The sequence below is a fragment of the Capricornis sumatraensis genome, chromosome 14 (assembly GCF_032405125.1).
Source record: "Capricornis sumatraensis isolate serow.1 chromosome 14, serow.2, whole genome shotgun sequence".
Lineage (NCBI taxonomy): Eukaryota > Metazoa > Chordata > Mammalia > Artiodactyla > Bovidae > Capricornis > Capricornis sumatraensis.
This window is the reverse complement of record NC_091082.1, coordinates 54,139,608-54,419,328: the sequence shown is the minus strand read 5'-3', so window position 1 is coordinate 54,419,328 and position 279,721 is coordinate 54,139,608. Positions and strand designations below refer to the sequence as shown.

The following is a 279,721-nucleotide window of genomic DNA, read 5'->3' as shown; positions in this document are numbered from 1 at the left end:
GGCCAGGCCCAGGGCAGGGCAATTGTGGTCGGTCTGGCTGAGTTTGGCTCTTTTTTACAATATTTGTCTGTACTGGGTTTTAGTTGCAACACGAGGGATCTTCAATCTTCATTGCAGCATCTGAGATCTAGTTCGCTGACCAGGGATTGAACCCCAGCCCTCTGTATTTGGGAGCGTCTTAGCCACTGAACCACAGGGAAGTCCCTGAGTTTGGCTGTTTCTGACAAACTTTGAGTCCTCACAAGTGCCCCAGTTCCCATCAAAGGCACTGGATAGGCCTCAGAGCCTGGAACCAAGGCCCCTGGGCTGCGGTGGGAGGTGGGACGGGAGGGAGGGGTAATCTCTCTGACCAGCAAGTCATCAGGCAAACACAAGTGGGCGCTAGGGCAGGTCCAGGTCCAGGCACCCAGAGGAGTGGGGCGGGGCAGGGGGGGGCGGCAGGAGGGTGGCCCCCAGGAAGGTAAGGGAGCCCACTGGGCCCCTGGGTGGCCCCCAGATCCTACACCCAGGGAGAGTGCAATCCCCCAAGACAAATGACCACCTAGACCAAGGTCCAGCCAATCAGTAGCTTTATTAGTGAAGCTGAACTCTACATACGGTACAGTGTGTGCCCAGGTCACCCCAGGGTTTCCAGGGACTGTGCGGGCACTGGGACAATACTGTGTAGCGTTTACACTGGGGTGATATAAATAAAGCTTTGGTGTAGAGGTTTTCGGGAGAGGTTAACACTGCGAGACGAACACTTCACACAACCCCAGTTGTCAACACGAACTTCTAATGATGAGGCGCTGGGGCCTGTTCCAGGCCGGAGGGGCATCTAGGCCTGAGTCTCCACCTGGCCCTGCCGCTTCGCCTTCATCTGCAGGTACCGCCCTTTGCCTTCCTCGAAGCGCTTCTTCTCGTCCTCAGTCTCGGGCTGTGGACACACAGAGGAGCAGGCAGGTTAGAGAACCAGTGAGTGTGGGCACCACCCCCGGAGGGTGCAGAGAAGCCGGGCCAGGCCCCATCTTCCTGCAGCCCGTGGGGCGGAGACCCCACATTACTCTCCACAGCAGGCGGAATCTGAGCCCAGGGCCTTCTTGAGAATGAACTTCAGCTGGAAATGCAGTTGATGATGAACTTGAGAGAGGGGCCAAAGGGGGGCCCTGTGTTTGCACTCCCAGGAAATGCCAGCTACTCTTGGTCTCTGCCCCAAAGGGAAGTGGGGACAAACACTGTGCTGGCTGCGTGACCTTAAGAAGGCCACTTTATCAGGAGTGAGTGACCGCTTTGTGGGCAGTCTCCCCTGGCCAGCACCGAGGCCTGGGAAGTGGCACCTGGTGTCCACCTCACCTCTTCTCTGTACAGCCTAAGAAGCCAGCTCCTCAAGGGATCAGAGACTTGGCGAAAGGCCATGTTTTGCCCAGGACCATCCTGGCTCATGCCTGCGGACCAGTATGATGGTGAATGGACCCCCTTTCATTCTTGACGGTGGCCTGACCTAGCCACTAAGTGCTGTGGCCCCGGACAGAGGTCACAGCAGCAGCACCAGCTGGTCACTTCCAAGACCCCATCTGTCTCACCGCAGAGTTCTTTCTCACTGCCCAGGGGTCAGGGATTCAGGCTTGAGCTCTGCTAATTCCTCTGGAAAACACTGCCTTGCGACACTCTGAGGGTGTCTGAAAGCCAAAGAAATGGGGCAGGTGCCCTTCATCTACAATGACACCAAGCCCCAGCAGCTATTTTTAGGCCCAAGGGTTTTACAGGCAAATGGTATATTGACAAAAGAGAGAACAATCAGCCAGAGGACGGAATGTCAGGTTATACCCAACACTCCCTCCCTTTCAGCCTTCTCAGAAATGGTTCTCTTAAATGTCACCAGGTGTGAACTATCAGCACCTCACAGCTTGGAGCCATCAGAACATCCGGGCATCTGAAGCACTAGGTTGTGGTTCTTAGAGTGGTTCTAGTCCCTGTTTGAAGACTCTCAGGGCACAAGTAGAAAACGCTGACTTTTCCAAGATACATTATTGAAGGCTGGCTCTGGTTTCATCTCTGGCTGACTTTTAACAAAATGAAACTTGAGGCTATGCAATTTGACCTAAAACATCCCAGGAAAATGGAATGTTCTATCTCCATTTCAGCAGGAAGTTCTAAGTGGGGGGAGGAGGCACGAGACATCCTTGGGGCCCCAAGTACTCCAGCCCCTGATGAAGGCACCCCATGAAGACAAGGCCACATCCTGCTGAGCCCCGCCCAAGGCTCCCGCGTGCATCCAGGTAAAAGGTGCGAGATCAGGGGCTTCTCAAATGCGCGTGTATGAGTCACTGAGGATCTTGTAAGCGCAGATTCTATGCGTCTGCAGTGGGTCCGGGGGCTGGGACCTGTTTCTAACACGTTAGGTGATGCAAGGCAGCCGGCCCATGGAGCACTGTGGGTAGAAGGACCCCGGTCCCTCTCCATGTCCATCCCTGTTCTAAATGAAAACAGAAGTCATGTCTGACTCTTTGTGACTCTATAGACTGTAGCCTGCCAGGCTCCTCTGTCCAAGGGATTCTCCAGGCAAGAATACTGGAGAGGGTTGCCATGCCCTCCTCCTAAGGATCTTCCTGACCCAGGGATCAAACTCAGGTCTCCGTCATTGCAAGCACAGCCAAAGTGACCAAGAATGCAAGGTCAAGGCCACCATGCTAAGACAGTGGGGACTTTTTCCTCTCCTGCCTCTGTATGGGACTTGCCTGGCATGGTTGGGACCTGTGGCTCCCATCCATGACACATAAAAATCCACTGGATTGTACACTTACACAGGCAACCACACAGCACATAATCATATCTCACAACCACCACAGAGGTGTGAGTGAGTGTCGTCCTAGTTTACAGAAAGTCAAAGGGAAGGTTCAGCATCGTGGGCCCCTACCCAAATCCAGGCACTCGAGGGAGGCAGCAGGGCAGAGGCAATGCTCACGGAACTAAATCCAGCCTGGATGCACACGCTCCCACGAGCACGCCGGACACGCGAGGGAGGCAGCAGGGCAGAGGCGATGCTCACGGAACTAAATCTGGCCTGGATGCACACGCTCCCATGAGCACGCCGAGCACCCTCCACGGGACCCTGCCTCGGGGAGCTGGCCGAATGGCGGACCTCACACCAGGAGAGAGGCGGAAGGTGCTGCACTAGGAAGGTGACAGTGGCCTGGACCAAAGCCCAAGTGGAGCAGAGTGAGATGGTCTCAAGGGCCAGGTGTAGTGAGGGTTCCTGGGAAGGCATGAGGTCACCCCCCAGCTCATGAGAGTCTGTGTAACCACCCAGGAGGCGTCCAGGGTCATCACACCCACCTCCTACGACGACGTGGGGCAGAGGCTGAGTGACCTGCCCAAGCAACAGCCTGTAAGAGGCAGAGCCACAGTCTGAGCTGCTGCTGTCCCCCAGGCCAGCTTGTGCTGACAGGCTCTCAGGGGTGGGGCTGCTGGTGGGCATCAGGGCACACGGTGGCCCTACAGCATCACCCTGGTGAACATCCAGAATGAATCTGGAGCCCACCTGAGTCTGCAGGGGCCCAACCTTCTGCACCCAGGAGGGGACAGGCCAGGGGCAGGGGCACATTCCCCTTCCAGCTTTGGCACCAGTGCCTCCCAGAGGAGGCAAAAAGGAGATGGACGCTGTGCCTTCCCTTCCCACCAGGTCCCAACGCACCCTCAAGGGTGAGTGGGGCTCATGTGGCCCTGATGTGCGGCTGTGATGAGCCCGGCCCTCCATCAGGTTCCCCCAAACAACTGCTGCTACCCCACCCCCAGAAGTCTCTCGACATGTGCATTGAAGCTTCTGGACGTTTCTCTCAGTGCACGACCCCAGGAGGGCAGAAGCCCAGATGCAGGTATAACACCTGGTCAATTCCAGTGTCCGCCTGGCAGGAAGTGGGGAGGAGCCAGCGCCCAGCGCCCAGCAACCAGCCCCAAGGTTGCTGTGCCGAGCAAGTCCCTGACGTTCAATATTGCGCAGCTAATTCATCAGCCAGGATCTGCCCTCAGACAGACCTCCTGCCGCCTGATGATGGATGTGCGGGCAGCGGGCCGGCTGCAGAGCGCAGCCAAACCTTGTTCAGCCTGGGAACAAGGAGCTGGCGAGGGCTCACCCCTCACCTCATCTCCGGGGACGGCAGCCTTTGTGGGGAGCTCTGGGTTCTGTGGATTTGGTGCTGCCACCCCACATACTGATGGGCCTTTCCTGCCCACCTGCCCCAGGAGGTGTTATAAAGACACCTCAGGCCTGAGGAGAGGTGTGTGGGGGAAGAACAGAGCCAGGGGTGAGCAACTCTGCTCACCTCTCTGATGAAGGTGGAGGCAGGGTCCTACCCGGCCGGCTGCTGGATGCTCAGCCTCCCCAGGGCTGCGAGCTCGGATAAACAGCTCTCCCAGCCAAGTGACTAAGAGGGGCCACCACTTCCCTGCTGGGCGTGGAGCTGGCAGAACTAGACAGATGGCTCCCTGCACGCGGCCCCACCCACGGCCCAGCTGCCACTGCCTCCTCGCAGCCGTCTCCCTCCATCCGGCAAAGTAAATAAATACATAAGTTGTTGGCTGTTGCTGTTTTTAATGGGGGGTTGGAGGTGATGGGGAGAAGGACAAAGCTCCTCCGTAGGAATCGTACTTCCTCTCAAGTGCCTAAAGCTGTTGGCAGGAGCTACCGACCCCTGCAGGCTGCCCATCCCCCAGCCTGGCGGGGAGGGTTTCCTGTGCATTTGAAAAAGGACAGGTGACAGCAAAGGAGCTCACTGGCAGCTCAGGGTGCGGTGACCCCTGTTTACCTGCCTGGTGGAAGAGACAGTGTGCACTGAAGGCTCTGGACGCTTCTCTCGGTGCTGGATAGACACTGGAATTGACCAGGTCTGGTACCTGCACCTGGGCCTCTGCTCTCCTCAGAGGGGTGCCAAGGATCATGGGGTCACCGGGACCTGCCATGTTGCCAGGCGGCCTCCAGGATGCTCCCAGGGCCAGCTACGAACCAGGGGTCTCCAGGAGGTGACGTGGTGAAGGGTCTCCTGCAGGGCCAGTGGAGGCCACTCTCCAAGCACAGCAGTTACACTGTGTGTGTGCATGTGTGTGCTTCCCAGCACACTCATGAACTCCTGTCATGAACAGCCTCAAAGACGAAGTGTATTCCTGTTTGCCAATGCATAGCCAATGCCCTGGGAGGAGGGCAGTTGGCCCTGGGGCTCAACTTAGGGCAACTGGATCTTTGGAAGGTCATACTCAGGCCCAGGGACATGGGTGGGGGTGGGGTCCTGGGGGCGCCCCGCTGGCTCCTGCCTGCTGCCTCCGGGCCTCCCTTGTTCATTTTTCCCTCCTCCAGCCAGCACTGTCTCCCGGGCTCCTTTCCACTGGTGGGGAAGCCTGTGGCTTTCAGAACCTAACAGTGCAAACCAAATGTTTTCCATTTTGCATTCTCTGTGCTTCAAGAACACACATTTGGAACTTGGCAGAGAGGATGAGTGACTAAGTTCCACCCTCAGTAAAATCAAGAGCTTGTCCTTTTTGTAATTAATGAATGTCTGGTGCAAAGAGGGTTTCCAGTGGTGACAGAACAACTTCCTGTGAGCCTGAGGGATGAAGACCTTCTTAATTAGGAAGCCATGCAGCACAGCCTCTCCAGCCTTCATAACAGGAGCGGGATCTTGGGACAATCACGCAGGCAATTAAGATATTGTCTGATGACTGAGGTCACTCGGGGTGGTGTGGCCAGGGGCACTGGTGAGCTGCCCACAGGCGGCTGCGTCCTCCAGCTGGGCCCACAGACCCTGACCTGGGGCGGGGATGGGCTGGGCACCGGGAAGCCGCAGTCTGCGGTCTGGTGTCTGGTTCCCAGGGGCCGCAGGCTGGACTGTGCAGCTACTGCGCCGGGCTCAGCACCACAGCCCCCAGCACATGGCATCACAGCCTCCAATGACACAGCCAATGCGGAGTCGTAAACACCCTCACCCGGGGTTCTCCTCACCCTACAGCACTGGCTCCGCTCCTCAGATAACTGCCCTCCTGTGCGACCATGAAATTCACCTGCAGAAGGGTCAACAGGTGGCCAGAAGACGCAGGGAACCAGGTGCTGCCAGGCAGGAGGCAGGAGGGTGCCATCCCCCACAGGAGAGGGGACTCGGGACCCGTTCGCAGTGCTGGCCCCAGGGCCGGGTGTGCTGACATGCTGACCCCACTGCACTGTCTTTTGCCAAGCCCTTCCCACGGGCTGGGCCCAGGCCAGGAGCTGTGCTCTCACTGCCAGCCTTTGCCCTGCGTGCACTCTGTGCCAGCATCTTTCCCACCGTCTGTCTGAGGCCACACGGCGCCCGGAACACAGTGGGGTCCCAGAAGCATCTGCTGAGTGAATGAACAAGCAAACCAACGAAGATCAAAGCAAGAAAGTCTGAATTCCAAACCGACGTGACTCTGTGTTAAAGATCAGAACCAACTCAATGGACGTGAGTTTGAGCAAACTCTGGGAGATGGTGAAGGACAGGGAAGCCTGGCGTGCTGCAGTCCATGGAGTCGCAGAGAGTCGGACACGACTGAGCGATTGAACAACGACGATTGAGAACTGAGGATTCTGCTCAGGGGACACATTCAGGCATCCTCCACGTTGAGCAATTCCAGAAGGTTCAGACCACCGAGGGGCTCGATAGGGGCCTGCACTGGTGACAGGAGGCACAAGTGGGGTGTCCAGTACACCTGGGGATGGACAATGCCCCTGATGAAGCATCTCCGCTCCTGCGGGCAGGGCTGGCATGCTATTCTCTGATTCTGTATGCACCTACCAGTGAGTGGGGAGGCCCTTCTATACCCTTCCTACCCCTGGGGGGTTGCAGGGTCTTTTCATCCTTGTATTTCTGAGCACCCAGGAAGGGGCCACCTTGGCCAAGGGGTTCAAGGTCTGCTCCACGTTGACTTCACGTCAAAGTCATGTCTCATCGCTGTCACTGTGGTCTGGGTGGGTGCGGATAACCCACCCCAACACCTAGTGAGGAGGTGGGTTGGCACTGTGTGAACTCAGTGCTTAGCTCCTGCTGTGGGCCCAGAGCACACCCCAGGCTGGTGTGCTAGAGACCAGCCTGTCCTGGAGACCTGTCCTGGAGACAAGGAACAGCTTCACGGGCACCCAGGCCTTGGGAGCCGGTCCTCAGGAAACCTGTATGGTGACTGGCCCTGGATGGGGCCCTGAGGTTTGGCCTTGATGGAAGGAGGAAGCACCTCCAGCTGAGAAAGTGCAGAGCTCACATCTCACTGCTTCTTGGTGGAGCCCTGCCAGCTATGGGCCAGCCCCTCCGAGAGAGGGAAGGCTGGTGGCCTCCTCAATTTCCTCCCTGCCTCCTATTTTCATTCCGATTTGTCACTTCAGTGCTGGCGACGGAGGCTCCCGGGTCCAGGCCCTGTCCTCCACCTGTCAGCAGTTCCTGGTGGACCAGGAGATGACAGTCTACAAGCAGCGGCCAAAACCCCCGCACCACAGGTTGCTCTGAGGTTTGGGTTCTCTGGGAGCCAAGCAAAGCGGCTTTGAAAAGACCCTGCTCCGTGACCCCAATGTGACATGGCCATGCTGCTCAGCTCACCGGGGAAAACAAATGATCCTTTTCCAAATGACCCACGAAGCAGTTGTGAATGCTCATGTCCAAAACTGGCATCATGTGACTGCCCTGGCACATGGTCCAGGTGGCTCCCTCGGCGAGGGGCGACCTCCCCCAATGCGGGTCTCCCAGGACCTCAGGGTCTGCAGCACCCAGGACTGAACCAGAGAACGGAAACCAGCCTTGCCCCCGCTTTAACACAGGGTCCACTAGTTCTCACGTTTGGGGGGACTAAAGTCCTCCCACTCCCAGGTTGAAAAGTCACCCCTGGGAGGTGCTAGGACCAGTGTGGAAGTGGGTCCCAGGGAGCCACCCCTCTAACTCTGCCCTTCACCCCAACCCTTGAAATCAGAGGGCACGGCTGCAGGGAGGCCTTCAGAGGGAGCTGGCTGGCTCCACAGGCCACACTCGCCTTTAACAATCAGCCTGGAAGTGCCGGCATCTGCTGGCGCGGTGCAGCGGGCCCTCCCAGCATAAAATATTCATCAAGAAAAACTCCCACAGCCACGCTGCCTTCCGTGTCAGCCAGGCCCTGGGGACGGGAGCTAAAAATAGACTGGAGAAGAAGTGCTGACACTGGGGGTGGGGAGGGCTGAGCCCCCACGCGCCACACATGGGCTCAGAGACAGACAACGCAGTGTTGGTGGTTCCCCAGTGAGCGCCGCAGAGGCCAGGCTGGAGGCTAGGGACTCTGCCCACCCTCCCCCACCAGGGGCTATTTTTATCCACATCAGTGGCCCCAGGACACCTCAGTGAAGAATCAAAGACCATCTTTAATTAGCAAGGATAGCCTGGGTCTACATGCAGCCGGCCGGCAAGAAGCGGCTATCACCAGCACTGGCCCTGAAAACCTGGGAATTCAGTCCCCGTCCCATCCCCTTCATCAAGCAGCTGACTTCCTCTCGCCTGCCCACCCACATCCCAGGTTCCTGGGTTTCTGGAAAGGGCGCAGGCAGCCCCCCAGGTACAGAGACGGGCCCAGCCCCAGAAGGCCAGGGGCTCCTCCACAAAGGGCTCCATGACCACAAGCAGCTCTCCATGGAGACTGGACCCTGGGGGAGGCACTCTTCCCAGACTGCTGCTGGCACTGGTCTTCCCAGCAGGCTGAATTCTGGGGTACAGGCAGGGCAGAAGGGGCGCCATAGTGCCTTCAATTGAGCTGAAAGCAGCCCCTGGGCGAGCACGCCACAGAACCACCAACAGCCGGGCTGCAGACCTTGCCACGATACCCTGTCCACCTGCATCTACAACAGAAGGAGCTTTTCAAAATGAAGATGGTGGATATCCTCAGATGTCCTTGGTCTCAGGGCCATCTGGGGGGCCCTGCAGGCCCCACTCCTTCAGCCAACAGCAGAGGAAAGGGCCGGAAGGGAGGTCCTAGGCCAGGCCTGCCCTCCAGCAACTGGGGGGGCCACAGGTGGTCGCTGCCCCTCCTCTCCTGTGACCAGCCCCATCCCCAGCCCTCTCAGTTCCTGGTTCCTTTTGAGCGCCCCCTTCCACCAACTCCAGGTTCTCTCCAGGCAACAGGAGTCACTGGGTGATGGGGGGAGGAGTAATGAGGCTTTATCCAGAGAGGGGAGGGAAGATCATTGAGGGAGGAATTATCTGGGAAACTATGGCAAGCGCTGACATCATGATGACTGGAGGGAAGTGTCCTGGCAGAGGAACAGCCAGTGCAAAGGCCCTGAGGCAGGACTGGGTTGGGGATTTGAGGAACAATGGCAGCCGACTTGGCCGGGCTTGTCCGTGCCCAGGGCACCAAGGAGCCGCTGAACCGTCGAGGTGGGAGAGGCAGCGAATGTGATTCTGTTCTAACATTTGCTCGGACACAGTGCAGTCAGGGAGGTGGTAGCAGGAACAGGGCAGGTATGCGGCTTGGAGCTGAGAGGGGGAGAGAGAAGCCAGGCTGAACACACCAGGAAAAGCAGGGTTTTGGGGGGAGGTGGCTGGGAATGTTATGTTTGAGATACCTGCTGAGACCCTGTGGAGGAAACAGAGGCGGCCTGGGGCCTGGTTCCACCCCCAACCGAGGGCAGGGTGCAGGTGGGCTCTCTCAGAGCCCAGGTGACGTGGCCACGGGGTGGCTGTCTGGACACTGCAGAGTCCTTCACAGTTGAGTCGTGCCAAAGCCAGGGAGAGGCCAGTGAGATTAAAGACAGAGAGCATCCTTGGATGGGGCTGTCCTGCTGGAGCCTGGAGGCGAGGGAGGCGGGAGGACGGAGGTCAAGGCCTCGCTTGTGTGTGGTGCAAATTCAGTAAACAGGATGGAGATGCTGGGGGCGGCCAGGCTGACAGGTGTCCCCAAGGGGCCCTGTGGCAACATGGACAGAGACGGGACAAGGGTCTGCAGAGAACAAGGGTGAGCCTGCACTTGAGGCCGAGAGGGTCAAGGCTGGAGGTCAGGCCTGTGGGCAGAGGTAGGGGACACAGATTATCAACCAAGGGGCCAGGCGGGGTGGCAGCCATCCTGCTGCACCATCAGGGTGGCGTGCATGTGAGGTAAGCACCCCATCCTTGGGCTCAGGAAAGCCCATCAAGAATGCTGGAGGGTGGTGGGGGGGAGGCAAGGCTTTCCCAGGGAACCCACCATGACCAATGCAAGGTGGGGGGTGCTGTGGCTGAGGAGCTGGGAGGGAGGGGCCGAGGCTGATGGACCCCTACCCCCGCCCCCCACAGGCCTGGTCCCTGGGCAGCAGGGCCAGGGCTATATGAGGGGTGGTGTCAGTCCAGAGCCCACCTGAGGACGGCACTCTCCCTGGCCACCCCTTCCTTCCTTCAATACGGTGGAGCCCCCATCTTTCGAAGCCAGGTTCACCAGCCCTCCTCTCTGCAGCCTCCTCCACCCCCCACCCTGCTTCATCAGAGCCCCAGGAGGGGCCGTGGGGGATGGGGAGGGACAGGAGAGGGCCCAGTAGGCAGCCAAGGCTCCTCTGGCCACATCAGGGGCCTTCATGAGGCCGGATGGCTCCCCCGCGGGCCTGTGAGGCCCCAGAGAGGAGGAGCGGGGTGGGGGAGTCACATTAGCATCTCCGAGAGAGGGGACTCAGCTGCCACCAAGAAGCACCCCCCAACGCAGGCCAGGCAGCCATCCTCAGCCAGAGAAGAAGCACGCAGGACCTCATGCAGTCCCATGAGGAAGTGAGCCTCAGCGCCATATGTTTACTGTGACAGAGGCCTCGGTACATGCTCTTCTCCAGGAGGTGGGGATCTGCGTGGGGCACAGACGCGGCGGGGGTGGTGGCAGCCCTGGTAGGCGCTTCTGGAAGCAGGGCTCAGACTGGCAGGGGGCCCGAGTCGCTTGCCAGCCACTTCCACAAAAGCGCCAGGCGCTGGAGACCCCAATACACCCCCACCCCTTGCCCAGGCTTCTGTGCTCAGCACAGCCCAGCCCAACCTCAGCTGGGGATTCTGGCTTCCTCCCGGCCCCCTAGTGGCAGACCCAGGGCCTGACTCAAGACCAACCAGGAGCAGCCTGAACAGAGAGGACTTCTCCACACTCAGGCTACCACGGCCAGCTGTGTGAACGTCTACAAGTGAGTCAGCCTTGCTGGGCTGAGGGGTTCCTCACCAGTGTAACAGGGTAACGCGCAGGGGAGCCTGGCCCCCACGGCTGGGCTGAGCTTGGCGGAGAGAAGCAGCAGAGGACTCAGAGCTCCAGGCAGGGCACTTACCCGACAGGCATCACTAAGGAATGTGTGACATTATAAAGCTCTCATTAGCCTCAGGGGAAATCCAGATGCGCCATTCATTCCTTCATTTGTTCATTCATTCCTTCCTCATTCATTCAATACACAATTACTGAGTGCTCCCAGCCAGGCTTCCTCACCACTCACCCCCCACCCCCCAATCCTGGCCGCCTCTGCTCCCTAACTCCTGGGCTCTTCCATGGCTAGCTCATGCCAAGTTGCTAGCTTTTGAGCTCCTGGGACCTCCCAACATGGCCCTTACCCACTGGCTTTTCTGGGGGCTCCTGCTCACCCCCTGGGCACCACTTCACAGCCCTCAGGTGGAAGCTGCCAGCCCAGCACACACCCTGCTCCTCTGAGCATCCACACTGCCTGTCTCTCACTTCAGGCCTTGCACACAGCAGGATTCATGCACTTTCCAGAGAGCACCCCCCAAGTACTGAGACTTGCAGGCCCAGTGACCCCTGGGGAACACACATGTTCTAGTCTTCGTGAGGCTCAGATAAGTGGGGGCGGGACAATCAGCAAGTGACCAGCATCACCAAATCAGGGGGCTGGTGCTTTGGAGCAGGGCAGGGCAGGGACAAGGCCAGACCACGATGGGGATGCTGGATGGGGGTCAGTGAGGCTCCTCCAAGGAGGCGACACTGGGCTCACCCTGGGGGGTGAGGACTGACCCCTGAAGGTGGCCTGGAACCTCTGTGGGGGCAGCAGGGCTCCAGGTGAGGCAGGAGCAGGCGGGGGTGGAGTGGGTGGCAGGGGCAGCGTGCACGGACCCTCAAGGCATGAGCCTTAGGACCATGGGTTTTATTCTAAATGAACCAGAATCCTGAAGTTTCAGCAGGGAAGTGACGAGATCTGCACAGCTGAGAACAAATCACCCCTGTGCTGGAGAACAGACTGTGTGTGCGCGCGTGTGTGTATACGTGTGTGAGCGTGTAAAGGAGGGAGGGACCAGGAGGAGGTGCTGTCAGTGATCCCAGACAGGAGCAGGGTGGTGCCCCAGGACCAGGCAGGGCTGGGCATGAGGGAGGGGGAGCCTCAGAAGACTCCTGTGATTGTGGCCTTAAGCACTGGGGGCCTGCAGGTGCCAAGAACTGAGATGGGGGTTGGAGGGGGGGCACTGAGGGGGATGGCAAGAGGGAGGGAAATCCTTACATGCTCAGCGAATCCAATCTTCTCTTTTCCAAATTAAGAAAATGCTTGTGACCCTCACCCCCAGCAGCCCCAACAGCAGCCTCTTGGCTTGTAGAACCCAGGACAGTCCCAAGGGAACCCTGCTGGGGGCTGAGGCCCTCCAGGATCTGTGCCTGGACTAGAGACCCAGGGTCTGCTTGTGGTGGTAGCTGCCCGCCTGCGCCCAGGCTGGGAAAGGCCATGAGGCCCAGCCTCAAGGTGCGGGGTCTGGTTTGGCCCCATCGTGCAGGACTCAGGCCAGGGGCTCCTTGAGAGCTCACCCCGGGAGGGTCCTCTCCCCTGACCCCACTCCAGCAATCGTACACAGCATCAAGACCCCCAGGGCAGCACGCTCATCCCTCGGCAAGGAACTTGTAAGGGGCACCCCCTCTCACACTGTCTGCCCAGCCCCTTCCCCGCACCCCCAGGGATGGGCTCTCACGTGTGTCCTGCACCTCAGCCAAGGTGGCTGGCCCCTCAGGAGTGGAGGGGGGCCCAGCGGCCCAGAACAGACTCTTGTGACTCGGTTTCTCCTGAAAGCCCAGTAAGTGCGCAGCAGGCTGGCTCAGCATGGGGGTCAGTCACTCCCAAGGACACATGGGCCAGAGGGGTCACTCACCACGAGCTGGGGCACAGGCAGAGACTTGCCCTCCGGGCTCAGGGACACGTAGGTGAAGAAGGCACTGGCGGCCCGGTAGCGCTTCACAAAGTTGTTCACCACGGGGTCGGCGTCCACCAAGACCTCAATCTCCATGGACTTATTGCTGGTAAAGGTCATGCGCCCGGAGATGGTGATGACACAGCCTGCGGAGCAGACAGCGGGTCAGGGCGGCCAGACCAGGGCGGGTAGGAAGGACGCTGCAGACGCCGGTGAGACAGCGCACACCACAGTCCTCACCATAGGATGTCACAGCGACAGCACACGGGAGCCCCTGAGTGTTCGCCTTCTGGTCAGCAAGCAGGCCTCCTTCACTTACGGAAACATTCAGAGCTGAAGGGATCCCGGTGGCCACCCAGGCAAGGGTCTCTACCCTCAGTGTGGCAGCGTCTGGGGAAGGGTGCTGGCCCCTCGCCTGCTCTCAGATCCCTTGGCAGGTTAAGGCTGAATCTGTGCTGACCACGGTCTGGACTTACTTGTGCCCCTGGAGCTGCATGGCTGCTCTACGGGCCACTGAAGAACCTTCCTCCACCCTCCCCAGTCCCTCCCGGCTGGCTGTAACATTCCGGATGCTGGTCTGACGGCAGGGTTGCAAGTATGGTCAAGCCAAGCCTTCACACTGACCACGGTCCTAGGTCCCCTGGAGCCACCGTCTGCACTCCAGCCCATGTCTCCTTCCTACCTTCTGTCTAGGTGGGGCTGCGTCTATCTTGTCATGCTCTCTTCCCCGCCAGTCTTGCCCATAGGACCAGCACTCTCCCCTGAGCCAAAGATCTGCCTTCCAAAGACACCAGTGCGGCCCTCTCTGTGGTCAGAGTCCCTGTGTGCCCCCACCTCCCAACTCCAGCAGTTTCCATCACAGACGGTCACACGTTTTCATGGTACTGTCCCGGGGGGTGGGTGGGGGGTCCCCTGCTCTCTCCCCGCCCCCACCCAACCTCTCTGCACTCCCCACACCCTTGGGTCCTGAACACCTACCCTAGAGCATCTCTCCCGGTCATGGGCTCCCTGCAACCTCTGACCTTGGTCTTCCCTTCCCTTGGCTTAATCTCACGGAGCCCAGTTTTTGGCCTACAAACAGACTCCAGCTGCCCCTCGGGGTAACTACAGGCTGGCATGAAACAAGCCAGGTGCTGAGGCTTCTGCCTGGTGGTGGCAGGCAGGTAGTGCACTTATTACCACCACTGATGGTGCTTTGCACCCCAGGGCAGCACTGATGCTTAGGGCTTTCCTCTGACACATGCCCAGGACCACCACCCCAAGGCAGCCTGCTTCTGGGCCAGGCTCAAGGAAATTCCTGTCTAGGTCAGACCAGCTCTGGCTGCAGTGACCTTCTAACACCCGAGAACCCCAACGTCCCAGCTCCACAAAGACAGCCCCACAAGACATGTTTAGAGACTAGGAGGACAGATAAGTCGGGGCAGCGGGTGATGGTTAGGGGTCAGCATGTGGGCAATCAGAAGCGGGAGCAGTTATTTGTGTTATAAAGTACAGATGCTCTGTGCCACACTCACCCCATATTCACAGGGAGCGCTCCGTGTCACACATGGCCACTTCTGGGGGAAAGGAAGGCCAAAGAGTCAGCGACGGGCAACAGCCCTGGGAACAGCCCCAACATGGCCCCCATGGGCCGTCTCTAGGGGAGTAGGAAGGGGAGGTGGGCGTCCCTGAGGATTTCCCGGCATTCCTACCCATCCCCATCAGCCTACCCCAGTGCCGGCCAGCACACTCTCACCCATGACCAGACAAAGGGCTTGTGGGGGCCACGTGCTGAGAAGTAGGGTCAAGCCCCTTCCTCAAGAGGAAACTCATCAGAGCTCCCAGCCAAGGGGCAGGGATGCAGGGGCAATGAATGCAGGGCCTTTCAACAACCATTTGCTTAAAGAACAAATGAAAACACACCCATGCCTCATCTCCTGTGTAAGCCTTCCACCAACCACATGGCTGATCATTTTGGGTAGAAATGTGAAGAAATTTCTCATCAAAACTGACTTCAGAAAACAAAGCCGGCTGATGATGTACTTGAGACCTGAGGGGACATGGTCCTGAGAGCCACTCACGGCAGGAGACACAATGACGGCCTCCTACAGGTCGGGAAAGCTTCAGCACAGCCCCAACACCAGCCTCCACCCCTCGGAGACGGCAACACTCCTACCTCACGAGCCTCAGGCTGCCCCACACGGAGGTGCTTAAAAACGGGAAGCCAGACTCGGTAATTGAGGGGCAGGGACTGGATTTGAAACAGACAAGGAGGGACCCCAGTGCAGCCAAGGGCCACCATTCCCTGACCCTTGGCTGGGAAAGTACACCCCAGACAACCCTGCGGTCTGCGGTCAGTCACAGGGGATGGGGTCAGTCACACCCCAGGGCACCTCTGGCCACATCCATGGCTTGTCAGCTCCCAGGAGCCAGGAAGGCTCCCACCAGCTGCTGCCATGTCACTGGCTCCCCCCAGGACTTGAGAGCATGGAGTGGTCAGTCCACAGAGGTGGGGGTCAAAGCAATGCACCCAGCTTTGTGGAAACAGACACACCCACTCCACACGCTGCCACCATCCACCCTCTGCACGGGCATCTTTCTGGAACAGAGCTCTTCTCCTTCCAGGCTTCCAGCTCCAGGCACCTGCAGGTCTGCTCAGCTCCCTCACAGCCTGGGGGCTCCATGAGAGTGGGCGCCCCTTATCCCTGAACCAACATGCGGCCCTGTGTGGACAGTGGCCATGGCAGACTCCAGCTGGATGGGCCCCTCCTGCAGACGCTTCACCTCAGCTACCACGGTGGCTGCCTCTGCCCAAGCAGCCCGGCAGGCCATGCTCCCTCCCTCCTCCCTGGGACCAGGGGCAGGGCCGCCACCTCCGGGGGGGCTGGGCCAGTCTCAACCTCAGCCTGGGACAGTGGGGACCTGTCTGGGTAGGACACAACCCCAGTCTGAGTCCAGCTGGGCTCCTGTTTGCTTTGTCTCAGAAACTGCAAGGGCAGGTGTGACCTGCCACATGCTCAAGGGTGCCCCACGGTGGGCAGTGAGACACATGTGGCCCTGGCAGAGTGGTCCAAAGGGCGGGGACTGTCCCACTAGATCACACACCCAAACCCACCTGGACGACAACACGTTTAAGGTTGGTGAAACACGCTCAAGGGGAAAAACAGCATCTCCCGCGGGCGCTGGGTACCACGTGCCACTTTGCATGGGGTGGGATCCCCGGAAGTGAGGCCAGGAGGGACCACCCAGTTCTCCTCCAAGTCACAGAAGCAGGGACAGATTAGCCCTGATACAGCCAGACCATCCCCACAAGGGGCAGGCTTTCCAGATCTGGAGCCACCCAGGAGGCCCGCCAATTCCCCAGGCTACGATGCCCTGGGGAGGAGCCCTGGGGCCCACAGGAGGTGGGAGTCCCCAGCCCTAGGTTTGAACTTGGGCAGGGGGCAAGCCTAGAGCCTGCTGTGCCTCGATTTCCTTGTCTGCAAATGGCTGTCTCTCTGGTAGGTCACTCCTGCATAGTACGCGCGAATAGACAGAAGCCCAGGACTGTCACGTCTTGGGGTCTGAGTGTCCTTCTCACACAGCCCTTGGGGTGGGGGAGGTGTCTGGAACCCCAGGGGAGAGAGTGCTCACGGAACGCCCTGTGGTGTCTCGAGGGCGTGAGAAGAGTCCTTCCAACAAGGTAATAATAATAAGTGACATTTAAAACAAATCGCTTCCTTCCTCTCTTTCTGCAGCAGGCACATTTGCATCAGGCAAGAAGCTGCTTCTGATGCTGTCACAATGAATCAAATGGGCGAGTGCACCGGGCAGGGAGCTCCAGCTCTTCAGCAGTGAAGACACGGACGAACCCCTGTCCTTCCACCTGGGTCCCAGGACACGGGCAGTTGTCCTGGATCTGAGGCTGAGGAGTGACTCCATTCAAGGCTGGACCCACGGGGGCATCCCTGGCATAGGAGCCTGTCTGAGAGATGGGGACTCAGCTGTGCTTTCAGGGACCCTAGTTCCAGTGCAAACACTCTGTGATGAGCCAGGAAGCTCACTGCCTCCACCCATCATCCCTAATCTCCAAACCTCAGAGGGGCCCATGCCCACTGCTGGGAGGCTGGCCACAGAGGGGGAGCAGTTCCTATCCTACAAGGGTTGAGACGCCCCTTGCTCTCCTGGGGTTTCTGCCAGTGTCCTATCCCCAGGGCTCACAGGGTGAGATCAGGGTGGGGTAAAAGGCAGAGCTCAGAAGTGGGCTAGAGCCTTACTGGCCTCTCTGTGTCAGCTGGAATTTAACACAAAGGGACCTCACAGGTGGGATGAGGTTACAGATCTTGAGGTGAGCACTCAGCCTGCATCACCCAGGTGGACCCAAGGTCATCACAGCAGTCCTTGCGAGAGGACGAGGGAGCCGTGACCAGACGCAGGGTCAGGGAGATGCTGGGCTGTGGCTATAAGGGTGGACGACAGGCCACAAGCCAGAGAGTACAGGCGCCTCTAGAAGCCGGGAAAGGAAGGAAGCAGATTCTCTCCTGGAGCCTCTGGGAGGATCGTGGGCCTGTAGACCAGGGAGTAGCACTTTCATTACTGACATTGAATCACGGCCCCATGTGGCTACTGACCGTTGTGGGGATGGTGCTGGGGGGCTCGTGCGGGTAAACCTGACGTCAGCAGATCACAGAGCTGCTGGGAGCAGAGACTGAACTGTGTGCCTCTAACTGTCTGAATTCAGCAGGAAGAGGGGTCCCTGGGCTGAGACTATGAGGGGACACAGACAGAGCCAGGCCTTCCTTGGGGCCAGACGCCAATGACTGCAGAACCCTCAGTCCTGTTTCAGTCTGGAGTCTCACATACATGTGAGGGGGGAACCATCACTCTGGAAGTCCAGCGTGAGCATCTACGGTGGCTGGCGCTGCACTTGATCAGCATTGGCGCCAAGGTTGATGCCCCTGGGCCCTGGCAGAGGATGCTGTTCAGGCCCGGAGGGTGGTGGGAGGGCACCAGGCATGAGTTCGAGAGCTCCAACCTTGGAGCTGACTGTCTTCGCCAGGTTCCACCATGGACCTGCCCTTCGGCCACAGGCAGTTTCCTTAATCCCTTGACCAGCAGTTTCCAGATCAGAAAACGGGATAAACAGGGCTCCAGTCTCATCGGGGAGGACAATCGCACCCCTCCAAGTGAGGGGTAATTGTGTAAAGCATTCAGCACCATGCCTGGCACTCGAAAGTGAGCAACAGGCACCAGAGTTAAATAGAAGGGGTGCCTGCAGCGAGCCGAGCCGTAGGTCACAGCCAATCCTTTTCTAAATCATGGTGAGGCTGCCTCCAGTGGCCACCCAGGAGGGCCGCCAGCTCCCCCTGCACACGGTCTCTTCCAGGGCAGGTTTCAGACAGAGATTTGGAAAAGAAAGCAGAATACTAAAACATCGCTCTTCCCAAGGCTACACTGCCAAGTACTGCAAACATTGAGAAGAGCTCAGCACCTAAGCTCCAAGGAGCTGGGGCAGCAAGTGTGCTTACGACAAGCGTCTTCTAGAGACTTCGCTTCCCACCCTGATAGTCTGGAAGGGATCACTTCTCCACAAGAGAAGTGAAGGTCACCTACCCAAGGCCTCCAAAACCACTAGAACAAAAGCAACGATTTTCCCCTTTTTACTTTTCTTAGCATTTTAGCATCTCAACAACAACAAACAAGAAAGTCAGAAATGGAGCAAGTAAAAGGAAGCTCGGGTCTTTGGGCTTTACCAGCTTGCCCCGACTAACACCGGCAGCCGTTATCAGGCGGGTGGTTGAGGTCCCCTGTGCCCTCCCCCAGCACTGACCTCACCTCGGTACCACTTTCTGAGGGGTCTCAGGCATGTGACACTGGACTCCCCCCAAGTCCCGACTCGTGGACAAAGTGGTCCTCCTCCATCTCAACGGCCTGGCTCGAGTTTGATTCTCTGCATGACCACTAAGACCCCCGAACCCGCTGACCCCAGTGGGAAGGGGGACAAACCCTGAAGGACTTTCAGTGCCCGCTGGTGGAGGGGCTGGGCTGAACCTGGTGGGGTCACCAGGAGGACAGGTCACCAGTGTTAAGGACCATGAATGTGGGCTGGTGGGGGGGTTGATGAGGGTATAAGGGGTGGGCCCTCCATGGTCCAGGCAGTAGTGATGGCGTGCTCCTAGAATCTGGTTGGTAACAGCAAACCTGCCACAATCCTATGAGAGAGCACTGTCCCCACTGTGTCAGAAGTGTGGGTGCCACCGAGCCCCTTCTCAGTACACACTCATTGGGGCTGAAATTCAAAGTCGTCCTCTGACCTTCTTCCGGACGATGTTTTCATGCCACAAAGCTACACGCATGGCTTCCTGACAGACACCCCTGCTGCAACTGACCACTGAGGCCACAGCCAGGCTGGGTTTTGCTGACAGCACACCAACACCCGTCCTCCGAGGAAGCAGCCTCCCCGGAGCCTGGACGGAGACAGAGCAGAGCAGTTCCTGCCTGAGATCTGAGAAGCTGGTCAACCCAAAGGCCTGGCCTCCTCTCCATTCCAGCTGTTGTTCTAATGAAATATGCTGAAACAGGGGAGTCAGAGAAAGTCACACCCCCTCTGCTAAGACCCCACCTATGGTCATCAGAATAATGGCCCCCAAAGGCACACCTGGCCTCCATAACGAGGAGGGGACACACTGCTGACTCCTGGAGCCCCCAGGCTGTGATCACTGCTGTGCCGCCCGGGGAACACCCACACGCCCTCTCGCTGCCCTGCATTCCTGCCAGCAGAACTAGACACAGCCATGCAGCTCTCCCCTCCGTGGTGGCATCGGCTCCTGCCCTCTCGGCCGAGACCAAGGACTGGCAGCAGCTCACGGTTCGCGCCCCAAGAGCCCCACGGGCTCACAGCCATCTCAGCAGATTTGCATCAGAAAATCAAAGCGGAACCATGGGGAATGTCAACACCACCCCTTCACCAAGTGTCTCACACTCTTCTGATGCCCGGCACCAGGAACCCTGAGCCCACAGGGTCATCCAGGCACGGCCGGCCTCGCCCTGCACATCCCCAGAAAGCAGCGGACAGTGAGAAACGACGAGGGGCCGGGGAGCGGCAGTTCCCCCAGGGCCTCTGCTCCTCCGTGTCGAATATGACATGTGACAACTGTCTGAAGCGGCCAGGACTGAGACCTCATCGGCAGTGACCGGCCAGGCTCCTCCTCCTCGAGCCACGACGAGAGGGGAGTGAAGCAGACAGCTTCACACGGGGACATTCCTCGGGAAAAACAACAAAAATAAGGTGTGACACTGTCGAATGGCCCCGGGGACACTGCACTGAAATGGGCCAGACTCCGTAACTGTGACTTCAGTTTGGCCCACATTCCTTTATACACAAACAAGATGTGATCCGAGAAAAGAAAAACATTCTCTCTGCTCCCTGGGGCTCCCCAGGCTGGGAGGCCCAGCTCCGGGGCCCCAGGCTGCACAGGCTCAAGGCCAAGGCTCTGATGCTGCGAGGAGTTATGTGGGGGTGTGGGGTGCAGAGGGCTCAATGTCATGAGGGGCAGCCCACAGCCCAGCCCTCACTCTCACCCCATCCACAGTGGGATGTTCTACCAGAAAAGCACGACTTGTGAAAATGAAGATCCCTTTCACTGTGTTTTGGGGTTTTTTTGGCCACGGCCTGAGGAATGTGGGATCTCAGTTCCCCGAGGAGGGAGTGAACCTGTGCCCCTGCAGTGGAAGCGCAGTCTTAACCGCTGGACCACCAGGAAAGTCCCCTTTTCTCCGTGTTTTGAAATAAGACTAACTTTTCAGAAACAAAGTCTTTTCTGCATCCACATTGCCCTGACATCTCCCAGGTTTCAATGCATCCCCAGCAAAAGTGCTCTCCTCCGGCCAGGGTTCACAGTGTTCCCTCAAAACGAACCAACTGAGCATCTCCTCGCCCAACGAGCATCTCCTTGACCTCCCCGACCTCCTTGTTGAAAGGTGATTCTGGTCACAAGAGGGATGGAGGGTGAAGAGCCAGGGGTGAGGAGTGGGGGCTCCCTGTTTCTAACAAAGGCAGACTTCACCCTCTGGGGCCTTCCCCTCAGCGGTGAAGCACCGCTGACCTGGAGGAACTGGCCGCCTCTGGAGGACACCGCTTGGCTTCTCAGCTGGCAGTTCTCAGAGGGCACTGGGGATGCACCGAACGAGCATGGTGTCCACTGTGGATTCTGACATCGTGTTTAACAGGGACGCTGGGATCACAGTGATTTACCCAGGGAGCAGTCAGTTCCAGAAAAGGAGGGGCCAGGACTCGTGGCTGGAGAGGACCCTTCCTCTCCCAAACGTTCATAGCACCCCATATACAGCACCAAGGCCCTGGGAGGACCTGCCAAGATGGATAAGACCCACTCATTTGGAGCAAATTCTAAAGGACTGTGGTCTGCATCTGAGGCAAACACCTACTAGTTGGGAAGGGGTTCTGAAAGCGGGGAGCCACAGACCACCCCTTCCCTACCCTAATGTACCCACCCCAGGTCACTGTGGGTCAGATGACGTGCTCTCGACCAGGCCGGGAGGGGAGGCGCCTACAGCTCCGCTTCAGGCTGCTCTGTCCCCAGCAGGCAGCACTTATTGCCAAGCATGTCCGCAGGTGCGCACGTGCAGCTGGGCTAGACCCCAGCTGGAGGGGGCCTCGGAGGCCTGGACCGCTGGCACTGCTCCCCAAGGCCAGGAGCAAGGAGTCAGCCTCCGCCTTCTCTCTGTCCCTCTCACCGCCTGGACCCCTGATCCCAGAGTGAAGGAAAGGCTGCTCTCCAGGGGCACACAGCCTCATCTCAGAAGACACAACGGACTGAGGGGACAGTCACTGTATATCTTCAGACGAGCACGGAACCATTTCCGGGTGGGGCTGGGACTGGATCTCTGCTGGGAAAGCCACTAGCTTTGTGCTGGGTAGTGCAGATGGGCTGAGGGCTGGGGGCTTCCTGCTCTGACCCAGCCACTGCTGACGACACAGGAGATCCATCTTCCCTCCCCAAGAGGTTACACGCCACCACTGTGCAGTGGCAGCAACTGTGCACATGGGGTCTTCACAGGGCTGTGTGTCTCAGGCCCCTCAAGAGGGTAACTTTACGCCACTCTTTAACAGAAAAGAGCGACACGGGTTAGTCGCTAAGTCTTGTTCGACTCTGCAATCCCATGGATTAGAGCCCGCCAAGATCCTCTGTCCGTGAAGTTCTTCAGGCAAGAATACTGGCGTGGGTTGCCATGTCCTTCTCCAGGGGAACTTTCCCATACCAGGGATCAAACTGGCATCTCCTGCATTGCAGGCAGATTCTTTACTGTCTGAGCCACCAAGGACGCCCCTTAATGAGATGGTTAGATAGCATCACCAACTCAATGGACATGAATTTGAGCAAACTCCAGGAGACAGTGAAGGACAGGGAAGCCTGGAGTGTGGTAGTGCATGGGGTCATAAAGAGTCAGACACAACTTAGAGGCTGAACAACATCACAGTGGGATAAAGGCCTCTGGCTTCTATTTCTCTGGCAAATGGGCAGAGACCGGGGCCCAGGGGAGCAAGGGTGAACCGAAAGCAAACTGTGCACAGACCCCAAGGCCCCTCTGTCGGCGGAGTTCTGTTACCTTTTCGGATCTTGTCATGGAAGTTAATGGCATCCACGGAAGCCGTGACTATGTTGGTCTTGCAGTGACGTGCAGCCACGATCCCAGCCACCTCGTCCATGAGCTTCATGGTGACCCCTGCAGAGGAGGGCAGGCAGCAGGTTAGATATGAGGGAGAGGAGCCCACTGCCCATCCTGGACACAGGTCATGGGAAATGATGCGCCTGCTTCCACCAGTAGGGCTGAAGCCGACTGAGGCTCAGGCTGAAAACCTGGCTTCCTGGGAGCTTTGGAAGATCCTCAGCTGAGGGACTAGGCCACTGACAAAGTGATGACCCTGCTCCTAATCTCTACAGGTGTCCGATCCTGCCAGGAAAGCTTCATCACGCCCTCCTCTGGGGTGGCCGCCATCAAAAAGCCAGATGACAAGAGCTGGAGGGAAGGTGGAGAATCATAACCCTCTACATGGCTGGTGGGGATGGAAATCATGCAGCCGCTTTGGAAACAGCTGGGAGGTTCTCAAAAGGCTGGACACAGAGCTGGCACATGACCCAGCAATTCCACTCTTAGGTGTGCACCCAAGAGAAAGAAAAACAGCCATTCACACAAAAACTTGTAAGTACATCTCATGAGGGCCTTCCTTACTCATAATATACCAGAGCAGAGAAACACAGATGTGTGTCAACAGCTAAAATGACAAAGAAAACGTGGCGTATCTGCACAGTGGAATATTGTTGTTGTTTAGTTGCTAAGTCAGGTCCAACTCTTTTGCGACACCATGAACAACAGGTTCTCCCTCTGTCCATGGGATTTCACAGGCAAGAATACTGGAGCAGGTTGCCATTTCCTTCTCCAGTGCATCTTCCCAGAACAGAGATGGAACTCAAGTCTTCTACATTGTCAGGCAGATTCTTTACCACTGTGCCACGTGGGAAGCCCCACAATGGAATATTACTTAGTGATAAAAAGAAACAAAGTACTGACAACAGGCTACAACATGGATGAAACCTGACATTATTCTGAGTAAAAGAAGTCAAATACAAAAGACCACATATTAGAGGATTCCATTTATATGAAATATCCAGAATATGAAAGTCCATAGAGACAGAAAGCAGATTAAAGGTTGTCTGGGGACAGGGAATTCATGAAAAGTGGGGACTGGCTCCTAGTGTGGGTAGGAGGTCTCTCTTTGGGGTGATGCAAGTGTTCTACGATTGCTTGTGGTGATGGCTGTGTGACGCTGTGAATACACTACAGAAAAATCTGTAACGGGTAAGCTGTATGGTACATGAATTACATCTCAATAAAGCTGTTATGTAAGAAAACAAGGAAGATCACACCAGGCAACCCTAAAGAAGATCAACCCTGAATATTCATTGGAAGGGCTGATGCTGAAGCTGAAGCTCCAATACTTTGTCCACCTGATGTGAAGAGCTGACTTATTGGAAAAGACCCATATGCCAGGAAAGATTGAAGGCAGGAGGAGAAGGGGGCGACAGAGAATGAGATGGTCGGATGGCATCACCTACTCAATGGACATGAGTTTGAGCAAGCTCCGGGAGATGGTGAAGAACAGGGAAGCCTCAAGTGCTGCAGTCCATGGGTCAGAGTCAGACACGACTTAGAGAATGAACAACAACAATATGCTTTTTCCCTGTGACTAAGACAAGACTGCGGAAAAGAGAATTCAAGGTCATGATGAGAGGTGGGGGTGACATTAGTGTGTGCAAGGTAGGGGGTCCTGCACCCAGAGCTCCCAGGTTACCTGGTGGTATCACCAGGAGAGGGGAGACTTGGAGGTTGGACAAAAAGAATTTATGTTGGAATTAATGCTTAGAACATAGAAAGTACCTAAAATTAATCCCTTACTTGTTCATCCTGAAAAGCAGAAGCTGTTAAGAGCAGGCTATATGGCACAAGTAACAATCAGCTCCTTCAACCAGCGTTTTGCCCCATTTATCCAAAACATGGGTAGAGGTTCCACAAGAGATTTCACTGTTACTAAAAATACTATAGGATCTAGTGTGTGTGGCCGGGATGGGCCCCAAGCCCAGGGCACATGAGCTGAGTGGGAGGGGGTCAACGTTAGCAGCTGGCTGAGCTCCTGATGCCAGAACCCCCACCAGCCCAGACCACGGCATCACGTGACCTGGAAGCTGGCACACAGTGGGGACACGCCTTGTCATCCCCATGTCCTGACCAATTCCGAACCTGACATGCAGAACTCAGAAAGGACTGCCAACTGAGTGATCAAGGACCAAAGGAACTCTGATTGACCCATGGAGGCAGCTCTGACAGCGAGTCCCCGGGCCCACACCTGTGTAACAACCACAGTCAGCCCAGGTGAGGCCAGGGACAGTGTACTCATCCACAGAAAGCCAGGCGAGCTGCTCAGGGGCGTGTTTGATAATAAACTCCACACTCAAAACTAGTGTACTGTCTCCCAAGCCCCCTGGCCCACCCCAGCAGCCAGCACACAAACCTGAGCTGGGAGACCTGGGAGAGAATTGGGACTGCCTGCAGCCCTGACAAGAAACAATGGTGTTTACAGCACCGACCCCTGGACTGAGCCCACGGCCTCCTGCTGCCCACATCAGGAGCAGGCATGACCTCACCATGCACGTCTACTGTCAGATGATGTCCCAATTTGGGGTTTATCCCGGGTCCTGGGACAATGATACACAGGCAGCTGGTGACCAGGAAGAGGAGGAACCCCAGCTCCAACGGACGGGAGGTCTGCTCCACATGGCCCCCACCTGGACCATCCCCATCCACCTCCGTTACCTCTGCCTCCCGGGACCACGGTGGGGTCATCGAGAAGTGACAGCAGGTAAATTTTAGCATTCAGGACACAGAAAAACTTTTGGGGAAGAACTTGGACGTGTGCAGAGCTCAGTGTATGGCCTTACACAGGCAGGACTCCCAGCCCCCGCAGTGTGTGTGTGGGAAGTGCAAGGTCAGAGCTGGAAGCAGAAACCTGTGCCCATGGCTCCCACAGCCCCAAGGTCTGTTCTCATAAATGCGATGGAGAAGCGTGAAGCATAACTGGGCCCTCTGGGGTCCTGTGTGCAAAGTGGACTCTAGGGGCTACTCAGAGAGAAAGGCATTGATCTCATAAAATGGAGATTACAGGTACCTCGGGGATATTGCAAGCTCGGTTCCAGACCCTTGCAACAAAGGGAATTTAGAAACAGCTGGGTCAAACAAACTTTTTGGTTCCCCAGTGCATATAAAAGCTATGTTTCTACTGCACTGTGGTCAATATTGTGTGTGCAATAGAATTATGTCTAAAAAAGCAATGTACACATCTTAATTAAGAAGAATCTACTGCTAAAAGATCAGTCGGGTCCTTCATCATCTCTTTGTGACAACAATGTCAGAGATCACTGATCATGGATCCCCGTTACAAACATGATAATGACCAAGTCTGAAATACTGGGAGAATTACCAAAATGCAACACAGAGACATGCAGGGAGCAGATGCTGTTGCAAAAATGGCACCAACGGACTTGCTCCATGCAGAGCTGCCACGAGCCTTCAATTTGTTTAAAAAAAAAACTTCGAAGCACAATCAAGTGAAACTCAGTAAAAGGAGGTCTGCCTATTTAATAATAAACACTGAGTACGAGCCGTCTTCCTTCTTCTGGGTAAGCCCTGGGCCAGTCGCTGCGTGGGTCTGGTCTGAGATATTCTTGTTCTCCCTGCTAAGAGAAAACGCCCTTGCAGAAATAAGACGATAAAACCCACATAATCTCACTCCTTTATAAAATTTGCAAAGGACTGTCACCACAAAATGCCCTTATCGATGACTGCAGACAAGACATATTACAATCACTGTGTCCACTGAGAAAAGTAAGATTTGTTTAAAAACAAAAACAGGGACTTCCCTGGTGGTCCAGAGGTAAGACTCCGAGCTCCCAAGGCAGGGGACCCAGGTTTGATCCCTGGGCAGGGAACCACATGCTGCAGCTACGATGCAACACAGACAAATTAATCAGAAACCCAGTAGCCTGGTTTGTAACTGTCTTTCCTCCCACCGCTGTCCTGTCAGGGGAAGCCACCATCTCCCCTCTACTTTTTTTAATACTTCAATTAAAAATATCAAGCATCTGAGTTTTTTCAAAACTGCCTCTTTCTAAGTTCCTGCTGAAAAACTTCACCAACCGCTTCCCAGTTAGGTATAACAGGTGCCGCTGACGATGGGAGGAGGACTTGGCAAGTTACAGTCTGTTGTGAGCTGTCCTGATTGCCCGAGATGCGTCATTTAAAAGATGACAATAAAACTATAGGATCGGCTGGCCTTCAGTTCTGCGTTCATTTCGGGAATTATGGGAAGGGGAAAAAAGAAGACCTGCTTGGCCACTATCATACAAATAAACATCAGGTACCAGAGATATTTCTGAATCTAACATTAACTGCTTACAGGTTGTTTTTCCCTTTTCCTTTTTTAAAAAAAGTATTAACACATTGACTAGCTTAAAAATAGAGGCTTAATTTTCTCTTCCTGGACCCACTCGGCTGACTGGGTCACGCCTGCTGCAAACCCAAAGCAGCCATTAGCGACTCTCAGCTCGGTGCCACTGCCTCTGCCCGCACTGTGGGTGGCGATTTGCAATGCCCCCATTTCTATATTTAATCCTGGGTGACAGAGTGTGGGTGCCGGCCTCCTATATTAAGAAAACGATAGTAAGTTCATCTTATTTTAACTAGCCCACCCTTTGGAAATTATAAGGGGAGTTATTTTAAGAGCCAGCTGAGCGACAGCCTCCTGAGACTGTCTGGCTTCTCCCTGCCAGGTTTCTTTACTTTTTATTTATTTTTAAAATTAATCAATTTCTTTTTTCGGCCACATTGCAACATTTGCGGGATCTTAGTTCCTCGGCCAGGGATTGAAGCGGTACCCCTCACAGTGGAAACCCAGAATCCTAACCACTGGACAACCAGGGAAGTCCTCCCCACACTCCCCTGCCCCACCCTCCCCACTCCCAATTTCAAATGCACCTGCAGGTCTCTGACACCAAGGACAAAGGAGTATTAACGAAGGCAGCTAATAAAGATTGTATTTGGGGGTTAATGCACAGTGTAGTGAAGACGACTCATTTCTAATGACAAACGGGGCAAGCGCCTCCCACTTACCCTGAGCATTGCAGACCCGGGGCCAGGGAGAAGGGCTGCCTGGTCATGAGGCCAGGTCTCACTGGTCACATTCTGTATCAGGGAGCTGGAGAAGGTCAGTCAAGTGCTCACTGCTGCTTGAGAATCAATGCCTTCCCTGTTCTAATCAGGCAACAGGAGAAGGAGGGCAGGCAGATTCCTGTTCCAAACGCCATGGAGAGCAGGGAACGGGGGCAGTGGTTATACACAAGGCCCCCTCCCCAAGGGAGGCAGCCACCTTGCCAAAGTTCACACAAGATCCAGAATCATTCCCACCCATGGCTGTCAGCTTCCTCTTGCGTATCTGGGCTGTGGTCTCAAGATGAGGACCAACAGTGGAGAATTCACATTCCTGATGTGGAACAGGAAGGACATTGACAGGAGTGTGCCACCAATGATCATGGCCAATGAGAAAGCAAAAGCTGGTAACAGGTGACCAAAACCAAAAGTCCATTCGCAGAGAAGGACACGCTTAGGCCATATGGCTGACCAGGTTTCTCAAGCTAGATGCTCTGCATTTTGGTAAGAGGGGGGACTGAAGCCATCCCGTGTCCAAGGCATGGGAGTAGCCTGCAGGCAGGTGTGGGCAGGAGGAAAGCTGCCATGGGTGGGCGTCGCTGCATCCTCTGACCAGTGAGCAGGAGCCTCCTGGCCAGCCCAGGAGAAGCTGGTTCACAGCAGCTGGGGCATCAGGGTTGTGACCAGACCCCAGCTCCCACCCTGTCATCTGATGAACAGGGACCCTTAGCAGTAGAGGATGGTGTTTTCAGAAACAGAGATTCTTAGAAAGTGAGAACCAGAAGGCAGGAGGCTGTCGCCAAGGCAATCGTCAGCCGCATGACAGAGTATCAGGGGCCCAAAGCGGCTTTCGCCCCCTCAGCTCTTGACCCTAGGAGACCAGAAGTTCCTCAAAAGGAGGAAACACGCCTTCTTTCCTCCTTGCTTCCTCCCCAGCCACGGATCTGATGCCCTGTCCATCACGAGGGAGGAGCTCCAATGAAACGAGGTCATGGAACGGAGAGGAGCATCCAGGCTGCATCCTGTACTCTTCAGTGAAATCTAGTCTCCACTCCACCCCGCACAGGACGCCTTTTCACAGCCACCTAGCAACACTCAGTGGATGCTGCCTACGCAGGAGCCTCCCCCATGGACCCCATACCTCGTCTCCCAGGCTTCCTTCACCTGGGCCCCTCTCTGCTGTGCACCCCACCTCCCCAGGGCTGGCGTGGCGGGTCTACACAGCAGGAAAGTGGGCTCGGCAAGCAGGCAGGTTGTGGTATGGGCTCTTACACAGGGTGGACAGGAAAGGCCTATTCTCTTATTCCAGAGACCTGAAGACAAAGACAGGCCTCCAGACAGCTGTCAATGGGGCCTGAGTAGGCCCAGCTGAATGTGCCTTCCACTCCAAGTAGACCGGTCAGGGAACTCGAACCAGATGTGAGGCCATTTCCAAGGGAACATGCAGACCCGGAGCTGACAGTAGAAGCGGCGAGAACTCAGACTCTGATGTTTGAAGCTGGAGCCCAAAGGACTGGCTGACAGGCAAGAGAGAGAGCTTTTGAGACAGGCTGAGTCACAGAGGCCATAGGAATCTTGGCTTCACAACCAGAAGGATGCTCTGGCTGCCACCACAGGGGTAAGGAGGAACCCAGGACTTGTGTCTGACACTCCATGCCAACCGTCCCAGGCCTCAAGTGGCAGCTGGAGTCGGGGAAGGCTAGGGGCTATACGGCTGGAGCCACCGGCCTAGGCTGGGATGGGGCCTGGGTCTCCGAAGCCAGCAGGAAAGGAAGACAGGCAGGAAGGTGGGACAGCACAGCGACTGCAGGTGTGGTGGTGGCAGAGGAAGCAGGGGAGGGCGACCCTGGGCCTTGGGCAGGGGAAGCTGGATGAACCATGAGGGACATACCAGCCCACCAGCTTTGGCAGGAGGCTCCAGGGACCGGGCCAGAGGGATGGAGAGTAGACGCTCCAAGGTGCGGAGCAGGAAGTGCCAGTGCCCGCTGGGTCAGGTAGATGGGAGGAGGGTTCCCTGCAGGAGCCAGCCACAACAGGGGCAATGAAGCACAGGGTGGAGCCTGTCTTCCGAGTGGGCCCAACCCACGTGCTGGAGTTAACCGCCCATGATTCTAACAGAGAAAAGCTGCTGATCACTCAGGACACAGCCACCTGGTGCTGTCAACTCAAACCATCTTTCCAAAAGATGTCTTCTATTTACTCAGAATGTTCACTGAGTTCCTTCTCCAAAAGCACTGTGGGAGAGAGGCCAGGCAGGGTAGGAAGATAGGATGCCAGGAGGCAAGTGCCTGAGAAAACCACAGTCAGCATGGGAGGCAAGAAGCGGGGAGCTGTCCCGCCAGGACGAGAAGGTTTGGGGGAGGATGGACACAGGTATGTGTATGGCTGGGCTGCTCTGCTGTTCACCTGAGACTGTCACAGTATTGTTAATTAGCTATATCCAATATAAACTGCATTAAAAAGAGAGGAGGCATGGAGGTCACGGCGGCTGAAGCAGCAAGGCTGTGTCCGCCTGCCGGGGAGGAGTTCAGGACGCTCCAGGAAGACATGGGTGTGGGGCGGGCGGGTGAATGGGGGTAGGTGGGAAGGCCAGGCTGGACATCAAGGCAGGAGAACAACAGGCACGTCAAGGGGAAGGGAGTCAGAGGTGAGCGCACGGAGCCGAGAGCCACAGGGCAACAGGGCCCAGGCTGAGGGCCCCCACCTCCAGGGTCTTCCCTCTCTCATCTGCCCCCACGGCCAGACAGGTCTTAGAAAAGCCCAGCGGTCTCGGCTTCCTTTCACGTTGGGCCAGTTGTGGTGGCAACGCTCCTCTTGGGCAGGGAGAGCCATGTGGAAAACAGTCAACAAAGGGCCAGGCAAGACAAGTCCCCAGGAGAGAAATCACAGCAAAGGACATTCAAGAACCAACACGGGAGAAGGAGCGAGACCTTTAAGAAGATGAATCAGAGACAAAGGCACAAAACCACCCCTGCTTTTCATCCAATGTGAAAAAGTCATGTGTTATGATGGAGTTAAATCTGCAAAGCAAAACAAGGAAAAGCAGCTTTTCTATTTCAGGCAAGCTTTTCTATAATAATTATTATTATTCATTTTGTATGCTGCTACCTTCCTGAATTTTTAATTATTTGAGTTATTTTTATCACCGAATCTCCTGGGCTCTCTAGGTATGTTACTGTGCCATCTGCAAAACTAGAGAGAATTGCTTCTTTTCTGCCAGTTCTTGTGACTTTGCTTTCTTTCCTGTTTTACTGTGGTGCCTAAAATCTCTGAAACAATGTTAACCTGCCTGACTCCTGACCTCAGGGGAAGATCCTCCAGGCTCCCCTCTGAATAAGATCCCCCATTAAGTCTTGGGGAAGTAAAATCAATTTCTACCCCAAGTGTTCTTATCAAGGATGGGGGTTTGGGTGAGTTTATAAAAAGGTCTTGAGTGTTACAAGAACCTAAACACCCCACAGACAGCTGCCAGGTCACCCCTTTCAGCCAACCACAGGGAAGGGAGAGCGGAGGGGGAACAGCCTCTCCTGGACCGAGATCCCAAAACTTCCAAGGGGAGGACTCAGAAGGAAGAAGCCCAAAGCCTGGCCACTGCTGCTGCACAGAGGCCCTGAAAGTCAGCACCAGGAGAAGCAGTCAGGCTGCTTTCCCTCGCAGCAAGTAAGTGTCCTCCGCACCCTCCAGTTCACTCCCCACATCTTTTCTATTCCCTCAACTGGTTATCAGAGGCCCTGTCCCTACAGCCCCTGGCCGATGGGAGTCCTGGATCCCATCAGTGACCTCCAGCCCTCCCCACTACATCTCATACCAGCTCGCCGCTGCCCAGGGCTATACTGTGTGTTTCCTAAGTGGCAGGGCAGGAGCCAGGCCTCAAGACGAAGACTACTCAATGTGTGCAAACCAAAGAAAATAGGGCAGAAGAGAAGTTTCTCTAAGACACATGTGCAGCACGGAATTACTGAAAAAGTGAAATTAGCAGCCATCTCACTTCGCTGTTTTCTCCTGTGATTGGCATCCACAGAATTACATATAGTTTATGGAAGACTTTCATTTAAGTGACTTAGACTCCATCCTTGGTGAAGGCATTCTCTCCATAGAAAATACAGTAAGACCACTGTGCTCAGTGTTTTCTGGATGATGATTATTTTGTTCCTTCACTCCTGGTGAGTTATGAGGCATCAGAAGAGAAGACTAGGTTTGGTAAAATTATGAAGCATCATTTGTAAATCGTGAGCACAAAATCCCTACTAAAATAGGCACTAAATATCGTAAAGCCATTGTAAACACTTCTTTAACATGTATTTTAAAAAATGCCTATTTTAAATGCAGCCACACAGGCTCCATAAATGAGAACAAAATGCCATATATTTCTAGAAGATTCCAAAAATTCCCTTGCTGCCTGCATTTCATGAATGCCTCAAGCATGTGAGGAAAGATGGGACTGAAGATTATAAACTTATTGCCAAGGAGACAGTGATGGTAGAAATACCATATTCAGTAAACTTCCAAAAGTTTACTGAATGAAAATAAGCAAAAATTCTGGACAAAATAAGTAAAAATTCTAGCACAGTGTTCAGGTAGAACAGAGCTCTATAAGGCTTCCCTGATGGTTCAGTGGTAAAGAATCTGCCTACAATGCAGAAGCCTAAAGAGATCCTTGGGTTGGGATGATCCCCTGGAGAAGGGAATGGCTACCCACTCCAGTATTCTTGCCAGGAGAATCCCACAGACAGAGGAGCCTGGCGGGCTACAGTCCGTGGGGCTGCAAAAGAGTTGCATGCGACGGAGCGCACTATAAACTACGAGTCTCAAAGAGTTCTCAGCAGTTCCAGAAGCCTGGCCATTGGATACAGGGCTAGTGAAGAACAGAAAGCTGCTGAGGCCATGACGGCTCTCTAAGTAGAAAGACACCCCGACTGTCACAACACTTATGGGCCTAGAATGTACCCTTTGCTTGAAGTACAGCTTCCCTTAGGTAGGACTAAGTTCATCAGATCTAAGGGCACTGTGGCCAGCACTTAGCTCAAAGAGAAAAATTATCATGAAATTGGAAAAAGAAATACACAAAAAGAGGATTAGTTAAAAAAAAAGAAACAAACGTGAAAAACACATCTCAAATCAAGGCCCATTCCCTGATTCCGACAGGCCCAGGGCCTATCACCCCAAGCTTTCCAACCCGAGCCTGACCTGTGTCTCTTGTTTCCGGAACAAGCTTCTGCAAAGCATCTCTCTGACTCTATGTGAAACCCAGAGCCTACACAAAGAGTTAAGACTGAGCCCTGCTCCGGAGGCATCCCCTGGTAGAAGTATCAATGTAGTCCTGCATGGAGTGGCACTATTGGAATGGGGTTTTGAAGGATGAGTAGGAGTTTTCACAGTGGAGAAGAAAGGAAAGCTTGGCATTCAAGGCAATTAGAAAAGAACAGTGCAAATGGACAGCATGGGCAAGTGCCCATCACACCTGGGGGATGAGGAATTACTTGTATGCCAAAAGGAGTAGTGCCCAGACTCCCAGCACCCACACAACTTCTGCTAACTGCCATACTGCTTCCCGACTTTTCCTCTTGTGTTTTTTCTTTACATCAACCTTTTTTTTTAAGTTTACTTTAATGTCATCTGAGATAATTATCTCCATTAAACTCTGGATTATGACGTACCATTTATATTTTCCTTAAATCACAGAGAAGATAATCACACACCGTTAAAGTAGAAAGCATCCCTCTGTGAGACTGGAGCTAAGTCCTCTTTTGTGCCAGCCGTGATCCCCAAGCTGGGAGCTCCAAGGCCTGTGCTGTCTGAGGTGGAATCTGATTAATGGAAGAAACACAGGCAAACACCAGAGGCAAGACCCTTCCCTCTCGGTGGGTCACACTGTCTCTGTCTGGTGACCTCACCGTTCCCCCTAAGGCCCTGCCCTGACCCAGAGGCAGCCATCAGACCTCTCGTGGCCAGGAGCTCCCAGGGTTGCATGTGACCCTCCGTTAGGACAGTTACCCGCCTGACTTTCATTTACCAGTTTGAAAAACAGGCGTTGACAGTATTTTGGTAATTTATTATGCAACTTCTTAAAAGTTGAAAATCATACTTCATTAAACACAAGAGCCTAAACTGGGTCAGATGGCAGCATGGCCTCCTGGGGGGATTAACGAGGAACCAGTGAGTGGGAAGGGCCAGCGAGGGTCATTTGTCCTTACCTCCGTGCACGAAGCCGTGCAGGGTGCAGTCGGAAGGCCCCACCAGGTGGATCAAGCTGGACTGGCTGTAGCTGACCGTGTTTGGCTCTGGAACCATGAAGGAGAGAGTTTAGGTCACGAGACTGATCGGTTTCCACAGCCGAAGGGCCCTGCAGTGCGACACTGTCCTGATGTTCACGTGGACATTGCCACCACCCTGGGTGGGGTTTCTCTAAGGAACACTGGTCTCAAAACGCTCCAGTCTGTGGGGGGAAGGCTTGAGGATTAATTAGCCACTTGGATAGTGGGTTGTGACATCATTTCCCTGGGGACACCAGTGTCCCCAGTGAGGCCTTGCCCTGCCCCATGGGCAGCCACTGACCACCTCTGGGCTATAAGCCCCCAGGATGGGTGTGGCCATCTGTTAGGACAGAGTCACCAATCCGACTTTCAGGCCCCATTCTGTAAACATTTAAGCAATTTATTCCACAGCCTCTAGAAAGTTGTGACTTCGTCAAACACAATAATAGGTAAGGACTCCGGACCAGACAGAGACACCGAAGGTGTGGGACTCCAGACCCCACCCTGGACTCCGGCTGGCCCTCGGTGCCAACCTGGCCCAAGAGACTCAGTGCCGGAAGGGGTGCTGGCTTTTCCTCCTGCGTTCCCCATGCATCTTCCCAGAGCACCAGCCATCACCCCTCACCCATGAGGCATGGCTGTAGCTGAAAATCTCTAAGAGGCTACACTTAAAAGAAAAAAAAGATGAAATAAAGCCCCATCTCCAGAAAGTGACACCATCCCTCAAAACACTGACTCTTCTGACAGGTGTGAGTAATTCAACAAACGGGCTTCTAGGCAGACCCCCTGCCGTGACTGCTTCCGCCTTTCCAGACCCTTCTGGGAAGGATGGCTGACGCCCATCTGTTTCCTGCCCAGACAGCTGGTGCTCAGAGAGGGTGGCCCCTTCCTGCCCCAGCAAGAGGGAGCTGCCGAGGAAGCCAGCCTGCTGGGCCCCTGAATGGCTGAGACACCCTGCAGTTGAAGAAAGGTCCTTCCCGTGTTTGGACGTAGACAGAAAAACCTCGGCAGGAAGTAACAGTGCTCAGGACCCAGGTCGGGTCACCTAGCGTCAACAGTTGCTTCTGAGACTCTGCCTGGTGCTCCTCCACGTGGGATCCCAGGAGGTGTGGTTGTCTGCGGGGGTCTTGAAGCAGGAAGATCTGCATTCCTGAGAGCTGGGGTTTTGAGGACTGACTTCCAAACTCAAGATATTTGCTATTTGTTCTCAAGCCTCCCAGCTTAGAGAGATTTAGACTCAAGTTTTAAGCTCGTATGTGAAGTGCCATCTGTTCCAAGAGGGCCCTGCGGGAGGGACTCGACCATGCTGACGTGCTCTTGGGTGGGAGGGCCCTCGGCTGCGCCGGAGGCCGTGAAGCGGCTCCAGCTCAGGAGGTGGGGAGGGCGTGGGGCTCTCATTGTTATCCGCGGTCAGCTTCTGTCTCTGGGGGTTCTGGCGACTGGCCTGCTCCTCCTGCCTGCTCTCCGGGCTCCCTGTGTGACCAGCAGAGGCCGGAGCCAGCTGCCATGGGAGGTCCTGGCGCCAGCCTCGGGTGGACCCTCCACCTGGGACGTGTCTGAAGTCACAGCCTGTCGCAGTGTCAGAGCTGGTGGAGAATGCCCTGCCGAGAGGCCAGCTCTGAGGACTCTATCCTCCAGCCCACCCACCTGGATGTGGACCCCTCGGGAGCAACAGCACAAGGACGCCATCTAAAACCAGACAACAGACGGCACGCATAGCTCCACGGCTCAGGGAGCGCGCTCCAGGGGCCCCAGCATCCCTGGGGACTGTGGTCAGCGCAGACGACCCCCAGGAGGAGATGCTTCCTCTCCCAGCTGCCTCCCAGGCCTGGGGTCGTCCAGAACAGTCCAGATCATCGGGGAACCAAACTGGGTCTCAAGGAATCCTCGCTGGACACACTACACTGGACGAGAAGGGAGGCCCTGAGAAGGCGTCCAGGACGCTGCCCTGCCCCATTCCTAATTTCATTCCAAGTGGAGAAGAGCACCCAAAACCCTCTTTCTGCTCAGGAGATCATGGCCCCCGCTGGTCAGGTGCACCCTTGGCCACGCCTACTGTGGCCTGGGGCGACTGGGTGGAGGGGCACAGCCTGAGGGCCACAGAGGATACCAGCTAAGTCCCTCTGCCAGCACAGCCGTCAGAGAAACACTCCAGGGCAGCACTAGCAGCCCACGACACCCCCAGTCGTCAAGGACTGTCTCCCTTGGGCCTCTCTCTGCAAAGAACAAAAGGCACCGAGAACCACGCAGTACCCTGTGGCGCTTTCTTCGCTTTGTGTGCTGCTCATAAAAAACATCAAAGCAGCTATTTTACAGCATGAATGGAAATGAAAAGCCTCAAATTTGGCCTGCTCTCAGAACTGCTCTGACCGGTTAAGAGGTCTGCGGGTGGACAATGACAGATTTTTTTTTTAATTTCAAACAATGGAAATAGTACACAAAAGTCTTTGTCATGTCAACTATCTACTTATTCAAATGACAAGCCATTTGAAATAACTATAACCACCGAGTCAAAGAGATGCCCCCCACCCCCGTGTTCTGTAGTAATGTTTAAAATATCAATTAAGCCCTATCTACTAATTCAGTGTTCTTGGAACTTGCACTGATGTGCTTTTAACAAGTTAAAACACCAAACTTCTTACAGGAAAGAAAAATGCACACACATCCTCAAGTGCTCCTTCCCTGGGCCATGAGCTCTAACTCTGGGGCCTCAGGGGGCTCCAGAGGCTGGGACTGTGCCAGGGGGGTCCACAGTCACCTCCTGTCCCTGTTCATCCTCAGTGGCCCTTCCCCTGTTCTTTACGCCCTGTCTCTTAGGGGAACCAGAGAGAAATGTGAGACGGGTCTTTTCAAAGCTCGAGGGCAAGGTACAGACATACAGGGGTCATCCGTGATTGTGACCAGTGCTGCCCTAACAAACAGACGTGGGGCTGGACAGCATGGTGGTTGCTGTCCTTGAGGGTGGCGTGCACACACGGGGCCAGGAGGGAGAACCCGGCAGGCCTGTCTCCTCGCCTGCTTCCCACCTGGACCACACTTCTCAGCCCCCACAGGAGAGTAAGCAGAAGTGTCCCGACCCAGGGCCAACCCACTGAGCCCCTGACAGAGAGCCTCCCTGCTCCTTCCCCTCTCGAGGTGCCAGGAGCTACCTGACACAGAGGCAGAGCTATGAGGCCAAGGTCCCCACCTCCTGGAGGAGATCCCCCGGATTAGGACTTCAGGGAATAAACCTCTAGTGTTAGGAACTAGGATTTTAGAGTGTAAGCAGCTACCATGGCCTTGACCAATGCGCCTCATCTTTGAACCTGCAATTTCAGAATGCTGTCTGGAAACTGAGTGGTCCCCAGGGCAGCCAGAGATAAGCACAGACCGCCCCCCCACCACCACTTCAAGCCCACAGCAGGAACCTGAGGTGCAGACAGGCTAAGCCCCCACAGAGCAGAGCTGGCATCCAAGCCCAAAGGTTCCTTCTTCTGCTCCCTCTTCCTCCCCAGGACAAGTGCTGCTGGGAGCTGGGGTGACAGGACCTGGCAGGGCCCCAGGGAGAAGGCTCTCCCATCCAGGGCCAGCCCCCAGCAGGCAAGCACCAACCACTCTTGTGGGTGGCTCAGAGTAGATTGGCCAGCAGGGGTGGTCAGGTACTGGCTGAGCTCAGGGAGGCAGGGTCCAGGCCCAGCCCAAGAATGAGGGGATGGTCTGACTCATCAACACCCGAGCTGTTGAACTTCTCTGGTGGTTCAGTGGATAAGAATCCGCCTGCCAATGCAGGGGACATGGGTTCGATCCCTGGTCCGGGAAGATTCCAAATGCCACAGAACAATTAAGCCCAAGAGCCACAACTACTGAGCCTGCGTGTGGCAACTACTGAGCCTAGGCACCCTAGAGTCTGTGCTCCACAAGAGAAGCCATGCGGTGAGGAGCCCAAGCACCGCGAGGAAGAGCAGCCCCTGCTCCCCTCAACTACAGAAAGCCCATGCACAGCAACAAAGACCCAGCACAACCAAAAAACGAGCAGATAAAAAAAGACCCCAGCTGTCCTAGCAATGGGCACACTGGGACAGTGGAGATCACACTTCAAGGTGAATACTGCTTCAAACCCAAAGGCCAGGGAAGAGGCAGAGATAATTTCGTCATAATTCCGAGAGCCCCCAGAATGGACGGTGGGCTATAGGACCAGACAGTCCCTACACAGTTAAGGCTGGCCAACTAATGGTCATGAACTGAAGAGTTCAAGGTAACTGTATTTTGTCTTGTCAGATGGAGGAAACACAGTAAGAAAAACTGGGCTTCTAAAAAACTCCCAGACTCTCTGAAAAGACACCTGAAAGATGAACTTGGACCCTCGCAGGGGTTGCTAGGCAACAGCCAGAGAGATGAAATCTGATTCTGACTGCCAAAGTAACGGAGAGCTGCAGATCCAGGGGGACTTGCGGGTGGTGGGATGGCAAGTCCAAGGTCAAGCCTGCCTCCTCAAGGTGGGGCGGGGGTCCTCCCACAGGGAGGGGCACAAGTGTTAGGAGACCCCAGTGCCAAGTGCACAAGGCAGTGCTCAAAAACCCTGCAGAGAATGGATATGTGACTTCTTTAAGAAGTGGTTAAAAGTCAGTCCCTATTGCCGAGAAAGATGCATTTTTATTAGGGCCAGAAGAGGCAAAACTAAAGAGCTTATAAAAATCTATCACAAAAGCTTGAGATTCAGAATGCCATCTTACAGTAATATCACTGGAGAGTAAGAGATCCCAAAAAATACTATGTATCAGATTTACAATCAGAGGAAGGCAAACAGAAAATAATCTCATGAGTGAAGGAGTTTAAACTGATTGAAAACCCTGAGTAATTTTAGTTTCTCAGACAGTCAGTTTAAAGGAGTAAGCCAGGATTAACCCCATGGCCCTCAAAGCCCGAGACTGCCTTCAGCCCCAGCTTCTGTCCCAGTACTGGCCAGCAATCGCCCCAGGACGGGTGGATTCAGCCATCAGAGGCCAGCCAGCACCTCTTTCCAGCCCCTCTCTTTGCTGCTTTCGAGCTGACACTGCTGCCCCCCTTCTGTCTCTGACAAGGACACTGGTCACTGGATTTGGGGCATCTCAAGATCCTTACCTTGATTCCATCTGCAGAGCCTTCCCCCGCCCCACACTAATCAGGGTGCAGTCACAGGGCCCAGGGACTTGGTGCGATGTGTCCTGATGGGAGGGAGTTGCCATTCAACCTGCTCCAGCCTCTCTCCCAGGAACTCCCCCAACACCAAGTCCTTGTCCTTCTTTAGATATCGCAACTCCCCCATGTCCCTCTGTGCCTTTCCTGACCTGCCTGCTCACCCGCCCTCCTGAAAGCAGAGCCTGGGACTGAGGTCGCTGACCGCCTGTGGCACGTGCCCAGGGCCTGGACACACTGGAGTCATCACGAGAGCCTCAGTCTCTCCAGCCCTGGCCCTGGAGCTCACTGCACTCATTAGCGGGGGAGGGGCAGAGCCCAGGGCTCATGGAGCAGCGGCATCGAGCGAGGAAGGGGTGACCTGGGGCCGGTCCTCAGATAGGAGGCAAGGGCCAGATCAGGAGCCACACCACCCGCACGCTGGGCCCGTGAGGTGCTGCTCTGGGATCCAGCATGGAACACGGACACTCACCCTGGGAGCCCGGCCAACACGGAGAGGAGAGGACACACAGCCCACACTCCATGCAGGAAGATGTGATCAGGTGTGCGCAGAGGAGGGTGACGTGCAACACCAGGCTAAGGCCCCAAGGCCCAGCCCTGAATCTGTTCCATAAGGGACTCAGGGGACAGCCTCCCTTACCTATTGGAACTGTGGACAGAGGTTTTGTTATGGCTGCAGCCCTCCAGGCACCAGGAGGAAGCAGCCGTGAGGAACCAGGCCTGGCAGAGTTCTCTGCACCCCAAGCTGTCTGGGCGCTCAGAGTCCGTCTACTGAACCCATGTCTGGGCAGTGGGCCCAGGAAGAACAAAGTGGGAAATGCTGCTGCCATCCTGTGGGTTTTTTTGGCTGTGTTGGGTCTTCATTGCTTTCTGCGTCTGCTTTTCTCCAACTGCGGTGTGCACGCTTCTCATTACAGTGGCTTCTCTTGCTGTGCAGCACAGGCTGTAGGTGCATGGGCTCAGCGGTTGCGGTGCACAGACTCTCGGGTGCTCAGGGGGTTTCAGTAGTTGTGACTCCTGGGCTTTAGAGAACAGGCTCAATAGTTATGGCTCACAGGCTTTTAGTTGCTCCGCGGTATGTGGGATCTTCTCGTATCAGGGATCAAACCTGTGTCCCCTGCATTGGCAGGCGGATTCCTATTCACTGCATCACCAAGGAAGTCAGCCATTCTGTCTTTTTTATGAGCTGGAAATCCCATCAAAAACGCACTCCAGGTAAACTAGAGGGACAAACTCTTCGTGGCCAGGTGTGCATCCCTCTGCCCAGGCAGCGGGGCCCCTCCCCTACGGGGGCCTCCCGATCAGCACTCCATGGCAGCAGATACACTGAGGCCTTGAGGCTTGTCCCCCAGCCCCATAGTCAGCTGCGCCACTTGGACAGGGCTTGCGAGATGCAGGGTCAAAGGGATGGTGCCCCACAAGACAGCACCTGGGGACGCACTGGCCCCAGCAAGACAACGCTCATGAGCAGGCCTTGCCGCCTCGGCCCCCAGACTGCAGCCCGGCTCCTACCTGGGTTCAGGACAGGCTGAACGATGTCCCCGTTGCGCCACTTGGTCTCCATGCGCTCCAGCTTCTGGGCCTCGTAGCGCTTGCGGCCCTCCTCCTCCTGCTCCTGCCGGGAGTACTGCGGGGTGGGGCAGGGTGGGAGAACGAGAGAGGGTCAGGCCTGGCCCCCAGGCCGCCTCTCATGTGCCCCTCCTTCCTGCAACTAGAACTATCCCTTCTTTCTCTGACAGTACATGCGCGATATAAATAATGAAGACATAGAGGAGGGGGAAATACCACGGAGACCTCCCTGGATAAGAGAGTCTGGGTCAGATGTTTGAGTGATGTCCTCCCTGGAACTGCTTTTCTACCCGTGTGTATAAAAGGTTCTGCCGTGCTGTACGTGAAGCTCAAAAGTCACAGCCTTCCCTCCTCTCATGTATTACCCTGCCATAATTTATGTGATGGATCCATAATATCTGGACACTTAGTCTGCTCCCAGTTTTTCATCATTAAAACAATCACACTGATAATCTCAGCCACTTTCCATGTTATATATAGCTGCCCCAGTCCTTCCTAGACACAGAACTAGAGAGTCGAGGAGCCCCAGAAAGGCTGTCCCCAAGACCAGGAGAGAAGAGGGCAGGTCCCCAGACACTGGGCACCCTCACTCCGTTGACTCCCAGCCACTCAAGCAGGCTGCTGGTATATAAGGAGTACCCACCAAAGCTCTCCTGATGGATCATGGGTATTCTGATCCAAGAAGGTAAATATAAACATGAAAATAAAACGTGGCATAATGGAGAATGTTGCGTCCTCTGGTGCCCATTGCCCTAGGGCCCAGTGCAGCAACACCCTCTGTCCCGGGATCCATCAGAGAGGTCTGGGGTCCTCAGGGCCTCCCTGCTGACCCGTGCCTGGCCACTCTCCTGACGGGCTCTGAGCTCTGCCCTTCCATCCATCCACTTGCATCTCCCACTCAGCCATGGAGAAGCAGCTGGGCTCAGGGCCCTGCGTGCTCCTCTCTGACCCTGCAATTTCAGACCTTCTTTCAAAAGCTGGTTTTAAATATCTTGCTTTCCTTGAAAGTGGCTCAGCTGCAAAACCACCCAAGTCTGAACACATTCAATGGCTTCATTACCATCATCTTGGGCTTGAGAGTCCGCCTCTGAAGGAGGCTTTGAAGGGAGTGGGGTGGTATGTCCAAAAGAAACAAAGCACGGTGGGTGTTGAGGGCGCCATGGAGCCCCAGCCTCTCCCTCCACAGACAGACGATCCCTCATGGCCCACCACACAGGGCAAGGCCTCCAAGAGCAGAGACTGTGCTGTGCCTTTCTAGGAAAGCGGAAGGACGACTTAACATGTCCTCAAGAAATGCCTTTAAAGAGATTTTTTAAAAAAGAGCCAACCTCCCCGGGCTAATAAATCCTCGTGTCCAGCAGGGTCATGAGACCTCTGCACTCACGTGGGGGCTGACAGGGGCCCTGGCTCTGACACCAGCCACGAGGACCAAGAAAACGTAGCCTCTTCACAAACCAGCGACTCCTGATGACTTAACATCTGGGGACACATCATGAGAGCATGCTCTCGATGGGCTGACACCCACTCATCCGCAGGGGCTCATCAGACTCAGCTGACTCGAAGCAGAAGACTGCCCAAACATGCCAGGCAACAGTCTGAGTGAGCCTTTTGACTCAAGCTCACATTGACACACCAATAAAAACCAGAGTCCACTCTCCAGTGCTCCCCCAGCCTCTCGGGGCCACAGCTGTCCCCAAGCCACCAGAGGTCTCTTGATTCATCACAGGGTCACCGAAGTCCCTGGTCCCTGGGGGACGAGGTGGAGCATAGTGACGAAGTCCTCGCTGAGCGACACCACAGGGGACAGCTGGACTTCCCCAGGAAGAGGCACTCATGTGGTCGATCCACACACACACGTACGTGTGACAGCAGTGTGTGTGCACGTATGCGATGTATGCTCTGTGAGATATCTATGTATATGTATGTGTAGGATGTATGTGGGATCAACATAGCATACCTGCATGTGTGAGACACGTAAGATACACACACAGAGGCAGAGTGATGTATGTACTCAATAAATAACCACTATCAGTGTGGGGTCGGCCAGAGGAGGCTAGCAGGACCTAGGAAGCCTGATGGTCAAGTTCCCGGCACCTGAGTGTCTGTGCTCCTGGGAGTCAGAGCCGGGCTTTCCAGGACTCAGATGGGCTGTGCCCCGCAAAACAGCAGACCTATATGTTGAGTCAAGAGAAGGCTTGTTCGTGGGCCTAGCACATGTTGGAGGGGGAGAAAACGCAAATAAATATTAGCAACGGCTGCAGCTGTAAGCCACACAGCTTCTCCCATTTGGAACTCTCTCTGTACCCAGTGGAATGCTTCCAACACCCCCTGCAACATGGGCAGAGTTGATATTTATGTCTCATCAAACCCGGCTAAACAAAGGGAATGGGAAAGCGACTGGGGGCCCACGCCAGGATGTGGGAGGGAAAGTGGGGGACGAGGGGGGTGACGTGCAGAGCTGCCCTGTCCCTGTGGGGAGGGGGATAGGAGCCAGCAGAGCCCAATGTTGCCCACCCCAATCCCTGCCTCCAGGAGCCAGAAGGAAGCAAAAGCTGATGTGCCTGACCCAGGAATCTTCCTTCAGCAGCAACCCCTGAAGACGTATCACGTGGCTACTGAAGCCAGAGATAAGCCCTGCTGGAGACTTCTGAAACTGTGTAGCATCTGAAAATTAAATCTAAAAGTTAAATAATGGCGTTTGAGTGTTTACATGAGATGTGGCTAATTTAACATCAAGTGCTTAGTGGGAAAGAGGAAAGCGAGGATAAGCACACTTGTACTTTCTAAAGAGACGGTCACTGAGCCTCAGACTCACACCTGCTCCTTGGGTCTTAAAACCTCTTCGTCAGTGCTGCTTGAAAATAACAAAATGGTCAGCAGCAGAGAGAGCAGCTCCAGGAAGAATGTGGTGGGTGGAGGGTGGGGGGTGGGTAGGTGGTGCAGACAGGGAGGGAGGGAGAGAGGGGGAGAGAGAGAGAGAGAGGTGGGCTGGACTGAAGGCCAGTGTTCTGGCTTCAACAGCAGCCTGTCAGAATTCCTGTCCACGTGGGACTCAGCATGTGACCTACCTGGGAACCAGGGTCTGTGCAGGAATAATTAGTTAAGACACGTGCACTTGTGTGCGCACACACACATACGGAAAGGCAGCCAGGTGACCGCATAGGCAGAGGCTGGAGGGATGCAACCACAAGTCAAGGAACGTCTGGAATGCCTGAACCAGGTGACACGGGAAGGATCACCTCTGGCCCAGAGCCTCCGGCAGGAGCGCAGCCCAGCCGGCACTGTGATTCTGCATTTCTGGCCTCAGAACTGGGAGAATGAACTGCAGTTCGAGCCCCCAGGCTGTGTCACAGGGGCTCCCGGGAAACTCAGATGGGACATGTGGGAATCTGGCCCCGAGCACCGGCCCTCTCCTCACATGTGGAGGGACAGGCAGCCCGGAGCTGCGGACACCACCACCCTGCCCTCACAGTACCAAACCCAGGACCACCAACCAGATGCAGACCAAGGTCTGAGCACCGTTCCCGGTCCATGTGGAGAGAACGCCTGTCACCGGGAATGCTGTTCAAAAGTCTGGACTTAAGGGCAGCTGGAGCCCAGAAGCTGAGTGGCCCTCCCCCAACTCCCCAGGGCCTTGACCGGGCAGGCAGCGTGCTGGTCAGACATGAGCTATGAGCTGGGAGACCCCCACCCGGCAAGGTGACAGGGAGCAAGCCCCCACTGCCCCAGGCCTATGGGCGGTGAGGGGACACGACCGAGAGTGGAAAGGGCCTGTGGCAGGGGGGCGGGGAGGAGACTAGGGAGTGCTCCTCCATGAGTGCGATACAGTCCCTAACTGCCTGGGTCCCCACTTTACTGTTTCTTCTATGGACATCTCAGCCACAGAAAAAAGCTCCCTGCAGGGGCAGACACAGCTAAGTCAGGCCCAGGCCTCTCTGAGAACAGCCCGTCCTTGCAGGGGTGAGAGCAGAGCACCCGGCCTCCAGGGACAGCGGGTCACAGATGTCCTTGGAACATCCAGGGGTGACACAGGGGGAGGGGTGGGGCGCTGTGAAGGGAGGAGTTAAATCCCTCTATCAGCTATCAGCCTCATTTCCCCCTCGGAACGCCTGCCCCCCGAGCCTGTGTGCAGTGGGGCACCTGGGCATGAACACGACGAAGTCTCTTCATGCATAGACGTGTCTGTCCAGAGAAAAACCCAAACGAGAGAAACCAAGGAAGGAAGTGGACACGGCGGGAGAGATAGCGGGGCTGAAACAGAGATGTCTCAGCCTGTCTCCCCAGGACTGTGGTCTCCCCTAGACTGGCCACCTGCACAGTTCTGCTGCCCATCTTGCCTCTGACCAGGGCCCTCCAAGGGGGGTCTGGCATCTGCAGGGCCCAGGCCAGCTGCTATGGCCTTCTCTGTATGAAGGGACGTCCCTCCCCCTATGCCTCTAAATCTCCTAAGACTTGGTCCCCCCTGCCCTCTGCCTGGGAAAAGTGGGCAGGGTCTCCTTACCACAACCGGAGGCACCTCCAGGACCTTGTCCACATTCTTCAGCGACAGGGGCACGTACCACAGGGTGGCCTTATTGGTCAGCTTTTTGGTACCTTCAAAGAAGAGACATGTGAGGAATGGCCTAGGAGGCGGCAGGGTGGCAGGCAGGGCCAACACCACCTCTGGCCCCCACCCCCAGGCCTCCTTCAGCCTCGAGGTGCAAGTGTGGGCACAGACTAGGGGGAGGCGCAGGCCCCAGCTGGGGAGCCCCTGCCCCAGCATGCTGCCCCACACTGAGGCTGCTGTGAAGATTTCAAATCTTCTGGTCTAAGCTGGGGGGCCTGCCGGCTTTCTAGGACTTTCTAACTCAGAAGGCCCACATCTGGAGGGCGCCAACTCCAGGCAAGCCTCCAAGGAGCCTCCAGAGGGACGGGGAGGGAAGGGCTAGGGCGGGGGGGCGGGTGGGCAGATTGGCCTCGGCCTCCTCCCAGGGAAAAGCAGGACAAACCCAGGCTGGGCCCCATATCCACCGAGAGATCCCAGCTGATGGATCTCATGGTAGAAGGCCCCGCTGAGGAACTGGACATCACAACACACAGAACAGGAACGTCCTCTGAAGGACCCATCCGCTGGATTAAAGGCCACTGAGAAGAGCTCTGGGTGGGCAGGAGGCAGCTCATGGATGTGAGACTGAGGGTCATGGAGGTGGGGCCATGGGGCACAGCCAGAGTACAACCTGCCCCCACCAGGCTCCCCTTCCCAGTAGGGGGCCCACGCCAGGCACAGTTGGGGGGACTCAGCCTCACTCCAGATGCTCCCAAGTTGGGGCTGAGAGAGCGCTGTGGGCTGCTGGCTTCCACTCTGGAGTGAAGGGCAAGAAACAGAACCCTCTCTGGGCACTGAGCTTGGCCTCAGGGCAAAGTGGGGCTCCCAGGGCAGGAGGGCTGTCCGGGCTGAATATCATGGGCCAAAAAAGCCCAGAGATCCCTGTGGGTCCACACCCCTCCCTTGTGCAGGAGGAGACTGAAGCCCAGAGAAGTCAAGAGGCTTGCCGACGTTCATACAGAAGCTCGATGCCTCCCAGACCCCATAATTTCAGGAAAGTATTAATGTTTGCGAGGATGCCTATTAAAAGTTGCCTCTTTGACGTGGAAGGTTGCATGTAGCAGAGAACAGGAGAACTTCAGGACAGAAAGTAAGTAGAGTAGAGGAAGCAGCCTGGGGGCCTGGCCCTAAATGCCTCCTACCAGTACCTCTGACCTGCCCCCCAAGGCGATCGTGGGGCCTCTGTTTACTCCGTTATACTAGACCAAAGGTCCAGGCCGAGCCCTGGCAAGTTGGTAAGAAAGAGGGCGAGGCCCACCAGGACGTTTCCACAGCACCACCAGGACCACAGGCAAACAACATGGAAAAATATCTTCACTGCTCTGTGATGGAGAGTGATTCTGACAACCTGCTCTGGGGAGTAAAGATTTCCTGTCCGACTCAGCTAGAGCCAGCCTGATGGCCCGTTTCCACGGAAACGCCGAGTGGCCCTCCTCCAAACCCAAACGAACACCATGGAGCAAATGAGGCAAAACACTCAAACTGTGCTTTCTCTATCATTCAATAAAGCCACCAAAAGACAACGGTAGCACTGAAAATATCTATTCTGAAATTATGAGGCTCCCAGCCATTTTCTGGAGCAACTTCACAGCAATCACATCCCAGTGAACTTAATATTTTGACAGTTGCTGGAGATGAATGAGCAAAGGTTTGCTGGTTGTCTGCCTGGGCGCGTGCTCGCCCAGCTGCCTCCTGAAGGCGGCGCGGCCCCGAGTGAGGGGGACACACAGAACGGGCCTCCAGGGGCTGTGAAATACAGACGGCACCCGAGCAGCCTCCTGGCTCAGCCTCATCGCCTGTTTGTCTGCCCAGCCTGGTGTCCCCACCTGGCCGTGTTCAAAGCCCCTCCGGGCAGCCCTGTTCTGGACCAGGCAGCCACACAGCTTGCCTTCACATCCCAGCGGACACGCAGGCAGAGACGCATCAAGGCAGGAAGACCTTGAGACATGGGGTCCCAGGGTAAGAGAGACTCACACAGACCCAAACATGGAAAGACGGAGAGAGGATGACAGAGATACAGACGTGGTGCCAAGACCCAGAGGAGGACCCGGATGTGAGATCAAGGTGGGAGGAGGGCGCCCGGACCTGCAGCAGGGGCTCGTGGGCAAGGCGACCAAGCCGTGGAGAGAAGATGCAGCCCCAGGGCTCCAAGCGTCCACATCCACCCCATGATCCAGCTTCGGGTTTCTCCCTCGGCCTCGGCCCTCCCCCGGGTCAAAAAGCTGGGCAGTGCTGGCCAGCCCCTCCTCTACTGGGCCTCTGTCCCCCTCACTTGCCCGCAGCCTGCCCGCTGTTCTGGGAGGCTGTGCTCTGCACAGCCGCTTCTATCCTTGGGGCAGCTTAGACTGTGTGCCCACCCTTCAGGGTCAGGGCAGCTGGGGACTGTGTGTGTGTGTGTGTGTGTGGTGGGTGTGTGTGTGTGTGCTGGGGACTGTGTGTGTGTGTGTGTGTGTGTGTGTGCTGTGTGTGCTGGGTGTGTATGTGTGTGCTGGGGACTGTGTGTGTGTGTGTGTGTGTGTGGTGTGTGTGCTGGGTGTGTATGTGTGTGCTGGGGACTCTGTGTGTGTATGTGTGTGTGTGTGTGGTGGGTGTGTGGTGGGTGTGTATGTGTGTGCTGGGGACTGTGTGTGTGTGTATGTGTGTGTGTGTGTGTGTGTGTGGTGTGTGTGTGCTGGGTGTGTATGTGTGTGCTGGGGACTGTGTGTGTGTGTGTGTGTGTGTGTGTGCGTGTGTGTGGTGTGTGTGCTGGGTGTGTATGTGTGTGCTGGGGACTGTGTGTGTGTGTGTGGTGTGTGTGCTGGGTGTGTATGTGTGTGCTGGGGACTGTGTGTGTATGTGTGTGTGGTGTGTGTGTGTGTGTGTGTGGTGTGTGTGTGCGTGTGTGTGTGGTGTGTGTGTGGCGGGGTGGGGGGGCACGTGGAGAGCATCCTGACCACAAAGCAGGGGGTTTCGTGTCGCTAGCACAGGCACTGGGTGAGCACTGCCCACTCCTGCCCACAGAGGGAGGGTCCTGCAAAGAAAGACAGCGAGCTGGAGCACTTCCTTCTAGACAGCGCCCCCTGCTGGCTTCCTCTCAGCACAGGAGCGACTCATCCACTCCCTCCTTCCCTCCTTCCCTCCTTCCTTCCTTCCTTCATCAGGGACTGAGTCCCTGTCCATCATGAGCCAACAGAAGCTGCAGGGGGCAGGGGACGTGCCCACTCCCCTCAGACATCAGCAGTCCAGCGCCAGTCTCCTCAGCCTCCCTCTGCAGACACCCAGGCTGGTCACCAGGCAGTTGGCAGCATCACCCTGATTGTGACAACCAAGTGTGTCCCCCTGAGAACCACCTCTGGTGGGAGGAGCCAAGATCCCAGGATCCCTGCCTCTCGGCAGAGTTGAGTTCCAGTCTGAAAGCCCAAGAGGCCCCCTGTCCCCTGCCTCTCGTTCCCACTCAGTGTGATGCCATTCTGTTCACAGGCTTCCTCCCTGGCCGAAGCCTCTGATGTGCAGAAAGGGGGCCTAGATGACGGGAATCTGTAAAGCAGGCCCCTACTCTGTTTTGAGACACCAGAAAATTGTCATGAAAAAACCAGCACTGCTGAAAACACTATCGACTAAGTGTGAATTTCAAGAGAAGCCGGGAGTGCAGCCAGCCATTTCCTCCCTTGGGTCCCGAGCGGGGAGGCTCAACTCCCATCTCAGGCCAGGAGAGCAGGACTGGGTCACTGTGGTGGGGATGGGCATAGGGGAGGCAGGTGGGGGGGATGGGAGGGGCCTTCTCTGAGATGGTGGGCTGCTAGCCCATGTGGGAAGTCAGGACCAGAGGACTCCTTTCTGTGCCACAGCCTGAGACCAGCATCCAAGGTCTCTGACGCTGGAGCTGCCCCGAACACAGAGCTCAGGCCACAGATCAGAACATGGGGCACAAGCCTGCTAACCACTCCCCCACCCCAGGTTCTGCCTCAGCTACACCATTCACTATGTGGCGGCTGGGCCTGCTGTGGTCATCGGAATGTTCTAGATGGGTAACTGAGCGCCTGGCCTGTGTGGGGGAGAAGCCTGGAGCCCCATGAAGATCTCTGAGCATAGTACTCTGCAGGCAGCCATGGCTGAGGACGGGGTGTTAGAGGAGGGGCAAGGACCCAGGCAGCTCCCTCCCCCAGAGCCAGCAGAGCCTCTGGACGGGACACTGGGTGGGCTGGGATGAAGAGCAAGGGCACCAAGGGGGCTGCCTGCCTCATGAGCATCTTGGTTATAAAAAGCAGCGACTGAACGGGAGCCACACTCCCCTGTAGCGCCCAGTGGGGGTAGGAAAAAGGGTTTCCATGGTTACCACTCTGAGGAAGAGAATATTCAGATCAAACCCGAGTCAAAGGTTCACCCAGTGAGCACCAGCCCGCAGCCTGGCTTGCAGGGGCCCCCAGGGAGCAGAGCAAGGGCCAGGCCAGTGTGCTCCAAGGAGCAGTGAGGGGCCAGGGGGCGGGGGCGGGGCACTGGGTGCACATTAGCAGGGCTGGAAGGCGGCTGGTGCCCTCCCAGCCCGCTGCCACCCCTCTGCCCAGCCCAGTTGGCTGCCAGCCCCTACCCCAGGAAGGCAGAGGGAGGGGGGCCGCACACCCAGCTCATTGCCTAACTAGGCCCATGCCCCCGTTTCCCATCTGCAGAGCGAGGACGCAGCTGTCACTGCCCACAGGTGGAGGTGGGAATGCAGGGAGCTCATCACAGACAGTGTCAGGATGAGCCAGGAGCCATGGCTGCTGCGCCTGCCCCAAGGCCACCATCGCTGCAAGTGGACGTTACCTGTGAGGATGTTCTCGGACATCACATGCACCTGCACCTCGACCGAGTGCTTGGAGGTGTAGGTGATCTCTGCGCTGACATGCGCCACCTCGCCAATGCACATGGGCGACAGGAAGTCCGTGCGCTCCACCCGGGCCAGTGCAGCCACACAGCGCTCCTGCAAAGAGCAGAGGCGGGTCAGTCATCCCAAGGCCCCACCCTGGACATGGTCCCCTAAAACAACCCTTGGTTTTTTCCCCACAGTTACAGTAAAGCAAGTCATGGGACTTCCCTGGCAGTCCAGGGGTCAGGACTCCGCGCTTCCACTGCAGAGGCGTGGGTTCAATCCCCTGGTCAGGGAACTAAGACCTTACATGCTGGGTGGTATGACCAAAGAAACAAAAGTTTTTTTTAAATAAAGAATAAACTAGAGCAAGTTACTGTCAGCATGCACTCCTAAATGCAAAACCAGGAAATGAAGCACTGCCTGAGGGGCAACAGGGCAAAGCTGTTGATGCAGGTGATCCTGGGTGGTGGGGTTCCAAGCAACTTCTCTTTTCTGACTTCTACAAAGGATACTTATTACTCGTAAAATGGAAAGTGAAAAAAGGCATACATACTCATTATGGAAAACTTGGGAAGTACAGAAAAGTAGAGCAGGGAAAATTCACCCCTCCCATTGAGAGACAACCATGCCTTCTACTTTGGGATCTTTCTTTCCAGGCTTTTTGTCCCAAGAATACGGGTTTTACTGGTTCACTTGTCTGCCTGGCTCCTCGTTTTGCGGTTTGAGGCATATAGTTGACACTCATAGTCATGCTTAATTGTCACTTATACTCACCTTTAGTTGCCATATATAATCTCACCTAGCTGTGTATATGCTAAATATCCACTTTCACAATCTGCTTTTTTCACTCAACAGGAAGAAAAATAACCTGCCTATGTTATGACAAGCTCTTAGCAATCACATCCCTTTTTAAAAAATGTTCTTTATCCTTTAGATACATAACCCATTTTCATGACTCAAAACTCAAAAGGAACAAGAAGGCTTACGTCCCCAGCCACGAGAGGAACCCTTGGGAGCTCACGCTTCATGAAAATGAGGGACTCACTTCCTCCTTCCTTTTCTTAACACTTTCTACGGCTGCCATTTTGCAATACTCCACTGCAAGGATATTTTTTAATGGCAAAACAGAGTATTCTTCTGTTAGATTTGGGTCAACCTCAATTGCTTCTTATTATGAATAACCCTGTGAGGAGCTTTCTTTTATCTAAATCATTTTTGGTCCTGTGGATGGTTTACTGGGCAGAAGCAAACAAATACCTCACTAAGTATTCCAACAGTGCTTCTCAATAGGGCAGAGTGCTCGCTGGGCCCCAGCACCTCTCCACACCAGCACTGAAAATCAGGTGTTTTTTCGTTTTTTGGCATCACCATGTAGTGTACAGTTTGTGGGATCTTAGTTCCTCAAGGCCCTTGGCGATAAAAACAAGGAGTCTTAGGACTTCCCTGGTGGTCTTGTGGCTAAGACTCTGAGCTCCCAACACAGAGGGCCTGAGTTTGATCCCTGGTCAGGCAACTAGATTTCACATGTTGCAACTAAGAGTTCACATACCACAGCTAAAGATGCTGCAGAACTAAGACCTTGTGCAGTCAAATATATATATATATACACACGTATGTATATACAAAAGAAAGCGTGTTGCAGTTTTAACCACTGGATGCCAGAGGACTCCTGAAAACCAAGTTTTTGTAGGTTCAGTTTTTATTGAGGTAGCATTGGTTTATAGGGTTTCCCAGGTCGTAAAGTGGTAAAGAACCCACCTGCCAATGCAGGAGAAGCAAGAGACATGGGTTCAATCCCTGCGTCAGGAAGATCCCCTGGAGGACGTGGCAGTCAACTCCAGCACTCTCGCCTGGAGAATCCCATGGACAGAGGCACCTGACAGGCTGCAGTCCACAGGGTCACGAAGAGTCAGACATGACAGCGTGCACACACGCACTGATTTATAACACTGCATGAGTTTCACGTGTACAACATTCTGTTTCTACTTCTGCACACCCTACAGCAAGCTCACCACCAAGAATACAGCTTCCATCCATCACTGAGCAATGATCCCTACACCCACCTCGCTCCTGGCCCCCCTCTACTTTGCCCCTTCCTCTCTCTGTGAAAGTGGCTCAGTCGTGTCCGACTCTCTGCGACCCTATGGACTGTAGCCTACCAGGCCCTCTAGTAACCAGTTTTCTGTCCTCTGTATCTATATGCTTGTGTTTGGTTTGTTCATGTATTCTTTGTTTCTTTCTTTTTTATATCTCACCTCTGGGTGAATCACAAGGTATCTGTCTTTCTCCATCTGACTTATTTCACTTATCTAACACCCTCCTGGTCAATCCATGTTGTTGCAAATGGCAAGATTCCATCTTTCTGTATGTGTAACATTCCACAGTGTACATATATCTACACCACAACTTCTTTTTTTTTTTTTTGGTTGGGCTGTGCAGCTTGCAGGATCTTAGTTGCCCGACTAGGGATCAAACCCGGGCCCTCGGCAGTGAAACTGCAGTCTTAACCACTGGACTACCACAGAATTCCCACAATTTCTTTACCTATTCATCCATCAGTGGACACTTAGGTTGTCTTACGTCTCAGCTACTGCAAATAAGGCTGCCATGAACAAGGGGGCGCAAATACCACTTCCAATTAGTGTTTTCATTTTGTTTGGATAAATACTTCGAAGTGGAATAATCGGACCATATGTGCGTGCATGCTAAGTCACTTCAGTCGTGTCTGACTCTTTGAGAACCCATAGACTGTAGCCCACCAAGCTCCTCTGTCCATGGGATTCTCCAGGCAAGGATGTTGGAGTTGCCATTCCCTTCTCCAGAGGATCTTCCTGACCCAGGGATCAAACCCACACCTCTTATGTCTCCTGCACTGACAGACGGGTTCTTTACCACTGGCACCATTGGGAAGCCCATCAGCTTTAACCTCCATGCTCTTTGCCACAGGGGCTGCACCAGTTTACATTCCTACCAACAGTATGCAAGGGTCCCTTTATCTCCACATCTTCACCAAGACTTCCTATCTGTTGTCTTTTTGATGACAGCCATTCAGGCAGGCGTGAGCTGGCATCTCATCGTTCTGATCTGCATTTCCCTGACAATTACTGATGGTGAGCATGCATCTCTTCACACGCCTGCTGGCCGTCTGCACATCTTCACTGGAAAAATGTCTATTCAGTTCCTCTGCCCATTTTTTAAATGGGTTGTTTATTTTTTGCTGTTGAGTTGTAATAGTTCTTCATATATCATGGAATCAGCTTCCTTTTCAGTCCACATTAACCAAATGACACTAAAGATAGTCCTATGTTTGAACTTCACTGCCAATCACAACACCCAGCACTTTTACAACTTTCTATCAGAACCAAGAAACCAGCCGGCTTTTTGAGGACACTGGGCGTGCTAGCACAGGTACCCCTGGGCTGGTTGGGCACCTCCCGAGGGTCTGTGCATCCCATGCCAGCTCCGGGCTTCACTTTGGCAGCTGGTCCTCACAGCACCCTCCTGCGGGGACTGGAGTCGTCAGGCTTGCAGGTGATAGTTCGAGCCCTGGTGTGTCTACACCCTTCCCACTGGCCACCTGCCACCACCTATAGCAGCAAAGTACAGCTCTCCCACCTGTGTGAGAACTCATCTGACACCTGGTGAACAGGCCAATTCCCCAGCCCACCCCAAACCCACAGAACAAGTCTCTCGGGAGGGATGCCGGGGACCTCCATGTCTACCCCTTCCCAGGAGAGCCTCAGACAGGCAGGAGTCTGTTCCTATAAAGGTCCTGGAGTTAGGCCCCAGAGCAGCGATGCAGCAGGGGCTGTGCAGGCAAGCACAGCATGTGGGTTCACCCTCTGATTCAAGGGGGGCCTGTCCCTTCCACCCCTACCCCACCCCCCCTTACCCGCCCACAGTCACATCACCCCTGAGGCTGAAACAACCTGAGGGAATTGCTGGGCTTCCAGCCCTCAGTACATTTGTGGGGCTACAGCACCACTTGCTGGCACAAAGTGGGAAAGGCAAGTGCTCAGAGAGCCAGGCAAGAAGGAGGGCACAGCCTGAGGGCCCCTTCTGGAATTCTCCAAGCTCTGCCTGCAAGAGGCTGCTATGAAGACCTACAAAATCTTCTAGAACTAACACCAAAAAGAGATGTCCTTTTCATTATAGGGGACTGGAATGTAAAAGTATGAAGACAAGAGATACCCAAAGTAACAGGCAAGTTTGGCCTTGGAGTACAAAATGAAGCAGGGCAAAGGCTAACAGAGTTTTGCCAAGAGAACGCACTGGTCAGAGCAAACACCCTCTTCCAACAACACAAGAGACGACTCTACACTTGGACATCAACAGATGGTCAATACCGAAATTAGACTGATTATATTCTTTGTAGCTGAAGATGGAGACGCTCTATACAGTCATCAAAAAAAAAAAAAAGACTGGGAGCTGACTGTGGCTCAGATCATGACCTTCTTATTGCAAAATTCTACTTAACTGAAGAAAGTAGGGAAACCCACTAGACCATTCAGGATTGATCTAAATTAAATCCCTTACAATTATACAGTGGAAGTGACAAATAGATTCAAGGGATTAAATTTAATAGAGTACCTGAAGAACTATGGACAGAGGTTCATAAGAGGTTGTACAGGAGGTGGTGACCAAAACCATCCCCAAGAAAAAGAAATGCAAAAAGGCAGAATCGTTGTCTGAAGAGGCCTTACAAATAGCTGAGAAAAGAGAAGCAAAAGACAAATGAAAAGGGAGAGATATATCCATGTGAATGCAGAGTTCCAAAGAATAGCAAGGAGAAATAAAAGAAGCCTTCTTTTGTGAACAATGCAAAGAAAGGGAGGAAAACAACAGAACGGGAAAGACCAGAGGTCTCCTCAAGAAACTTAGAGATACCAAGGGAAGATTTCACGCAAGGATGGGCACAGTAAAAGACAGAAACAGTGAGGACCTAACAGAAGCAGAAGAGATTAAGAGAAGGTGGCAAGAATACAAAGAACAGTACAAAAAAGGTCTTACTGACCCAGATAACCATGATGGTATGGTCACTTACCTAGAGCCAGATATCTTGGAGTATGAAGTCAAAACAGGCTTTATGAAACATTACTACAAACAAAGTTAGGGGAGATGATCAAATTCAAGCTGAGCTATTTCAAATCCTAAAAGATGATGCTGTGAAAGTGCTACACTCAATATGCCAACAGATTTGGAAAACTCAGCAGTGGCCACAGAACTGGAGAAGGTCAGTATTCATCCCAATTCCAAAGAAGGACAATGCCTTAAAATATTCAAACTAATGCACAATTGCATTCATTTTATATGCTAGCAAGATAATGCTCAAAATCCTTCAAGCTAGGCTTCAACAGTACGTGAACTGCAAACTTCCAGGTGTATAAGCTGGATTTAGAAAAGGCAGAGGAACCAGAGATCAAATTGCCAACATCCACTGGATCACAGAAAAAGCAACAGAGTTCCAGAAAAACATCTACTTCTTCTTCACTGACTATGCTAAAGCCTCTGACTGTGTAGATCACAACAAACTTGGGAAAATTATTAAAGAGATGAGAATACCAGACCACCTCCTGAGAAACCCTGTATGCAGGTCAAGAAGCAACAGTTAGAACAGGACATGGAACAACAGACTGGTTCCAAATTGGGAAAGGAGTACATCAAGGCTGTGTATTGTCACCCTGCGTATTTAACTTACATGCAGAGTACATCATGCAAAATGCCACACTGGATGAAGCACAGGCTGGAATCGAGATTGCCGAGAGAAATATCAATAACCTCAGATATGCAGATGACACCACCTCAATGACAGAAAGCCAAAGAGGATCTAAAGAGCCTCTTGATAAAGGTGAAAAAGGAGAGGTAAAAAGCTGACTTAAAACTCAACATTCGAAAGATGAAGATCATGGCATCCGGTCCCATCACTTCATGGCAAACAGATGGGGAAAAAGTGGAAATAATGAAAGACTTTATTTTCTTGGGCCCCAAAAACACTGTGGACAGTAATTGCAGCCATGAAATTTAAAGTCACTTGCTCCTTGGAGGAAAAGCTATGACAAACCTAGACAGCATATTAAAAAGTAGAAACATCACTTTGCTGACAAAGGTCCATCTAGTCAAAGTTATGGTTTTTCCAGTAGTCACATGTGAGTTGGACCATAAAGAAGGCTGTGCACCGAGGAACTGATGCTTTCGAACTGTGGTGCTGGAGAAGACTCTTGAGAATCCCTTGGACAGCAAGGAGATCAAACCAGTCAATTCTAAAGGAAATCAATCCTGAATATTCACCAGAAGGACTGATGTTGAAGCTGAAACTCCAATACTCTGGCCACTTGATGCGAACAGCCAAGTCATTGGAAAAGACCCTGATGCTGGAAAAGACTGACGGGAGGAAAAGGGGCGACAGAGGATGTGCCGGTTGGATGGCATTATCAACTCAATGGACACGAGTTTGAGCAAGCTTCGGGAGATGGTGAAGGACGGGGAAGCTTGGTGTGGTGTGGTCCATGGGGTCGCAAAGAGTGACTGAACAACACACAGCCTCCCGAGCCCCTAGTCCCTTACTCCCAGTCCTGGGGCTTTTCCTTTTCTACGTCCAGCCTCTCCTGCCAGCCCTGGCTTGGACCCTCAAAGTCTCTCTCAGGGGCTCGGCCCCTACCTCAGCCCCAGACCTTCAGGCCCAGGCCTATCTTCCTCACAGCCACCAGAGGGCGCTCTCTGAATGTGATGGGTTAGCCCAGCTTCAAGGGCACTGAATCGATCTAAACTCTCAGCAGGCAGGAGAGCCCCTCCCTCACAGCAGGGTCCTACGAAACACACCCCACTCCTCCCTATACTGAGGCCCCCAGGCCCACGTCCACCCCCGACACTTACCCCAGCCTGGTTCATTCTGCACGTACGTACCCTTACAGCGGTGCACACCCATGCACACATGCACACAGCCCATACGAGTGTGGAACTGGAGGACAGGGGCACGATAGGTGGCTGGCCGAGGCCCACAGGATCCCAAGGGCAGGCTTCAGAGAATGTTAGGACCCCACAGGGCTGGGGGCCGGGCGGGACCTGGCAGGCTGCACGCCCGGCAGCTGCCCTGAAGCCCTGAGTCTCCAAGTCTGCCTCTGTCTGGGCAGCGGGCAGAGAGCAGCACCATGGCAGGAGCTGGTGCAGGCCTGCAGGCCCCGCAGCGCAGGAGCCACCAAGGGAAGAGCCCCCAGACTTGCCAGTGGACCCAGGGTGGGTCAAGCAGGGGACAGATCCAGGTGCAGGCAATGTGACACCCAGAATTAACTGCCGCCCACACAGGCTCTGAGAGGCTGGGGCCTCTCAGACTCAGGGAGCCACAACTCTCCCCACACGCAGGGAGAGGGGCTGAAAAGGTGTCTCTCAGCTTAGTTTCTGGGGGTCCCCAGCCTCCCTTCAATGAGCCCCAAACCAAGTGCCAATCCAAGGGGTCCCTGGTCCAAGGCCAGGGGTTCCAGAAGCCCCAAGGCTCAGGGAAGAGGGAGGGGCACACTCCAGGCCCAGGCTCCACTCAGACTCCTGCCCTGACCCCACAGAGTACGACACGGGCGGAGGGGACTGCCTGGATCTCGCAGAGCCCTGGCCGGGCTGGCGGAGGGTCCCCAGACGCCTACCCCGTTCTGGCTGTTGCAGTGCCGGGTGCTGATGATGGCTCCTGCTTCCTCGATCATCTTCAGGACGGTCCCTCCGTGCACATTGCCGGCCACGTTGGCGTCATCCGGCCGCATGATCCTGGGGGGAGAAGAGAAAGGATGAGCCTCTGGCAGGATGTTACTCATGAACAGCAGTGACCCCAGGGAGAAGGCCCTCCAAAGGCCTGATGGCTCCCAGAGAAGGAAAAGGACCTCCGCTCACTGTGGGGTGCTGATCTGACGGCCAGACAAGGGGCTTGCAGGGTCATGTTTCCACCGGGGGGGGAGGGCAGAGGGGGACCTTCCTGCCCTGGGGTCCAGGCACCCAGCCTGCCAGAGGGAGAAGGCCCCTGCCCTGGCAAGAAGGGATGGCGAGGACCTTCTGCAAAGGCCATGACGGTGACATTGAGGCAGCCCGGCCGTGGGGTGCTCAGCACGCCTGCCCCTCCTGGCTCCCAGGACCCGCAGTGACCCACAGAGCTGAATGAGCAAGGACACAGCTATGACCCTTGGAGAAAGCACACATTCCCAGGACCACCGTCTCTGTCAGGAGTCCCAGAGGAGCTGGCCTCCTGCGGCCACGGATATTCTGAGAACTGCAAACAAATCACAGCATCCAGACCTTCGACAGCAAGACAAAACATGATTGCTGCCTGCCCCCAGGGCTCCAAGAGAGCGCCCGAGGGGTGGGTTCCCTGGAGTTGAGAGCTGGGAACTCCCCAAGGTCAGGAGGGACTGAAATCACCCCATTTCCCCCAGAGGAAAAGCCATGTCTTTGCAGAGGTCAGCAGCAGGGAAGCCCTGTGAAATCCCTGGAGTCCCAGAAAGCCAGCCTGGTGCTCCTACCTTGGGCAACCCCACGGAGCTTGGCCCTCTCCCAGATACCAATCTGTCTGGCTGATGAACTCTGTCTCCCTAGCCTCAGGCCTGGAGGCGGGTACCAGGCACTGAGCGAGTGTGCAGTTTCCAGGTGCCCGGCATCACCTGGGCCCACCCACCCTGCTCCAGTCTGCTGGCCAGCGTGGCCCTAGAGGCTGGACCCCCAACTCTGGGCCATGGAGCTCCAGTGCCCTCCCGGTCTGGCTCCTTCCAGACTTGGAGGCTAAGCCAGGCAGCCTCAGAGATGGTTCCCGTCTCCCAGTCTTACTGGCTGGGTGACCTGAGCAAGCTGCCAAAACCCAGCCACCTCTGCATTCTCATCAGTACAAGAGGAACAACAGCATCACCGCACTTGACTATGGGAAAGACTGAACCACGAGATGGCACGGATAAGGAGCCTGGCACACAGTCAGCAACATGAACACTCACCAGCACTGCTTCCTCCTTCCCTAAGCGCCAGCCAGAAGCCGCAGGAGGGCTGGAGCCTCCAGCATTCAGTCACCGACGCCATTTTCTGGGGAGACCAAAGGCTGTCTGGACCTGTTGCCCACCCCAAAGTCACCCCTTCAGCCTAGGGGGCACTCAGGACCCCTACTTCTCACCTGCATCACTGGCTCAAGGGCAGCAGCCACGGTTGCCCGGGGAGTGGCCCGGGGAACCCCCAGAGCACAGGAAAGGAGCCTCATTTGGCTTCTCAAATGCTTATTTTAAAAGATTTTTGAATCAACTCAAAATAGATTAAAACCTTGAACATAAGACCCAAAGCCAGAAAACTCCTAGGAGAAGATGTAGGCCGTAGCAATGATTTTTTCGACTTGACATCAAAAACAAAGGTTAAAGAAGGAAAAAAATACGTAAGTGAGACTACATCAAACTAAAAGACTCCTGCACAGCAAAGGAAGTCATCAGTCAAATGAAAAGATAACCTGTGGGATGTGAGAAAGTATCTGCAAATCATGTATCCAATAAAGCATTAATATCCAAAATACACAAAGAACTCATAAAATTCAAAAGCAAAACAATCCATTTAAAAAATGGGCAGAGGACTGGGATGGACATTTTCCCAAAAGAGACATACTGATGGTCAACAGGCCCGTGAAAAGATACTCAACGTCGTTAACCATCTGCTGCCAAGTCACTCAGCTGTGTCCAGCTCTGTGCGACCCCATGGACTGTAGCCCACTAGGCTCCTCTGACCATGGGATTCTTCAGGCAAGAATACTGGAGAGGGCCTCCATACCCTTCTCCAGGGGATCCTGTCAACCCACAGATCAAACCCGTGTCTCTTATGTCCCCTGCATTCGCAGCCAGGTTCTTTACCACTAGTGCCACTTGGGAAGTCCCATTAACCATCAGGGGAACGCAAACCAAAACCACAATCAGATACCACCTCACATCTGTCAGAATGACTGTCATCAAAAAGACAAGAAACGTGTGTTGGCAAGGATGTGGAGAAAAGAGAACCCTTGGGCACTGCTGATGGGAATGTAGACTGGTACAGCCCCTGTGGAAAACAGCATGGAGCTGCCTCAAAAAATTCAGACTCCAACTACCATATGAACTAGCAATCCCACTTCTGGGTACTCATCAGAAGGAAACGAAATCACTATCTCAAAGAGATATCTACGGGACTTCCCTGGCAGTCCCATGGTTAAGAATCTGCCTTTCAGTGCATACCTGGGCTCAATCCCTGGTTGGGGAACTTAGACCCCATATGCCAAAGGGCAACTAAACCCATGCGCCGTAACTAGAGAGCCCAAGCACCGGAACAAGATGCCTGAGCACCGCAACAAAGGACCCAAGGCAGCCGGAAATGTATTTTAAAGATGGTCTCTTCACCCCCACGCTCACCGTGGCATTATTTACAGTAGTCAAAACATGAAACAACCGACCTGCCCACTCACGGAAGGATGAAGCAGATGAAGCAGATGTGGTATGTGTGATTAAAGAGCCTCTTGATGAAGGTGAAAGAAGAGCGAAAAAGCTGGCTTAAAACTCAACATTCAAAAATCTAAAATCATGGCATCCAGTCCCATCATTTCATGGCAAATAGATGGGGGGAAATGGAGACAATACAGACTTTATTTTCTTGGGTTCTAAGATCACTGTAGATGGCGAAATTAAAAGACGCTCGGTCCTTGGAAGAAAAGTTATGACAAACCTAGACAACTTATTAAAAAGCAGAGACATTACTTTGCCAACAAATGTCTGTCTAGTCAAAGCTATGGATTTTCCAGTAGTCATGTATGGATGTGAGAGCTGAACTATAAAGAAAGCTGAGCGCCAAAGAATTGATGCTTCTGAACTGTGGTGTTGGAAAAGACTCTTGAGAGTCCCTCGGACTGCAAGGAGATCCAACCAGTCCATCCTAAAGGAAATCAGTCCTGAATATTCATTGGAAGGACTGATGCTGAAGCTGAAGTTCCAATACTTTGGTCACCTGATGCAAAGAACTGACTCATTTGAAAAGACCCTGGTGCTGGGAAAGATTGAAGGCGGGAGGAGAAGGGAACGACAGAAGATGAGATGGTTGGATGGCATCACTAACTCAATGGACATGAGTGTGAGCAAACTCTGGGAGCTGGTGATGGACAGGGAGGCCTGGTGTGCTGCAGTCCATGGGGTCGCAAAGAGTCAGACACAACTGAGCGACTGAACTGAACTGAAGGGTATGTTTTTCCTTAAACTGTGTACTAATGTTTATATAACATCAATGTGTCTTGCTCGAGGACTTGTTTCTGCTTAACAGGAACCCATTCCTTCTGGCTAACCTTGTTAAGATGTATGTTGCGTGAGTGGGTCTTGTAAGACCTTTACAACCTTGAGGCATTCTTCGGATCTACTGTTAGTAACCAATTGATAAAGTATATAAGGTCTTGCTAAGACTAGTGGGGGGAGCACTCTTCTGCCCCCTTCTGGTGTCTGTGTCAGAAGATTTCTCTATCCCTTTTTACTTTAATAATACTTTTGCCACATGAAGCTCTTGAGTGACTGAAGCCGCGTCTATGGTCCCAAAGCGAAATTTTCTCCTTCAAAGATCATGAATCTGACACCATTCACCATAAGCTACCACTAGAAAAGGCAAAACTATGGAGACAATTTTAAAAAGTCCATGTTTGGACTTGCCTGGCAGTCCAGTGGTTAAATTCATGTGCTAATGCAGGGGTGTGTGCTTAGTCACTCAGTAGTGTCCAACTCTTTGCGACCCCATAGGCTATAGCCCACCAGGCTTCTCTGTCCATGAGGATTCTCCAGGCAAGAGTGGGTTGCCATGCCTACCTCCAGGGGATCTTCCCAACTCAGGGACTGAACCCAGGTCTCCCACATTGCAGGCGGATTCTTTACCATCTGAGCCACTGGGGAAGCCCAAGAATACTGGAGTGCATAGCCATTCCCTTCTCCCTGGGATCCTCCTGACCCAGGAGTCAAACTGGGGTGTCCTGCATTACAGGCGGATTCTTTACCAGCTGAGCTACCAGGAAAGCCCCCAGTGCAGGGGAGGTGAGTTCGATCCCTGGCCTGGGAAGATTCCACATGCCATCAGGGCAAGTAAGCCCCTGTGGCACAACTACTGAAGCCTGAGAGCCCTAGAGCCTGTGCTCCACGACAGGAGAAGTCAGCGCAGTGAGAAGCCCGTGCAGCGCAACTAGAGAAAGCCTCCCACAGATCTCCAAAGGACTGAAGACCCAGTGCAGCCAAAACTAAAAAAGAAAAGGTCAGTGTTGGGATTTCCCTGGTGGTCCAGTGGCTAAGACTCCTGAGTTCCCAATGCAGGGGGCCTGAGTTCTATCCCACATGCCACAAGTAAAAGATTCCACATGTTGTAACTAAGGCCTGGCAAATAAATAAAATACTTAAAAAAAAAAAATAAGGTCAGTGTTTGCCAGAGGTTGGGGTGGGGGTGGGATAAGAAGACAGAGCAGAGGATTTTTAGGGCAGTGAAAATACTCTGCATGATTCTGGAATGGTGGACATATCACTACCCATTTGTCCACAGCATGTACAACTCCTAGAATGAACCGCAACGTAAACTGCAGACTGTGGTACGACACGGAGTCGTCACTGTGGATTCATCGGCTGCGACAGATGCACCTCTCTGCTGGGCTGCTGATAAAGGCCGAGGCTGTGCATGCGGGGCAGAGGACATGCGGGAGCCTCTGCGCTTGACTCGCCGTTTTGCTGTGAAACTAAAGCTGCTCTGAGGACTTCCCTGGTTTCCACGGGTTCAGACTGCTTCCACTGTGGGGAACTAGGCTCCAGCAAAAACAAAAACTGCTCAAAAAGTAACCTCTAATAAAAAATGTTATAGAAAATATTTTTAATGTTTTGAGTTTTAAAAATTCCCGCTTATACTACTAAGCTCTTTTTTTTGTTAAAGTTTAAGAGGTAGGCAATTCAAATAACAAAACAACCACAACAAACTCTTTCCTTGGCATTTGTTTTCAACTTAGTAAAGACCTCTACCCACAGGCCCAAGGGCCAGGCAGGGGTCCAGACAGGGCAGGACTGAAACAATTCTACACCATGCAGATTGCGTCTGGGGAGCCTGACTTATTTCTGCCTGTTTGTAAAGTGGGGCTGTGAACGCCTGGCTGGCTCAGGGCCAGGAAGAGCAAACAGAGGGCCCCAAGGCCAAGGAGGAAGTGCTCACATCCGGGAGGGCTTGAGGAGGGAGGGACCGGGGAGGAGGCACCTCCGAGACAGGAGGGCACGGGACAGAGCCTGTAGCCACCCTGCGACACTGGGGGTCCGGATGGACCCCACAGCACCAACATCCCACTAACTCCGGAGGGGCCCCAGGGTACTGAGCTCCAGGCCCACCCCCACCCCCTTGTCCTAGTCACCCCAGGTCCTGCCCAAGGACTGTCCTAGCGCCCCCAAGCCAGCTGGCACCCACACGGTGCAGATACAAACCTTCCCCAGGGACCTGATCCTGCCTCTGCTCTGCAGTTGTGCAAACAAGGAGGGCCAGAGCCCAGGTCCGGCAGCCCCTCCCTGGGGCCCCAAATCAGATGCCTCTCCCAGGGCGTCACCATGATTCCATCCCGGCCTCCACCCCAACGCCAGGGCTATGGTCCCGCACCTGCCCACCCTCCCTCTGTCCCCTCCTTCCTCCAAAGAGCTCTGGAGCTGCTGGGCAGGGTCTTCCTCAACTCACTTCCCCCTGAATGCCCGCAATGCGTGTCACCTCCAGGCAGGCAGGAGTGGGAGCAACCAGGGCAGCCAGGGGAACGTGTGGCCCCTTGGTGGCACTCCCGCTTTCCCATTTTTAGCAAAGACACGGAGATGAAAAGTGTTTCGCTTTCCTCTTCTCTATCAGAAAAGAAACAAAGACAGCCCAGTGGAGCACGCACGATGCCACACGGCACTGCCCACTGGTCTCTGGTCAGGGAGGTGAAGGGGCGGTACTGGGTGGTACTGGCCCTCACAGCTGGCCAGCTGCGTCCGTGCAGGGGTTTGAGTTGAGGATACCAAAGCTCTGAGTTTTCTAGAGAAGCCGGCAATCCAGAGTTTAATGTGGAATCTCTTGAAATTTGACTGGCAGCACCCGACTGAAATGGCCACCACGCAGGCCAGCTCAGGAGGGCAGAGCAGGTGGTGGGCCTGACCCCATCCTGGGGGGACTCTGTGTGTCCCATTCTCTCTCCCACCTCTCTCTGCCCCTCTGCCCATGCCAACCTGCAACTCCCTCAATCCTTGAACCCCAGAAGCTCCAGGGAAAAGTGGACAGTTGGCCCAGGGACCCCTTCCCGTGACCCCATCCCCCACGTCCTCTCAGCTGGCCAGTGGCAGGGACACTGCCTCCTGTGACCAGGCCTACGCACCCCAAGTTCCTCTCCACCATCTTCCTCTCTCCCTGCACTCCCAGCAGTGGCATCTGGAATGTTACCACCCTGTCACGCACCACCTCTCCCCCTCCATTCCAGCTACTCCTGCCCCAAACCACAGGATGAGTTGGCCAGGGCTGGGCCCATGGCTAACCAAAGCAGGCACCGCCTCCTCCCTGCTAACCTCTGAAGCAGACACTAAGCTAATGACAAGAGCAGGAAGGAAGCCACACACACCTGGATCATAGAGTCACTTTCAGATGGTGCAACCACCCCGCAATGGGGCGTCGGGAAAACTTCAGAGGAAGTGACACTTGGGTCAAGTCCTGGAGAGGGAGCAGATGAGCCAGGGACAGAGGGTGGGGCATGAGGGATGCTCCAAGGAGAGGTGGTATCTCAGAAGACCCCAGAGATGGGAGAGCTCAGCAGGTACAGAAACAGACAGTGGTCCCCCAAAGCCAGCCAGTGACCCCTGGGGGGAGAGAATGGGGGTGAAGGACGAGCTGGAGAATGGAGCCAGGAGCTTGTCACACGGGCCTGGGACTGAGACAGAGCCTGGACTTGTCCTAGGGGCAGGGTGGCCTTGGGAGACCCGGAGTCAGGGCTGGTGTGTGAGGAGTCACCTGGGGGCTGTGGATGGAGGGGCTTCTCTGCCTACGTCTTGCCTCCCAGCCCGAGCCCACCATTCACCCTGCTGCCCCAAGAGTCAGTCTTCTTAAGCAGGAGTCCACGGCCCTGCCAGACCCACCGGGGCCCCTCCTATGGGAGAAAAATTCAACTCCCGGGACTTCCCTGCCGGTCCAGTGGTTGAGACTCCACGCTTCCACTGCAGGGGGCATGGATTCGATCCCTGATCAGGGAACTAAGATCCCGCATGGCACGTGGGGCAACCAGAAAAAAAAAAAGAACGTGGGGCAACCAGAAAAAAAAAAAAGATTCAACTCCCTAGCGAGGCCTCTGAAGCCCTCAGGGGTCTGGAACTTTCCTCGCCTATCTCCCACTGCCTCTTGGAGCTCTAGGCTGCACCTGCCCAGGCCAGTACTGCTGGCTGGGCCCACCTGGACCTTCCCTCCACCTCGCCTGCACCAGCCTGTCCCGGCAACATGCCACCTCTGCCCCATGAAGAAAGGCGACTCGTGGACAAATGAGGAGCCTAAGTAGACACCAAATTCTGGAGGGCAACCAGCTTTATCGTCATCCACCCAAGCTCCAGATACATGGGCTGCTCTAAGCCAGACATCCCACCAAGAGGAATTCACCCTACAGATGTTTCCACACATGACCAAACCAACCGTGTTCAAGGCTACTCACTGAAAAGCTGTTTTACATCCAAAAGCGGGCCGTGCCCTAAATCCGCCAATAAGGGGCTCGTTAGATTAAGTTACACCCACATGACAGAGTGCACAGCCTCAAGCAAGAGGGAGGAAGGGTCTCGGAGAAGCCTCGTTAGATGAGAAAAGGCTCAGAATGATGGGAGAGGGGTTACCGTACCTGCAGGCCCGGTGGAGACCACCCTTGGGGGGAGGCCCGGGAAACCAGAAGCTTCCACTGCCCCTGAGAGGAGAACCAGCGATTGGAGGAAGGTCACAGTGACACCTCTGTGCCTTCTGAATTTAAAACCATGTCAAAGGACTTCCCTGGTGGTCCAGTTGTTAAAACTCCACTCCCAATGCGGGGAGCGCGGGTTCGATCCTAGGTCGGGGAGCACAGATCCCGCAAGCCCCACGAAACCATGTCAACCATGTCAAATATTAATAAATCCACAGTCTTTAAAATTTACTCAAAGCACAGCTGAAACAAAGGTGCTCAGCAAAGCCTTCTCTGACCTCAAGGCTACCATCTGAACTCAAGGCTACCATCTCTGCTGGTTCCTATGGGCGGGAGAAAGGCAGGGGAACAGAGTGGGAGAGGCCATTCCAGAAACGGACTGCAGGCAAGGGACAACGGGGAGGCCAGAGGAGCCACCCTGCTCCCCACACGTCTGTGTGTCCTGAGGGCAGGCCCTGTGCCTCTGCTCCTCCAGGTCCCCCGAGGCCAGGCCAGGCCCCACCCAACCCGGAGCCTCTGGACGGGGTTGAACTGTGTCCCCTGACACAATTCAGATCAGCTAAAGCCTGACCCTGGAACCTGTGACTGTGATCTGATTTGCAACCAAGGTGTTTGCAAACATGGTCAAGTTAAGGTGAGGTTATTATCAGGGCTGTGTTCCCATGACTGGTATCCTTAGAGGAAGGTGGAGGTCTGGACACACGAGGGGAAAAGGCCACACGACACGGAGGCAGAGCCTGGAGTGACGCTGTGACAAGACACACAGGCACTGCCTGCAGCCCGGATGCTGGACAAGGAAAGAAAGGCCCTTTCCCCTAGAGCCTTCAGAGGGAGCGTGGCCCTGCTGACCCGTGGTGTGGGGCTTACGGCCTCCAGATGTGAAAGCATACGCATTTCTGTGTTTTAAGGCACCCAGGCATGGTCATGTGTTACAGTGACGCCAAGAAACCCAGACAGCATAGGGCCTGAGGCCCCTGCCCGAGTGACCTGAGCACCACCCCCAGAAGGCAGCAGGGAGCGGCCAGGCTGAGTCCCCACGGCCTGCAGCCAAGCTCAGGTCCTGCTCTCCAGTCTGGCCAGCCCAGGCCAGGCCCCCAGCAGCCTTGGTGGCAGCTCCACTGATGACTGCCCCCTGCCCACCCTACCCACAGCCCCCCAGCATGAGGCCAACATCTCCAACTCTGATAGGAAAATGTCAGTGCTAAAATGGAACACTTCCACATGAGTTCCAGGGAACTGGGGGAGGCGGGGCAAGGGGGTTGTTTCCTTTACCCAACGGTGAAAGCAGAACTGCCTGAAGGAGAAGATGGCAGTGCCAAGTCCAACCAATTTCCAGGACACGTGAAGTCCTCTGCGGGGTTTCCACCAGCACCCAAACACGGGCAGAACCACTGGGCTTGCTGCCAGGGTCCAGGCGGGTTCCCACAGGGCAGCCAGCTCTAAGCACGCCTCACGGATTGTGCCAGAAGCTCCCCAGACCTGTCCCTTCTGAATGAGGTTCAACCCAGAGAAGCAAAAGCGGGTCAGGACAGTGACTTTTGGACAGAGTGCCACCCCTGCCTTGGAGCTGCAGGTGGCAGTTGAAAAGGTGCCCATGGCGGGGGCATCCATAAAGCAGGATCTGAACCGGAGTCCGAAGCAAAGCCAGGAAGGAGACTGGCAGGGCGGGGGCTGCCACTGCTGGTGAGAAAGGAGCTCCAGGCTCATCTGGGGGCACGCACCTGCCAAGAGGACCACATGGGTTGGGGGCACGTGGGCTGGTTCACACCTGGCAGCCTCCACCATGGGGCCCTGAAGGCCAGAGTCAGGCATATATGAACACCCCATCTTCCTATGTCGGGGGGACTCTGCCCAACAGAAGGCTGTGTGGCACTGCTTGTCCTACCCAATTTGCTGGCTAAGAAGGTTCCAGCAAAGCTCCTTCAACCCCCAAAGACCCCAAAGGAGGCAAGGGGGGAGAAACAGCTGGGCCACCAAAGAGGCCCTGGGACCCTCCCAGGCCCCAAAGCAGGACATGAGAATGAACCAGGGCAGGTGGCCCACCCAGCCCCACTGATCCCAAAAACCCAAAGCACCCTGAGCTAAGCAGAGAGGAAAGTGAGCAGCACCTGGCCCAACCACAGAAATCTGCTGCCAGGAGGAAGGGAAGCACCAGGCGGGCAAGAAGGCAAAGAGGAGCAAGTGCCCCAGCTTGGGCACTGGAGCTAGGTGGGTGAGCGCCAGGTGGGTGAGTGCCAGGCCTCACTGCCAACTCCCCCGGGCACCCATGATATGACCCTGCCAGGAGCCCATGTGGATACTCAAGAGGCCAGAGTCCCCATCCCGGGTTCAGTTAACCACCTAACCTCCAACGTCAGCAAGACCTGGGCCAGCCCTGGGGGCCCCTGGCTGCCTGAAGCCAGCCACAGCCAGCCCTGTTGCACATAGGGGCCAAGTCCCCCTACCACCTGACCCCGTCTGCCACAAGGGTGCCCACATGGGGGAGGGGGGTCCCACAGCTGGTGGTTGGTACCTGCTCAGCTGGGAAGCCATGTGGGCTGGGACATCCCAGGTCCAGAGAGAGGCAACAGAGGCAGCTGCAGCTGACTCACTGGCCCTCTCCCACTGCAAGGACGGTCCCAACCCCTTGGCCTGGCGGGAAGCACCCTGGCTTCCTGGGCTGCCCAGTCTAACCAGGAAGGGGCCACTTTATCAGTCTGAGAAGCCTACCAAAAGCCAGTTGTCATAGAAACCTCATCTTGTATATAACAACAGTGGAGAAGGAAATCTTCTAGCCCTCCTGCTGCTGTTGCCCTGAGATCTAGAAGGCAGAGGTGCCCTCCTGAGAGCACTGGGGACAAAGGCCAAGCCCCAGGCCTGGACCCAAAGCTTCCTGACACTCAGACAGAAGTGGTGGGGGGGGGGGCGATCAAGAGCCAGAGTAAGTGAGACAGAGGGAGAGGTCCCATCAGATGCAGAGCAGCTGGCATCTGAAACCTGTCCCCCAAGCCCACCCTGAGTGGTAGGGGCTGCTGAACCCCGGCAGGGAGGCAGATGGCTGATCAGCCCTCTCCTGGCCGACGCCCTGCCCCCACCACACAGACCTTCCTCCTCACCGCTCAGGTGCACTGGCTTCTACTGTCTCCCCCCGCTGGGTCTGGGGGAAGAGGACCGGCTGGCAGAGATGCCCTGGTGCTGAGGCGAAGCAGCAGCCAGGGGAGAGGAGGCTGGACATGTCCTGAGTGTCACCCAGACCCAACACCATCCCTGCAGAGCCACGGTCACCCAGGCACCATGATGGGCGGCATAAATGAATGAACCCACCCACTCAAGGGCGTACTTCCTAAAAACTGTCATCCTGGCTCAGCTCCCAGGCACCTGTCCAGCTAGCCCACACAGACTTTGTTGTTAAGAGGACAAGTCAGGACACGGCCCTGATGGGGCTTGGCAAAGGCAGCCTGCCACTTGGGCCCACAGAGACCCCCTGTCAGAGGCCAAGTGCCCTCGGTTCCTTCCTGGGGGCCTTCCTAATATGCGGATGGATTCTCACTAAAGGCACTAGTGGCCCCACCTTTATGCAAAAGAGAGAAGAACATTCCAGACTGATTAAGAACATCCCAGCCTGACCAGCACCACAGCCCCCGGTTCCACAGGGAGGCAGGCACCCAGCCCAGGAGGAAGTGGCAAGGCTACCCTCAGCTGGGCCATCAGGATGCCTGGAGCCTGGAGCTGGCAGGCAGGTGAGGGGCCCAGCCACCACACCACACCCACAACGTCTGCCTGGAGGGGAGTCAGGGCTGAGTCTGGGACGAAACGTCTCCCATGAGCCTCCCCACCCATACAGCCTGACAGGTCCCGGCCAGGATGGCAGACCTCCCCCAGCCCCTTAGCCACTACAACAGCACACCAAGATTTGCCCGCAGCCCCTGGGGACAGGTCCTGTCTGGCAGGGCCGGGCCAACCTGCTCACCGCCGGGTCCCACACTGGGCATGTGTGTCAGACGCTGAGCTGACCCCCGGGGGATGCAGAGTGAACAGACGTCATCCCCACCCCACCCACCCAGGGCCCTGGTCCCCTCGCGTCAGCTGGGACCCCCTCCTCCGGCCCTCCCTGCTTCCCCTTCCCTGGGCCACAGGCCACTCAGGACGCGAACCACCTCAGAGGTTCTGGGCGCCCCAGACGCTCGGTCTGTTCTAGTCCCTCTCTCAACCTCAGGTTGGAAAGAAGGCCCCAAGGCCCCAGATGCCCACTCCAGCCCTGGCCTCCAGAGCCACATGCCGAGACCTGCCAGTCCCACCTGCCCTGGTGCTCGGGCCAGGGTCCCCCAGACACCCCCCACCCCGGCTGCCCCACAGTTTTCCCATGGCTCCCAACTCACAGCCTGGCCTTCCCCCTGAGTCGGGCCTGGTCAGTGCACCTCCGGAAGGCTGAGAGGGGCACAGCTCGCCGGAGCAAGAGCATGGTGTCCACAGCCCCACAGTCCTTCCCGAAGCCACGACCAGATGGGGCTTAGAGAGGGCTCCCTGGCCTGCAGTGGTGCCCTTTGGACTCAGCCAGTCCCGCATAGGGGCATCGCTGCCTCCCTAAGCAACCGTGGCTTCCCTCTCCACATGGCGGGCTGGGCAACCCCCTCCCCAGATAAAAGGCGGTGCCCAGAAGCCCATCCCAACACTCCAAATACTGCAGGTTCCCTGACCTTTTTTTGTTCAAATTTTTGTTTTTTATTTTTAAGTTTTTTGGTTGTGTCACCAGGTTTGCAGAATCTTAGTTCCCCAACCAGGGGTTGAACCTAGACCCTCGGCAGTGAAAGTACTGTGTCCTAACCACTGGGCGGCCAAGGAACTCCCTCCTTGACTTTTCAAACTCCTGCAAAATTTTAAGAAATTGGAGTAGAAAGAGATGTTGGAAGTTAGCCGGTTCAAGCCCCAACTTCTACCCGGGAGGAAGGGAGGAAGGGCGGCAGGCCGCCAATAGTCAGAACCAGAAGACACCAGGGGTACCGATCCGAGAAGGAAGGACGGGTTGGGGGAGGCAGCCTGCGGGGCTCTATGAAGGTCAACAACTGCCCTCCCCACCTCCCCTATACACCAACCAGGTGATGACTGTGACCCCACACCAAGAGAAGCAGGCACCGTTTGCCCCAACAGGTTCTAAGTTCATTTGGCTTAAAGATACAACAGTCCTCAATGGAACGAATAGAGAATCCTGATACCAACCTGTACCTGAAGAACTTTCTAAATGATACATCTACCAACGGCATGGGGGAGGATTCACATGGCATGCGATGCCGAGCACAGAACCATAAAACATGGGAAAATGGACTGAAACCCACAACTGAGACAAGGCTATCTAGAGAAGTGCTTTTAGACAAACCACAGAAGTTAAGACTGAAATGAAGCGTTGTTGGAGGGAAGACATGTTTCACATTTGGAGAATGAGCCACTAAATGATATGCAGCGTCAACTACTTAAAACCTGGAGAGAGCTACAAGCTAAACCCAGTGGAACTTAGGTTTTTTTTTTCTTAATTAGAGAAAAACAGAATTCAGGGAGGGGAGAAAATCTGTAAGAAATGATGCAAAATTAACTGTCTAAAACCCCTCCCACAGCTCAGTCCTGTCAGGGAGGCTGGACCAGGCCTCCACCGCCACTGGACTCCAGCCATGAGCAGACCTTTCCACAAGCAGAACCATCTGATGCCAGTTTAGCTATATGAGTGAACAATTTTGAAGCTGAACAACCATAAGTTGCTATTTCCTTTCTATCAAATTAACCAAGAACCATTTAAAATGACAAAACCAGATGTCTGGAAAGGTTCATAGCAACAATATTCATAATAACCGAAAGGTGGAAACCCAGGTATCCATCATCGGATAAATAATATATGGTCCATCAACACAATGGACCATTCAGTTCAGTTCAGTTCAGTTGCTCAGTTGTGTCCAACTCTTTGCGACCCCATGAATCACAGCACGCCAGGCCTCCCTGTCCGTCACCAACTCCCTGAGTTCACTCAGACTCACATCCATCGAGTCAGTGATGCCATCCAGCCATCTCATCCTCTGTCGTCCCCTTCTCCTCCTGTCTCCAATCCCTCCCAGCATCAAAGTCTTTTCCAATGGGTCAACTCTTTGCATGAGGTGGCCAAAGTACTGGAGTTTCAGCTTTAGCATCATTCCTTCCAAAGAAATCCCAGGGTTGATCTCCTTTAGAATGGACTGGTTGGATCTCCTTGCAGTCCAAGGGACTCTCAAGAGTCTTCTCCAACACCACAGTTCAGAAGCATCAATTCTTCGGCACTCAGCTTTCTTCACAGTCCAACTCTCACATCCATACATGACCACTGGAAAAACCATAGCTTTGACTAGACGGACCTTTGTTGACAAAGTAATGTCTCTGCTTTTGAATATGCTGTCTAGGTTGGTCATAACTATTCTTCCAAGGAGTAAGCATCCTTTAATTTCATGGCTGCAGTCACCATCTGCAGTGATTTTGGAGCCCCCAAAAATAAAGTCTGACACTGTTTCCACTGTTTCCCCATCTATTTCCCATGAAGTGATGGGACCAGATGCAATGATCTTCGTTTTCTGAACGTTGAGCTTTAAGCCAATTTTTTCACTCTCCTCTTTCACTTTCATCAGGAGGCTTTTTAGTTCCTCTTCACTTTCTGCCATAAGGGTAGTGTCATCTGCATATCTGAGATTATTGATATTTCTCCTGGCAATCTGGATTCCAGCTTGTGCTTCTTCCAGCCCAGCGTTTCTCATGATGTACTCTGCATATAAAGTAAATAAGCAGGGTGACAATATACAGCCTTGACGTACTCCTTTTCCTATTTGGAACCAGTCTGTTGTTCCATGTCCAGTTCTAACTGTTGCTTCCCGACCTGCATACAGGTTTCTCAAGAGGCAAGTCAGGTGGTCTGGTATTCCCATCTCTTTCAGAATTTTCCACAGTTTATTGTGATCCACACAGTCAAAGACTTTGGCATAGTCAATAAAGCAGAAATAGATGTTTTTCTGGAACTCTCTTGCTTTTTCAATGATCCAGCGGATGCTGGCAATGGATCTCTGGTTCCTCTGCCTTTTTTAAAACCAGCTTGAACATCTGGAAGTTCACATGATTTGACCATAAAAAGGAGTGCAGTACTGATACACACCGATAAAAGGAATGTTCATGGGTTGAGGTCTGGGGAAGTCATTCTGGCTTATACATGAGTTACCTTGAATTCGATGCTGACTAAAATAGCCTGTCTGTGGTCTAGCAGACAAACACTGTGCATCTGCTTTAATTACTAAAGGAAAGGGTGCACTGACCAGAAGTAAAGAGTGTTCATGTTCAAAATAAAGCCTAGTGATTTCCCTGGTGGTCCAGTGGCTAAGACTCTGAGCTCTCAATTCCAGGGGTCTGAGTTTGATCCCTGGTGGGGGAACTAGATGGCACATGCTACAACAAAGAGTTCCAGTGCCGCGGCTGAAGATGGAAGATCCCGCTGGCTGCAGCTGAGACCCAGAGAAGTCAGATAAATAAAGAAAAAATAAGGATTAAACACCTCCTCCCTGGGACGCCAATGCTCATTACTCCTTCAACAGTCAGACTCCCTTCCCAGGTGCCAAGGCCACACTGATGGCCTGGGTACGTGGGGATCTGGTTTTCTGAAACCGGAGGGAAGGTCTCCTTGACTTGATGTTCTCTGTACTGACAAGACAGAAAACTGTGCTGAAAATCCTGCCTCTCCGGAGCAGATCCTCAGAGCAAATCCTCTGGGCTACAGTCCTCAGTTTGGCTCACATCAAACTCTTTCCTATTCCTGTTATACACTGTTTAATATCAGTTACTTGCCTCAACAACACAACGTGGATGAACTCTGAAAACACACTGAAAGAAGCCAGTCATGCAGAAGAGCATTTCGTATATGAGTCCACTGATCTAGAACACCCAGAACAGGCAGATCCTAGAGACACAGAGACAGTAGACTGGCAGTTGCCAGGGGCTGGGAAAGGGAGGTAGGGAGTGAAAACACCCATGAGGTTGTGTCTGGGGTGCAGTTTGTGGGGAAATAACCACTATGTCCTTCAGCTCTCAAGGTCATCTGGAAACTGAAGAAGGTGGAGAAGGCAGCATGCTTCCTTCCACCTGCCTCACACCTGCCCAGGGAGTAGGGGCTACACCCGAGTCGCCAAGGAGCAAGGCAAGAAGTGACAGACAAGGTCCTGGAGCTCAGAGAATCAACTGGCCCAATTGATGGTAGCCACCCAGGAGAGAAGGTGAGCAGAGAGCTGAATGGCTTTTCCTAGAACTGGAGGCCAGTTTCCTCCCACGGCTTCCCTGGTGCCTCAGATGGTAGAATCTGCCTGCAATGTGAGAGACCAGGGTTCGATCCCTCATTTGGGAAGATCCCCTGGAGAAGGGAGTGGCAACCCACTCCAGTATTCTTACCTGGAAAACCCCGTGAACAGAGGAACCTGGAGGGCTACAGTCCACGAGGTCTCACAGAGTCAGAAACGATGGAGTGACTAACACTTTTCACTTTCCTCCCACGGAAGCCCACCTCCAAGGGCAGAGAAAGCTGGGAGGGGCAGAGATACACTCTGGGGACATAAAGAACTCCTAACGGTGAGAAAACCAAAGCTGCAATTTTTTTAAATGGGCAAAAGACCTGAGCAGACACATGGCTAAACAAGATACGTAGGTGACAAACACAAATATGAAATGATGCTCGACACTGTTAGACATTAGGAAACTGCAGATAAACACCACCGTGAGATCCTCTCACACCTCAGCACAGTTAAAACTGAAAAGCCCGACTGTACCAAGTGCTGGTAAGGCTGTGGAGAAACCGGGACTCCCAGGCGCTGCTGAAAACGAGCAGGAACAAACATGAAATGCACAACCACCTGGCGAGACAGTCTGGCAGTTTCTTAAACAGTTAAACCTACCCCTACCATCCCATCCAATGCTGTCCCCTGAGTATGTCCCCTCAGAGGCCGGCACACCACTGCTCATGGCAGCGTTTCCTGTGACAGCCCACAGCTGGACACGACTCAAATGCCCATCCACAGATGAACGAACGGACAGACCAAGGTCCATCCACCCGTGCAAGGGAATGCTACTTGGCAATAAAAGGAATGAATGCTGGTCCTTACAGCAACATGGGGGAATCTCAAAATGATCACACCATGCGAAAGAGGACAGGGCAGACAGAAAAGAGCTCTGACTGCATGGCTCCACTTCTACAACACTCTCGATTCAGTTCAGTTGCTCAGTCATGTCCAACTCTTTGCGACTGCATGGACTGCAGCACACTAGGCTTCCCTGTCCATCACCAACTTCCAGAGCTTGCTCAAACTCATGTCCATCAAGTCAGCGATGCCATCCCACCATCGCATCCTCTGTCGTCACTTCTCCTCCTGCCTTTAATCTTTCCCAGCATCAGCATCTTTTCAAATGAGTCAGTTCTTCCTATCAGGTGGCCAAAGTTGGGCCATCAAAGTTCAACCAAAGTTGAACTTCAGCTTCAGCATTAGACCTTCCAATGACTATTCAGGACTGATTTCCTTTAGGATGGACTGGTTGGATCTCCTTGCTGTCCAAGGGACTCTCAAAAGTCTTCTCCAACACCACAGTTCAAAAGCATTAATTCTTCAGTGCTCAGCTTTCTTTATGGTCCAACTCTCACATCCATACATGACAACTGGAAAAACACAGCTTTGACTAGACAGACCTTTGTTGGCAAAGTAATGTCTCTGCTATTTAATATGCTGTGTAGGCTTGTCATACCTTTTCTTCCAAGGAGCAAGCATCTCTTAATTTCATGGCTGCAATCACCATCGGCAGTGATTTTGGAGCCCCAAAATACAAAGTCTGTCACTGTTTCCATTGTTTCCCCATCTATTTGCCATGAAGTAATGGGACCGGAAGCCATGATCTTCATTTTTTGAATGTTGAGTTTTAAGCCAGCTTTTTCACTCTCCTCTTTCACTTTCCTCTTTAACATTCTAGAAGATGCAAACTAATCTACAGGGACAGTGAGTCAGTGGCTGCCTAGGAAGGAGGGCGGGATTATCAGGAGATGAGGAGAAACTCTTAAAATGATGGCTGTGCTCATGACCTCGATTATGGCGATGATTTTTCAAGTGTTTACATATGCCCAAATGGATCAAGCCACTCACTTTAAATGTGTACAGTTACATAAATTATATGTCAATAATGAAATAAATAAATACCCCACCCACCCACCCCTACAGCTGCTGTGTGAAGAATCACGTGGTGGTGGCAACCACCTGGGGGTTCTTCTCAGTCACTGAATCTACGAGAGTTTACTGGCACTCAGTCCATTTCCAAGAGTGTCTCAGCCACCAGCTTCAGGACCACAAGCAGGAAGGAGGCGGCCAGGCTGCCCGGAGCTCCAGGTACGGCCTCACTAACAGCCCTACCAGGCCAGATTGCCAGGCACCACCAGGCAGCAATCACAGCCCTCTCAGCCCACGGGATCCACAGTGGAGCCCTCAGGAGCAGCCCAGCAGGCCCTGAGGACTTCCCCAGAGTCAGGCAGAATACGGCCAGTTGTCCATACGGTGACACCCAGTCTCACTGTGGAAGAGGCTCCCAGGCATCCTTGAGAATAGAGGAGGATGCCCTCCAAAGACACTGTCCTGGAGGTCTGCGGGGTGCGGAAGCTGGAGTAGACCATGAAGGGGCTGAGGACAGAACAAGGGCAACCGTCTCAACCTCTAGAACCCCAGCCCTGCCCAATATCCTGGGCATCGAACAGCCCATCCTGCTGGACATCACCTGCAGACCACATCAGCAGATGGCCCCCTCAGAAAGCCAGTGTGGAAATTCCAAGGGCAAGCTGGCCCAGGAGACGTAGTCAGGGTTAAAGCCGTGGCTCTGCCACACCAGCCACTTGCCCCTAAGTCAGCCACTGCCCCTCTGGACTCTGTTTCCTCACCTGTAACCTGGAGGGTCCATGGAGAGCTGAGAGTTCCTCGAAGCTGTGACACTCTATGAGGACTTCCAGGACCTAGGAGAAGCCAAGTACACTGGCTTCTGGCTCCTGGGCTGGCCAGAGGACACAACCAACAGAGGCACTGATAGCAGAACAGTGACAAGCCACCAACTGGGGGAAAATATTTATAAATCACGTGTCTGATAAAGGACTTGTATCCAATAACCAACAATCCAGCATGAAAATGAGCAGAAGATCTGAAGGGACGCTTCATAAATGAAGACACACAGATAGCAAATAAGCACATGAGAAAGATGCCTGTGTCACAGGTTACCAGGGAATCGCACACTCAAATGACAACAAGCTACACTCACACTCACCCTACCAGCCATGATCCCGATGTGACAATGCCAGACACTGGCGAGGACACAGAGTGGCAGGAGCTCCCACTAAACCCTGAAGGACACAACGTGGTGTGGGCACAGTAGGAGAGTGTAGAGACGTCCCACAAAACTAGGAATTCAATGCACTCTCTTCCATATTAACTATATAAAAACAAAAGTAAAAAGAAGGCTGAGCACCAAAGAACTGATACTTTCAAACTGTGGTGCTGGAGAACACTCTTGAGAGTCCCTTGCATACAAGTAGATCAAACCAGTCAGTCCTAAAGGAAATCAACCCTGAATATTCATTGGAAGAACTGATGCTAAAGCTGAAGCTCCAATATTTTGGCCACCTGATGCAAAGAGCTGATTCATTAGACAAGACGCTGATGCTTCGAAAGATTGAAGATAGGAAGAAAAGGGAGTGACAGAGAATGAAATGGTTGGATGGCATTATCGACTCAACGAACATGAATATGAGCAAACTTCGGGAGATAGTGAAGGACAAGGAAGCCTAGTGTGCTGCAGTCCATGGGGTTGCAAAGAGTCGATTATGACTGAGCAACTGAATAACAACAGCAAAAAACTTAGTAGGTACATGGGAACAATTACAAGCAAAATCAAGTCCACAAATTATCACTGCTATGGCTGAGATAAGACTATCCCCACTAGGAATTCCCTGGCAGTCCAGCAATTAGGACTCAGGTGGCTCAGATTGTAAAAATTCTGCCTGCCACGCAGGAGACCCAGGGTCTCCTGGGTCAGGAAGATCCCCTGGAGAAGGGAATAGCAACCCACTTCAGTATTCTTGCCTGGAGAATTCCATGGACAGAGGAGCCTGGCGGGCTACACTCCATGGCGGGCTAAACACAAAGAGTTGGACACAACTGACTAACACACTCACTTTTTCACTCTCACTGCCAAGGGCAAAGGTTCAATCCCTGGTCAGGGAACTAAGATCCCACAAATCAAGAGGTAAGACTGTTCCTACTACTTCTTAGATGACACAGGCCACTTAGACCAGCTCCTTACTGGGCTAAGAGCCCCGCTGTTATGACAAGATGGGACCAGCCTGTCATTATAGGAAGCACAGAATGACAATCAAATAGGATCCAGTCTCCTTAGACACCACAGGGCACCAAAAGCCATTCAGCTGTTAGAGTTCCAACATCTGCGCACCTGTCCCCCAGCTTCAGGGGTCAGTGTCCAGAGTGATGCCCAAGCAGCAACACTGTCATGGTGGTGAGTATGGCTCCTGAGCTGGACCATGAACATCCACATGCTGAAGGTCACCAGGACCAGAGGCACCAAGAGGCAAGTGCAGGAGTTCTGAAGCTGGACCCCTGCCACTCCCCCAAACAAAATTATTTTCCCAGCCAAGAAAAAAAAAAGCAAAAAAAAAAAAGTCTGAGTGCCAAACACAAGCCTGAAGTTCTGGTCACCAATTATGACATGGGGATAGGGTTGGGGTGGGGGTGTTATGCCCACCACCAAGCAGTTCTCTGATCCCAGCTGGGTGTCTTACAAGTTAACTTGATTCTGACTCTCTGCCTGGATGCAGGTCAGAAACCAGTATGCAGGTCAAGAAGCAACAGTTGGAATGGGACATGCAACAACGGAGTGGTTCCAAACTGAGAAAGTAGTATGTCAAGGCTGCATACTGTCACTTGCTTATTTAACTTCTATGCAGAGTACAACATGTGATATGCCAGGCTAGATGAATCACAAGCTGGAATCAAGATTGCAGGAAGAAATAACAACCTCAGATATGCAGACGACACCACTCTAATGGCAGAAAACGAAGAGGAACTAAGAAGCCTCTTGATGAGGATGAAAGAGGAGAGTGAAAACGCTGACTTAAAACTCAACATTTAAAAAATCAAGATCATGCCATCTGATCCCATCACTTCATTGCAAATAGATGGGGAAACAATGGAAACAGTGGCAGATTTTCTTTTCTTGGGCTCCAAAATCACTGTGGACAGGGACTGCAGCCATGAAATTCAAAGACGCTTGGTCATTGGAAGAAAAGCTATGACAAACATACACAGCATATTAAAAAGCAGAGATAACACTTTGCTGACAAAAGTCCGTCTAGTCAAAGTTATGGCTTTTCCAGTAGTCATGTATGGATGTGAGAGTTGAACAATAAAGAAAGCTGACCACCAAAGAATTGATGCTTTTGAACTGTGGTGTTGGAGAAGATTCTTGAGAGTCCCCTGGACTGCAAGGAGATCAAATCAGTCAATCCTAAAGAAAATCAACCCTGAATAGTCATTGGAAGGACTGATGCTGAAGCTGAAGCTCCAAAATTCTGGCCACCAGATGAGAAGAAATGACTCATTTGAAAAGACCCTGATGCTGGGAAAGATTGACAGTAGGAGGAAAAGGGAGCAACAGAGGATGAGATGGTTGGATGGCATCACTGACTCAATGGACATGAGTTTGAGCAAACTCCAGGAGATAGTGAAGGACAAGGGAGCCTAGCATGCTGCAGTCCATGGGGTTGCAAAGAGTCGGACACAACTGAACAACTGAAAAACAACAACCTGGAGACAGCATCAGACCCCACCCGCCACCCTCCCAGACCAATCCCAAGTCCAGGCTGTCATTTGTGTTACTGACTGACCAGTTACAGAGTTTCCACCAAACTCCTTCTTGGGTTTGATTAATTTGCTGCAGAGGCTCACAAAGCTCAGGAGACCCATTCACTCATGAGATCACCATCTTACTACAAAGGACATTAAAATATACATGAGTCATCAGCCAGATGAAGAGACAGGTAGGGCAGAAGCATGTGGGAGGCACAGAGCATCCACCTGCTCTCATGGTGTGACGAGATTTAGGACAAACCTGAATCTCTACAGGCTCTCCAGCCCAGCTCCCTGAACCCCATCCTTTTGGGCTTTTATGGGGACTTCACAACAAAAGCCTGATTGATCCCATCACTGGTCACTGATTCAATCACCGATTCACCCAGCAGCCCCTCTCCCCTCCCTGGAGGTCAGGGGGCTGGGACTGAAGTTCCAAGCCTACGATCACATGGCTAGCTTCCACCCTTAGGTACTTTCTGAAAGTCACCTCGTTAACATAAGCTCCGGTGTGGTTGAAAGGGGTTTGTTACCAATATTAAGACACCTTTATCACTCCCATCATTTAGGAAATGCCAAGGGTTTTAGACTCTGCCAGAAACAGGGATGTAGACCAATTATGTATTTCTTATTATAAATAACAATATCACAAAGCCACACCTGAATGAACACAGCACCAGAATAGCAAAGAAAGACAAACAAAAGAGTGCGGTGTTTACTACAATGGATGTTCCCCACCCCAGCTCATCCTGATCAGTTACAAGGCTAAGGTTTCCACCTGCTAAGTCCCCAGAAGGTAATGGAATATGTAGTTGGCTCCAGAAGAGGCTGAAACCTGAAGCCTGGACTTTGAATAGGTGGAGAGGCATGGCCCATCTCCCCATCCCATACCCGCCCCCCCCAACCCACCCCCACCATCCAGTGGCCCAAATGTGCCAGGACAGGCCAGAACTGGTCGGGGGACCAGATCCCTACCCTCAGGTGTTCCCCAGCCCCCATTCCTGGGTGCCAGACAGGCACACACACCAGGAGCCCTTTGGGTACCCACCAAATTCTATAGGGGGAAAACAGGCTCCCCAGACCCCAGAGCAGTCTTACAAGCACTTGGTCAGCGAGCACAACAACCTGGTCTTTGGGGACACCAGAAGTGTGCTTTTCTTTAGGCACCTGAGGTGCAGAGAAGCTCTCGGCCTTACGCTGAGTATGGGAGATAAATTACACCTGAGCCTTTTAGTCCTAAAGGAACTCAGTCCTAATACTCATTGGAAGGACTGATGCTGAAGCTGAAGTCCCATACTCTGGATACCTGATGCAAAGAACTGACTCATTGGAAAAGATCCTGATGCTGGGAAAGATTGAAGGCAGAGGAGAAGGGCGCGACAGAGGATAAGATGGTTGGATGGCATCATCGACTTAGTGGACGTGAACTTGGGCAAGCTCCAGGAGATGGTGATGGACAGGGAAGCCAGCTGTGCTGCAGTCCATGGGATTGCAAAGAGCCAGACATGACTTGGCAACTGAACAATAACAAGCCTTTTAATTCCACCCACTTATAAACCAAAAGTAAGCAATAGCCATTTCCAGGGCACCTGGCAGGTTAGGGCTGTCTCCATCAACCAGTTCCACGCTTTAGCAGCATCTAGCCTAGTCAGGGCAGGTCAGGGCAGGCGATGAGGCATCTGGTGCCCATTGCGCTGACCTTGAATGGGAAATTCAAGGTCATTCCTGCCCTCAGTCTCCCCGTCGGTAAAGCAAGGGTGATTCCTACATCCGCGGGGGCTGAGAGCTAAGCAAGTAAGCACGTAGGGCGCAGGGAGCAGGTGGGAACAAAGCGTCAGCTCAGGAAGTGGATGCTGCCTCCAGGGCACATGGCTGCAACCCCATAGCTGGTGGGATGCTCTGCTCCCAGCACAGCCAGGAGGAGGGACAGTTAGTCTCTGAAGGAAGTTCTCTCTCCTGGACATGTCCACTCCCAGTCTGACAGCTGCCTCCCATCTTTCGACTTCTCTGACACTCCACCACCTGCAGCTTCCCAACTCTCCAGGTTTCTTTTTTGGTTTGCTTGTTTTGTTTTTTCCATCTTTTTTCTTCTATTTTTTATTTTATTTTTAATTGGAGAAAAACTGCTTTACAATATTGTGTTAGTTTCTGCCATCCATCAACATGAATCAGCCATAGGTTATACATATGTCCCCCCCCCTCGCACCTCCGACCCCACTGTACCCCTCTCAGGTTGTCACAGAACACCAGGTTTGAATTCCCTGCATCACACAGCAAACTCCCACTGGCTAGCCATTTTAAATATGGTAATATACATGTTTCAACGTCACTCTTTCAATTCATCCCACCCTCTCCTTCCCACACTGGGTCCACAAGTGTGTTCTCTGTGTCTGCATCTCCACTGCTGCCCTGCAAACAGGTTCATCAGTACCATCTTTCTAGGTTCCATATGGGTGTGTTAAGCCACGATATTTGTTTTTCTCTTTCTGACTTATTTCACCCTGTATAAAATGCTCTAGGTTCATCCACATCATTAGAATTGACTTAAATGTGTTCCTTTTTATGGCTGAGTAATATTCCACTGTATATATGTACCACAGTTTCTTTATCTACTCATCTGTCAATGGACATTTAGGATGCTTCCATGTCCCAGCTATTATAAATAGTGCTGCAGTGAACTTTGGGGTACATGTGTCTTTTTCAATTACGGTATTCTCAGAGTTTATGCCCAGTAGTCAGATTGCTGGGTCATACAGTAGTTCTATTCCTAGTTTTTAAAGCACTCTCCATACAGTATTCCACAGTGACTGTATCAATTTACATTCCCACCAACAGTGCAAGAGGGTTCCCTTTTCTCCACATCCTCACCAGCATTTATTGTTTGTAGATTTTTTTGATGACGGCCATTATGACAGGTGTGAGGTGATATCTCACTGTAACTTTGATCTGCATTTCTCTAATAATGAGTGATGCTAAGCATCTTTTCATATGTTTATTAGCCACTTGCATGTCTTCTTTGGAGAAATGTTTTTTTTTTAGATCTTCTGCCCAATTTTTGATTGGGCTGTTGGTTTTTCTGGTATTGAGCTGTATGAACTGCTTGTATATTTTAGAGATTAATCCTTTGTCAGTGGTTTCATCTGCTATTATTCCCTCCCATTCTGAGGGTTGTCTTTTCACCTTCGAACTCTCAACGTTTGAAACATGGTTTAGATAGCCAGTCACGCCAGCTGGCCCCTGGCCTGCCACAAACCTGAACCTCTGTGCCCTGAGGGGTCAGATTCAGGATACCAAGGGGGCTGGATTGTGTGGCCTGGCCCTGGGAAGGTCCCCAGCAGAGACCTGTCCCTTGGGAGGCCTGGAGAGCAAGAGCCAGCCCCTGCCACGGACAGGATGAAGTCACAGAACAACCCAGAGAAGGGGGAGAGGGGGACCTGGAGGAAGGGGTAGAAAAGTCAGTGGGGGCAGGGGCAGCGCTCAGGGAGACAAGTGGGAACAGAGAGATACAGACCTCAGAGACCTCATACACAGATCACACATAGACTGTCCTCTTCTCAAGGAACTGATGTACGATAACGTGTACACCACGTCCCACAGGGCAGGCCCTGTATTGTGGCTCATGGATTTCTGGGTTCTGTCCTCAGGGTCAGGGATCAACGAACCTGGGAAAGAGTTCAAAGCAAGCTGGGAGCAGCTGGAAGAAGCCGCAGGCGAACAGTCAGGAGGTTTGTGGTTTCAGCGCACCACTAATCAGCCTGTGACCTTGACCAGTAACCTGGCCACTCAGCACCTATCTCTCAGTCTATGAAAAGGCATGTCCACAGGCAGAAGAATTAAACTGGACCCTTACCTCACACCATCTCTGAGGAAGAACTGGAAAAAGGTCCAAGCCCTAATGTAAGAGACAAAACCGTAAAACACTTCAGGGAAAAACACAGGGAAGCTCCAGGACTGGGGTTTGGCAGTGCCCTCTTAGAGAGGACAACAGAAGCACAAGCAGCAACAGCAGCAACAAAGAGAAACATCAAAACTGTAAAGCTTCTGTGCTGCAAGAGATAATAATCAAAAGTAAAAAGACAACCCACTGAATGGAAGGAAACCTCTGCAACCCATACACTTGAGAAGAGATCTGTATCTACAGTACAGAAGGAGGGACTTCCCTGCAGTCCAGTGTTTAGGACTGTGTGTTTTCACTGCCCAGGGCCCAGGTTCAGTTCCTGGTCAGGAAAGGAACTAAGACCCTGCCAGACAACGCAGCAGAGCCAAAAATAAAAATAAAAAAATACAGAAGGGACGCCTACAACTCAATAATAAAAACACAAGCCAACTGAAAAAATAGGCAACAGACCTGAATAGACAATTCCCCAAATGTACAAATGGCTGATAAGTGCATGAAAAAGTGTGTGTGCGTGCTCAGTCATGTCCAACTCTTTGCCACCCCATGGACTAGCCCGCCAGGCACCTCTGTCCATAGGATCTCCCGGGCAAGAATATTGGAGTGGGTTGCCATTCCCTTCTCCTGGGGATCTTCCGATCCAGGGATCAAGCCCCGGTCTCCTACGTTGGCAGACAGGTTCCTTACCACTGAGCCCAAGGGAGTATCACTAATCAGGGAGATCCCCACTGAAACCTCAGTGAACCACCACTTACAACCGCCAGGGTGGCTACAGGGTAGCTACATATAGCAAGTATTGGTGAGGATGTGGAGCCCATAAGAGTGAGAAGGAGGCAGCTGCTTTGGAAAATATTCTGGTAGCACCTCCAAAGGTTAAACAGAGCAACCCTTTGACCCAAATGGAACTGCTGAGCTGCTTTCACTCGTGCCACCTCTGACATCAGTTGGGGGGGTTGACCCTCACACCAGCCATTTCTCCAACTCTTGGCCGTTAGCCAGGCGCCTGCAATTGGGTTCATTCCTGACCCCTCCTAGGGCCTCCCCAAAGGCTCAGTGGTAAAGAATCTGCCTGCCGGTGCCGGAGATAGGAGGTGTGAGCTCAACCCCTGCGTCAGGAAGATCCCCTGGAGGAGGGAATGGCAACCCACTCCAGTATTCTTGCCTGGGAAATCCCAGGGACAGAGGAGCCTGGTGGGCCACAGTCCATGGGGTCACAAAGAGTTAGGACACTACTGAGCACATGACCCCTCCTCAGGCCGGATGGTTCACTGGAGCACCTCACAAGACTCAGGACTTAGGGTTATGGTTTTTGTTGTTGTTCAGTTGCTAAGTCACATCCGACTCTTTGCAACTCCATGGACTGCAGCGCACCTGGCTCTTCTGTCCTCTACTACCTCCCGGAGTTTGCTCAAATTCATGTCCACTGAGTCCATTCATGTCCACTGGATAGTGATGCTATATAACCATCTCATCCTCTGCTGTCCCCTTCTCCTTTTGCCTTCAATCTTTCCCAGCATCAGGAACTTTTCCAATGACTTGCCTCTTCACATCCGGTGGCCGAAGTACTGGAGCTTCAGCATCAGTCCTTCCAATGAATATTCAGGGTTGATTTCCTTTAGGATTGAATCTTCCTGCAACACCAGAGACCAGGGTTCCATCCCTGAGTCAGGAACATCCTCTGGAGAAGAGAAAGGCAACCCACTCCAGTTCTTGCCTGGACAATCCCATGCACAGAGGAGCCTGGCAGGCTACAGTCCACGGGATTGCAAAGAGTTAGATATGGCTATACTAAAAGAGTCAGATTAACCCTATACTATGCTCCAGTAAAGGACAGAAATAGCATCAACCTAACAGAAGCAGAAGATATTAAGAAGATGCGGCAAGAATACACAGAACGGCACAAAAAGCTCTTAATGACCCAGAGAGCCATGATGGCGTGATCACTCACCTAGAGGCAGACATCCTGGAATGCAAAGTCAGGTGGGCCTTCGGAAGCATCACTATGAACAAAGCTAGTGGAAGTGATGGAATTTCAGCTGAGCTATTTCAAATCCTAAAACATGATGCCGTGATAGTGCTACACTCAATATGCCAGCAAATTTGGAAAACTCAGCAGTGGCCACAGGACTGGAAAAGGTGAGTCGTCATTCCAGCCCCAAAGAAAGGCAATGTCAAAGAATGTTCAAACTCCCCCACGATTGTACTCATCTCACAAGCTAGCAAATTAATGCTCAAAATTCTCCAAGCTAGGCTTCAACAGTACGTGAACCAAGAACTTCCAGATGTTCAAGCAGGATTTAGAAAAAGCAGAGGAACCAGAGGTCAAATTGCCAAAAGCTGTTGGATCATAGAAAAAGCACGAGAATTTCAGAAAAACATCTACTTCTGCTTCATTGACTACGCTAAAGCCTTTGACTGTGTGGATCACAACAAACTGTGGAAAATTCAAGAGATGGGAACACCAGACCACCTGACCTGCCTCCTGAGAAATCTGTATGCAGGTCAAGAAGCAACAGTTAGAACGGGACATGGAACAATGGACTGGTTCAAAATTGGGAACGGAGTACGTCAAGACTGTATATTGTCACCCTGCGTATTTAACTTATATGCAGAGTACATCATGCAAAATCCCATACTGGATGAAGTACAAGCTGGACTCAAGATTGCTGGGAGAAATATCAATGGTAACCTCAGATATGCAGATGACACCACCTTAATGACAGAAAGCCAAAGAGGATCTAAAGAGCCTCTTGATAAAGGTGAAAAAGGAGAGTGAGAAAGCTGGCTTAAAATAACATTCAAAAAATGAAGATCATGGCATCCAGTCCCATCACTTCATGGCAAATAGATGGGGAAACAATGGAAACAGAGACAGACTTTACTTTCTTGAGCTCCAAAATCACTGCAGATGGCGACTGCAGTCATGAAGTTAAAAGATGCCTGCTCCTTGGAAAAAGAGCTATGACAAACTTAGAGAGCATAATAAAAAGCAGAGACATTACTTTGCCAACAAAAGTCCATCTAGTCAAAGCTACGGTTTTTCCAGCAGTCATGTATGGGTGTGAGAGTTGGACCATAAAGAAAGCTGAGTGCCAAAGAATTGATGCTTTTGAACTGTGGTGTTGGAGAAGATTCTTAAGAGTCCCTTGGACTTGAGAGGTAACAGGCAGGAAGGCCAGGGGTCTCCAAATGGAGGAAATAGCCTGCAAGTGTCAGACATTTTATCTCTCTTAAGCGGCAGGAGGAAACAAACTAGCGATATTTTTTTCCTTCTCTATACAAATTTAAAAGGAGGTTTCTCTTAAAATTCTGTGTTGCCATGACACCTGGTTTCACCTGAAGTTAACAAATGCCTTTTTCTTATGGAAATGTTTATCTTAGGCTATGCTAATGTACTATGCATTTACCCCAAACTCTGTCTTCCAGTCGGTTCTGCCTTTTGGCTCAGAACCTACTTGATAAACCAGTCTGTTGTTATACTCCAATATTGTTCCTCTAATCTGTGTAAACGACACTATTTGCATGGTGCTCTGCCCTTCTTCAAGATTCAAGTTAATCCTTTTATGGCCCAAGATGAACCATTTGGAGCCAAGATTATCCCAAAATACATCTTACGGGTGAGGGGCCTGGTGCCATTCTAAGTTTTGAGACATTCCTTTCTTTCATTAACAGACTGCTGGTGACTATATAACATCCAGCTAAAGACTAGCAGGGGGGTACTCTTTCTGCCCCCTTCTGATGCCTATGTCAGAAGCTTTCTCTATCTCCTTTATACTTTAATAAAACTTTATTACACAAAAGCTCCGAGCGATCAAGCCTCGTCTCTGGCCCCGGACTGAATTCTTCTCCTCCGGAGGCCAAGAATCCCAGCATCTTTTTGTGGTTCAGCAACAACCTTTCACTACCACCCAGGGAATGTTAAGGGTTTTAGGAGCTCTGTGCCAAGACCTAGGAATAATAACCAAATACACATTTCTTATGATGCCACCCAAGAGAAATAAAAACATATGTCCACATAAAGGCCAAAACGCTGGAGACGTTGGCATGCATCAGTTGATGAATGGATAAACAAGGTGGTACGGTAAGGTAAGGTGAAGTCACTCAGTCATGTCCGACTCTTTGCGACCCCATGGACTGTAGCCTACCAGGCTCTTCCATCCATGGGATTTTCCAGGCAAGAATACTGGAGTGGGTTGCCATTTCCTTCTCCAGAGGATCTTCCCGACCCAGGAATCGAACCCAGGTCTCCCACACTGTAGGCAGATGCTTTACCATCTAAGCCACCAGGGAAGTCTTAAACAGGGTGGTACATAACCATAAGTGGAGTATTATGAAGCAAGCACTGACACGTGTGACAACACCGATGAACACTGAAAACATGGTGCTGAGTGACAGAAACCAGACACAAAGACCACATCACTTGGCTCCAGCGACATGACATGTCGAGAACAAGGAGATCTACAGAGAAGGAAAGTGGATTAGGGGGAATGGAGAGAAAAGGCTTTTCTCAAAGAGGTCACAAAAATGTTCTAAATTGGTGGTGGTAATGACTGCCCAACTCTGGATGTTCAAAAAGCCACTGAACTCCATACTTCAATGGATGATGCGTCAATGGGATGCGAATTACAACTCAATAAAGCTGGTACAAAGAACCAGAATCCACCCACCGGAGGTTTATCCCAAGTTCACTACATTGCCAGAGGATTAGCCAATCACATGAGGACAGCTGCCCCCCCCCCCCCCGCCTCCCTCAACAAGTCCAAAAAAAAAAAAATCCCAGCTCAATGCGGGGAGGGTAGGGGCGAGGAGAGCGGACACCTGCAGCCCCCTGCTCTCTTGGCAGCCCCCTCTGGCAGCCTGAGCACAGGCAGACACCTGCCAACACAGCAGCCTGCTCCGATCTCAGGGTGCTCTGAGCTCCATGCTCATCCCACGCTCTCAAAGCCCACCTCCTCCAACAAAGCTGAGTGGGGTCCCGGTGGAAAAAGATGCCAGGTCTCCACTGAGGATGCATACACAGAGGGGCACGCTCAATCCCACAGAACACGCAGTTCACAACACCCAGCACCCACTGTCCACTCCAAACCATTACCAAGAAATCCTGAGTCACAAGGCCTGGGCTGGACACCAAAGGCCTAGCATGGCTCAGGGCACACAGTGTCCCTGTCATCCTACCTTGTAATGCCACCAAGTTTAGACGACAGAGCAGATCTGGTTCCAACAGCCCAGGTGGAAGCCCAGCATCTCTGCCCCGGCCTCTTGGAGCTCCTGTGCCCCAGACACTCCTGGACAGTGACTGGCCTCCTGGAGGCGGCCTGCCTGCGCAGCCCACAGAGGCAGAGAGCCCGGGTGAGCAGCCTCATCCTTCAGAGACCGGCCCAGACTGTTTACCCTGAGCCGGCACAGGGTTTAGCCACCGCCTCTCTGCCTTCAAGGGGCCTCCCTGACGCTCAGGAATGCTGAGCGCCTACTCCTGGGATGGCCCCTCCTCCCAGCAGCTGGCAGCTGCCGTGGCTCTCACAGGCTGCAGGGCCCAAAATAGAAAGAATCTGTGACCCAGCATGAAGTCGCTGAGCCGGGGTCTCTGATGAGCAAACGAAGAATGAAGGTATCCACAGGACCACAATCGGTGCGCAGGACTGGAGGAAATGGGTGGGGCTGTAATCCACGCCCACCAAGGTTCCGTCTCCAGGACCATCAATCAGGCAGGCAGGCAGCAGCAGCCCCTCGCCCCCGCCCGCTGGAAGGGCCTCCACACAGCAGGTGGACAGGTAGGCTGGGCAACTGCCAACTAGCGCAAGGGTCCAGAGACGGCTCAGGTGAGCAAGATGCCACCACCGCAGGGCGGAAGTTCGCGGGTGCCATGTGAGGCTCCAGCGGAGAGCCAAGGAAGACGCAGGTTCCCCACCCCGGACTCCCAAGAAACAGAGGCAATAGGTCTGGAGCTGTGACTCCTTTTTACTTCTTTTTCTTTGGCTGTGCCGGGTCTTAGTTGTGACATGTGGGATCTTCCTGGACCAGGGATGGAACCCGTGTCCCCTGCATTGGCAGACGAATTCTTAACCTCTGGACCACCAGGAAAAGTCCCTCTTTCTTATTCTTTAATGTGGACAACATTAAGAGGCTTTCCTCAGTAGAGAGAAGGCAGTAGGTTCCAAGGTCCCCAGCTGCTGCTGCTGCTAAGTTACTTCAGTCGTGTCCGACTCTGTGTGACCCCATAGACGGTAGCTCACCAGGCTCCGCCATCCCTGGGATTCTCTAGGCAAGAACACTGGAGTGGGTTAGCAAACAGCTTCAAAAGGTGGGCTCTGGCTCCCCTCCAGCTTCCAGGTGTGACTGATGCAGGGAAGAAGCCTATTTTGACTCCACATTGCAACTGTTTCTTTGACTTGCTTTCCATTGCATTTGTTATTATAATCATACTTAATGGCATGCCTGGAAGACCCTGCCCCTCTGCTTGACAGTAAACTAAAGAGCCTTTGTTCAGCTCCTGGAGAGATAGTTTGTCCCAGACCAAACCAGTCGATCCTAAAGGAAATCGATCCTGAATATTCATTAGAAGGACTGATGCTGAAGCTGAAACTCCAATACTTTGGCCACCTGATGTGAAGAGCCAATGCTTTATAAAAGACCCTGATGCTAGGAAAGATTGAAGGCAGGAGAAGGGGACGACAGAGAATGAGACGGTTGGATGGCATCATCAACTCAATGGACATGAGTTTGAGCAACTTTGGGAGTTGGTGATGGACAGGGAGGCCTGGCGTGCTATAGACCATGGGGTCACAAAGAGTCAACACAACTGAAAGACTGAACAATAACAAGCTGTGAATAGAAGAGATTAACACACCCCTTCTAAGGCTGCCCATTCCCTTGGAGATGTTTTGCAAGACTGAAGACCCTTTCACTTTACTTCCCCACTGCACCTCCCTCTCTGTTCTGCCTTTTGACTTTAGTTCCCCGTTGTTTCTTTCTCTCTCATGTATAAAAGAACCTGGCATCCAGACCCCAAGAAGATGGTTATTTTGAGGCGCTAGCCTGCCATCTTCTCAGTCAGCTGGCTTTCCGAATAAAGTCATTTTCCTTGCCTCAGTACCTCATCTCTCGAATTCACTGGCCTGTTGTGTGATGAGCAGAGCGAGCTTAGACTTGGTAACAAGACTGAAAGAAACCTCAGAGGGCACAGGCTGGCATTCGTAAATATCTCAGCATTTCCTCCAAGAGATGAAGACTCTGTTTTAAAACCAGACCAACAGGAATTCCTTGGCAGTTCAATGGTTAGGACTTGGCACTTTCACTGCCAAGGCCCCAGGTTCAATCCCTGGTCAGGGAACTAAGATCCCACAAGCCATGCCCCAGGGCCAAAGAATAAAAATAAAAACAGAACCACAAAACAATTACCCACCTAAAACATAATACAAATTCATTAATATAACTTTTTCTAATTGGCTTTACTCAACAGCTTGTGAATTGGACAGCATCCCATTTAGCAAGCAGAAAGGAGACCCTCTCGATAGCACTAAATATCAAGTAAGTGCTCAAGTTTCCCCAGCTACGTTCGAAACGTTCTGAAATCTGCAGTTGTTAACGCTTTTCTTTTTGACTGCACTTCACAGCATGCGGAACCTCACCACTGGACTGCCGGAGAATTCCCCTTTTTTTTTCCTTAAGGTGAGGTAATTGCATTGTAGTTATGGCTTTTTTAAAAATAATAATAACCTTTACTGAGGTACAATGTGTGTACTGTAAAATCACCTACAGTTCACTTTTGAAAAGTGTATACACTTGTTAGGGGAAGCACACTCTGAAACTGCCCACCCTGGCCAGGCAACTGCCGGGGGCCAGCGTGAGGAACTCCACCCATGGCAAAGGTCATGAGGAAGGAAGCTTGGCATACGCAAAGGCGTGATCAAGCCTCAGGAAACCCCCTGTTCCCGAGCACCTACTCCCAAAACCAGAGTACTTTACGGGGGGCTCTCCCCCATAACCATTTCTCTCGGAGAAGGAGTTAACTTGCAGCTCCAAGTTAATAAAAACTCCTGGGCGTGACAAGAGTGTTTCAACTTACGAACTCTGAAGGTTCTCTATTAGATCGTTGATTTTTCCTAGTGTAGTATAACTGCTTTTCAATGTTACGTTAGTTTCTGCTGTACAATGAAGTGAATCAGCTCCATGTATACATATATCCCTTCCCTCTGAACCTCCCTTCCACCTCCCCATCCCATCCCTCTAGGTCATCACAGAGCACCAAGCTAAGCTGCATGTGCAATACAGCAGCTTCCCACTAGCTATCTGTTTTATGCACAATAGTGTATATATGTTATCACCATTTTTAGGTTTCATTATACAGATCCCATTTAAGAAGGAAATGGCAACCCACTCTAGTATTCTTGCCTGGAAAATCTCATGGGCAGAGGAGCCTGGTGGGCTACAGTCCATGGGTGCATGTGATTGTTTACAGCCTCCCAACTGTGAGAGGCAAGGGGTGTTTTAAAACTTTCTAAATACAGACTCTTTTGAGAAGTTAGAAGATCATTAGTATAGTATTAGTGGGTTGATTAGAAATTATATTGGTGAAGGGTTTTTTCATTTGTCCTGCCAATAATTACTGCTAATTCCCTGCCCTGGGTGTGACAAGGGTGTCTCAGGTCAAACCTCTCTGCTGACAGACTAGCTTGTGTGACAACCTCTCAACCATAAACAGCACAGAGAGTTTGGAGTATTAGCGCAGGGCTTTTTTCATTGATGAGTCAATGATTGCCATCAGGCCTCCATATCCTTAGGCACCTGGGAATATATTTCAATGTATTTGGAATATAGAAAAGGAAATATAGTAGTTTTTGATGTTAGCAATACTAGACTTTTTGAGTTAATGAATTTTCTCTTTTATTATAGACCACTGTACTTTGTTATAAATCACTGTGTCCTTGCTATGCAAAAATGTAACTTTATCACTATCTTAAGACTAAATAGATCTTAAGGGAAACATTTGTTGGGCTGATGTTTGCTGCTAAATCTCCATATTCCCTGCCCTTATAATGAATATAACTAGCATATAGGAGAAATAAGTATTAACCTTTAAGATTAATCATGTTAAACCTTAGGTTAAGTAAATTCCTTTCTTGATTGTAACTCACTACACCCTCACCCTATAGGAATGCAACTTTATTTGGAGGGTGACGCCTGATTTAAGAAAAAATCACCCCTGGAAAAATAAGTTTTCTGGTTAACTGACCAGCCCCCTCAGAAAGGGCCATAAAATGTCAGCAGACCTCATGGCTAGAAGATGATGTAAAAACCCATAAGACCTTTGTATAATTTTATATGAAGCACCTAATTGTGACAAGGGTCAGGTCTGCTGACCCCCGTGTGACTCTGTATTCATCCCTATGTATAACAAAAAGGTATATAAACAAACCTGAAAAATAAAGAAATCGGATCAGTTTCTGGAAAGACTGATTCCCCCGTGTCGTTTCTTTCTTGCTCCCCGCTTTCCTGGCTGAATTCCCATCTGAAATGTGGGTACTCACCAAGCCTGCTAATTCTGCCTGGGCTTCTGAGATCAGACCGGGGAGGCCTCAGTGCCTCTTCTCCTTCGGGAAAATGGAAAGATGCCTGTGGCCTACGTAGGTGGTGATTGGTATTCCATGTAAACCAGTTATTCAGCCTCTTTTTCTCCACTAATTTTCCTACTACACTATCCGTTTCTAATCTCTCTATATATCTGTAATTAAATAAGTTTTTTCCAGGACGCTGATTCCGTCCCCACCTTCGAATTACCCTGGATCCACCGGGGCTGGACCCCAGCAGGCAACCCTAGTCATCATTTGTGTTAGTTATTTTACAACAGGAGGGCCTCGTAAGGAACACGGAACTAGTAAGTCACCACCAACTGGAAGAGATCAGTAAAGGTCAAAAGGAGACACCGCATGTCTGACCACCTCCCAGAATCCTTCTCTCTGACATCCATCTTGCCTGAGCAACCTGTGTGCCACCAGGAGGGTTTGATTGGCCAAGGACACCCCAGAAACTAACCCCATCACCATGAAACCCAAGACTGCAAGTCACCGGGCAGAGCAGTCCTCCTGGGTTCCCTTACCCTACTTCTCTCCTCCCAGGCACCCCTTTCCAACAACATCTCTTGCTTTGTGTCAGCTCGTGTGTCTCCTCGGACAGTTCATTTCTGAGTGTTAGACAAGAGTCCTGTTCTCTGGCCCTAGCCTTAAGGGGTCCCCCTTCCCACCACACACCTGTGTAAGGGACCACAGCTGTGACGGAACATTTCCAGCACAGCACAAAGTGCCCTCCTGCCCCTCTGCACTTGGTTTCCCCCCAGCTCTGGCCCCTGGCACACAGGTCTGCTTTCTATCACTACAGTTCTGCCTCTTCTAGAATTTCTCATCAATAGAGTCAGATACTCAGTGTAGCTCTTTGAGTTTTGTGTGTATGTGTATCAGTGATTCTTGCTGCTGTTGTCGAGTACTTTTCATTATCTCTTTATCAGACAATGAAGATGTGAGTTCTTTCCAGCTTTGGGTAGTTATGGAGAATGTTCACAGGGACTTCCCTGGTGGTCCAGGGGTTAAGACTCCGTATTTCCACTGCAGGGCGTGTGGGTTTGATCCCTGCTCTGGGAACTAGGGTCCCACAGGCCTCATGGCATGGACAATGAAAAAACCAGAAATTCCTTAGTATCTTTAACTATCGAGGGACTAGTCAAGTTTCCCCCAAGTACCTCATAAACGCTCTAAAATCAGATTTTGTTGATTTTCTACTGAAATCATTTGTATGGAGGAAATCAGAATTTATAACAAGCTTCCTCTGTTGGTCAGATATAAGTAGCCCCTGAGTGCGTGACCATAGAGTTTACCCTCCTCCTCAGGATACCTCTGAGAGTTAAAGGAAATGGACCAGGAGGTACACAACACAGTCACCACCCCAGATTGGGACCCCCTCCCCAGAGAAAGCCCACCCACAGGGGAACGCAACTCCTGGCCTGACTGAAACCAGGGAGCTGGTCAGTGGTGGTGCCAAGCCAAGGGTGAGGCCGGGTTGCCTGGCCAGGTTACAGGCAGAGGTGGGATGGCAGGTGAGCACAGCCTCACCCCCCACAGGCTCCCTGGGCTGCAAAGGCTGCATCTTCACCCACAGCGCCCACATCGCCACAGGAAGGAAGCCACCACTGAGCATCGTTTTATGGAATGTTCCAAAACACTACCTTCAAGTGTGGTTTCTGTAACTCAGATTCTGTGTTTTCATTAACTCTGCTGTGAGCCCAAAGACAAAGCCCTGAAAAGAGAAAAATTTCAAACAGGCCTACTTCGAAAATATTACGAGTTCAGTTCTAGTAAAACGCATATCGCAATAAAACAAGTCACAGGACTGTTTTGGTTTCCAGTGCATACAAAAGTTACACTATTAAATGTGCAATAGGATTATGCCTAAAAAAATAGTGTACACCCCTTAACTTAAAAAACATTTTATTTTATACCTATGGCATGGGGAATAGAGCCAATATTTATAACTATAAATGGCGTATGGATTTCCCAGCTGGTGTTAGAGGTAAAGAATCCACCTGCCAATGCAGGAGACGCAGGTTCCATCCCTGGGTCAGGAAGATCTCCTGGAGGAAGACATGGCAACACACTCAAGTATTCTTGCCTGGACAATTCCACGGATAGAGAAGCCTGGAGGCTACAGTCCATGGAGCCGCAGAGAGTTGGACACGACTGAGCACTGACTACACTGCATAAATGGAGTACAACCTTTAAAAATCACATATCTATATCATATATGCATGCATGCTAAGTCAGTCATGTCTGACTCTTTGTGACACTATGAAGTGTAGCTTGCCAAACTCCTCTGTCCTTGGGATTCTCCAGGCAAGAATACCGGCGTGGGTTGCCATGCCCTCCTCCAGGGGATCTTCGCAACCCAGGGATCAAACCTGCGTCTCCTGCAGCTCCTATATTGCAGGTGGATTCCTTACTGCTGAGCCACCAGGAAAGCCCACCTATATTGTATACCTATAACTTGTATAATATTATACAGTAACTATGCTTCAATTAAAATTTTTTTTAATTAAAAAGAATTTATCACCAAAAAATGCTAACCCTCAGGAATTCCCTGCTGGTCCACTGGTTAAGAATTTGCTTTGCAATGCAGGGGACATGGGTTTGATCCCTGATTGGGGAACTAAGATCTCACATGCCTTGGGGTAACTAAGCCTGTGGACCACAACTACTGAGCCCATGCTCTAAAACAAGAGGCGCCCAGGTGCCGCAACAAAGAGCACGCATGCCGCAGCCAAGACACAATGCAGCCAAATAAATGAATAAATGTTTTTAAAAAATGCTAACATGGCCAAAAAAATGAATAAATGTTTAAAAAATTGCTAACCATCACCTGACAATGCAAAGTGGCCACAAAACCTTCAATTTCCAACAGCAACAAAAAAAATGCAGTACCTTCATACTGGAATTAAATGAGACACAATAAGATGAGGTGTACCTGTACTAAAATTCAGGTCCATCCATTCATCTTTATTGGCATATCTACCAGCTGTACCTATCATCAATGCAATGGACATGAACTTGGACAAACTCTGGGAGATGGCGAGGGACAGAAAGGCCTGGCATGCTACAATCCATGGGGGTCACAAAGAGTCAGACACAATTAGGCAACTGAACACCACCACCAGCCGTATATTGTCACCCTGCTTATTTAACTTATATGCAGAGTACATTATGTGAAATGCCATGCTGGATGAATCACAAGCTGGAATCAAGATTGCCAGGAGAAATATCAACAACCTCAGATATGCAGATGACACCACTCTTATGGTAGAAAGCAAAGAGGAACTAAAGAGCCTGCTGATGAAGGTGAAACAGGAGAGTGAAAAAGCTGGCTTAAAACTCAACCTTCAAAAAACGAAGATCGTGGTATCTGGTCCCGTCACTTCATGGCAAATAGATGGTGAAAAAGTAGAAACAGGGACAGATTTTCTTTTCTTGGGCTCCCAAATCAATGTGGATGGTGACTGCAGCCATGAAATTAAAAGGCGGTTGCTCCTTGGAAGAAAAGCTATGACAAACCTAGACAGCATATTAAAAAGCAGACAAGTCACTTTACAGACAAATGTCTGTATAGTCAAAGATATAACTTTTCCAATAGTCACGTATGGATGTGAGTTGGACCATAAAGAAGGTCTAGCACAGAAGAATTAATGCTTTTGAACTGTGATGCTGGAAAAGACTTGAGAGTCCCTTAGACTGCAAGGAGATCAGACCAGCCAATCCTAAAGGAAATCAGTCTTGAATATTCACTGGAAGGACTGATCCTGAAGCTGAAGCTCCAATACTTTGGCCACCTGATGCGAAGAACTGACTCATTGGAAAAGACCCTGATGCTGGGAAAGATTGAAGGCAGGAGGAAAAGGGGGCAACAGAGGGCGAGATGGTTGGATGGCATCACCAACTCAACGAACATGAATTTGAGCAAATTCCAGTAGATAGTGAAGGACAGGGAAGCCTGGCATGCTGCAGCATGCGGTCCCAAAGAGTCGGACACAACTTAGCTACTGAACAATGAACAACAACCTTCAAAACGCAATAAACTGAGATGCAATAAAATGAGGTGTAATTGTACTAAAATTCAGGTCCATTCCATTCATCTTTACTGGCATCAGGTGCTTTGCTAGGCATTCCTGGCACAAGAGAAAACAAAGCAGTCCCTGAGCTCAAGACACCTAGGAGCAGATTTACATGGAAAAGCAGGGCAAGCAGAAGAAAACCTTGTAGACTTGACACATCTACCTACAAAGGATTCCAGGTTAGCTGCCCGGGAGGCTGTCTGCCAAGGTCTCCCTCCACTGGCTCTGTTGCTGGAGAGCTAACTAGTCCCCACAAAGTTTCCCCAAGCTTCCCTTAGGAAACCTTGCCATCAGAGACCTACCAGGAATTCTGGTTTTTAAATTCCTCTCCTTACTACACTGTCCCGTAAGGTAGCCACCAGCCGCAGGAAGCCAGCCTGTTTACACTTAAACAAATTTAAATGTGGGACTCCCCTGGTGGCTCAGTGGTAAAGAACCTGCCTGCCTGTGCAGAAGACAAGGGTTCAATCCTTGGGTTGGGTTTGATCCTTGGGTTGGGAAGATTCCCCTGGAGAAGGAAATGGCAACCCACTCCAGTATTCTTGCCTGGGAAATCCCATGGACAGAGAAGCCTGGTGTGCTACAGTTCACAGAGTCGCAAGAGTCCGACACTACTTACTCACCAAACAACAACAGCAACAAACAAATGCAATTAAACATTCATTTCCTCCACATCCAACCACATCCCAGGCACTCAGTGGCCACTTGTGGCTAGTGCCCGGCACTCTGCAGACGCAGAGCATCTCCATCACTCTCTAACACCCTGGTGTGGGACATGACCTTCAACTTCATTTGGACCAACACCTAAGGGCTCCTACTAGGGGCCCCTGCTGATGCCACAATTGAGCCTCACAACTAGATGTGAATGTGAACTTGAGCAGTAGACAAACCATGACAGTGGGGGACTTCCCTCATGTCCAGTGGCTAAGACTGTGCTTCCCCTGCAGGGAATGCAGGTTCAGTTCCTGGTCAGGGAAGTTCCACGAGCCATAAGGTGTGGCAAAAAAAAAAAACACACAATGGAACACCTGACAGGGAACAACCCACCAGTTGCCTTCACTCCCTTGGCTGTCTGGGTCCAAGGCCACCCTGGTCCAAGTCTGTAACCTCTGAGAGCCTCATTTTCCCCTATCTGTAAAATGACAGAGTTGGGCTGGGAGTTTCTAGGGGTCATTCCCATCTGACATTCTAGAACTCTGGGTCAAACAAGGGAAAAAGCAATTTGTTAACAAGATATGAATTAGCATCACTAAGAATAAAACCAAAGAAAAAGGCTCTTCTGAGACTTTAAATGCTGTTGCAGAGTTTCTTGTGGGGCTCAGTCATAACGAGGGTACATGGGACTTCCCTGGCAGTCCAGCTGTTAAGACGCGTCGCTTCCAATGCAGGGGGCACAGGTTTGATCCCTGGTTGCATCCAGAAAAGAAAAGAAGGAGGAGGCAGCACACCGCAGCGGATTGCTGTCCAAAGTTCAGGCTCTGAGGTAATCGGCTCCTTTTGTCTACAACTGCCCAGCACTGTGCCAAAGGCCTTATATTTCACAGCAACATCAGGCACAAGACAAGAATACTGACGTCTGAAGCCCACACCAGCAAGAGGCAGAACTGGGATGCCAACCAGGCCCTCAGCTTCCTGAGTCTGGGTCTCACTTCTCAGACAAAAAGAGCTTCCATTTACTGACAAGGTGGAAGCCATTCTGCCAGGCCCTGGATAACCCTTTGTTTAGCACCTGGAGCACACATGATAAAATGAGGGTCAAAAAGCTTGGCAGCTTCCAAGAGGCAGAGGCCATATTCACAGCTAGGCCTGGCACTGCCTTCCCCAGCCTTTAGAGCCCCTCTCCCTTCAACACCTCCTTCTGAACCAAGAGCATGGGACAACTCTTGTATAGGATGGTGGGGGTTGTGGGATCCTCTCCCTGCTAGACTGTGAACTCCCTAAGCTGGGGACCCTCCCTCGGGGGATTTTACTCCTTGAAGGCAATCAGACACTTAATTAAATTCATGGCTGAGCTGCTCTAGGCCAGAAGGCTCCTCTTTCAACATGGGGTGTCTGCTCAGATGTCCTTAAAGGGCTCCACCCTGCTGCTACCTCCACTACAGTGTCCTGGGGTTTCTCTGGGCCAAGCCCTCGTGACCAGGGACCCCATCACAACCCCCTCCCACTCTCTTTGACAGTTGTGTTGGCCACCTGAGGCTCACCTCCACCAGGGATCGCACCCTCGTGTCCCAAATCCTAAACAATGTGCCATTGTGAATACTGGAGAGGCAACCAGGTAAGCAGGCGTTATGAGCGAGAAGTGTGGGCCCATGTGTAAGTGCCTAAGGCTGCTTATTAACTATATTAGAAGCTGGTTTTTTAAAAAGTACTATGTATAGATGGGCTATTCACCATCCTGATGAAGTATTAATAAAAGCCCAGCCTTCCATGAGTAGACTGAAATCAGTATCTGCTTTTGCAGAGAGCAGGTGGAAAACAGGTGGGTCTGGAGACAGGGGACCTATCAGGAGCTGCACCCTCTCCCTCCTCCTGTGGCTGGATGACCTTAAGAGTCTCCTGGGATCCCTGTCATCCACCCTCCCGGAAATGCCGGGCACACCAAACCAGACGCAAACAATGAACAAACCCTTTGCAAATGATGAGCTCCAAGGTCACCTGGCCATTATGAGGTAGAGACTGACCCCAAGGACCCGATTCCAGGCCTGTCTGTCTCTTACGATCAGTTACTTCGATTACCATCCCCCAAACCTGGAGTAGGTGGGGCCAGGACAGTCACATAGCCAATAACAAATCAATGGCACAAGGCTCTCTCAAAGATTTCCTCTCCCTAGAAAAGTCAAAACTGACCTTGAGGTCAGGACAGGGCTCCGACTTTGTCAGAAGTAGGGCTGGGTTCAGGGGACCCCACGGATCCAGCACGGCGCGCCTAAGCCTTTGTCTCTTCCGAGATGTCAATATCCTCAGGAAATCAACTTGGCTTGAACCGAAAGTCAATGTGACGCCCAACCCCAGAATCTGAGGAGCCGAGCCCAAACAGGAAGGTGCTGTCACTGTCAGTGGTGCAGAAAGCACAGGCCCTGTGAGCCTGCAGGGCCTTCCAGACTCCTCGCCCTTCCTCAGTTCAGGCTATACCCGCTTCCGTTCTGTCCGAGGGAATGGAAGGTAACCTTGAGGTTACCCTGCTCCGGTCGGAAATGAGCCGGCTCGAGGTCTCCGGCATCCTCGGGCCCTCTACCCACAAGCACTGGAGAAGGAAGGCTGGGGTGGGCCCCTGACAAGCACCCTTTACCCCCATTCTGTAAGATGCGTCTGGGCTCAATGGACCATCCTCTGTTCTTAGCTCTGAGCTGTCAGAAGGGAAAGGTATTTCCTCTTTTTCCTGTTAACAGCCACCTCCTCCACACCAAAACCTGGGCAAGGTACTGCAAGGACTGCGTAACTGCAGCCCCTCGCCCACTCGGGCGCCTACTCCAGGGCTCAAAGGGTTCTGGCCGCCGCCCAGCCGAGTGGGTTACCTGCGCCGCACATGTTCGGGGATCCGGATGGCTTTGCACCACCGCCCGGATAACGACCTCGAATAAGGGGTCTCAGTGGGACCTGGGGTGGGGCCCCTGCATGCTCAGGCACCCGGCGGGGCAGAGCTGGGCGGGGCGCGGGGGGCCGCGCTCCGACCCCCGCCCTGGGAAGGGCGCCGCGCCGCTTCCTCGCGCAAACGGCCTGCGTGACCGCGGCGCCGCCCAAGAGATGCGCCGGAGGCCGGCGCGGGGGCGCGCGGGGAGGCTGCCGGCTCTGTGGCATCTAAGGAGCATCCCGGCCGCGGCGGGCGGGGTCCGGAGGTGCCTGGTTCGGCGGAGGCGGAGACTGGGTAGGGCAGGGCGTGGGGCCGGTGGGGGTCCGCCAGGCCCTCTGGCCGCCCGTCCGCCCGCCGCGCGCCCCTCTTACCGGCAGATCTGGATGGCAGACGGGGTCTCGGCGGCGGGGCCCGACATTGTGGCGGCGGCGGGCGGCTGAGGGAGCGCGCAGGTGTCTGGCAGGCCGGGGCGGAATGAATGAGCCCGGGCGGCGCCATGGAGGGGGCGGGGGGAGGAGGAGCCATGGCGCCAGAGAGGCGGTGCCTGATCGCCAAAGGCGAATCGAACGCGGCCTCCCTCGAAGCTCCGCCCCCCGCATACCCGCCCTCGCCCCGCCCCCGGGCCAGCGTCCGCTCCCCCGGCGTCCGGTTCTGGCGGCGGCGGAGGGGCGCCGCTTCCAGAAGGTTCGGCGGCTGTTGGGCGGCGCCGACATGGGACTGGGCGGCCGCGAGAGTGAGCCTCGGCCCGCGCCGAGCGTGTTCGTATGGGGATTTCCCCCGCCCGTGCCCGACAGTTCGTGAGCCTAGGGGCGCGCCCATCGCGCGGCGAGGCAGTACGCGGAGGCCTTGACTTCCGCGTGGGCTGAAAGGCCAGCGGGAGGCCGCGACCGGCACGCGCCTTCTCAGATCAGCCCTGAGAGGAAATTTCGGGGGGGCTACGGTAAAGGAGCCTTCATGGCCGAGCTGGGAGGCACGTGAGTGCACCAACCCGGGAGCCCGGAACCATCAGGCTTCAGCGAGTGCTTCTGCTGCAGGGACACGCAGAAGCCGGGAACTGGGATCTGTCCACATCCCCCGCTGGAAACCACCTCTGGGTCATTTCTGAAAGACTTGCCCAGAGAGCGGAGCCTTTGGTTAGCGATGCGTGTCCTGCAGAGAGAGGAGGCCTAAAGGTCTGTTATGTTGCACAACGCGTGCCCTGTAGTGCAATTCACGACCAAATCCACGCAAGAAATAGAGGAGAAGTGATCACTCTGCCTGCGGAAGTTTGGAGAACTTTTTACTCCTTGTGAGACTTGACTTTCCGAGCTTTTTACCAGGAACACAAATTACTTCTGTAGTCAGGTTTTTAAAAACCAAAACCCACGGAAATCAACCTCTCCTATTTATTGTTGGTTGTTGATTGGCTAAGTCGTGTCCGACTCTCCTGCAACCCCATGGACTGTAGCCCTCTCACCTCCCCACCCCCATCAGGCTTATCTGTCCATGGGACTTCTCATGCAAGAATACTGAAGTGTGTTGCCCTTATTTTTCCTCCCCCATTTATACTAATTAAATCGCTGGAAGCATCTAGGGTCACCAAGCCTGTTTAACTTCTTCCAATATAGGTCCTGAAATAGATTTGTGATGGAACCCAGGAGCACTAGCAGGCTCTGCAGTGGTAGGCAAGGCAGATTCCTTATCTATAAAATGGTGTAATAATAGTCACCTTCCAGATCTGTGGGGAGATGAAATGAGTTCATCAGGGAAAGCAGGTGAAGAAGTTAGGGCCTTTCTTACTCTCTCTGCTCACTTTTCCCTGCTCATTCCCACACTCTAAACAGCCATTCTAGGACAGTCAGTACAAAGGGATGAGGATTTCCTGAAGCCCTGCCCTACATGTGTAGGTGGGCTCAGGACTGTGAGACTTGAAGATATTCTTTTCTTCAAAAAGCTCAAAATCTGATTGGGGGACAAAGCCAGGACACAAAAAACCTGACTCCTACCACCTGCTGAGGAAATTCCTAGACTGGGGACTGGGCTAAGTGGTTCAGGATTAAATAGCCAGGTCCCTCCCAGGGTGAGGCCCCCCCAAAAAAAAAACCTGGAGCAAAATCAGCACCTTTGGAAAAGGATGTGGCTACCCTTTGGCCCAAGACAGCATCTGTCATCAGTTTGGTGTGATAGGGCCCCCCCCAGGCCAGAGGAAGCCAGGGAAGATAACAGCCAACCCACTTATTGTGTCCTGGATTCTGTAGGGAGAAAAACCATAGTCCGAGGTAATCCACTTGTGTGTGATTGCCAATGCTTTATGATGTTGCTCTGCTTTAAAGGAGAGCAGTGGGGGACCGAATCCCTTAGCAAAAACATCATGAGATTTACACTGATCTCGAAGAGTCTGTCACCTCCCCATTTTAGGGGTTTTTTTCCTACTTTCTTCTCAAGCTAGTGGGGCCATTTCCATCCCTCTCTTTCAGTAAAACTTCTCAAAAGAGCTGTTTATAAACAAAGCCGCTCTCCTCTTCCCCCACTTCCGTTCTATTTGGAACCCACTCCACTCTAGCTTTGGTCTCTTCCACTCAATTTATCAAGGTCACTAATTCCTTGCAGGTTGCTAAATCCAATAATCCTTTGTCAGAAGTCATTTTACTTGACTTCTCAACAGTATGGAGCTGGCATGATCCTTCTTGAAATGCTTATTCCTTGCCATGTACTCTCCTACTCCTGGCCTCTCTGTACAGCTTGCTGTGCTGGTCCGTCTCCATTCCTTCCTCTCAGGACTTTGGAGAACCCCCAAGCAATGTTTGGACTCTTGGGGGCTCATCCTGTTTTATGGCTTTAAATCCTATCGATTGAACAGCTACTTACCAGATGTCTCCAGCCTAGACCGCTCCCCTAAATCCCAGATTTTTGTGTCCCTGGCCGAGGCCACACCTCACTGTGGTTATATAATAGACATCTCTCACTGCCCCAGACTTAGTCCTCTTGTAGTCTTCCCCATCTTGGTAAATTACAGTTCCTTCCTTCCAGTTGCTCAAGCTAACAGTTCCTCTCATACCCTTCATCCAGCCCATGGGTGAATCCTGCCAGCTCTATGTTCAAAATAAGTCTGGGACTTCCCTGGTGGCTCAGTGGAGAAGAATCCGTCTGCCAGTGCAGGGAACACCTGTGCATCCCTGGTCCGGGAAGATTCCACATCCTGCGGAGCAACTAAGGTGTTCGCCACACCTACTGAGCCCTAGTGCTGAAACTAGTGAAAAACCACACCCCCTAGAGCCTGTGCAAAGAGAGAAGCCACCACAATGAGAAGGCGGCCTACCGCAACAAAGAGTAGCCCCTGCCTCACCAAAGTTGGACTTCCCTGGAGGCTCAGATGGTAAAGTATCTGCCTACAATGACAGAGACCCGGGTTCAATCCCTGGATTGGGAAAATCTGGAGAATGAAATAGCAACCTACTCCAGTGTTCTTGCCTGGAAAATCCCATGAACAGAGGAGCCTGGTAGGCTACGGTCCATGCAGTCTCGAACACGAGCGATTTCACTTTCACTTTTCACCACAGTTAGAGAAAGCCTGTGCAAAGCCACAAAGACCCAGCTCAGCCAAAAATTAATTAAAATATTTAAATGGCTAGAATGTGATGATGTTTCCCTATGATTCCAGAATCTGTCCATTCCTTCCTCCGTATGTGTGGCCTCTGATCCTGCTCTCCCCCTTGCTCATCCCCAGCGATATGACCCCTCCCATAGTCCCCAGATACACCCAGGCCACCCTTTCCTCAGGCACACATGGGCTCACCACCTCGCATCCTCAAGTCTTTGATATCATGTTCTAAACGAGGCCTTTCCCCACCATCCTATCTAAGTTACAAGCCCTCCATGTTCCCTATCCTCTTTTCTGGCTGAATTTTCTCCTTTGCACTTAATACCATTCAATATTTATTTTATTCCTTGATTTAGTTTTTCTTGCCTAACTAGAATGAATGTTCCCTGAGGGCAGGAATTTTTACTGTCTTGTTCATGGTGCTATTCCAAGCTCCTAGAAGAGCACATAATAAGCAATAAATATTATAAGAATAAATCAAGAGAGGTTTGCTAACAGCATCATATTTAACAGCAGCAGTTACTTAATTTGCACACACTTTCTTCGGACCAGAAATATTGTCTACAAATTATAATGAAAAGCATCATGTAAAAATTTATTCAAAATTTTTTGGAAAGATATAAACTTGACACTTGTAAACTTTGAGGGAAAGGACTAAGGGGTAAGGCCTAAAGAGAGGCCTTAATAAAAACAGATGAGGCCTCTCTTTAGGCCTTACCCCCTAGTCCTTTCCCTCAAAGTTTCGGAGAAGGCAATAGCACCCCACTCCAGTACTCTTGCCTGGAAAATCCCATGGACAGAGGAGCCTGGTAGGCTGCAGTCCATGGGGTCGCTAAGAGTTGAACACGACTGAGGGACTTCACTTTCACTTTTCACTTTCATGCATTGGAGAAGGAAATGGCAACCCACTCCAATGTTCTTGCCTGGAGAATCCCAGGGACAGGGAAGCCTGGTGGGCTGCCATCTAAGGGGTCGCAGAGTCGGACACGACTGAAGCGACATAGCAGCAGCAGCAGCAGCATGTCACTATAGACTAATGAATATGAAGCAACAGGAATTCACATACACCAATGGTGGAATATAAATTGGTATAATCTCTTTGAAAATTAGCTGAAAATAATTACTTAGGTTGAAAATAAGGGAGAATTCCCTGGAGGCCTAGTGGTTAGGTGAAGAAGCCACCAACAATGCAGGAGATGTAAGAGACATGGATTCCATCCCTGAATTGGGAAGATCCCCTGGAGAAGGACATGGCAAACCACTCCAGTATTCTTGCCTGGAGAATCCCGTGGACAGTGGACCCTGGTGAGCTACAGTCATTGGGTCACAAAGAAACACAACTGAAGCGACTGAGCACACACAGGCACTAACGGTTAGGATTCTGGGCTTTTACTGCAGTTGTCCAGGTTCAGTCCCTGGTTAGTGTGGTGACCCAAGGACAAAAGAGCAGATAAAACCAAGGAGGGTGTTGGAATGCAGGAACAGAAAAACCAGACCCTTGTTGTCCTTCCCTCTCCCATGTTGTAACTATTAATGGAACAGTATATAATGTGTCTCCCCTCCTACCCCATAGGGAGAAGGTATTCGCCCTACTCTTCCCCCACCCAGTATACATGCCTCATCCAATCAGCAAATGACCCGCAAGACCCCTATCCCATTCCTTGTACCCTGGGTATAAAAGCGGACTAAGGACCCCTGTTCAACATCAGTTCTCCCTTGAGCTGGCCCGCTGTTTTAACAGCGTCTCCCACTCTAATGAACTTTATTTCCCTCTCATTCTGGAAATCAGTCCTGAATATTCATTGGAAGAACTGATGCTGAAACTGAAACTCCAATACTTTGGCCACATGAAGCAAAGAACTGACTCATTGGAAAAGACCCTGATGCTGGGAAAGATTGAAGGCAGGCAGAGAAGGGAATGACAGGGAATGAGATGGTTGGATGGCATCACTAACTCAATGGACATGAGTTTGAGCAAGCTCCGAGAGTTGGTGATGGTCAGGGAAGCCTGGCGTGCTGCCGTCCATGGGGTCGCAAAGAGTCAGACATGACTTAGCAACTGAATAACAACAAAGAAACCTGAATATTATTTTTTAAATTGACTAGGGACTTCCCTGGTGGTCCAGTGGTTAAGAATCCACCTGCCAATGCAGGGGACATAGGTTCAGTCCCTGGTCCGGAAAGATTCCATATGCTGTGGGGCAGCTAAGCCTGTGGGCTACAACTACCAAAGCCCACGCACCTAGAGGCTGTGCTCCACAACAAGAGGAGGCCAAGCACTGCGACAGCTAGACAAAGCCCAAGCACAGCAACAAAGACCCAGTGCAACTGAAAATTAAATTAACTTTTTTCAAAAAAGCACTTGGAAGAGCACCTGGCACAGAGAAGGGGCAGCACACAAGTGGTGTGAACCAGCCCAGGAACCAGGCTGTCCTGAATTCCTGGGCCCAGGGTCATTTGACCAGACAGATTCAGATCCCGGCCTTGGGACAGAGCCCTCTCACTAGGGTCCCCCTCATTCAAGCTGGGCTTCATACTAGAGAAGGACACTACAGGATTCTCCAGGCACTGCTTGTCCTCCTGGGCACTGGGCAGAGGATGCTACTGGGAGAGGGGGGCCTGCCCCCCCAACCCCCACTCACACAGCTTGTCTATTCCTTTTATATTTATTTATTTGGCTGTGCCTCACATCCGTATCCTGTGGGATATTAGTTCCCAGACCAGGGATGAAACTCAGGCCCTCTGCAGTGGAAACACAGAGCCTTAACCACTGGACCACTAGGGAAGTCCTTTCTCTGTTTCTTTTAATGTTGGTAGTATTGAGCTGTTTTACTAAAAATTTGGGTTTCTTGGGGACTTCTCTGGTAGTCCAGTGGATAAGACTCTGCACTTCCACTGCAGGGGGTCCCGGGTTCAGTTCCTGGTCAGGGAGTTAATATCCCACATGCCACCTGGCACAGTCAAAAAAAAAAAGACTTGTGTTTCTTAAGAGATGCTGGATGCTTCGTGACTGTGCTTGTTTACTGAAGTGAGTGGACACAACCCTCCTGTTGCCAGGAGGAAATATGTAAACAGAGAAGTGCAACCCCCTATCCCAACACCCCTACAGCCCTGGTTCACAAAGGGAGGACTGACTCTCAAAGGGAACTGCAGAAGCTGTCTAGCGAGCAGACCCCACGACCCCATGTGCACCACATTCCTAACACCTTTAAAATTGAGCATGAAGCCCTGGGACTCTGACCCCAGAATGAACCCTCCAAGGAAACCTAAAACTAATAAGAAAGTGAAAGTCGCTCAGTCGTGTCCGACTCTTTGTGACCCCCATGGACTTTACAGTCTGTGGAATTCTCCAGGCCAGAATACTGGAGTGGGTAGCCCATTCCCTTCTCCAGGGGACCTTCCCAACCAAGGAACTGGACCAAGGACCCCCAAATTGCAGGCACATTCTTTACCAGCTGAGCCACCAGGGAAGCCCAAGAATACTGGAAAGAGTAGGCTATCCCTTCTCCAGCGCATCTTCCCTACCCAGGAATCGAACCAAGATCTCCTGCACTGCAGGCGGATTCTTTACCAGCTGAGCTACCAGTGAATCCCAAAACTAATAAAGGAAGCATTTGAAAGCAGGACCCCTAATCTGAGAAGTCAAGCCAAGAAGACGAGTCATTACATGGAAAAGAAAAACACAGAGGAAAAAAAAAATGTTTAAATTTTAAAAACACCATGAGTTAAGGATAGATGTAGATTCATTTTCCAAATGAAGCATTTAGAAATCATCTCTTGGACCTTAAGTAGGTCAAGCTTTAAATCTAGCATTATAGCCGTGCCCTGGTGCCTGCACGTTAATAGGTTAGAGAGAGACCTTCAGACGCCTTTGGCCTGGCAAGCCAGCCAGGCACCTGGTCTCTGAGTTAGGAGCTCTGTAGCGGCACCTGGGGGCTGAGTGAGTTCCCACATACTTCATCCTTACACTGTCAGGCTTCAGCCCACAGCTAGTGCTTGCTAAAAATCAGAATAAACTTTCCCATGTCCAAATTTTTATGGGGAAGCCCATGATTACAACAAAAGCCACCCAAAGTCAGAGTCACTCTGCTAGTCTCACACATATGGTAGCAAAAAAGAAAAAAAAAAATACTAGCGTATTCTTACTTGTTTCTGAAGGGACCTGGAGAAAAATGTTTGTTTCATTCATTAAGTAATTGCTGATTCAGACTTCCCGGGTGGTCCGGTGTTAAGTATGGGATACAGGTTCAATCCCTGGTCTGGAAACTAAGATCCTACATGTCATCGAGCAATTAAGCCCACTTGTTCCGGAGCCCATGTGCCACAACTAGAGAGTCCATGCCCCGCAAGGAAAGATCCCACATGACTCAGTGAAGATCCTGCGTGCAGCACCAAAAGACCTGACACAGCAAAAAAAAAAAAAAAATCAATTGCTGTTTGAAGACCCAAAGGGCCCTTATTTTCAAGAGATGCCTAAATTGAGTTTCCTGTCAATGTGGCATTATGAAGAGGGGTGATGTTGCACGTCAGCCAGACCCACCCAGCAGATGCCAAAACCAGGGGTGTGTGTCTAAAATGACCCTGTTCTCTGCAGGATCCCCAGGGAAAGACCGATTTCTAAGCAAGCTGCTGCCTGATCTGGGGGAAGTTCCACGTCAAAGTGTCCAGGTCACTCAGGGACCTGGGCTGCTCTTTTCCTTAGCAGTACAGTAAACACAGAAGGATTCGATGTTAGGGGATGCCCTTGGGGGGGTCATAACTGATAGTGGGGTGGCTGCCTTATTTGGCAAAGAGATTAAGATGAAGGGATCTGAGGCCCCAGGGCATGAACTCACCTCCTGACACCTCCTTGCTCTGTTTTTGTTATTCAGTCCTAAATTGCATCTGACTCTGTGACCCCATGGACTGCAGCACACCAGGCTCCCTTGTCCTTCGCTGTCTTCTGGAGTTTCTTCAGATTCATATCCATTGAGTTAGTGATGCCAATCAACCATCTCATCCTCTGCCTCCCCCTTCTCCTTTTGCCTTTCATCTTTCCCAGCATCAGGGACTTTTCCAATGAGTTGGCTCTTTGCATCAGGTGAAGTATTGGAGCTGCAGCTTCAGCATCAGTCCTTCCAATGAATATTCAGGGTTGATTTCCTTTAGTATTGACTGGTTTGATCTACTTGCAGTCCAAGGGACTATCCTTGCTGTGTGGCCTTGGGCAAGTTTCTTGACCCCTCTGTGCTTGAGTTTCCTCATCCACAAAATGAGGATAATAATATATACATAGGGATGAAATAGATATGGCTATAGATATAGATAGCTTAATAGAGTTTTTATGAGGATTAAGTGAGTTACATGTAAATCATTGACGGGGTCAGGACTTTACTACTGGACTTCTCTACTGGTGGTGATCCGTCTTGCAATGCAGGGTACACAAGTTCAATCCTTGGTCAGGGAAATAAGATCCCACAAGCTGCAAAGCAACCAAGCCCATGTGCTGTGACTAGTGAGCCCAAGCGCTCAGGGGCCCCTGCACTAGAGAGAAGCACACGTGCCACAAGGAAGATCTCATGTGACACAAACTAAGACCTGACATTGCCAAAAGCAAATAAATAAATATTAAAAAGTAAAGCAATAAATCATTGAGGGAAGTGCCTAGTCCACAGGAAGAGCTCAGTCCATGGTGGTTGACATTATAACTAATTAACTATCATTATTCTCATGCACCCAGCAAATACTTACTGAGCATCCAGTATGTACCTGGCTGTGTGCCAGGCTTTTTACCATCATACCTGACACCGCACAGTACCATCTGGATATTTATAAGCAATGCGTACAAGCAGACAAATGCATAAATTCTAATTGCACAGCTTGATTCATTGTAATAAAATACATAAACTCATGGAAGCCACTCCCCAGATCAAGATAGACAGCATCACCAGCCCTCCGGAAGTCTCCTCCTGCTCTTCCCCAGGCATAGGCACCCCTCCTCTGGGCAGGCGATCACTGGCTGCGGCATCAGTGTTTCCCGAAGCAGCAGGCTGCCCATGTTTGCTGCTATACAGTATTCCCTGTGTGAATAGGAGGATTCTTGACATTTCTAATTCAGAATTTCTCAGATGTCATGTCCTTCCTCATCAGTGCTTCCAGACCATTTTCTTTGAACTTTAATGCCTTCAGAATATACACTCCCTTACCTTTCCTTGTTGCAGCCTTCTGATCACAAAGCTGTCATAGCCTCTCATTCCTCCAGGAATACCATCACTCTCTCTAAGCCCACTCCCCATGTGGCGCAGGTGATTGCTAATCCATGGCGAGAACCTTCCCCCACTGCCTGACTTCCCTCCACATTGCCTCAGCTCTGCATTCTCAAGATCTCACCCTGACCTTAGCTTTACCAGTGAGGACAACTCCTCTGAAATTTCAGTCTCAGACATCATGCTGTCTGACTCCACCACCATCTTCCTTCTAAGCTCTCCACTCCCAGCTCCAGTAATCCTCAGCTCCTCCAGACCTTCACTCCTCCAGCCCAACCACCTCCGCCCTGGCCTCAACTCCCGCACCTTCTCTCTTCCCTTCTTGACACGGGGTGGGACTCTACGGTCCTTGCCCCCACCGTGTCCTCTGTCTGACTTTTGTCTGTGGACAAACTTTAGCCAAAGTGTAGATGTAATCAGAGAAGTGACAAAATGCGGAAAGGAAGGGAAATAGTCCAATGCTGCCGCTGCTGCTGCTAAGTCACTTCAGTCGTGTCTGACTCTGTGCGACCCCAGAGACGGCAGCCCACCAGGCTCCCCCGTCCCTGGGATTCTCCAGGCAAGAACACTGGAGTGGGCTGCCATTTCCTTCTCCAATGCATGAAAGTGAAAAGTGAAAGTGAAGTCACTCAGTTGTGTCCAACCCTCAGGGACTCCATGGACTGCAGCCTTCCAGGCTCCTCCATCTGTGGGATTTTCCAGGCAAGAGTACTGGAGTGGGGTGCCATTGCCTTTTCTGAAACAGTCCAACAGGACTAAATAAAATAGTTTAGTCATTAAACATAATCAAGGACCTTTAGTTCCTTCTCAAGGGCCCTAGATAATATTCCAAGCCATATCCTATGAGCTGTCTTGCAGAGACTGAAAGCCCCACCAGGTGGAAGATGTTGACTACAGGATGACCAGAGCGTAGCCATGACAGAAGCTGCCGCAGTTCTGAGAACTGGTCTCAAAGAAATGAGGACAAATTGACCCCATTTGGAACTCAAGGTAAACTGTGCTTGAAACAGTCAAGATGACACTGACCACTGGTGACCAATTTCAAGATGACTATTAAAAAAAATGACTATCAGAGCTGACTGTGCTGTTTCTGCATGTAGCCCCCTCTAACCTATAAAAGCTCTTACACACTGATTGTCAGTGGGAAGGGAGGCAACCTTTGAACTGGAGAACCCTCCCCCAACACACAGTTTGCAGGCATCCAAAACAAAGCAAACTTTTCTTTCCACCAATCTGGCTTCTTTATTGGCACTTGAGTGGCGAACAGCCAGTCCCCACTTTTGGTTACATTCTCACCTGCTCCTGTTGCAACGCCAGTCATTCTAGCCTTCCTGTGAGTCCACCCGCAGCCCCCTTGTCCCTCTCTGGCTTCTTTGGACTTCTTGCTTGATAAAACCGCAGCCCTGGTTAAATCCAACTTAGCACCTCTTCTGTGCCTACAACATTGCAGCTGAAGATAACTGGAGAAAAACACATAAGAAAATGACACGTGTTAGTCTTGTGTTTTTGGTGGTGGTTTATGGTTTATCCCTTATTGAGGGGATCTTAGTTCCCCAAACTGGGATTGAACCCAGTCCCTTGGCAGTGAAAGGGTGTACTGACCACTGGACCACCAGGGAATTCCCTAGTCTAGTATTTTAAACTTTTATCAAAGTATGACTTGTGTTCATAAATGTGCACATTTTAGGTGTACTTTTGACAAATTTTCATAAAGTGAACAAACACATATAACTGGCTTCTGCTGACCTTAAAAATAAAAGTTATTTTTTAGCAGCAAAAATGGGTCTATTCAGGAGTAGCAGAGATTTGTGATTCAGGACAGGCAAGCTATAACAAAAGCCATAGGTTTTTTTAAATAACAAAAGCCATAGCTTTATAACAAAAGACGAATAAACAGAGGAGAGGAGTGTTACAGAGGAAAAAGGAGGAAGGTGGGAGGGCTTGTTCTGAGTGAAAGTATGTTGGAGGAAAGTGACAGTTCAGAGTGTCTCATTGGCAGTTTCTCAGTTAGTTGATTTCTTGTCAGAGATGCAATATTTATCTTTTTCTGTTGGGATCTGTGATTGATGTCTCTTTTTGATAATTCTTCCGTTGGGGTCCGTAAATGGCAGTTCTTCCTGCAGTTGATGGTGAGTGGTACTGCCTAAGAGTTCCCCCTTCTGGCCTCCTGACTCCATCTTCATGAGGTTTCCCATTAATTTCCACACTCCCAAGTTATTAAACAAAACATTGCCAGAACAGCTTCACACCTTTCCAGTCTTTGCCTCCTTACTAAAGTTCCACCATTCGACCTCTAGCATCATAGACTAGTGTTACCTGTTTGTTAACTCTGTATAAATGGAATCTCTGGTAGATCCTTGGGGATTCCCTGGTAGCTCATCTGGAAAAGGAGCCGCTTGCAATGCAGGAGACCCCAGTTTGATTCCTGGATCAGGAAGATCTGCTGGAGAAGCAAAAGGCTACCCGCTCTAATATTCTGGCCTGGAGAATTCAATGGACTGTATGGCCAATGGGGTCAAAAAGATTCAAAAACAACTGAGTTTTGGACTTTCAAATGGAATCCATATTGTATGTACTTTTAAATATATGGCTAATATTCCATTGTATGAATATATCACTTTATAATATAATTCTCTCGTTTATTTTTTGTTTTATTGAAGTATAGCTGATTAACAATGTTGTGTTAGTTTTAGATGTATAGCAAAGTGATTCAGTTATATATACATATACACATACACATGGGGCTTCCCTGATGGCTCAGCAGGTAAAGGGTCTGCCTCCAATGCAGGAAACTCAAGAGGTCTGGGTTTGATCCCTGGGTTGGGAATATTCAATATTCCTTGAAGAAGGAAATGGAAACCCACTCCAATATTCTTTCCTGAAAAATCCCATGGAGAAGCTTAATGGGCTACAGTCAGGCATGAATGAGTGACTAAGCGCACACACACACACACATATATTCAGATTATTTTCCATTATAGGTTATTACAAGATATTAAAACAGTTCTCTATGCTATATAATATGTCCTTGTTGTTTATTTTATATATAGTAGTGTGTATTTCTTAGAGGCTTCCCTGGTGGCTCAGATGGTAAAGAATTTGCCTGCAATGCAGAAGACCTGGATTTGATCCCTGGATTGGGAAGATCTCCTGGAGAAGGGCATGGCAAACCACTCCAGTATTCTTTCCTGGAGGATTCCATGGACAGAAGAGCCTGGCGGGCTACAGTCCATGGGGTCACAAAGAGTAGTCTGCAACTGAGCAACTGAGCACACACAGACACAACTGGAAAGGCATATCAAGTGTATTGTTCCCTGGGGCTACCATAAGAAAGTACCACAAACTAGATGGCTTAAAACAATAGAAACACTTTATCTCACAATTCTGAGGCCAGAAGCTCTAAATCAAGGTGTCAGCAGGGGTGTGCCCTCTGAAGGCTCTAGGGAGGAATCCTTTCTTGCTTCTTCCAGCTTCTGTTGACCCTAGATGTTCCTTGGCTTGTGGCCACATCCCTCCAATCCCTGCCTCCATCTTCACATGGCCATCTTCTCTCTGCATCCCTATGTTCCTCTCCTCTTATAAGGACATCAGTCACTGAATTTAGACTGCACCTAATCCAGTATGGTACACATTGGATTGTTGGAAAGCATAACTGATTCAGTGGATACGAACTTGGGCAAACTCTGGGAGTTGATGAGAGACAGGGAGGCCTGGTGCTCTGCAGTCCATGGGGTCGCAAAGAGTTGGACATGACTTAGCAACTGAACAGCAACAACAACAATCCAATGTGACCTCATCTTCACTTAATTACATCAGCAAAAACCCTATTTCCAAACAAGGTCATACTCTGAGTTTCTAGGTAGATGTGAATTTTTAGAGGGGCTACTATTCAACCCACTATTATACTATTTGATCCTGACCTGAAACATTATAAGTCAACTCTACTTCAATCAAATATATGTTAAGGGGAAAAGTGATGCTTTCATTAAAATATGGCAGAAAAGAGCTTATCTGTGAAATAGAAACAGACTCACAGACATAGAGAAGAGACTGCAGGTTGCCAAGGAAGAGGGGGTGGGAGAGGGCTGGATTGGGAATTTGGGATTAGCAGATGCACACTAGTATATATAGAATGGAGAGACAACTAGGACCTACCATAGAGTGCAAGGAACTATATTCAATATCCTATAATAAATCATAATGGAAAAGAATACGAAAAAGAACATATATATGTGTGTGTACAACTGAATCACGCTGCTGTACAGCAGAAACTGACACAACATTGTACATCAACTATACTTCAATAAAACAAATTTTTTGAAGTAATGATTCCTTGTGGGTCTTCCATCCCTGAGACAACTCTTGAACCTCGAATCCAGTGGTTGAAGGAAGCCTGGGTTTCCAGGATCTTGTGACTGAAAGCAGGGCTACATACAGAGTAATGATTCCCCCAACCTTCCTCGTAGGAGTGTATGACACTTATTTAGATAACTATACCCCAGGGGTGAGTGTGCAAACATTTCCAGGACCATTGGACACAGAGTCTGAGTTCACACTGATCCCTGGAGCTCTCAAATGTCGTCACATGTCCCCCTGAGAGTGGGGACATGGTGAAGGCCATGTAACAAATGGACTCCTGGTCCTGTGTGGCTCACAATGGATCCACTGAGTGTGTGGACATTGTGGTCATTTCTCTGGTCCCCAAAAGTAAGACTGGAATATAGAGACTTGATATCTAGCACAGCCTCTGCATGAATTCCGAGACCTATCCTACACAGTAGGGTAGATGAAGTGTAAACCTCTAAGTCAGCAATTTCCTGGAGTTTAGATAATTACATCTGACTTACACTGAGCGCTGAAGAATTGATGCTTTCAAACTGGTGCTGGAGAAGATTCTTGAGAGTCCCTTGGACTGCAATGAATTCAAACCAGTCAATCCTAAAGGAAATCAATCCTAAATATTCACTGGAAGGACTGATGCTGAAGCTGAAGCTCCAATACTTTGGCCACCTGATGCGAAGAGTTGACTCACTGGAAAAGACCCTGATGCTGGGAAAGATTGAGGACAAAAGGAGAAGGGGATGACAGAGGAAGAGACGGTTAGGTTAGGTACCATCACCGACTCAATAGATGTGGACCTGAGCAAAGTCTGGGAGACAGTGAAGGACAGAGAAGCCTGGTGTGTTGCAGTCCATGGAATCGCAAAAAGTCAGACACCACTTAGCAACTGAAAAACAACAACAACAACCGGACCTATAGGGAAACGGTATTACATCATGTGAATTATAAGAATATAGACCAGTGAACCATCTATGTTAGTTTTATTCTCATTGTTCCATCCATATTATAGGATCCTACAGCTTTCTATATCTGAATTAGACATAGAAAAATCATGTTAACGAACTTGAGGATTTCCCTGGTGGTCCAGTGGTTAAGAACCCACCTACCAAAGCAGGGGACAAGGGTTCTATTTCTGGCTCAGGAATATCCCACAAGCTGCAGAGCAACTAAGTCCATGTGACACATACTGAGCCCACACTCTAGATCCCAAGCTCTGCAACAAGAGAAACCATCGGCAGTGAGAAGCCAATGAGCCAAAATGAAGAGTAGCCCCTGCTTGCTGCAATTAGATAAAGCCCACACAGCAACAGAGACCCACCACAGACAAAAATTAATAATAAAAGAAACAAGGTTGGGAAAATAAAGAACTGAGTAGAAAAAGAAAAAAAAAACCTCAGTAGGATATGCTTTTCAGCTCAGTTCAGTTGCTTAGTTGTGTCCAGCACTTTGCAACCCCATGTATTGCACCACGCCAGGCTTTCCTGTCCATCACCAACTCTCAGAGCTTGCTCAAACTCATGTCCATCGAGTTAGTGATGCCATCCAACCATCATATCACATCACGTCCCCTTCTCCTCCTCCCTTCAATCTTTCCCAGCATCAGGGTCTTCTCCAGTGAGCCGGCCGTTTGCATCAGGTGCCCAAAGTACTGGAGCTTCAGCTTCAGCATCAGTCCTCCTAATGAATATTCAGGACTGATTCCCTTTAAGATTGACTGGTTGGATCTCCTTACAGTCCAAGGGACTCTCAAGAGTCTTCTCCAACAACACAGCTCAAAAGCATCAATTCTTCAGTGCTCAACTTTCTTTATGGTCCAACTCTCACATCCATACATGACTACTGGAAAAATCTTAGCTTTGACTAGACAGACCTTTGTTGGTAAAGTGATGTCTCTGCCTTTTAATATGCTGTCTAGGGTGGTCATAGTTTTTCTTCCAAGGAGCAAGCATCTTTTAATCTCATGGGCGCAGTCACTATCTGCAGTGATTTTGGAGCCCAAGAAAATAAAGTCTCTCAAAGAGATCAAATTGCCAACATCCGCTGGATCATGGAAAAAGCAAGAGAGTTCCAGAAAAACATCTATTTCTGCTTTATTGACTATGGCAAAGCCTTTGTGTGGATCACAATAAACTTGAGAAATCTGTACTTGGAATACAAGTTAAATAAGCAAGGTGACAATATACAGCCTTGACGTACTCCTTTCTCAATTTGGAACCAGTCTGTTGTTCCATATCCAGTTCTAACTGTTGCTTCTTGACCTGCATACAGATTTCTCAGGAGGCAGGTCAGGTTGTCTGGTATTCCCATCTCTTTCAGAATTTTCCACATTTTGTTGTGATCCATACAGTCAAATGCTTTAGCGTAGTCAATGAAGCAAAAGCAGATGATTTTCTGGAATTCTGTTGCTTTTTTGATGATCCAACAGCTATTGGCAATTTGATCTCTGGTTCCTCTGCCTTTTCTAAATCCGGCTTGAACATCTGGAAGTTCTCGGTTCACGTACTGTTGAAGCCTGGCTTGGAGAATTTTGAGCATTACTTTGCTAGCATGTGAGATGAGTGCAATTGTGCGGTAGTTTGAATATTCTTTGGCTTTGCCTTTCATATTGGAATGAAAAACTGAGTTTTTCCAGTCCTGTGGCCACTGCTGAGTTTTCCAAATTTGTTGGCATGTTGAGTGCAGCACTTTAATAGCATCATCTTTTGATTTTGAAATAGCTCAGCTGGAATTTCATCACTTCCATAGCTTTGTTCATTGTGATGCTTCCTAAGGCCCACTTGTCTTCACACTCCAGGATGTCTGGCTCTAAGTGACTGATCACCCCATTGTGGTTATCTGGGTCATTAAGATCTTTTTTGTATAGTTTTCCTCTGTATTCTTGCCACCTCTTCTTAATATCTTCTGCTTCTGTTAGGTCCATACCATTTCTGTCCTTTATTGTACCTATCTTTGCATGAAATGTTCCCTTGCTATCTCTACTTTTCTTGAAGAGATCTCTAGTGTTTCCCATTCTATTGTTTTCCTCTATTTCTTTGCATTGATCACTGAAGAGGGCTTTCTTATCTCTCCTTGCTATTCTTTGTAATTCTTTTTATTCTTTGTAATTCTGCATTCAGATGAATATATTTTTCCTTATCTCCATTGCCTTTTGCTTCTCTTCTTTTCTCAGCTGTTTGTAAGGCCTCTTTAGACAACCATTTTGCCTTTTTGCATTTCTTCTTCTTGGGGATGGTTTTTTTATCACTGCCTCCTGTACAATGTCATAAACCCCTATCAGAGCAAAACCCAGATTCCCCCACAGCCAGTCTCTCCCATCAGGTAGCTTCCATAAGCCCCTTATCCTTATCCATCAGAGGGTAGACAGGATGAAAACCACAGAAAACTAACCAGACTGATCACCTGAATCACAGATTTGCCTAATTCTATGAAACCATGAGCCATGTCGTGTAGGGCCACCCAAGGTGGATGGATCATGGTGGAGAGTTCTGACAAAACGTGATCCACTGGTGAAGGGAATGGCAAACCACTTCAGTATTTTTGCCTTGAGAACTCCATCAAAAGTATGAAAAGGCAAAAAGATATGACACTGAAAGATGAACTCCCTGGGTCAGTTGGTGCCAAATATGCTACTGGAGAAGAGTGGAGAAAAGCTCCAGAAAGAATGAAGAGGCTGAGCCAAAGCAAAACAATGCCCAGTTGTAGATGTGACTGGTGATGGAAGTAAAGTCTGATGATGTAAACAGCAATATTGCATAGGAACCTGGAATATTAGGTCCATGAATGAAGGTAAATTTGAAGTGGTCAAACAGGAGGCGGCAAGAGTGAACATCAACATTTTAGGAATCAGCGAATTAAAATGAACAGAAATGGGTGAATTTAATTCAGATGAACATACCATTATATCTACTAGTATGGGCATGAAAATCATGGCCTCCGGTCCCATCACTTCATGGGAAATAGATGGGGAAATGGTGGAAACAGTGTCAGACTTTATTTTTGGGGTTACAAAATCACTGCAGATGGTGACTGCAGCCATGAAATTAAAAGATGCTTACTCCTTGGAAGAAAAGTTATGACCAACATAAACAGCATATTCAAAAGCAGAGACATTACTTTGCCGACTAAGGTCCATCTAGTCAAGGCTATGGTTTTTCCAGTAGTCACGTATGGATGTGAGAGTTGGACTGTGAAGAAGGCTGAGCGTCGAAGAATTGATGCTTTTGAACTGTGGTGTTGGAGAAGACTCTTGAGAGTCCCTTGGACTGCAAGGAGATCCAACCAGTCCATTCTGAAGGAGATCAGCCCTGGGATTTCTTTGGAAGGAATGATGCTAAAGCTGAAACTCCAGTACTTTGGCCACCTCATGCGAAGAGTTGACTCATTGGAAAGGACTCTGATGCTGGGAGGGATTGGGGACATGAGAAGAGGGGGATGACCGAGGATGAGATGGCTGGATGGCATCACTGACTCGATGGATGTGAGTCTGAGTTAACTCCGGGAGTTGGTGATGGACAGGGAGGCCTGGCATGCTGCGATTCATGGGGTCGCAAAGAGTCAGACAGGACTGAGTGACTGAACTGAACTGACTGATGGGCAAGAATTCCTTAGAAGAAATGAGGTAGCCCTCATCAAGAAAAGAGTCCAAAATGCAGTACTTGGGTGCAATTTCAAAAATGACAGAATAATCTCTGCTGGTTTCCAAGGCAAAGCATTCAATATCAGAGTAAGCCAATTCTATGCCCTAATCACTAATGCTGAAAAAGCTGAAGTTGAATGGTTCTATGAAGACCTACAAGATCTTCTAGAACTAACAGCCAAAAAAAGATGTCCTTTTCATCAAAGGGGACTGGAATGCAAAAGTAGGAAGTCAAGAGATACCTGGAGTAACAGACAAGTTTGGCTTTGGAGTACCAAATTAAGCAGGGCAAAGGCTAATAGTTTTGCCAAGAGAATGCACTGGTCATAGCACACACCCTCTTCCAATAACATAAGAGATGACTCTACACATGGATATCACCAGATGGTCAATACCAAAATCAGACTGATTATATTATTTGTAGCCGAAGATGGAGAAACTCTATACAGTTAGCAAAAACAAGACCAGGAGCTGACTGTGACTCAGATCATCATCTCTGTATTGCAAAATTGAGACTTAAACTGAAGAAAGTAGGAAAAAACCACTAGACCATTCAGGTATGACCTAAATCAAATCCCTTAGAATATGCTTTTAGCAGGAATCAAAGAGAAAACAAAGGTAGAGAAAACACACATGATAAAAATTAATGAAAGCATAGTGGGAAAATAGATGTCTATTAATTTAATCCTTTCTATGTCATTCTTTGTTTAGAAGTAAAGCACTATCACATACATCTATCATTCAGTTCAGTTCAGTTCAGTCGCTCAGTCGTGTCCGACTCTGCAACCCCATGAATCGCAGCACGCCAGGCATCCCTGTCCATCACCATTTTAGGTATCATTTTTTAAAAGCATGCTCATTTTGGAATGGATGGATAATTATTAATAGCATATATCAAATTAACAGTACATATATTCATAAGTTGCTAAAGTTGTCACTGGATTACTAACACAGTTTGAAAAAAAGTGCAAACTTCCAAACAGCCCACAACCAAGATAGTAAATCAAAACAACCTAGATTCCCAGAGTGGCAAGAATTATTGCCACACTTAAAAACCTAAGAGATGCGTCACAGCTTCATTTAATTGACCAGGCTGGTCACGGTGAAAACCAGATGGAGCCTGAAGGACTCAGTTGAGTAGCTGCCCCAATTCCAAATGTGGTATCTTTAAAAAAAAAAAAATTTTTGACTGGACCCCACAGCATGTGGGACCTTCGTTCCCCAACTAGGGATCAAACTTGCACCCCCTGCATTAGAAGGCAGCGCTTTAACCACTGGACCACTGAGGATGTCTCAGATATGGTATCTTTCAATGTATTGGTGGTAAAATCCACATAAGATTTAGTATCTCAACCATTTTTCTGTGTGCAGTTCGGTGGTATTAAGTCCATTCACACTATTGGGCAACCATCACCACTATCCATCTCCAGAATTCTTCTTATCTTGCAGAAGGAGAACTCTGTGCCCACTGAATGGGCTAACTTCCCATTACCCCCAGACCAGCCCCCAGAATCCCCAGTACTAGGGTGTGGCCTCTTTGCTCAAGCAGGAAGGAGACTTTTGGAGGGCTGCTGATGTTGTGTGTCTTGATCTAGGGAGTGGTTTCCATGAGTATGGGCTTCCCTGGTGGCTCAGATTGAGACCTGGGTTCAGTTCCTGGGTTGGGAGGATCCCTTGGAGAAGTGAATGGCTACCCACTCCAGTATTCTTGCCTGTGAAATCCCATGGACAGAGGAGCCTGGTGGGCTACAGTCCATGGGGTCACAAAGAATAGGATGTGACTGCGTGACCAACACTTTCACTTTTTCACTTTTCATGAGTATATCTATTTTATCATAATAAATCAGGTTGTGCAACTACAATTTGTCCACTTTTATGCATGCACACTTTACTTATAAATATCTAGATGGTTCCTGCACTGTTTATGATTTTAGTTCCCTGACCAGAGATAGAAACCCTGGCCCCAGCCCTGAAAGTGCTGAATTCTAACCACTGGACCCCCCAGGGAATTCCTCCTCAGTCAAATTAACCCTGTGTCAAGTGAAAGGTGTGAATCTGTTGACTCAAACACAGAAAATCAGAACCCCTGGACGTGGGACCCAGGAATCTACATTTCACCAGCTTCCCAGGTGGTGCAAAGGGGGCGGGGGAAATTGAATGATGTAAATGTTTGTGTGAGTCTATACCTTGTAAAGAATCCACTGGCAATGCAGGAAACCCAGGTTCAGTCTCTGGGTCAGGAAGTTCCCCTGGAGAAGGGCATGGCTACCCACTCCAGTATTCTTGCCTGGAGAATTCCATGGACAGAGGAGCCTGGCAGTCCATGGGTTGCAAAGAGTTGGACACTACTGAGTGACTAACACTTCCACTTTATACCTTGTAATTTATAGCCTAAAACAAATGGAGGAAGCAAAGAGAAGGTATTTATCTTATTACTGTCATTGCAGGAAACCCAGGATACATTCTGGGCAGAAATGGAATTACCATGCGGCTGATGAGGCTTAAGCTTGGGTGTGCCCACAAGCAAGGACAGGTAGCAGAATGTTTTAGGAGAAGAGGGGAGGGGTGGGGGTGGGGGAGAGGGGTGTCACCAGGAAGCATTCCTGCGGAAGCAGGTTGGTAAATTGCTTAAAGAGAAACATAAAGGGACAGGACAGGAGTCTGCAAGCAGCACTAGCTTGATGCAACTGATTTTTCGTTCTGAATATTCATTTCCATCCTAAATCTTTACTCATAATTTTACATGTTTTCTTACAGAAGGCCTCAAAAATGTAGTCCCCATAAAACCTGGATTTGTCTCTGATTCCTGGAGTCCAAAATGGTTTTCTTTAAGTACTTTGTCCTATGTTCCCCAAGGTTTTTGGTTTGGTTTTTGTTTGGGGATTTTTTGGGGTTGGGGGGCTGCTGCTCCAGGTCTTCATTGAGTCATGTGGGATCTAGTTCCCCTACCAGGGATTGAACCCAGGCCCCTGCACTGGGAGCATGGAGTCTTAACCACTGGATCATTAGGGAAGTCCTTCCCAAACATTTTTAATGTACTGAGCACCAAGACATAGGACTCTCCTGCCTGCCCTCCAAACAGAACCAGCAGTGGGCGCATAATCAGCTGAAACTCTTCCTTCCTTAGCCCCAGACCAGGGTACCCTGGGCTCACAAAGCGTCGTCCTGTGACCAGACACCAACCCTTGCTCCCTACTGCCCTCCAATGGGCCTTCTGTAACAAGACACCACATGTGCATCTAGGGCGTGCCCTCTAGTGCCTTTCTCACGCCCCTGAAACCATTCAGAGTTTTATTATAGCTGCTTTAAGAGCCTGGGGCTTTGCCAGGGCCTCTCAAAACCCAAAGTGAAACCAGTTGCTCACCGGGAACCCTCAGTGGGTGGCTGCCTTCTCCCCTTCCTTGCATGCCCAGGCAGCTCTCTGCAGGGCGGCCACCTGGCTGCTCAGGGACACACACACACAGGCACAGGCACCCCAGAGACACGGCCACACTGGCAGGGGGCCAGACAAGAAGTAAAACCAAGGGAAATAACACCACTGGGTGAGTTAGTTCACTGGGCCAGCGATAGCAACCTGGTGTGTTTTTTAAAAGTAGTATTTCCCCGGTGGTCCAGTGGTTTAGACTCCTTGCTCCCAGTGCAGGGGTCCCGGGTTTGATCCCCTGGTCAGGGAACTAGATCTCCCATGCCACAACTGAGCTGTTGAAGATCCTGAATGCCACAATGAAGACTGAAGATCCCGAATGCCACAAGACCAAGCACAACCAAATAAATAAATATTAAAAATAAAAAAGTAAATATGACTGCTTATTGATGAATGAGGTGGCTGTCTGCATATTGCAGGGACAGACCCCTCTGTGCTAACCCATCTCCAGAGTGGTCACCCCAAAGCACTCTGGGGAGGACTCTTCAAAGGCGCAGGTTTTTCCAGACTGTCCCCACAGGCTATGTTCATTCCGATCTTATTCCAGATAAACCCATGGAAGACTCAGCCTTGGAATCTGGGCTTCCCAGGCAGAGCAGAGCAATTTGTAAATGTTTATTAGAGGAGTCCTCCTTGGTAACCTACTCTTTTCTCTCACTCATGGAAACCACACCTGCCTTCTCCAAAGTAACTGGTGCCAGCAGGCTGGGTGCAACCTGGCCCCAGCCTGAGTCTCCTCGACAGCTCAGTGCTCCCGCCATCATTAGGTCATTGGACCATTTCACCCACTGGTTTTCGAGACGTGGGAGCCTTTTCTCCAACCGAGCATGATAACCAGACGCAGCTAGACTCAGTCACAGGACCAGAGCAGAGAGAATGTTGCAAGAGCTGTCTGCTAGGCACCCTGTGAGCCTTGTAAGGGTCATTCAATGGTCCTGAGTGAGGCCACCTCCCTCCCACACCTTAGGAGCCTGCTCTGCCCAGGGCTCACCTTTGACCACGAGACAGGGCCCTGGGAATACCTGGGGAGTTGCCTGAGGGAGGCGCCACCAGGTGCCTTGTGGAGGAGAGTTGTTGGTGTCCCTATTTCACAAGCCCAGCTTGGAGGGCCAGCTGAGACCTTCTAGGCAGCTCCTGCATGTTCCTGCTGGGAAACCAGCTTCTCACCTCGGGCGCAGAACCTCACTCGCCTGGGCATGCCTCATCCCCTTGCCAAGGCTTGACTGGCCTCAGAACCCCAGAATGCCTGATCCTGTGAGTCACTAGCCTAAACACACCTGCCCCCTGACCACCTGTCTTATGGCTTGATTGGGGCCAGGTCAACGAGAGTCACAGAGTTGGGGATACAGATGGGCTCAGAAGAAAGCAGTGGCCTCTAGTGGGTCAGTTCTTACCAACTTTAAACCCCTATTGAAAGTTCTTATTTAAAGGGTCAAGGAGCCTGCCCAGGGTGTGCCCAAGGGATGGAAGTCCTTGACTCAAGGAGGAAACCTGAACTCACGAAGTGGACGTGGGCTTGTGGATTATCTGCCCCCCTCCACTTGCTCCTGGGCGCTCAGGCATGCAGGCTTGTGTTCCCAGGGACTGCCCTCCCTCCTCTCCACTCCCTCCCCCACACTTGTCCTGGGGAGTATGGGCTCTGGTGCAGCTGCTTTTCAAAGGGATGTTAGGGATCCAGAGGGCGGGAGTCAAAAACCAGGCTGTCGGGGTTCCATAGAGCATGGACCAGTCACATCGCCTGTTTATTAGCTCACGATGTTTATTGAGCACCCACCACGTGCCACGTTCCCTGGGGACAAAGAGGTACACTCGGCCCCAGCCCTGCCCTCCAGGAGCATACAGTCCAGCCAGCTGGCCCAGACAGGTGGTAGGATGGCCAACCTTGCCAGAAGTTCACCCTCTTGTCTTAACATTGACTTCTTCAATGATGCCCGCAGCCTCCCCAAAACCTGCCACTGGAGTCAGTGCCTAGGTCATCACGGATTTATGTGGCATATAGGTCAGTTTAATGACCCCTCCCATCAGCTCTATCTTCTTCCCCCAGTGCCCCAGTCCCTCACACAGGCTTGTTGGACTGGGGACTGGGGACGGGGAGTGAGGACTCCCCATCTCCCATAAATGCTCCATGAAGCCCCAGGAGATGCTGGGAACATGACTGAGTTGGGGAGAAACAGGTGATCACCTGACACCCACTGCTGGGATCCACAGCACCCCCTCCCCTCTGGACCTTCAAAGTCTCTCTGGCTTTCATGGGGAAGCCAGAAGTCTTAAGAACAAGTTGCTTCCACTTATCTGTCATGACAGTAGCAGAGAGCAGTTCAAAAGAGAAAATGAGAAACGTGGACTCCGGTTCCTCAACCTGCCATGTCATCCTCTGAGTTTCTGCTGCCTCAGGCAACCGCATCAGCACTGGCTCTGTGCTGGGCCCCAGGCCCGGCCCTTCAAGGCAGCAAGCTTCCTCCATGCCACAGGGCACCCTCACTCTTGTAGTATCCCTCTTCACATCCCAAGACCACCGGACTTGGTGTGCGGTACACAGGTGCTAACTTAGTGCTTGAGGGAATAAATCCTTCCCGAGCCTACCTAAGGAAGCGCCCACCTCTAGGCACACAGCCCTGGCGGCATCCTGTCCCTATAATTAACTGGAAGCTTTAGGCAGGAAGCCAGGAGTGGAGGTCAAGGCTCCCCCACCTGCAGAGCCCTTCAGGCCGCTGCTGCCGCCTGCCCAGAGGTTCCCAGGATGAGTTGGCAAGGAGGCAGACTCATGCAGGGCTGGGAGAGCAGTGACCAGTCAGAGCAGATGGCTGCACCTGGCTCAGGTGAGCTCCTGGCCCAGCCCCTGGGCTGCTGCCAGCACTGGGGCAGGTGTGTGGGCTTCGGGGGCAGCTGTGACTGGCCCAGCTCCCGAGCCCTTCCACCTGCTGAGGCAGGAGGCTTTTTCCAGCCCAGACGTCCCAAGCTGGGGTTAAACCTCTCCCCTTATTTCCTGAGTCCCGGTGGACTTCAGTCTCCAAGCACAGATCACAGACATCCGGATCTGCCCCGGTTCTAAGTACCAGGCTGGTCCCTCGTGGTGGGAATGGGAGCCGCCTCCAAGAGCTTCCTGAGTCTGTCCAGGGCCCCTGGTCCCACGCAGTCAGCAAGGTCCATAGAACGGCCGTGGGGGCTACCAGGGCCTCCAGAGACCCGGGTTCCGGGGAGGTTCGGGTGGTGAGGGCCCGGGGGCGGGCGGTGGGGAGGGCGCTGGCGAGCTGCAAGGGTCACCAGAGCGCCCGCCGTCGGAGGTGGCGCTGGCCGCCCTCCGGCGCAGGTGTTCCAGCAGGCGAGCGCTCACGGCAGGCTCCAGGACGCGGCAGGTGGGTAGCACGCGAGCCAGGCGCGCCAGGCAGGCTCTGTAGCCCTCGCGGTAGCTGTCGGAGGGTGCTGCGGACGGAGAGCGGCGTCAGGCGCGGGCTGGAGCGCTGGCCGCGGGGCCGGGCAGGGACGGGGTGGGGTCACTCACTGGGCGCCGCCGTCGGGCCGGAGGACGCAGGCAACTCCTGCAGGAAGCGCACGGTCATTTCCAGGATGTCCGCTTTCTCCAGCTTAGAATAGCGGGAGCTCTGCGCCGGGCCACGGAGGAAAGGGACAGAGAAACGTACAAACAAGACAGACCTCCCGCAGCCTGCCGTGAGCACTGCGCTCCCAGGAGCTGGGTGCTCCGCACGCCGTGGCCGGCGGTGGGTGGCCTCCCCGAGGCTTGCGCGCCACGCGTTGGCCCCTTATCGGCTCCTAGGGCAAGAGGATCTCTGCCCGCTCGGCCTCCTCGGCCCGCGCCCAGGGACCCCCTACCCCCAGCCCCAGTGAGCCTGGCAGGGCCCCGAGGCCCCAGCACTTACCTCCCTGCCCAGCAGCGGCAGAATGAGCCCCTTGAGCTGGCTCAGGCTCTCGTTGATGCGTGCGCGGCGCCGCTTCTCCAGCAGCGGCTTCAGGCTCTGCAGGCGGGCGTGTAGGCCGCGGTTACGTCCAGGCCCCTGCCCCCGCCGCTCTGCCCCCAGTCGCCAGTCCCCTGGCTCCTACCTTGCGCAGCTCCGCCGGGTCCCCTGCCCTCCGAGGCAGCCCCATGCTCGGCGGGAAAGCGGCGCCACTGTGGGGCCGGCCTGTGGAGACCTGCGCGCGAGCGCGCAGACACCGAAAGGAGACCGAGGCCCGCAGGGAGGTCCGGTGCACGACCCAAGCGGGAGCCAGTGGTGCGCGCGCCACGCCCGTAGCCCGGCTTTAAGGAGGCAGCGGACCCGCCCCGCCCCGCCCCGCGGAGTCAGGCCGCCTGTGGGTCCCACCTCCGCCTTTGTTCCTGCGCGAGGTGGGGGCAGGAAGGGGGACGGCGGAGCCCCCGGGATCCCGCTCCAGGCCTTGGCGTCCCATCTGCGGCGGGGTCGCGGGCCTGGGGCGCGGGCCTGGGGCGCCTTCCTCCCAGAGCACCTGCGGGGGTGTGTGTGGGCTGGAGGGAAGAGGTTGGGGCCAGGCCCTTGCCCTTCCTTGTCCAGCGCTGCCCTTCCCTCGTTCGAGATCAGCGGCTCCTCTGAGCCCCGCCCTGGGCCTGGGCAGGGGACCCGGGGCTGCGGGACCCTCAAGTCCTCGGCGTCAGGGAGTTACTACTCAGCTCAGGTTTCTACTACGGGGAGGGGCTCGCCCCACCAGTTGGCCTGTGGGGCTAGAAGGGGAGACCGAGGCCCGGAAAGAGATCTCAACTTGCTTCGGCTCCTACGGCTGGAAACTGGCCAGGCAGGACTAAGCCCCCTGCGGCTCCGTAGAGTCCTCCGGCCCTCACCGACTTAGGGACCACCTGCCCCCACACCCTCGTCCTCGGTTTTGCATAGGGAAACTGAGGCCCAGAGAAGACGAGGCAACCCAGGAGCACTCAGAGCTCATTTTCATTTCACTTGCTCCACCTCCGGGCTCCCACCCGCGGGACAGTCGGAGCTCACGTGACGGGCGGGGCGGGGCGGTCCTCGGCGCAGTCTCTCCCAGCCCGCCCGGGCCCCAGCGGCCCCGGGGCCCGCCTCCGCGCCGCGTGGCCGTTGCTGCTGCAAACTGGCTGGGCGTCCCCCGCCCATCTGCTCGAGGCTGCCCGCCCTCAACCGGCTGGCCGCGCAACGGTCAGCACGGCGGACCGCCAGGCCGACCCACGGGAGGAGGGCGGGCTGGACCCACGGACCCCGGCCGAGAGGAGGAACCACAGGGTGGAGCCGACCGGCGCTGTCCCGGGTGCTGGAGGGGGCCCATCCCCTCCACCAACCAAACCCCCATCTCTGAGCCCCACCTTCGACGTTTGGCCGAAGTTCCCAGGCCGCGTGCTCCCCCCGCAGGGCTTGAGAGGGCAGCGGGCCATTCAGGAAAAAGACGAGCAACCTGGCGAGTGGGGGAGCTCGTGCTGCCCAGACCTGACTGACTACCACGTGTGGAATACATGCTATACCCTAAGGGCCGTTTGGTTCTCACCTCCTTTACACCCCATGACTGTCCTGGCTATTAGAGTAAATCGGCATAGTTAGCAAAGTAGGGCCTGGGGATGCCTAAGCCACTGTCTCCTCCAGTCGTTGAGCTCAGAGCTCCTATGAGCAGGTCTCCTCCCAGGTCATTAATGATTCTTTAGGGGCTCAAAGAAAAGGACCTCATGGATCCCTCACTGATCCCCACCTACCACACCTGGGCCACACACCTGGCACATTCCTCTTTGTACCAACAGCCCCCCTCCCCGCACCAACATCTGCATCCTGGCTGAGAGACCCTGAACCTGACTCCTGGGGAAGAAGGTTCTTCCTAGAACAGCCCTGTCCGTGTCTGTGGACCACCATTTTGAAGCCTTAAGGGTGGGGGAGAAAACTCCCTTTTCAGTTACCCCCAAATTTTATTTGTTTGGGCTTCCCTTGTGGCTCAGCTGGTGAAGAATCCACCTGCAATGTGGGAGACCTGGTTTCAATCCCTGGGTTGAGAAGATCCCTTGGAGAAGGGAAAGTCTACCCACTCCAGTCCATGGGATCATAAATAGTCGTACACGACTGAGCGACTTTCACTTTAACTATTTATTCATTTATTTATGTCCTGCAGCTGCAGGATCTTAGATCTCCAACCTAGGATCGAATCCATTCTTCCTGAAGTGGAAGCACAGAGCCCTAATCACTGGACTGCGAGGAAATTCCAGGTACCCTAGTTTTGTTTTGTTTGTTTTCTAACCTTTTCTTTTTAATTGTGTTTGTTTATTTATTTTTGGCTGCACTGGATCTTCATGGCTGTGTGAGCTTTCTCTGGTTGTGGCAAGTGGAGGCTACTCTCTAGTTGGGGTACATGGGCTTCTCATTACCACGGCTTCTCTCATAGCGGAGCACAGGCTCTAGAGTCTGCAGGCTTCGGTAGTTGTGGCACGTGGGCTCTGCACCTTCAACTCCTGGGCTTTAGACCACAGGCTCAGTAATTGTGGCAGGCACATGGGCTTAGTTGCTATGCAGCATGTGGGATCTTACCGGACTAGGGATCAAACCTGTGTCCCCTACATTGGCAGGAAGATTCTTAACCACTGGACCACCAGGGAAGTCCCTACCCCAGATTTTAAAGTCCCTCCTCTAGTCCCCCATGGCTGTTCCCTTCATCGGAAGAGTTCTGGGGGTTTTGCTGGTTTATCTGGAGGAAGGAGTCATTTATAAGCAAGGGAACTTAGGTAAGATAACCCAGTGGACAGAATTCGGGGATGCAGTCTTTAAGGAAGCTGAGACCACTTTAGGGTACAGTAGGGACACATTTCACCTAAGTCCCTGCCCTTGAGTGGGGAGAGGGGTCTGAACAGCCGTTTTCCAAGTAACTGGGATGGGCAGATGCTGATCCCAGCAGAAGAATCTCCAGGGGGGGGAGGGAGCCCCTAAACTGATATCTGGAGGGACACTGGAGGGACTGATATCTGGGGGACACTGGAGGTGCTCTGGGCAGAGGGAACTTCAGGGGCAGAGGGAAGAAGGAAGAGCACAGGAGCATCTGCCTCTGAGCTTTGCCCCTTACTATTTGTGTCACCTCGAGCAAGATAAAAAGCAAAACCAGGACTTCCCTGGTGGTCCAGTGGATGAAAATCCATCTGCCAACACAGGGGATATGGGTTCGATCCCTGGTCTGGGAAGACCCTGCATGCCATGGAGCAGGCAGGCCCGTGTGCCACGTCCACTGAAGCCCATGATCCTAAAGCCTGTGCTCTGCAACCAGAGAAGCCATGGCAATGAGAAGCCAGTGCACCACAACTGGAGAAAGTCTGTGTGCCACAACAAAGACCCGCTGCAGCCAAATATAAATTTTAAAATTATAATTAATTTAAAATCCAAAACAATAAGCAAAACAAAAAGAACCTCCATGTGCCTCAGTTTTCTCAGCTGTAAAATGGGTGTAGTGTTGTGCCTCTCTCATAGCATCCCTGTGGGATTAAATATGCATATGAAGCTTAGCATGATGCCTGATAAGTGTTAGGTCTTCCAAAAATGTGTTCTTGCTGGTTATGGGCTCTCTAGGGATGCTTGGGAGGATCCAGTGGACACAGTGCAGCCCAGAAAGGACAGAGAAGGCCTGTATCTCAGCTTGACTTTGAGTGGCATCCTCAGAAAGGAGTCTGAGAAGATGGTCAGTGAGGATGGGTGCTCACAGGTGACTCCTATGGAGGAGTCCTTATGGGCAGTGGGAGGGACAGCTCTTCTGCCTTGACCAGTGCCATAACAGCAGCACATCACTGTGATCTGATCCCCAGAATGACAAAACCATGTGATAGATGAGAGTGTCCAGGAATGGGGGGCCACTTGGAAGGAAAGATAAGAATTGCAGGGATTTTTTTTTTTAATGGAGAAAGCACAGGGAGTGACCTTCAAGATAAGCTATTTTACAGGCTTCACTGGTGATCTAGTCGTTAAGACTCTGTGTTCTCAATGCAGGGGGCATGAGTTTGTTCCCTGGTTGGGGAAGATCCTGCATGCCGTGTGGTGTACGCCTCCCAGAAAAGAGAAGCCACTTTAGTTCTTTGTCCTCAAAGTACCCCTAACACTCAGGGTACACTTGCCACTGTGTAGGCTATAGGAGGGCAGCTGTAGCAGGCACCAAGTGCCAACTGAATTGCTGACGCTGCCAGGCTAAGGCTCCTCCCTCCCCTGGTCTGAAAACCACTGGGTAAGGGTCCTAGACCCCAGCAGTCACAGGTCCCATGGGGGAGTGAGGTGGGTCTGGTGTGGTGGTAGTAGCTAGAAACCCATATGGCCACTGAGGCCCAGAAGATCCAGTTTAGGAGGGTACCATGTGGCTCAGATGGTAAAGAATCCGCCTGCAAGGCAAGAGACCTGGGTTTGATCCCTGGGTTGGGAATATGCCCCCGAAGAGGGCATGGAAACACACTCCAGTATTCTTGCCTGGAGAGTCCCCATGGACAGAGGAGCCTGGTGCGCTACAGTCCATGGGATCGCAAAGAGTTGGACAGGACTGAGCGACTAAGCTCATGACACTCAAAGTCCACTGCATGTGGCGCCACCTAGTGGTAGCTCCAGGTAATTGCACACCTACTTATTAAAAAGCAGACATTACTTTGTCGACAAAGGTCTGTCGAGTCAAAGCTATGGCTTTTCCAGTAGTCATGTACAGATGTGAGAGTTGGACCATAAAGAAAACTGAGCACCGAAGAACTGATGCTTTTGAACTGTGGTGTTGGAGAAGACTCTTGAGAATCCCTTGGACTGCAAAGAGATCCAACCAGTCCATTTTGAAGGAAATCAGTCCTGAATATTCATTAGGAGGACTGATGCTGAAGCTGAAGCTCCAATACTTTGGCCACCTGATGAGAAAAACTGACTCACTGGAAAAGATCCTGATGCTGGGAAAGATTGAAGGCAGTAGGAGAAAGGGACAACTGAGGATGAGATGGTTGGATGGCATCATCAGCTCAATGGACATGAGTTTGAGCAAGCTTTGGGAGTTGGTGATGGACAGCGAAGCCTGGCGTGGTGCAATCCACGGGGTCACAAAGAGTTGAACACAACTGAGCAACTAAAACACACACATACACACACACCTCTTCCTGGAGGCCCCTTCACTCTAGGCATTTCCAGCACCATCCTGTGCCTGTCCCACTAGCCATTGGGTAAAACAGCCCCTGGCAGAGCACTCACAGGGCTCCAGTGGGGAGGTGGTGAGGAAGGGTCAGTCCCATCGGGAGGAAGGACACTGGATGTTTCAAGGTCGCCGGGTGTGCTGACTGAGTTCTCACAGCTACACAGCCCCGTCTTCCAGCAGTTCTTTTTCCTGTCCAGCCCGCAGGGCCTCCCTCCAGCTCCCACGAAGGGCTTCTGGCCAAGCAGGCGGGCAGATTGGTGTACCTGTGCTCTCCTGGCCCACTGCCCTCTCAGAGCCATCCTGCACCCTTGCAGAGGAGTCCCAGGCCTGCTCCCCAGGTGACTGCTCTGGAGTGCCTCCCCTGTGCCCGCCCCCTCCTTCTCCCCAGCCCTTGCAGCCTGCTTCTCTGTCTCTCTTTATTTGGCAGCCTCAGGGCCCCAAACTTACAGTTGACTTCCCCACCCCAGAGGGTAGCTCTGGGCGCTCTCTGAGCCCAGGGTCTCTGAGCCCAGGGTCTCTAGGACTGGAAACCAGAGTACACCAGGCCTTCATCTTTTTCCCCTTCTTTGTCACCCTTCCTTGGGAAATCTGAAATCTGAGGACAGTTATCAGGGTCTGGGAGACCCAGAAAGGCTGAGGACCCAGCACCCGTCCCACTCTCCAAGGCATAGACCCAGAACTCCTTAAGGACTTTTTAGGCCGGTTCCTGGTGCATGGCCCTGGCTCCCCAAGTCTCTCAGGCCTGTGCGCCTGCGAATAAAGCCCAGCCCACCGTCCCTTCCCAGATGGCCCTTCCCCGGCTGCCCACGTGGCCTCCACAACTCACTCCCTAGCTCCCCGTTTTCCTTTTCTGATCACACGGTCACTGTTTGCTGGCTTGTGTCCCCAGCGCCTCCATCTGGCACGGGATTGATCAATGAGTTCGTCTGGACGCTCTGGACGGCTCTCGAATTCGAACCCAGTCTGATCAGCCTCTGGGTTCTCCGTTCTGAGCGGAGGTATAATAAATTAAGAGAGAAGTCCCTGGGCGCACCGCCCCTGTGGCCGCAGTCGGGCGCTCGGAGCGGAGGCGGAGTCGGGGGCGGGGCGGGGCGGGGCGGGGGCGGGGGCAGGCCCTAGCCTTAAGCCGGGCGCCGCGGGTGCCCCTTGCCCCAGAGCGCGGCGGAGGCCGAGCTGAGCCGGCGAGGCAACGCGGGACAGAGGCCGGGCCGGCAGCCGCTCCGCCTCCCGACCCGCAGGCCCAGACGGCCCGGCCGCCGGCTCTCCCTGTATGGCGCCTCGAGGGACGCGCTGAGCCCAGGTCGCGGCGCCGCAGGCGGCACCATGGCCCTGGAGCAGGCGCTGCAGGCGGCGCGCCAGGGCGACCTGGACGTGCTGCGGTCCCTGCACGCCGCCCGCCTGCTGGAGCCCTCGCTGCGCGACCCGCTGGACGCGCTCCCGGTGCACCATGCTGCCCGCGCCGGCAAGTTGCACTGTCTGCGCTTCCTGGTGGAGGAGGCCGGTCTGCCCGCTGCGGCCCGCGCGCGCAACGGCGCCACGCCGGCCCACGACGCCGCCGCCACTGGTCACCTCGCCTGCCTGCAGTGGCTGCTCTCACAGGGAGACTGCGGAGTGCATGTGAGTTTGCGCCGCTCACTGGGCCCCCGAGGGGGCTTCCTCCCCAGGAAGGAGTTCTGGCCTGGAGCCCTCGTGGCTCAAGGATGGATGGTTTGGGGCACCGCGGAGCCAAGCCTGATTTGGAGTTCCCTCCAAAGGACTTGGGGCAGGGTGGGCTCCTGGGTTGAGAGTACCCGAGCAGATGCTCTGGCAAGCCCTGGCCACCACCTAGAAGATTACCAGGTGATAAACCAGAATGGAGTTGGGCTCGACCAGGATAGCATTTAAGGTGAGGGTGTGGGAAAGGCACTGATCCAGGGAGTCCTGGAGAGTGGGTGGGGGGAACAAAGGGCCTGGAGTCAGAAGCCCATGTCCTTCAGGATCAGGTCTGGGAAGAGTGGTGCACAAAATCTTGCAGCCTACCTCTGGTTGAGTTGCATGTTTCCCTAAGGAGGGGGGGAGTTGGTAAATGGGGTCCTTCCCAGGATCTGAGCGGATCCCAGGACATCAGCACTTTCCCACTTCTCTGCTTCTTCAGCTTAGCCTGAGTCTTCCTGCCCTGAGACCCCACCTGGTCTCACTCAGTGGCCACAGGGCTGGTATCAGCCAGTCTGGCCTCTCCTGAGTGGGACGTAAAGGAGGCAGCTCAGGTCTGGTGTGTAGCTTTCCTGCTCAGTCCTGCCAGAAACAAGAGCATCCAGCAGGGTCTAGGCCTGGGGTCCAGGTGTGCTCCTGATCCCCTGGAACTGCCAGTCCATCAGGACACTGAACAGCAAACACACAGGTTAGAGAGTAAGCCAGGTACCACCAGGCACTGCTAGGCCATGTGGGGGGAGCATCGGGGAGCTGCTTGGGCAAGGTGGCCAGAGAAGGCCCCTCCGAGGGGTGACCTCGGAAGGAAGTTTTGGCTGATGGGGAAGAAGTGACCAGGTGATGACCTGAGAATTCCGAGCACAAGGAGCAGGAAGTACAAAGCCCTGAGGGGGACACATTCTGTCCTGTGACGGGCACAGCAAAGAGGTGAGCATGTCTGAAGTGGGATGAGGCAGGGAGGAGCCAGCAGGGCCAGGTCCTGTAGGATTGTAGGCTGGGTTCAGAATTTGCAGGATCCTATGGTTGTAGGGGAAAGCCAAGGATGGAGGGACAGAACTCATTTTCCTCTTAGCAAGAGACCACTGTGTTAACTGGCTGTAGTAGAGGAGGCAGGGGCGACTCTGAGCTGACTGGCTGTGCCGTAGGGATAGCCAGGCCCCATTCCCCCCACCTTTTAGCCTCAGGATGGCAAGGACCCCCATCCCACCCTTCCTGGAAGATGACCAGGCCCCTTATCTCCCGGCCAGCTCTGCTATCAGGAGTTCCTGGCGTGTGGCGCCTCCCCACCCTTTTGGGAGGTGGCACGCCTCCCCGATTCCAGTGTCCAGCTTTGACCGGAAGCCTCCCCAGCCACTGGAGAGGAGGTAGAGGAGCAGGTGGCCTTGTGCCCAGCTCATCCAGTCCCCCGCCCTCTAGCCCCAGCCAGCTTGGGTGCTGGGGGCGGAAGTGTGTATGTACGGGAGGATGACCTCGATCCTGGGCCCTGCTCAGCCTGGGGAGATAAGCAGCTTTAGGGTGCAGGCCACAGCACGTGAGGCTTCTGGGGCCTCTGGAGCTGTTGAGACCTTGGGGACAGGTCACAGGCCTGTGATCTTCTCCTTCCTGGGGCCTCCCTCTCCACCCCCACCCAGGGGCCCAGAGCCATCAGGATCCCCTGGAGCCTCAGGCCCACTGTCCCCAGGCCCAATGGGAAGGAGGGTTTTTCTCAAGAGCTGGAGTGCAGGGCATATTTCACTGTGGGCCTGTCCAGGTCACTTCTAGCCAGTTTTGTCCGCTGGGCTCAGGAAGTGTGTTAGTTATTCAGTTGCATCTGACTCTTTACAACCCCGTGGTCGCATGCACTGTAGCCCTCCAGGCTCCTCTGTCCATGGGATTCTCCAGACAAGAATACTAGAGTGGGTTGCTATTCCCTTCTCGAGGGGATCTTCCCCTCCCAGGGATCAAACCCAGGTCTCCTGCATTGCAGGCAGAGTGTTAGTGCTGTTTGAGCCATGAGGGAAGCTGCTGGGCTCAGGAGGACAGACTAAACCAGTCTTCTGGTCCTCCGCGGGCATTCCGCACACAGAGGCCTCTCAGCATCGTCCTCTGCCTCCTGTGGGCTGTTTCTCTGCCTCCCCTTCCTCTGCCTGTGTTCTAGCCCATCAGCCACTCTGTTTGTCCCCAACCCCACAGTCTGACTGTGACCTCCCCACCGTGCCCCTGGGCCCTGTTCCCTTGCCCCTCACTTTCTGCATTTCTTAGAGGCTTCCCTGGTGGCTCAGATAGTAAAAAATTCTGCCTGAAGTATAGGAGACCTGGGTTCGATCCCTGGGTCAGGAAGATCCCCTGGAGAAGGGACTAACAACCCACTCCAGTATTCTTACCTGTAGAATCCCATGAACAGAGGGACCTGGCGGGCTACAGTCCATGGGGTTGCAAAGAGTTGGACACAACTAAAGCAACCAACACTTCTTCACTTGGAGGAGCCTCAGCAGTTCTCCCGTAACTGAGATGCACCTTCTTTAAGCTCAGGGTCTCTCCAGTTCCCGCAGCCTCAGCCACACCTGTTCCCACAGTGCCTGCCTCCACCGCTGCCCCACCCCACTCCCTGTGCCCCTGCCGGGCTCCCTGCCTACCTCTCCAGCATCCCACGTGCTTGGTGCTGGGAGCTCGTTCTGTTCCAGACCCAGTGCCCACTCTCCAAAACTCCGAGCCTCTGAGTCCAGACTCCTGGGTTCTCCGTGTTTCCCCGCCTTGGCCTGCAGGTCACATACCACCTCCCACGACAGACACACACACCTGGATGTTCACAGAAGATGCTATCAGCACTCCTGGGCCCAGGGCATTGGCCTGTCTCCTTTGGAGTGCCTGGGAGGGGATCTTGTTCAAGCCCTTCCCCGGGGCTGCCTCTAGCCCACACCTACCACCACTGGCTAACTGCCTGGGTCCTGCCCACCCATAGCCAAAGGCTTCCTCCTCCACAGGGACACAGCCTGTTCCCTGGGGGCTGGGAGCAGGGAGTCTGCTGGGGTGGGCGGCTCTCTGCACTGAGGTTGGGGTGTTGGAGGTACATCAACCCTGAGGCCTCTTTTTATGGGATACTTGGGGAGGAGGAGGGCGAGGGGGGATGAGGGAGGGGGCAGGGTTAGGTGCAGGGAGTACCTCCTCACTCTGAGAGCAGGCCCAGTAGCCACGCTTCCTGACCCAGTGACTCCTTTGGGTATTCCCTGAGCATCTGGGTGACAGACAGGCGCTCCTCCCCACCAGCTCCCTGTACCACCTCTGGCACATTGGCACTCTATAAACGCTTGCTCGGTGAGGAAGCCAAGAGGCACATCAAAAGTGCCAGACATTACTTACACCGAGAAACCTCCTTCCTTTTCACAGACTGGAGGCCTGATCTGTCGTGGTCAGTGACAGGCGCCATGTCCTGAGAGCCCAGCATGCAAGGCGTGGTGCTTCCCTGAGGACTGAGATTCAGAGGGGGCCAGTCAGGCGCCGGAGGACAGAGGGGCCCTGGTGGCTGGTGGGATGCAGGAAGTGGTCTGAGCGAGGCAGGACCAGGCTCAGGACTAACGAGGTCTCCTCCCACAGGACAGAGACAATTCTGGTGCCACAGTCCTGCATCTGGCTGCCCGCTTTGGCCACCCCGAGGTGGTGAACTGGCTGCTGCGTCACGGCGGTGGGAACCCCACCATGGCCACAGACACAGGCGCCCTGCCTGTTCACTATGCCGCCGCCAAAGGAGACTTCCCCTCCCTGAGACTTCTCATCAGGTCCCACCCTGAGTAAGGACCCTCTTCTCCAGGGGGCTCTGGGTGGGCTGGCGGGGGCTCTGGGGGATACCTGAGGTTGTCTCCCTCTCCAGCATGCCGGGGGAATGACTGCTTCTGGGCCATCCCATGGCCAGGGGCCTGGCCAGAGACCGCACCTACACAAGCTGATAATTCTCCCCTCCTGGTGGGCTGCCCACAGCCACAAGCCTCAAGCCCCACAGGCAGATCCTCCCCAGCCCACCCCAGCTCTGGAGATGGCCATACAGACAAGTTCCCCTCCCCAGGATCCTTACCAGCCTGCAGCAGGTGTCCCTCTAGCTCTGGCCTGGGTTAATTTGCAAGACTGATCTAAATGGGGCATAGGGGCAGCTCCTAGACTCTAGTCAAGAAGGAGGAGCCATGGCTGCTATCCAGAGTGAAGGGAGGTAGCCCCTTGCCCAGACCCTCACCCTGCCTCCTGGCCTATCACAGAGCAGCTTGTCCTCCCCTGTGGCCAGTAGCTCATTCCCACTAACCAGGGGGGTATGGCTCTCAAACCCCCTGAGGCGCTGGGCAAGCGGCTGATCAGAGAAAGCAGCTGAGCCATAGGCTGGGTGCACCCCAGGGTGGGGTGGGGGTGCAGAAGAATGGGGTTCAGTATAGATCCTGGGAGTCATGGAGTTCCTGGGGAGGAGGGAGCCAGGTCTTAGGTGTACCTGGAGGGAAGCAGGGGTCCCGGGGGAGGATACCACCCAGACCCAGAGGGAGTGGGACACCAGTGACCCTGGGACCTGAGGTGGGAGCTCTGACTGGTGACTTTTGTCAGTTCAAGGGGACACCTGGGAAATAAGTGGAGACAAAGGACCCAGCCTCAGGTTGAGAGCTACAAGGTGGGACGGCCTGTCCTCACCCCTGAGGGTGAGGGGTTGGGGTGGCCACTGCCCGCCAGGGAGCAGGCAGGAGGCCAGGCTGGCCCCACAGCCGGGTGGCAGGGTGGCTCCAGTGGGCAGCCCCTCGGGCAGAGGCACATGGTGTGCAGGTGGAGTAGCTGAAAGCCCCCAGGCTGGGCCCAGGATGGCTGGGCCTGGCTTGTTCTTGCTAAGCAAGGGTGCCTGGTTTGGTTAATGGGAGACCAGCAGGTGCACCTTGCGGGGCAAAGGTCTCACAGCCGTCCCCACCAGAAGCCACTGGGTACCACTTTGGAGTGAACCCTCCTCCTCCAGACAACCCAGGGTCTGGGTCACATCAAAATCAGTGGGATTTCAAGGAGGAGTGCCCCAGGCACCCTCGGGTGTTGGCTCCCACCCTGCAGCCATCAGCACCCCTGGGGGCTGGTCCCAGACTCCCTGATAGACTCCCAGGTAAGGACTGGAGCACTGCACCTGTGTCTGTCCCCACCTTGGTGGTTCTCACCCCACCCCCTCACCCAACACGGAGGTCCCGAGAGGGGAGAGACAGGCTGTGGTCATCCTCTCACACCTGCCAGCCTCCCCCATTGCACACGGTGGGTCCCAGGAAGCCAGTTTGATGGCAGTGCCAACTTAGCTCCAGTGGTGTGCACTGAGGACCTCTGGGCCCACGCCCTGGAAGAACTGATGGAGGTGGCGGTGAAGCCCTAGGCTGGCCCCTGGGCCCATCCTCATGGAGAAGTCTGGGGCTTAGGACAAGCCTCCACGGGCTGGGGTTGCAGCCTTAGGAAGGCTCAGGCTATACTGGGGGCACCCTGGCAGACTCTGGGCCTGAGGGACCCTGAGCCCTCCCAGGCCATGCAGTGAGGCTGGATGTGATTGGGCCCTGACACCCTCTCTCTGGCCAGATGGCCTGGACCGATGAGCCACCAGCCCCCAGTGAATCTCAAGGAAGTGGACAGAGGCCTGGGGCTCTGTTCCCACAGTGATGCGTGGCTTGGCTGATAAGGAGGTACTTTTGTTTGACTGTTAGGCTGGGCTCAGGTAGGGGGAAAGGGCTGGAAATTGAGGTGGGGCCTGCTGGCTGGAGGACTTGGGGCCTGGCACCCACTCCCTACTCAGAGGTAGAGACTCCTGCTCCCCAAGGCTGGGGACCCCAGGGCAAGAGTTGGGGGGCTGGGGAGGGGCAGAGGCCCAGGCTGCGGCAGGGTGCAGTCAGGGGACCCAGGGAGCCTGGCTCTGGGGGAGGCCACCTGGGCTCTGTTCTCATGAGCCTGCTGTGAAACGCTGTGAATTATTCACAAGGGCTCAGCTCTCCCTGGCGGCAGGTGAGGGAGGAAGAGCTGCTACTGAGTGGGAAACTTGATCCTGGGCAGGAGGCTGTGGGCAGCCGTGAGCCATGGCTGCTCTGACAAGCTGCAGAGGAGCAGGAGGGCTGGAAGGCCTCAGGGGAGGGCCTGGCCAAAGATGGGCTGCGCCTAGGGGCACTGGGAAAGACTGGAGAGTGCGGGAATGGCCCATACCCACCCACCCCTCCTCCAATCTTTCCCAGTCCACTGGGCAAGTCCTCCCAGAGGAAGAGGAATTGCCACCACGACTCAGCGGCCGCTGCGGTGGGACTTTCCCTCTGAGCCCCCTGGGGAAAGAGTTCTTAAGCTGCCGGCATGGGGGCTGGCTGGAACTGGGCCGGAGCTGTCCCAGGCCCTGGGTCTGAGGGAGATGGAGTCAGGAGGGTCAGCTCTCCTGGCCAAGGGCACTAGTGTCTGGTGGAGGGGGACCGCGGAGGGGATGAGGACCAGGTAGCCCTCAGAGCTCTTGACCATCCTGGCGGTAGCATCTTGGGACCCAGGAACTGTCTCATGCTTACTGTCTCAGCCGTGTGCTCGCCGGGGGCTTGAGTAACAAGAAGAGAGCCCTGGGCTCTGCTGGGATGCTTAGGCCTGAGAATGAAAGCTGGGGGGAGTAGGGGGCGGGCAGGGCTCCAGGCCTTGTCTTCCCCCTGGGGCCCTGCCATGGTCTACCAGTCATGGAGAGCCAGAAAACCAGTCTGCCCAAAGATTTCTAACCAGATCCCTCCTGCTGAGTGCCTGCAGGGGTCTGACACGAAGCAGCCGTCTGAGCCTCACCCTGGGCAGTAGCTCTATAATCAGCCCATTTTACAGACAGACTCGTGTAACTAGTGGCTTATATTTTTTATTTAATTTTAAATTTTTTAAACACCAAAAGCATTTTGTATTGGGGTATAGCCGATTAACAATGTTGTGGTAGTTTCAGGTGAACAGCGAAAGGAATCAGCCATATATATACGTGTATCCATTCTCCCCCAAACCCCACTGCTCCTATCCAGGCTGGCACATAACATTGAGCAGAGTTCCATGTGCTGTACAATAGGTCTTTGCTGGTTATCCATTTTAAATATAGCAGTGTGTACATGACCTTCCTGAAGTCCTTAAGTATCCCTTTAAAAAATATTTATTTATTTTTACTTATGTATGTACTTGGCCATGCCAGGTCTTAGTTGCCATACACATGATGGTTTTAGTTGCGGCATGTGAACTCTTAGTTGTGGCACGTGGGATCTAGTTCCCCTATCAGGGCTTGAACCCAGCCCACCTGCATTAGGACTGTGTTTAGTCCTAGCCACTGAACCACCAAGGAAGTCCCCTCATCCAACTCATATTTATTGAGCATCTGCTCTGGGCCAAGTGCCCAGGGCACATCAGCGAACCAAACAAATGCCCTTGCCTCATGGGGCTGTAGATACAGAAATGGTGTCTCCGAGGGGCTGATGACCGGCCGGGGTCCCACTGGCTCCCTGTGTGGCCTTGACCAAGCTGCACCTCCTCTCGGTCTGTCTCCCCCTCCTGTTGTTGTCCAGTCGCTCAGTCATGCCTGACTCTTTGCAACCCCATGAACTGCAGCTTGCCAGGCTTCCCTGTCCTTCACTATCTCCTTGTTCAAACTCATGTCCACTGAGTTGTTGATGCCATCCAACCATCTCATCCTCTGCCGCCCCCTTCTCCTTTTGCTTTCAATCTTTCCCAGCATCGGGGAAGTGAGTCGGCTGTTCACGTCAGGTGGCCAGAGTATTGGAGCTTGAGTTTCCCACTCCTGGCCCGGGCGCCAATCTTTAGGGCCTTTCATGTTCATCTGGGATGCCTGTTTTCCTTCTGTAGTGCTGAGTTTCGTGGAAGCTGGCTGCTCCTAGAGCCCTGTCTAGCTGGAAGGTTCAGGCAGCCCTGACCTCAAGCAAGAAGCCTCAGCTGCTCACATACTAGGGAGCCCCAGACCTATGGCTCAGCTCCCCCTTAGAAGGCTGGGGGCCTTTGCTTGGGACTGGGGCTGCTGTTCCCTGACAGGCATCTGTTTCTACCACAGACAGTGGGGTGCGTTCACTCTCAATTACCACTCCCTGGTCTGCCCTTGTATGTATTGAGATTCCCTGGGCAACAGAGCCTGGGGGAGCCCACACTGGCACCCTGGGGACACTGACCCAGGTCGGGAGGCTCTGAGAAAGGAGGGACCTGATGGAATCATGGCTCACAGGTAACTCCTGATCCAAGCCTGTCATGGCACCCAGGCCCAAAGTGGCCTCTCTGCCCTCTTCCTGTCTACCTTTACCCACCTTTGAGACCACAGATCAGATCCCTGGTCAGGCCACAGGCTTCTCCATCACTGATAGGGAAGGCCACGTCCGGTAGCAGCCCAGAAGCCCTCCTCACTCTGGACCCCCACGCCTCACCTGCAGCTGCTCCCTAATCACCAACTCTGCTCTGTCTCTTGGGTTTCCTCACTGCTCCTGCAGCAGGCCGGTGCCCTCTGACCTCTGGCCTTTGCTCAGGTCAACCCACTTCAAGAATACTGAAATGGGTTGCCATTTCCTTCTCCAGTGGATCACGTTTTGCTCAATGGACACGAATTTGAGCAGACTCAGGGAGATAGTGGAGGACAGAGGGACCTGGTGGGCTACAGTCCATGGGGACACAAAGAGTCAGACATGACTTAGTGACTGAACAACAGCAATGGGTCATTCCCATTCTCTTCCCCAGAGAGCCCAGGGTTGCCCCCTTCCCCCTCCAAGTCTTTGCTCCCTGCGCCTTCCTCAGACTGTCATGCCCCCAGGACACAGACACACGCCTTCCCTACTGGTTTTCCTCACTCTCCCCACTACTTGGCATTACTCTCTATGCATCTTAGCGCGTCCTCTTATCATCTGTCTCCCCATGTAATGAGAGCATCTCTTCCTCTCCATCCTGCATCCCAAGGGCCTGACACTTCATTAATACTCACTGAAGGAGGGAGGAGCCTGGAATCCACCGGGTCTTGTCTGGCCCTGCCTGCAGCTCACTGCCCGTGACCTCAGATGGAACTCCCTCCAGGCCTCCCAGGGCCCATGGGCAAATGCACCAGCTGAGGCCACATACGAGGAGGCATCACAGAGCTCCAGGCCCAGCTGCCCATCTCACTCACCCCCATGTCTACTCACTCAGCAACTAGCACCCAAATGTAGCCTAAGTGCCCACCCTGTTAATGCTGGGGATGTAGTGAGTCCTCATGGCTTCATGGAGCCGACTTGGGCCACTCCCAGGGGCAAAGAAGGGGCAGACCAAGAGCGTGTGTACACACAGAGACGCTCCTGTTCATGCACCAGTGCGTTGGGTGCCCTGGTGGCCCTGGTTGACCCAGGTTTGAAAGGGCAGAGCTCTGCTGTCTTCACTGTTTGCCCCGTCCTGGCCTGTGAAGCCTCCTAATGGGTGTCCCTGGGATGAATAAAAAAAGTGCCAAGACAATTCAAGAGTCACAAGTGCTGTGAAGGGGACCATGGTAGTTTGAAGGCAGTGGTTGAGAGATTTCTTTAAAATGAGGGGGTCCAGGAAGGCTTTTCCCTCTCTCTTTCCTTTTTAAATTATTTATTTGGCTGTACTGGGTCTTAAGTCATGACACACAGGATCTTTAGTTGCAGCATGCAAACTCTTAGTTGTAGCATGCGGGATCTAGTTCCCTGACCAGGGATCGAACCCAGGGCCCCTGCATTGAGAGCACAGAGTCCTAGCTACTGGACTTCCAGGGGAGTCCCAGGAAGCCCTCTGTTGGGAGGTGAGAGCTGCGTGGGAGAGGGCCTGCCCTGTCAAGACTGGCGTGAGAGCATAGCAGGTAGAACTGGCCGGGGCAGTGGCCCTGGGGGGGGTCACACTTGTCCTCATGGTGAGCCAGGAGGGCCTGGAAGTCTGGGAGAATTACAGACCAGTGAAGGCTTATTCCAGGCTTGCTGATGGGTTGGTGTAAAACTGTTTGTTCTAGAATCTTCCTTAAATCGGGGCTGCGTTTCTTCGCCAGGCCAGTCCTGATTGTGGATCATTTCAAATAAGTGCAGAGGTGTGATCAGAGAATAAGAGACCTAGACCCGCCAAAGGGTCCAAGACTTTCCATTCCAGTGACTTTACCCCATACCCAGATCTAAACGGGGGGAGATCAGCCTTTGCCAGACCTCCCTGGGGGAAGAAATTATTGCCAGTGGGGAGGATACTGAAGATGCTGTTCTGTGACTGGGGTCTGCCTCCATGGGCAGCTCAGTCCTTGTTCCTCGTGGCAACAGTTGCAGTAAGCTGCCACCAGTCCTGGATGGAGATTTTCAGCAAACCCTTCCAAGCATTCCATGTTTCTTTTGTGTTATCCAGGATTACTGAACAGTTACAGTCTGTCCATATTATCTTTGTTCCCAAGAGGAAGAAAAGTATACATCTTGATTTGTGTGATGGTTGCCAGGGAAACTTAGACTTGTAAAAGAAGTCAAGGGTTTCCAAAGACTCCTAGAGCTTGGACTCAAGGGAGGGTGGCCTGGTGTCCTTTACTGAAATGGGGACCAAAAGGGTGGGGTGAGGGAGTGTGGAGAGATTTGCTCCATGTGGAAGCATGTAAAGGGTGAATTCCCAGCGGTCAGGACTCTGTGCTTTCATGGCCAAGGGGGTGGGTTTGATCCTTGGTTGGAGAACTAAGATCCCACAATACACAGGGAATGGCCAAATTTTTTTAAAAAATTAAAAAGAAAAAAAAAGCATGTAAATTTCAAGAAACTGCTCAATGCCCGGATGGTTGAATGGGCTGAGGGGGTTGCCGCATGTACTCCAGGTCCAAGCTGGAGAGATGAGAGGCATTAGGTACAGGTGGCCTTTGGCCCCAGGAAATAGATGACCTCACCAGGAGCAGACTGTGTTTAGAAAGGAGGTTCTGGGGCACCCCAAAATTTGGAGGTCAGGTGGCCATCCAGGGCCTACACAGCCAAGGAGGCTGAGAAAACCTGGCCTGAGCTTGTTGGTACCTAGAGGAGCAGGTGTTCAGGATGGGGAGGGGACAGCAGATGAGGCTGGTAGTGTGGAGGTGATGGTGTTGAGGCCTGGGGGTGCCTGAGGAGGTTGTTAGGTCAGACTGGGGCAGAGGTACCGGAAGCCAAGACCTGCCTCCCTGGGAGAAAACTTGCTATTTTCCAAAGCTTTCCCCTTTGTCTCTCACAAGAGGCATGAAGAGACCACAACTGTGATACCGATTTGTCCTATGTGGAAACTGAGGCCCGGGAAGGTAAAGACCACGCCCGGGCCTGCAAACTGCAAAGTCAGGATGGAGGCCAGGGCAAAGGGCAGGGGCTTGGACTGGACTGGTCACCCATGGTGCCACTATGGCCAGAACTCGAAGGGTTGGAGCCAGGTGGGGTCCCCCGAGACCCCACCCCTATGCTCCAGTGACTCCCCACGGTCAAAATACTGCCCGGCCTGACACATGCTTGGTGGAGCCTGGATACCCTAGGCCCACAGTGCCCCCCACCAGAGGCACAGGGAAGAGGGATCCTAAAACACATGGAAGGTGCTAGGCCTTGGTGAGGGCTCTTCAAGAATGTCTCAAGGTCGATTATTATCCTTACTTCATGGACGGCTTTGTGAACAGAGAGCAGATGCAAGATGCTGCTTGTGAGCAGCCCACAGGCCAGGCCCTTTTTGCACTACGGCCCCCTCTGCCTCTCGAGTGAGCCTGGCTCTCAGTCTCCTCTGTAAAAAGGAAGCAATGCCAACACTTCCCCTATCAGGGCATTAGGCAGACTAGATGGGGGACACGTGTACTGTGCTCCCTTCCACGCTCAGCACAGAGCAATTGTTCAGTGGATGGTACTTGCTATCCCTGTTATGTGTTAATCCTTATACATAACTTATACATATACTACATAGCATAAACTAGTTATGTATATGTATACTACCATGTATGTAACATATACATACACATAAGCTTGTATGTATACTACTACATAAATTCACTTCTCTCCATCTAAACTCATTATTTCATTCCTTGTGCTCATCCATATTTTTAAAAGTATTTATTTGTATATTTACTTGGCTGCTCTGGCTCTTAGTGGTGGCATGCGGGCTCTAGTTCCCTGACCAGGGTGATTAGGGGTTGAACCTGAGCCCCCTGCACTGGAAGCTTGGGGTCTCAGCCCCAGGACCACCAAGGAAGTCTTTCATCCATATTTTTGTAGTTTTCTTCAGTGAGAGTGAGGATGCCCATTCTTCTTGCCTCTGAGCTGATGTAGAAGAGGGGAATAAGGCCGGGACCCCCTTTCCCACCCCAGCTCATCAGCGAACCTGCCCCATGTTCTGGGGTCTCCCAGGCTGGAGGCTGTGACTCTGGAATGGGTTACTGAGCATTTACTTTGTAGCAGAGCCTCCAGATGGGGTGTCAACCAGTGGCGTGGTGGGAGGCTATGGGCTGGACTGCCCCTTCCTGCTCAGGTCCTGCTCTGTGCCAGCTTCTGAGACCTTCTGAGATCTCAGGCTGGCTGGACACCTGTGGGTCATGAGTTACCTGCTGAGCAGGAAGGACAGGGAGAACAAGGCTCCAGGCAGATCTAGCGCCCTGAGCTGTGTGCATTGTCTCAGGCCTCCCTCAAGAGCCCAGTGGGCCCTGGGCAGTGGCCCCTCCAGTCCCCAATCCCCAGGACCCCACACTTGCTGTGCCTTGGTTGTTGTTGTTCAGCCCCTACTAAGTCATTTCTGACTCTTTGCGACCCCATGGACTGTAGGGTCACCAGGCTTCTCTATCCTTCACCATCTCCCGGAGTTTGCTCAGACTCATGTCCATCAAGTCAGTGATGCCATCCAACCATCTCATCCTCTGTCATCCCCTTCTCCTGCCTTCAGTCTTTCCCAGCATCAGGGTCTTTTCTAGTGAGTCAACTTTTCACATCAGGTGGCCAAAGGATTGGAGCTTCAGCTTCAGCATCAGTCCTTCTAATGAATATTCAGGGTTTATTTCTTTTAGGATTGACTGATTTGATCTCCTTGCTGTCCAGGGGACTCCTCAAGAGTCTTCTCCAGCACCACAATTTGTGCCTTGGTTACATGGTGAATAATTCAGGCCATGGAGTGTTAGTCATGAAATATTAAACAGGCTCCTCCTGAAGCACCAGCATGTGAATGGCAAGTGGGGATGGGGGTGGGGACACTGGCACCAGGGCGTGGAGGCTGGTGGCCGAGAGCCAGCACCTTCTCCAGGTACGGTGTGTGAATGGGACTCATCCCCTCACTCCACCATGGGGTAATGGGGGGCAGCCAGGCAGGGACCCAGGCTGAGTGTCAGCCTTGGCCAGTGGCAGTTCTGTGTCTGAGGAGCAGGTTCCCACATCAGGAGGATGGAGAGAGCTGGGGGTGGGTGCCTGGTGGGGGCTGCGGGCAGCCTGGGTAGCGGGCAGGGATCAGGAAAGTGGACGGGGATGGGGTCTTAGGGACGGGGGAAGTCAGCTGAGGGTCCGGGGGGTATGTGAGAGGGAGGGGCCAAGTCATGGGTGGGTGACGAGAACATGGATGACAGAGTGGGGGCCTGGGTCGAGGAGGACTGAGTGGCCTGGTGCCTTCATTAATGGATACACGGCTGGCAGTTGGATGAGGGAGGGAGGGTGTAGATGGTGGGGGTGGAGTGTGTGATTGTCATGAGCAAATAGATGGGGGAGGCATATGGGTGGGAAGGTATGATGTCTGATGAAAAATTGCAGTTCCTGGGGCCCAGAGTCCTGATCCAGCCCAGAGGGACTTAGCTCTTACTCTGCCCCACTCTCCATCCTGGACCCACTGGGAGCTCCTGAGTCTGGGCCTAGATTGTGGCTCCACCTTGTGCTCATATAGGGTAACTCTACCCTGGTGTCCACACCCATTGTGAAGTCAGAAAAACTGAGGCTCAGCCAGCGGCCAGCCCAGCGTCCCTATTCCCCAGCAGCACTCCACTTCTTGAGAGTGGCTCTCCAGTTAAGACCCTTCTGTGGGAGTTGGGAGCAGGGATGAGGGGCAGTGACAGCTGCAAGCTAGGCCCCCGGGAAGCCTGAGGGAGTGAAGACAGGAAATGGCCCCTCCTCCACTCCCTCGGTTCTTGCTGTGCACCTGGCCCTCCATCACACAGACAGATGTGTGCTCACCACTTACCAGCTGTTTGACCTTTGGCAAGTCATGGCCCCTGAGCTTCAGCTGCCCCTCCGCAAAATGGGAATGACAGTAGGACTTAAGGTAGGGTGTTCACTGAGAGTCTGCTTGCTAGTGTCACAGCACATGGGACACACTCAGTGGATGGCATTCACCTGTAGGGTGGCCAGACTGACAACAACCACAAAATTTGTTGTCTCTGGTGGCTCAGTGGTAAAGAATCCACCTGCCAATGCAGGAGACACAGGTTCAATCCCTGGGTCAGGAAGATCCCCTGGAGAAGAAGATAGCAACCCACTCCAGTATTCTGGCTTGGAAAATTCCATGGATAGAGGAGCCCGGCAAGATACAGTTCATGGCGTCACAAAGTATTGCACACGACTGAGCGACTAAGCACATCCAAAGTTCAGATTTTTTGTGTGTTTTATCTGGTGACATTACCACTCTGCCCTCTGGGAGTTCAGTCTTCTAGGGGCGGCAGAGGCCAAAACAAGTTTTGATCCACTGGGCATGACAGGTGACCCATGGAGTGAACCCAGGGCAGTATGGGGCACAGAGGCTGGAAAAGCCTGTTCTTGTAGTGGAACAAGCCTTGTGAAGGAGGGATCTGTACTGAGTCTTTTTTAAAATATGTATTTATTTATTTATTTGGCTGCACCAGATCTTAGCTGCAGTATGAGATCTAGTTCCCTGACCAAGGATGGAACCCTGGGCCCCCTGCCTTGGGAGTGTGTAGTCTTAGTCACTGGATCACCAGGGAAGTCCCTGTACTGAGTCTTCAAGAGAGATGGGAAGAGCATCCTCAGTCAGAGGGGGGACGTAATCAAAGACACAGAGGTTAGACAGCGAGGACTCACAGTGACAGTGGATCCATGTGGCTGAAAAGGTAGGGGGAGGCCACATCACAGCATCCTTGTAGACCTCGGTAAAAAGGTGAGTTGTTTACTGAGGGCAGAGACTAGCTCAGTCACTAGATGTGCACTGTAGAAAGGAGGCTGCGAGGGGTAGGTGGGGAGCAAGCCAGAGGGCCCCCACCCAGGAAGGCTGGCACAGGACTGTGTCCAGAGGGAGTCGGGGGTCCGGGCCAACGACTAGGTCTTCTCCAGTTACCCTCCAGGGCTCCCTGGGAGGCGAAGGAGGCTTTGGAGGGGAGTGGGCGCTGAGAGCCCACGGTGGGTGCTGCGTCTTCCGCAGGGGAGTGAATGCCCAAACCAAGAACGGTGCCACGCCCCTGTACCTGGCGTGCCAGGAGGGCCACCTAGAGGTGACGCAGTACCTGGTGCAGGAGTGCGACGCGGACCCGCACCTGAGCGCCCACGATGGCATGACCCCGCTGCACGCCGCAGCGCAGATGGGCCACATCTCGGTCATCGTGTGGCTGGTGAGCTCGGGGACACGTCGGGGCGGGGCCCGGGGAGGCGGGGCCTGTACGGGACGGGGGCGGGGATAGGAGGGGCTGGAGCCCAGTCCCCGCCCCTCTCTGCCCCGTCCCCCTCTCTCCCAGGTGAGCTGCACCGACGTGAGCCTGTCGGAGAAAGACAAGGACGGTGCCACGGCCATGCATTTCGCGGCTAGCCGCGGCCACGCCAAAGTGCTCAGCTGGCTCCTGTTGCACGGCGGCGAGATCGCGGCCGACCTGTGGGGCGGGACCCCGCTGCATGACGCCGCCGAGAACGGGGAGCTGGAGGTGAGGGCGGGGCGCGGGCGGGCCCGGGGCGTGCCCCGGAGGCCAGGCGAGAGCGGGAGGGGCGGGCGCCCTCTGCTGGCGCCACGCTCGTAGCACAGCTCTGCCCCCGTGCCGAGGTCCCGGCTATGAGCCAGGGGTCCTCACTGCGCGCCCCTGCAGTGCTGCCAGATCCTGGTAGTGAACGGCGCGGAGCTGGACGTCCGCGACCGCGACGGGTACACGGCCGCCGACCTCGCGGACTACAACGGCCACAGCCACTGCACCCGTTACCTGCGCACCGTGGAGAACCTGGTACGCCCAGAGCACTGTTCCGCCCATCCACCGCGTCATTGCACACCCCCACCCTGCCCCCACCTTCCCTAAGGAGTAAGTGTTGTTACCCCTTTTGCCACGGAAGAAGCTGAGGTTCAAGAAAGTGAAGCCCCTTGCCCGAGGTCACAGGAATAAGTGACTACCCCACATGACCTCTCAGCCCAGGACCACTGGGGAGTGAGGGGATGGAGGCAAAAATATCGGGGGAAAGAGGACCAGCCTCATCCTGATGAAACCCAAGGCTCGGATAAACGACACTTACTCACAGTGGGAACAGTAAAGTGCATTCACCTGCCCCAGGTATTAATTAGCTCATTTAACTCTCAGGCTTCGCAGGTGGTGCCAGTGGTAAAGAACCCGCCTGCCAGTGCAGAAGTAAGAGTTGCGGGTTTGATCCCTGGGTCAGGAAGATCCCCTGGAGAAAGGCATGGCAACCTACTCCAATATTCTTTCCTGGAGAATCCTACGGACAGAGGAGCCTGGGGGGCTATAGTCCATGGGGTCGCAAAGAGTCAGATATGACTGAAGCGACTAACATGCACATGCATCCATTTAACTCTCACCGCCCCACCCCCCAGGGACTTCCCTGGTGGCTCAAAGGTAAAGAATCCGCCTGCCAATTGCAAGAGGCATGGGTTTGATCCCTGAGTGGTGAAATCCCCTGGAGAAGGAAATGGCAACCTACTCCAGTATCCTTGCCTGGGAAATCTCATGAACAGAGGAGCCTGGTGGGCTATAGTACACCGGGGGTTGCAGTGGACTCTGCAGTCCATGGGGTTGCAAATAGTTGGACACAACTGAGTGCGTACACACATACGTACCATCCTCTGAGGTAGGAAATGCCAATGTCCCCATTTCACAGGTGGGTAAACTGAGTTTTGGGGAGACCCAGTGGCCTAACCTGGAGATACCAGTCTTCACCACTATTCTACATGTTTGCTCACTGCATAGCTACTTCATAATTGCAAAGCTGTGTTACTCTTTTTAAATTATTTTATTATGGTTACAAAGCCATGAACTAACCCACTGGGACTTGAGCTCAGGTGTGGGTGGCTCCCAGTCCAGGGCTCTGCCTCATCTGGTGCAGGAGAGGAGGAAAGAGGGCTGGTTTCACAGGCATCTTCAGAAGGGACAGCTTGGCCATGAGAGGAGCTGTGAAATGAGGCTGGGGGAAAGAGGGCCAATGGCCTCTTGCCCAGAGCACTGCATGCCCTGCCTTCGAGCACATGGGGACACCCTGGTTCTGGGGACCTCAGAGCACAGCAAGGCCCAGGGGTCAGAGACTGCTCCGGTCCTGAGGAAGAACTCACCCCACACCGAGAAAGGGCCACCCAGGGAAAGTAGTGATGCTTCAGGTAGTGCAACCTGTCACTGGGGTATACAAGCAGAAGTGCACAATGTGAAGGGCATTTCTGCACTGGGGTGGGCTCCTTTCCACTGAAAACATCTGAAATTGTTTGGGGGTGGGGGGAACAGTGCCTCGTAATGGAAGCTTTGGCTGCAGGCAATGAGCAAACAAGAACCACTCCTTGAATTCTGACTGTAGTAGGTACCCTGCTAGTGCTTTATAGTGTAATCACAGTTAATATGCACTGTTTATTAATATTTTCAGTTGACACATATGGTATTTACTGGCTACCATGCACTGGCACTTCACTAACTTTTAAAATATTTGTTGCAATATAATGAGGCAGGAAGTACTGTTATTCCCACTTATAGATAAAGAGTTTTAGGTGCAGACAGAAAGGACAAGGAACAGAAAGGTCATACATGGAGCTAGTAAGTGGGGGAGATGAAATTTGAAACCATCACCCTCCAGGCTGCAAAGCCTTTGCCCCTAACCTCTGTTATCCACAGGTCAGCGCTGGGCACCCCTGCTGGGTGCCCACTGCTGCCAGCCAAGGAAGGCTGGCAGCTTTAGGCTGCCACCCCAGCCCAGCTCCTATGGTTCCCCATGGCTCATGGCTTAGGCAACAGAGCCTGGCCCCGCTGAACCAGGTGGGCTGGGGAGACGCTGGTCCCCTCACTAGGCGGGCCCAGCTGTGGTGTGACAGATCCAAGCCATGGAGGATACTGGCCCAGAAAAGGCAAACACTCCTGCAGAGCCCCTAATTACGGGGCCAATGAGCGTGGCCGCTGAGCTGTTACCTGGTGCCAGGCCTGCCTACCATTCCCGGGGGGCCTGTGACACTTCTCAGGCAGGGAGGGGGCTCAGGGCAGGGAGTAGCAGGCCTGTGCAGGAGGCAGCGAGCGAACAAGCAGCAGTCTTGCCGGCAGCAGGGCCAGCATGGGCAACGTAAGCAGAGCCCCCACCCTAGCCTGCTCCCAGGCGGGAGGGTCAGGCCATGGGCAGGGGCAGAGGCAGTGGTGGGGGATGGCTGAGCTCAGGCTGATCTCCCCCAGCTCAGCTGGGCCACCCCAGGCCCCACCTTTCCCCAAAGGCTCCATGAGGAGACTGGGACTGGGCTGGTGATGGAGTTTGCTCCAGGCCAGCAGGGGGAGATGGGGGTTGCTGGCCCATCCTGGGGGATCAGTCTTTCCTGCAAGTTGTGGGTGCTCTGCACCCATCCCCTATCCCCAGCTGCTCAGATGTCCTTACCCATTCAGTGCCTATGCCCCCTTGCTGCACTGGAGCCTGGGCCCTCCGCCCGCTGATGAGAAAGGGGAAGGCTGATGCCATGGGTGCCCTCGCTTGGGGTCCAGCCCACAACCCTCTCTTCTGGCAGTCCCCAACCCCTGAGCTGAGACCAACCAGGGCTGGGAGTTTCCCAGGAACCCACAGTCCTGCTGTTGGGGGGCTTGGTTTGAATCTCAGCCTGGAAGAACCTGAGAAGCGACCTTCTCGTGACGAGGAAGGGAGCCCAGAAAGGCAAGTGGCTTGACCGAGGTCACACGGCAGGACCCTGGCCCAGAGTGTGCTGGTCTTTGGGGCGGGATTGCCCTTACGGCCTCCTCTCCCACTCAGAGTGTGGAGCACCGCGTACTGTCCCGGGATCCATCCGCTGACCTGGAGACCAAGCAGCCTGACTCAGGCATGTCCTCGCCCAATACCACCATGTCAGTCCAGCCGCCGAACTTTGACCTCAGCTCGCCCACCAGTACCCTCTCCAACTACGACTCCTGCTCCTCTGGCCACTCCAGTGTCAAGGGCCAGCGCTCTGTGCATGGTGAGTGGGCCTGGAGGAGGTGGGAGGGGGAGCAGATGAGAGCCAGCCCAGGGGGCCCTCAGGGCCATCCCTGGACCTACTGTGCCCGTGGCTGACACTGGAGACTGCCCAGGTCACCAGAAGGGGACGCTCATGTTTGTGTGTGTCCATCACAAACATGCCTGTACATCCACAGGTACCCTCCCACCCACAGAAGCTACATGCACCCCACTTACAATTCATCCAAGTTCCCCAGACATTACACGTGCCTGCCCACACTCGAGTGCACACTTATACATGTGTACACACAATCTATAAATATGATACACATATGCACCTATGTGTATACTACCTATGTGCACCTATACTACCTGCACACACTCATAGACCCCAGGTCTAATGCAAACATATTCATAAGTACAAAGAAGGATTTACACACATTCATGAACACACATGAATGCACACAGGCAGAAGCCAGGCACGTGTGTCCACACATGCTGACCATGCCCTAGCTTAGGTGTGATGCTGGATTCAGGCCGCCAGGTGGTAGCCTGCAGAGCTGACGGTCACCCTGCAAAGCTGGGGTGTGGCCGTCCAGACTCCTGCCACCTGCCCTGCCAGATCTGTCCTGAGGAGCCACCCCTCTGCCCTCCAGGTGGCTCTGCCCTGTAAGCCCATCCTGGAGGCCAGACCCTCGGCCAGCTCCCCTCCAACCTGAGCACAGTGCAGGGCTGCGGGTGGGCAGGGCCAGGGTGATGGTGGACCCACAATGGAGCCATGCATGCCAAGCTCCACTGGAGCCAGCCTCCCCCAGTGGCAGGTCATTTCCAGGCAGAAGAGGGGTCTCCAGCCAGGGGTCAGCCTTTCTGGAAACTCCCCAACCCATCTTTCCCTCCCTCTCAGGGGTTCCCAGCCCAAGAGCAGCAGACATACAGAGCTACATGGACATGCTGAGCCCAGAGCCAGACCTGCCCCGTGGCAAGGTGGAGAAAACCAAAGCACCACCGCCACCACCCGGATTCCCTCCACCACCCCCGCCCCCAGGCACCCAGCTGCCCCCACCCCCGCCAGGCTTCCCAGCTCCCAAGCCCCCGGAAGGGCTACAGGCAGCTGACATCTACCTGCAGACGAAGAACAAACTCCGACATGTGGAGACCGAAGCCTTCGAGAAGGAGGTAGTGAAATCCCCACACACAGCCTGCCTCCCTCCAGATCTGAGTGTGGGCTGATGGGGGACGGTGGAGGCCAACGGCTAGCCCATCTCATGGGTACAGAGCGAGAGATGGGGGTCCCTGGTCCAATGGTCTGTTCAGGAGTCAAAACTTCTGCTCAGTTCCATGGTGACCCAGGGCTGGATGCTGGAGATAGGGAGACAAGGAAGACATAGCTACCACCCTTTGGGGAGATGGGGAGCAGGAGAGGCATGAAGGAACGTATACCCTGATAGCCATGCCTCTCAGGAGCTGGATCCTCACCCCATCTTGCCCAGAGGAGCAGGGTGCTCTTGGAGATGGCAGAGAATACGTGTAAACTGCGTCCCCACAGACCTACATGTGCCCAGCTCTGGGCACAGGGGGAGAATGGCTCCCAAGGGAGTGTCTTCCAGGTGGGAGAGGCAGGCAGTAGTGAAGGTGAGGATCTGAGGAGGGTGGAAGGGAGCACCAGGAGGGCGCACCAGTAGGGTTCAGCACCCTCAGCAGTGGGGGCTGGAGGCAGGGGTTAATAAGGAGGCTGGCTCCCCAGTTTGGGGCTTCAGCTCCCAGGTGAATAGACAAGCTGATCCTAAGATGGGGTCTCTCCCTGGGGAGAAGCAAGCTAGTGAGAAGGGGCTGAATTCAGGGGGTGCTCTGAGTGTCCGGGACCCATGATGCAGGGCCTGGAGGATCCTGGCTGAGGCTTTGGAGCAGGGAAGGTACAGAGGGCTGGCGTGGACATCTCTGAAAGTCCTGGGCAGCGTGGAGGCCCAGAGGGAGCCCTGGAGTTCTGCCCAAGAGGAGAAAACCAGGCTGGTCTGTGAGGGGAGGGCCCCTGAGACCCCAGGTGACTGAGTCTGGGGTAAAGAATAGAGCCCCTGCTAAGGTCCTGTGGGAGCCTTGACCTTGTAGTTCTCTCTCAAGACCAAGGTAAGCTCTCCAGAGCCAAGCTCAGTAATCAGCTCCCACAGGTGACCCAGGTCACACAACCACCGGGTGGGGGAAGGGAAGGATACAGTCCCTGCAAGGCCACCCTCCTACCCACTTCTTGCCACCTCAGACCAGGCCCTCAGTGGCTTCCCCTTTCATCTCCGGAAGGTGGAGGGGGCCCAGGAGAGGCCTGCAGGGTGCCTTGGGCCACTGGACTTTCCCCGGCCAAGCTGGTGGGCTCTGCTCTCAGCCCCCAGCCGCAGGACTGGTGGCCCGGCCTGCGCTCCCTCCCCTCCGCTCCCCTGAGCCAGAGCACCAGGACTGCGTGGTCCCGTGCCCCTCCCGGGTGTGTGCGTGCCCAGAGGCAGGCGCTGGGCCGCTCCACAAAGGGCTCTTTGTGTGCTCCGCGCCCCGCGCCGTGGCTTTTTCCCCGACCTCGGGCAGTAGCAGGGTCGCGGCGTCCGCGCCTCGGGCTGCGGGGGGCGGGGGGGCCTAGGGGGCAGGCCGGCCGAGAAAACGAATCCTGCGGTGTCGCGTTTCCTTGCAACGTGAGCCCGGCCGGGTGGGGCTCGGAGGGTCCGGGGCCACCGCGGGGACGCTCGGACTGAGGGTGGGGCAGAGGACAGCCCCTGCTAGGTGACTTGGCCTTTGGCCCCTCCGCCTCCTGTCTTTCTTCCCGGGCTGGGCTTTGTGGGGGTCGGCTGCGACGGGGCGGGACGCCCGCGCTGTCACCCGAACCCGCCCTGACGCCCCTGAAATCCGAGTCTCGGGCGCGAGTGTAGGTGTCCCTTACGCAGACCGCGATGGTTTCCAGATGCGGGAGGGGAAGAGCGGGAGCGTGACCCGGAACTCCGGGGGGCCAAACATGGGGGTGCCCACAGTGAGGTCCAAATTGTCTCTGGCGGATGGAGGCTGGGGTGCTCAGCGCGGAGCGGAGGGAGAGAGATGCAGCGGGGTCAAGACCACATCTGGCCAGCGGGGTAGGCGCGGCGGCCAGGTTTGGCCCAGCAGTTGGCCACCCCCTTCCCCGTGGCATTCCCGGCTGTTTGGGGGGTTCGGCCGGGGATTGGCAGGCTCTAGGTGATGTCAGGCCGACAGAGCTCTTCGGCGCTCGAGGGCGCGGTCGGGCGGGCGGGCCGGGCTGTAACCTGAGAGGAGGGATCAGGTAGCGCAGGTGTCTGGTCTACAACGCCCCCGCCGCCAGGTGCACAGCGGGGGGCCACGGGCACGGTCGCAGGTAGGAGCAGACGCGGTCCCGGGCCGGCCCGCCGAGGGCCCTGGGCAAACAGGAACGCCCAGGACGCGGGCTCTCGAGTGGGCTTCCTCAGCTTGGGACCCCTGCAAGAGAGGCGCGCGGGGGCCCGTCTGGGGGCCGCTGTGCGGCGGAGGCCGGGAGCTACGCCTGCTTCGCCCCCACCCTGGCGTCGGGCTGGGTCACCCCGCCCCCGGGCCCGCCCCTTCTAGCCTCCGTAGGGGCTCCTGCGCCCCTTGGCCCGCGCCCAGAACCCCTCCCTGTCCGGCCAACTTGGCCTGCCCTTTCACCGAGGCCCCCGGTACCTTCGCCCCAATCCTCGCTCCGGGAACAGAAGGGTCGGGGACCGTGAGCCCCCGGAAGGTGAAGAGCCGGGAGGCGTAAGGAACGAGTGCCCAGGGCTCACTCCGCCCGTTGTCTTCCCGCAGCCCCGGGACGGCCGCAACGGGCTGCGGAGGCAGGACTCCGGACGCAAGCCCCGCGCCTTCAGCAAGCAGCCCAGCACGGGGGACTACTACCGCCAGCTGGGCCGCCACCCGGGGGAGCCGCTGGTCGCACGCCCGGGCATGGCGCACAGCGAGGAGGTGCGTGCCCGCCAGCCCGCGCCCGCTGGCCGCCCGGGACCCGGCCTGGCCGCCTGCGTCTCACTCGCTGGCCCCTCGGCTCCCCCGCAGGCGGCGCTGCTCCCGGGAAACCACGTGCACAACGGCTGTGGCGCGGACCCCAAAGCGTCCAGGGAGCTGCCCCCACCGCCCCCGCCCCCGCCCCTGCCCGAGGCCTTGAGCTCACCGCCGCCTGCTCCGCCTCTGCCCTTCGAGGGCTCGGGCCCCGGCTGCGGGCAGCGTCGCTCCTCTTCCTCCACTGGCAGTGAGTAGGGGCTGGTTGAGGGGTGGAGGGCGGCGCTGGCCCTGAACCGGGAGGGAAACCTAGACCACCCCCTCCCCCAGCTGCCACTGTCCCAGTGCTTCCCCTTTACCTACTTGATCTTTCTGCAGCCCCTACCCAATGAGGACTTGACCCTAAGAGAAGGCTCGGAGTTGCTTTAGGTCTTGTCAGAGCAGGACTGTGTTGTGTGATCGGGGTCAAGTCCCCTGCCCTCTTTGGTCCTGCCTGCTGCCTCTGGCCCAGTAGGGAAGGCCTCCCAGCTCTGGTGGCAGGCTGGTGCTAGAGGGAAGCTTGGAGAAGTAGAATTAGCTTCAAGGAGGCAGGGTTGCTGGGCAGACTTCTTCCTGCCCCATATTTCTCCGGAGTGTCTCTTCCACTCTTGGCCACTTTCTCTTGTTCTCCCAAGCTAGCCATTATACATCCCAGGCCTAACTATGGGGTACAAGGCCAGCTGTCCATCATACCCTGCCCTCCCCTTCCTGGTGACACCCCCAAGCATCATACTTTTTAAAGAGCTAGACCAATGACCAGGATTCCCGGGCTTCTTTTCTGAAATGTGGGCCCCCCTGCATGTCAGGGCCCCCAGCAGGCCCAGGAGGTGGTATCTGGGTGCTGATGCTTCCATTCCAGCCTTGGTGGGTGGCGGAGATGCCTTCCTCACCCAGCCACTAAGCGCCAGGATCATGGTTAAAACCACCATCCAAAGCTTCATCTCCCTGACTAGGACATGAGGCTGCAGTAGGATTCCAGGTAGGGCCAGCCTGGGCACCTTGGGTACCTATGGAGCCACAGCCCCTTCAGACTGGAGCCATGGTAGCATGTTTACCATCAGTTGCACCTCCAGCTTTGGGGTCAGTGTCTTCCCTTGGCAATGTGGAGCAAGGCTGAAGCTAAGAACAGAAGAAAAACGGACTCTGGGCTTCTCCAGACACCCCTTCGCAGCAGAGCCTGGGCTGGGTGCCCTATCCCAACCAATGCCAAGATTGAGGCCCTGGTGAGGGGGGCCAGGGCCCATGGCAGCCCAACCCAGCTCTCAGGGCACCAATAAAGCTGAGAACTGAGCAGACCACCCTTGTGGAGCCCCAGCACAGCCTGAGCCAGGGGCAGATGGACCGCAAAGTTCCTCCTCTCTCCGGCCTCCCTGGGCATCTCCCTCTGTCCCCTCCTCCCGCTTTCCCTGCTGTCCTGGCCTCACCCCAGCCCCCTCCCTCCCCTAACTTCGCTGTCGCTTCTCTCCTCTCCTTCCTTAGAAGTGAGAGTCCTGAGACACAGGAAGAGTGAGTAGCTGCGTGCGCGGCTCATGGCTGAGGCGCGGGGGCGGGGCACAGGGCAGGCTCAGGAAAAGTCAGGCTGGAGGGGCTGGGGGCTCGAGGAAAGGACAGGAGGAAAGGCTGGCAGGTGAGGGGTGCCGGACGCCACCGGCTGGACCACCACTACTCCCACTTGTGCGTGCGCATTCTGTGCCCGGCCAATGGTGTAGCCTAAAGAAATGAGCCTGCAGCCGGCGCCCATCAGAACTTTTGTCTTTTTTCCCCCTCCCACTACTGTGCTTGGGGATCCCCAGCCCCTGGGACCTAGAAGCTGTTGGTCCCCTTTTTTTCCCCCTCACCGAGTCCTGACCCCTCCTCCCGCTCGAAAAACAACCCTCTTCAAACCCCGGTCGCCACCACCAGCCTCGTCGGAAAATGCAAACTCCCCACCACGCATTTGCATGTCATCCGCTTGGGCCTTCTACCTAAGTGTCCCCAATCCCATATCCTTAGCTAGGGCTCGGCTCTCCTGGGGCCGCCAGAAGTGAGCTGCGCTTTGCCATAACTGTGCTCCGGGCTTGCAACCAGTGTGTCTGCGCGGGTGTCTGTCTGTGGGCGTGTGTGGGGAGGGTGGGAGGGGACCGGCCAGGCTGTGGGATCCAGGGTCCAGTGTCTAGAGCCAGGGAAGCCCCAGGTGACTCAGTCCAAGGGTCACTGGGCTTTGCTGATGCAGAGAGGGTCAGATGGGAGACTCCACCCTGGTAGGGCTGTGCCAGGGAACCTGGGACAAAGGTCAGGTGGCTGGCCCCAGGTAGTGTTTTGGAGCTGGGCAGTCAGTACGCTGGGCGGAGACATTCACTAGCGTTGCCAGGGCCGGCCCAGGAGCCATCATGAACTCCCAGGGGCCTCCAGGTGGGGGCCCCACAGCCTGTGAGTAGGGCCGGGAGGATGGTGGGGCCGCACAGGCTGCCAGCTGAGGAGGACCCGCCTCTGGGGTCCCCCAGAGCCGCCGGGGTGGAGGAGTAGGACCTGGAGAGCTGCCCTCTGAGCCCAGGGGAAGGCCAGGGCCCGCCCTGACTTGGGGAGGCGGCAGCAGAGGGCAGGTGGGGGGCGGTGGGGGTGCAGGCCCCACACCGGGCCAGCGTCTCCTCTCCTGCCTCCGCGCAGGCACCAAGTCTTTCAACATGATGTCCCCGACGGGCGACAATTCGGAGCTGCTGGCTGAGATCAAGGCGGGCAAGAGTCTGAAGCCCACGCCGCAGAGTAAGGGGCTGACCACGGTGTTCTCTGGCAGTGGGCAGCCGGCCTCCCAGGTAGGAAACGCGACAGGCGGCCCCGCCCCGGTTCCCCTCGCTCCTGTTTGCCCAGCACTCAGCCCCGCCGCTTCTCCCCGCAGCCGGAATCGCCGCTGCCGCCGGCGTCGCCGGCACCGTCACGGGCCCGGAGCCCTACCCCGCCGGCCGTCGGGTCCCAGCCATTGCTCAATGGCAGCGTGGCGCCGGCGCCGCCCGCCACCCCAGCGCCGGGCGTGCAGCTGGACGTGGAGGCGCTCATCCCCACGTACGACGAGCAGGGCCGGCCCATCCCCGAGTGGAAGCGCCAGGTGATGGTGCGCAAGCTGCAGCTGAAGATGCAGGAGGAGGAGGAGCAGAGGCGGAAGGTGGGTGGGGAAGGGCTTCCCAGAGGGCCCTGGGGTCTGCACCTGGGGCCGTCGCCCCTCCCCCACACCATCCCCCAACATGCTCGGGCCCTTTCAGCCTCAGACGGCTCCCACGACCTTTGGGAAAAAGCAAGGTTGGACCACCACCCACCCCTCTCCTGGGAGTGTTGCCAGTCTCCACCGCCAGCACTACCCCCACCAGCTCCCAACTGCCTGTCCCTTGACGAGAAGGCAATGTTTATCGAGCTCTAAAGTGCCCTCAAATCGCTTGTGATCTTGCTAACATGACTATTGTGGTTCAGGTGCTCTGGGTGGGGCTGGGCTTCTTCACTTCTGAAAAGCTCTCAGGTGAGGCTGACTCATCCTAGGGATGGCAGGAACAGCCAAGAGACTTTTGGTCTTAGTCAGATTGCCCTGGGCTCCTTTCCTGAACTGCCTCATCCAGCCTCAGGCTTCTCATCTGTCACCATCACTGGCTGGCAGGATAGTTTGCCCTTCATCTGCTGAACAAACATCCCCTGGGCGCTGTCTTGTTTATCGCACACTGTTGTATCCACTGGGGATTCACAGTGAATATGTCAGGGCCTGCTCTCAAGGTGGGGGTGGGGATGGGGTGTCAACCAATAACCAAACAGAGCACCTTAGTAGCATGATAAATGCCCCCAGGGAGACAAAACAGGTCAAATGAGGAGGTTCTCTGATGGGGAGGGCAGAGGACTGGGGCAGCCTGAGACCTACCATCCTATTAATATTTGGGTTTGGGGTGGGCTTAGGAGAAAGTGATGTCTAAGGTAGACGTGGAAGATTAGGAAGAAGGGGACAGAGAAAAGAGTGGAGCAAAGAGCAAGCAGGAAGGACAAGGGAGGTCTCGGAATCAGAGCGGGTGTGGTGGCTCCAGGGGTGGAGCTGGAGATGTCAGTCCTGGTCAGGTCACCAAGGCCTGCCTTTGAAGAAAATGGACTTTCTCCTAGAGCAGTGGGAGGCCTGGGAGGGGGATTGAGTGGTCAAGTGGCATCATCATTTTTTTTAACTTCTATTCAATAAGTATCTATTGAGTGCCAAGCAAAAGCCAAGTAGTGGAGCACACATGTACATGTCACAGTATCTACCTTTAAAGCACTCACCTTCTGGCTAGGGAAGCAGGTATATAGAATTCAGGGAAATAAACTTAATAATAGAAACCAGCCAAAACACAGATTTATGTATAGATGCTTCTTTCAAAGTTGCGGCATAGTCATATTTGTATGTGGGAAACATGTTCCTAAGTGGGACTGAACTGGCCAGGATGGATTGGGACGCCTGTGAAGTGATGGCAGCCCTTCCCCCCACCCCGCTGGAAAAGTGTAGAATGAGGAACAGATGAGACTCTAAGAAAGTGCCTGGCGAGCCTAGCTCTATCAATTGTGTTATTCTAGGAGTCAGAGTGGGTGGGAATAGAGTGGAAGCCACAGGTTCTTTAGCAGCCTCTCATTCAGTAGTAAAACCGATGGCACAGACAGGGAGGGCTTGGCTGCAGGGGACTTTGATTAGGGGGGGTCACCTGTCTGGAGTGAGGAGTGGCCTCGCTGGTATCTGGCCTCAAGTCGCAGACCTTGGATGGGGAGGGAGAGGACTGCCGTCTGTCGCAGCTTCAACGCCTTTTGCATGTTCCTTCGGTGGTGTAATGAGCGACCAAACCAGGTGTGGAGACCCCATCCGCCGGCCCTGCCTCTGCAACAGCGCCCAACGCCCGGCTGTGTGTCTCTGCCAGCGACCAAAGCGGACACTGCCCAGCGCCTGGAGCGGCAGCCTGGGCCGAAGCTTCGTCCCAGCGTAATCGCCCGCCGGCCAGGCGCGGCCCGCCCCTGCAAACGCAGCCCCGCGAAGCCATTACACCACCCAGGACATGCAAATAGCGCCCCCCGGCGACCGTCGCGGGAGCCCGGCCAGAGGGAGACGCGCCCCCCTCCCCTCTCTTGTCTTCCCCGCCTTAGCTGACGGCCGCCAGCTCGTGCTGCTACCCCCGCGAGGGCTGGAGGTACTCCCGCGAGCACAACGCCATCCTCGGGCCCTTCGGGGAACTCATGACCGAGGCCGACATCCTTCGCATCGAGCAGCAAATTGAGAACCTGCAAGTGCTGCACAAGGCGCAGAAGCTGGAGGCGCGCCTGGAGCAGCTGGAGCTGGAGCTGGAGCAGCTGCTGCCCATCTCGGCCGCCCTGTCGGCACCGCGCTTCACCGTCGACCCGCGCCGCATGCACGGCCGCGCCGCCAGCCTGCCCGCCTGGTGCAGCAAGATCTCCGTGCTGCTCAAGAGCATGGCCTCGCTGCTGGCCGCGCTGGGCGGACGGCCGGCACACCCGGCTGATCTCCTGGCTGCCGACACGGGCCAGCCGCTGCCGCCGCTGACTGACGCCCCCTGGCGGCCAGGCCCGCTCTGCCTGGGCCGCTCGCATTCGCTCAGCTGGTGCCGCGAGGCCGTGGCGCGCGAGATCCTCGAGTGCGGTGTCTCAGTGCGGCACCTCCGCGCCACGTATGAGCGACGCGCCCAGGGCTCGGAGCCCCCGCGCGGCCCGCGCCAGAAGCTGTCGCTGCCTGCCAGCGCGCCGGACCGTGAGCCCATCCTCGAGGAGGACTACGCGGCGGCCAGCTCCAGCGAGCCGAGCGCCGCCGTCGCCGCCACCGCCAACGGCCTGCCGGCCGCGGGCGAGTCCGTGGGCGTCCTGGATGCGCCCGAGGCGCCGGGCCGCCAGGCGGCGCTGCCAGGGCCAGAGCATCTGGCGCGCAGGCCGACGTCCTCCACCGAGCTGCGCGGCGTCCAGGACTACATTGACATGCGCAAGGAGCGCATCGTCTACCTCTTCCTGGAGCACTGGCGCAAGTGGACCTTCCGCGGCCCCGGGCACCACACCCAGATGCGCCTGCGCAGGCTCCTGCCCCGCGTGGTGGCTGCGGGCGCCGCCGCCGACCCCAGCCCCGACGCCGCTGCTGTCTCCCGGCCGCTGGCGGGCGATGGCCCGGACGAGCGGCTGCTGCGCCTGCTGAAGCAGCGGCAGGTGGTGGGCAAGCTGCTGGGCCACTGGCGGAACCTGCTACGGCAGGTGCCGGCGCGGCAGCCCCGCGGCCGGGCCCTGGCGCACGGCTTGTACTGGCCCGAGCACTTCCTGCCGCCCCTCGACGGCGGCGCGCCCCGGCGCTACGACAGCCTCACGTTGGACCTCTTCATGCTCGGCTACTTCCAGCTGCTCGAAATGGGCCTGAGCCGCGAGGAGCGCAAGTTCCGCCACCTGCTGTGCTACGAGATGTTCGATCGGCTGGGCAGCCACCCGTGGGAGCTCATCCGTCTCTTCCACCGCGTGGTGATCGAGGAAGTGGAGGCCGGCCGGCGCAGCTGGAGCGACGGATTCGAGGACCTCAGACGACAGTTCTTCGAAGACAGCCTGGAGGCTGAACCGGCCCGGGGAGAAGAGGCGGAGAAGGAGCAAAAGGAAGGGACAGATAAGGATGAGAGAGAACCGATGGAAGAGGCCAGTACAGCTCAGGCAGGGAACTGGCCAGAGAGGCAGCCCGAGGCGCCGGCCCCTGCGCGGCTGCCCCCGCCTTCACCCCCGCCCGCGCCTCCCCCAACGTCGGTCCCTCCTAGTTCCCAAGACCCCCTGGAGCTGGTGTCTGAGATGGGCGAGTTCAGCAATGAGGACATCTGCCGGTACATCGACCGGAGCTTCTCCTTCTGGAAGGAGAAGGAGGCAGAGCTCTTTGATATCTGAGCCAGAGGATCCGGAATTAACCCCCAAGTGTCTTTACCTGGGCGTGGATGCCTGTCTGATCCCCTCCAGAAGCGGCAGGAAGAAACCAGGACGGGACGAATGGCCTTGGAAAAGCCAGAGTGTCCAGGACCAGGCTGTTTCAGCCTTTAGTGGCCGATTGTGGGGTGTTGGTAGGAATCGGCAGGGCAGAGCACAGGATCAACCAGGTGTCCCCCTCTGGCTCTGCAGCAGTGCCTGGCTCCGTGTGGAGCCAGGTGGAAACAGCAGCCCCTGTGAGTGGGGAACTGTGGGTCCCCCTTGGGGCCCTGTGGCTCTCATTTTTCACTGGAGTTCAGAGCGACCTCTTTGGCTGAGGTCAGGGGAGCCACATGTGCAGTGTTTATTTGACGTGTCCAGACTCTTTCTCCTCTGTAACATGCAAGTAATAAAACTTTTTGCTGTAAGCTGTCTGTGTTGGATCCTTCCCACACGGTGTCATTGCAGCCACACAATTGTTGAGCTGGTGTCGCCCCCTCTTTCAGAATAGGATAGGCATGGCCCAGAAGTTCCTTCTCAGTGGCACCAGGAACCAGTGTGAGCCTCTCTGAGCTGGCAGGAACTATGGGGGCCCAAGTATGAGTCTTCCCAGAGATTCTGGGTATGGGCCTGGAGCCATCTATCCACCCAACCCTGTGGGGAATCTCCTCTGAGGCTCTTCTACTTCTGCACTCAGCTCTTGACTCTCTGGCGCCCCCTCTAGGACAGAGGGGCCTGAGTCTTCATCCATTTGCCCTACAGAAGGGTCTCTTCCTACAACTTGTCGTCCCTGACTCAAAGAGGTCCCCTGGGTAGGGGTACTGGCCCCCATCTCCCAGCCCATGCTGTGCTGTGTTGCAGGAGGAGCAGGAGGAGGCCTGGTTGGCCAGCATGCCTGCCTGGAGGCGGGACATCCTGCGGAAGAAGCTAGAAGATGAGAGGTGAGCTCAGAAAGACGTGGGGCTCAGCAAGGTGTCTTGATTGTGTCCCTGAGGTGGTGGTACCAACCAACGCTATCTCTTTTTTCTTCCAGGGAGCAGAAGCGGTGAGTGTGGGGCTGGGCCCAACCTGTGTCCCTTCCCCCTAGCCAGTCCCAGTCCTTTGGCCTCTTCATCTAGGCCTATCGTGAGCATTTCTCCTTGTCACTCAGCCCTGTTTGTACAGCATCTTTGCTCCCAATAAGGCCACCAGACATTAGTAACTTATCCACTGCCCCCCAAAGTCTAGCTCTTAGGCTGTAATAATCTGTACCCCAATTACCCAGCCCTCTCTCATTAACCTAGCCTCTCTGCCCTGCAGTTAACCCAGCCTCGGTATCAATAACCTAGAGCATCTGTCCCTCAATTTTTTAACAAAATGTATGCCCCTCAATTCTTTAGTTTTTACCCCCAGTCATCTAGCCAAGTGCTGTCTGATAGAGGCATCATTTGAGCCACAAATTTTCTAGCAGCCACAGTGAAAAAAATAAAGATATGAGTGAACTTAATATATTTTATGTAACCCAGTGATAGTAATGATAAAAATTGAGATGTCTTACACTCTTTTTTAAAACTAAGTCTGCAAGATGCAATGAACATTTTGAGCTACAGTGCATCTCAGTCCCAACATTTCAAATGCTCAACAGCCACACATACTTAGTCTTAACGGGAACAAAGATGCAGATGAAGCTTAGCCTCATCACCAGCGCAGATCTAGCCATGTTCTAATAACCTCTTCCCAGTTACGCAGCACCTATCTCCCAAAAATGTGGTCCTTCTGCTGCCCAGCAGCCCTACCCCAGTCCCAGGAACTCAGGTCCTAGCTCCAGTAATTTCATGCCTTCCCCCTCACCACCCCTCCTCATCCTCTGCTGCACTGTGTCTCAGCGCTTGTTTCCAGTAACACCCGGTCAGCAATAACCCAGCCACTCTCACTCACCCAACTCCTATGTGTTCAACACCCCTCCCCCAGTGACCCCAGTCTGCCCCTAGTCAAGCCCCTCTGTCCCCAGCAATCCCACCCACATGCCTCCTAACCCAATCCCTGTCCCCAATCCCCTTCTGCCCCTACAACCTATGAAACGAGTGCCTCTGTCCTCAGCAACTCCTGCCCTTAGTAACCCACTCCTTGCCACCGCTGACCCCGCGTGGGGCCTGGCCCACCCTCTCACCCTTGCCCGGGGTTCTGCCCCCACCCCATGCCTAGGAAAGAGGAGGAGAGACAGAAGCAAGAGGAGATGCAGCGGGAGAAAGAGCAGTCGGAGAAGCTGCGGACGCTGGGCTACGACGAGAGCAAGCTGGCGCCCTGGCAGCGACAGATCATTTTGAAGAAGGGGGACATCGCTAAGTACTAGACGCAGCCTCTCGAGCTCGGGGGTGCCCCCAAACCCGCCCCGGCCTGCCGGGCCCAGGCGGAAAGGCTGGGAGCCGCGCCGCCCTCCCTTCCCGCGCTGAAACCCTTCCTTGACCCTGACCCCGCCTCCGCATCCTCAGTCCTGGGCGACGCTGGAGCGCGGCCGCCGCCGCCCAGAAAAAGTGCCCAAGCTGTTGACGCAAAAATGATGCTGCTTATTTGCATGCCTACTTACATATATTTGCATGTTCGTTGAATGTCAAAGTGTGCAGAGCTCTTCCCAAGCTCCGTGGGTGATGACTTTGTTTTCCTGCGGGGCGCGCGTCCGGCTGCCGCCCCCTCCCCCGCACCCCGGAACCCACGTCGCTGGCGCATCCTGGGCGGAGGCAGGCCCCGAGCTCGGGGAAGGGGTTTTCCTCCCTTCCTGACCCAGATCGGCGCCCGGCCCAGCCCCGGCCGCATTTCCCATCCCCTCCGAGGGTTTCCTCTCAGTCATGTTTACCAGAAACGGTGAAAACTGCAAACTGCCCGTCGTAGGAACGGAGTTGCCGCTCCGGGCGCCCCACCACCCTCAAGCCTGCGCGCCGTCCCCAGCCAGGCCCCGTACCTCCCCAGACCCTTTCACTGCCCTGGTGGAGTGAACGGAGGACGAGGGACCCTAAAGCTGTGTCTCCCAACTACTGCCTCCCCGATCCCCGCCATCTCGCACCCCCATTAAAGCTCTCTCAGCCGCCCGGGGCCCATGCTCACTCTTACTCGCCGACACCGCGACTTCCTCTCCTCGGGGTAACTGGGCCACGGCGGGAGGGGCAGGCTTGAGATGAGGGTTACACTGGCCTTCGCCATGAGTGGCAAGACTTCTGGCCCTTCGGAAACCAAGTCTGGGCCACTTAACAACCCCAGCCGCGCGGAAACACCAAGCTGTAGCTTTTCTTCACAGATTTAATACTGAGGCCTCAACCAAATACAAGCCGAGAAACAGCTGAGCAGCCTCGACGCCCGCCTGATCCTCGTTGGCGCTGCCTCGCCTTAACTGGACCCCTGGGGGCGCTCAAGGGTGAGGCTGGCTGGCGCTGCTACGCAGAGCCGTGCCAGGGGCTTAATAAGTGACATTAAATGTCTACACGCATAAGTAACCGTACTTAGGGCTTCTGCAAGGGCCACCAAGAGCCCCGAAGTGGCGGGTGGACCCTGGCGTCATGGGCCGCGCTGTAGGCGGCTCCGCAGGTCCTCTGCGCAGCCGTCCAGCCCCATGCGCTCCAGGGCAGCGTAGACGGCGCCCAAGCCCGCGTGCTGCTGCTGGCGCCAGCGCTTGAGCATCTCGTACTGCTGGTCGCGGAAGCGGCCGACCTCCACCTCCACCGCCTCGATCTCCGCCTCGCGCAGCCCGAGAGTGCGCACGAACTCCTTCCAACGCCGCGCGGGGACGGCGTCCATCACGTCGTAGAGCTGCGGACCAGGCTGGAGCGTGGCGGCCGCCGAGCCTGAAGGGGGCGCTGGCGACGGCGGGGGCGGCGGGCCTGCGAGCAGGCCAGAGAAAGTCAATGGAGGGTGCTGGTAGAGGCAAGGGACAGGGCCCAAATAGGGCAGGAAGGTCCTATTAGGGGATATGGGCAAGTGTCTACAGGAAACCACAGCTTATCACCTCAGATTCAGGAGAAGGGGTCAATCTCTCAGGCCACTGAAATCCCTTACCAGGAGCTCTGCTGGGCAGCTGCTCCCAGGACCATGTGGCCTCCAGGCAGGGTGTCTCCTGGGTCTGGGGAGAGCCAGAGGTCCAGCTGTGGCCTACCAACTGGACAGGGCACACCTTCTCACTGCTGCTGGGTGGCACCAGAAGGGCAGGGCCGCTGTCCGGGGGTGAGAGATGGGTAGTCTGGAAGCCAAGAGAGACCACCCCCAGCTCAGCCTTGCTTGCTTAGCAAGGCTCTTGCCCGTGTCAGGGTCTCTGAGCAGGAGTGAGCACCCCTGACTCAGTCAGTAGACAATCTCGCATTCCACCACCTCTGGGCAGCTGTACCCTCTCACTGTGACCCAGGAGAGGAGCCCTGTCCTCTGCCTGGAATGCCCTGCCCCTGCTGCTCTCTCCTTATTCCCCCAACCCTGGCAGAGGCCTCCTGTTCATCCTACTGAACTGAGCACTACTGTTTACCTGCCTGGACCCTGTAGGCTCAAAGCTACTCAGAGATGCTCTCATTCACTGATAACTTGGCATATGTGTTTGTTAGGTCTCTTCCGTGCCTGGGATCCGAGTTATAATAAGGCCCAACCTCTCAGCTCCAGGAGACTTGCTCACGCTCCTCCCAGAATACTAACTAGCTACTGAGAATCTCACCTGTAGGGGGGTCAGGACCTCCACAGCAGTGTCATCTGCTGAAAGACACAGAGAGTCTAATGAGCAATCAGGCAAGGCACTTGAACCTGGGTGTTAGCCCAGCTCCTTCTTGGGTTCCTCTGTACCCCACTCCCATCACTGTCTGCCTCAGTTTACCTGCCATAGCCAGGCCCAATGGGCTGTGGGCTACCCATCCTGACCCCAGGCCTCAGAATGTGTGTGTGTTCATACGTGCACTTACGGGGACCTATGGCCTTGCAAGGATGGCAGCGGCGGTATGTGTAGGTCAGGGTGGCACCAAGCAGGAGTGGGACCACCAGGCCTGCCACGAGAATCTGCACCCAGAACACTGAAAGAGCAGCTGGTGGGTGGCGGGTGGTAGCTATCCCCCGACCTCCCCGTGGCCCATCCCAGCTGTCCCACTGGCATTTCCAGTTCACCACATACTCTGCCTCCAGCCACAGACAGCCACGCAGGGCTCAGGACAGCTCCCAAGGGTGCTCCTGCAAGGGGAGGGGGAAATGCGTGGAGGGTGAGGTACACACCAGGAAGGACTGCTCAGGACCACCCAACATCTTCTCCACCCTGGAGGCCTCCTGAGAGTCTCACTCTACCCAAGAATGTTCCCAAAGTACTGCTGAAATGTCACCAGTGTTCATATAATAGCAACAAACACCGCTTACTGAGCATCTTCCAGACTAGACAGAGGGGCACTAAAATGTCAACTCTGGGATTTGCCTGTTTTGTTCCCTGTTGTTTCCCTAGTACCTGGAACAGTGTCTGGAAATAGTAGATACTCAAGAAACTTGCTGAGCAAATGAGTGACTAATCACTTCTTAACCATAGCCCTGGGGGAGCCTACAAACACCCCCCCCATTCAGATGGGGAGCCGACAGATTGAAGAGGTGAAGTAACTTGCTCAAGATGCCTCAAGGAACCAGGGGGAGATCTTGACCCTCAGCCCAAGTTTTGAAACTACATTAACGTGACTCTCTAAGTGACACATCCTATCCTTAACATAGGACGGGAAGGATTACTAGAGGAAAGTATGACATAAAATAGAGACATGCCCCCTTACTTATCTGACGTAAGGTGAATTCAGATTTCTCTTTACCATTCAAAGTTTGTCTGAAGGGGGGCCCATCTACCATAGAACTGAGTTCCCTCTTCCCTGCCCCTTGACCCCCACTCTGTTCCCAGCCTCCCTTCCCTCAGCCCCGGGCAGCCAGGAAGTTACGTGGGACAGGACACGCAGCTCTTGCCATATTCATAGAAGCCAGGCAGGCAGGTCCCACAGTGGGTGTCTCTGCTAGAACCTATGGTCCAGGAGATGCTGTGGGTCAGGATGGGAGAGGAGGAGGCGGGGATGGGGTAGGGTGTGGGAGCCCAGAATGAGGGTACTCACAAGGTGTCTGTGTGTGCCGGTGCAGGGCCCCGCAGTCTGTGCATAGGCGGCAGCGAAAGGGGGAACCATGCCGGCACTGGCTGACCATGCAGTCCCTGAACCAGCCTGGCCTGCAGCCACAGTGGGTATCTGCCACTGCTGAGCAGTTCCTCAGGGCCATCTGGGGGGCTGGTGGGAACGGGGGGTTGGGGAGACCAGGGAGAGCAGAGGCTGTCAGAACCAGAGACCCCCACAGAGAAGTGGGACAGGTCCCCTGGAGAATGGAGATGCAGAGACCAGAGACAGGACTGCCCCCAAAGTGAGAGAAGTCCGGGGATCATCACAAACCAGAGGCTGGGGCACAGGGACAGGAAGGTCACAGGATGGGAGGGCACAAAGACATCCTGAGGCAGGACCAGGGTGGAGGCACCAGCATGGCATGGCATGCAGTGGCATGGGGTGGGGTGGGGTGCGGTGGGGTGACATGGGGTGGGCACAGGGGCCTCCTACCCAAAGCCTGGGCTTGAGCCAACCGCTTCCTTCAGAAAGACCCTGGCCAGACGTGTCCTCAAGCACCCCCCACCCCCAGCACTAGGCAGCCCCTCACCCAGCTCATCGCAGGCCTGGCAGCGGGCACAGCGGGTCTCGTAGTGGTTTTCCCGGGCCAGAAAGGTGCCCTGCGGACAGGGGAGGCAGGTGGCCACGCCACAAGGCTTTGTGCAGGGGGCCTTCAGGTAGTGCCCTGTGGAACCCAGTGTGGGGTCAGTCAAGGGGGCTTCCACCTTCCCCTCCCCCCATCTCTGGCTCCACTTTCAGCCTCCCCTCCCCTCATCCCTAGCCTGCCTACCTCCACTCCCCAGCCCCACCTAACCCTCACCTGTCTGTGGTCAGCCCTCACTTCCTCCCATGTCCCTCCCACCCCTTCAGCCCCTCACCTGCTGGACAGCCCTTGCAGCAGCCCAGACGACTCCGATTTGGGAAGCTGTGGCCGCAGTCACACCGGGGGCTGGGGGTGCTGGCCCGGGCACCCAGCAGCAGCAGGAAGAGGAGAGCCTGGGAACAGGGGCTGCTGGCTCCCGGCCTGGCTGCCCAGGCGGGGGCCTCTCTCTGCCCAGTCTCTCCCACCCCAGCGCTTGCCCTCAGAGCAGCCCATTTCTCAGGTTCTTGAGCAGAGGAGGTGCCCATAGGTGGGGAGTGAGACTGACTTCCTTCCCCTGGGTACAGATGGGGCTTGGGAGGAGCTGATTACAGGCTTCCTGCCAGCCCCGCATGTTGCCCTCCACCGGGCAGGAACCAGGCAGCCCCACCCCAACCCGTGTTTGCGGTAAGGTGGGGGACCCTGATTTTTGTCTGCCGGGGTCCCCAGACCCCTCTGGCCCCTGACATGGTGCTTCCTCTCAGGGGAAGGGCCCCGCCCCCGCTGAACCTCTAACTCGGTGGGAAGAGGGACCCAGTCCCCAGGGAAGCCCGATCGAAGACATGCATTCCCCCACCCTCCCATCCACTGTTCCCTTCCTCTGCCGCACCGCTCTCCCCTCCCCCCGCGTCCCCTTCCTCCGGCGCAGGGACCCAGGCAGGCCCCGGCAAAGCTCAAGGCTCGAGGTCATGCCCCTGCGACCCTACTCACCGCCGCCGCCGCCGCCGCACAGGTCCCGGGCCGCGGCCGCGGCTCCATGGCCCTGGGCGCCACGCTGGGCCCTCGACCCGACCGGGCTTCCCCCGCTCCGCCCGCCGCGGGTGGGGCCCAGCCCGGCGCCCTCAGGCCCGCCCCGCCTGACAGCCCGCCTCGGGGGTGGGGGCCAGGGCGGGGCTGCTGGGAAGGGAGCCCCCAGCCCTCACCTGAGCTCACCTGAGGCAGCTGGTGGGCAAGGTGCACATAACGAGGGGCCGCATCCAGGTCCCATGCCTGGGTTCTATCTCAACCTAGAGACTACCTCTTCCTAGAGAGGCAATCTCTCCTCTCCGGGTCTCAGAGGCACCCTCAGCCATGAGGGCTTGGGCCAGAAGAACCAAGGTGGGAGGCCCACCCTCCCCACACAGGGCATGACCCTGCCCTGGAAGGCAGTCCAAGGGGCCCCTCTCAGTAGCCTGAGCCCATGGCCCACCCTGGCGCCAGCTCAGAGGGGTGGCTTGGGGTAGGGCCCTCCAGGGCCCCATGTGGGGAGGGCACCTAGTGGGGGGCCCTAGTGGTGGACTTCATAGCTGTGGCAGGGGACAGGGCTGACCTTGGGAGTACTGGTCAGGCGATTTCTGCCCCACGAAGTCCCTTGTGCTCCCAGTCTCGCCCAGGGGTGGCCCACCACAGATGGAGGGGACAGGAGCCCAGGGGAGCACTGAGTGTTCCTGAGTCCAGAAAGGGGGCATTCCAAAAGCAAAGGACTCTTTCCAGTGAAGTATATACAAGTCTTTATAAAAGAATCAAAAGCTCAATAAATATGCAACTTTACACAGAGCCCATCCCAAGGACTGGGAAGAGGGGGAGGGGGCTAAAGGCAGGGGAACCGTCGTCCCATTTGGCGCCAGATGGTGGAGGAGGGAAGGGCTGTCTGGGACCCCAGCCCTGGAGTCCAGCCCAGAGGACTGGAGGTCCTGAATTCAGAGAGCACTGGGTAAAGGACTCTGCCTAGGCTGGGGGTTGGGGGATGGGGAAACAGGCAGGTTAGTGACAGTGGTGACTGTCAGGGGGTCCTGCAGCCTGGGCTTCTGCTGAGCCCTCCTCCACTTCCATCTGGTCTGGCAAAGTGCAAATCGGGCCCCCGGGGACGGTGGCGGTGTCCGGCTGGGCACTCTGGCCCATGTGCACATTAAGGCAGCAGCTGGAGCAGGGCCCGGCACGCCCCAGGAGGCATGCTGTCTGCTGTCCCTTGGTCAGTGGCACCCTTGGGGGCCTCCCTCTGCTCAGACCTCCCTGCAGTGGAGAGGAGGGGAGAGACAGTTCTTCCTTGGCTGACGGTATTCGGAGGGGCTCTGGCCACCCTCTCAGGCTTCTTCACCGCTGCCCACCGTGCACATCCTCGCCAGATGCTGGGGCAGGTCCCAGGCTCCCTCTCCCATCCCTGTGCCCAAGTGCCATCTATTCCCAGCCATGACAGTGCCCCCAGCACACTGGGCCACCTGTCCTCCACCCCAGGCCAGGCCACTCACGAGGCAGTGAGGGTGGAGTTAAGCAGCAGGGTAGTCCTGATTCGGTAGAGCTGGGCCAGCGTCAGCTTCCTGTGCTGGGCTGAGATCCCCGGGGGAGGCTCAGGCTGGACCCTGGTCGAGGCCCCCGAGGACAGCTCTCTGCTCCTCCTGGTGGGTCCTTCGGGCTCCCCACCTGGGCAGTGGGCTCTACCCTCTAGCTCTGCCAGCTGGGGGCCAGGGCCAGGTGCCCCCTGGCAATACCAGCTAGGCCCAGCTTCCTGACAGGAGCCCCGAGTCCTCGTGCCAGGGACAGTAGCACCCAAGCAGACTTCTGACAGGCTGCGGCTCGGGGCTGGGGGCGTTCTGCGGGTGGTGGCCCCTGACAGCAGCTGGAGGAGGCTGGCCTCCGATTTGGACTTGAGCAGGTGGGGCAGGCAGGGCAGCAGCTGGACAGGAGTGCGGCGGCGGAGGCGGGGCGAGGGTGGGGGTGACGGGGCTGGTGGTAACTCTGGGGGCCGGGGTGCTGACTCCACCGTGGGAGCTGGGGCCATAAAGTCTTGCAGGGATGTGGGGGAAAGGGTGCCGTAGGCGGAGTCCATGGAGCAGGAGCGGCCATCCACAGGGCCCAGGGGCAGCAGCTCGCTGGTAGGAGTGACAGATGAGGTGGTGGTACTGAGAGAGGTCTCGTCTGACTGGGAGCTGAAGGGGTCGCCCCTGAATTCAGGAGAGGACAGCAACTCCCCAGGCTCTACCACCACCATGGCCAGGGTTTCCGTAGAGCCGTCCGAGGCACTGTGGGGGCCAAGAGGGGAGTCAGTCCAGCTAAAGGAAGCCTAGACGGCTGGACACAGAAGTTGAGAGCCTCTGCCCTCCTGAGTCTGAGGCTCAGACTACAAGCAGGAAGCACGTGAGCCCGAAACACAGGTATCAGGAATGGTGTCTGTCATGACCACAGTATCTCCTGTCAGATATAGTCTAAGAATCTTCAGCTCAGCTCTGGGCAGCTACCACTAATAGATCAGAGGGGACTCACGTTGAAATCCATTTGCCATCCCCGCTGGTGGGAGGCAGAGCCCCCCTCCCCATGCCCACTGGGTTCATATCATAAAGCCATGCACAGGGAAAGGGGTCTCGCTGTGTCAGTCGCCTTGGGGTCAGGAATCCTGGGGCAGAGCACCTGCTCTGCTCCAGCTTGCTGGGCACTCCTGGGCAAACGTACCAGTGCTGGGAGTCAAGGCTGTGGCTGCTTTTGCGCAGAATGGTAGGGGAGCTGGCAGCCGAAGTGCTACTCTCCCCACCTTCCTCCTCCTCCTCCTCCTCCTCCTGCTCATCCTCCTCCTCTTCCAGGCTCTGCAGGTGCTGCTGGTTGCCTGGGTGCTCCTGCACACGCAGCTGCTGCAGCTGGTTCTGGAGATGGGGGTGCACAGGGGCCCCACAGCTGGTGAGCAGCAGCCCCCACCAGGCTGCCCTGCCAGGCTGCCCACCACTCTGCTCTCACCTGAGCATTGTAGATGGCATCCACCCAGCCACGGCACAAAGCCTGGCCACTGGCCTGGAATGTGTAGGCCCCCACAGCACTGTGGAACTCGTTCAGGTAGATGAGGAGGAAGGAGCCTGGTTAGGAAGGGCTCGCATCAGTGCTAGCTAGGACCAAGTCCCCAGCCCACTGTAGGTCCTGCCCATCACAGCGCCCCCCCGCCCCCATCATAGGTCCCACCCAGGAGCTGGGAGCCGGTCAACTCACCTGGGTCCCGAAGCTCCCGGCACACAATCTTGTCCACCACCAGCGGTGGCCTGATGACCTTGGTCCTCTCGGCCTTCTTCACTGGCTTGGTCACCAAGAGCAGGTCAGTGAAGAGAAAGCAGTACACGTCCATCTGGCGATGGCAGGGGGTGGGGGGTAATGCAGGAAGAGCAGGAGGCCAGAGGTCAGGGCCAAGGCAGGCACCCTCCGCCTGTCTGCTTCAACACCCTCCCCTGGGAGCACTGGTGTCAAGTACCTGTCTCCTTCCACCCCCACTGAACTGAGAGTAACATTCAAACGAAGAACAAGATGACTTTCTCTCATCCAGCTACTTACTTGTGACTTATGCCAGTTAAAAGTTTACGTTAAAGAGGGAAAGGAAGGTGGTTTTAAAATCATGATTGGCAGGACTTCCCTGATGAAGAATCCACCTTACAGTGCAGAGGACGCTGGTACAATCCCTGGTTGGGGAAGATCCCATATGCCACAGAGCAACTAAGCTTGTTCAACTAGGGCTCGCGCTCTGCAACTAAGAGAAGCCCATGCACCAAAACTAGAGAGGAGTCCTGCAACTAGAGGAAGCTCTCAAGCAGCAACGCAGACCCAGCGCAGCCAAATATAAATCAATTACAAAAAAAATCATGATTTGCAGACTCTGGGTTACACAGTGCTTGAAAAATTCATAGCTTCGTAGCAAGACTCTAGGCTATTCCCAGCCTGCTCACAGAATGGGCCCCTCCCTCCCAATAGGAACACACTGTGGCACCAACAGGTGGGCTAGAATGACACCTGATGGCCGGGATCCGGCTGCTGCATTTGTAAAAAGTAAACTGCAGGCAGAAAGTCATCCCTCAACACAATATTGTAAAGCGATTATCCTTTAATTACAAATAATTTTAAAACAAGAAGAAAAAAGTCATTCCTCACATAAAGGTACTAGTTCTTGAATTGCCACCCAAGGGACGGGGCAGCTAAGAATCACTGACTAGGGCCCGGGAGGTCCCAAGGAAGGGGTGGTTCAAACCCCACAGGGCAAGGGGGAGGCAAGCGCCCGGAGCGTGGAGAGGTTCCTGGAGTCACCTTGCTGTCCTTCCCCTCCTTCATCCTCAGGCTCCCTTCCAGCAGCAGCTGACGTGTCTCCTCAGGGGAGGCGCCAGGGATGGGAGCTGTCAGGTCCAGATGCAGAAATTCCTTCAGGAGCTGGGGGGTGGGGTTGGGGGCGGGGCCAAGAGAGGTCAAGGTCTGACCCCTCATCTCAGCTGGGAGACCTCAGATGAGTTTCCCAGTATAGCTCCCATCTGCCAGTGTGGCCCTACCCCGCCCCCAGCAGGGCCAAGGACCCCCGCACAGACGGAGGCACCTACCTTGTCCACCTCGTCGTTGCTGCCCTCCACCACCTCGTAGGCGTCGATGCGACTCACCACAGCCGCCAGCCGCTGCCGCTCCTGGCGCTGCCGCATGCACGTGTTCACGTGATGGATGAAGCGCTCCACCGAGCCAATCTAGGGCGGGCGGGCCAGGGCAGTTCAAGGACCGGGTCAGGAGGCGCCACCAGCCAGAGGGAGGGACCCTGCCCGCGACCCAGTTACCATAGTGACAACGGCCTCCTTGGCGCGCGGTTCGTCGGTCTTTCTTAGCACCGACTTGAGCAGCAGCGGGTACTTGGTGAGTCGCTGATGGGGCTTGGCTAGCATGTCGCTCAGCTTCAGCCGCTGGCACTGCTGGTGCTTCTCGGCCCACTGTGGCGGGGAGGCGAAGCGGGACTCAGGGCGAGCCCCGACCCGGGCCCCCAGGCCGCGCCTACCGCCGGGCCCTCAGGCACCTGCCGCCCAGGGAAGCCGACTGCGCAGTGCCCTGGCCCCCCGGCGAGCCCTACCCGCCCTCACCGTGATGTACGCTCGGAAGAGGTCATTGTCGCGCAGCAGGCCGCGCATGTACTCCATGCAGCCCTCCTCCTCCATGCAGTATCGGATGTAGGGCTTGAAGAGGGAGCCGAACTGGCGCGGGGCGGAACAGGCACAGAACCGGTTACCGCGCGCCCCCACCGCGGGAGGGGACCCCGCGCTCGCTCCTCACTTATTGCCTCTCCCCGACCACCAGGGGGCAAACTTATTATCCCCGTTTTCCACACGAGGAAACGGAGCCTCAGCGAAAGCGATCGACCTTGGCCAGGTGGTAGCAAGGGCACACGGTCAGGTGGTTTCACACCACCGCGACCGACTCTGAATTCTACGCCTCTTGACCACCAGGGGTCATTCGGGCCACCGGTTGGGAGGGTGCTGGGGTGTTGGGCAGACGGGATTGGCGCCCCAGCCCTACCTGTGTGTCCCTGCATGTGTCCGACCTGACCCATACCATCTTAAAGCCTTTGAGGAAATCCCCGGGCTGCAGCAGCGCCCGCGTGCGCCGCGCCTTCTCCAGCACCGGCGCCATCACGCTGCCCCACAGCCCGCGGTGCAGCCGCGCGATCTCCGGGATGTTGCTGAACAGGCGGTCCGCCTCCACCTGGGGGGCGGGGTTGGTGGTGGAGGTGCGCTCGGCCCCGCCCCTATTCCAGACCCCGCCCCTACCCATCCCTCTCCTGCCCTCACTGTCAGCCCCGACCCCAGCCTTCTTCAGCACCATCCCATGTCCACCGTTAAGGGCCAGGCCCCGCCCCTGCCCATCCTCTTTCCCCGCCTCTCACTCTACCCGTTAGCCCTGCCTGGAGCTTTCTTCAGCATCATCCCAAGTCCACAACCAGGTGCCAGGCCCTGTCCCTCACCCACTCCACCAGTCAGCCCCACCCCTCACCCACTCCACAAGTCAGCCCCGCCCCTGTCCCGCCCCTCCCTGGCTTTAGCCCCTCCGCACTCCCCGTTAGTTCCTGAGATCGCCCCCACCCCGGCCCTGCGCGGCACCTCACACAGCAGTCCCGACTCTTGCAGGTTCAGGAGGCAGCACAGGAAAAGCTGTGGGGGCAAGGAGCACTGCGTCTGGAGCTGGGGGCGGGGGGGTTCCCTGTCCCGATGCCCCACCCAGACCCTAAGGCTCCCTTCACCCCTTCCCCATCCTGGGAGGCCCTGAGGCAGGCAGCCTGGGACAGAAAGGGTTCACCCTTTGAGAAAAGACCCAGTTCATGGCCCAGCTGGGGGTCCCCCTACCCAGGCCCCACCTGGAGAGCCGCTCTGGCACACTGCCCTGGCTGCCACATCTGGAACTCTCTCCTCCAGCTCTGCCCTGGCTCTCTGGTTTCTGCCCAGAGGGTGTCTTCCTTGAGCCCACAAGCCCAGGACAGATGCTCCCCCAGTCAAAGTCCCTACACGGCCCCCCACCCCCAGTGCCTAACCATCCTGTCTCCACATCTAGGGTGTGGGCTGCTGGACACCTGGCATACAGCAGGTGTTTGGAAACAGCTGTTGAGTGGATGAGTGAAAGGATGAGAACTGTGTTACTCAGCTCAAGCCAGCAAACTTGCCCCAAGCCCCCTCCCGATTCCCTGGGGCCCCAGGGAATCACCTCCATGCTGGGGTGTGGCCTGCCCCCACTTTCCTCCCCCTTTGTTGCTTGGCACCTGCTCCTTCTGCAAAGGTCCAAACTCTGCTCAGGGACACCCAGAGGAGGCCAAGGTGGGGGTAGAGGTGGGCAGGGAGGCAGGGTGGCTCTGGGTCCCACACTCACGTTGGTGATCACCCGCAGCTTCTTAATGTATGAGGCCTCCGTGTGCAGGAGCTCCCAGACCGCCTCCTGCTGGTGGCACTGCCGCCGGGTCAGCTTCTGTGGGGAGGGGAGGGTGTCTCCAGGAGCCCCAGGGTGGCCAGATCAGGGGAGCAGGTGGAGTGGTCCTGCACGCAACCTTTTTTTTCCCATTTGAGACACAGAGGCCCCCCAAGTTCTGGGCCAGCCAAGTAGTGCACCACACTTTCACCTTGCCTGAGTTCCTCCAAAGCTGGTTAATGATGACAGCAGCTTGGCAGGGCTGCCCATGGAACATCCTGCCACCCTAGGAAGGGCCCCGTGGAGTGGGGCAGGGCCGATAATGCCCCCCTTTCCCTGAGAACGGGGGAGGTGTGGGCAGGCGGGCGGCACCCACCTCGTGCCCATCAATTAGCTCCCGCCAGCTGTCCTCCAGCCGAAGTCCGGCGTCATCCTCATCCTCCTCTTCGTCACCTTCTTCCTCCCAGGAGTCATGGTCAAAGCGCAGCCTCCGGGGCAGCCTGGGCAGCCCAAAGAGGCCGTAGGCGTGCAGCTTGCCCTCCAGCTGCTCCATCTTGTCTATCTCCTGAGAGGAGACCCGTGGTCAGGGTCAGGGGTCAGGGGTCAGGAGTCAGCCAGCCGCCCTGCCCCAAGGCACCCAGGCCCACATACCCGGCCATAGGCGCTGGTGCTGGGGCCTGAGCTGAAGAAGCCACTGAAGCGACTGGCCGCCCGGTTCTTCCAGCTGTCACTGCCACTGCTGCTGCTGCTGCTGCCACTGCTGCTACTGCTGGGCAGAGAGCAGCTGGAGGGTGTGGGGGGCTCCTGCCCAGGGATGCTTGCCTCCCCTAGGAACTCTGACATGTTCTTGCGTCGGCGACCAGGGGCCTGGCCAGGGAGCAACAGTCAAGAGGCAGGTCCACTCTGACCTCCATGGCCCCACCCCATCACGCATTTCCAGGACCTCAAACCTGCCTGGGATGCAGGAGGGTCTCTGCATTCCCCCACCCTGTGAGGCCACCTTTCCTGAGACGTACACATGCCCTGGGGGCTGGAAGGTCCAGAGAGGCGCCCCTGGGCCACGCCTCCCCTCACCACCAACCCCAACCAGCAGCATAAAGCACATGGGAGAACACAGAGTCACACACACTCGGGTGCACTTAGAAGCCCACATCCAAGTGGATCCCTGACGAACGCTCACGAACACAGCCAGTGACACACAGCTTCGCTCCCCACACAATGTCTGCTTGGACACACATGCTCGGACTCCTCGTGCATGAACACTCAGAATCCCCAGGCCCATCCCCCTGCACTGGGTTAGATCCACCCCATATGCCCCGAGACAGCCCCATTTCACAGAAGGGGGAGGAAAGCTCCCAGCAGGAGCAGCAAGGGGCCCAGGTGACCTCCCTTCTGGCTCCTCCCCACCCCCAGCCCTGACACAGCCCCTCCTCACCAGGATATCCAGGCTCTCCCGGCGGCTCTGGGGGTCCACACGCTCTTGGGCCGGGGGCCCAGCTCCGGCTTGCCGCAGGATCGGCAGACTCAGGGACTTGGAGTCCTTCACCCCCTGCTCCACCTTCCCCTCATCCCCTGGCTTGGCTGGCAAGGCATGGTGGGACAAGTAGAGGTCCTCAAAACCCAGGCCCGTGGAGGACGAGGCCCCAGTCCTCTCTCTCACCAGAGGATCCAAACCAAGGCCTGGCTGCCCTCCCCCAAAGCCCCGCCCTGCCAGCACCCAGCACTGCCGCCCAGCAGAGACACCTGTATGGTAATGAGCCTGCTCAAGGCCATGGCCAACGAAAACCTGAGCTGGGAAACAACACCCTCCCCAGAGGACCCAGTCGTGCCCCAGCTCCCCTACTCACCTTTTACCCGCAGGTAGTGTCCCCCAAACCTGTAGGCCTCAAAGGTGAGGGACAGGGGCGTGTTGGACTGGTCCAGATAGATGTCCACTTTGCCCAGTGCAATGCCCTTCCTTTCAAATACTGGCAGCAGCACCTCCCTGCCCCAGGACAGGAGGTGTGTGTGTTGGGGGCCATCACACAAACCCCCATCCCGCCCCCTAAAGAAAAAGGGAGACCCCAGGGGGATCACACCCAGGTTCATACATGCACACACAAATAGGAGGTTCACACGTGTATACACAAGCCAACACACCCTCTCTCTCACACGTTCGTGTTGACACACCAGGGCAGACCCTGTCACATGCCAGTCCATGCCCTAGCGGTGGGTCATGTCCATTCAAGCATGGCTCCCAGGCCCTCACTGCACATGAGTGGGGTGCCCATGGGGGAGGACACACTCATTTACAGGCCACCACACAGACACACAGTCATACCTGCTGAGGCCACAACTGCCTCCCAGCTCCCTTCTCCCCTCAGCCCCATCAAGCCCTACCCCAGAGACTTCTTCTTCATGGCTGGTACAATCTCCGTCTCAATGTCCACGTTCAGGTCAAATTTCAGGGTGAAGCACTCCTTGCTTGGGTCCTGAGTGGACATGCATCTCAGCATCTGCATCCCTAGCGCCCTCCCCTCCCCACCCCAGGGTCCTGGTGAGCACAGGGATCTCCCTGTCCTTTTCTATCCCAGGCAGGCCCCCGGCAGCCCTCCTGCTGGAGGCAGGAGCTCCTGGAGCATCCCCCACCTGGGCTAAGGTGGGCAGGGCTGGGTGGTGACAGAAAGACACACTCACTCCACGCCCCATCCCTGGTCCTGGAATTCAGAGCAGAGAGGCCCAGCCTCGGGAATGGAAAGGGCCCAGGAGGGGCAGAGGCTTGGGGTGGCCCTGCTCTGCCAGCCTGGGGGCTCCTTACATCTGTATGTCTTCTCCTGGCTTTCTTCTTGGAGAGTTTCAGACCTGTGGTCTTTCGGTCCCTGCAAGGAAGCCAGTCAGGGCAGAGGTTGGAGGCGTGGGTGGGCTCTCATCAGGGTGGGATGTGGGTAGGCCCCAGCTGGTGACCCACCCCTTGCTGACTGTAGGTGGCCAGGTAACTCAGGTTGGCTCAGGCAAGCAGGGGTGCAGGTGGGGAGGGGCTTACAAGAGCTGTGCGCTCCCTAGTGGCCAATCCAGGAGTTATACCCAGGGTCCCTAGACACATGGAGTCTGTTCCGAGAAGCCCTAGAGGCTCACCCTCCAGGAATCTGGGTGGCAGCAGGGCTAGGAGGGGTCTCTGGTCCCTAGATCTGTGACCTGACACCCAGCCTTGGGAGCTCCCAGGTGTCTGCTCCACCCACCAACCCCTCACCTACCCCTTGCCATCCATACAGCTCTCTTCCTCCTCCTCCAAGTCCACGGCAGGGCTGGTGCGTGGGGGGCATGACCGGGTGGACACGTTCCGAGCCAGGACAGAGCCTGTGGAGTTGAGTGGGAGCGGAGTTGTGCTTGCCTCCATGTCCCTGGTCCCTTCCTTAGTCTTCCAACATGGCAGTCTCCAGAGGAACCAAAGTCATCTATGGACCCTGGGACCCCAGCCTCCCTAACAAGCCAGGGCCCCTCAGTTCTGTGAGGAGGAGTCAGTCACTGCTTATCATTTATCCATCCCCAGACTCAAAAAGATGCAAGGGCCCTGGAATGACACCCTGGGTGATGCCCTGTGCCCAGTACAAATCCACCTCAGTTTATCCATCTATGAAATAGGCATAAAGAAGCATTGTCTGTAGGATTGTTGCAGGGAGGGACCAAAGTCCATGGCTCTTTCTTGCAGGTGTCCCCTCCCCCTCCTCTTTCTTGCAGGTCACCACTGTGACCACACCCAAAGTCCCAGGGGCCCTGGGGAGCAGCCCTTTTGTCCCTCTGACCAGCTGGGGAGGGAGACAAAGCCACCTCAGCACAGTCAGCTGGCAGTGGGCCAGGCAAACCCCTGTTCAGCAGGAGGGGTTTCTTGTTTCCTGCTGCAAGTTCCTTCTGATCTGCTCATCCCACCTCCCACTGCCTCTGCCCACTGGCTGCCTGGCTGGAGGATCTGCCCAGGAATCCCCTGCCTGGAGGAAAAGACGGAAGGACTTTCTCCACGCTGGCCTGGGCAGGGGCAGGTCCATCGAGAAGGACCTGGCCCCTAGAGGGGACAGGCTAGACCTCGACCAGGGCCGGTCCCCAACTTTTCCTCTTATTAAAAAACAGGCAGGGGGGAGGATGGCAGGAAAGGATCGTTAGGGAGTTTGGGATGGACGTGTACACATGGCTGTATTTAAAATGCATAACCAACAAGGATCTACTGTATAGCACATGGAACTCTGCTCAGTGTTATGTGGCAGCCTGGAAGGAGGAGGGTTTGGGGGAGAATGGATACATGCATACTTATGACTGAGCATACATGTATGCTGACATGTATACTGACATGTATACTTCCCTTCCCTGTTCATCTGAAACTATTCCAACATTGTTAATCGGCTATGCATGCGTGCGTGCATGCTAAGTTGCTTCAGTCATGTCCGACCCTTTGCAACCCCATGGACTGTAGCCCGCCAGGCTCCTCTGTCCATGGGATTCTCCAGGCAAGAATACTGAAGTGGGTTACCATGGCCTCCTCCAGGGGATCTTCCCGACCCAGGAATCAAACCTGTGTCTGTCTCCTGCATTAGCAGGTGGGTTCTTTACCACTAGCACCACCTGGGAATCCCTGTTAATCAGCTATACCTCAATACAAAATAAATGTTCCAAAAAAACCATTTGTGGAACAAAAAGGGCAGCAGTGGATTTGGGTTTCATTGTTCACAGCTGCGTGTCCTTTCTCATGGCCTTGTCATGATGCCTACAATTACCAGGACCCTGTGCCCCCAGGCATGGGCTCTAGGGACTGGCCCCTCCCTGTGCTCACCTTGGGGGGGCAGGTCGAAGCGGACATGGCCATCATAATGCATGGTGCTGTGGAACTTGCTGTCACAGGCCTCACAGAGGTTGAGGGGGCCCCGGTGGTGTAGCTGCTGGCAGTCGGCGTGGTGGCATACCTGTGTGGGAAAGGATGGGGGCAGGGTGGACCCAGACCCCTGTGGTACACGGGGCCCCTGGCCTTACAGGGGCTGCTCCTCATGTCCAAACATCCACATTCCACAGGGGCTCGTGCTTATTAATTTATCTATCAAGTGTTTCCCAAGCACCTACAAGGTGTCCATTCTGGGGGATGTAGAGAAAGCAAAGCCCCGCCCACAAGAAACACAGTGCCGAGTAAGTAACCATGAAGCAGGTGCTCCCAGGGCCTCTTCTGGAACACAGGCAGAAAGGGCCCCAAAAAGTGAAGCTGGGGCTGCCTGTCAGTTTGCCCAACTCAGTGTCTTCAAACAGACTGCCTCCCCGTCCTCCGTGCCCAGGGCCTCTGCCCTCAATTCTATGACCTGCGCAGCCCCCGAATAGCTGACCACCCTGGATTTCTAAGTCAGGGTGTGGAGGTGCTTATGGAGGAGTCAGGGAATGATGCTGGCATCTGGGTGCCTATGTGGGACCCACGGGCCGTTGCTTAGTGACGTGACTTCAGATTTACCCATTTGCTCCAGTCTGCTCTCATCCCCACCCCCACGGATGACTTTCCTATCTCCTCCATCCCCTAAGCATCCCAAACTCACGCCCCACTGACCCACTGCCTACTTTTCCAGGGATACAGAAGCCACCAGAAGGCATTCCATGAGCCCTAACCACCACAGCCACCCACCCATCCTGGGCTGTGGAGGCTTCACCCTGCCCCAATCCCAGACCAGCCTTCCACCGAGACCCACCTCTCACTGAGACCCACCTCTCACCAGATCATTCCCATGGGCAAACCAACCCGATTCTCCAGCTCCAGCTCGCCCTCCACTTATAACTAAACTCTGTAAAACCGGGCATCCATAACCACCAGTTCCTGTTCTCTCCTCCCATTACCCTTTATTTTCTTTTCCCTCAACGTTTTGTTTTAAAATAATTCAAACCTACAGAAAGTTGTAAGAACAGCACAATGACATCTGCACACCCTTCTGGCTCTGCCAGTCATTCACATTTGCCACACTGCTCATGACACCCCTCCCCTGGGGAGGAAATCGACACCACCTGGGAGCACAGATGTTCTCGTGCAAAATCCCACACAGCTTTGTGTGTGTCACACTTGGGGAAACTCAGTGATGATACTCTGTCCAACTTTAGTTGCCCTTGGCATTTGCACAAGTGTCTAAATAATCAAGGCTCATATGTATGTACATTTGGCTGTGTTTGTTTATCCCTTTAAGAATAAATGCCCTGGAACTTCCCTAGTGGTTCAGTGGCTAAGACTCCAAGCTCCCAATGCAGGAGGCCTGGGTTCGATCCTTGGTCAGGAAGTGGATACCACATGCCACGACTAAGAGTTCACGTGCCAAAACTAAAGATCCCGCATGCCTCAGCGAAGATCAAAGATCCTGGGGGATGCAAATAAGAACCAGTGCAGCTAAAGAAATACATAAAATATACATACATATATATATATATTTTTAAAATTTTTTAAAAAATGAATGAATGTCCCACATTTTCTACCCTGCCTTTCGGGACACTGAAGCAGCCAGGCCAGCAGTTTTGCAGAAAGCCCTTCCTTCTGGATTTGTCTGGGGGTCTCGCATAGTTTGCTGTCGTTCAGTTGCTCAGTTGTGTCCGACTCTTTGTGACTCCATGGACTGTAGCACGCCAGGCTTCCCTGTCCTTCACCATCTCCCGGGGCTTGCTCAAACTCATGTCCATTGAGTTAGTGATGCCATCCAACCATCTCATACTCTGTCATTCCCTTCTCCTCCTGCCTTCAATCTTTCTGAGCTTCAGGGTCTTTTCCAATGAGTTAGCTCTTCACAGCAAGTGGCCAAAATATTGGAGCTTCAGCTTTAGCATCAGTCCTTCTAAAGAATATTCAGGATTGATTTCCTTTATGATTGACTGGTTTGATCTCCTTGCAGTCCAAGGGACTCTCAAGAGTCTTCTTCAACACCATAGCTCAAAAGCATCAACTCTTCTCGCATAGTTTAATGATGAGCATATGTGCAGGGACGACAGAGAGTGGACTATGTCTTCCTCAGTGTGCCCCAGTGCCAGACCATCTGGGGATCTCACTGTATCTTGTTTGTTTGCTTTAATGTTTACTTATTTGGGTCTTAGTTGCGGTTGACAGGCGTATTCTCTCTCTGTAATGAGTCGATACAGGGCTCCTCTGGTGGCTCAGTGGTAAAGAATCCGCCTGCAATGCAGGTGACCCAGGTTCAATCCCTGGGTCAGGAGATCCCCTGGAGAAGGAAATGGCAAACCACTCCAGTATTCTTGCCTGGAAAAGCCCATGGACTGGGGAGCCTGGCAGGCTATGGTCCATGGGGTCGCAAAGAGTTGGACACAACTTAGCCACTAAACCACCAATGAGTAGGCAGTCCTGGGGTGACACTTTGGGATAGCCTGCTCCCCAGTGATTGCACACTCCAGGACTTTAGTCCTCACCAATGGCTTTTGCCTAAATCAAACTATTACTATGATGGTTGCAACCGGAGATTTTCTAATTCTTTCATTTTCTCTCAGACCCTCTCCCATCAATTCTGCTCCCTCCCCAGTTTGCTCTTCTAAGGTCTCTGCTGACATCCACACTTGGAAGTCCTCTTGCTTGTTCGCCCAGGGCCCAGCATTTGACATGGTCTCTTGGAAACCGTTTCTTCCTCGGCCCCCAGGACCCATGCCTTGCCTATTCCCTCCCCTCTGTGGACCCCTCCTCATTTTACCCACACCCACTGTCCTAGGGAGGGCTCCCAGGTGATCTGTCCTGTGGGGACCAGGCCCCAAGACTCTGGACCCACCTTCTCCACCCTCCTCCTGGATCCCAACAAGCATCTCAAACTTAAGAGGTCCTCACATGAGCTCCTGAAATTTTCCACATGGCTCTACCCATTTCGATTACTGGCAACACCTTCTGGCTATGCTGATGTTATGTGCTGAATTATGTCCCTCAAAGAGATAGGTTCAGGGTATTCCCTGGTCCAGTGGTTAGGACTTGGTGCTATCACAGCCATAGACCTGGATTCAGTCCCTGGTTGGGGAACTGCTGTTGATGTTGTTTACTTGCTAAGTCATGTCCGACTCTTTGTGACCCCATGGACTGTATGTAGCCCCTCAGGCTGCTCTGTCCGTGGGATTCTCCAGGCAAGAATACTGGAGTGGGTTGCCAATTCCTTCTCCAGGGGATATTCCTGACCCAGGAATTGAACCTGCATCTCCTAAACTGGAAGGCAGATTCTTTACCACTGAGCTACCTGGGAAGGCCTGGTTGGGGAACTAGAATCTCACAAGCCAGGCGGCACAGCAAGTAGTTCTTTTTTTTTTATATAAAAAGATAGGTTCAGTCCTAACTCCCAGCACCACAGAAGGTACCCTTGATGGAAAGAGGATCATTACAGATGTCATTAGTTAAGCTGAGGTCATAATGGGGTCTGTAATCACACAGGATAGAGTATGGACTAACCATATGACTGGCATCCTTATAAGAAGGGAAGAGACACAGAGAGGGGACACACAGTGAGAAGCCATGGGACAACAGAGGCAGGGACTGCAGTCATGCGTCTACAAGCCACGGGACACTGAGGGACCCCAGGAGGCGCCAGAAGCTGGAGGAGGCAAGGGAGAGTCCTCCCTGGTAACTTCCAAGGGAGAACGAACTGACCACATCTTAATTTCGGACTTTTGGCTTCAGAACAGAGAGAATAAACTTCTGTTGTTCTAAAGCCACCCTGACTTGTTATGACAGCCCCAAGAAAATATATTAGGCCAAAAACCTTGGGGTCACCTGTGATCCTTCTGTTACCCGTTATCTAGGCAGTCTAACTTGTCTTCAGGCTCCACCCTTAATATCCATAGTTTCAAACTGGCCACACTCTCCAGGCCAGCTTAGCTCCCATCGCCTCTTGGCAGGATGACAGGGCCCCAGAGTTGGTCACCCTACACCCATCCTTGACCCCAGTCTGTTCTCCATGAGCAGCCGCAGTGGACCCAGTTCAAAGAGGAGTCACACGGACCTCCTCAAAACCCTGCAAGGGCTTCCCGCCTCCTGCCAAGGCAGGTGACCTCGGGGGCCTCCTGTCCTGTTCTCCTAGCTCCTTACACTGCCCCCACCCACCGGCCTCCTGCCTTCCCTTTTATTGGGCTTCCCAGGTGGCACTAGTGGTAAAGAAGTGAAAGAAAGTGAAGTCACTCAGTCGTGTCCGACTCTTTGAGACCCCGTGGACTGTACCCTACCAGGCTCCTCTGTCCATGGGTTTTTCAGGCAATAGTACTGGAGTGGATTGCCATTTCCTTCTCCAGGGGATCTTCCCAACCCAGGGATTGAACCTGGGTCTCCCGCATTATAGACAGACGCTTTACCCACCTTGCCAATGCAGGAGATGCAAGAAACACAGGTTTGATCCCTGGGTTGGGATGATCTCCTAGAATACGAAGTGGCAACCCACTCCAGTACTCTTGCCTGGAAAATCCCATGGACAGGGGAGCCTGGCAGACTACAGTCCACGGGGCCAGAAAGAGTCGGACACGATTGAGCCACTGAGCATGCATATATTTATTTATTTGCCTGTGCTGGGTCTTTAGTCACAGCACTCAGGGTCTTTAGTTGTGGCCTGCAGGATCTTAGTTCCCTGACCAAGAATTGAACCCAGGCCCCCGGCACTGGGAGAGCAGAGTCTTGGCCACTGGACCACCAGGGAAGTCCCTCCTCCTGCCTTCTCGGACATGCTTCTTCAGACGTGCCCCACCTCTGAGCCTTGGTATCTGCTAATCCCTCAGCCTGAAACGCTTTCCCAGACACTGAAATAACCAGCTACCTCCCTTCCTCCAGACCTTCACTCAAAAGTCACCATCTTCCCCTTCTAAGGTTTCATTCCTCCACATTCACTCCCTGCCCCCGCCTTCTCTCCGTAACACCTTCCACTGGCAGGCAGTCTGTGTGTCTCACTTTGTTGCCTCCAGGCCCTATCAGCTCTGCAAGGACGGCAGTTTCGGTCTTTCAGCTTCACTGACTGATTTCATCCTAGCCGTTCAAAAAGTACTGGTTTGATTATTAAGTAGCATGATAGAGGACCACTGGAGATTTGGGCTGGAGAGAGCCTGATCAGGCATCTTCTTCTTTATTGAATTGGTTACAATTTTGCTTCTGTTCTGTGTTTTGGTTTTTCAGCCCAAAGCATGGAGGATCTTAGCTCCCTGACCAGGGATCAAACCCACACCCCCTGGGATGGAAGGTGAAGTCTTAACCACTGAACCACCAGGGAAGTCCCAGGGATTTTCCTTTTACTATTTGTTTATTTATTTGGTTGTGTCAGGTCTTGGTTGCCGCACATGGGATCTTTAGTTGTGGTATGCAAAATCTTAGTTGTACCACGTGGGATCTAATTCCCTGACCAGGAATTGAACCTGGACCCCCTGCGTTGGGAGCGCAGAGTTCTCAGCTACCAGACCACCAGGAAAGTCCCCCAATTAGGAATTTTGAAGATGATAGACAGCATAAGGATGGCCTAGACAGCAGAGAAAATTGCCAAAGACAGGAAAGAAGAGGAAGCTGAAAATGTCTGATCATTTATAATGTGATTGTCATGCGCCCGGGGCTGCACTGAGGGTTCCTCATCCCAGGAGGTAGGGGCTAGGATTGTCTGTATTTTACAGAAGAGGAAAGTGAGGCTCAGAGAGGTTAAGCAACTTGTTTAAGGTCACACAGCTAGTGGAGTCAGGACTTGAACCTAGGGTACGTAGCTCCAGATCCCACATTTTCACCACATTCACACCATTTCTTGGTAGCAGGGAAGGGAGAGAGGGCCAGGCTTTGCGGATACAGGAACCCCTGCAGTGAGCATCTCTTCCTGACAACAAATCTGAGGAAGGGCTTGTCCTTTCTCCCCAGGAGGCTCACAGCCAGCTCGGCAGCCCTCTCACCCTGTGTCCAGCCTGGCAGTCAGTCTGGCACAGGTGCCCCATGCCGACCCCTTCCAGGCCTCTAGCGATTTCCCTGACAGCTTCACTTTTCTGCTGCCAGGCTTGGCATTGGGCAGTGGGGCTGTGGGCTGACCAGCCCTAGCCTCACAGTGGGTAGGGGGGTGACATGGCAGGAGCCATGCCAGGTTGTGGGTGTGCTGGGTTTGGGGGGGTGGTTCTCTGGGACTCTTCCAGTCCAAGTCCTTGGTTCTGTGCCACAATCTTGTTTTAAAACCTAACCAGTAAATGTGCTCCCACCAGGCTTCTCCATCCATGGAATTCTGCAGGCAAGAATACTGGAGTGAGTTGCCATTTCCTACTTATGATACCTACAATACCACTGCATAGCATACAGATTGCCACTAAGTAAATATTAACTGAATGTACTAACCAATAGGTGGGCTTCCCAGGTGGCGCAGTGGTAAAGAATCCACCTGCCAATGCTGGAGACAAGAGTTCAATTCCTGGGTTGGGAGGATCCCCTGGAGGAGGAACTTACTACTGATACTAATGCTAATTTTAACAAGAGTCCAGCTTGTGGCTGACCTCCTTCCATCCTCCCAGTAGCCCCCAGGCTCAGGGACACCAGGATGATGTGAGAGTCAGGCTAGGATCTGAAGCAGGTGAGTATTCAGCGGATTGAGAACCCCCAGGGAGGGAAGCTGAGGCTGAGGTGGGCACAGCCCACACTGTCTGTTCTTCTCACTCCTCCATCTCCAAACGCCAGGGTCTCCGCAACTCCCTCCAGGGTTGGGGGGGTCTCCCCATCACAAAAGCAGGGTAGCCCCTTCCCAAAGCCAGACTCTTGAGCCTCTTCTCTCAGACCCAAGGTCTACTCCCCACCTCCTTGCTGCCCCCACATCCCCCCCACAACCACTCTCTAAGGGCAGCAGCGACCCTGCCAGCCAGGGAGAGACAGCAGGGTCCGAATCCAAAAGTTCTCAGGACTCAAGCCAAAGAGGAGAGAGTGGAGGCGGCACTGCATGTCCAAAGGCAGAGAATAGGCGGTAACTTAACAAATAATAGAGGGGCCTGGGCCTCTTGGGGAGCACGATCAAGGCTGACTCGCCCAGGGATGGGGCGTGGAGAAATCAGCCTTTCCAATCCCACCAGGGTGGCCTCAGAAGCAGGAGTAGGAGGGGTGTGGGCAGGGCCTGGGCAGAGGAAGGAAAGGGGAGGGTGGCCAGTGCAGGGCCTGGGACCCACAGGTGTGTCCGGAGTCAGCCCCAGACACAAAAGGCCAGGGTCTGGCTGTCCCCTCCGCTGCTTGGTCCCCTTGGTGCCAGGGTGGGGGACACATCTCAAGCTTCCAGCCCTTCATCGCCTCCCCAGCCCCTCCTCCCCCCTGCACCCCCGCGGTGTGCACCCCGGGCAGGGGGCTGGGCCGCCGAGTACCGGATCCGCTTAGAGACGCGCACGGAGGAGCGACAGAGCACCCGCCCCGGCCCCCCGCGCCCGTACCTGGCCTTCCCAGTTGCGGCCACGACCCCCTGCCCAGCCAGGCTCGGAGTCTCGGGAGGGCAGCCCGGGGCTCGGCCTGGAGGCCGCGCGGCGCCCGGAGACGCCGGGTCCCGTACCCATGGCGGCCGGAGGAAGCGGCGGTCTGCGCCGCCCGCCGGACAAAGCGCGGAGCCCCGCTTCCTGCCATTGTGCGGCAGCGCCCGCCCGCCGAGCGCGCCGGGGACCCCGGGGGGCGGGGAACACCCTCCCGCCGGCAGCCCCGCCCTGACCCCCACCCCCCACCCCCACGCAAAGGTCCCAGGCTCAGAGGGTTCCCCGCCCCGGGGACCTCCTTGCATGCTGGGGGCAGGGGAGCCCGCCGGTGACAACCCCCCTCACCTTGACTGCAGAACCCCGGCCCCGCCCAGTCCTGCGGGCGCCTCAATTTGCTGTGACCTCCACCGACCCCCCCCCCCAAAGCGAACGACTGGGCATAAGAGGTCCCCCTGGCCACAGGGCATCTTAACCCCCTCCCTCCTGTCCTGGGGACGCCCGCCCCAGAGCCTGAGCCCGCAGAACTTCCCCCTCCCACAAGGGACCTTCCTTAATGCTGGTGGCAGAAGAGGGGGGACCGGACCAAGGACACATCACATCTCCCTAGGGGTCCTCGGACCCCGCTCCCCGTCCAGGCCCGAGGATATCTGACTCCATTTCCCAGTCCCAGCCACACAGCCGGCGCTCAGAGGCCTTCTTGAGGGTCATCTTAGTGCCGGCCCGCAATCCAAGAGACCCCCGCCTCAGAGCCTGAGCCCAGGGGACCCCCGCTCCCACTACCCAGGCCAAGCAGAGAAGCAGAGTGGGGCTGATGACCACAAGTGGAGGCGGCGGGCGGAAGGCAGGTGCGCGAGGCGGACAGGGTGATCTCTGGGGTGCGCCCAGGAGTAGAGTGAGAGGAGGCGTCAGGACAACCCGGCAGCCCAACTCAGATTTCCACGAAGCCCCTGCTGCTCCAGGTTGGCACCCACCGCCCCGCACCCCTCCCCGGCTCAAGGCCACGTGGGAGCTTCCGGTGCCCTACCGCCAGAGGGCGCTCATCAGAGCCCGAGAGACTCAGACCAGGAATGGGGTGTGGTGCCAGGGTCCCCACTGTAGGTCGTCAAAGCGCTTTCACACTCACTCCTGGGAGGTGGAGGCGGGCACTGTTATCCTCGCTCATCAAGTGGGGGGTAAAATGACAGAGAAGTCCACAGGCAGGACCGACACCCAGGCTTCTGACTTGGGTTCTGGAATGGCCTCCCTGGGGCACTCTTCAGTACTCATGGGGGAGGGAGACACGCTGTCATTAGCCCCATCCCCTAAACAGCTCCCCCTCAATCTGGTTCTGTGGGGGGAAGACAGTCTGCAGGTTTTGTGAGGAGCAGCAATTTATCCGTCTATCCCGGTCAGGAGGTTTCCATGGCTGTGTCCCCTCCCACATCCTGAGTGGCCCTCTTTCCGTACCATAGGCAAATCTTTTAAAACTGAAGCCTGCCCATGTCACTCCTCCGCCCCCCACCAAACCCTCCTGTGACTTCCCATCTTGCTTAAAATAAAATCCCAACTGTGGCCTGGCTCCTACCTTGCCCCCCTGGCCGGTTCCACAGGGTGGGCTGCCATGCTGGCTTCCTTCATCCCTACAACTCACTGAGCTCAGAACCTGCTCCTCTGTGTTCTGGAACACCATGTGCCCTTGATCTTCCCAACAGCTGGCACTGAGCCCCAATTTAAATCCTACCTCTCCAAGGAGGCCGTTACTCTTCTCTCCAAATAAACACCCCCTTACCCCAGAACTCTCAGTCCCCTTAAATTGAATCATTTTCTCCAAAGCATCTATTTATATTATGATCTGAAATTATTTTCTTTGTTCACTTCTTGATTATCACTTTTCCCTGCTAGAATATTCTCTCCAGAGGCTAGCAGTCTTGGCTGTCTGGCCCATGCTTCATCTTTGGCACTTAGAACAGTCCTGGCCACCACAGGTACTCAGTGTAGACTAAGATGATGAATGGACGAATGAAGACAGAAGGAGGGGCTTCATGCCAGAGAAGGCCACTGGGGCCAGGAAGGTATTGGCCAGGATGCCCCTTCCGGTGGCCAACAGTTAACAAAGCTTTCTCCATTGCCTGTCCACAGCTTCTCTCCATCCCTTCCAGCATCCATGACCTTGGCTTGCTGGCCCCAGGCAGGTCAGTTTCTACCTCAAAGACTGGTGGTGTTGCCCAAGCCCCCTGCCCCTGCTGCTGCCCCCCAGGCCAACCTCTGAGCACACCTAAGTGCCAGGCCCATGCCAAATCCTGTTCACTCTCCTCAGAGACCATAAGGAGAAGATACTGTTACTATCTCCATTCAACAGACAAAGACACTGAGGTTTGGAAAGGTAAAAAAACTTGTTCTAACAGCAGATGCCCACTGGACCACTCCCTGTGAGCCTCAAGCACAGAGAAGCCATGGTGACATAAAGACCAGCCAAGTGGTGGTTTGGGCAGCAGGGACTTGAGGTCCACCCCCTTGAGGACAGGGAAGATCCCCAAGCCCACTAGTCTGGGGTAGCCAGGTTGCACTGAGTGGAGACCATCAGGACCGGGCTAGGACAGGTCACCAGAGGTCACTGGAGTGACCAGGTTCTGGCCACCCTGAGTCACGCTCCCGCTTGGGTTCTCCATCCAGGGCTGGGGCTGCTCCTTGGAGGGCCAGGGCCCTGCTGTCCCAGGGCCAAGAGTGCAGGGTCACGGAACCTGTGGAGCAGAGGAAGAAAGGAGCCCTGCACAGGGAAGGGAGGAGGCCTCGGCAGGCTTCGAGATTCCCACCGCCTCGCTAAATAGGGAGCTGAAATAGCCCGTGAGCAGGCCCAAAAGGTCCCAGCCCCTGACTCCCTGAGGAGGGGGCCCCTCCCTAGCCCAGCCCCAGCTCCAGGCTCATGAGTCAGGACTGGCTTGTTGAAACTGATACCCAGAAACCAGATGCCATGGCTGATGAATAATGGAGTCTCCAAGGCAGGAGCCCCCTGCCACTCCCGCCCTGCACCACCTCCCCAGCCCCAGAAAAGCAGAGGCCTGTGGGCCTCCCCTTCCCCACAGTGGATTGGGGCCCCAGCCTGGTCTGCAGTGGGAGAGGGGAGGTCACAGGTCTGGGGCCAGCTCTGTGCTCTGTCCACAGGAGACTGGGCTAGAACCAGGAGTTGGGACTCTCTGGCCAGGGGGACATCCCTGCCCAGGGGCTCCCTACCCAAGCTAAGCTCCCCTAAGAGGCTCCCAGCCCCGAGGCTCCATCTGGCACCTTGGAAATCCAGGGGTGGAGGCTGCATGCATGGGCACGTTAGCCAGGGAGGAGCCGGCTCTGCCAGGCTGCTCTCCTCTCCAAACGGCCCATCTGACTCCTCCCTTCCCCTAGGCCTGGGCCTCACCGCTTGTTCTCAGGTTCTGGGGTCCCCCCGGAGGCAGAGCCTGCTCTAAGGACCTGCCCTGTGCTGGGAAGATGGTAAGGGTGTAGAGAACCTCTCCGCAGGCCAGCTCCACGCCACCAAGTCCAGAAGCCAGTGAGCCCTCTTCCTCCCCAGGGAGCCAACCAGCTGGGACCAGTGGGTACTAGGCGGAAAAGGAGAGGCTGTGTGGTCCATGAACTTTGCCCCCTGCCCTGGTCCTGCAGAAATGTGTCCTGGAGCCCCAGCCCCCAACCGGGAAGCCTGCAACTTCTCCAGGCACCTCTTGTTTCAGAGCCACACAAAGGGCTCTTTGGGAGGGAATCAGGGAGAGGGCACAGGCCCGGGCTGCACACCTGCTTCTGGGGCTCACCTACCTACCTCCTACCCTTCCCTACTGTGCAAAGATGGCACTGGCCAGTTTTCTAGAATTCTCTATCTAGGGATGGCTGCTGGGTTCAAATGTGTATCTGGACTCTGGCAAAGGAGCAGAAGAATAGTGAAACAAATCCTTCCAGAGCCCTCCAAGCCTGGGGAAGGAATTGGAGGAATCGGTAGGGTCCGAGGCCCCTGGGCCTCCATTTCCTCAGTCTTTCATCAGAGCGGCCCAGGGTCTCTCCTGGCCTCTGGGTCTCCAGAAGACCCATGGGTCCTCTGGCTCTCTCTCTCCCCTTCTCCCCAGCGAGGACCAGGCCAGACCCAGGCGGCCCGAGGTGCAGACTCTCGCGCCCCCTGCCGGCATCGAGAGGACTTTCCCCTCGGACAGTCATGGGCGCCCAGATGCGGCGAGGTCGCCGAAACCACGTATTTAAGCCCCGCCAAATCCCCTTCGGAAACTTTCGCCCCACCAGCAGCCCTCACACCAGGGCTGCGGCCCTACAGACTCCTCACGGCCATTTATCCCAGCCGACCCCACCCTAGAGTCATTGTGGGGGCGGGCGCTGGAGCCCATTCCACCTTCAAGTAAGTGGAAGCAGAGCCAGCGGCACCCATCGACGGCCACCTGCAGGCCCAGGGCTGTGTGGGACTCTCGCCCTCCCCTACCCGCAATATCCCTCCTGCTCCCCCTGCCCCGGGCTTCTGTCTATTAATTCAGGGGGAGTCTTGGCTCCCGGACCCACCCCACCTCTGAACTTCCCCGTGAGACTCACCTAGGGACATGGGTCTCCTCCCCAGTGGCTAGGGCTCGGGTCAAGACTGCCAAAGCTCCGAGGGGCCTGTAGGGCGAGGGCCACAGGAACCGCGGGGCGGGCTCGGTCCGCTCTGCGCCGGCGGGGGCGCGGGTCGTAGGGGAATTACGGTAGGCCGGCGCGGGCGCTACCACCTGGGCGGGCCGGGACGTACCATCGGCGCGCCCGGCTGTGCCGGGGAGGGGCTGCGCTCCCGGGAAGCTCCGGGCGCCCCACCCCGTGGCCCAGGGGGTGGCTGGAGGGCCGGCCGGCGTTTGGGGGTAACCTAGGGTCCGGGCTGCGGACAGAGGTAAGGAGGCCGTTGTCACTGTCCCCAAGGGGGCTGCCCTTACAGACTTGCAGAAAGTTCAAAACCTGCAGTCTTTGACCTGGGCTTTAAGAAAAGAGTTCGCCTTTTCGACCCCGGCCAGGGCCAGCGGCAGGATGCTGCCCCCCGGGGTCCAGAAGGAGGCATCCGCAGGCCCTGCCCGCCCCGGGAATCGCCCCAAGCCAGGCTGGCTTCCGCTGGATTCTGAACTGCGCCCTCCGCGGCGCCTGAGAAACGGACCCGCCTAGCTCCGTGCCTCCCTCTTTTTTCCTGGCCCACGCCTAGTAGGTCCTGAAAGAGGGGCCCATCCCGCCCTTCGGTGGTTCCTGGCAGATTGAGTTCAGAATAACAGCGTTCAGGACTTGAGGTAGGGGTAGTGTCTGGGGATACCCCGCCCCAAGCACACCTACCCCCTTCCCTAGGGAGTCTGGCATGATAGGACTGCAACGCCTGACTCCCAGCCTCCTGGTTCAGACCTACTTGCATTTTCCCAACTCTAGATCACCCCCATCAGACCCCCTCCAGACTACAGGAGGCCCCTCCTAATGGGAGTCACCGTCCTTAGCAGCGCTGACCTCCCTGGGGCTGGTCCACACCAGGGCAGCTCATCTTGGCCAGGTGGCATGTGGTGAGTCCTCTGTCCCGGCCTCTGGGGCACCCCAGACCTTCACTTTCCCCCTCCAAATTACTTAGCCAAAGCCCCAAAGTTCCACTTGCACTGCTTCCCTGGTCCTGCCCCATTCTCCAGTCACACACTGGACTGCCCCGGATCTACAGCTGACCAGCATCTCTAAGAACCAGCTACCTCCAGAGATCCCAGAATCTGGCCATTCTCAAGGGTGCCTGGCCTTTACCTCTCGCCCCCAAACCATTGCCCAGGAGAGTAAGTGACTCCTTCTTCCATTATTCACCACATCCTGCCCACTCTTTCTCCACAAGGACTTCAGACCCACCCCTTCCTGTGCCCTGTGTCCACAGGTCTTCATCTGACAAGCCTTCCCCTAGACATAGACACCACCCCTACCGACTCATCCCTGCCAGCTCACAGCCCAATGTTAAGCTGGAAGGGAAGTCTGAGGTCATCAAATCCAATCTTCACTCTCTGCTTAAACTGCCTCTAGCAATGGGGTGCTCACTACCTATGTATCAGAGAACGGCTTCAGCTGTTGGAGACTCTTACCTATACTGAACCAAAGTCCACCTCCCTGCCAGGGCCCTTGGGAGCCCTGCAGAAAAACTCACCAGGCGCTCCTTTCCTCCTGACAGTTCATTAGAAATGGTGGGCTCTGAGGACAGACAGACCTGGTTGAGACAGACCCAGGCAAGTTATTTTCCCCTCTCTTTTTCTCAGTGTCCTGTCTCTGATGGAGATGGCGTGTCCTTGCTGCACATGAGGTCCCCATGGAGAAGCACTGAGGCAGGGCCTGGCACGCAGTAGGTGCTAAGAACACAGTGGCTGCTAGAACTGATACCTTTAAGGATGATGCCCTGAGGGTCCCATCTCCAGGACAAACACCCCAAGTCTTCCATCCCCTCAAAGGCAGTTGCCTAGGCCAATGTAAGCCCTTCTCTGTGTCCCCTTGTGACCTGAGGTGCCTGTACAGATTTCCATCAGAATGCCCAGATCAAGGGACTCTGCCCTGTGGTTAACTTGCAGGAGGGTGGGGACACCCACCAGGTCATCACCTGGCCCTTTGGGAGGGAGGGAGCAAACACTTCCTCTGGGTCCCCAACAGGACACCTGCCCTGGGGACAGGATAGCTGTGCGGTAAACGTCCGTCTGGCTGGGTGGGGTTGATCAGGTCTAGGATGGAACCAAGGTGGTCTCAGATCTCAGGAAAAGGAGGGCATGCTGGGAGCCTAGGGGTTTCTCTCCCCCTGCACACATGATACACACATGATCACAGCTAGGATCCTCTTGAACACCACAGCAAGCCACGCTCTCTGCTAAGCACTCCACAGGTGAGCCCTCTTAATTCTTGTCAAAACTCTAGAAGCCTCAGCTTCCAGATGAGGAAACTGAGGCTCAGAGATAGACTGACTTTCCCAGGGTCCTGCAGTTGGAAAAGGGGTAGGCTACAACCCTGAAGTTCCCAGGTGTGGGTTACTCCATACATCTTTTACAAATATATTCATTTATTTATTTGGCTGTGACAGGTCTTGGTTGCAACACACAGGATCTTCAATCTTCACTGCAGCACGTGGGGTCTTTAGCTGTGGCAAGCAAACTCTTAGTTGCGGCATGTGGGATCTAGTTCCCTGACCAGGGATGGAACTCGGGATCCCTGCATTGGGAGCGCAGAATCTTAGCCACTGGACCACCAGGAAGGTCCCCTACTCTATACATCTTCCTCTTGGGGAAGTGTAGGGATACCACCTCCCTCCGTGGTCCCCAAGACAGGTAGTTCAAACACCTCACCTGGACCTCAGGATGCTCCCTGTTCAGTTTTGCTTACCTTTCCCCATCCCCTGAGCCCTACTCTTTCCATTCCCAATATCCATCCCCATCCCCACTCAGCTTTCTTCCATCTTAATAAGCCCTCATTTCTCTGGACACCAGCAGCCACCTCCAGGAAGTCCATCCTGGTTATCTCCATTACCCCAGAGTGAACTCCAGGAACAGGAGGGAGGAGTGGAGCGGCTGATCCATTTCACAAGCCCCAGCACCCAGGAGAGGCTCAAATAAAACCTCAAGGCTGGAGATGTCTGTGGCAGTCCAATGGTTAAGGCGCCATGCTGCCGATGCAGGGTGAACCAGTTCAATCCCTGGTTGGGGAACTAAGATCCTACGTGCCACACCCAAAAATAAATAAAAACAAAGATGTAACCAACCAAACAAACAAAAATCCTCAGAATTCCCTGGTGGCACATTGGCTAAGAATCCGCCTGCCAATGGAGGGGACATGAGTTCAATCCCTGCTCCAGGATGAGTCCACATGTGGAGGAGCAACTAAGCCTGTGCAAATAACTACTGAGCTGGTGTGCTACAGCTACTGAAGCCTGTGAGCCCTAGAGCCCATGCTCTGCAACGAGAGAAGCCACTGCAATGAGAAGCCGATGCAACAAAGAGTAGCCCTCCTCTCTCTGCCACTAGAGAAAGCCCGTACAAAGCAATGAAGACCCAGTGCAGCCAAAGAACAAACACACACACAAAAAACCTCAAGGGTGGGCCCGGAAGCAGAAGGGTCCAGCCTGGTTGAAAGATGGCCCTTCCCCAGGGCAGCCTGGGGGGGGCCAGTCTGACAAACCCAAGTCCTCACTTCCCTCCTCCTCCCTGGGAGCCTGGGGTCAGCTCCGTTCCCCTCAGATCTCCAGGCCTAGAACAGGGCCTGGCACGCCAGGTGCTTCAGGCTGATTTGGTGAATGAATGAATGATGTCATCTCCTTCAAAACGCTAGTCACATCCTGCTAGCGGTTCCTAGAATGGCTGGGGAGGACAGTAAGAACGAGGCCCTCCATCTCTTTCCAGGCTATGCTTGGCCAGTCATGCTGTGTGACGTGGGCTAGTTCTTTTGTCTCTCTGAGCCTCAGTTTCCTTATGTTTCACATAGGAATGATAATAATGCGTTTCTTCTAAGGTTCTCACAAAAGTTCAGTGAAACAAGCATGAGGACCTGACAACCTGCCTGGCACGTAAACATGTTTGGTCACTGGTGGTTCTTATCACCAACAATAGGATATTCTTTGCTCGTCTCTCTCACCAACCTGGGTGTCATTCGCCTCCTCTGACCCTCTGCTCCAGCCTGCTCCTACCCTTGGCAAGACCTGCCTCTTGCCCCTTGTTTCCTGCCTCTGCAGTTCTGCCTGTGGCAGTCCCCTCTTCCTGGACTGCCCCTGGCTTCTGCTCTGCCTGTCCACATTTTCAGGCTTAGTGATAAAGAACTCACCTGTCAGTGCCGAAGACCTAACAGACACAGGTTTGATCCCTGGGTCAGGAAGATTCTCTGAGGGAGGAAATGTCAACCCACTCCAGTATTCTTGCCAGGAGAATCCCCATGGACTCCTGGGGACCAGGAGCCTGGCGGGCTACAGTCCATGGGGTCACAAAGAGTCGGACACGACCAAAGCAACTTAGCATGCATGCATGTCCACCTTTTCACTCCCATCAGAGGTCACCTCCTCCAAGATGTCTTCCCTGACTAGACCTTCTGCCTCTGATCGTTCAGGCATCCTTGTGGCCCAAGTCTGTATCACCTGTCCCAAAGCGGGTGCCACCAGCAACAGAACTAGGGCTCTCCTCCTGCAGGCTGGGTGACTGTCTGCTGCTGATGCCAACATCAGCCATGTTGAATTGCAGGCAGCCCACGGCTGGGCTGGAGTTGAGACCTGGAGGCTGCAGAAGGCCCTCAGGCACTCTGACACCAACTCTCATGTCATAGGCCTCACCCCTGCCCCTTCCTATGGCAGCTTATGGGCCTGCCTGAGGGGTGGCTGCCCACAGAAGAGGCTGGGTCAGTGTGGCCTGCCCCATTTGCCATCCCTCTGGGTCAGGCAGAGGCCCCAAGGCTTCACAGTCCCCTGGCAGGATGTAACTGAGGGTAGCTGGGGCCAATTTGTTGCCAGGAGCCCCCATATGGGGGAGAGGCAGCCAGCCAACACCAGAGCCCTGATGCCAGGCACCATCCGTGCCAGCAGATTGCATCTGACATCACAGCCGCCCCCTTGCCGGTGACCACGGCAACTGGAAGCCTCCCCCTCCTCTCCCCACCCCCAGAACAGCCCTCCACGTTCCTTCCAGCCATGGTCTTCCTGTACAGAATGTAAGCGGCTGTGTCCGGGTGGAAGGGTGTAACGGGGCGGCATCTTTAATCTTCTGCAGCTGCAGAGCTGAGCTGCACAGTGGCTAGGAACAGGGCTCTGGCACCACACAGATCAGGGTTTTGGGTTCGAATCCTAGCTCTCCCGCATCCTAAAGATGCGTTCTCAGGTGACCTGCTACCTCTCCACTGTAAATGAGAATAATGATGGGACAGTTGTCAGAAGGCCAGAGGGAGGAGATAAAGAGTCCTCAGGGCTCGGGGTGACAAGGTGAGTTGCGGCAGTTACCACTACTGTCCCTCAAATGCGTGCGGGGAGGGGCCCAACCCAGGTTCCAACCCTGGCTCAGTCTCTCCTGAGCTGTGGGGCCTCGGCCAGGTCACAGGACATCTCTGAACCTTGGTATCTTCATCTGGAAAACAGGGCAACGACCCACACCTTCCCAGCAGAGCTGCCACAAACAGCACATGAGGCACAGGGCCCAGCAGAGACCAGGCAGAAGGCCCCCATCATTTTTATCTGTATCCCTCTTGTTTTGTCCACTCCTAGCTCCCAAGTCCTGACACTCCAGGACCAGTGGGCCCCCTCTTCCCTTCCTCATCCCCAGGCCTGCAGTCACTGTCACAAAGTCCCATAGTGTCCCTGACCCATGCCCAGGCCTGAAGAGTGGCCTGGTGGCCCAGGAAGAGTGCCCATGGGGCACTGGAACGGAACCTTGGTTGCAGGGTCGGGGGGTGTCTCTGCTTGCTGATTCTCAGCTTCCTCATCAGTGACATTGAGCAGCAGTGCCTGTCACTTCAGGGCTCTAAGGACCGCAGGGCAAGAAAGGGCTTTGAGGCACCCCTCCTCTTGCTGCCTTCATAGAATTCCCCCAAACTCTGCTCTTTCTGAACCAAGGTCAGCCCCTCTGCCTCCTAAACCAGCCATCCTGCAGCCCTGCCCACCCCTGAACTCAGGCCACACTGTGGCCAGGCCAGCTGCACCCTTGCCAGGGCCCCATGGATTTCCGGGCCTGGATAGAGGGGGTGGTTAGCATCCTGCCCCCTCTGCCCCAGCGGCCCCCAGGCCCACCAGCCTCCCTACCTTAGCAGCCCGGCCCTTGTCCATGCAGTCAGGGTTCTGGCAACGCAGTCCCTTCTCTTCTTCCAGGCTCCGGTCCTCTGCAAAGGAGAGGAGAGGAGCGTTACTAGTTGGGCGGGGCCCAGGGAGGGTGCGCCCCAGGCAGAGGCACCCTGGCTCCCCAGGGCCCAGGAGCCTCCCGACCGGAGGACGGGATGGGGCGGTCTCCTCAATGCACCCTTCAAAGGAGGGCAGTGTCCCTTTCTCTTTTAAATGCCAACTTATCTGCACAGGAATCTGTGTGCAGAGCCCTTTTCTTGTTGCAGCTCCCTAGGGAAATTATCCAGATTCCAGGGGGAGAAAACATCTTTGGAAATGAACTGCTCCCTCTCTCTGTCCCACTGGTGGGGGGGTGGGGAGGGGAAAGGGGGGTGGCTCAGTGACCTTGGGGCCCCAGGGTTCCTGGGGGATTCCTGCAAGACAGTGAGGGGAAGGGGGACTCCAGGGGTCCCAGATCCCTTCCTACTCCTTCCCTCCACATTGCAGCCTCTATGGATGGTCTCCCCCGAAAGAACCTGGGGTGGTCCCTTCACCAGCTGTCCATCTTTGACCCAGAACCTGGCCCCCTCCAAGCTGCCCCTCTTCCTGGGGTGCAGCAGCAGAGGGGACAGGGAAAGGGGGCAAAGAGGCTGCCCACCCCGGCCAGCTTGCAGGGCCAGGGGAAGGGGTGACGAAGCGCGCCCTGACATGGGGACAGAGTTTGGACCCCCACAGCCCTGATTCTGAGACCGGCGTCTACCTCCCATCTCAAGCAGGCCTTCCCCAGAGGAGGGGGCAGGCTGAGCCCCCGCCTGCTGAGGGGAAGAAGCCGGTCCTGCCCTGTCCTTGATCTCCCCCCTACCCCCACCAACTCCCCGACCGGCCCGCGATGCCCCTCGCCAACGCCCCTCCGCGAGCCGGCGCGGAGGCGGCCAGGCCAGCCGGCCTGCATGGCGGGGCCAGGCCGGGCAGGGGGCCCCGCACTCACCCATAGAGGAGGCGTGGGGAGGCCGAGAACACGGGAGGGGCTGGGGGCGCTGCGGGTCGGCGCGGGGGGCGAGCGGGATGGAGGCGGGGGGGCGGGGGCGGGCGCCGGCCGGGTGCCTGGGGAGAGGCCGGAGCGCTGCGGCCGAGGGACCCTCGGCTGTGAGAGGCGGGGCGGGGCAGGTGGGCGGTGGGAGGAGCGGAGTGACAGCCCCGCCTACGGGGCGGGACCCTGCGCCCCGCCCCCCGCGCCCCTCCTCCCGGCGCCCCGCTGGGCAGAGCCTGCACCCGGCGGCGCGGGGCATCAGCCGGGAGGACGCGGCTCACCCTCCCCCTCTCTCTGAAAAGTCGTGGGTGTGACTAAACGCCATCCCTCCGCTCCCCACACTTGCTCAAGCCTCCCAGCCACCTCAAAAGAAAACACCTCTGTTTTTGATGTGGTCGGGAGACATTTTCTCAATCTCCTGCAAAGTGGAAATGAAGGCATTTTAGACAGCTCTGGTATTTCTCCTCGTCCGAAAGGTACCATCTCAGTGGAAATGATGCCTTCTTGTAGACAGGCACGCAGGTCAGGACAGCTCCCGGTTTCCTTTGCCACCCACCCCCAGCAGAGGCCTCTCTTCTCATTTAGAGATGCTCTCAGGGATGGGGTAAGGGTTCCGTAAGTGGAGGGGACCTGGAAACTAACGTTGTTTTATTACTATGATCTTGGTGTTTAGCATTTTAAAAACGTTATGAAAGTGTAAAATAAATAGGTATAGAAAAGTGCAGCTCTCATGAGTACATAGCTCAATAAAATTTTCACAAAAACGTATTCGTGCAAAATAACTAGCACCCAGGTTAAGAAGTAGAGCATCACCAGCCCCGATGTGGAAGTCTCCCTCGTGGGGGCTGTCAGCTTCTCCCCTCTGAGCGGATGGTCCTGAACTCTCTTTCGATTAGTTTTGCCTGATCTTGTAGTTTATGTAAATAGCATCACGAGATACTTGGATAGCATCTTAATCATTACAAAACACTTTTAACTACAGAAATGGAGCCCTGGGGAGGTTGCAAAGACTTTCCCAAGGGACTCACCGTGCTCCTAAGCCGGCCCAGACCCCACTGCACCTGGAGGTGGGGCCTGGGGGGCCCTGAGTAGATGAACCCCAGGTATGGAAATTTCCCCTGGGGCCCAGGTCCCTCTGCCAAAGGCTACCCTGGTCCCTCCCCCAACGGGAGTAGGGTGTCTGCCCCCTTTCATAGACTGACCCTTGGGGACTCACGGGTGACCAAGACCCAGTCCCTTCCCTCGCACACTCTTGGCGGAGGGAACAGTGACGGATCCCAGGTCTTCTGGGTTCTCTGGATTCACTCAGCAAACACACAGTAAGTCCTTGGAGGGCCTACCTTGTGTCTAGCCCTGAGCTGGGCCCTGGGGACCCATTGGTGACCCTGACAAACCTTGAGGAGCTCATGTGGGGCCCAGTGGGCAGCAAGGCCCTTTGGAAAGCAGCATAAGGGGTTGTCGAGAGGAGGAGGCTGTGTGCAAGAACAGCTGCACAAAGGGCTCCATCCATCAGTGTCCTGAAGCTTCCAGGGTGAGAGGGAAGCGATGGTACAGTGTCCCCTAGTCTGCTCTTGGTGAGTGTGAGCCTGGGGTTCTGAGAAGGGACCCCGCTAACTCTCAGCACTCTCAGGCCAGCCCCGCCTCACTCAGTTCACAGAATCACACAGTTCTGATATCCCTCTTGGAATCTCTGCTTCCTCAGCTGTGTGAAGGGCCAAGGACGCCTGTCCTGACTCTAGCTTGGGGGCAAAGGTAGCTGAGGTGGGAGACAGCCCTAGAAGGACCCTGATGGCCCTGCCCAAGCCCTGCCTGCCAGGATGTAGCTGGCTTGAGGGTGGGGTGGAAAGCATGGCCATTCTCCACCACCCAGCAACATCCCCTTTGTCACTTGGGCTTCCAGGAACCTGGAGGCCTCAGCCAAATCTGGGGGAGTTTCCCATGCACCCTCCTCAGTCTGGGGAACTCAGCCAGATGAGATCTGCTTGTGTATCTGAGTCCCTGTTAATGGGGAGTAAGACCAAGGGGACCCATAGGAGCAGCTAGTCAGTGGAAACAGCCCTGGAGCTGAGAGGCTATGACCGTGGGGCAGCTCCTGGGGGCTGCCTCCACCTCCTGCTCTCGCTCCCCTCAGGGTCCCCACCTGGGAATACCACTCTGACTTGAGTCAGCCTGTGTGGGTCTCCGGCTGCGGGCCCTTAGCCATCTCCAGGCAGACCTGGAACTTAGAACTTGTCGCCCATCCCAAGGTGCCAGAGTCTTTCTTTCTCAGTCTGAAACAGCCCAGCTGCCTTCTGGCCTCCATGGGCTCTGTGGCTCTCCAGCCTCCTCGGGAAAGTCAGGGCCCCTCCGCCAGGCAGACCAACCCACACGCCAGCATCCCCCACCCTCTATGTTAGTCACACGATGCCGTTTTCCCTTCTCCTCCAACACGGTCTCCACCACAACTGGCCGACAGGGCGCCTGGGCAGAAGCCGGCCGGCAGACATGTTTTGTTTGGCCGAGCACAGTGCTTCAAAAGAATTTGACTTGGTTGCCAACTTTAAAAAGTCAAATTTCACATAAAAATCCAGATTTCTGGCTTCCATGAACAAACCAGAGGAGCCTGGCAGCTCCGGACCCATATTCCTGATGGCTCCAGTGCCCCGATTGTGTCTGCCCGAGATGGGCACACACCCTTCCACCCTCCATAGTCCCCATCACTCCCTATCGCCTCACCTCAACCCCCTCCCTCTGTTACTCACTGGGGTTCCTGGGACGGAAATGAGCTTCTGACCCTGGCCCAGCCCTTCCTGGTTCTGTTCCTCTGCCCCTGCCATATCTTTCTCATCTCAGCCTGCTGTCTACTGACACCCTGCCCACTGTCGAAGGCCCAAGTCGAATACAGAGAACATCGGAAGGCCCCTGGATCTCAGAACATCCAAATTCCAAATGAATTACTCCCTCTTCAATCCCATTGTCCTAGGATGGGCCTTTGAATTGACTTTGGACCTGTCTTCCCCACTGGACCACTCCAGAAACACCTGACGATAGCAATAGTTCTAACTTCCGGGCACCCACAGGGCACTGTGTGCTTATCCCACATGGTCTTATTTCAGAGTCAAACCCTCTGCAGCATGGTCTAACCCTAAAAATCAGCCACTGGCCATTGCAGCTACTAAGCATGTGCAAAGGGGCTTGTCCACACAGATGTGCTGTGCATGTGAAACCTTAGTGCAAAAAAAAAAAAGAAAGTAAAAATCTCATTGATGATTTTTTTATACTGATTATACTGATTACATTTTGAAATGGTAATGTTTTTGGAATTTATTAGATTAAATAAATTTATTATAATTCATTTCACTTGCTTGTTTTTGTTTTGCCTTTTTATTTATATGTTTTATTTTATTTATTTTTAGCTGTGCTGCACTGCTTGTGGGAACCCTAGCCCTCAGCAGTGAAAGCATAGAATCCTAACCGCTGGACCGCCAGGGAATTCCCTGTTTTGTATTTTTTAAATATGAGTAGTAAAAAAAATCTAAATGAAAGCAACTTCCCTGGTGGTTCAGTGGTTAAGAATCTGCTTGTCAGTTCAGGAAATGTGTTCAGTCCTTGGTCCAGGAAGATCTCACATGCCACGGGGCAGCTAAGCCCATGCACCATAACTACGGACCCAGTGCTCTGCAACTAGAGAAGCCAGCACACTGAAACGAAGTGCACATGTGGCCAAAAAAAAGTAAATAATGAAAGTTCTAGGGGCTAGCACTTTTCTAAACAATTGAAAGAGAGAGGTTTGATGGTCATGCCCATTTTACAGGTGAGGAAACTGAAGCTCAGAGGATTGGGCAACTTGCCCAAGGTCAGGCAGCTTGTGAGAGATGAGCCTGGGACTTGAGCCTAGAACCATAAAACTCCAAGTTTGTACTCTTAACTGTTACGCCACACAATCCCTATGGTGCCCCATGGTTCCTGGCACAGATATGTGCTTAGCATGTGTGAACTGATCTCTTCATTGTCACATAAGTTCTCCCTTTCCCAATTGGCTCTAGGCTGAGACAAGTGTACAAGAAATCACACTTGTCATTCCTCAGGGGAGCCCCTTACCTGTAAGTCTCCCCTGACACCATGAACTCTTCTGTCTCAAGGAGACAGAGCTTTCCTACCCAGCAGCTCCCAATCCCGAGCCTGGCCAGGCAAAGGCTGCCCCTCCCAGGAAGCAGCTGTGGCCTTGAATGCCCCCTCCCACGCAAACCCAGCCCTCCTGGGAGCCTGTCTCTGGTTGGGCAGCTGCTGCGGGCTCGGCCAGAACTGAACCCCATCATCAGGGCAGCTTGCAGAAGGGCAAGATTTGACCCAAAGCTGCCCAAGAGCCAAAGGGGTGTGTCCTGAGCAAATGCCTACTGATCTCAGGAACCCCCCGCCTCTCCCAACCGAAGATACTGGTCAGAGCATCATAGCAGCCTGAGAAAGAAAGCCCCATGTAGCTTCGTGTGGTAGGGCAGTCAAGTGGGGGAACAGCTGGAGGAAGGAACCTGGACCATGGCCTCTGATGCTGTTCCTGACTATAGCCCAGAACAAACAATGGCGTAGCCTCCTGAAAATAGAGACCCCCATCCTCTGCCCTGCCTACTCGCATGCCTGGACTCAGTAAGAAGACATGGGAGGATACATCAGAATTCCTTTCTGAGGCCACAGAAACTGTCCACACAGTTCCTGCACACAAGCCTGGGGCTGGCCAGCCACTTCCTGTGGCCGAGGCTGCTGTGGGCACCTGCACATTTGTCCACCACCACAGACTTCCTCCCCAAGGTCCTCGGAGGAACTGAGAGTGGCCAAGGGAGGAACAGGAGCAGGACTGCAGAAACTGGTGTGAGATTCCAGTTCAGGACAGTCACGCTCCGTGCATAAGCTTCCCACCGCCCCCTCATCGTGGGGCTGAGCCGGAGCTGAGGCCCACCGCCCACCGCTGATGGGCCCAGGCCAGGCACTGGCTGGATGCAGAGGACAGAGCCCACACAGACAGCTGGGTGCCCGGCTCTCCCACTCGCCTGCCTCAGCTCACCCATGAGGCCTGCTCACACGCTGTGACCCACCCACCATGTGCTGGGGCCACGAGGCAGGGGTTTGTGACAGTGAACAGGGCCTGGTCCTGCGGCTCCAAGGCAGAGGACGGGAGTCGTGGCATTGTGGATCTGGACACCACCACTCAGCACGCTGCTGAGCACTGACTACCCTTTCAGAGCAAAGGGGACTGCAGGAATCGTCCCTGCCTCAAAGAGGGGGCATGGAGATGCCAGGAGCCAAGGGAAGCCTTGGCATGGGGCACGTCCCTTCTAAATGCTAGCCGTGGGACCCTGGAGACGGCCCTGGCTGGAGGGGCTGGGGGAAGGGGAGGTGGTTCACAGAAGTTGCTCCAGAGCCCTGGGGATGGCCCAACGGCAGCAAAGCTTGGTTGGCACTCCGCAGTAACTAGACCCAGAGACCCAATAAGAAGCGGGGGATCTGGCCCCTGCTGGGCCTCCTCGGCTGGTGTCTGGGACTATCTGTTCTCTAGCCAGACCTTGGCCACCTTCCCTGCCTCTGTGGATAGGAACCTGCCAGTTGAAGCAGGACAAGGGGACAGGACTTGGACTGCACCCCATGCTACTGCCCCCAACCCACACTCTGGTTCTAAAACGGTGCCCGGCTGGGCTGGAAGAGACAGTAAACTTTCTGCCCAGCTGGCCCGAGCCTTCCCCTGCAGTTCTCCCGCCTCCCCCTGCTTCCCTCCCAGCCTCCTGCACAGGTGCCTATGATCCTGGGCCCCAGGTAGGCAGTCTGCCCACCCCACCTCTCCCAGCAGCCACATCCTCCTATCCACTTTGGCCAATAGGACAGCTGGCCGAACAGGGCTTCTCACAGACAGGACACCTGTCATTTACGCCCACCAGGCATCCAGTCTCCCCTCTGGGAGCAGCACCACCCTGCCTGCTGAACCCACACCCTACATGATCTCTGTCCATGGCGGATCCCAGGCCCACCCACCACATTCTGAGCCTTCTGGCTGCAGGGATGGACCATGCCAGGCTGGGAAAGGTTCCCGCTCCTCTGGCTCTGCAACCTGGAGAAGGGGGCAGAGCCTGGGGCCTGAGACGAAGCCAACAGAGAAAAGGGCCGAGGCCTGAGATGCCATGCCCTGCTGGCTTCTGCAGGCCAGACCTGGACTCCCTTTGTCCTGGGCACTGAATTGTCCCTACGGAATCGGAGGTGCTGGCCTGAGGCTGAACGCTCTGCCAGGCTGCAATTAAATGATCATGATAACAGCCGGGCAGGACCATGCCCTTGCTTTGTGGCAGGCAGCATTTGAAGGGCTCCATGTGTCACCCCAGGTAGTCCCCTCAGCAACCCCACAATGCCACAGGTATCATTATCCCCATCAATTTGGCACCAAACAGTCCGTCGGGCTCGGCATCCCCCACCGCCTATGCTGTCTTTATCTTTTTTTCATGTGAAATCTTAGTTCCCTGACCAGGGATATAACCCAGGCCCCCTGCAGTGGAAGTGCGGAGTCTTCATCACTGGACTGCCAGGAAGGTCCCACTTGCTGCCTCTTGAGGGGCTTAATCTCTCTGTGCTTCTGTTTCCTCACCCACAATGAGGAAAATAGGAGAAATGGCACATGTCCTGGGGTCTTGAACATGAATGTTCCAGAAAGACTCATCCCACCACCCGGCCTGGATTGTGGAGGCAGAGTCTAGGCCTGAAGCACAGCACCGGCCACTGCTGCCCCTAGCCCCAGCTGCCCTGCTTCCAGCCTAGCTGTGGGGCCCATGCTGCCCGCCCTGGCCTGAAGGCCCCCTCGATCCTCCAGCTCAAGCACCTCTCCTCCACCAGCAGTGGCTTTCAGGAGGGGCCTGGTCCCCATACTGTTGCTCAGTAAGTGACTGGCAGCAGCACATATATGGTGAGTGCGCCATAGGCTCTGGCCAGAGGGAGGCAGCCAGGTAGACCAGGTGTCCAAGCCTCACAAGTGCCCTCCTGGAAAAGTGGGCCTGCACCTACCCCTAAGGTCCTCGATGATGTCCAAGGTGGAGCTCCAGGAGAAGCGCTCCACAGCCCCCAGCTCCAGCTCGGCCAGGGCCCTAGGCAGGGCCTCCAGCTCGTAGGCACCCCGCTTCTTCCAGTAGAGAAACATCCTGAGGTCTGGGCAGGCCTTCCTACCCAGGCCTGTGCCCTCAGAGCCTGGGTAACCCCAGGGCCCCGGGTCCCCAAGGCCTGGACACAGTGGGTGTAGGGACTGAAGAGGGCTTGCAGAGACCCTAGGGCTGGCCTCAGGCCCGGCGAGTGCGGCCGTCCCCGGGGAGGGGAGCATGCTGGGAGTGGCCGGGGGCCTCAGAGCTGACCAATGGCCAGGGCCGCAGCCCCACACAAAGCGCCTTTCTTCCCCTCCTACAGACATTTTACAAATTTCAACTTCCCGGCCCCCTCGGAGCCCCCACCAAGGGGATGGGCTGGCCGTCTGTGGACCGCAGAGGCCCGGAAAAGAGTCCGATTGTTCCGTGATCTCTTTGCTAAGATAAGTTTTCAGAAGAGAAAAATGTGCTGCTCCAGGAACAATTCCAGCCCCCAATCCCTGACCTCTGACCCCAGCCCCCAGCCCCAGCTGGACCCCACAAGATTTCTTAATGAGGAGTGGAAGCACCCGTGGGGTGCTATGGAATGAGCCCAGAGTTGTTTTCAGCAGCCTGACTGGGCCCCCTCCCCAGGAAGCACAAGGCGTTTCCCAGCTTCCCTGAGCAAAGACTGGGGGAGGCCGTCAAGGGTCAGAAGGCATGAGCTGTGGGCCAGGCCGAGGCACAGAATCAGTCCTTCCAGCTCTCACCAAGGGCCCTTCCCTCGCTGGGCTGGCCAAGCTTCTCCAGCCTGCCCACCTGCCCCTGCCTGCCTCCTCAGACCATGTCACCTACACTGATGGTAGCGCCATGCATGGAGCCTGGGCAGGCTGAATGGGTGCAAAGAACTTTAGGCATCACCACGGAGCTTCTCAGCCCCCTGTCCAGTGGGCACAAGGGGTGGGGGGCAGGGAGGATGGAAGGGGTGGGGGCCAGCGCAGATGGAAGGGCTGGGGTGGAGGAGCTGGGTGGGGCAGAGCACAGATGAGGAAACTGGGACTCAGCTAACAAGGAGTGGAACTTGAGTTTGCACATAGGACTATCTGGCTTCAAAGTCAACTCGAGGGGGACTTCCCTGGTGGCCCAGTGGCTAAGACTCCCCGCTCCCAATGCAGGAGCCCAGGTTCATTCCTGGTCAGAGAACTATATCCCACAGGCGGCAACTAAAAGTTCATATGCTACAACTAAGACCTGGTGCAGCCAAGTAAATATTTTTATAAAAGCCAACTTGGGGGCCCAGACAGCCACCTGGGGGAGAAGCTCAGTGGTCAGAGAGCAAAGGAGTGGCCCCATGGGGATCCAGGCTGGATGGGGAAAGAGCACCATGCTCAGCCTCCCAGCCAGCCTCCGCCACGTTGCTGAGCCCGCTCTGTGTGACCCTGCCGTGGCTCCCCAACTTTCCAGGGTGCCAAAGAAGCTAGCCTGAGTGGGGGCAGAGATGGCTCCCTCCTGCCCAACCAGATACCTGGCAACAGAGAGGCCCAAGGCCTAGGCAGGGGGAGTTGACAGCAAAGGCTCTACTTTCTGGGTGGTGGGGTGGTCACCCCAGGGCTGTGGCGGGTGGGAGGGTGGTGGGGTAGCCATCCAGGGAGCCTGCATACCCCCAGCTGAGGGATAAGGTGCCAAGAGGCAGCTCAAGTAATTCAAACCATATGCCTCCTGCCTGCCTGCCCACCCGCCTCCTCCTCCGGCCCAGGGCCAGGGCCAGACAAATGCAGCCGGGCCCTTTGGTCTGTAATCACTGGCTCCCACGAAGCCTGGGCCCACACGAGGTGGGGGGCACCTTGGCTCGTGTTTACAGGCAAGTGGCCAGCATGGGGGTGCCAGACCGAGCTCGGGGGAGTCAGGTGATTCTTTCCTGGCAGCCGCGGCTGGTCTCAGGGCCCACCCAGCAGAAGCCGGGGTTGCAGAGTGCAGAGTGGTCCCTGAGCAGTTACCCAGTCTAGACCCCCCTGAGTCTAGGCCCAGAGGTGCTACTACACTTGGCTGTGTTTCCAAAGCAGTGAGCTCCAAGGACATCACACCCAGGGGGCTGGGGGAGATGACTTCTGATTCTCAGCTTTGGGGTGAATCCAAGGAGCCCCCTACAACATGCACCCACCTGTGGAGGCCTAGCTTGGGGGCTGCTGGTGCTCAGGCCCCGGGGCTGCAGAGATGAGGCCTGGCTGTGCCCCTCCCACTCCCTGGGGCACCTACAGACTCCTCCGAGAGGTTCTCTCTGTCCTCAAATGTGCCTCCTGCTTCCCACCTCCCTGTCCTGGCTCATACAGTCCTGCTGCCTGATGTCCTCCCCCAGTTCCCACGAGCATCACCCACACTCCTCTTGTCCAGGCTGGAAGCCCCCATCCCCGGCTTGGCCTCCATCCTCCCTGTGCAGGAGAGCAGGAGGCACCCGGGGGCTCTGGGAAGACCCACCCAGGCTAATAAATGGGCCCCCACAGTGTCCCAGGGGGGCCCACCAGCCCCCACCACCACCACCATAAGGCAGGTGTCAAAGGCAAGTGGACACACCTGGGTCTTTTACTGGGTCTGGGGGAACCAGCAAGCTAGACAGCTAGTAACCCTGCTTACAAATGTGGGGAGGGGGCTCTTTACCACCTCTGAGGGAGCTGAGGTGTGCATGTCTGTCTGTTTTTTTTTTTTTTTTTTTCCTTTCCTTTTCTTTTTGGCTGCGCTGGGTCTTCGTTGCTTCATTCTCTAGTTGTGGCGAGCAGGGGTTATTCCTTGTTGGGATACTTGGGCTTCTCATTGTGGTGGCTTCTCTTGTTACGGAGCACAGGCTCTAAGGGCACACAGGCTTCAGTAGTGGTGGCTCCCAGGCTCTAGAGTGCAGGCTCCGTAGCTGTGGTTCACAGGCTTAGTTGCCCTGCACAAAGCATGCGGAATCTTCCTGGACCAGGGATCAAACCCATGTTCACTGCATTGCAAGGTGGATTCTTTTTTCTTGTTTATATATGCATGTGTGTGTATTGGCTGTGTATATACATGTATAGATGTGTATATATATATGTGTGTGTGTTGGCTGTGTTGGGTCTTGGTTGCTGTTCATGCTTTTCTGTAGCTGTGGCAAGCAGGGGCTACTCTCTAGTTGCAGTGTGAACGCTTCTCACAGTGGTTGCTTCTCTTATTTCTGAGTTCAGGCTGCACGAGATTCCATAGTTGCAGCACGCGGGCTCAGTTAGTGCAGCTCCCAGGCTCCAGAGCACCAGCTCTATAGTTGTTATGCAAGGGATTATTTGCTCCATGAATTGTGGGATCTGCCCCAACCAGGGATTGAACCTGTGTCTCCTGCATTGGCATGCAGATTCTTTACCATTAGACCCCCAGGGAAGCCCATGTCTGTCCTGTACTCTGCTCTGTCCCCAGATGGGCAGAGTGATGAGAGTCACCATGGGCCTGATGCCATGCTGAGCACAGTTCACACATTATCTCCTTTAATCCTCATGTCAGCCCCATGAGGCCTGTACTATTAGTCCATGTCAGAGGTCATGGTTGAGGCCAGGGGCCATCCAGAGCTGGGAGGGGACAAATGGGGGTGAACTCTAGAGCTGTGCTCTCACCACGAGGCCACAGTGCCAGGCCCTCAATGATGCAGTCATAGGGTATAGAAGGGGCACCCTGCACCCAGAGGGAGGCAAGATGGCCCTGAGCTGGAAGCCCACCATCCCACAGTCCCAGGTCCTCCTCTCTGCCTAGCTCTTCCTGGAAGCTCATGACCTCTGGACAGGGTGATCCCGGGGGACCCAGGAGACCAATGGCTCATACCCTCTACTTGGCTTGCCCCTTGGAGTGGGGAGCCTTGGTCCCAAGCAGGGAGACCCCAGAGATTTTTCCCTATTGTAAAGAGCTCCCACCGGCCAGGGACCAGGGCTGTGACAGGCAGAGGATGGGCAGTTGGAAACCTGAGGCTGCTTCACCCAGTTCCTGGCAACGGCCTTGGACATGGGGAGGGGGGTCAAGGCCCTGGCAAACCGCAGCTGTTTCCTTGAGAGCGGAAGTGCCACGTGAGGGCCTGAGCAGGGGGCCCGGGAGGCCCGCTGAGTAAGGGGCTGAAAGAGGAAGAGGAGCAGGTGGCCCAAGCTGGCCGTCAACTCCCATGCCCGCCACCTCCCAGCCAGCCACAGTCAATAGAGACCTTGGTCCTGGGGGGAACTTCCCTTCCTGAACTCACAGAGCAGGGGCTCCCTGGGTCCTCTAGATGCCCCTCCCTCTTCAGCCCTGGCTGACCCTGTCCCACCAGGAAAGCTGAGGGCAACTCCCTGAGGAGTGGACAGGTCCAGGGGTCCTGCCTCTGCCTCACTGGCTGGGAAGCCCCAGGCATGACACTTGCTGAAGCCTCAGTTTCCACATCTGTGAAAAGGAGTGAGGTGAGAAGACACTCCCACACACTATTGTCTCTAAAAGGTCCCGCTCACGTGGGGCCAAGCAGAGAACAAGAGCTCGCCCCCTGGGGATGAAGACCTGGGGGGTGGTCCCTGCATCCTGCCATGAGGCCCTGCCCTTCCCCCTCACCAGGCAAGGTCCTCCCTGACCCTCTGCTGTCCCCAGAGCCCGCCAGGAGCAAGTGACCACATCTTTCTTCCACCTTCCGGTGTGTGTGGAGGCCTGTCTGGACCCCCAGAGCAGTCTGGGAGCAGCAGTTGAGGGGATGGGGTGGGGTTGGCCGCTGACAAAGCCAACACTGCCGGACGGTGCCCAGTGCCAGCTGTGCGGCTTGCGTGAGAAGTGGCCTCACGGACTGTGCCATGCTTAAGTGCTCCCAGGTCGGACTGCAGAGCCTGTTAGGAATTATGTCTGGCCGGCCAGCCAGAGGCCCGTTATATAACACAGCACGGGGCTGGCACTAGCCATCCCCAGCACCCCCGCTCCCCCGCTCCCCAGCCCGAGAGGTGTGTCCCCACCCCCGACATAACACAGCAGACCTCCAGCTCCCGGTGAAGAGAAGGGTCTGCTCCCACCTACCAGAGGCCCCTGCCAAGGACGCTCCAGGGCCAAAGCAGCCGGATGGATGGCTCCTCACGGGGCCGGGAGTGGCATGGAGACCATCTCCCCAGGCAGCAGGCATGCACCTGCTGGAGGGATGAACAGTAGGGGGTTGACATGGGTGGCACAGACAAACAGTAAACCAATACGAAGCCTGGATACATGGGCCTGAAGCCTCAGCCACCTGTGAGTCCCTCAGTTTGGAAGGTGCTGAGCCCCGGGGCACTTGGCTGAGGGCCAGCCAGCCTGGCCCTTCAGCCTCCTTGAGGCCTGGCCCCAGGCCATCTCCCCAGACACTTCTTCGCACCCTAAGACTACTGCGTCCCACCCCCAGCAGAGCAGGCTGCGCACACCATACCAGGAGGAGTCTGGCCCAGTGTGGGTCTCCCCCCACTTCTGCTGGGCCCACACAGCCCTTTCTCAAACTCTCGGGGACCCAGGGGCTGGGACAGAGACTTGTGAGCTGTTGGGGCATGATGGCTCCCAGGACAGGGTTTGCAGAGCCCAAGACTGAGGTAGGAAGGACCTTGTGGTAGGTTTCCACTCCATTCCCAGGGTGGGCACCATGGGCAGCTCCCCTGCAGCATACCCCATAGACGGGCTGTCCCAGCACTCAGTGCATGGATGGGCAGCACTGCTGGGGGAGAGTCCTGCCAGCAGGAAGCCCTGGGCCAGGCAGAGAAGAGGGCCCTGTGGCCCCGGCTGGTAGCCTGTGCATCTTTCTCCCAGGCACTCTGACACTAACCCCCAGAAGCAGAGGCTCCCACTCGGTCAGGGACCTTAGCTCAGTCCTTGTTCTCCAGCCAGCAGCTGGGCAGACAGCAGGGACACTGACACCAGCCAAACCCCTCTGTGCACCAAGTCCTGGACCCAGAGCCCTGGAGATGGACCCAAAGCTGCTTAGTGATGCTGTCTTTGCATTACTATCTCTCCATCATCCAGAGTGGGAAGGGAGGCTCAAGAGGGCCTAGAGACCTGCCCGGGTCAGCTGGGAAATGGGCGGGGGCTGCTGGCAGAGTCTCCTCACCACCACCTCCACCCTGTGCCACCGCTCCCTTCAGGGTCAGAATAGTCAAGCTCCACGTGCTACCAGGGTGCAGTCAATTCATGGCCCTCCCTACCCATCGCTGCCAGCACCCTAGACTGAAACATGGGGGCTCAGGGGGCCCTTTCCAGGGTCCTTCCCCTCCCCAGATGCACCCTGCTTCGGGACTCTGGGACCCACTGATCACAGCCCTCCAAGGATATGGGTCCCTTCCTGGGCTCTCTTGAGTGTGTGGGGGAGGGTGACAGCCAGACAACAGGCCCCTCAGACCCAGGCAACTCCCCAGAGGGAAGGGGTGGGAGGTCTAGCCACTGTCCAGCCTCTGGCCTGACTGTTCTCATCCACCCCTCTGCCCACCGCAACCTGGGGACAAGCACACCCTCAGGCTAGCTGGCCATGGACCAGCTGCCCACACCATTCTCAGCTCTGCCTCTAGAATGCCCTGGCCCCCACTCAGGCCATCACCACTGTGTCTAGGCCCCCTGTCTCATTCTTGCCCCTCCAAGTCAGCCTCCAGAATGCAGCCTGGCACCTGGCTGAGATCCCAGCTCCTGCTGGCTGTGTGACCTTGGGCAACTTACTTAGCCTCTCTGGGCTTCAGTTCCCTCATCTATCCAGTGATGGTACTCACAGGGCAGCTGTGGGGATTAAAATGACTTAGTCCAGAAGAGCATCCTCCACAGTCAGTGGACAATGACCAAAAATCATAGCATGAATACAAAGCAAATCTGAAAATGTCCCTGCTTTGATTAAAAATTCACTCCCTACCATCTGTGGGACAAGGTCACCCTCCCTAGCATAGCCACTCACACCCTGCTGGACCTGTCCCCACCCACTTCTCTCTGGTGGAGCCATCCCCCAACCTCAGCCAGGCAACTCTGATCCAGCCTCTACTGCAGGTGACCATACAGAAAGGTGCAGCCTGGATCCTTCTGCACTGAGAGCCCCTTGAAGCAGCTGTGTGTGTGTGTGTGTGTGTGTGTGTGTGTTTGAGTCCTTTAGTCATGTCTGACTCTTTGTGTCCCCATGGGCTGTAGCCCACCAGGCTCCTCTGTCCATGGACTTCTCCAGGCAAGAATACTGGAGTGGATTGCCATTCCCTTCTCCACGGGATCTGCCCAACCCAGGGATCGAACGTGGGTCTCCTGCACTGCAGGCGTATTCTTTTCTGTCTGAGCCACCTCCCCTGAACACAGGACTGAGGCCAGCCTGGAACAGAGCAGGTGCCAGGGGATTGCTCATTGACTGAATGAGTTCATAACCAACTATTGCTCACAGGGTCCACTTCTGAATACCTCAAAACTTCGTCCAGTGAAGGTGGCCAGGACACCCAGCCTGAGGTCAGACCTGGCCAGCTCGTGGGAGGAGTAGAGACCCCAGCTAGACCCAGGCCCTGTCAGCTGGTACGCTAGGGTTTTCCCAGCTGGGAGCGGGCGGGGGGGAGAGGAGGAAATGGAGGCCTGCCCCAGGGCTGTCTGTGGCTATGGCAGGGTGGCCACATTCCACTCTCGCTGCCAGCCGCTGGCCACTGCAGGCTTTCAAACCTGGCCAGACAGTCTGAGAGGCTGGGCCCTCTGGAGGGCCAAGTCTGTCCAAGGAACAAAGGCGTTTGAGCCAGGCTCCCAACCACAGAAAAGACTGGCCAGACTTCCAGGACAGCTGGGATTTCAAAATATCTAACCCATTGTTGGAACGCTGATCCCAATGGTTGGAAACTATTGTTGCCATCCCCTTGGACATCCCTGCAGAGACCCAGGTTGCCTGGGATGGGCTTTGTCTCCCTGTTGGTCCATGGAGGCCAGAGACCTCTCCTTTCCCCCAAGGCAAGGATGCAGGCCCAGCCTACAGACAGTTTCTGGGCAGGGCAACTGCTGGCTGTAATGGCTTACAGTGAATGCTGGTGCTCGAAGAGCCTCCTATTGGGCCTGGAGAGGGGCTGCCTCGGTCCTGTTCATTTGTATCACAAGAAAAATATCTGCTAATGGACAGGGACTGACCATGAGTGTGCGTGTGCATCTGTGTGTGTGAGTGCGTATGCACACTATTGAAGATACTCCTCTCTGAGGAAGGTGAGTTGGAACAGAGACCGGACTGATGTGAAGGAGCTAGTCGTACAGACATCTGAGAAAACAGCAAATGCAAAGGCCCTGGGGAAAGGACATATAATGTGCTGAAGTTAAGGTGACCAAGGTCCACTTAACCTTGCCCAGACTAAGAGGAGTCCCAGGACACAGGGCTTTCAGTGGTTTTCTTTTTTAGTAATTTTTATTTATTTATTTGGCTGTGCTGGGTCTTAGTTGCAGCGTATGAACTCTTAGTTCCAGCATGTGGGATCTAGTTCTCTGACCAGGGATGGAACCTGGGCTCTTTGCATTGGGAGCACAGAACCTTAGCCACTGGACACGAGGCAGGGAGGTTTCAGGGCTTCTAGTTTTAAAATCAGGATATGTTGGTCACCCAAAGTGAAAACAGAGACAGATTTTATTTTCTGCGGATCCAAAATCACTGTGGACTGTGACTGCAGCCATGAAATTAAAAGACACTTTCTCCTTGGAAGAAAAGCTATGAAAAACCTAGACAGTGTATTAAAAAGCAGAGATATCACTTTGCCAACAAAGATCCATATAGTCAAAGCTTTGGTTTTTCCAGTAGTCATGAATGGATGTGAGAATTGGACCATAAAGAAGGCTGAATGTCAAAGAACTGATGCTTTCAAACTGTGGTGCTGAAGACTTTGAGTCCCTTGGACAGCAAGGAGGTCAAACCAGTCTATCCTAAAAGAAATCAACCCTGTATATTCATTGGAAGGACTGGTGCTGAAGCTGAACCTCCAATACTTTGGCCGCCTCATGCCAAGAGCCGACTCATTGGAAAAGACCTTGATGCTGGGAAAGATTGAAGGCAGGAGGAGAAGGTAGTGACAGAAGAGGAGACGGTTGGATGGCATCACTGACTCAGTGGACGTGAGTTTGAACAAGCTCCGGGAGATAGTGCAGGACAGGGAAGCCTGGTGTGCTGCAGTCCATGAGGTTCACAAACTCAACTTTGTGGCTAAAGAACAGGAGGATCACGGAGTGCCCTTGATGCCCCCCACCTGTGGAAGTTTCAGAGGCATGATGTCAGAGCCTACAGCTGTCCTTGTCCCTCAGCCAAGGGCCACAGCGTTTCAGTAATGGGAGTGGACAAAGAAGAGAAGTGCCTGAGGCCGTGTAAGGGGACCCCATCCAGCAACCCACACTCATGTGCCAGGGATAGGCTCTGAACAGATGATGACCAGACATAGAAAGCACATGAAGGGCTGAAATACTCTGCTCCTGGGGGACAAATGGCTTTCTGGATGACAACCTGGGACTAGCTATTAAAAAGCAAAATGTCCAGCACAGCCAATAAATGAAATTATTTTTCAAAAATGTAAAATGCTAATCCTCTTCCACCCAGTAATTCCACATCCAGAAATGTATTCTATAGATACTCTTTTCATAAGTCCACAGGTATAAGGATGCTCACTACATCATCACTTACAGGAGTGAAAAACTGGAAACAACCCCAAATGTCCACTCATTGAGGGTCAGTTTAAAAATTAAGTATATCAATACATATCAATATCATGAAGCCATTAAAGAGAACGAGGTGGACTTTTATACACTGCAGTTTTTAATGTCCAAAATATAGTATTAAGTGGAAAAAGCAACTGCATATTTCCCTCAATTTCATGTCAACATTTTTACACATATGTGCATATTTAGGTATGTGCACTGTGTATATATTCAGAGAAAAAAAATCTGAAATACAATTGGAAATAACAGAAAATCAGAACTTATAGCTTCATTATTTATGTACTGTTTGAGAATTTTATAATGAAAATATATTACTTGTATAAGCAGAACAGGGCTTCCCTGTTATACCCCCTTTACCATCTGGTGGCTCAGATGGTAAAGAGTCTGCAGGAGATCTGGGCTCAATCCCTGGGTCAGGAAGATCCCCTGGAGAAGGGAATGGCAACCCACTCCAGTATTCTCGCCTGGAGAAGTCCATGGACAGGTGTCCATGGACACCCCTTGGGGTTGCAAAGAGATGGACACGACTGAGAGACTGACACACACACAAGCAGAACAAAATATACACGCATACACATGCATGTGCATGTGTGTACGTGTGTACCTTTTACATTTATATGCTGACTTACACGGTTTGAATGACCACCTTTCACTTGCATTATTGCAAAAGTGTTAGTTGCTCACTTGTGTCCAGCTCTTCGTGACCTCATGGACTATATAGGCTGCCAGGCTCCTCTGTCCATGGAATTCTCCAGGCAAGACTACTGGAGCGGGTAGCCATTCCCTTCTCCAGGGGATCTTCCCGACCCAGGGATTGAACCTGGGTCTCCTGCAATGCAGGCAGATTCTTTACCATCTGAGCCACCATGAAGCTTCCTGATTCTTTGTCATATTCTCCTCCTCATACTCCTCCAAATCCACTCTCCAAACTATCAAAAAGGATTTTCTAAAATGCAAGTCAGAAAATGCTACCTACTCTATTATAAAAATGCTTAAATGCTCATCGCCCCAAGGATGAAATCTGAATTCTGTAAGATGCTCGACCACCCTCTCTCTCTGGATCAAGCACCATTTCTTTATACTCCCCACTTCCCGCAGCACCCACAAGAACCCACCCACCTCTCAGTCTTTCCAATGTGTGTCCAAATCATGCAGCACAGAATGCCATTTCTAGCTCCTGCTTTTCTCTCTTCCTGAAATCAAACCTTTCTACCCATAGTCTTTACCCAACTGATACCACTGTATCCTTTCGGTGATGTGATTCCTTAAAAAATATCCCCCAGATGGGTGTTATAAGAGGAACCTCTCTTATGTATGAATCCATTACCCCACAGTCACATCATTCTGTTTAATACACATCAAACTGCTTTTCAGTTTCCTGTTTTCCTGTCCTTGGCACACAGTGTTAGATTCTAAAAGGCCCATTTATCTTGCTCATCACCACCAGCCCAGCCCCTGGCACAATGCCCGACAATTAATACAAGTTCAGTAAATATTCCGCCAAAGCTTGTTTAAAACTTGGAAATATAGCTAAAGCATAACTAGTGGTCCTGTGTTTTTTTCCCCTTCTTTGGCCACACCACATGGCCTGTAGGATCTTACTTCCCCAACCAGGGATCAAACCCACACCCCCAGCAGTGAAAGTGCAGAATCTTAGTCACTGGACTGCCAGGGAATTCACACCAGTTGTCCTTCAATATCAAAAACAAATCAGTAAAGGGCTTAAAGACATATTCAGGGACTTCCCTGGAGGTCCAGTGGTTATGAATCCAAGCTTCCACTGTCGGGGATTTGGTTCAACCCCTGGTTCGATCAGGAAACTAAGATCCCACTAACCTCATGGTGTGGCCAAAAAAAATATTAATTAATTTAAAAGACACAAACAAACTGAAGCAGCAGGGGTGGGCCATTCTCCGATGTCCATGTGGCAGCCATGATTTGGGGCTGTAGCCCACATCTCATACAAGCCTGGAAACAATTTCCCCTGCAGTGAGTGAGCGTGATGGACCTTGAGTGAACTGGACATGGGTCACTGGAGGCTCATATATTAGCGTGAGAGGCACCTGTCCATTTAACTCTCTGGCCACCCCCAGCGGAGACCCCAGAATGGTAGGTAAGTTTCGCATGGGGGTATGAGCTAGAGGAAGGCTATGTCAGCAGTGCAGACCCTTCCCAGGGAGGGGATGGCCCTGCAGGGAGGCCGAGTGGGTGCTCAGAGTTCTGTGTGACTCACTATCTGCTTCCGAAATCTGTCTTGGTCCAGCCATGGGGGTGGGGGAGGGGTGGTGGGCAGACAAAAGTCAGAATGAGGGCTCTTCTGTGAGTGCTGAGAGGTCAGCAGCTAACACACCTTCAAGCCATTTTCTCTTTGGCCAGGAACAGGGTGTTTCCCAGGCCAGGGTTCTGACGGTGGGGTGCTGGAAGCCTATTAGAGCCCACACACACCTTTCCTGATTCCCCGCTGCCAAAATGCGTCACGGCGTGCATCAGAAGTGAACCTACAAATATCGATGGTTTCGGAGGAATGTCGCAGCCCTACAGAGCTACAGTTGGGAGCCTGCCAGTGGGGACCCAACTTTAATGCACAAAACTGAAGGTTTGCAAGTCTGGGGGCTGCTTTCTCACCTACCCTATACGTCCCAGAAGAGGAAGCTGGAGAGCCTCCCCACCACAGGCCCTCCCAGCCCCCATCCTTAGCAGCCGCCAGTGGAGCAGCTCTTCACATGGGACCCTGTTCTTTCTTCTCTCAGGGGTCGGATGGCTAAAACCGAAAGCCTGCTTTCCCTACACCTAAGTCAGAGCTGATGGCCAACCCTGCTTTCCAGGCTTTCAGTTCATTAAATCACCCCTTAGGACAGAATGTGCGCCCAGCCTGCAGGAAAGGTTCTCAAATGGCCCAGGCGAATTCTGCAAGTGAGGGGTCATAACCAAGCCCCTCCAAGACCCACCAAATCCCCTTTTCTCGCTCCTCTTCACCCCTCCTTTCTGAATCAGAGGAAGAAAGTATACTCACCGGTTCCCGAATGGAGGCTGAGCCAGCTGTGCGGTGGAGACCCGTGTTTTGTCGGGACAGAATTCATGTTTGACCTCGGGTGGTGGCTCCTTGCCTGGCCCTTGAGCCACGTGCTAGACCCACAGTCTCCGTCCCTCTCTGCCCGGCTGCAGTCCCAACCCTGGAGGGCTTCTCCTCAACTCAGCCCCGATTTTAATTTCACCAGCTGAGTTGTCTGCACAGAAAACCACTGAACTCTCAGCCCTGCCAATCTGCCTCTCCTCCGACTCAGGCCCCCTGGGCACTGTATGTTTAAACGTATAGACTTGGTGGCTGGGGTTTGCACCGTGTTTTCTTGCTGGCGGTTTCCTCTCTTTGGACTTTCCATCCGGAAGTACCCATGTGCTCCCTGGAACGCACTTCTCACACTGCTGGCTCCCTCGGCGGGGGCCTTCCCTTCTTTTCAGGAAAGCAGCACCACGAAGACCCTTCCCGGCTGGACTCCTCGGTGGGGAGGAAGGCCTGAAAGTTCGTGGCTTGTCCCTGCTGGGCTGACATTCACAGCCTGGTGACCAGCTCCAAAGCATTAGAAATACCCCAGGCACAGTCTGCTGAGCGCCACAGCAGCATCAGGGCCAGTCACCATGGCAACCCTTGGCTTCCCAGCCCAACACATTGTCTGCCCAGCTCGACTCTGTTAGCTGATTCCCAAGACTGCTTACTCAGCTCCCGGGATCTCCAGACTGGACCTGCTGCCCCTCAACTCCAAGTGTGGCTCCTTTCAGACTGCTCCCTCACCCCGCGGCCCACCCTCTGTCCTCTTCTTTCCCTGGCAAAGCCTTGGAACTCTTTCACTCGGCCAAACCTTTCTGGAGGCCCTGCATCACGTGGCTCCTCTACTGCACAGATGGGCCCCATATTTATCTTAGCCACTGTTCAGGCTCAGCCTGGCAGCCAAGTCTCGTTGCCTCTGCCAGGCCCCACCCTGAGGCCGAGGGCAGAGGGGCCAAGCACTCACTCAGGAAAAGGCAGTTACAGGCACAGAACCCCCCGCCTGCTGGCTGGCTTCCTTTCTATTTGTACTCTTCTGGGAACAAAATTCTTTTTCCTGCTAAGAGAGTCTCAAAGATAGTCCAGGAGTGATGTAACATGTAACATACATCCTTGAGCCTGATGGTTCAGATGGTAAAGAATTTGCCTGCAATGCAGGAGATCGGGTTTGATCCTGGGTTGGGAAGATCCCCTGGAGAAAGGAATGGCAGAGGCACGACTGCGTGGCTAACACTTGGAGCCCAAAAAGAGAAATGAAGCTAACTCCCCTTGGAGCTTACTCCACTCGAAACAGGAAAAAGGTGCAGGCGCTTGCGGGGGCCGCCCCTCTTCCCTGCCATGACACCCAGTTTCACTACCCCCTTCCAATGTTTCTGCCATTTCTTCTAAGCATTCAAACCATTTCCTGGAATAAAATGGTCTATCTATATATGGAACAAAATGACACAAATTTACATTCTCAAAAATATTTATTGATACAGAAGTTCACATATAAGTGAAAAAAGCTGGATAGAAACCATACATACAATTGGACAAACAGGTTTGTGAAACATACAAACGCACATGTGCAATTTAGAAAAATACTGGGTGAGACAGGGTCACGGCGTCAACAGTGGTAACACGGTGGTGACTTCAGGATTGTTTCCTACACAGGTGAGCTGACTGCATGATTTTAAAAGCAATAGTGGGGCTTATGAAAAACTCCCAGGGGCAGGTGACGGGTGGGAGCCTGAGCAGGACCCATAGCAGGAAGGACGGTGCCACTGACTGGGGGGCCGTGGCGAGATGTTTTCAGACGCGGACACTGAGTTTCTGCTCCGACCCAAAGTGACTCTGAGGAACACAGTCTTCCTCCTGTCTGCTAGGATTTACAACCCAGCCAGAGACAGGCCACAGGCCAGGAGTTACTGCGAGGCCTGCTGTGGGTGCATTTCATGCCTTCCTCATGCGGGGACCCCGAGAGAAGCGCCACCTGCCCGTCTTAAAGGTCACAGGCTCAAGCGAAACACCCCTCAAAGCTACACTGCCAGCTGGTGGCCCAGTCAGGACATGGACCTGGATCTCCATCACAGCCTGCTATGGTAACAGCCACACGGCCTCACCCAAATCTAAGGGAAAGAATGAGCAGACAATCTAAAAACCACCATCCCGCGTCACCTGGTCCTCATGCCATCTTCCGGGCAGAGACCTGAGTGTTCGCGAATGTGAGGACCTGCCCATCACAGGGGTCCTGGTATCGGCAAGGGGGTGCCCCTTGGCTCAGCTGGGGCCTCACCACATGTCCTCTCCACCCCCATATCCTCTCCAGCTGATCCCAAGGCTAACTCACCTACTCCTCTCCCCTTTCTCAGTCTTCAGTTCTGCACTGGGGTCTCCAAGGACAAACTGGTTCCTGTCCCCAAGACCTACCTGGGGATGGATGGGAACAACAGAACTACTTTTCTTCACAAAATTAAATCAACCCTAAAATTGGAGGATTTTTTTTCAATTTTTCATGTTTACCTGTCCTAAAAACAGGTCTGAAGAACTGATTTTAACAAACCACAAAATCAGTGACTGAGGGTTTCCATGTTCTAAGTCATATATTCCTTTGATTTTCTTAAAATAAGTTATGTACTGCTTTGAAAATCACACAGAAATGACTAAGAGTTGTTTGGTTTTTCACATCCCACTTGGCATGTGGGATCTTAGTTCCTCGACCAGGGATTGAACCCTTGCCCCCTGCCACGGAAGCACAGCGTCCTAATGGACCACTAGGGAGGTCCCAGGAGTTTTTGTCAAGCATATCTCCAACATAGAGCCCTCACTGGCCATCCTGAAGCAACACACACCGTGGGAATGACAGAAGCCTGAACCATCAACACTGATTATCCAATGGGCCAACACCCAGGATGTGTGCACGGTTGCCAGTCTGACTGGCACACCCAGGAGCTGACCACAGGGCCGTCTCCAGCATCTCTAGATGCTGAGAAAGGCCTCCAGGGGCTCCTCCGCCATCTCCAGCCCTGCATGGCCAGCTGACCAATGGCTGACAGCTCCCTCTAGTGGCAACGCTGTTTTCCTTACCAATGGGGACTGACCAGCAACCTTAAAGCCCAGGAGGAAACAGCCTACCAGCGAGACAGGATTCAATGAAAACGTGAATGACAGATCACCACCTTCATTCTTCCCAAGACTTACTGCTAAAGACCTAAGCATCACTGTAAAGATACAGGAGCTTGTGAAGGAGGTAAAAAGTTGATGGTGGATTGACTGCAAAAGTCGCTGCAAGGCCAAGATAGAACATGTATGTACAAGTTAAACTTAGATATAAGTAAGATGCAACTGAGAAACTAGACTTCAAAGCGGATTCTGGAGGGTGACAAGGGCTCTACGAGATGAGGGATTGGCCCCCAGAACACTGAAGACAATGATGATCAACACCTTAAATGGACGTAAACGGTAAAAACCCTCATCCTAACAGTGGTCCTTCGAGGTGTCCTGCTCGGAAGCTGGAATTCAGAGCACCAGGATGAAATGCTGCTTCTGTAGGCATCTCAGGGTCCTAAACGCAGACATGATGTGATGTGAACTGGCCGGCCTGTTTACCAAACCATTTCCAACCCTGGAGGTTAAAGAATGCTGACTCCAGGGAGAAGATGAAGAAGGAGGGCCCACCATTTCCTCTGAGGCCCCTGGGAGTCCAGCACCACCACCGAAACCAATAGCAGGAGCCGCTCCGCTGGGCCTTGGTCCAAACAGCCTGGTTTCTGGCTCTGCTCACTGTGCATTTTCCATCTCAGATAAGAAGTCAATCAGGACAAATCGAGTTTTAAAGAGGCCCCAGGAGAGGCTTCCTGGGTTTGAGAGCATTTTTTCAGGGTAAAATTTTTCAGCATCCGATTTTTAAAATTGAAGGGCTCTTGAGGCAAACTTTTATCTATGAAACCTCGAATAAATTTAACACCAAATATAAGCATAATCCTCAACCCATGTGTATGGAAGAGGCTGGGGAGCATCCAGTGAGCAGGGCTGGAAGCACCCCCGAAGCGAGGACCACAGGGCAACTCTGTACCCTTCTATGTTCTCCATCCCACCAGATGTCCTGCTTTTCCCTTTGAGACATTTCTGTGGCCCGGTTTCTCTATTTTTACCCAGATACCAGCAACCAGGTCCTTGAAAAACTTCATGAGGAATCGACCATGTTCTGTTTCAATGGTGCACGAACTCATCCCTGCTTCTTGATTCCTTTAGAAAACGAAACAGAAGACTAGGGAGAACCTCTGTCATGTCGATTAAAGAGTATACATACTCTAAATGCATCCATGAGCTACGTAGGAAACACTGCAGTTTGCTACGTAAGCACACTGTTCTGTTCATGGTCACAGAACCCCATCGTCCACTGATGTCAGGCAGGAGATGGTCAAGCTTTCTGGGAGGAAAGTCCTTCCTGTATTCAGAACATCAGTATGTTTTTCGATAAAACTTAGGTTTGGGATGTCCTCTCTCTTTATACGTTGCCCCACTTTCTCTTGCTCCAATCTTCTCTGATGCTCCAGGAAGCTTAAAATTATAATCTGTCGTGACATAAGGTATGGTCCCTTCGAGCCCACCCTGAAATGGAAACACAGAGAAAACATGTGGGAACACTTAGAATCTGGCCAAGATGGAAGACAGTATTAGATTGCTCCTAAGATCCTCAGCTCCCCCTCCCTGGAAGGGCCCACTTACACTTCAACCCCCTAAACATGTCCAACAGCAAGAGATGGGGCTCTCTCTTGAACCAGCAGGTGACAAGGGGGACACCGGCTGGCTCCTCAGCTGCCTACAGGTCCTGCTGTTTGGTTTGGGGCCACACGGATGGCCTTGGCCAATGTGACTTTCCATGACCTTCCCACAGAAGCCTCTGAAGACTGTCTTCAGGAAGGGTCACCCTGGGGTCACTACCTCTGTCCTTTTTCTCCCACACTCACGCCTGCGATGACGGCTCTACCCGGGGCTCCTGCCCGAGGTGACGGGGACTCACGCCCCAGACCTTCAGGCCATGCGGACATGTCACCCGTTCTTGTCCATCTCTACGAAGGAGTGCAAGCTTCCCAAACAAGAACCTGCTCTGTGACTCCCGCCCCAACTTCAGGTCCGCACTTTGCCATGGACATGGCCAGTGAGCTCCAGGGCTGCACACACCTGGCTCTTGAGAACACACTGTGGGATGGACACGGCTCCAACCAGCAGACAGTTCACGTGTCTCAGCTCCTCTGGGGGCACGGGAGTGAGGATGTGGTAAAGCCTCTTCTCCATGTCGATCCCCCTGCAAATACCTTGAGGATATACAACACACAAGTTCATCCTCCCCACCACTCAGAACTGCAGAATGGTTTATGAGTTTTCTAACGTCCCTGGTGCTACAGCGGAAAGGAATCCACCTGCCAATGCAGGGGACATGGGTTCCATCCCTGGTCCAGGAGGATTCCATGTGCTGCGGAGCAACTAAACCCGCGCCCCTCAACTACCGAGCCCCTGCGCGTGGTGAGAACAGATGAGACTGAGGAGTCTGACACTCTGAAACCAGAAGGCATCAGGCTGGTGTGTGAACTGTGATGAACGAAACAAAGAGGTGCCAAGCAGGACACAGGGGCCTGACCCAAATACAGAGTGAATCTTTCAAGGACCATTCATGGACAGTGCAGGGTAGGAGGAGGAGTTGCGGGCGGAATGTCAGGGAACGGCTGATGGATCTATCAGGACCTCAGTGTTGGAGTGAAGTCCTAGATGCCAGAGAGACAACTAAGCAGAAAAATGACTGGTAACACGAGCTTGGAGCTCCGGTGCTGTGCTCGAGAGCGTGTACAGAGGTCAGCCTACAATGGACTGAGAGCCGCAGCAAACATGTCAGATGAGAGGGAGGCCCGGCCAGGCCTTGAGGACTCCAGTGTTTAGAGGAGCTGGCAGGACAAGCAAAGAAGAACCGCTTCCTTCCTGCCCCCCACCCCCGAGGGCCCACTTCACAGAGGACAGACAAGCTCTCTGACCACTCCAGGCAAATGACAGCAACAAGGTCAAGCCCCGCCAATCTATAGCTGCTCAGGTGGGTCAATTTCAGTAGGTTTACACTCAGATTTTCCTCTCAGACTCACCAAACCCCACACAATCGCAGATGGGACTCTGGGCAAGCAGGATGGGCCCGCTGGCGTATCCCCTGACGTCATCCAGGATCTTGCAGAGCCCAACCCAGCTGGCGTTCACAGCGTACAGGATGTGGGTGGGGGCCACGTCAGCATGGATGATCCGGAGCGCAACGGCATTGAAAGGGACCTGGAGGACACACACGCACCCCATCCAGTGATCTGACTCGAAATACTACTTGTGTTAGTAGTTTCTACAAGCTGATGAGTCATCTATCTGAAGTTTTATCTGCCAAACTGCCCACCAAAACATATCTAAACGGAATGGAAACTGTTTAGTGTTTCACTGCTTTAGACTGAGAACCGAGGAAAATTACACAAAGCTCCTGCACACCAACAACACTTGCTAGAAATCTAAATTGAATGCCTTCAACTCTGCCTAAAGAGACATGAGATGCGAACTCGGGGACGCCCGCATGAGCGGAAGTTAGGAGGGAGATTGAAAACTCATCACCAACAGGTCTCCGGGTGGAAGAAAGTAAAAATCCACAGAGTGAGGAGAAGCCCCCTAAGGGAATTACTGAATTAAGAAAAATGGACCACCTTCCTGGAGCACACAGTAAAGGACTACCTTTAACATGTAACTCTCTGGGTAACTACAAACTTTTAAAATAGAAAAGCATTTAAACATTTTATTTTGGCTTCAAAAACAAATGTGAATTTGTAACAAATGGCAGTTTACATTACTGCCAGGTAAGTTTCAAGTCCAGTTACAGAGCATCACCAATGAGTATAAACTGGAGCAAATCACCCAAAACCTCCACTAAACCAACTGCCTTGGGTTCTTCAGTGGAGAGGGCTTGGAAGCCTGGGGCCAATCTCACCACTGGACTTGGGCAACATGATGCTGCCCCTCCACCCCACACTCCCTGGTCACAGCCCCTGCCTGTGTGACCTCTGCCCAGCATCTCCACCTGCCTGCCTACACCCAGTCTTCCAGCTTACTGTAAGCAGGGTCTGTACCAGCACCTTCCCCACAGGCTCAACAGAGCGTCTGGCCCACTGTGTGCTCAGCACTGCACAGGCCATACAGCGGAGTGAGGGCTCTGGTCCAGAGTCAGGCCACCTGGGCACCAGCCAGTCCCAGCCCAGACTTTCCTATGTCCTATGGGCAAGCTGAATCTGCCCCTAGCCTCAGTTCCATCATCTGTAAAGTGGGGACAATGACAGGGCCTTGGTGAGTAGAGGACAGCACGGCACAGGGTGGGCACTTAGAAATAATACCTGATGCCATTCGATTCTTTCATCATCTGGGACCCTAATACTATAGTGGTTTCTTCCCAAAACAGTCCTTCAGAGATTGGAATCCACGATGCACATACTTTAGAGCTAGAATCTACCTGTGACAATATATCTGAAACACGTTATGAGTGCTCTCCAGGCACGCGCATTCTACGAGGCCTGTCACCACCACTCACAGCCCGAGTCACACACGGCCAGTCAGCAGAAGGGCGGAGCTGGGCTGCAGGGTGTGGTGACAGGGCCACCTCTGGTATTAGGCAGAACATTCCTGGTCAGGATGGAAACCAGGGTCAGCCCCTCTGGAGGTGGATCTACTCCCACTGGATCCCTCAGCTCCCGACTGTAAAATGGGCACAGTTGCCACATCAACACCTCAGGGCTGAGGATGACACAAGTGAAGGGGTGTCAAGAGGGGAGACGGGCACACAGGAAGCCAGACAATCCCCCTGAGAGCTCAGGTTACCTGATAGGGGGTCAGACCGTGTAAGGCACGCAGTGGCTTCGGCACTGGGGGCTGCAACTGGCTCAGGTAACCCAGCACCGCCAGCTCACGAAGGACTCTATTATGTGATTCTCTGAAAAGTAAATCAGAAGAAGGTGAGAGGCCTACCTCCCGCTCCAAGACAGGGCCCACCTGTCCTGACACAGCCCACGTCCCAACCTCGGGACCTGTGGACCTTGCCTCTCCATAAACCCACTGGTGATCCTTCAGGTCAAAGCTCCTAGAGGGGCAAGCAGATCTGGAGGCCAATTCTGGGCATTTCCACTGGGAAAGGAACCATTCGGAACAGACCTGACTCTTCTCTGTAAACAGGCAGCTTTGACAGAGATCAGAAAGATTTTAGGGGACTGACCCCTTTGAAGGAATCGAGGACAGAAGGCCTTGTCAGACTGAAGAAAATGGAATTCTCCAGCCATGATGGTCTGCTTACCTATTCCTGGACGTTTTTCCAGTCACAAACTCCGACTTCACGAACATCAGCTTGTATCCTGTAGACATAACTGGACTTTCTTTTTCTTCGTCAGCAAACTCCAAACTCTCGGCAAATTCAGGCAGGTGGAAACCTCTGTTTCTGACTCTGGACCTGCGTCTTGTGTACAAGCCGTCCATGTCGTCCACGAAGTCAGGGGTGAGGTCCGGCATGTACTTACTCCGGTCCGAGCTAAACTGGACGACGTGGCTGGGCGACAGCAGGCGGATCAGGTCAATGAGAAGCAAGAGACCCTGGTCTGCGAGAAAGTAAACGACAGAGCCCAGTCATTGCACCTGGGTGGTGATGTGTACCCATGAGAGGCTGAGATGAGGAGCCTCCTAAGGACCGGGCTTCAGCACTGACGTCTGAAAGCCACACACGCACCCGTTCCCATCACCCAACCCTTTCTGCCAGATGCGCCTCCATGGACTTACCTGCCACCCAGCCCATGGTGTTGATGATAAGAGGGGACTCTCGCTTGTAGGAGCTGAAAACATACTTTATTACCTCAATATAGTTTTCAAAGTTGTTTTTACAAGAAGTTTTCCCATAATAGACCATTTTCTGGGGCGTCCTCTGGTGGGTGAAAGGTGGTCCTAAGAAGATAAAGGTGAGAGTCATTAATCCATGAGAACCTAAGAGGTGGCAAGGGTTATGGTCCAGCCATGATCCCTGACGAAGCTGCTCAGGAAATCTGAGCCCATCCGACCACTAGGAATAGCTATGCTCTCACTTTTGGAAATCTAAGCTTTCAACTTCAAACAGAGACACGCCTGCATTTATACACAGTTAACCCCAACTACGTCCTAATATGGCCATTCATTCAACAAACATCTACCGGACATCTGCTGCATGCTGGGCATTGTTCTAGATACTTAGGACACATCTATCAACAGAAAAAACACCCCCACAGGGCTTACACACAATAATTAATAACAACAGTAATCACCTGCTGGAATACAGTACTTACTATGTCCTACATGTGCTACACAGAGTCTCTAGTTTTCATAAACCCCTATGACACAGGTAGTATTTACTTTCTCGATTTTTACAGACGAGGAAGCTGAGAAAGAGATTACCTTGACCAAGGTCACACAGCTAGTAGGGATCAGTGGGACTTGAACTCAAGCAGTCAGCTTGAGAGGACATACCCTCATCACAACAGCAGTCTGTCCAGCCCGAGTCGCTTCCCATCCCCTCTGGTCAGGGCCGCGGCCATGGCCAGCACACATGGCAGGCAGGTGACCAGGACCACGTCGCAACACAGTCACAAGGGCCTTGGTTAGTGTGGCTGGTGTGACGCCACCTAGGGAAGAGCCAGTGAGGCGCCCCTCAAGCTTGGAGTCAGGGGACCTGGGGCAGCCCACAACTGAGAGTGGCCTGCATGGTCTGGGGACTGAGCAAATACAAAGGGAATGAACAAATATGTAAATACACTGAGAATAACTGCAGCCAGGGTTCTCACCATTGGAAAAGGAGCTGATAAATGTGGAAGGGGGAAGGTTAACTAGGATGCACCCTGGGTGTGAGATTAGACTCGGAATGATCATAGTTCCTTGCTGGTCCAGTGGTTAGGACTTTGTGCCTCTACTGCAGGGGACCGGGTTGGTTCCCTGGTCAGGAAACAAGATCCCAAAAGCCATAGAGATTGGCCAAAAAAAAAGAATGATCAGTGCAAATTCATGGCTCTTAATAAACAGAAACCTATACAAAGACATGAAAATATGTATTTACATATGTGTGCACAAATATGCACACATATTATGTATGTACATGTATAGGACATGTATGGGTTTAAGTATATGTATATTCCCTAACTGTCCACCAAGGGGCTTTGGAAGCAATGACACCCAGAAGAAAATGAAAACACCACACCTAGTTAGATCAGAAAACACTATCTTAAGCAACTGATCAAAGCTAATGTCTCTGGTAACAGGAAAAACTGACAGCGTGTTGGTACAACACAGAGATCACAGCGTCACTTCTAAATCTAAATATGGGAAAACCCACAAATGTACTCTTCAAACTGTCAAGGTCACAGAAGATTAGAAAAGCCAGATAACAGTCTCCATATTAAAGAAGACTCAAGATTTTTAAGTACACACTGGGCCTACACAGATGACTGAGACAAAATGGACAAAACCAAGTAACTACACTATGGCAATGTCACTGTCCTAATTTTGGTGGCTGTATTATTTATGATGATCTATCAGTGTCCTTGTTTTTAAAAATATGGTAGAAAGGGGAAAAAAATTAAATAGAACAGAGAAAATGTAAAAAGAGGAACAACGAAACCAGCTAAAAGAGGAATTCCCTGGCAGTCCAATGGTTAGGACTCTGCGCTTCCACTACTGGGAGCCTGGCTTTGATCCCTGATTGGGGAATCTAAGATCTCACAATCTGTACTGCATGGCCAAAAACAACAACAAAAGGTTGTTTAAAAAAACCACACACAAAAAAAACTTTTTAAATAAGAAAAAACAAAAACAAACAACAAAATCCCATAAAAATCAGTTATGTTCCTACATACCAGCAATTAACAATCTGAAAAGGGAATTAGAATAGCAATTGCATTTATAATAACTAAAGAATTAAATCCTTAGAAGTGAATCTAACTGAGGAGGTAAAATATTGCTTAAAGAAATTAAAGACGACATAAAAAATTAGAAAGACATTCTGTGTTCATGGATAGGAAAATGTTAATACTACCTCACCTACAGATTGAATGCAATCCTTGGGACTTCCCTGGTGGCCCAGTGATGAAGATTCTGCTTCCATTGCAGGGGCGTGGGTTCAACCCAAGGTCGGGGAACTAAGATCCCACATGCCTCGCCATCCAATCAAGTGAAAAACAAGATTGAATACAATCCCTATCAAAATTCTAACAGCCCTTTCCCCAGAAATGAAAAAGCCTATTCTAATATTCATATGGAATTGTAAAGGGTCTCAAAATGACCAATCTTGAAAAAAGAATAAAGCTGGAGGATCCACATTTCCCAATTTTGAACTTCTTACGAAGATACAGTAACTAAAAGTGTGGTACTGGCCTAAGGGCTATGTATATGTAAACCAATGGAATAAAGAGCACACACACAAAAAATCCTTGCGTGCACGTGCTTCCCAGATGGCGCTAGTGGTGAAGAACCCACCCGCCAATGCAGGAGACATAGAACTGCAGGTTCCATCCCTGGGTTGGGAAGATCCCCTAGAGAAGGGCATGGCAACCCACTCCAGTATTCTTGCCTGGAGAATCCCATGGACAGAGAAGCCTGGCGGGCTACAGACCATGGGGTCGCAAAAAGTCGGACATGACTGAAGCAACTCAGCATGCATGGATGTATGGGTGTGTGGTCAGATGATTTTCAACATGGGTGTCAAGACCATTCTTTGTGGAAAGAACAAATAGATAGTGAAAACTGGACATTTGTGTACATAAGGACGAAGTGAGACCCTTTTCTTGTGTCAAACACAAAATTTAACTCAAAATTGATCAAAGACCTAAGTGCTAGAGGCAAAACTTGCAAAATTCCTAGAAGAAAACATTATGGAAAATCTTTATGAGACTAGATTTAGTAACAACTTCATGGATGATCCAAAAAGCATAGGCGGCAAAAACATAAAAATTAAGAACTTTTGTGCATTGAAGGATATTATCAAAAGCAAATAAAATGACAAAGTATCTGCAAATTGCATATCTAGCAAAGAATTAACACCCAGAATATATACAGAACTCCTAAAACTCAACAAAAACAAAGAACCCAATTCAACAGTGGGCAAAGGACTAAAATATCCATTTCTCCAAGAGGCTCAACACTGTTAGTCATTAGGGAAATGCAAACCAAGACCAAAAAGAGATTACTTCCATCCACAAGAAAGGCCATAATCAAAATAACAAGTATTGTTGAAGATGTAGAGAAATCAGAACCCTTGTGAATTACTGATGGGAACGTAAAACAGTGCAGCTGCTATAGAACAGTCTGGCAGTTTCTCAAAAAAGTTAAACATGACCACTCGTGGGTGTGTATGTATGTGTATATATATATATCCAAAGGAATTGAAAGTGGTGGCTTGAACAGATAGTTGTAACCAATGTTCATGGCACCGCAGGCAGAAAACTAGAACTAATACAGGGGCTTCCCTGGTAGTCCAGTGGTGGAATCTGCCTGCCAGTGCAGAGGACAGTTTGATCCATGATGATTCCACATGTCGTGGAGCTACTAAGCCCTGGCACCCTAGAGCCTGTATGCTGCAACAAGAGAAGCCACCGAAATAAAAAGCTTGCCCACCACAACAAAGAGTAGCCCCCACTTGCTACAACTCAAGAAAGCCCATGTGTAGCAATGAAGACCCAGCACCATCAAAAATAAATAAATAAAAACAGTTAAAAAGATAGACAAAATGTGATACACATACATTGGCATGATTTTCAGCCACAATAAGGAGTTAATTTTGATATATGCTACAACTCAACGGACATGAGTCAGAGCAAGCTCCAAGAGACGGTGAAAGACAGGGAAGCCAGGCGTGCCGCAGTCCATGGGGTTGCAAAGAGTCGGATATGACTGAGCGACCAAACAATATGAACAAATCTTGAAACCTTATACTTAGTGAAAACAGCCTGACACAGGAGCACAAGTACTGCATGATTTCGCTTAGATGAGGTGCCCAGAACAGGCAGATTCACAGGGAGGGACAGGCAGCACACCAGAGGTCCTCAGAGGCTGGAAGGGGATGCACTGTTATTTAATGGACACAGCATTTCAGTCCAGGACAAGGAAAATGTTTTGGAGGTAGACAGTGATAATGATTATCCAGCGATTTGAATGTATTTGATGGCACGGTACTGTACATATATCAATAGTCAAAATGATAAATAACATGTTATATACATTTTTTATTAAAAAAAGCAGCATGGTGCTCGCTTCGGCAGCACATATACTAAAACTGGAACGATACAGAGAAGATTAGCATGGCCCCTGCGCAAGGATGACACGCAAATTTGTGAAGCGTTCCATATTTTTAAATATAAGGAAGAAACAATTGAGAAGATGCAAGAATAAAGTCATCTTGTCTACAGCTTTCATTAAAAACTGTTAAAATGAAAAAAAAAAGCAGCATGGAACTCTGATTTGGATTCTGAAACATAAAAGGGTATTAGTAGGGTAACTAATGGATTTTGAAAAAAACCTATAGGTTAATAGTATTATATCCATGTCAATTTCTTGGTTGAGATCATTGTGTAGCATTATGTAAGATGCTCGTATTAGAGGAAAGTGTTTCTAATTTACATAAAATAAAATGGATGGTAGTTCCATTTATTAAAATAGAACCCTAGAAAGGTATCATTGGGTTTTTTTTTTGAGACCAGAGGAATTCTTATGGGAAGACCATAAGTTTCATGGGGAGATGTGTTCATTTTTTAATATTTTATACTTCTGTACTCTTTGACGTTCTTGTATCATTACTTTTGTACTGTGTAAAACCAAGACATTTAAGAAATGCAGAATACATACCTAGAACTGGTTCTGTAATATTAAGCAAAGAAATGCAACCCGGAGGAGTAAATTCTGTCTGCCCCAGATCACATTCCAAATAATCAACACAGGATATACTGAAAATTTAAAAGAAAGAAATCTTAACTCGTTTTATTTACCGTGTCCAAGGTAAATCAGAACATAAAGATTTTACGTGACACACAGGCATACCCCACCCCACATAGCCTTGCAGGCAGAATGCTCCAAAGATGACACCAGCATAGAGAAAATATCAGTGAAGAGAAAACGGGATGCAGGCCTGGCTACAGTGTCCATTCACTATATGGATACAACTCTGCCTTTCCTCAAACTTTATTTTTTAAATACAACAAACTTTATCCCTGCTCTGACTTTCTGGGTTTGGACAAAAACAGATTCTGAGATCAACTGATGGCTCTTGTGAGCTCCCCGACAGGCAAGGTGGGTACACCTGGGAGTGCCATAGCTGCACCCCCAAACGGTACAACCAGGAGGCCTCCCTCGGCTGAGCGGCTTTGCACAGAGTTGTATGTCATCTCTACAGAGGAGCTGAGATGCATTCCCATCTAGCTTCTCAAATCAAAAATCCTACCTCCTGCTGAAAGTCTGGCAATATGTCACAACAGGATTAAAAACACTCTTACCTATTTAACAGCTGGTTAATGAGGTATCTATTAAATGTTGACTTTCCAATGTCCTGGCAGCCACAAACCAGAATGACAGGGCAGCTGTCTGCTTCTTCTGGAGGGGAAAGAAACATTGACCCTGACATGAGCCGTCGTCTTTAGGACTCTGATCATTAACAGTAATCCTCTGAGGCTCTAGCGGATGAACGCTAGACTACATCAGTTTGTATCACTCACCGCTAGAAATGCTCACTAACTCTTCCATTGCTGCAAAGGCGCTCTCCGTTAAACGCAAGCCGGTTTTTTTTTTCTCTCTTCTAATACCCACAGATCTCAAGGCAAAATACTCAGAGTTAATCTGGAAAGTCCGGACCTGAAAATAACAATATAATGTACTTCTTTGACTTTGGTTCGAAATTAAGAAGCCTCAAATAGTTGTGAGCTACAAAAGATAACTTTGGAGACTTCCTTGGTGGTCCCGTGGCTAAGACTCCATACCCCCAATGCAGAGGGCTCGGGTTTGATTCCTGGTTAGGGAACTAGATCCCACAAGCCGCAACTGGGACTTCACATGCCACAACTAAACATCCTGAGAGGTGCAACTAAGACCTGGTGAGGCTAGATAAATAAACATTACAAAGGAGAAAAAAGATAACTCTGATCCCTCCTTTTGTCTCACCTCTCAGTTGATTCTCAACTATCAATCACTGAGGGCAAAATAAGAACATCTTACAAAATGAGATAATCGAAAGGTTACTCTCTGCCTTATATGAAAATATAATTCCGGAATGTACTAACACATGGGCATGGGGGGCAGAGGAAGTTATCCAAGACAGATCATAAGGAATCTAAATAGTGGTGCTTGAGTAAGTTGCTGGGAAAAAAAAAAAAATCTGAAAGTAAGTGAAAAAGGAACAAGTTTGATCACAGCACCTGAAACACTCACTGTCAGGTGGGGTCTCCATGTCCACCTCTGTGGCCCTGCCAGGCTGCTAGATTCTGCACTGGACTAAGTTAACGTGACCGTAGGAGCCCATGCATCATCCTGCCCGCATTTCTTAGCTTCTCCTTCCATGTCAAACCCCCAACCCCTGCCTACTCCCTATGCCCCCACTCAGCAATACCCGGACCCACTTCACAGAGTAAGAGGAAATAATCAGAAGAGAGCTTCCGCTTGCTCCATCCCTGTCCTGGGCATTTCCTCCAGCCACTTTCAAGGAAGTGCCTCTGCTCCCAAGGCCAACAGACCACACAGACACTGGAACCCCTCCCTCCATCCTCTCTCCACAGCACCATCAGCATGCTCTTCTGTGGCTTTTTCCTACAAGCTGTGTTCAAGCATGTGGTTCTTTCCATCCATCTGAACAAAACCCAGAACTCTCTCGACTAGGCTTACTCTTCCAACCTGTTTCATCTCTTTCTTCCCTTTATAGCTAAACTCTAAAAGCAAAATTTCTAACCACTGAACCCTTGAGCTCCTCCTTCCCCAGCTCTTGATTCCATTCTGATCAGGCTGGTCTGCTCAGCAAAGCCATGAAACCACCCTGTCCAGAAGGTGAGCCTGCACGCAATTCCCTTCTCAGGCTTCATCTCACCATCAGCAGCGTCGGGCGCCCCCACTTCCTTCAAAGGCTCCCTGATTACACTCACCTGCTCTCCTTTAACATGAGCACCACCACTCCTCAGTCTCTCTATTGCTCCTCAGGCTCAGACCTTGAACTTCTCATTTCTACCTGCATCAACTTCTCGGGGTCATTATCCCATCTCATGGACTTTGGAACCCTATTCTGTTAAGAACAGATACTGCACTTGATCTTAGTCCAAAGGCCAAGAAGTGATGGAACCCTATTCTACTGAAAGCACCCAAATTTACTTTTGAAACCTCTTCTCTGGGCTTCCTGGGTGGCTCAGTAGTAAAGAACCCTCCTGCCAATGCAGGAGACATGAGAGACATGGGATCGATCCCTGGGTCAGGAAGATCCCTTGGAGGAGGGCATGGCAACCCACTCCAGTATTCTTGCCTGGAGAATCCCATGGACACAGAAGCCTGGTTCTAGTCCATAGGGCTACAAAGACTCAGACACAACTGAGGCGACTCAACACACAACCATGCACACAACCTCATCTCTGAATTTGACTCACACAATTCAACAGACCAGCAGGAATCTCCAGTTGGATGTCTAAGAGGTATCTTTCAGCTACAGACCTAAATCTCCTCCTACAGCCCCATGTCTTGGCACACTCAGGCAGTCCGGTCAAAAAACCTGCTGCTGCTCCCTGATTCCTCCTCATACCTCACATCCAGTCTGATGTTCCTATAGATTTGGCTCAATTTATTAGCTCATGGGAGACAATTTTAGGAACCAATCTGACTTCAGGAAATTAATAGTAAGGGCAGCAAAAATTTGGAAATGAGGAAAGGGAGAGATGGGAGAAAGTGTTAAGCACGCTGAAATTACTCAGAATTTACAGAAAATTCATACTGTCTCAAGTTAGTGAATCAAAATATAAAGATAACCATTTAAAAAATATCAAAAAACATTTAATCAACTATAACAGAAAATGGTGACTTTATCTGGGGAATGAAGCTAAGTGGAGTAGAAGGGACAATTCTTCCAATATATCCTTCTATTGACTTTTTTACTGTACACGCGTGTTACATTCTGTATGACTTATAGCACAACAAGACAGACAGATAAGACTAGGGGCATTCTACATAGTCATCTGACTGTTTTGGTGAAAGTAATGAGGAAAACTCTGAATGAAAACTGGTTCTACCTCTTGTACGAAAATGTAAGATAAACCTGGATGGCTGATTATGAAGTTCACAGTGGAGGTTTTCAGACGTTCCAGCAACACGATGGAACACAGAGGAGAAAAACTGTTCATCAAACAATATCTGTCATCTGTAAAGAGAGACATAAGCTGCCTTAGAAACAGAACTCCATCCAACACTATGCCTTGCGGGACTTTCCTCTCCTCTGCTAAAGTCCACACCTTTTGAGACTAGGAATTATGTATGAGAGGCTTTTTCAGGAGGCCATACTGCATGACAGAAACACACCTGGATGGAGAAGTCAATCCAGGTTTGCTACCTAAACACTGTGTGGCCTTGGGTGACTTTCCTCATCTGTGAAATGGTAAAAATAGCTTCACTCTCCAGACCTTGGTGAGGGTTTAAATACATATAGTAAAGAGTGCAAGTTTAGGGCCATAGTAAACATCTAAAAATTATTTGCCTTGGGTCTTCCCTGGGGCTCCAGTGGTTAAGACTCCAAGCTTCCACTGTAGGGAACATGGGTTCTGTCAAGAGAACTAAGACCCAACATGCTGCAGGGTGCGGACAAAAAAAAAAAAAGTTTTTGCCTTATTATGATATATCCTCAGTAAGTCACTCAGTTCTCTTCATTACCTTGGTTCAGATAAGGTCTGAGCAGAACTCGGGCTTCTCTCTTCATCTCCTTCTTGCTTTTCTCATGCACTGAATAATGAACAGCATTGATGGTCAGGCGAGAGTGGGTATAGGTAGAGAAGACATTTTGGGCAGGCTGGCCTTGGCTGATGGTAAAACCAAACACCTGCACCTGGCCATAGAGGCAGGTCACACGACAGATCCCACTAAAAGTAAAGCCCTAAAAGGAACGAAAAATGAAAGGAAGAAATAAGGTTACAGATTCTGTTACCAATGACAGAAAACTTCTAAGATTTTAATTGGCTCTTCAGGTTATCAAAAGGAAATGAATTTAAAAAAAGAGAGAGAAATTGCTAAGTAACAGAATAACTTGTAGGTAATGATGTAGTATTTTAAACTAATAGATTAAAATGTGAATACTTTTAATCTAACATCATATCCTGGAGCAACCAAAGGGACAGAGTCTGATGCAAACTGACCCAAGGGGGGCCCCTGAACTTAGTTCTGCGGTTCTCACGGCTCCCTGTCCTTACAAAGCTACAGTGCGGGGGACCTGCCAGACCAACATCCAGGTGAAGGGTTTGACTGCTGGCTCTGCTTCCACTTATATCTTTCCCGCAGGTTACTTATGCTATGTTCTGCTTCTTTCTTTAAACATTCCTAGTGGTAATGACTCCATAGAGCATGGAGCACTAAATGAGTTCAGATACAGAGCCTGACATTTCTGAGCACTCGATAAGTGCAACCTATTGTTACTATTAAAGTCCTTCCAGCCCCAAAGACGAAGAAAGCAATGGCACCCCACTCTAGTACTCTTGCCCGGAAAATCCCATGGACGGAGGAGCCTGGTGGGCTCCAGTTAATGGGGTAGCTAAGACACGACTGAGCAACTTCACTTTCACTTTTCACTTTCATGCATTGGAGAAGGAAATGGCAACCCACTCGTGTTCTTACCTGGAGAATCTCAGGGACGGGGGAGCCTGGTGGGCTGCTGTCTATGGGGTCGCACAGAGTCGGACACGACTGAAGCGACTTAGCAGCAGTAGCAGCAGCAGCCCCAAAGACCTAGAATTCCCTCAGGAGGATCCTTGTTACCCTCTGTCCAGCACCACAGCCCGAGGAATGCGCCTGACCCGCAGCCAGAGTACCCTCAGGGGGAAAAGGGCCTCTCCCAGCCTGCAGCTCCTGGGGCTGTGTCCCCACCCTCCCGCGCTACCCGCCCGGCTCCCCCGGCGAGACCCACCTGCCCCAGCGGCAGCAACAGGACAGCGCGGCCCGAGCCAGCTGGCCGCACTGGCGGGATGGGGAGGATCGCAGGACCACTCGGGACCGGGTCTTCGGCCGGCTCGGGGCTGGAGGCCCGCCTGCGGGCCGAGGTCTTCAGCCTCTGGAGCGCCGCGGCGCCGGACACCAGACAGCCGCCCTGCAGCCAGTCCGCGCCGGCTGCCTGGGCCTGCAGCAGCCGTCGCCGAAGCCGTCTTCGGCTGCGCCAGCGCAGGTTCCGGAGCCGGCGGCGGGGCCGGCGGCTGAGGATGAGCTGGGGCCGGGCCTTGCGAGCCCGCAGCCACGTGTGGCGGGAGGGAACCCTCTTGAGCAGCAGTAAGGAGTCCGCCATGCTGGCTGCCGGGGCCGGTCGCTCGAGAATCTCGCGAGATCCCAACGCTCCGCCCCGCGGCCCGTCAAGGGTCTGGAAGGCGCGGGCGCCCCCTGCTGGCGGTCTTGGCGGCGCACCCTGGCCTCCGCAGGCGCCTGTGTGGCTCAGGCCCACTGGAGGTGGTGAAACCTAGGGACAGCCTGGGCGACACTTGGCCGGGCAGTCCCAACGAGAGATCCATTTACATTATGCAAAAGCCTCACCCCGGCTGCGTGGAGAGGGAAAGTCAGATACCCCAAGTCCAGGGCCACTCTCCGGAAATCCAGCTAGGATTTCCCCACCCCCACCCCACCCCACCCACCCCCCGTGACTGAAAAAGCTCCAGGATTGACGTTTTAAACAAAACCGGTCTATTTGCATACCCTCCGTTTGCATGCATTTGTCTTTGAGCTGAAGGGAGCAACTGTGTATAGGAGGCGAAATGGGGACAATTTACACAGAATTTCAATTTCAGGAGACTGAGGATTGGGGTGGGTCACAAGTATAACTCAAAGCCTTGTCTCGTTCGGTAAACTGAGGCCCAGGTAAACGGTTATAAAACCAGCAGCTAGCTCGTTGAAAGCAACCTTTCACACTCTGTTCCTCAAGCCCCCCCGGGAGAGAAGCTGACCCCCCTCAAATCCTTTTCTGAACCAGGTGATGCCACAGGCACCAGAGCAAGGACAGAACCCACAACCGTCCAGAGGAAGGGTCAGTGGGTGCCACCTGCTTTGCACCTGCGCCCTTACCCTGCCCTGAGGAGGACCGCAGGCCCGGAAGGCAGAGGCAAACAGCCCTACAACTGGGCTCTAATCCCGCCCCCTTTGACTGGCATGAAACTGGAAAGCATCTGGTCAACTGCTGACCATTCTGTTTAAACGGCCCAACCTGGTCACAGGGCGTGGCGTGGCCATGCCAGGCGCAGGGCTGTCTGGCCAGCATGTCACTCTGGGGCGTGCGCCTGGTCGGCCTGCTGCTCTCCCTCTCCTGCTGTTGGGCTTTCAGCTGCCGCAACACCCCGTCCTCCCCCGACTTCAGCCTCCCTGGGGATTACCTGCTTGCAGGCATGTTCCCTCTCCACAGTGCCCCTCTAGAGGCGAGAGGAAGAGCCACGGTGACCTTCTGTGACAGGTGAGTGGGGGGAGGTGAGCAGAACTGTCACCTGGGGTGGGGGGGCCCTGTGCCTATGGGTCCTCTGCCAGCCTGCCTTTGCAAGACCTTGTGGGTTCTATCTCTGAAGTGACCATTTGGACTGCCTGCAATCCCCACCCAACCTAAACACAAGCTACCACCTTTAAGGGCTGGCCAGCCTTTCCCTGGCACTTTTAACACATTCTTTTGTCCTGGCTATTAAGAGTCCTTTGTATTATAATTCCAGGGCACTTGTTTCCTGGCTTTGTAATATAACTAGAGGGCAAAGGTTAAGCAAGGGCGTCTTTCCCTCTTCCATCTCCTTCCCTACCCGACTCCTCCTCAGTTCACATCCATAGTCTTTCAAATGGCAAGTATAGGTCTCCAGGGGGAGGGAAGTAGGGACGTATAGCAGAAGATGCTCAGTAGCCTGCATGACTTAGGTTGGTGCCTTCCTGAAGTGGACAGTCTAGGTAGGAAAAAAAAAAAGCAACTGGTTTTCTTATAAAGGGGATAGTATTAGATTTGGCCAGCTTGAGGATGTCTCATGGCTCAGTGGCCCGAAACGTAGCATACCTGACAGCCTGCCTGGGAGGAAGATTCTAGAAAGCCTGGCGTGGGAGGACTGGCCCAAAGAGCTACAGTTGGGAGCCTGGGAAGAGGAAATTTGAGGGAGGAGGAGCTACATGAAAAACCAGGTTCAGGTGACTGAAGGGCTGTTGTGGGCAGGAGGTACTACACTTCCTTCCAGTGACTCAAGGACAGAAGTGGTAGGAATGATGGGGGATCCTCCCAAGAGGCAGGGAGGCTGGGAAATGGAGCAGGCTGGCACATTCCTCAAGCAGGGCTGAGTCATGGCCCTAGCGTGCCCATGTTTGTGTTTCCCAGAGAGGCCATGGGGAACACAGGCCCCCACCACAATCACGAGTGTCCCAGTGAAAGGTACTAGTTAACCATGTATAAGCACGTACTGTGGTTAATTTCATGTGTTAACTTGTCTAGGGCCTGCGGCCCAGGTGTTTGATTAAACACGTCTAGATGTTGCTGTGATGTGGTTAACGTTTTAGCCGTGGTTAACATTTAAATCAATAAAGCAGATGCTCTCCATAGTGTAGTTGGGCCTCACCTAATCAGTTGAAGGTCTTAAGAGAAAAGATGGAGATCCCGGGGAAAAGACAGTCCTCTCTTTTGTTTGCTCTCTCTCCCTCTCTCTCTGTGTATATATAGTTAGCTAGCTAGAGAGATGTATACATATGTGTCTCATCTTGGTTCTGTTTCTTTGGAGAACCCTAATATAGCAGATATCTCTGCTACAGGCCTTAGGAGCCTTTTGATCCTAATATGCTTATGGGGGGGGGGGCATGGTATGTATACTTTTCCAATTTGTCCCCTACCTCTCCCAAGGCCTGTCAGCAGAACTGTGTGTGTGGTCCAGGGCCCATGTTGAGGTCATGGTTGTAGGGGCTGGACAGATGACCTCAGAGGTTCCTTTCTGCCCCCAAGCCTGGGGTTCCAGGAGACCAGAGGTTCTTAGCTCTCAGCCTGGCTTTCCCTACAGGTCCAACAGCTTCAATGGCCATGGCTACCACCTCTTCCAGGCCATGCGTTTCAGCATCGAGGAGATAAACAACTCCACAGTCCTGCTACCCAATGTCACCCTGGGGTACGAGCTGTACGATGTGTGCTCAGACTCAGCGAACATGTATGCCACGCTAAGCATACTGAGCACACTGGGGAGGCGCTATGTGGAGATCCAGGGAGACCCTGCCGACTTTTCCCCTGCGATAGTGGCGGTGATTGGGCCTGACATCACCAAGCACGCTCTTACCACTGCAGCCCTGCTGAGCCCCTTCCTGGTGCCCCTGGTAAGCCGGGGCCCTGACAGTTCGCTCATCTCCCCTCCTGGCAAGTCCAGCGTGGGCTGGGGTGGGTGTGCGGGAGCTGCTGTGTCCAAGGTGGGTCTGGACTTCAGGACCTCCTGGGCAGTCACTGCTCTTGAGTCACTAGCCTGGAGTTCCTTCTTCTCCAGGTGCTGCTTCCGAGATCTCCCTGCTTCTGTGCTCACTGGAAAGTCCATTCTCCTCGGAAACCTCTGCTCGTCTCTCTTCTCCTGCTGTCCCATCACCCCACAGGCTTCACATCTGCCCCATCATCCTCCTCCCGTCCGTTCCTCCAGGCTCAGGCTCAGCTGTGTGGTGTCCCTCCCCTCCTCTGCTCGTCAGCCTCTCCTGGGCCTCCTCCTCTGCTGACACACTTGCCCTGTCCCCTCCATCCTCCGGGCACTTCTCCTCTCAGCCTGGCTGACTCGTCCTTCCAAGGAGACTTCTCTGCAGAGCCTCCATTCCTGCTTGCTTCTCTCTGCATTTACTCCTCCCTCCATGGCCTTGGGCTCTGTCCTTCAAGCAGTGCTTGAAGGTGATGACTGCGGCTTGGGTAGGGGTTGGAGGTGGGTCAAGTGACTACCCCAAGGCAGAACCAGCAAGGTCTTGCTGAGAAGGACTGGTGGAGGGCCACTAGGTCTCCAACACATTTGACCATTTTGACACTTTCCCCCAGCATTTATGACTCCCCCTTTCCCTTGTGCCACTTCCTTTTTGGTTTCCTTTAGGGAATTCTGTGCCCCCCTCCATCCCCCCTCCCAGAAAGGAAGTGACTGTCTAGTACAGATCCCTCCCCTTCTCAGGCAAGCAAAAGGCCTTGGCTGAATTCCCATCTCCACCTTCCATCTCCACTCCTGAGAACCAGCTTTGTCTCCAGAGGCTCACCCGGTGCCTCCACTTAATGGAGCCACCAGGGCCCGAAATGAACTTACCTACCCCATAACAAAAGCCTCTTGTCTTCCTACATCCCCTCCCCAGCCTGTCTGCCAGAGTGACTGTCTCCAAGGAAGCCAGTGCCCGCAGCATTCCCTTCCCTGCTTCCACGTCTAGCCCATCACCATGGCTCTGCCATGGGGCTCCCTAACCACTGCCAGGTCCATCCTTTCCCTATGGCCACTGCCCCAGCTTTAACAGACTGCAATCCTCTCCCATCTAGATAATTCCATCAGCTCCTAGGGATTCTGACTCTGGCCTTGAGCCTTTTTAAACAGGTTCCTCATTGATCAGAGATACACTCCTACAAGTTTGATGTCACTTCGCTGCCTAAACCCTGAGGCGCTCCCTGTGGCCTTGGGGTAAAGCCCTAGCACCTCAGCTAGGCTGAGTAGGGGCTAAGTAGGGGCTAAGGCTTCCTGCCCTGACACAGGCTCATGCTCTCCTTCCTGGATCTGCCCTCCAGCTTTCCAGCCAAGTGGAAGTCCCTGGAGGGCCCCACACATATACCATTTCACTCGCTGCTTGCAGGTTGCATTCACTTTGTCCACAGGCCAGAGTCTCCTTCCTCTCCCAGAATTCTCTCTGGGGACCTGCCCCCTTATCCGTGGGTAACTTAGCAGTGCTCTGCTTGAGACCCCAGGCCAGGACCTCATCTCCATCCCCCTTCTCCCTCCCCTCCCGCTCCCCTGTCCCTGCACCAAGAACAGGGCTGGCCCTGGGGGGCCCTCAGTTGAGGCTGATGCCACTGAACTTGAACTGAACTCCACAGGTCAGCTACGGAGCCAGCAGCATGGTGCTCAACGCGAGGCGGCTCTACCCCTCTTTTCTGCGCACCATCTCCAGTGATAAACACCAGGTGGACATCTTGGTGCTGCTGCTGCAGAGGTTCGGGTGGGTCTGGATCTCCATCGTGGGTGGCGAAGGTGACTACGGGGAGGTAGGGATACAGGAGCTGGAGTACCAGGTCACCCGGCAGGGCATCTGTATTGCCTTCAGGGACGTTGTGCCTTTTTCTGCCCGACCGGGCGACGAGCGGATGCAGAGCATGATACGCTGCCTGGTCCAAGCCAGGACCACCGTCGTAGTAGTTTACTCTGGCAAACAGCTGGCCAGGGTGTTCTTTGAATCCGTGGTGCTGGCCAAACTGACTGCCAAGGTGTGGATCGCAACAGAAGACTGGGCCATCTCTACTCACATCAGCAGTGTGCCCGGGATCCAGGGCATCGGCACAGTGCTGGGCGTGGCCATCCCGCACAGGCAGGTCCCTGGCCTGAAGGAGTTTGAAGAGGCTTATGTCCAGGCCGACAAAGGAGTTCTCAGGCCTTGCCCCCAGGGCTCCTGGTGCACCAGCAACCAGCTGTGCACAGAATGCTGGGCTTTCACGGCACAGGCGATGCCCACGCTAGCAGAGTTCTCCATGAGCTCTGCCTACAACGCGTATCAGGCTGTCTACGCTGTGGCCCATGGCCTCCACCAGCTCCTGGGCTGCTCCTCTGGAGCCTGTTTGAGGGGCCGGGTCTATCCCTGGCAGGTAAGGCACTTACCAGACACTGGCACCCACTGTCTGCCTTCCTAAGGTAGGCAGTGTGATTACTCTTCAGCCACCCTAAATGCTGGGGGCAGAGGGCAAAGGCTGACCCCTAGAGGCTGATCCCTTCTCTGAGGCTCGTCTTGGTTTTCTCTGAGCTGCGGCTCCACCCACCCACCAGGCCTCGGGTCCAGGACTTGAAAGCTCTGCAAAGGGCTGCCTTGTTAGAGACTTCTCTCACTCAGGAGGCTGGTTAGGAGGGTCAAGGGGCCAGGAGGTGGGGGGGCGGGTTGAGGAAGGGACCAGAACTCCCAGGCAGGCTGAAATGCCCCAGGTAGAAGTTCAGCAAGGCCCCATGCACTTGCTTCCTGGGCCATCTGGGTCTGGAAGGACCCAGGAGGAGCAGCCGGTGTCATTGGCACCAGCTCCGTTATCCCTGTTTGTTTCAGCTTCTGGAGCAGATCCGCAAGGTGAAGTTCCTTTTACACAAAAACGCTGTGACATTTAACGACGATGGCAATACCCTCAGCAACTATGACATAATCGCCTGGGACTGGAGCAGCCCCAACTGGACCTTCAGGGTCATCGGCTCCTCCTCTCCATTTTCAGTGTCGCTGGACATAAATACGACCAAAATCCGGTGGCATGGAAACAACAACCAGGTAACAGGGATGTGGTCACTCACCAGGTGACTGCCTGATGGGCAGCCTGGGGGCAGTGCTGACAGCTCACACAGAACACGAGGTTGGATTCCAGATACCAGTCTGCTATGGCTCTCCCCAGCCCTGCCAGGGAAGCTCCCAGGGCTCAGAAAGACAGATGCCCAGTTGCTGCTGGTTCACATGACCAAGGTCTCTGCTCTGGGAGTGAGCTGTGAGGGCAGATGCCCAGAGACCCCCTTTTCCATCCCATGTGTGAGGGTCCCTTGACATGAGCATCTCCACGTGACTGCAGAACACCATGGCTTCTTGCAGGTGCCTACGTCTGTGTGTTCCAGGGACTGTCCTGAAGGCCACCAGAGAGTGATCATAGGTTTCCACCATTGCTGCTTTGAGTGTGTGCCCTGTGAGGCGGGAACCTTCCTCAATAAGAGTGGTGAGTGACCAGTGATGAGTGGGTGAACCACCAGCACTCCTAGGACCTGTAGAACAAATGCAAGCACCTCCCTTGGGCCACACGTGTGCAGAACCACGGCCCTGGTCACTTTGCTGTCAGTTAGGGACAGTTTGGAGGACACCTTCCACCAGACATGAGTTCTGATCAAGCAGAAAGAAACAAGCAGTTGACGGCCTCATATCTAGCTGTGTTCTTTTTAAGAGAGCTCCAAACCCAGCACCTACAGAGACAATTTTATCCTAAACTCAGCATCTTTATCCAAACAGATGTGAGTTTCATTCCCTTTGTACCCTCCCATATTGTCCTTTTTTTTTCTTTTCTTTTTTCTTCCCATTTTATCTGTATGAAATCCCATCTATTGACTGTGCCAGTGACACCCAGTGCCTTGAACAGCTTGGCTTGAATGCAGACACTAGCATGTCTGCGACAGGACAAAAAGTTCTTCCATCCCGCGATGCAAGTTCAAGGTCAGAGGGCAGACAGAGGTAGCTAAGGGGCTCAGCCCAGAGCTGGATTCCAGGGGCCACATGCCTTTTTTTTCACCATCTTGGTGGGAGTGGGGATGCATCTCTTCCATACTGAAGGAATCAACTCAACTCAGAGAAACCAGAGTGGCAGCTCAAGAAGGTGGACTTGGCTAGGGAGAGAGCCCTGGGAGAGATGAAAATGCCTTTCCTTTAGGGCTCCCTTTGGGGCTGGCTGCTTGCCCTGGAACACAGCCTCAGGGTTGTGCAGGTGGAGCTACAGGGTAAGGCCCTCTCTATGACCTCTTGGCTTGCCAACTCCTTCTGGGATCTGGAGTCACACAGAACTGACCCAAGTGTCTCCATGATCTGTAATTAACACAGGCTTATTAAGGAAACACATGGCTTGGGGACTCTCACTCAGGGCTACCCTCATCTTGCTGAGCCTGGCAGAGCCCAGCTCCTGTGCTACAACCCCACCAGCACCTTGCAGGATTGTTGTTGTGCAGTCACTAAGTCGTGCCTGACTCTTCGTGACCCTGTGGACTGTAGCACGCCAAGCTTCCCTGTCCATGCCTTCCTCTGTCTTTCGGAGTTAGTCAAACTCATGGATTCAAGAAGCCTGGCAGGCTGCAGATCACCCTTGCAGCTGGACTGAAGGGTCAGACTGCCGTGACTGCTGATGGAGGTTGCAAGAGCTGGACACGACTTAGCGACTAATCTACCACCACCATGTCCATTGAGTCGATGATGGCATCCAATCATCTCACCTTCTGTTGCCCCCCTTTCCTCCTGCCCTCAATCCTTCCCAGAATCAGGGGCTTTTCCAATGCAAGGGTTGTACAGCCTCCCTTTCCTGCTGTCCTCACCTGGCTCTCAGGAACCCTCTCCACCTTCTCTTCCAGACCCCTATAGATGCCGGCCTTGTGGGAAAGAAGAGTGGGCACCTGAGAGAAGCCAGACTTGCTTCCCACGCACTGTGGTGTTTTTGACGTGGCACGAGCCAGTCTCTTTGGTACTGCTGGGAGCTAATACGCTGCTACTGCTGGTGGTGGCTGGGACTGCTGGCCTGTTTGCCTGGCACCTAGACACCCCCGTGGTGAGGTCAGCTGGGGGCCGACTGTGCTTCCTCATGCTGGGCTCCCTGGCAGGGGGGACTTGGGGCCTCTATGGCTTCTTTGGGGAGCCCACACTGCCCACGTGCTTACTGCGCCAAGGCCTCTTTTCCCTCGGTTTTGCTATCTTCCTGTCCTGCCTGACGGTCCGCTCCTTCCAACTTGTCTTCATCTTTAAGTTTTCTGCCAGGTTACCCACCTTCTTCCGTGCATGGGTCCAAAACAATGGTGCTGGCCTGTTTGTGATGATCAGCTCAACCATCCAGCTGCTTATCTGCCTAATTTGGCTTGCAGTGTGGACCCCGCTGCCAACCAGGGAATACAAGCACTTCCCTCAACTGGTGGTGCTTGGCTGCACAGAGGCTAACTCACTGGGCTTCATGCTGGCTGTTACCTACAATGGCCTCCTCTCGGTCAGCGCCTTTGCCTGCAGCTACCTAGGCAAGGACCTGCCAGAGAACTACAATGAGGCCAAATGTGTCACCTTCAGCCTGCTCCTCAACTTCGTGTCCTGGATCGCCTTCTTCACCATGGCCACTGTCTATCAGGGCAAGTATCTGCCCGCGGTCAACGCACTGGCGATGCTGAGCAGCTTGAGTGGCGGCTTCAGTGGTTATTTCCTCCCCAAGTGCTACGTGATTCTGTGCCGCCCAGACCTCAACACCACCGAGCACTTCCAGGCCTCCATCCAGGACTACACCAGGCGCTGTGGTTCCACCTGACCACTGGATCGGGCATGGTCAAGCCTGGCGGGGCGGACTCAGGGGCGAAGGTGGAACGGGGGCGTCCTGGACCTGGGGTGTCCGGGAGGCTCCTCAGCCTTGGCGTGCGAAGTGTAAGCCCACGGGAGGGCTCAGTCCGGGCTGCGCCGGCTGCCAATAAAAAAGTGAAATGTGCATCTTCGTAGCGCTTCCTCTCTAGGGCGACGGTAGAGCGCTGCCTCTTCAAGCCTCGGGGTGCTGTGCGGCCGGCTAACCGCAGGCGGAACCTCCGGACTCCCAGCGGGGCAGAGACCGAAAGGCCCGCTTGGCGTTGCTAGGCAACCCAGGGAGGCGGGCCCAATGCCGAGGGGCGGGGGGAACTGGACTGGTCCTGCCTCTCTCTCCATCCCATTGGCTGCTATCTATGTGGTACCGCCTCCATGGGCTGGATTCGGAGGTAAAGGCCTGCGCCCCCGAGGCGTCCCGCCCCGGCCGGCGCGCCCTGACGTCACGTCCGGCGGCGGCGACGGCGGCGTCTCTGCACTTTCGCCGGGCACGTACGGCCGGGGCAGTTGGTCAGTGAGGTTGTATGGGCTATCTGGCTCGGGGTTGGAGGGGTAGACGTAGGGAGCATGGGCGAGGGTGAGGAGGTTGAGGGGCAAGGGACGAGGGAGGGGGCGCTGTGGGCCGCCGAGACTGTTGATGGAGTGTGACCGCGGCCGCCTTCCGCCCGGCTGCTCGAGACGTGTGGGCGCGGCGTGGGTTCCTCTCACCTGTCTGCAGCCACTGTCCTCCCCTGCCTCCGGTCCTCTCGCTGTGCCAGGCTGATAAGTTCGCGCTGATTCAGCGCCTCTTTTCCCAAACTTTTGATTTCCTCCCACCAGCACCCTTTCGCGACTGTGTCCCCACCTAGTCCTCCCGCACCCCCGTCACCCACACTCTCTGCCCACCCCCGATATGGCCTGTTTGCTTGGACCCCGCGCCCAGGGAGGCTCTCAGTCCCTTCCTGCCTCAGCTTGCACCTTCTAACCTTGATCTACGTCCTGGTTGTAATAAACGTGAATGAATAGAATCTGTCTCCCTTTACCCTGGCCTCAGCTCCAGGGGCTTTCTCTTGCTGCCTCTGGGTTGGACTGGTCAGTGTCACTGCCGTGTTTCTTCCCTTCAGAGGGACCATGGACGGCTCATTCGTCCAGCACAGCGTGAGGGTTCTGCAGGAGCTCAACAAGCAGCGGGAGCGGGGCCAGTACTGCGATGCCACCCTGGATGTGGGGGGCCTGGTGTTCAAGGCACACTGGAGTGTTCTTGCCTGCTGCAGCCACTTCTTCCAGAGCCTCTACGGGGATGGCTCAGGGGGCAGTGTCGTCCTCCCTGCGGGCTTTGCCGAGATCTTTGGCCTCCTGCTGGACTTTTTCTACACCGGCCACCTCGCCCTCACCTCGGGGAACCGGGATCAGGTGCTCCTGGCAGCCAGGGAGTTGCGAGTGCCAGAGGCTGTGGAGTTGTGCCAGAGCTTCAAGCCCAAAGCCTCAGTGGGACAGCCAGCAAGTGGCCAGAGTGGGCTCGGGAAACCTGCCCCCCGGGATGTGAACAGCCACCTCAAGGAGTCTGCAGGTGTGGAGAAGGAGGAAGTTTCAAGGACTCTGGGTCAAATCCCCAGGGATCCGGAGGTCAGCAGTAGTCTCAGCCCCCAGAGGCCCCGGCTTGGCCTCCCTGCTCAGAGTGAGAGCCCGTCCTTTCTCCGTGGGAAACTCAAGCAGGCCCTGAAGCTCTGTCCCCCTGGGGACAAGGAGCCTGAGGATTGCAAAGTGCCCCCAAGGCCCTTCGAAGCTGAAGGTGTCCAGCTGCAGGGCGGGACTAATGAGGTACTGTGCTCAGGGTGTTGGAGAAGGGGAGATGGGGAGAAGGGTCTGATACTTTGCAGGGGTAATCTGGACCCAAAGGTACAGTCTGTTTTGTGGGTTTAGAACAGGCTTTCTCCAAATTTAGGGCTTCCCAGGTGGCGCAGTGGTAAAGAATCTGCCTGTCAAGGCAGGAGATGTGGGTTCAATCCCTGGATCAGAAAGATCCCCTGGAGAAGGAAATGGCAACCCACTCCAGTATTCTTGCCTGGGAAATCCCATGAACAGAGGAGCCTGACAGGCTACAGTCCATGGGGTTGCAGAGTCGGATGTGATTATCTCCAAATGCAGGAAGCCAGCTCCATCCCACAGCCTCAGGCTGACCTTCCTGCCAGTTGTGTCTGTGGTTGGCAGCTTCCTGGGGCAGATGTGGGCGGCATTAGGTGTTTCCCCAGGGAAGTGAAATCCAGGCGGACTTCCAGTTACCCACAGAGCTCCTGCCCTCAAACCTGGGATTGGGATGTTGCTGCTGCCCAGGGACCTTGAAGGGAGCAGGCACTGATGAAGGAACGGACGCGTCTGGGGATAGGCCTGGGTTGGGACTTGGGATGAAACCGGATGGAGCTGGCCACCCTGTAGACCCATCCCCAGAACCCCTGCTGATTCAGTTTGGTGACCTCACCCCCTCCTGCTGCCTCTTCTGCTCTAGTGGGAGGTGGTGGTTCAAGTTGAGGACGACGGGGATGGCGATTATGATTCTGAAACTGAGACTGTACCGAGCAAGAGGAAAGCAAACGTAATCAGAAAGCCCTGTGCTGCCGAGCCGGCCCGGAGCGCAGGTTCCCTGGCAGCCGAGCCTGCTGAGAACAGAAAAGGTACAGCGGTGCCAGTTGAATGCCCCACATGTCATAAAAAGTTCCTCAGCAAATATTACCTAAAAGTCCACAACAGGTAAACATTCTGTTTTTCTATTTTCCTTTCCCATCTGCTGTTCCCGTGTTGGGGGAGGGGGCCTGCGCTCCCCACTTGTGGCCCATGTAGGGGGGCTGGAGTGCCATCTCAGACCCACACAGTGCCTGGCATTGGTATCCTCTGACCATTGGGGAGTGAGACTCTGACATTGGATGGCTTCCTTCTTCCTCCCTGTCCTGTGAGCTCTCTGCTGGGAGCGGGTCTGGGGACACCCAGCTGGTGCTAGCGGTAAAGGACCCGCCTGCCAATGTAGGAGACGTAAGAGACGGAAGATCGCCTGGAGAAGGGCATGGCAACCCACTCCAGTATTATTGCCTGGAGAACCCCATGGACAGAGGAGCCTGGCTGGCCACAGTCCAAGGGGTCGCAAAGAGTCTAACAGGATTGAAGCAGCCTGAAGCAGCTGTTACATCAGGCTCCACCCACTGTGGACCTTGACCTCCAGCAGGCTTCTCCCGAGGAGGAGAGAGCAGCCTGAGGGCCCATGCTGTGGCTGAGGCCTGACCACAGGTGTTACTGAAGCCTGGCAGTGTGGGCTTGGGGCTAAGATGTCCATCTGTAGGGTGGGTGCTGCCTGCGTTTCTGCAGACAGGTTAAGTCTCAGGTGTCAGCGGAGCACTAGGGACCCTTTGTCGAAAGCTGCTGTGTCCAGTAAGGTGTTGACTTAAAAAATAATCACAACCTAAAAGTTGAGAGTTATGTTTTATTCAGTGGGAATTTTTAGGACTTCAAGCCCAGGAGGCAGCAGCATCTCAAGTAACCCTGAGAGAACTGCTCTGAGGAAGCGAAGGGAGGAGCCAGGTTATATAGAAAATTCTGAAACCAAGGGTATATAGTCTGAACATCAAAAGATTATTGTTTAAGAAAACGAGATATCCCAAGTCAAGGAATTGTGCACTTTTTTATGTATGGGAATAATGTAAGCTTCTGGGCTCACTGAACTCACTCCTTGGATATGCACCTCAGCTATCTGGGACAAGTATGCTGTGTTTTCCCACATCTTGAGTGTCGTTGGGGCTCACCTCAGGAAATGGCTGCCTTTTGATGGCTGCAGATAGCAAGTATTCTTCTGAGTTCCCTTAGGTCTCACTAGCTCTCCTTGGAGGGCTACAATGACTGGTGCCTGTGACATCCTTGTTTACTGATCTGGCAGGAGATACTCCATTTCTCAAAGGTAATCAGATTCCACCGGAAGCTATTTTAACTTAAAAGTAATTAAAATTAAATAAGTTTAGTTTCTAAGTCATGCTAGCTTCATTTCAACTGCTCAGTAGCTACTTGCAGCCCCTGGTGCTGAACGAAGGCCACAGCATGGATGTGGAGCATTGGAGTATTCCCATCATCCCACGCATCCTTGTGGAAGGCACTGCTCCCGTGGCCTTGCTCTTCCTAGGGCCTGCATGGAGGGCAGCTAGGCGATGTGCCTTCCCCTCCTGCCCCTCTTCAGCCCCAGACAGATGTCTTGCCAAGCCAGGCTGGGCCATGCATGTTTTCTCACTACAATACTCTCAGAGGCCCCTGGTGACTGAATGGAGTTGGAACTGAGGCCAGAGGCCCCTTGCTCTTCCTGCTCTGGGGGCAGCTGCTGCTAGTGGAGCCTTTGGGCCAGTCACCCTGGGGTGACCTCTGTCTGCCTGCACACTCCCTAGTGTGAAACTTGGGTGCAGGTACCAGCCCCGTCCTCATCTTCTGCTGTAGGCCACTGGACTGACCTAAGAACTAGGAGGGGGTGCCAGCTGAGGTGCCAACTGAGGTCTTGTGGGTGGGGGACAGTTCAGTGTATCAGCAGGGATGAGAGAAGAGTGCCTGTGGCAGGCTGTCAGTGTTCTTCCCACACCATTCCAGGCTCTGAGGTCAGGGTTCACTTAGTTCATTCAGTGAGTTGTCTGCCAGGTGGCTAGGCGCTTCAGATACCTTCATGAACAGAACAAAGGGGCCTTGTGGAGCTTGCCTTCCAGCAGGGCGGTGAGACCCTGAACGACCAGATAAGAGACTCTGCAGTGTGCTGAAGGGCTAGAAGTGCCATGGGAAAAAAGAAAAGGATAGGAGGGCTAGGGAGGAGTACCTGGGGAGTTGAGGGTTGGGTCAGGTTGCAATAGTAAAGACAGGAGACTACCCAGCAGGTTCAGAGGAAGTGAGGAAGTTTGCAGATGGCTGGGGAGCAGCTCTGGGCTGGAGGGGAGCTGGAACAGAGGCTCTGGGGTGGGAGGGAGGCAGCAAGGTAAGGGGCAGCAACAGGCCTTTCTCGGGGCCAGATTCCAAGTGTTGAGTAAGGTGATGAGATTTGGTTATCCTCGAGGGTCCATCTGACTCCTAAAGTGAAAACTTGTTGGGAGGCCTGCGTGGAGCACAGGACCAGGTAGGAGGCCCAGGCAGTGGCCTGGGGATGGTGCAGCCGCACTGGGTGGTAGCCCAGAGGCCAGGCGAGGTGTCAGATTGTGGCCATAGTTTCGAAGGCCAAGCTCACAGAAGTCCCAGGCAGGCTGAGAGGTTTCTCCAGGGAGTCAGGGCCCAGAGGTTATTTCTGCCTTTGGAGAGACACTGCAGCTGGGCCTCCCAGCGGCCTTTGGTTCTGGGGTGTCCCCTACAGCGGGGAGCTGTCCCCTCCCTTGCAGAGTCTCCGGGAGGGAGGAGGGTTTCTGGATGCACCCCACAGCTTCACCAGCCACGTGGAGAGCCTCAGGTGTCAGCGTGGGCAGCTCAGCACTGTCAGCAGAGGTGCCAGAGCGGGCCCTGTGTGAGGCAGGGCAGCGAGTCCACTCAGCCTCCACACCCCGTGGCTTCTCCCAGCAGGAAACACACTGGGGAGAAACCCTTTGAGTGTCCCAAATGTGGGAAGTGTTACTTCCGGAAGGAGAACCTCCTGGAGCATGAAGCCCGGAACTGCATGAACCGCTCAGAACAGGTACCTGAGGGCCAGCCGGGGTCCTGCTGGGCAGGTGCACGCTGGCTTCTCTCTCTTCCACCTGGGAGGGGCCCCCAGGGGACTGGCCTGACAGCACTGTAGACTCGAGAGCCGCAGGGTCCTTGGATGTCATTGGTCCCCTCCCTGGTATGACAGTGGGGACACAGGTACCAAGGGGAGAAGGGACAAGCCCAGAAGGGACACTGCAGGAGGTATCTTGGGTTTGCCTGCCTGGGGTTCCTGGGGTTTGGAGAAGGGGGGTAACTGCTGAGAAAGGCCACCTGGCCACCTCCCCCCACCCCCCTGGTGGGCTAAACCCTGCTTCCTAGAGGCTGGTCACCAGTCAGGGTGGGGGTCACAGGTGAGGCCATTCAGCCTTTGTCCCTGGTCTGACTCCCAGCCTGGCGTGGTGGGCTTGCAGCACTCAGTGATGGTCACGGTCAGGCAAGCAGGTTATGTGTTGCCCTCTCCCACCCTAGCACCCCCACCCCCTTGGGGAGACCCTTGTCAGCTGTGAGTGGCAGCCCGGGCAGAGGCCCTCCCCCTGGTGACGCCAGCCCCGCCTGCCCCTCACGCTGCCAGGTCTTCACGTGCTCTGTGTGCCAGGAGACGTTCCGCCGGAGGATGGAGCTGCGGGTGCACATGGTGTCCCACACGGGGGAGATGCCCTACAAGGTCAGGCTCGGCCTGTCCCCAAGGCTGGAGGCCGAGGGGCGGCCCCAGGATCTCCACCCCACCCGCCTTGCCTAGCCCTTCATGTGGGATGGTGTCGGGGCCTCTCCTTCCTACCTGCCCAGTGCTCCTGTGTCTTTGGGCGGGATTCCGTCACTGGAGGACAACCTCAGCCTCTGCCTGGGTGTGACCTTCACACCTGGTCGAGGCTGAGCATCTCAGGCTGGGCCCTGCCTCCGGATTCCTGCCCCAGTAGCCCTGGGGTGACCCGGCTTCCAGTGGCGTTGGCGGCTTCAGAGGTGACTGTGACCTGTCTTGCAGTGCTCTTCCTGCTCCCAGCAGTTCATGCAGAAGAAGGACCTGCAGAGTCATATGATCAAGCTGCATGGAGCCCCCAAGCCCCATGCGGTAAGTGCCAGGCCGCGCCAAGGATGGGGGCCGGGACCGATGCGATGCCGGGAGCCAGCTCAGGGAGGCGGTGCGGCTGGTCTAGAGTGGGCAGGCTGTGCGGTTTCCCAGGGCAGGGACTCCAGGGCGGCTCTGCTCCTCACTTTGGCCTTGCCCACTCTGTCCCTTAGTGTCCCACCTGTGCCAAGTGCTTCCTGTCCCGGACGGAGCTGCAGTTGCATGAGGCATTCAAGCACCGTGGGGAGAAGCTGTTTGTGTGCGAGGAGTGCGGGCACCGGGCTTCGAGCCGGAATGGCTTGCAGATGCACATCAAGGCCAAGCACAGGTGGGACCGTCCTCCCCGGGGCAGTCCTCCCTAGGCCTGGCCCTGCTGCCACTCACAGGGGCCAGAGTGCCCCTACCTGTGTCCAAAGCCTGCAGCCTTTCTGGAGGGGAGGACCTGAGGGATGAGGCAGCTTGCCAGGCAGGCAGTCTGGGGGCGGGGATTTCAGGCAGGACAAGGCTCTGGGCCTCCCTGGGCAGAGTCCTGGTGTCCCGTGGCTCCCGGGATGGAGCTCATGCCCTCTCTTCCCCGGGCAGCCGAAGTCTGTTATCACAGCTCAGGCAGGCTGGCCTCAGCCTGGCCTGTTTCCTTGGCTCTGGGATCAGGTGTGTTCCCAGCTGCAGGGGCACCAAGGGGACGGCTTCTTTTGGTGATGCCTGTGTCCCCGCCTGGACAGGAATGAGCGGCCATACGTCTGTGAGTTCTGCAGCCATGCCTTCACCCAGAAGGCCAATCTCAACATGCACCTGCGCACGCACACAGGCGAGAAGCCCTTCCAGTGCCACCTCTGTGGCAAGACCTTCCGCACCCAAGGTGAGGCAGGCCGGCCCCTCCCCGGCCCGGGGCTGAGGCCCAGCGGCTGAGCCCCTCTCCTTTTCCCCACAGCCAGCCTGGACAAGCACAACCGCACCCACACCGGCGAGAGGCCCTTCAGCTGTGAGTTCTGCGAGCAGCGCTTCACGGAGAAGGGGCCCCTGCTGAGGCACGTGGCCAGCCGCCACCAGGAGGGCCGGCCCCACTTCTGCCAGATCTGTGGGAAGACCTTCAAAGGTACCTGGGCCTGTGTTAGGCCATCGCTCTGCCCTACCCTGGGCGGAGAGGGCTAGGCCCTTTCCCCCTGTCAGAGGTGGAGGGGCTCCCCGGGAGAGGTCGGGCACAGCAGTGGGTGTCACACATTCCTTGGCAGCAGAACCCTCTTGCCAGCAGGGAGTGGGTGGAGGCTCCCGAGGGCCCCAGGCAGTAGTGACTACAGGGTGCCGCCCGAGAACCTGGCAGGGCTAAGCCCACCCGCTTCCTCCCTCCTCTAACCCCGGCCCTTCCCTGCTGTAGCTGTGGAGCAGCTGCGCGTGCACGTGAGGAGACACAAGGGGGTCAGGAAGTTCGAGTGCACCGAATGCGGCTATAAGTTCACCCGGCAGGTAGGCCGGGGGCTGGCTTGCCTCCTCCTGCCCCTTTGGGCCCCTGAACCCTCCTCCCTCTGCACCCAGCCTGAGTCCCCCTAACCCCTAGGCCCACCTGCGGAGGCACATGGAGATCCATGACCGGGTGGAGAACTACAATCCCAGGCAGCGCAAGCTCCGGAACTTGGTCATTGAGGATGAGAAGATGGTGGTGGTGGCGCTCCAGCCACCCTCCGACTTGGAGGTGGGCTCAGCCGAGGTCATCGTGGAGTCACTGGCCCATGGCAGCCTGGCCTCCCAGCTCCCTGGCCAGAGACTGTGTGCAGAGGAGAGCTTCGCGGGCGCGGGCGTCATGGAGCCCTCGCTCATCATTACGGCCGCCATCCCTGAAGACTGTGACACATAGCCCCCGACCCGTGCACGGTCCACTTGGCCCCAGCCCCCAATAAACCACAGGGCTTTGGACTCGACCATTCCAGCCCATCCAGTGGTCTGTTCCCCAGGAACCTGGGCTCTGGGAGGAGCTGCTTTCCCACCGTGTCCTCTAGAAGAAGTGGGGCACTGCTTGATCTGTGCACCCCAGATCTTGGCCAGCAGCTTCCCCAGGTTGTTAGGAGACCCCATGGGTGAAACGTGGGTTGGTAGCTTTGGGGCTATGCCTCTGGCTCGGGGCACTCTAATTTTTCTCCTGTCTGGGTTTTAGAACTGGACCAGATGGAGCAGTAGCGTTCCTATAGTATAGCTTCGGCAACGCCAGCCAGTGAGGGTGGAATTTATCACTCAGCCTCTGGAGTCAAAACAGGGTGGCCAGGGTCCTGATGATGGTGGCTGGCCAAGACGGGGACCCAGTGATCATGCAGCTGAGCAGATCTGGGGCTGGAGGACAGGCTTGCAGCTAAGCATACTCTGTATCCTGGTTGGTGGAGAGACTATAGGCAGGAACTTTCCCTGGGGAGAAGCTTGTCCAGGAGGCTGGCTTGAGCCACTGGCAAGGCCAGGCCTAGAAGGCCAGAGGCCCAGGTAGCACCCAGGTTCTGCAGCCGTGGGAAGAAGTGCATGGGCTCAGGAGGCCAGTTCCCTGCACCTATTCCTCCCCAGCTCCTTCGTGATGTCTGTGACCTGGGGCAAGTGACTAAGTGCTTCATTTCCTTATTTTTAATGGAATTAATGACAGTGCATGCTTCATAGAGAAGGATTAAATGAGGGAGCCTGCTGTTCCAGTCCCAGGACTGGATGACAGACCACCCAGAATTGCCCACGGGCTGGGGGGGCAGGTCTGCTCTCAAGATGGCTCACTTGTGTGTGCCTGAGAAGGTGGCCCTGGCTGTGGGCTGGGTGCCCCTCCAGGGGTTGCCTGGGCTCCACCAGAGCATGGTAGCTGAGTGCCGAGAGCACACGTCCCAACAGGCCAAAGCTGCCTGTCCACAGTGTCACCCCGCCACATCGTCCAGTCCAGGCAGTCACCACACATCATTCCTCAGGTTCAAGGCTAGGGAACGTGGACCCCACCACTCAGTGGGGGTGTTGGAACCTGCACACGTTCACAGCTGCCTCACCCGAAGTGTGCCCTTCTGCTCACTGTTTAGCTTAGCAGTGTGTGCAGTCAGCGGCAGTGACAATCATGACCCACCACTCACCACCTCACTGGAGGATTCCCGAGGCACCTGCCCCATCCTGTGCTGAACACCCTAGATTTGAGGAAGGAAACTCTGTTTTAGAACCAGAACCCATCCAGCCGTCTTTTCTGTTACTCCTTGACCACCAGGTAAAGAGGTAAAGATAATCAAGTGCAGTGACTGCCAGCTAGGTCATGAGCCACTGCAGATGGCCTGGGGACTGAGGTGGACCTGGCCTCAAGATTCCCCCTTCCTGGCTGGGCACTGACTGCTTCCTTGGGTTCAGTGGGCTCTGCAGACATGAGCAAGGTTCCAAGCTTCTCAGCCTCTTCTAGGGGGATCTTCTATTTTAAGGGCCCGGGGTTTACCTGCTGCAGAGATAGGGATCTCACCACCATTTGGGACCCCACTTTCAGGAAGGGGGCACAAGGCAGTGGGCACAGTGCCCTGAAGTAGAGTCAGGAGGCCGAAACAGCTCTTGGCCTCCACCACCCGCCTTCCTCCCACCTCCAGGGCTCAGCCTCCTTTTTCCACTACTTCCTGCCTTGTAATGACAGAGACGAGAAAGGGCTTGAAAGGCTTTGCCCCCGAAACCACCAGCACAAGTCCTGGGCGCTTCAACCTCGACCCCCTTCCCTGTGGGTACAGGGGCAGCCGCATTAATGAGTATTAAATGTGCTCCTCAAGTGTTCCTTTGCTCCCTTGCCCCATGTGCCTGGCCTCAGCCTGTAAAGCTCCAAGACCCAGCAGCAGCAGGATGGAGGCAATGACACCAAACATATACGAAACATTTTTATTTCAAAAAGCTAATGTATTGAAGGTATCCTAAAACCTTAACAGGATCCCAGACACAGAAGCCTAACGAACAGACAAATAAATATGCAAACCTGCCCCACGCTTGGGGGGCTGGCACTGGATGTCGGACCCTGGAGGGAGGGTGTGCTTGTCCAGAAGAGTCTCTGAAGTCGTATAAATATAGAATACTTTATAACAGTAGGTCAGCATTAAATACTAGTCACCGAACTCTCATAACTTAACTTGCCTCACAGACTCAAAGTCATGTACATCTAACACGTAGAGACAGTCCCTCCCAGGCCTGCCCCGCCTTTCAGTGTGCAGTGATGCAGCGGAGCACAGAGGGCAGGCAGGGAGGGTTCACTTAAGGGTCGACCCTACTCTTGGACCCCCAGCGGGAGCCTGCTGTTGCTGAGGCTGGTGCCTCCCCTTCCCAAGGCAGGATCTGGGGTGGGGACCTGGGGAGTTTCTAGGAAGTGAACATCACTGCCCCCCCCACCCCCAAACCATCATCTGAGTCACCACCGGCGAGTGGGATGGCTGGTCACAGTGAAGTACCAAAAACACAGCAAAGACCAGACAAAGGCCCAGGCTCTGGCCCTCGGCGCTGACCAGAACGCCGTGTCGGGTGACAAACGCTGATTTAGGAGGAAATCATGAGTGTCTGCAGCCCCAGCAAAAGGCCTCCCCATAAGCCACTGCCTGTGGAGATTCCTGGCCTTGACACAGAGGAACAGCCCCGCCTGCCTGGGGTGGTAGGGGGAGTTCCAGTGATCGTGGCACATGCTGCCTTCCACCCCCATCCTGCCTTCGTGGGCTGCCCAGGCCCTCCACAGAGGCAGCCCTGGAAAGGGCGCCTGGAGTCTTTCCCATGAAACTGAGTCCCTGCTCCATCCCCATGACCTGTCACGTGTCACATCTCTCTGCATGACGTCACACCCCCTGGGAGGGCACAGACTGGCACTGAACTGGTGACTGGGACAGAATCAGGGCTCCATGGCTCCCAAGCACCCCAGCTTTGCTGTCCCCCTGCCATGCACAGGAGACGAGCAGTCACACTGGGCAGCCTTGCCTGCCTGGGAACCCACGTTGGCCACTCCACGGAGCCAGACCACCTCTGGGTGGGCTTAGCCCACTAGGCAGGCACCTGGGCTGGAAGAAAGGTCACAATAATCCCTGGGGAGTGAAGTGAGGGCAGTGGAGGGGGAGCGTCTAGGGCTGCAACCACCCTAGGGGGAGGGGGCAGGCCAGCCCCAATTCACAAGGGAGGACACTCAGACCAGGAGGGGTGATCTGGGAGGGGGTGGGGTCCCCAAGGGAACAGAGGGCAAGCACTTATCTTGGCCAAGGCCTAAGGCAGGACACGCCAACTACCCACCCCGTACCTTCCCACTGTGCCAGCTACACTGGGTGGGGTGAGGCCTGGGAGTGGTCCCTGAGGCAGGGCCCAAGGGAATCTGAAGGGCTGGCTCTGGGCTGTGGCTGCTCCAGCAGGGTTTCCAGAGCAAGACGATCGACCTGACAGCGATGGCTCCCCCAGGGTCCTCACAGTGGGAAGGCAGGCCCCCCCACAGCTTCTGCCCAATAAAAGGATTGTTAACAGCCACTTGGGAAGTAACGATGAGAAAACGTTTTCCTTGGTGAGAGCATGGATGAATATCCACCCAACGAAGAAAACAAACACCCTCCCCTTTCGAAGGGAAGGACAAATTCAAGCAAAGGCTACTTTGGGGACCTGGAGGGGCCAAGACCAGCATCCACTGGAACACTCACACTCCTCAGAACCAGGGACACCAGCTCCGGGGTTCACAGGAGCTCCTCCAGGGACCCACCTAGAGAAGCCCTGGCTTCTGCAGGGCACAAAGCACATGCCAGCCCCCCAACCCCCTGCAGAGAACTTCAGCAGTGGCCCTGGAAGAGTAAAGATCAAACCCAGACCTTGCTTCTAGCTGCCCTCTCTTCCTTTAAGGAAAGGCCAACTGCATTTGAAACCTTGTGATCAACCACAGAGTCTGCCCCACCCCAGGTTCCTTGAGAAACAACCCTCTCCTCTGCTCAGGCTGCCTGGGCAAGGGCATCCACAGCTGTTTGCCTGGCGGGGCTTCAGTGACAAAGTCCCAGGGCCTCCCGGAGAGAAGCTACGACCTTGCACTTGCAGCCTTTAGTCCTCTCCCACACTAGCCTGGGACGAGGGTCCTGGAGGCCCCCAAGTCATGTGGGGCCACACTGGCAGGTGGGCTGGACAGGAACCCCAGCACCTGCCCCGGCCCAGGTCCACTGGAGACAGACAACCCCCAGCAGGTCCTGCTGGGCCCCCTTCAAGGCCATGCTCCTGTCCACTCCCCGCCCTGTGTCGCCAGGTCTGAGCTTACTTCCAGGAGGCCCACCCATAGCAGATGTCTTGGTGTGAGGCCCCAGCAGGGTTGAGGAGCTGGGGCAGGCAGACCCCTCCACTGTGGAGCTGGCCTGCTGGCTGTCCAGCCCTGACCATGGAGTGTGGAACCTCTCTGGGGCCATCGTCGGCCTGATTCTCCATGTTCTGGATAGCAGGATCTGCGAAGAGGCTGTTCTCACACTCCCCTCTGCTTGCACCCACAAGTGCTGGGGTTCTGCTCTCCCAGGACAGGGGCAGGCAGGCGGGCAAGTAGGCACAGGTGGTGACTGCAGGAGGGGTGTGCCTGCATCTGTGAGGTGGGGGCCTGGGGCGGGGGGTATTCACTGGAGCCTGAGACGTGCTGACAGGGAGGCAGCTCTTCCTGGACCAAGGAGCTGGGGCACGCACACCAGCCTTGGTCCCAGCAGGCCTGCTGACAGGGAGGCAGCTCTTTCTGGACCAAGAAGCAGGAGCGTGCACATTGGCCTGGCCCCAGGAGGCCCTGAACGCACAGCAGCTCCCAGGTATCGTATCCTGAGCCTTGCTTGCTCGGCTGCCCCCGAGCCCACACTCCGCCCGGTGGGCCCCACCTGGCCTGTGCACAAGGAAGGGGGTGCTGCCCCCTGAGGTGCCAGGTTACCTGCACTGAGGCCCTCTCCGGGCCGGGCCAGGGCTAGTGCAGCTCGGCGGGGTTCTGTGGCGGCTGGGGCTGGCCCACATCCATGTCACTGCTGCCACCGTCTAGCTCAAAGCCGCGCCCGCCCAGGGGTGTCTGGGGCATGAACTGGCGGAAGATGCTGACGCTGCCGTGCCAGAAGGTGGGCTCTGGGAGCCGGCCCACCACGCTCCACGCCCGAGTCTCTGGGTCGTAGGCCTCCACCACGTCAGAGAGTTCGAAGGTGTTATCGTAGCCCCCAGAGACGTAGAGCTTACCTCCGAGGACGGCCAGGCTGCCCCCAACGTGCACCTGTGGGCCAAGGTGGGCAGTGAGGGGAGGCTGGCAGCCAGGGCATGGGAGAGCCCCCACAGCTCCCCCTCTGCGGGGAAGGTGCCCGGGGCCCCTGGCAGGGGTGGCCTTGGCACTTCCTATACCCCAGCTGGGAAACAGGGGCTCCGTGCCCAGGGGTCACATGCCATGGCTGGTCCCAATGGTGGTCAAGGGCCTCCAAGCAGCATCACCCCCGTAAGAGAGGCACAGTCGTTCTCCCCATCTTACAGATGGGAAGACTGAGCCACACTTGGCTGACAGTGGCAGAGCTGGGACTTGATCCAGAGTCTGGGCTCTGAACCACAAGACTGGACTATCCCACCTTTCCCAAAATCGCTATAATGAGTACGTGTAGCTCATTATGGGCTTCCCAGGTGGTGCAGTGGTAAAGAACCCACCTGGTAGTGCAGGAGATACAAGAGACATGAGTTCAATCCCTGGGTCAGGAAGATCCCCTGGAGAAGGAAATGGCAACCCACTCCAGTATTCTTGCCTGAAGAATCCCATGGACAGAGGAGCCTGGCAGCCTACAGTCCACAGGGTTGTAAAGAGTTGGACACAATTGAGCACGCATGTGTGGTAGCTCATTATGGGGACAACCAAAGTTAGAATTGGCAACAGTAAAGATGTTAAATAAACTCTGACATTGTAAATTATGACACTGGTCATGCAGCGTTATCAAGAGAGAAGGTTTGGAAAATTCTTTTTTTGTTGTGGGAAGGTTGTGCCACACAGCATTTAGGATCTTAGTTTCCCGACCAGGAACTGAACCCATGCCCCTCGCAGTGGAAGCACAGAGTTTTAACCACTGGACCACCAGGGAAGTCCCAGGTTGAGCAGTATTAAGAAAGACAGAAAACAGAGATAGAGGTGGGTATAGATGTGTGTCTGGGAATAAGGAAAGTGCCCATGTGGCCAAATGCTACCAAATCTTCCTGGTTCCATCTTACTGTGAAACTCAACAAGCAAAGAAAGTCACACCCCATTAGGGAGCAGAAGTGTGGGTACACAGCAGGTGCTCAATAAATGTACTCCCAAGGTCAATCCCCAGAGACCTCCTTGTCTGACCTCATGCCTGTTGCCCCCGTGTTCACTCTGCTCCAGCCATGCCAGGCTGAGGGCTTGTTCCGTGAACATATCAGGCATGGCCCGCCCCAGGCCCTTTGCACTTGCAGTCCCTCTGTGGAACACTCAATCCAAGCCTGTTCTCTGGCTCACAGCAGGCACTCAGTGAACTCTGGTCTGAACGGGTGAACTAAGCTGTGTGACTCTGGGATCTTATTTAAGGTCTCTGTTTCGGTGACCCCCAAACACAAGTTGAAGACAGCAGGAGCCCGCTGTGCAGTGAGACAACACTGGGGAAGTGCCCAGTATAGACCCCTGCTGGCTGGACTGAACCCCAAAACACCTATGCTGACACTGGTTGGGAACGAGGACCAGCCCGAGCTCCCAGTGCTGGTGAGTCTGCAAACTCACCTGATTCATTGACGGGATCTTATCCCATTCGTTCTTGGTGGGGTTATACACATCCACTTCGGCGGAGTCGTCCCTGGGGAGGGGGCGAGGAGGAAGAGCAGGTCAGAGTGAGTAGGAAGCCCCTAGGTGTGAGAGCTAGAGAGAGGGTCCTCGAGGCCCACCTCCTTTGGGGACTTCTGTGATGCTGTTTGGCTGCCCACTGGCCAGTGGGACCCCACTCCTGGCTCAGGGGGCGGACTTCAGGTCCCCACACCTCGGCTCTGAGGCTGGAACCCACCCTTGTTCCACACACCCAACAATCACACTTAAACCCTTTCCTGCAGCCCAGCACCAATGCAGCCGACCCTGACCCCCCTACTATGGTCACATGGTAGCCTCAGCTCCGAAACTGACCATGGCCCTTCTGTCCAATCTCCACTTATTCTTCTGATTTGGACTTCTGCCTCCTCTTCAGGACAGCCTTCCAGGGCTGACCAGTCTAGGCCAGGGCTCCTGCCCCACTGCCCACCCCCCTGTGCCCTGGACTGTTCCTCAGCCACTGCCCTCCCACCGCCGCCAGCCCCCATCACACCCTGTTCACTGCTACGTCCTAGGTGCCCAGCAGGGTGACCAGAATCGCAGGACCAAAGACACCAGCACTGCCCCCCACTTTGGGCTTAGGTTTCTTCAATCCTGTTTGACTCACTCATGATGACTTCACTCAAATGTGAAGGCACAGCCTCAGAAAACACTATCTCCCAAATAGTAGCGTTGATGATGATGGTCACAGGTCAGGGGTTAGCAGAAGGGCCTGAGTAAACACTTCAGGCCTTGTGGAGCAGACAGCCTCTGCGGCAGGTCCCCAGCACTGCCACTGAGAACAAATGCAGCCACAGACGTATAAGCAAAGGGGCTGGTTGCCTTCCCATAAAACCTTATTTATGGACGCAGCTTTGAATTTCACATAACTTTCACACATCAGGAAGTATGACTCTCGCTTTGATTTTTTTTGTTTTTTCCTCCAACCACTTCAGAATGTAAAAACCATTCTTAGGTTGTGGCCCATGAGATGATGATAATTGATATGGGAACCCGCTGGGCTGCCCTCCCCAGCTGCAGGAACACAGAAGCTGCAGTCAGAAGGCGCCAGGCTGAACAAGGCTCTTGCCTCCTGCCTCTGTGCGGTTGGGACACCCCAGCCCAGGAGCCATGTGAAACTGGGACCAAAGTGGAGCATGGCTAAGGGGAGGGGGCTGCCAGTCGCTGCTCACAGCCAACGGCAGCTGCAACAGACAGTGTGGGACACCTCCTTGTCACAGCCTCTTCTAGACAGGAGCTATCCCCACAGGGGGCCTTGTGAGCAGGGGTGATGTGGCCGAGCTGCCCAACAAAGTGGACAGGGTGCACAAACGCTCAAGTGCACAAGACCTAGCCCCCCGGGCTCACCCACATGCTCAGGTGAGGCCAGGTCCCCACTCTTCACTTATGGGACAAACAGGCTGCCTTTTCAGACCACTCACACTCTTGCCAAGTTTGGTGGGAACTCTGGTGGGGGGGGTGGGTGTGATAAGCAGAGTCAAGCCCACCTACCTGGCCCTCCATGGGCTAGGTGACCATGTATGAAGGCTAACAGTGGGTCTGGGGTGGGGGCATCCTAAGGTTCGCATGTGGGGCGGTTTAGCAGCTGACCAGTGACCCCGACCAGGAGGACCAAGGTGCTGGGGACTTAGGCCCACACGCTGGTCCTTGGGCACATCTTGTTCTAGGACCGTGGGGTGGGGGTAGGAGGGTGTTCTCAAAGGCACGCAGCCTGGAACTGCCATGAGGGGCTGAGGCCAAGTTCCTGGCACTCTGAGGAAGGTTCTGGCACACTCGTAAGGTATATTTATAGCCATCCCCACCCCCACTTTGAAGAGGTTTTCACGACTCGGGGAGGAGAGCTGGACGAAGGGTCAGATGATGTGATGTTTTATAACAGGGCTGGGAGCTGGCTGGGTCTCTGGGACTTCCTCGGAGCCGACCTGACCTTTCTGGGAATCAAGGAGGCCTGGCCACCATGAGACAAGCAACACCACTGGGTTCCAGCTGTGTTCTCCCAGGAAGACTGGGAACAAGCCTCAGGTCTGGGGGAGGGCAGGCTCAGTCGGTCAGAGGGGCGTGGCCCAAGAAGCACATAGTCCCTGTCCTCGGAGGCTCCCGATTCAAAGTCCCAGATGGAATGGGGAGGGAGGGATGGTCATTCACACCTTCCCCTTCCCTCTGGGTCTGAAGCTACAGGCAGGCTCTAGGCCAGGGAAGGGAGAGGCAGATACACAGGCCTACGAGCACATAGGGCTCCCTGATGGCTCAGATGGCAAAGAACCTGCCTCCCAATGCAGGAGAACCAGGTTCGATCCCTGGGTTGGGAAGATCCCCTAGAGGAGGGCATGGCTAACCTATTCCAGTATTCTCGCTTCAAGAATCTCATGGACAGAGGTGCCTGGTGGGCTATAGTCCATAAGGTCACAAAGAGTCAGATACAACCGAGGGACTAACACACACAAGCACGTACGTGTGTGCATATGTGACACACATGCAAAAGCTGTGAGCTGCAGGTATGAAGCTCCCAGCTCCTTGAATGTCCACTGGCCGATCAGGAGGGGGCATCTGGCTGTGACAAATCATCAAGACCCACGATGCATGCTGACCCACCGGGTGCCCAGCTCCGCAGCTCCGCAGCTGGGCCCAGGGAGGCTGGGTTGTGGTGACAGCACATGGGACCTGGGTTGGAAGTTCTTGGTTCTAACCCTGTGCCACCATTTAGAGTCTAAGGGGGCCTTTCCTGGTGCTCCAGTGGCTAAGATGCCATACTCCTAATGCAGGGGGCCCAGGTTCGGTCCCTGGTCAGGGAACTAGATCCCACATGCCTGATTACTGCAACTAAAGATCTTGAGTGCAGCAAGTAAGACCTGATGCAAGCGCATACATATACATAAAAGCCTGCAGGTGTGAGCAAGTCCCTTACCCCTCTGTCCCTGCCACCTGTGAAAGGGGGACAACAGCGGTGTCATCTTATTAGACAGCCATGGGGGACTAGCCTTGAAAATGCCCTTAAAGCAGGTAACCCAGAGCTCGACCCAACTGGGGATTCCAACAGGCTAACTATGGTCATCGTTCCTGCAGGCAGTTCCAGGTCGGCTTGGTACCAGGCCCCTCCCTGGTCCAGGGTGGCGGCAGGATCCTGGGAGAACAGCATTCTTTTAGCAAGACTCATGAGCCCCCTGGGCCAGGCCGGGCAGGAAGGGAAGAGACAGAATCTGCAGAGACGCACTGAACCCAGAAGTTCTGCTTTCTGCAGAGGGGGCGAGGTCAATCCATCCACCTGGTCCCTCACACCTGGCACCAGTCGGCTGATGAGCAAACCGTCTGTCAAGGCCATGCTCCCCCTCCCAAAGACTCAAGTGTCCAGAAAGCTCTCCTCTTATTAAGATTCAAAGTCCCTCTAAGGTAGGATAGGTGGCTCCTTTTGGTAAAGGCCACATGAGACCAACTAGGGTTTTTAGAGGGACCCAGCTTCCCAGGTGGAGAAGACAATAGCAACCCACTCCAGTACTCTTGCCTGGAAAATCCCATGGACGGAGGAGCCTGGTAGGCTGCAGTCCATGGGGTTGCTAGGAGTTGGACACGACTGAGCGACTTCACTATCACTTTTCACTTTCATGCACTGGAGAAGGAAATGGCAACCCACTCCAGTGTTCTTGCCTGGAGAATCCCAGGTATGGGGGAGCCTGGTGGGCTGCCATCTATGGGGTCGCACAGAGTCGGACATGACTGAAGCAGCAGCAGCAGCAGCTTCCCAGGTGCCGCTAATGGTAAAGAACCCGCCTGCCAATGCAGGAGACAAGTGTCTGATCCCTGGGTCAGGAAGATCCCCTGGAGGATGAAATGGCAACCTATTCGAGTATTTTTGCCTGGAGAATCCCACAGACAGAGAAGCCTGATGGGCTATAGCCCACAGGGTCGCAAAAAGTCAGACACAACTGAAGCAACTTAGCGTGATACACAGGCAAAGTCTAGCCAAAGAGACATAGTTGATTTAGCATCTTCGACTCTCAAAAAGTTCTCTGCAAAGACCTAGCTCCATCCATCACACTTGGGTCCCAAGAGGCCACAGAAACCACTCTAAGGAATGAGGGGCAGAACCACAGCTCCAGGTCAGAAAGATCCAGCCTCAGAGCCCAGTGTGGCCTCAGTTTCCTCATCTGTGAAATGGGAGAACAATGAAGCTGTGCTTAGCTAGTAAAAAAGAGCACCCAGTGGCCTTGGCCCCTGGGGACTCACCTGATGAAGTACATGAGTCCGTTCAGAGTCACTGTCTTGGGGGCAAAGGACCAGGGTGGGAGCTGGCCGCAGTCCACCAGGGACCACAGGTCTGTGTCTGGGTGGTAGCACTGCATGACCATGGTCTCCTTGCCGGCCAGGGAGCCGATGGCATAGAGCCGGCCCCGACAGGCAGTGGTGGAACAGTTGTCCATGGGGTAGGTCATGGGCTGCAGGGCCTCCCAGGAGTCGGTGGTGTGGTCGTAGCGCTCCGTGCTGTCTGCAGCCACCACGTACAGCAGCCCATCCAGCACGGAGGAGCTGTGGTACTCCCGGGCCTTCAGCATGGGCGCCACCTCCGTCCACTCATTCACACTTGAGTTGTACCTCCACACGCAGTCGTAGAGCCGGGAGCCATCAGATCCGCCTGCCAGGGAGGACAATGGGCAGATAGATGATTAGCCCACACCGACTCAGGGTGAGTCACCCACCCGTGACTCCCTGAACTTCCTAGAGAGTAAGGATGAAACATACATCCTCTCTTACCAAGGCCCGAGCCAGGGGCTCAAGCCTGGTATAGGCTGACCATTGCCCAGGAGGATGGTCCAGCTTCATGCCATAAAAACACCACTGCACCTCTGTGGGCCAACTGGAGGCCCAGAGGCCACAATTCTGAGTACACAGTAACCTCAGTTTGGATCCCTGCACTCAGACACCTCAACTGGATGGGAGCACCAGGTCTTGGAGTCCATCTTCCCAGGGAGCCACAAGTCATGAGGGTGGGAGGGACTTCCCTGGTGGTCCAGTGGCTAAAACTCTGAGCTCACAACGCAGGGGGCACAGGTTCAATCCCTTGTTGGGGAACTAAGATCCTGCATGCTGTGCTTGGCCAAAAAAAAAGAAAAAAACAGCATATGTGGGTGGGGTGTCTGGGGACTTCTTCATTAAATTCTAGGCATCCCCTAACCAAGGCTGGGCCAGGCTAAGTCAAGAGGAAACCTAAGCGCTCAGCCAGCAAGAAACTTAAGACAGAAGGTGATGCTATGAGTGAACTTCTGGGGTTTATTTCTTGATTTATATGCAAGCTACTGACTTGTTTTGTTTGGAAAAAGTCATCAAGCTGTGGAAGTATGATGTCTACTTTTCCATCTATATGTCCAAAAAAAGGGCTAAAAAGCAAACAAACAAAGCCCAGTGGTACTGGCTATTGCCATAAATTAAACCAGGCTCACCTAGGACATTAGGATTCTCACAGGGTGAAGGGACCCCAAGAACCCTGGGGGTTGGATTCCCCTCCTTGTCCCAAGCCTGGGGCCACAGGGCAGAGCAGAGCCACTGTGACATTCTACCCGGCTCACAGCCCGGAGCTTTTAGAGGGAGAAGACAGCCTCCTTGTAAAGTCCTCCCGGCCTCCCTTCTTCCTTCTAAAGGAGAACTGTGTCAAAGGCAGCTGAAGCCGCCTCCTCGCCCCTGTGAGATTCCCTAGAGGCAGCTGTCGGGAATGACCCAGCCACCTGTCCAAACCCAAAGGATTAGCTGAGACATTTATGGAAGGGTGTGCAAAGTTGGGGCGAGTCTGACCAGTTGTGGGAGTTCACTGACCAGACTTCAGTGGTCGGGGGTGGGGTGGGGTGGGGTGGGGTTGAAGGGGGTTGGTTCCCCAACAACACAAGGCCAACCTCAGACTGAGAACTGACCCATTCTGGCAGATTCCTGGGGAGGCAGGACCTGGAATGGCAGCCACCCTCAGGCAGGACCTGGAGAGGCAACCACACAGCCGAGCCTGTCCTCAGGCTGGGTTGAGCCCAACTTCTCAGCTCAGAGCCCCCAGGACACTGGAGGGAAGGGCGGGTACCTCAGAGCTGGCTTTCTCCCGAACTAACGTGCCAGGCTGGACACAGCGCTGCTCTGGCCCAGCTGAGGCCTCCCTGCCCAATCCAGCTCCCTGTAGGCCCTGAGCATATGCTTGGCCGGGTTCTTTCCTTATATAGCCCTCGCACAGACCGCCCCTCCTCAACCCACGCATGGAGAGAGCCTCATGTTTGAACTGGGATTCATCTTTAATAAAAAATGTGGGAGATGCCCAGGACTGGGGCGGGCTGGGACCCGCCCAGCATGACTCGGCAGTGTTTTGGGGTTTGGGCCAAGTAATTGGAAGAAAACCTCTTAGCATGTGACTCTGTTTACAGTTGCTGGGCCGGGAGCAGCCTAAACACCACGTGACCCACAGCGCAGGGCCTAGGTACAAGCCCCATGGAACGCTGTCACTGGTGACCAAGTGAGTGAGTCAGGGGACTGTGCTGCTCAGCTGGGAGGGAGAAATCCCCTCTACCGGGGTAGAAAGGATGTACCACAGGATGTCAGTCCCTGGCCTGTCCCCAGATTCCTTAGGGAGAAAAAGGAAGCACTCATAGTGCAGGGTTGGAGAAGGAAATGGCAACCCACTCCAGTGTTCTTGCCTGGAGAATCCAAGGGACTGCGGAGCCTGGTGGGCTGCCATCTATGGGGTCGCACAGAGTCGGACACTGAAGCACCTTAGTAGCAGCATGCAGGGAGGCTGCCCCAGTGTCTTGCCACTAAATGGGGATACCACGTGGGCAAGGAGGGGGCTGCCCAGACGGGCCCTGCAAGAGCCACAGACGGTACTTGTCCCACTAACACAAAGGGGTTCTTCCTTAAGTATCCAACCCTAGAAACTTCTGTGCCTGCAAGTCGGGGGGAGGGGGAGTGTTCACCTGCACCCAGGTGCCGCCTGTGGTTCCAGGCACTTTGGGTTCTCTTGCAGGTGAAAGTGCCTGCTTCCCCGTTCGGGTCTGAGCAGGTCAGGGTCCTCCTGATCAGCCCTCATGCCCACTCACCCGTCACGTAGATGTCGTTGCCCAGCGCCACGATGCTGTAGCCTCCGCCCAGGTGGTCGGGGAACTCGGCCAGGTAGCGCCACTGCCCCGTCTGCGGGTTGTAGCAGTCGACGGTGACCAGTTCGTCGCAGTCCTGGTCGCATCCGCCCACGAGCACGAGGATCTCGGCGAGGCCGGTGGAGGGGCGCGGCCGCATCCGAGGGCAGGGCCCGCGGTCGTGGCGGTCGTAGCGCGCCGCCTGGAAGTCGCGCGCCTCGCGCAGCAGGCGCAGGCAGGGCGGGCAGCGGGCCACCAGCGGCTCGGCCTCGACGTGCGCCAGCAAGTAGAAGCGGCGCACGAAGGGCAGGCGCACGGCCTCCAGCAGCTGCGGCCAGTGCGCCGCGCGGCGCGGCGGGTCGGCGCGCACCCAGCGCAGTGCCAGCTGGTAGGCGGCCTCCTCCTTGGGCACGCAGAGCCCGTCGTCGCGCAGGTAGCGCAGCAGCCGCGCCAGGGGCAGACGCTCCAGCTGCTCGGCGCCCAGCTCGCCCACGTGGCGCAGGATGAAGCGCTGAGCCGCGCTCGCCAGCCCCGCGCAGCTGAAGGCCTCGGCGAAGTCCTGCATGTCCAGGCAGTTGGTCAGGTCGAGCTGCTGCTGCAGGAAGGCGCCGCACGCCTCCTTCACCGCCGGGAACTGCAGCAGGTCGGCGGCGCGCAGCAGCGGCTCGGCATTGTCGCCACTCACCGCCACGCGGCCCGTGTAGCTGAAGTCGAGCAGCAGCTGCAGCATGTCGGGCGGCACGCCGTGCAGGCGCACCCGCTCGGCGCGGCTCTCGCGCAACTGCCCAGCGAACATGGCGCGGAAGTAGGGGCTGGCGGCTGCCAGCACAGCCCGGTGCGCCGGGAAGTCGCGTCCGCCCGCCGCCTCCAGGGTCACGTCCAGGAACTTGCGCTCGGCGCGGAGCTGGCTCAGGCCACGCAGCAGGCTCAGCGCGTGCGCCGGGTCCGAGAAGGGCAGTACGGCCAGGGGCGCCGGCCGCTCCATGGCGCCTTGACTAGGGGCGCGGGGCCGCTGCTCGCGGTACTCGGGAAAGCCGCGGCCGGGGCCAGCGGAGAGACACCCTGCGCTGGGAGCCGCCGCAATAAATACGACCAGGCGCGGCGGCCTCCGGGGGGCCGGGCCGGGCGGGGGCGGGGCGTCACCAACACCGCCTACTTAACTCCTTTGGGTCCGCCGCCGCCTGGCTGAGCGCGCTGACTCGCTTCCTCTCGCGCGCTCCCGCCCCCGCGCTCCAGGCTGAGTCACCGCCGCCTGCGCCCGCTCCCTCTCTCCGCCCTTCCGGGGCTTCCTGCGGCCTCCCGCCGACGCCGGAGGCTGGGACACCGGGTGACAAGTGTCCTTTCGGAGGGGGCGGCCTTGCCGTGCACTGGAATCCGGGGTCTCCAGAGCCTGCCCATCACCCACTCGGCCCGGCTGCAGAACAAAACCCGGTGGGGGCGAACGAAGCCATCCCTTTCGCGCCAGACTTCCCAAACTGCTCCAGGGCGACTCGGTACAATGGCTTTGTTTTTTGGAATTCCACTAGTTCCAAGGGTTGCTTGTTAACCCTATCTCGGGACAGATTTCTAACGACGAAATATGTTTTGCAAGTCAAGACTAAAGCAAGAACAAGTATAAAGTCTTTAGGTGACGTTTTCTTGGCGCATCCGTGAGGGACACGGGGCCAGATGCCAGGAATCTGCTCCGCTGTGTTCCTGCAGGAGTTTCTAACTTGACTAACTCGGTCAGTAACTTTCGTCAGCACACAAGGCGCAGTTTTAGTTTCTGAGTCATAGAGACCCTTTCAGGCTCCGAGTTCCCTTCTGAAAGGGAGGGGCCTGCCCTGGCTGTGTTTGGTCACCCTGGCCTTCTAGCCCCTCCTAGCCCCTCCTCTCCTGGTAATGGAAGTAGGAAAGGCAGAAATCAGGGTAGGAAAGATCCTTGAGAATTCGTTAGAATATACTATTAAACTGAACAAAAAGCTGAAGCACCAGAATATAATTCCTGGGAAAAAACAACAGTTTTTCCTCTTCCATTTGAGGGGCGCCAGGTACCCAGAGGGAACCGGGCTCTCAGCTCAAGATCAGATGGGACTGCTTTCAAAACCAGAGATGTGCTTCTTCAATGTCACCATCACATGTGGGGTGACCACGAAGAAAGAAATCTTCCTTACTTTGGTTCCGGTAGATACAATACCAGGACTTTGCTTTCAAAGAAACCAGACTAAAAAATTCCCTCACTTGGAAGCCATTTTTTTCTTCAGTTCAATGGATGCATTTGCTCATTTTTAGAAAAGACCCTTATTGGGCTTTTTGTGTTGCAGATGAAACCTGGGTTTCTGTTACTGGGTAGCCCCCACCCCACCCTGTAAGCTTGGCAAACACACCCGATGGAAGCCTCACTCCGCCCACGTGTGTCCTGGGGCAGGCGGGCCACACCAGGAGCTACTGTCATTTCTTGATTCCAGCTCATTCGACTCAGCCTTTGGAGAAGACATCTTGATTTTATTCCATCTCGGAGAAGTGAACTGTAGGCCTTCTTTTCTCTTCCTGAATCTCTCACCATCTTGCCGTGAGAAGGTATCTGATCTGAATGTCAGCATGGGAAGCACAGCCCTAAGTCAGAAAACATTCAGGTACCCAGGCCGGCTGCCTGTTGCCCATAGATGGACTGTTCACACAGCTATTAACGGCAGCATTCCTGGGTGCAGGAGCCGGGCCAATAAGCTTACTTGCTCAGGCTTTGTGACAAGAAAGTCTGAGTAGCCAGGAAGTGGGATGTTTGCAGGGAAAAGTACTACAGTCCCTCTAGGTCAAAACCCATCCACCTGGTATAAATCAAATCTTTACATCAATAATGCTTCTGTAGTTAAAAACTGAGTCTACTTTTTGTGTCCCCAACAACAGGGATTAACTGTTTCAGGTTTACTTTGAAGAACAGATGTTGCTATCTATTAAAATGGAACGATGTTCACGTTATAATGTCAAGCAAACAATCTGATTACCTGTGTGACCCCCATTTGTTATATGTGTTTATATGCCTACCAAGAAACTGAAGGTAACATTTTTCTCTAGGTGGCTGGGTTTATTTTGTTGTTTTTTGCTTGCCTGCATTTTCTGTTGTCCTATATTAAACATATATAACCTGGGTATTCAAGGAATATTTAAAGTTCAAAATAAAAAGTTCAGTTCTTGAGGAAAAAAAGTATATTATTAATATCCTAGACCTAACAGGAGAGCACTTGAAGATGTGTATAAATCTAAGGCAATGAAGGAATGCAGTTAGAAAAGAAAGGAACAGATTTAGACTTATCAGCTGTGTTTGGAATTTTGAATAACCTGCTAACCCAAGCATGCTACTTGGTTCCTTTCTTTTGCTCATTAATCTCTTGAGTTCAAAATGGGAATGTGAAAAATTCATTCACTGCAGTATGATAGTGTGATGCATACAGTCAGCAAACTGTATTAATATGGGGGTTTAAAATTCTCAAATATCATCCAACACCCTGCTGCTGCTGCTGCTGCTGTGTCTGACTCTGTGGACCCTATAGACAGCAGCCCACCAGGCTCCCCCGTCCCTGGGATCCTCCAGGCAAGAACACTGGAGTGGGTTGCCATTTCTTTCTCCAATGCATGAAAGTGAAAAGTGAAACTGAAGTGGCTCAGTCATGCCCGGCTCCTAGCGACCCATGGACTGCAGCCTACCAGGCTCCTGGGATTTTCCAGGCAAGAGTACTGGAGTGGGGTGCCATTTCCTTCTCCAGCACCCTAGTGTGGTACAAACACCACTTTCTGGTGAAGAAGGTGTTAACTGTAATCAACAAGCAATAGTTTGTGGGAAAATGTATTTAAAGACTAAACTTCAGTCATGAATGTTTTAAAAGTGTACCCCTTCTAAAATCATGAAACTGGTCTAAGTAACTTTATGATAATGTAATTCAATGTGATTTAACAAATAATGGTATGTATTTCATTAAATACCAAATTAAATAAAAACATTTCATTTAAAAAATGAAAACTACTTGGTATTTGAATTCTGATTTTAGGCAGACAGGACAATAGGTAACTGAGATCATTTTAAAAGCTGCTGTGACCTCCTTTTTATTTTCTTTGAGAACATACAAGAAGGCTCATAGCCTCACTGAGTTACACAAGCCTGTTTGCCATGACAAGGCTGTGATCCATGAAGGGGACAGGAGGAGTATTTATAAATACTGTAGCATTTATAAAGTAAAAAAGAGATTGTACCTTTTCCCAATTAGAGATTCTGATTTTTTTTCTGAGTCTGGGCTAAGATGTGGTTTGTAATGTACTTATTACATATAATTTTTTTCCTTTAAGGAACATTATTCTGTTAATTATTAAGTGTAGTATTATATGAAAATGACATGCCACAAGTAAAAACATTTAAATTGTTTGGGACATAGTGTTACCTATTAATCTTTATATTTTATCTGTATAAACCAAAACATGAGAAATCCATTTGATTTGTCTATGCACATCTAATTTTCATCATTATGTTGACAAGTTTAGAAATTATTGACAAATTACCAAGTTGACAAGACCAGTTTAGAAATTATTAATAATTTAAAATTATTCACACCAGGACTTCCTTGGTGGTTAGGGGCTGAACCTCGGTGCTCCTAATGCTGGAGGCCTGGGTTCCATCCCTCGTTGGGAAACTAGGGTCCACATGCTGCAACAGAAGATCCTTCATGCAGCAGCTAAGACCTGGTAGAAAAGCTATGATGAACCTAGACAGTGTATTAAAAAGCAGAGACATTACTTTGCCAACAAAGGTCCATCTAGTCAAAGTTATGGTTTTTCCTGTAGTCATGTATGGATGTGAGAGTTGAGTCATAAAGAAGGCTGAATGCCGAAGTCTTGATGCTTTTGAGCTGTGGTGTTGGAGAAGACTCCTGAGAGTCCCTTGAACAGCAAGATCAAACCAGTTAATCCTAAAGGAAGTCAATCCTGAATATTCACTAGAAGGACTGATGCTGAAGCTCTCCAATACTTTGGACACCTGATGGAAGAACCGACTCATTAGAAAAGGCCCTGATGCTGGGAAAGATTGACAGCAGAAGGGGACCACAGAGGATGAGATGGGTGGATGGCATCACTGACTCAATGGACAAGAGTTTGAGCAAGCTCCAGGAGATGGTGAAGGACAGGGAAGCCTGGTGTGCTACAGTCTATAGGGTCGCAAGGAGTGGGACACAACTGAGTGACTGAACAACAACAAAAGCCAAATAAAAATAAGTATTAAAAAATTATTCACACACATTCATACAGTAGGCAAGGTACTAAAAGTTCAAAACACAATTTTGAGGAATTTTCACTTATTTTCCTCTCCTGGAATTGGAAGTGAGAAAGGCAGAAAACTATGGGTAGGAAAATCCATTAAGAACCCATAAAAATATCCTATTAAACTGTGAAAGGATGAAGCACCAAAAAATAACTCCTGGAAAAATATATCTTTTGTGTATAACCACATTCAGGCTGAGTTAAAACAGCAGAAAAGCATTCCTGAGTTTCCCCCAAGTGAATGCAGTGTAGAGTGAGATTTAGGAAGGTGAAGCTATATTTGGTAACTCAATTAAAATAACTACATTCTCAAGTTACTTACTGGGAAACCATGGTATTCTTAGTATTTTAAAACTTGTCACAACCTGTGCTAATGTTGGCTTTTTTCTTTCTCTTCCCTGAGTAACTATAATCATCTGAGAATTA

At 54.2% G+C, this 279,721-nt stretch overlaps 9 protein-coding genes and 2 non-coding genes across 20 annotated transcripts; 5 read left to right on the top strand and 6 right to left on the bottom strand.

The window, feature by feature from the left end:
• Positions 1-619: 619 nt before the first annotated feature.
• On the bottom strand, positions 620-101,682 carry ACOT7 (acyl-CoA thioesterase 7). The gene is given in 10 exon segments (XM_068986308.1): positions 620-916; positions 13,068-13,252; positions 22,692-22,808; positions 34,037-34,123; positions 40,763-40,877; positions 45,321-45,412; positions 50,187-50,343; positions 57,867-57,984; positions 101,529-101,628; positions 101,631-101,682. Coding segments are annotated over 10 exon segments (1,122 nt in total). The 3' UTR covers positions 620-817.
• TRNAE-UUC (transfer RNA glutamic acid (anticodon UUC)) lies at positions 91,196-91,268 on the top strand. Its single transcript has one exon. It is a non-coding gene; the product is annotated as a tRNA-Glu (tRNA).
• A 23,575-nt stretch (positions 101,683-125,257) lies between the features above and the next one.
• On the bottom strand, positions 125,258-127,587 carry HES2 (hes family bHLH transcription factor 2). Its single transcript, XM_068986312.1, has 4 exons — positions 127,443-127,587; positions 127,262-127,357; positions 126,886-126,985; positions 125,258-126,806 (listed from the first exon to the last, which is right to left on the bottom strand). Exons 1-4 carry the CDS (start codon positions 127,485-127,487, stop codon positions 126,550-126,552), a joined length of 498 nt encoding a protein of 165 aa, XP_068842413.1. The 5' UTR covers positions 127,488-127,587; the 3' UTR covers positions 125,258-126,549.
• A 6,227-nt stretch (positions 127,588-133,814) lies between these two features.
• Positions 133,815-167,370, top strand: ESPN (espin). Of its 3 annotated transcripts, XM_068986082.1 has the most exons (15): positions 133,815-134,108; positions 137,754-137,947; positions 149,475-149,661; positions 149,785-149,967; positions 150,127-150,258; positions 153,245-153,446; positions 154,329-154,603; positions 157,229-157,384; positions 157,475-157,667; positions 158,936-158,962; positions 160,103-160,248; positions 160,332-160,595; positions 165,218-165,297; positions 165,390-165,401; positions 166,541-167,370. In XM_068986082.1, the coding sequence occupies exons 1-15, from the start codon at positions 133,815-133,817 to the stop codon at positions 166,686-166,688; spliced, it is 2,493 nt and encodes an 830-aa protein (XP_068842183.1). In that variant the 3' UTR covers positions 166,689-167,370. The 3 variants fall into 3 exon arrangements, with proteins under 3 accessions (XP_068842183.1, XP_068842184.1, XP_068842182.1); XM_068986083.1 differs by lacking the exon at positions 158,936-158,962; XM_068986081.1 differs by lacking the exon at positions 158,936-158,962 and having other exon boundaries at positions 157,229-157,667.
• Positions 167,371-167,884: 514 nt separating this feature from the next.
• Positions 167,885-172,081, bottom strand: TNFRSF25 (TNF receptor superfamily member 25). 5 transcript variants are annotated; one of them, XM_068986227.1, is made up of 10 exons: positions 172,040-172,081; positions 171,342-171,459; positions 171,014-171,148; positions 170,428-170,595; positions 170,257-170,338; positions 169,463-169,542; positions 169,282-169,371; positions 169,023-169,078; positions 168,383-168,563; positions 167,885-168,207 (listed from the first exon to the last, which is right to left on the bottom strand). In XM_068986227.1, the coding sequence occupies exons 1-10, from the start codon at positions 172,079-172,081 to the stop codon at positions 167,885-167,887; spliced, it is 1,275 nt and encodes a 424-aa protein (XP_068842328.1). The 5 variants fall into 5 exon arrangements, with proteins under 5 accessions (XP_068842328.1, XP_068842330.1, XP_068842331.1 ...); XM_068986229.1 differs by having other exon boundaries at positions 169,470-169,525; positions 170,260-170,338; XM_068986230.1 differs by lacking the exon at positions 169,282-169,371 and having other exon boundaries at positions 169,023-169,057; positions 169,470-169,525; positions 170,260-170,338.
• Positions 172,082-172,867: 786 nt separating this feature from the next.
• On the bottom strand, positions 172,868-203,121 carry PLEKHG5 (pleckstrin homology and RhoGEF domain containing G5). Of its 3 annotated transcripts, XM_068985817.1 has the most exons (21): positions 203,116-203,121; positions 202,113-202,189; positions 183,771-183,900; positions 182,203-182,305; positions 181,767-181,827; positions 181,349-181,440; positions 180,817-180,953; positions 180,405-180,550; positions 179,621-179,836; positions 179,346-179,534; positions 178,934-179,029; positions 178,174-178,224; positions 177,629-177,778; positions 177,160-177,270; positions 176,863-177,012; positions 176,638-176,775; positions 176,354-176,473; positions 175,274-175,406; positions 175,028-175,143; positions 174,749-174,936; positions 172,868-174,321 (listed from the first exon to the last, which is right to left on the bottom strand). In XM_068985817.1, the coding sequence occupies exons 1-21, from the start codon at positions 203,117-203,119 to the stop codon at positions 173,547-173,549; spliced, it is 3,183 nt and encodes a 1,060-aa protein (XP_068841918.1). In that variant the 5' UTR covers positions 203,120-203,121; the 3' UTR covers positions 172,868-173,546. The 3 variants fall into 3 exon arrangements, with proteins under 3 accessions (XP_068841918.1, XP_068841916.1, XP_068841915.1); XM_068985815.1 differs by lacking the exons at positions 202,113-202,189; positions 203,116-203,121 and adding an exon at positions 191,339-191,458 and having other exon boundaries at positions 180,405-180,556; XM_068985814.1 differs by lacking the exons at positions 202,113-202,189; positions 203,116-203,121 and adding an exon at positions 191,339-191,458.
• Positions 203,122-224,432: 21,311 nt separating this feature from the next.
• NOL9 (nucleolar protein 9) lies at positions 224,433-242,458 on the bottom strand. The gene is made up of 12 exons (XM_068986108.1): positions 242,087-242,458; positions 240,844-241,063; positions 240,210-240,337; positions 237,669-237,804; positions 237,450-237,546; positions 236,806-236,903; positions 231,727-231,888; positions 231,251-231,548; positions 230,782-230,893; positions 229,029-229,206; positions 228,079-228,212; positions 224,433-227,505 (listed from the first exon to the last, which is right to left on the bottom strand). Exons 1-12 carry the CDS (start codon positions 242,456-242,458, stop codon positions 227,356-227,358), a joined length of 2,085 nt encoding a protein of 694 aa, XP_068842209.1. The 3' UTR covers positions 224,433-227,355.
• On the top strand, positions 236,207-236,313 carry LOC138090924 (U6 spliceosomal RNA). The gene has a single exon (XR_011145896.1). It is a non-coding gene; the product is annotated as a U6 spliceosomal RNA (small nuclear RNA).
• A 958-nt stretch (positions 242,459-243,416) lies between the features above and the next one.
• Positions 243,417-251,368, top strand: TAS1R1 (taste 1 receptor member 1). Its single transcript, XM_068985742.1, has 6 exons — positions 243,417-243,607; positions 245,166-245,472; positions 247,193-247,954; positions 248,401-248,613; positions 248,926-249,046; positions 250,437-251,368. The coding sequence occupies exons 1-6, from the start codon at positions 243,417-243,419 to the stop codon at positions 251,366-251,368; spliced, it is 2,526 nt and encodes an 841-aa protein (XP_068841843.1).
• Positions 251,369-251,909: 541 nt separating this feature from the next.
• Positions 251,910-260,007, top strand: ZBTB48 (zinc finger and BTB domain containing 48). Of its 2 annotated transcripts, none has more exons than XM_068986189.1 (11): positions 251,910-251,922; positions 252,516-253,212; positions 253,898-254,139; positions 256,954-257,065; positions 257,648-257,740; positions 258,059-258,145; positions 258,316-258,470; positions 258,865-259,001; positions 259,074-259,238; positions 259,518-259,606; positions 259,698-260,007. In XM_068986189.1, exons 2-11 carry the CDS (start codon positions 252,523-252,525, stop codon positions 259,992-259,994), a joined length of 2,067 nt encoding a protein of 688 aa, XP_068842290.1. In that variant the 5' UTR covers positions 251,910-251,922; positions 252,516-252,522; the 3' UTR covers positions 259,995-260,007. The 2 variants fall into 2 exon arrangements, with proteins under 2 accessions (XP_068842290.1, XP_068842289.1); XM_068986188.1 differs by having other exon boundaries at positions 251,916-251,931.
• A 4,292-nt stretch (positions 260,008-264,299) lies between these two features.
• Positions 264,300-274,994, bottom strand: KLHL21 (kelch like family member 21). Its single transcript, XM_068986441.1, has 4 exons — positions 273,974-274,994; positions 271,137-271,542; positions 266,838-266,910; positions 264,300-265,340 (listed from the first exon to the last, which is right to left on the bottom strand). Exons 1-4 carry the CDS (start codon positions 274,992-274,994, stop codon positions 265,047-265,049), a joined length of 1,794 nt encoding a protein of 597 aa, XP_068842542.1. The 3' UTR covers positions 264,300-265,046.
• Between the last annotated feature and the right edge of the window lie 4,727 nt (positions 274,995-279,721).

Excerpts from the sequence above, each read along its gene's own strand:
- HES2 (XM_068986312.1), bottom strand. The coding sequence starts at position 127,487 with ATGGGGCTGCCTCGGAGGGCAGGGGACCCGGCGGAGCTGCGCAAG. Across the intron at positions 127,358-127,442 it reads ACCCGGCGGAGCTGCGCAAG|AGCCTGAAGCCGCTGCTGGA; the intron begins GTAGGAGCCAGG and ends GCCCGCCTGCAG. Across the intron at positions 126,986-127,261 it reads TGCCGCTGCTGGGCAGGGAG|AGCTCCCGCTATTCTAAGCT; the intron begins GTAAGTGCTGGG and ends GGCCCGGCGCAG.
- ESPN (XM_068986081.1), top strand. The coding sequence starts at position 133,815 with ATGGCCCTGGAGCAGGCGCTGCAGGCGGCGCGCCAGGGCGACCTGGAC. Across the intron at positions 137,948-149,474 it reads CTCATCAGGTCCCACCCTGA|GGGAGTGAATGCCCAAACCA; the intron begins GTAAGGACCCTC and ends CGTCTTCCGCAG. Across the intron at positions 157,668-160,102 it reads CTCCTCTTCCTCCACTGGCA|GCACCAAGTCTTTCAACATG; the intron begins GTGAGTAGGGGC and ends GCCTCCGCGCAG.
- TNFRSF25 (XM_068986227.1), bottom strand. The coding sequence starts at position 172,081 with ATGGAGCCGCGGCCGCGGCCCGGGACCTGTGCGGCGGCGGCG. Across the intron at positions 171,460-172,039 it reads GGACCTGTGCGGCGGCGGCG|GCTCTCCTCTTCCTGCTGCT; the intron begins GCGGCGGTGAGT and ends CCCTGTTCCCAG. Across the intron at positions 169,372-169,462 it reads GGCTGGAGGCAGAGTATGTG|TGTTCTGGGTGCAGATTCTC; the intron begins GTGAACTGGAAA and ends CTGCTCTTTCAG.
- PLEKHG5 (XM_068985815.1), bottom strand. The coding sequence starts at position 191,458 with ATGGGTACGGGACCCGGCGTCTCCGGGCGCCGCGCGGCCTCCAGGCCG. Across the intron at positions 181,828-182,202 it reads AGCTGTATGGATGGCAAGGG|GGACCGAAAGACCACAGGTC; the intron begins GTAGGTGAGGGG and ends GCTTCCTTGCAG. Across the intron at positions 177,779-178,173 it reads AGTCGGGACTGCTGTGTGAG|GTGGAGGCGGACCGCCTGTT; the intron begins GTGCCGCGCAGG and ends CCCGCCCCCCAG.
- NOL9 (XM_068986108.1), bottom strand. The coding sequence starts at position 242,458 with ATGGCGGACTCCTTACTGCTGCTCAAGAGGGTTCCCTCCCGCCACACG. Across the intron at positions 236,904-237,449 it reads ATTAACCAGCTGTTAAATAG|TATATCCTGTGTTGATTATT; the intron begins GTAAGAGTGTTT and ends TTAAATTTTCAG. Across the intron at positions 227,506-228,078 it reads AGTGTGTTCTCAAGAGCCAG|GGTGGGCTCGAAGGGACCAT; the intron begins GTGTGTGCAGCC and ends TTTCCATTTCAG.
- TAS1R1 (XM_068985742.1), top strand. The coding sequence starts at position 243,417 with ATGTCACTCTGGGGCGTGCGCCTGGTCGGCCTGCTGCTCTCCCTCTCC. Across the intron at positions 245,473-247,192 it reads GCCCCTTCCTGGTGCCCCTG|GTCAGCTACGGAGCCAGCAG; the intron begins GTAAGCCGGGGC and ends TGAACTCCACAG. Across the intron at positions 249,047-250,436 it reads AACCTTCCTCAATAAGAGTG|ACCCCTATAGATGCCGGCCT; the intron begins GTGAGTGACCAG and ends CTTCTCTTCCAG.
- ZBTB48 (XM_068986189.1), top strand. The coding sequence starts at position 252,523 with ATGGACGGCTCATTCGTCCAGCACAGCGTGAGGGTTCTGCAGGAGCTC. Across the intron at positions 257,066-257,647 it reads GCATGAACCGCTCAGAACAG|GTCTTCACGTGCTCTGTGTG; the intron begins GTACCTGAGGGC and ends TCACGCTGCCAG. Across the intron at positions 258,471-258,864 it reads CACATCAAGGCCAAGCACAG|GAATGAGCGGCCATACGTCT; the intron begins GTGGGACCGTCC and ends CCGCCTGGACAG.
- KLHL21 (XM_068986441.1), bottom strand. The coding sequence starts at position 274,994 with ATGGAGCGGCCGGCGCCCCTGGCCGTACTGCCCTTCTCGGACCCGGCG. Across the intron at positions 266,911-271,136 it reads GGACTCATGTACTTCATCAG|GGACGACTCCGCCGAAGTGG; the intron begins GTGAGTCCCCAG and ends CCCCCTCCCCAG. Across the intron at positions 265,341-266,837 it reads AGATCCCGTCAATGAATCAG|GTGCACGTTGGGGGCAGCCT; the intron begins GTGAGTTTGCAG and ends CTTGGCCCACAG.